Raw genomic sequence first — 288358 nt, 5'->3', positions numbered from 1 at the left:
GGGTGATGGAGAGAGCATGCCTTGGGAAATGAGTCAAGGCAACTGGTACCCTGTGAATAAGGCCCGTAGATTTATGTGTAAATAAGAGAGGATTTTGGTTCCAGAGTACCAAATGATACTCGGGGGACGGTGCTTTCATTGCATTTATTTTAAGAAAAATCTACTGTTGGAGCAGGAGCAATTTAACTCTTATTATGCTCATTTCTATGTGGCTCACTGAAATATTCCCTGCTGGAGTATTATTCTGAGGCTTATTATCCCTGTATAAAGCTCTTCATTTATTTAAAGTTTCTTAGGTTAAAACCTCACGTACTAAAGAAATTATTATAGCAAGTACTTTCTATATTTCAGAGTTCACTCAACCTTTCAAACAAACAAAAAAAATTGCCCTTTTCCCAGCCCCTTTTCTTTAGGTCCGTGTTCACTCTTCCAACGCAGTGCTCGGATAAACAGATTCTGTTTGCGGCTCTTTGCAGGAACAGTGGGGGAATAGAGAAAAAATTATTTATACAAATTGTCGTTACTTCAGCGTGGAGGAAAAAATACCACAGTGCCGCACCTGAGAATCTTTCTGGAGCCACTGCAGTCTGTGTCAGGGACTGAGTGGGGAGATGCGAACTAAGCCAGCGCATGGGGAGCACAGACATGCTTCACAGGAGTCGTTCCTCCCCTCGGCCTGTTGTTTCTGCAAGCTCAGCAGTAAAGGAAGTAAGAACAGGGAAATTTAAATGTATGCTTTTTAAAACGTCCAGTAAGTACTGCCTTCTAGCCTGCCATGGCTGTACCAGAAGGCAAAGCTTCCCCAGAATATTTGCAGGAGTTGTTCAAAACCTTTTTTTCCCCCCTCTCTCAGTTGGAATTTTAATTTTGGCCAAAAAGGGATTTTTCACTAAAAATGAAAATGTTTCATTCGAAAGTCTTTGCAGCAGAAAACCTTTTTGTTTGTTAAATTAAAACCAAACCATTTTACTTCAGAAACCCCTTCCTCGCCTTGTTTAAAGTCTCCACGGAAAATGAAATGGGGTTTTTTGGTTGGTTGGTTGTTTTTTCACCAGCTAAACTAGTAAAATTTACTAGACTCTTAGGAATATTCTATTGTTGTTAAAACAGCTTAGCAAATGAAGTCTTCCCTAATCTGTGATTTCATCTCATTACCTCTGCACACACCGTAACCTCAGCAGTACTCAAAAGCTGTTCACTGTACTGAAACCAGACTGAACTCTGCCATAACTCCTGCAACTCAGTGGGTGAATTTGCCCTCTGAAATCTCCAAGGCAATACAGCAAACCTCATTTGCAGGAGGGATCAGGGAGAAATTGTTGCACTTCTATGTAATCTCATTCAATTTTCCAGATGAGAAGGGACTGTGTTGATCCTCCTGTTCCGCAGCAGGATTTTCAGTGCGTTGTGGAGATCAGGCATGTGAAGGTCACTCACACACCACTTCAGCTGTGTGGTTTTTACCTCTAGAAACAAGAACTCAAAAAGGCATGATTGTTATTGCTACTTATACTTATGCCTTGAAAGAGCTGCCATTATGTAGTAAATTACAATGTTTATATATGGGTTTGGGACCTTGAACAAAAATAGAGAGTTTTCTTAATCCTGTTTGTCAGAGGCTAAGATTAAGTGTGGATGATCCACTAAAAGAAAAATTGAAAGAGTGTCTGGATTTGATCCTAGCCTGACAGAAGTGCTAAACTAAAGATGAAGCTATTCACTCTTAAAGCTGAGCCAGCGATTCTTCTGGAAACCATTATGGCTAATGATAAATTCTATAGAAATCCTTAATGTATGAAAATATAGTACGCACAACATCCAGAGAGATATAAATGAAGCCAAGCAGAATTCCTAGACATTTCTGGTGCTGTTGCACAGAGAAGTCTTTGTGGTGTTGTGAATAAAAAGTATTTAACCCCTGGCAAAAGCAGTTTCCAAGTACCAATCATTTCAGAGTAGACGATGGCTTTACAACGTGGCAAAGGGAGAAACTGTGACATTCCACCCGCCATAACCCCAGATATTCTCCAGGGCTCGAGTAGTGCATCTGGGACTGCTGAAGCATCTTTTGCATTGTAGCCTGATGCCATTGCTGGCAACAAGCTCCTGTTGTCTATTTACAACATGCAGCTAGAAGAACGAGTGCAGCTACATTAGTTGTGTCTATTATCAGGGCAAAGGGAGAGCGATGATTAGACTACATGAGTTCAGAGGTAACTGGGCTAAAGATCATAGGTCAGGTCGCTGTCATTAGTAGTAGAAGTCTGGAACTGCTCTTGTGTGTGTGCAAAATAATATGCACGTTTTATAAGATAAAGAAATTCCAGGAAAAATATGGCATATGCACTGATTCTTTTTGCCTAATGTGAAAAGGAGCTCTGTACTTGTACTGCTTCCCTTTAATACAGCACATCAGAAGGCAGCCATGAGCTAGCCAATTTATTCCAAGGAGAAAAATGAGAGATGGAAAGGAGGCAAGATTTTTGTAAAAGTTTTTCAGTGTAGAAATTTAAAAAACAGCACCGTTTAGATGTCTCTGAGCTATTGCAGGCTGCTCAGGCTGAAGCGAAGGAAGCTTCATAAGATTAGTTCTAGTACAGAGTGGTTTTTGCCACATCTGACTGTAGTGGAAACGGATCTCCAAAAATTTATAGTGTCTGTCTCAGGATTCAAAACTGTGCTTGACATGTAGGATGGTTAAATGAGACTTCAAAGGTGACAAGTGTGTTGAGAGCTTTAAAGCCATTTGGATCAGCTGTAGAAGTACAGAAGTAAGTCTTCTGCTCAAAGCATTTGAGAAACGTAACAGGAAAAGGTACATGAATAAGTGTTTACTAAGAGTTTACAACTGAAATTCACACATCTATGACAGAAAAGAAAATACGTTGCTTGCTTATGGCTGAAACTGTTAAAGCTTTATGGTCAGCAAATGCTGAAATGCAGTTTATTTTATTGCCTCTGGAAGTCATCACTGTGAGAAGTCACTGCGATCAGCAATATGTAGCCTTACTCCCAGCAGGAGAGGGAAATGCTTTTTCTGCTTTGAAAAATTCAAAAGTTGACTTCAAAATAAGTTGTTGTACATCTATTGCTATGCAGGAGTCAGAATTTGGCTACAACATGCTCTATAAAAAGCCCCAGATGAATTTGCTCTGATGGTCTAAAAATCTCTTCCTTTCCAAGAAAAATCTAGTAGTAAACAAAAGTGGAACAATCAGACAGGCCGTATATAACAGTGCTGCCAAAATAGTTCCCTGTTCTATCTAGCCTGGGAGAGGAGCAGGACGAAAGAGGGTTAAAATCCATGCAAACCTATCAGCCAGGCCTGGATCACTGCTGTTCCATACAGCGTAGTGCCCTCACCACAATTTCTGCTGTGCCTTTGCTGTTTCTTTCTGCCAAGCGTAGAAGCAGACCCTTACTTACTCTTAGGTATTGGGGAGTAGGTGTATTAAGCAAATTGTAGGGATAGCGTGCCTGTTTTGATATGTACAACCTTAGAAAAAGGACTTTCTTCCAGAAAATTATATGATGTTCTGCCCTGTGCCCCAGATTTCCCTACCCCAAAAGTCAAGCTAAAAGTCTCCAAACAAAATCAAATTCATAAACCTCCTCCCTTGTGAAATGCCATTCCAAGCACGGTTCCTACCCCCCAAGAAGGCCACTGCTGTCATTCTTTAGTGGGCACTGACATGATTTGAATGTCTTTGAACGGCGCTTTTCTATTTAACTCTCTTTTTTTCTGCTGCTGGGCTCTTTCATTGTCTGTGGCTCTGGTCTTGCTCATCTGCATTCAATTTATTTTGTGGTTTTGAGAACTGCAGCAGTTAATGCTGAAAGCCACGAAGGCCGACAACGAATTACAAATCCTTTCAGTAAATTCTTCTGAAATGAGCGCAGTGCTTGAGAAAGGTCCTGAGCAGACAGGATCGGGACCCAAAGTCTCTTCCTGCTATACTTGCGTAGGAAGCTCTACCAAGGCAACGTTCCCCTTATTTTAGCGAGGTGCTCTCTTGCATGTGGCTGACTCGATAGGACGTGGCCACAGAGCTTGATGCAGCTGGCTGCTGTTCTTGGCTCTGCCGGTGAGCTGCCGGCCAGCTGCTCTACCTACCCGTGCCTCGTCTTCCTCTGCAGAATGGGGATGGTGCTACTAGCCATCACGGTGTGCCTTTGGAAAGTGCTCTGAAGGGAAAAGGAGAGCAGCCGGACAGTTATTCTAGACCCACAGACAAACAGCAGTTTGGTTATGTGTGTACTGCTATCTCATTAGCGTTACTCAGCCCTCACTTGGACCATTTATAGCTCTGAGAAAGTCTGTCTCTGACCATGTTGTATAATTCATACAATTTTCCATGTCATTGGCTAATAAATGAATCTGTGTATTGTAGCATGGATACACCTGGCCAGTGCCGGGCTCCATGAACGGAGTTGTTGCCTTTTGGTTACCCTAGAAATATATGGTGAAATATCCTTTAAATGATAAGATAATGTTAAAATTAATCTTCTAGCATGCTTCAGTGTAAAGCTTGATTAGCTAGTAGCCAGAGCAGTGCAAGGCAGAACTGCTTTGGAGTATTGCTATTAATTATGTATTATCATTTATTAATAATTGATACTGCTTTTTTAGACAGGCACAAGGGCTTGGAGCTAGTTAAATGTGCCTAAGAAAACGATCTCTACAAGGAGGGGTTGAAACTGGCAGGACTTGCACTTGGGGATCAGCACGAATGCAGTCCCACAGTTTGTTGTTGTTTCTGACAGTGAAGCTATTGTGGGGCAGGGAGGGAGGGAAGGGGAACCACAACCGCAGCTGGAATTTTCCCTTCTGCGCTCTGCTGCCTTCCTCGCCGTGCCTCGCAGCAAAACTGCAAAGCTCTTTTGAGCTGGTGCAGTTACTGTAGAAGTACTGGGTGCAGTAGCATCCCCCAGGTTGCTCTGTGAGGGTGAATTTCACAATCTGCCACAGCAACAGCTGAGCCGGGATGTGCCAGCAAGAGGGACCGTGAACTGCTGAGTGCTGGGCAAAGGCAGTGAGCACCAGCTGAACAGGGCAGCTCTGGGACAGGGGAAAGGGTAACCCTGGTGCTTTAGTTAATACTGAATTATGATCCCAGCTTTTTCACTTGTGTTCATGTGAGCATTAATTTCTTTTTGCCTGACCCTTTTGGACTGGAGGAGAGCCTAAGCTCAAATCCCATTTATGAGCACTGTCCACTCTTACTCTTTTAGGGTCTGGATGGAAACGGTCTCAGCCATTGTGGAAGTGATGCCGCTAGAGCTCATTGCGTTTTGGGTCCATTTCTACATTGTTTTTAGCAGCCAGCAGATATGCTGAAGGGCTGAGCTATAGAAAAACCCAGGTTATTGTAGTAACTTGAAATGTTAACACTGAGAATGAGAGGTAATCCAGAGGTGTTCCTGTTGTCTCTTTCTAACAAACACAAAATAGTACCCAAGGAATGCCACTCAGGCACAGAATTCAACCCCCCGAGCAGTTTCTCAAGACCTTTTGTTTTGGATAGTGACTTTTACCCATGTTTTGGTTAAAGTTCCTTAACAGTTTAAGTTACCTGTTTCCTTCAAGAAACTTAATGGCTTTGTGAAACTATCTTAAATGCATGACAACTCTTAAAGCCCTGTTCCTCTTCCTCTGTAAGGTTCAATGATTTTTAACAGTACAGAATACTAGAAGAGGTCACTGCTGACTTCACTAATCACATATATCAAATATTCAACATCCTTTCTTCCTGGAAGGAACTGGCTAGAGCATCCTTCAAGTCAGACTAGATAAATAATGAGGGCATTGCTTCTGTTTTTCATGAGTCAATATAATAACGTGTCAAAAGATAAATATGCTCTATATAAAAAATTTTATTGCTTGTGCTACAGGGGATTTATTACTTCACTAATAATAATATTTAACAGAGGTATATGCTATTTTATAATTGCATTAAGTGGAATAAAATGGCAGTGCAATGAAGACAGTGTTTTGCAGGGCTACAAGACAACTGTGCCATAAGAAGTTTTGAGGTAACAGTACTATAATGAGACATCAATTAATGCATGTACCCCTACCAGAGGGGGGTTTGGAGGCAGGAAACATGTATTACAAAAAACAGTTAAAGGCTTGCTTACACAGTCTAAGTTTCAGGCAGAACCTGAAGAAGGTAGCCTAGAATACAGGTGTTGTTTCTGGTTATATCCTTTCATGGAGCTATGGAGGTCTTTTCATGAGTTATCCCAGTGCCTTGTTACTCAAGTGAAAACTCCCATTTTATAACAAAGCATTTTATAATGCCAAAAAGGTGGTCATACAGCCCTTACGGTTTGTGCTATAACAACTTCAGCATGTCTGCAACCCTTTCCCCTGGAGGACCACCCTGGCATCTCTTGAGGAAAAGCATCATGGATATATGGTGGTTCACAAACCTCAAACTGAGAATTGCTGCTATAGGTGATAGTATATTTCTTGTGTTTATCCATTGTAGGTAATGATTTTGGAGGTAGTCGGGACAGAGAACAAAAAAAACAACCAAATCAAAAAAGATAGGATGTATTTTGAAATATTTGTAGCTTTCCAAATTTGGTTTCAGCACTGAGATGAAGATTTTTCTTTTTTTTTTTTTCTTAATTAATAAGAGCCCTGCAGACATTTTGCTCTAATTGGAAGCTGCAAATAACTGAGCAGGAAAAGAACTTAAACAGAATAGAGAGCTGCAATAGGGAGCCAAAACTGTGGGTGGGCCTTCCACAGAGCTAAAGAAATGAAGAAAAAAATGGGTAAGTAGACTATCTCTGAGGGATTTTCCTCCAAAAAGCTTTTGTGAGATGAGAATTCAGGTACCAGCAGTTGAGGAAGCAATAATCCGAATGACAAGCATACAGGAAAAAATCTGTGGCTCTACTGGCACAGCATTGCTTTCTTCATGCTGGCTGCTTCAGAGCTTGAATTCTGTAGTTTTGTTTTTTGGTGGTGGTGGGTTTTGTTCAGATGTCCCAGAATTTGCAACTCATTTTGGAGCAGTAGTGTTCATGTTGATGCGGTGCCATGCAGTGGCTGCCTGCACTGCCTCAGCTCTTAGGGCTGTTGATTCACTGACATTGCTGATAAAATCAAACAAACAAAAGGGATCAGCAGAACCCATCCAAAATAGGAAGCCATTCAGAGAGGCTCTTGATTATTAGTTAGTTGGATTATGGTTACTTCAATTATTACTACATCTTTACTCAATTATTTTCCTGTCTCAATTTGCTATGCTTTTAAAAGCAGATATCAAGAGTCTTTTAGATGTCATATTACATGTCAGAGATTTTAAGACTTGTGCAGTAATAAAGACCAATAAAACTCTGCAGTTTTATTGCTTAAGCGCTGAGCTTGTGGTTTGATTAGATTAACATTATATGGGCCTTTCTTTTAAAACACTGACAAATATGACTGCAGTGGCATATATCATAACTGGGTTGTATCCCCGGGATCAGGACACATCCTCCAATATTTTTGCAGAATAGTTTGGACCAGTGTTAGGAGTGACCAAATGGTGGAATAACTTCTTTTAGTGTAATGTTTTATGTATGGGTCTCTGATAGATACATAGCTTAAGGCTAGGCTTTTCCTGCTATAGCTGAACTTTTAAGTAAGTATTTCAAAGGTGCTGAGTTGCTTAGGGGATCCCCTGCGCTTCATGTGAACTGGTGGCATTTAGCTGAACTGATAGCACTAGAGGAATTTTGAAAGCGTGTTTGTGTGAGTTTGCCTAGTACTGATCTTTTCTAACACATCCAAATTTTAAAATCTTGACTCACATTTAGTTGCTAATCTCCAAGAGTTAATTGCTTCCTTGTGGAAATCCCAGAACAAAATGTACTCCCTACACTGTCCTTGGAGAGAGGCAGAATACACATTTCTTGACATACATTTCTTTTTCTAAGGCTTTTTATTACTGATGGTGTCATTTGATTAATTTTCTTCACTTCTCACTGATACAGGTGAATGAGGAAGGGGTAATGATCCTTCCTCAAACTTGCCTTAGAAAATCTGGCCACTTCATAAACCCGTAAACTGGCAATCAGAAGGCGCATTTGTGAAGTGGCCTCTACGGCTGTGGCCACAAACAACCCAAGCGGTTGGCCGCCTATGTGGGACAGCCCACCTCTGGGCTGGGGGGGCTATCGTCACTGCCAGAATAGGCTTGTCACAGGCAAACCACCTCTTGGGAAAGTTCCCAAGACCATCCTAACTGCCAGACTGTGTCTGATGATGGTTTGAGGAGAGTGTGGCTGGAAGTGGTAAATTTGTGACAGAGAGGACGTTCAGGTAGTTAACAGGTGGAGAGGAGCACATTGGAGTGCTTGGGAATGCTCTTGCACATTGTTTGTCAATGTGGCCTAAATGGATAGTGTGTGCTGATGCTCTCTTTCACGTGGAAACCATATTGTATGTGGCAAGAGCACTGGAACAGGAGTTGGAAAAGCTCATTTCTAACTCTGCCTCAAAAGCAGATCTATTGCTTGATCCTCATCAAGGTAGCTGTCACTGTGCTTCTGGCTGAAAACATGGGGAAAATTACATTTCTTAAATGACTTCTGATCATATTACTACTGCTGCTATTACTACTACTTAGGAGCAGTTTGTGAATCTACACAATCTGGCTGTAGCCACTAGTGCTGCTCCAGACAAGGACTGTTGCAATTTCAATGTCACCTGATGGGCAGGAAGCCAGTTTGACAATGTTAATTCTCAGAAGTTTGAGTACTCTTACCATTATATCAACACACGCGAATGTTAGTAGTGGTTGTAAAATTATGCAGCCTTAAAAAATAAAAACCCAGACACATGCTAGTTCTATTATAGACCCCATCTGTGCATCTACTGGTTCAAAATGGAAAAAAATCCCTTGCCTAGCATGTTGATCAACTAATTATTATAAACTACATCTCGCAGTAACATCCTGTTTCAATGGTGTACAGCTGTTTCTGTCTCTCTGTGTTTCTCTCTCCTTTTTGTATCTTTTCCCAGGCTTCCTTCTCAGTGCTTTGTAGGCAGTGGAAGAACTGATAAAGTCTTTAAAATATTTGGTCTGAAGTCTTGATCCAAAACAGTGCACTCAGTAACAGTCTTTCAAATGAATTCAGTGGACTTTAGATCAGTATCTAATCATAAAAGCCGAGGAGCAGTGAAACATACCCTTTGCTTTTTTCCCCCGCAAAGCTACAGATTTTCTACCTTCTTTTGAAGGCCCACGGGGATTTAAATCTGCTTCTCAGGCTGCCCCGTGGTGTGGCACGATCGGACAGGTGCTGCAGCAGCAGCAGCGCTGGCTTACGGAGCTCCTGTCCCTGTCGGGTCAGGTCAGGGTTTCACAAGTCATTGTGCTTGGCAACAAGACTTGTTCCATCTCTGCCTGCCCTTATTTCCCCTTCTCCTTTCCAGGCTCCCCACTCGGTTGGGCTAACACAGTGGCTGGTGGGATCCCACCCTAAATGGGCCTGGGGAACCAATTTGGGTTATAACTCCTTATTTCCCTCCTCTCCCCCAAATTTCCATGCTCTTTTTTTTTAAGCTGGGCTCTTCCCCTTGTTGGTTTTACAGTTTGGCCATGCAGAGAGCCATGTTGGCAGAGCTGAAGACGAACAGCATGGGGTGAGGAGCAGGGAAGTCAGGGGAATAAGCCAGGAACTATTTGAAGGGTGTTTTCTCCCGACCAGTCAATGCGGAAGCCAAGGAAATGGAGTTAACCCAAAAGACTAAACTGTGAGGCTCCTGCTCAGGGTTCAGCTTTTACTCTGTGAGTATTTCCACTGAAATTGCTGCTGCTGCTCCCGGGAAGGAAGTGTGAATGCAGTCTAACTCTATCAGCCCCTGGCTCCAAGGCAGGCCCATCTGGTGATGGATCTCTTTCAAACATGAAGTAAATTTGGACTGATTTATGCTTTTACCTAAAAATCACGCAGTACTTCCACAGCTGAATATTCAGTTGACGCTGAACCAGGCAGTGTTATAGCTATGTTTATTTTAGTTGTTTGTCTTTGCAAATCAGCTCAGACTGAAAGCAGAGAAAGATTTGCATGAATGATTGCAAACAAAAAACTGCTGATTTCCCCAAACTCCAGTTAATTGACCATCCACCAACTCTAGGAAAAACAGATGGAAAGTGTGGCCAGAAAAATAATTTTTAAAACAAAATCCTTGAAACACCAACAAAGAACCTGCAGCACAAGTCTATAGCAACGGCTGTCTTTTGGGGATCTTTAGTATTCATTCAGAATAGGCAGCAGAGCAAGGCATACATGACCCTTGGACCTCACCTCTTGTTGGCTGAGAGCCACCCAATTGTTGCACATTATAAACATTGCCTCCTCTTCCTTGGCACTGACAGGTTTTCCCACGGCGGGGTCAACGCCAGCAGCACCAAAGGCTTTCTGAGGGTCTCTCAAAGAAAGAGGTCGTGTCTGAAAGCCGGAGTCCAAGTGGCAAGCCAAGGAAAGGCCTCTGCAACAAGTCACCTAGAAAAGATAGAAAACCCTTTGTCTGAGGAGGAAGCTCTTTGCCCTGAGTTTCAAAGAATATCTCTGAGGAAATGCCTGTGGAGTCTATGAATATACCCAAGGAATCCTTCTCCTGTCATATTATTACAATTTGGATTGCAATTTTATTGCAGTGTGTGAACCAAATCCAAGATCTAAGTCTCTATTCCCTGTTGGTCTCTTGGCTGTTCATGTAGGACGGATGAGGGGAGGACATACAAATGTCCTCATTTGCACTTCTCGTTTGAAGGCTGTATTGTGCAGTCTAGACAATGGGGGAGATTAGTCTGCTTAAAAGAAGTTGTATATTTAAGATAATCTTTGGGAGGTGGCTAGTCCTGAGGGAGGGATATGAAGCCTGTGTCAATGCCTGAGGAAGAGAGGGATGCTTAGTGTTTCACTGCAGGCTAACCCTTGACATCCATCTGCTGGCCCTAATCTCCAGGCTGATGATATGACACATGTTACTCTTCAACTGCTGGAAGAAAGAAGCAGTTTTGTACAATGACTGCGCTGGGGTTGGAACTATTCTGAATTCAGTGAGAAAAATTATTACAGAAAATGATGGGATAGTATTTTTGAAACGCCTGCTGTCATCATTTCAGGTAAGAGGATCCAAGGAGTTTGCCCTGCAAAGTGAGGCCTCTGAGGAAGCCTGTGCACTTCAACCTAGTGATTCTTTTTTTCCAAGACAAAAGTTATTTCAGATGCCCTGGGGGCCAGAGAACATTGTCTTCACTTGCCCTTACGTATCACAACTTACAGAAAACTTCCCTGCAAATTAAAGATGTGATAACAGACATCAAAAGCCATGACTATCATATGTGCCTCAAGAAGAGAACATGAGACATCAGGGGACATCTCTTTGATTTTTTTTTTTTTCTCTACAGTTTTAAATCACTCCACAGTTTCCAACTGCAGAGGTATTCCTGCAATGACTGCAAATACATTAGGATACTTTCTCTATGAAAATAGTGATATTTTCTCCCCACCCTTTCAAGGCAGACTCAGATCTTCTCCCCCCCCAGTTCCATGAGCACTTGTAGCTGTCTCAGGTTTCACAGGGAGCTTTTCTTCCTCTGAGAGTCTTAAGATATTTCTCTATTTGATCTTCATACATGTGAACTTCATAGCTTCACCATCCAGAAGCTGTGTGAGTCAAGTCCTTGCAATACCAGGCAGTGATTAGAAATTAGCTTAATACTCAGCCATAAGGCAACCAAATAAGGGTGTGTATGAAAAAGAGAGGCATTACATGCTCCACCAAGGAGTCAGCCACTGAGGAAGTACACCACCTTACTTCATGCTACCTTTTTTTCTACCTCAGGCTTTGCTGTTATCACTCACCCCATCTTTTTTAAACCTTCCAGGTCATTGCATGAGTCATGCCTTGGTTGAGGCCTCTCTTCTCGAAGGAGGACAAAGTTTCACCATGGCTGAAGCCAGTCCAAATCCAGCTGGCTGTCAGTCCATGCTTGCTCCCATGCCAGGTAGTTCTGTTATCAGGCAGTGGAGTGGTTCAAGGAATTGATCTAGCTAAAAATGAGTTTAGCAAAAAGTAAAAAATTAATTTTAAGGTCCTTGAAGTGGCTTATTTTCCAGTTGCTGTACTACTTATTGCTGGCACAAATGAAAAGGTAGGGAGACAATCTACGAAGACAAAATATCTCAGTGATTCAGCATCCTGCAATATGCTTAAGATCAGGTTAGACACAGCCATACTGATTTCATGCTTGCTGTTGGATAGGGATTTTTTAAGAGTTCTGGACAGAGAGTTTCTTTCTGAATGACGGTAAAGAAGCAGAACTCTATGGGGAAGCAGAATTAAATGTCTTTATCCTTGCCTCCATCAATGAGTTCTGAAGGAATGTCATGGAGGTCTTGTGAAGGATGAAATGCGAGCAATGTTCTGCTTGCAAAGATCAGAGCAGAAATAGCCAGCCTAGGGATGCAAATTCAGATATTTTGTTCTACTATGGGAGAGCTGAGACCATTCTAATGCACTTTTCTAATTTACTGAGCAAGTGTGGTGCAATGGGAAGCTTGCTGCACAGACTGCTGTAAGATAAACAGGCACGAGAGTGGCTGGGGCTTGCTGACTCAGCCATAGTGACTCCCGTGCTTCCCCACGTCCTGCTGCTTTGCATCCTCAGCGCTGGTGTCACCGCTTTCAATCACAGACGTGTCACCTCCTGCAGTCATGAAACACGGACAGGGAGGCGAGCACACACACATACCCCCCGCCGCGCACACGTACGGCCGCGGCAGCAGCGAGTGGATCCTGGCAGTTGCGCGGCAGCAGTGCCCTTACGGCTCACGCAGCTGCTCTGCATCCGAGGCAGGGGTGTCCCCTGTGCTGCGACGGCAGATGTCAGCCACGGCAATTTAGGGGACAGGGTGCCGCTGCAGCCCCAGCCAGGAGGCCATGAAAGAAAGGGCACAAAGCAAGGCCGCATCTGTTCTGCAACAAAGGACATCTGTCCCTGGCCCGAGCAGCTTTTTGGCATGATTTCACAAGGACAAAGGCTCAGGTTGACTGATACAAGGCTGGTACTCCATAAAACAAGCCATAGGGTCTTAGGCTGTCCAAATGCGTGCTGACAGTGAGACAGTGCTCTGGTAGGCATGAGGTTTTATTCTTCCATCTGAGGGGAGAGTGTAGCACAGGATGGGGACCATCCTGTGCACAGCCTTTAACCACACATCTGCCCATGTTTTAGGATCTCTTTGTGCAGTACAAAAACTAGACTGCTATCAGATTATAGACAACAGATGTTCTGTTCAAGTAGTTTTGTGTGTGACATCCTCGTAGCAGGAAAACTTGTTTTGTTTCTTTAGAAGCTGGGTTCATCTGTTGCTTTCTACAGGTTGTTAAATTTTAGTTGTGGGCAACTTATTTATTGAAAGGCTGCAAACCACAGATGCACATCTGCCTTCTGCATGAATGTGAGTCTTACAGGAGAAAATCTTTTAGAAAGGACAGGCTTCTAATGTGCCATCAGTAAAGTGTTCTGGAATGAAGCTGACCATAGCAAATTCTAATTATTAGCTTGCTTAGCATCATTGTTAAAAAATATGCTGTACCTCCTTCCCTTCTCTGCTGGTGCCAGTAGTGGCTGTAATGCTTTTTAGCTGGGGGGATCACAGCAGAAAATTTTGTAGCAGAGTGTGTGTGCACGTGTGCCCACAAGTATAATGCAGTGGAGATTTAGGAGAACAATATCATACAAAACCAGAACAGCCTGGGTTATTCATTACTAAGATTGTACTAACAGGATGAGTATATTTAGTTGTTATATACTGAAAAACAGAAGCAAGTGACCATTAACATTTTAAGACCTTGTAACTTTTTCCTATGCATTCCTTTTTATGTTCAGCCCAAGTTGCCACATGCCTGTCTCTGAGGGTGTGGGGAACAGCCAGCAAAATCCTCACTGCGGGCTGCTGCACAAGTGCACAAATGCATGAGAACTCTGTAATGCATTTAGGCATTAAAAACCCCCCAAATCTATGGAAGCTTGTTACATGGTACCTCTTAATCACATGCTGGCTCCATTGTGTTATGCTGCCCGTGCTTGATAGTGTTAAGGCAGAACAATGAAGAAAGATTTTAGCATGGTTTATAAAGCTCTGGTGGGGATGGTGTACCCACTGTCCTGCAGGTAAGAGCCTCTGACCTTGCATCTCGTAATGATAGTTGCTGAAACTATTGGCTTTGTGCAGCTGTTTAAGAAGCTGATTTTCCTACTGCATCTTTGAAGAAAAAGAAAATAAAGTGTATTACAGGGAACCAAGACTGGAGATATGTGTCCTTACTCTACTCAATGAATGGGAATATGACTGAGAAAAAAAGGAAGAAGAGTTTCAGAACTGTAACATTCTGCTAGATGATCTGAAACTTAACACCTGCTGATGCATCTGCTACGTCTGCAGTCTTAACAGAGAGGTATGAGGCACAAAATTCACACTAGAATCCAGATGAACTCTGTATACCACAAAGTACAGAGTTAAAATAAAGAAGGTGGAAATCGTTCTTGTATGTACAAGGGTGTCCAGATAGAATTTCAAATGTCCAGTGACGGTATGAGAAATGCAATAAGAGAAGGTTAAAAAAAGATCTAATTTTCAACTGCTAACTGAAGATTTTCTTCTGCAGAACAATTTGTTACATACTACTGTTTGATGGCTTTTGCAAACACATCTGTAATAGGAGTTCTGGGATTTGAGCAGTCTGCAATGTTAGAGCCCATGTTCATTTCCTTTAGCCCTCAAAGTGACAAAAGACATGGTAAGTACAGAGACATATATGGAGAGTTCACATTGTCTGGCTTTATTTTCATCTAGCTTGAGAGCCTGAAATAAAATTGCAGGCATCATATGCAGCCAATGGGACCTTCAGAGAGTGACTGAGAGTGCCTAAATGATGGAGCTTTCCTCTCTCCATTCCCTACACAAGCAGTCTAAGCTTGGGCAGCGTGAATTCTCCACTTGAACTGAGCTGATGTGCTGGATCCTGAGATACGCTCTAGAGTCCTTCCTACTGATTTATCCAGTTCCTGGCCACCTCTGGCCAGAGGGATGGTGGCCAGCTAGCACATGCTGAGCACAGGAGGAGACAGAGCCCTCCTCCAGATCATGTGTTTTCATCTGAACCCAGTGTCACTGGCAAAGGATGAACTCCTTGAATGCTCTTCCTGGTTCTTGCTTGGGAAGCTGCTCTTAGGTTTAATTCATGGCCTACACAGATGTCAATATGCTCCATCAGCAGGTGAGATAAAGCGATCAATTTTGGTATAAAGCAGCTTGGTAGAGGCTTGTGGGCACAGAAAGAGAGTTTAAGACATCTATGGATACTCTTGATGCTAGTGCCACCTTCAGCACCACCCGTCTCCTCATTTTTGTTTCATTCTTCATCAGTTATAACGACAAATCAGATCAGGGAACTTATTTGGGTTAAAAATGTCCTGATTTAAAACCTGGATCAATTCCCTGATCAGTTCACCTTGTGATGTTTATAGCTGCATTATATAACCACATCCCAAATAAATGTCCCCTAAGAGCAAAGTGACACCACCTGAGGTTTGTTCAAACACGAGTTTCTAATCAGTAAGTGTCCTGGCACCACTGAGGGGGTGGTGAAGTAGTGGAAATGAATAGCTGGGTAGGGGATGGGAGCTGGTGGAGGTTCACATGAGCACTGCTGCTAAAAGAGACATTCAGGAGCCATGGTCTGGGTGGACTGTAGATGTAATGTACTGTACAGAGGCCAGCAAAATAGATATTCCTGAATTAGCATTAATTAGGGAAATGCAGAGATAGGTCTCAAGCTTCTACTACAGACCTGTGCAAATTAATCTGCTGGAGATTTTTCATTCCCCAAATTCCTCAAACACTCCAGTAGTTATATATAGCCAAAGTTGTTGGAAGGCAGCCATTTATGAGGAAAAGGACAGCAGTAGTTGGCATGTACTGCTAATATGACTGGCACTCAGAGAAACTGTAATGATATGCAGAGTCAAAGAGGTGTTGTGTTTAAAAGTAACAAGTTCTTTAAGCAATCAGTATTATAAAGTGTTCACTCAAGAGGATGAAACTATGTTTATTTTATTAGCAAAATAAGAAAAGCTGGACTTGATTTTTTCTGGTTTTGAACTGTGATTTGGCCACCCCCTCCAGCTATCTGAAACAAAAGAAGAGGCATTGTTTATTTACTGGTTTAAAGCCAGTTTCTTGCACTGAACTTTTCTAAATCTGGTGTTGTAAGGATCAGTACTTTGCAATGTATATTTTAGCCTTTTAACATGTATTTTAGATTATGTTGTTTCCAAATTAAGTGCCTAAGGTATTGACAGTAATGACTGAAAGAAATTAAGAAGGTTCACCTCTTGCAAAACATCATTCCCACTCTTTTTAGTTAGCCTTAGCCCTCAGCCAAAATTTATATCCAAGTTACATACCACACCCCAAAGAAATACTGACATTTTCATAAGAGGAAAAGAATGCTTTGGGATCGCCAGAATAAAAGCTTCCAGAATTATCTTGGTGATTGAGTCATAAACAAAGTCACTCTGAAATGGAGGGATAAAAGTCATAGGGATTAATACCAGATCTTGCATGTTTGTAACTGTTAGTACTTCTCCAGTCCTCCTGTGAAGGTGAACGAATGCTCCAGATGCGAACCATGGGCATGCAGAGTCCAGAGGTATCCAGGTTTAGCCTTGGTTCTGGTCCCTGTTGCTCGCTTCTGTCTTTACAGTTAGCCAAATCCAAGCTCTAGAGCCAAATATCTCAGTCCCTTGAATTGACACCGAGACCTGAACTACCCTGCTGGCTCCTGTGAAATCCTGTGCCCTAAAAAAGAATCAGGACAGGGTTGCAAGGAATGGAAAGGAGATTGTTTATTAATGCTACAAGTAGCAAATAGAACCCACTGTTTCTCCACAGGATTTAGCATCTGAGTTATTTAAACACACTCTGGGTTGTCTGCTGTCACCAGAGAGCCCTCCCTAGGACTGGACAAAGAACTTTGCAGGTCTCTTGCTCATTTCTTGATGGTTTTTGACATTATAGTAAGCCATTTATTTTCCGGTGGAAAGTTTAAAAATGAACACTGGAAATTCTTAAATGAAAACACGCAATTTTAAAAATTTGAGTGCACTGTCCCTCTGTCCCAAATCCTTCATTGCTTCCAGTTGCGGATGGATGGCAGTCAAAAACACTATTGTTGTTTTTGTGTTTTGTCTTTAATAGATCTTTCTCTCTGTGTTTTATTCTGAGATTTTCCTGATGGATGTGACAGAAATCTGAAAGCTGTAGGTTTTATTTATCTATTTACCCACCTACTTTGCCATTAAGCTCCACAAATGATCATTTGCTTTCCTCTGAGGAGTCGTTAATTGTGTAACATGAATTATCCATGGTTGTAGAGACTACAAACCGTCTGCTGGCACAATGGCCCCTGTGGTAAAGGGTAGAGAAGCCTCATCATGGTACCCGTTAGCACTATTTTAGTTAAGAACCTGTCAGTCTCCATTAAACCCCGCATTGTTCAGGATTCCTGAGCGATCTATAAATATTTGCTCCGGTACAAAAGAGCTCAGCTGAAGAGCTCCTATTTTTAGCTGGAGGTTAGGTTTGGTTGTTTGTTGTTTTGTTTTTCATCTTTTAAAAAGTGCTCTCAAGGTTAATGGAACCATAATTTGACCTCCCTGTTTAATACTGTGCCTGTTTGCCCTATCCGTGCATTTCTGTATATGTGAGTATTCCCCTGACAAATGTGTCACAACATGAGTCACTGCGAAAGATGGAGACCAAACAATAAAGTTCATTGGCAGTCTGTACAAGACTGGATTCAGTAGTAGTCAGGGCACACTGTATCTTCTGTCACAAGGTTTTGAACGTTTGTTAGAAAAAAATGTCCTGTAATTAATCCTCGATGCCTCTCTTAGGGCCTAATCATGCGATGGGATGTGCCTACAGTGGCCTAAATGCTCAGTGAATGGTGTCATTATCTCCTGCCCTGACCCAACAAGGCCCTTTAGCAGGGGGGATAGCTTTTGTGACACACAGGTCTGATGGGTTTGTCTTTTATTAAATGGTATAGAAGTTCTCCTAATGAAGGTAGTAGTGGGTTTTTTCCTGACTGTTCACAGTCCTGCTGTCCTGCTGTTCATAGTACAGCAAGCCTCCTAATGGAAGCGGTCAGAATTATCATCAATCATAGTGAACTGAACTGAGCTCAGCTGTCCTTATTATGAAAGGCCCGGACGAATTACTTTAAAGGCCAAATCATATCTCATAAAGCTCCTCTGGTAAAGAATACTGCATGTTTTGATTAGTGTTTATTGGTGTTCATCTACATAGCTGGCATCATATAGATAGATACAAGCACAAGGAGGAAAATGTCTGTTTGGGCCTTGCTCATCTGTCTCTAATTTGGGAGACAGAGTAAGGGGTAGGCTTTTAGCTGTCAAGCTTTCCGTATTCAATCTTGCATTCTACAATATATTAAAAATACATACTAAATCCTGCATTGAAAAAAATATTGCTAAAGTCTCGCCCTTGGGAGCTGACAAGACTACGAATTAAGGTCACAGTGCAGTCTGAATTTGGCCCATTTGAGCATACAGAGTAGAATAAAGTCTTTGTTGACTCTTACAATTTCGGTGCACATGACTGACCAGAGATGTGTCTAAAAGGTACAGGAACCAAAATAATCTAATTTCATACTTCCTGCTTCCCTGAGCCTTTTAGCAGAGTCTGTGGGAATGCAAATCTTATTACTTTCTGTAGATATGGTAGGGAGTACTAAGCCAACCTGACATACCGAAGTCCATGTGACCACATGGGATGCACCCAAGGGTGTGAAGGGAGCTGACCGATGTCATAGTGAGGCTGCTCTCTATCCTTTTTGAAAGATTATAGCGACTGAGGTAGGTTCCTGATGACTGGGAAAAGGCATCACACCTGCATTCAAGAAGAGAAAGGAGGATCCAGGGAGCTACGGCTTGCTAAGACTCATCTCAGTCCTGGGAAGATCATGGAAACTTGTGAGACAGCATCTGGGGTACTGTGTCCGGTTTTGGGCTCCCCAGTGCAAGAAAAGCATTGACATACTGGAGTGAGTTCAGCGGAGGGTCACCAAAATGATTAGAGGCCTGGAGCACAAGATGTGTGAAAAGACGCTGAGAGAGCTGGGTCTGTCCCACCTGGAGAAGAGAAGGCTGAGGAGAGATCTTATTGCTGTCTACAACTACCTAATGGGACAATATAGAGAAGATTGGGCCAGACTTCTTGGGCACACCACGGCAGGATGAGAAGAACCAAACACATGCTGGAACATGGGAAATTCTGACTTCGTCGAAGGAAATTTTTTTACCATGAAGGTGGTCAAACACTGGCAAGTATTCTTAGAGAAGCTGTAAACTCTCCACCCTTGGGGATCTTCAAAACACAGCTGCACAAGCCCCTGAGCAACTTGCTTTAACTAGATCTGCTTTGAGCAGGAGGTTGGACTGGAGACCTCTGGAAGTCCCTTCCAACCGGAATGATGGCATGCTGGTTTTGAAGGAAATAAGGTATTATGTTTATTTCAGTAATTTAATGGGACACCCTAGGTCTTGTGATTGGAGTTAAAAATAGAGTTTGGAGTTTGCCAGACCTCCATTTGATCACATCTGTGTTTCCAACTTTGCTTTCACAATAGGAGAGCAGTTGCTTTCTTGGAATTGTTTCAGATGGTGCCTGGCTGTGGGAGGCAATTGCAATGACACAGCAGAAAATAATGATGAGATTGTCACATGTAGAAAAGGTTCAGTGATAGCAACTTAGGTCATGGCCAAACTTGACCTTAGAAAGTCTTTTTTTAGGTTCTTCCACCCTTGTCATTCTAAAGGAGCCGGTTCATCACAGCCTTTCTGGAGTTCTGCATCACAGCAACTCCACTGTTAACTGTGAAATTGTATCAGTGCATATAACTGGAGCACACTATTAGCGTAGTGAGCCCAGAAAATGCCAGACACTTGCAAAATAGTACACTATTAAAACTGTATGTATAACAGCTTTTCAGTGATGATTTGATTTGACTTTGTAATTTTGTTAAAGGACTTAGGCTGGGTTTATACCACTATATTAAATGTGCCTGGGAATGTTCGCAGCCATTGAGGCCAACTGGCATGGAACAGCCTGTATCTATGCCGGTGAACGGGGTTTGCCTGCGTTAGGTGGCTGCAAGCAGCTGCTGCTTGGGTGTGGTTCCTGGCACACTCCCACGACCAAAACAGGTCCAGAAGTTGCTTGGGAAAGCACTAGTTGGAGCAGGCTACATTCATGCCAGGGAATTCTCTCACAGTTTATTAGCATAGGTAACAGTGTTGGAGTGCATAGGCACATTCTGGGCATGCTTGAATTTAGTAGTAGAGCTTTATGCTCTAAGGCAGATGAGCTAATAAGTCCTTGTGATGAGAAAAGGAGACTTGAATGCAGTCTAAGGACCTATTCCTGAGACATTAAGTACTGTTAGATGTCCTGGATCCTGTCCTAGTACTAACCTGCTATAGACTTCTTGGGGGAAGGGCTCAGCCCTTTGAGGTGACTTTCATCCCTTCACCAGAAATTTTGTATTTACAGTTACTTTAATGTTTTTCTCTCTGGCAATTCCCAGTATGGTGGGCCTTAGGCTAAGAAAATGTTAGTAAGCAAATTTAAAACTCAGGTTTCTGCTTCTGTTACGGTTCTCTCCCATGAATAAATATGTGTACAGACAGAGTTTCCTCTAAGAAAATAGAGCAGGCATGAAAGCCAGGGCTTGCCTGCCCAGCTGACCCTCTTTGAGACTGTGACTTCTCTGTGACTTCAACCAATGCCAGCAAAAATGTGTTTCATTGATGTCCATGTGATAGGCTGAAAAATCTTTTGTGCTACAAACAATATGTATGTTTCAAATAACTCCAAATGAACAGACCTAGAAACAAACATCTCTTGTTCCCATTGGCACGTAAACCCAACTAAGCGTGCACTGCAGACCTTAGAAAGGCTGAAAGTTGGAAAAGTTAAAACCCAAGGGTGTTGTTCCTCTCTGCTATATGTGCGTAGAGCACTAGCATATGCCTGCATAAATCTAATCTACAAAAGATGTACATTTGGAATTAACCTGATCCAATAAGGACAATAACTGTTCTAGAGAACTGTGGAGCAGTAAATGCTGAAGTGGCGCAATTGCTCGAGTTAGCCATGATGTATTTTTCCATTCTGAACTTTATTTCTGTTATAAACATGGAAGAAATTCCTCTATTTTTGATGGCTTCAAAAACAGCCTACAGAGAAGGTCTGGCCAATACTCTGAGGATGTTGCTGGCACTGTGGCTCCAGTGCCTGCATATATTTCTTTCTTTTGTTCAAAACATAAATTTTCAAGGTGTGAAGGACAGAAAGCACATGGCAGTGGGAATCTCTTGGCTTTCCTCTTTTCCCACTTGCAGAATGCATCCATGCAAGACAGAGTGGTACCAGAAGGTGACAGGCTTTTTCCCTGGAAGGACTCCTAATATGGCAAATTGACAGTATCTGCTGTGGTTGCACTCTGCTGCCTTCACAACTGAAGGAATCCTTCCTGGGACTGCAGAAACAAAGTCACTGAAATGATTGTCAGGTAGAGCCATTTTGCTTTTTATTATGAGGGTATTTCTACATCTGGCCTGAGAAAATACATCTGTGGTCTTTCATAAACTATCTTTGAAAGCTTCTGTGTGTGTCCAAGGATGCTCCTAGGGAAGCATTGCACAAACTCTGCTCCAGGGAAACTCTCTGTGGTCAGAAGGCTCCAGAAAATAGTTTTGGCTGGTTGCAGGGGTTGCATCAGGGCTTATGTTGGATGCATCCCGGTAAGCGGCAAACGCTGGAGCAGCAAAGATGTACAGGGCCTTAGAGCTGTTCGGCAGGCCACACACCACACTCTGCTCCTGCCTAAAGAAGGGAAATTATGTGGACTCGCAAAGGTCCATTGGTTCAGAAGTATGAAAATCACTCCTCTGGAGCTGGTTTTCTGCCTGCTGAAAGCAGTGCATAGGCTTTCACTTGAGTTCTCCATCCTTGCCTCAAGCCCTTAATCCCACATTCAGGGACAGAAGCAATGTTACCATGACACAGTAGACATCCCACAAACCTTACAATTTATTTTCTGTGAACCTCTTTTTTGAGTCTGGGATCAAATTATAACATAACTATACAAGATATCAGTAGCAATGACCAATTGACAATCTAATCCTTAGACAGAACAGCCACATAGTGCTGTTCTTTAAGTCTTTTCCACAGATGTAAGGAGTGAAAGAGGTTATTTCTAACGTATGCTATAAATGTTGTTGGGGTTTTTTTACATGTTTTAAGCTGATCCTCAAAAGGGATCCTTTTTCTCCCCATTTTGAGGTAGTTAAAATTAACTCCAATACCTCATATAGTTCCAATCACTCTCTTTGCAGAAAGGTGAATTGGAACTGGCAGATGCAGAAAAGGGCAGTAAGAAAGATCAGCAGAACAGGGATCCTGCTTTACAGTAGGAAATTGAAGGGAATGATTTGTTTAACCTTGCAAAACAAAAGCAGAAATGGGATATGTTTGCTGTCTGGAAATGCATCAGGCGGGTAAATACCAGAGAGGAGAAAAGGAGCCACGGACGCTTTAGAATACAAATGACCAGGAATAAATTTAAGCTTGAAATTAGAAAATGGTTTCTAGGCATTTGAAGAGTAGCCCCACAAGTGGGATTCATGACTGCTTCCAAGATAGATCTTGCTGCAGTTATGAATGGGAAAGGGTGGTGTGAGCACGTGTATTAGCAGTGGGCAACACTGAATGACCTGGTAGGTGCCTGCTAGTTTTGTCTTCCTGCCATTGCTGTGCTGAAAAATTGTCTTGGAGATAATACTGTGATGACAGCAAGATACACATCCAGCAGATTTCTTCCTTCTTTAGCTGGATTTTCTCTTCCTAGTTTTATATTGTTTTTTGCTATGGGTTGCAACATTTCCTGATTTGACTGTTTGCATTAGGGAAAAAGTCCTAATACTTCTAGAGATGGGCCTGATGATACATTTTGAGGACAACACGTACCTGCTCCAGGGCAGGAAGGACAGCAGGGACAAGCTGGGAAGGCTCTTTTGGCCCTGGCCCACCTCAGACATCCTGATGAAGTCAGATCCAGGACCTGCATCCCATAAAACTTTTTGTGGGAGAGAAACCCACAAAACTTTTCAGTTCATCTTGCTTGGGATAGCTTTCCAGGGGCAGAGAATCTGCTTTGCCAAGGTGGCGGGTATAATTGTAAAGAAGAAGAATGTATTCTGCGACAAGTTTCTTCACAATGTGAACAGATATTCTTAGATATTTGAACAGATATTCCTACCTGCACTAACGCTGATATTTTCCTGCCGGGTTTTCAGCAAGCAGAATTGCTAGAGGGCCCAGGCAGCGGCATCCTCATGAGAGCAGCTCTTCTGTGTACCTGAAGGTTTCTGCACAAGGGAAATTTGGGATGACCTTTTCCCCTGCAGATTGAGCCACGCTGATGAATTTCCAGCCATGTATGAGGACAAGGCAGATTATTTTGTGTTGTGGAAAAAAAAGAGAGGTAAAAGGGTAGGTTGACAAAGGCTGAAAGAAATGAAAAGAAAGGAGATCTAGTACACTGGAGACTTAGGCTGCCCTAAAAACAAGACAAGTGGGTCCAGTAAGTGACAGTCCAATTTCATTTGATGTTCCCAGAAGCTGTGGGACGAAATTATCCTCTTAACACAGAGTCAAGGCTTATTGAAATGGATGAGAAAACTGGCTGAATCACACCCAGAGAGTGTCAGTGCCACAGTTTGGCAGAAAAACTGACTTAGAAGATGAAAAGGGGAGTGCCTTTCTGTGGAGAATGGAGCTGGTCTAACTCACGAGTAATGGCCAAGCCATGAGCAGCTGAGGCACAAGAGACCTGTATGACAGATTCCCTGAACTATGGGGGACTGGAGGGGAAAGAAATGCCTTAAACTCTCAGTGGCAAAATAACTGAAGAATAGCCCTCTCTGATAAATAAATCCAAATCGTAGAGAATTTTTACTATTTTTTTTCTTGCTCCATTATTATTTTAATATATATTTTTCTTTGTTTCTTGTGACCACTTCAAGGAGAGCTCTTTCCTAGCAGAGATTTACTAGAGATGCTCTGACATCAATTCTCTTTTTGTTCCAGAACCTGTAGCAATGGGCAACAGCCGCAATTGTGGATGAGTTAATAATCTCAGGGGTGATTTGAAGGTATTCAAAAAGAAATGGGCAACTTAGGCACAGCCATCCACAAGCACAGCCGCTTTGCACGGCATGCTCCCGCAGTGACAATTCTGCTGTAGAAATGCAGACCTGCCAGTCTTGAAACTGTTTTCATGGGTGCGCATATCGTAAACATCCCATGGGCCGTGGGTCAGATAATCCAATTTGGCAACACAGAAACTACTATGAGAACAGAGATTCAGAATAGGTTATATGACGTGAATTGTCCAGAAGAAACAGTGACCGCACAAATCGGGAGTGCCCCAAGAAAGCAGTACTGGCCCCTTGGGGGTATGCATGTAATGTCATCAATAAAACCTTCATGTTGTAAATGAGTCGGAGGTTGTTTGTGGCATGGGGCATCTCAAAGCTCCCAGCCTGTCCCGAATGTGTAGTAACCTCACATCTGCACTAATATCTGCTGTGTAGATCAGTTGTGTAGCGTGGAAAATAGGCAAGCTGAATCTCTCTCACAGCTCTAAACGAGTCTTGTTTTGGAGTGCACCATGTTAAAAGGTTGGTGGGAAAGTTGGCCCTGAATGCCATTTGTTTTCTTGCTTGTTTGCTTCCTTGCAATATCACTCCCACACTTTTTATGGTATGTCAAAACTCCATGATACCTCTCCTTGCCCCTGGTGCTTAGATAACACTGTTTTATGTGTAGTTCATACAATCCACCTAACCTTTTCAGTTGAATACGCATCATATGACAGATAAGAAAATGCAGTCCTTTCATTCTACTCATGTTTTTAGTGCAGACTTATTAGCTGTGTTGGCATAAATATCTATTCTTGCCCTTGTCTTGTTGTCTTCTGTTTAAAATAGAGATAAGACAGACAAAGATTCTACTTTACTTCACAGGAGTGTTTGAAGGTTAATGTAATTAATATTTGCTGAGTATTGGCTGGAAGATGCTAGGGGATTACAAGGTTTTATTGCTATTCCAAGTGAGGTATTTGGTGGCTAATGAATACCTACAACAGCACAAAATGGAGCCACCAGAGGAACTTTATTCTGGTTTGCATTCAGGCAAATCAGCTTGGAATCCTCTCATCCCAACTTCAATATAAGGCTTTGAGGAATATATGAAGCTATAGTGAAACATATTTATCAGCCAGCTGCTGCTGGTGACGTCAGCTTGGCCCGTTGCAGGGAACAAAGCATGCATTGCTAACTCCTGCTAAATAAAGCAGATGACTTTTCTTTTTTTCCTTTTTAAAGAGCAGATTTCCTTATGGAAAGAAAAAAAAAAAAAGCCAACGCCAAGGCAACCGATCTCATTCCAGCACTTTCAGGTTCTGTTTTTATTGCTCTCAGCTCCCTCCTACTTCCAATTATTTATGGAACAAGCTGTGAGTCACATGGTGGAGCTGGAACGATTCAGGAGTTTGTTGAGCGAAGAGAAACAGGAAAAGAAGGGCCTGCCGGTTCAGACAAATGACATCAGTGCTTCGGCATCCCGTCCCAGGCCTTGGAAAGTACAGCCCTTCCTGCAAGAAGGGTTGCAGAGTGATGCTTGGAGGCAGAAGCGGTTTGGTTTCTTGGCTGTCCTGCAAAATAGCATTAGAAGTAGTCTTGTAAGGTTTATTGGTAATGACAAGTCAAGTGGGAGATACAGATGTGTAAATTGTAGCAAGGGAAATAGCTGAAATTACTGAAGAAAAATTCCATTCAAACAGGTGCTGATGCATCTGTAAAAAGTACAGAAACTGTAAGGAGTGTCTAATCTTCTTTACGTTTCTCAGTGGATTGCCAGTGCAGGTTTGCTTGGCTGGATTTTCTTTTTTTTCCTCCTTAAGAATAGGAATTATACCTAGGTGACAATTCCTATGAACTCTGCAAGCACAAAGCTAGTGAAGAATTTATCTGTTTTCCAGGATAATGGAAAGGAAGCCGCCAGGCACTCAGCACAACCTGATATCCTTTATCCCTGGGTTCTTGAGACTGTGCTTCTGGTACCTCGTAAGAGATTAGCTGGAAAATCTAAAGATGCTAAAGCAGCATGTTTGCATTGACATATTTTCCTTTCAAAGTGGAGCTTTGGCTTAAGGACCACTCAGTGGCAGAGCTGATAAGACTGTCTGAAATCCAGCACATTGCTATAGCTCAGTAGACAGTGCCTAGGACAATGGTTGTTTCTGCACCTGCTACAATACAGGAATAAAATAAAAATCAGTGGCAATGCCTGGTTCCTCTTGCATGTCCCAATATAAAAGTGATAGAGGTACATCGGTGGAGAACAAAATTATATGTGCTGATTTCAAAACTGTTTTTTAAACCTGATTTGTATAAATTTATGAGCATCAATACTGGTATTCCTGTCCAGTGTGTCCTGTTTTTAAGGAATGTAGATACTTAATGTTTGTAATGATGTTTTACTGACATAGTATAGTGATCTGAAAAGCTGGTGAAAAAGTTTTCTAAATCAGCAGGCTCAAAACGTAGAAAATATTTTACAAAACCACATTGATTCTGTTTCCTGCATTACAGTCTTCTTGCTGAAAGGACTGAAAAAGCCCAGTTTTAGCCTCTGCAGCGTGACCCAGGTGCTCAGCTCTGCTCTAGAGAGAGTGAAGCTGAAGCATGGACATTGGACACAGTGTGCCAACGCAAGGCAGAGGGTGTGCACACTCCTGGGGCTCCTGCAACCACTTCTACTGTAATGCCTGCCACTCTTCCAGGCTCTCTATATTGCACTGGGGGAGTGTAGTGTAGGAAAAGGTATAGGAAAAGGAGGTGTAGCCAGTTAGACTGCCCCTCTGGCATGTGATTCCTCCCTAACTGTGCTCATTGGCAATAGGCACAAGCGGTGTGTAAAGCGAAGCAGCCGCTGGGGCTGCTGGAAGGGAACCAGCCGCAGCGGCGGGGCCAGGTAGGTCAGTTCGCAATGTCACCGGCAGAGCCATGGGACCAAGTCAGGAGGAAGGCAAAAGGGCGGAAGCAGGCAGTGATAATCATAGCACAGGTAAAAAAAACCAAGCTCAGCAGCAAGAAGGAACAAACATCCTGGGTGCCGTAGTCTTCAGGATGAGGCTGCGACGGCTTGCGGATGGTGTGCAGCGGCTGCAGTTTGCTAAAGTAAGCTTTCCTGGCAGCTGTGGCTGGCAGCAGGGCTCTGGTCATTGCCCGCTGTGGCAGGTGAGGATGCTCAGAGTTTATTTTGGCCAGGGGAGCTCTCTGGCCCTGCCTGCAAAAGGCGCTTTGGGAAGCTGGTTGGTGCAGATGATCTTCTGCAGGTGGTGGATGCTCTCGCAGAAGGAAACCCCAACGGGGAAGTCACTGTTATTTATCCCTTTGCCTTCCACAGTACCCTCACCGACCGGCACTGGTTTTTGGAGGAGCTCCTCACCAGGTCAGCAGCACCTGTGCCATATTCAAAGCCACGGCTGAGGGTCCCTCTCTGCCCAGTGCTGGCGAGCGGCCCCAGGCACCGTGTTTCCTTCTTTCGCCTTTAAGATGTGGTTCAGCAAGAGGAAAAAAGGTGACGCAAAGAGGGTAACTAATGTCATCTCTTTTGGCGGAGAGGTGACCGTCCCGGCGAATCCCTTCCCTGCTAGCAGCTCCAGTGCCGCTGTGGCAGGCATGGCTGGCGCAGGGGTAAGAAAATAAACTCATGATTCACTGGGAGGATATCTCAGGAATGATGAGTGTTTGAAACCAGCTTAATTAAAGCCTTATATTTTGTCGCTGTAGGCACATGTTCAGATTACAGCAGTCCCGGTAGTGCGAGCATAAGGCTGAAGAGGGAAATGCTGCAGCAGTGGACAGCCTTACGTGTGGGAGGGAAGTGATATTTTCCCTTGAGAGTTCAGGAAGTTTGCACTGGGGACTAGCGAGCGCTCCCACTGGAGCAGCAGCCAGTCAGAAACCACTAGACCTTATGTGGGTTAGTCACGTCAAGTCACAAGATGTGACATTGGCTGGTGACTCTAGCACATGCTGCAGATTACTTATTTTCATAAGTGGAAAGCACAAAGAAAAGCAATTAATCCCCCATGTCCCTTTTTCTCAGGAAAATAAACAAACAAAACAAAACTGTTTTGACTGGATAAAATATTTTGGCAGCATCCAAACTTTGTTGAGGCATTTACATTTGTTTGAATGTCCTCTAAATCCCTTTTAAAATGACATTTAGTCAATTTTCAAAATAGAAAAAATGTTATTTGTGGATGTCAAAATAATTGTTTTGGCTATCCTAATTTTTCTCTGGTACTTTTAACTTAAACTTAAACTTAAAACTTAACTCAGTTCTATGATTTTGTTCCAAATTTGTAGGTTGCTTCCTCCTTCCACAAAACTTAATTTTTCAGTGAAGTTTTATATTATATAACATATCATGTATCTTAATAGATTTTGGCTATTTTAGCCCCAAAGTGTGCCCAGATCTAGGTGTGAGCAAGCAGCATTGTCATTCCCCTGCTTTAGTCACTCTTTCCTGAACATGAATTCATGTTCCTATACATGCCTCCATGTATAATTTGTCTTCACCAAAATCATCGATTCTGAAATTCCCGGGAACAACTGTCTTGCTTCTTTGCTTTAAAAATTTGACGCTTTGCCTACAAGTGACTGGATTTCCAAAGAGTCCCAGGCCTTTTTTCTTCTCCATGAGGTATGGTAAATAAGGCTATTTCTAATGAACTCTGTGGGCTTGCACTGACGCCAAATTTGGAGCTGTCTGCAAAATCTGTTTCAAAGGAAGTCCCTAAAAAGCAGAGCGATGCCAATTATTGTTCTTATGACACTCATGTGAAACTGCCTAGTTCTTACACGGGCTGAAGGTCCAACCTGTATTTAAGACTATGGTTTGATGTGGGATCTGGACATTTTCAGTGGTGTTATGTGTTACATCTTGGGGTTTTCTCCAACAGTGCTTTGAAGGGAGAGACATAACTATGGGGAAAAAAAGAAGCAAAAAGTTATTTTGCATTTGAAGCTTGCCATCCAAAGGGAGCTGGATTTTGCCTTGAATGTGTACATTATTGGAGGAAATCTGCTCCGAGTTAAAGGAATAAAATGTCTTATGAAAACTGAAGAATATGTAGATATTTCTTGTATACCACAGTGTGAAAGAGGAGGATGGAAGTTGAATAGTTCCTGTGTTTTCAGCCAGGACCCTGACAGCTGAGAAAATAAATGGCTGATTTAGTGAAGCTGAAGTTGGTTGCAATGGGAGAATAATTGTAATTACCAGTGGAATACAGAGCTTCCACACAAGGCCAGTTACACATGTCCCATAACACCACGAGTATTTTTAATTAGCTATATATGTGGGAGAGGAAAAAAGCTTCTACTTAGGTGCATTGTTTGGCAGCAAAAATTGAAGAAGTATTAGCTACACGGCCTTTACGCCAGATGAGTGAGTTTTGCCCCTTTCTCTCAGATGGTAGTAGGTGGCTGTAATGTATTTCCTCTGGTCTGGATTTTTATTTTCTATATGTATTACTGATCTTTTTTTTTTTTTTTTTTTTTAGCTATTGGTAGCTTTAGTTTCATTCCAACAGCTCCTTTAGACACCCTCTATATTCCTAGAAAGTCCATTTTTGCTTCCTACAGATGATGTGCGGCATCTGGTTGAACCTGGAGGGTGGCCGACCAGCTCAGATACCCCGGCCCCAAGATTCTTCTCTCTAATGGAAATGCCCACGTGAGAACCCAGGGAAATCTTCTGTGGGTAATCACTCAGATGTGTTTTTCTTTGTTGTTTGTTTCATTGGTTCATGCTGCTTCTGCAATCTGTTCCCAGGAATGTTCAGGGGACAGTTTTACTGCCCTGTGTGCCCATGCTGTAATGCTGTCAGCAGACACAGTCTGGGCCATGGATTAAAATAATAGAGGAATATGGGTGGCTCAAGATCTTTGCTTGAAATAGTGGTCATTTAATGGTCTAGATGAAGATCTGTCTACAACCTTTCATCTTTCTTGACCAGCATGAATTCATATAAGCATCCATTTTGAACAGCTACGTGAATGTAAAGAAACAGTTGTTAAGTGTGTTTGAGGTCTTGTCATGGGACAACGATCCCCAGGAAGTGAGAAGATGAAAGCAATAAAATAATGCTCTGACCATTCTACTTTCAAAGTATTCCATAAATGTTAGCTTGTTCTCAAAACACTTCTGTGAGTTAGAAAAACTTCATCCACAGTTGACAAAAGAGGGAACTGAAAGGCAATGAGCTGGAAATTTTAATGAAGCTCCTGACTCCCACATACTTTCCTTGGCTCGGTACAACTTGCTTTCTCTCCGGGCACTGAAACATTTGGTGCTTCCTATAAAAACAACACTGTAGGCCTTCTTAGCCTACAAAACCAGTGTCCCCCAATGCAGCCTTGACTATTATAAGAATACTGACCTTTTATCAAGTGCTTGGCAGCTGCTTAAGTTTTAAAGTAATTTTTCTTCACAAGGTGGTGGTGGTAGACTGATGCTCTCTGCAAAGAAGGAATCTGGCATCTTTGTCTTTCTGAAGTTTGCCCCAGAACCTTTTTGCCCACTGCAGAAATAACCTCCACACAGGTAGAGGCATCCTAGGTTAGCTCCGTCCCTTCTTGCCCAGCAGTGGGCTGCTCACAACGATTCTCACTGTGGATCTGATGTTCCCTTGCATGCACTGGTCCACACAGTCACTGGTATCCTTCAGCCTATAGCCAGAAGTCTATTGTTAAGAGAAAATACATTTGATTCAAGTTACGGACATGTTTGGAGTTGGATCTAAGCTGTGAGTCAGTCTTGTCTGACCCCTAGAAATGCATGGGGTCTGCAAAAGAGCCCAACTGCATGTGGAGGGGCTATAGTTTATGGAAAAGTCTATACCCAATTAACTTTGCCAGGATTTGTTAAGGACCAGAGCAGAGTTATGTGACTGATTATTTTGGTCTGGCTCATATGGAAAATAGCTGTTGTGGGGCTGGGAAAATACATGGAACCTTCTAAGCATTCATGAAAATTTCCTTTCCCAGGGAAATAAATTATATTCTGGCGGTTTCAGTTTTTATGGGTATTGTTTGGCTTTTGCTGTCTATTTCCTGATAAAATTATTCCTTTCCAAGGTATATGGTACCTCTTCCTCATGTCCCTTCCATTACCAGGATCTGCATCATTGCCTCAAATGGCCTTTATTCAGGACTTTGGGCATGTGCTTAAAGTAACAAGATGCTTTGAAAATGACCTGGGCCTTTATATGAAACAGTAGCCATATCATGTTACCCGGTTCTCGTACTTCACTGCAGTCCTGCATTGCATGTTTCCCCGCATATGGCTCCATCCCATACCCTGTTGCACGCCCTTGGCTGAGGGTGTTCCTCTTCAGCAGCAGCCTGCATCTCGCAGGGCCTGGCCTTTTGCAAAGGATGCATTTTTACGCTCTGCTTTAGCAGGGGGTTCATACAAAAGGTCCAAGCTTCCACTGACAAACTGTGGGCAGTTCTCCATGTTTCATAGCATTATTGGGAAACTTGAGGGGGACATTTCATCTTACTTCTTGCTCCTTATGCATGATCCACGGTAGAAGAGCCGTGAAACTGCGACTCTCGTGAAAGCACTGCCTCTGAAAATCAGGACCAAATTCCTCCACACAGGTAGCAAATTTTCTGTAGTCTGAGCTTTTCAGTGAGATGCTTTCTCAAAACGGTTTTGAGATTCTTTTACTACAAATCACATGCTTTGGCTATTTTTTACGTTCATGGAGATTTTTTTTTTTTTGTACCTACAACCATTTTCTTAAAACTGTCATGCTTTCTTTATGTTGCAGAGTTCTCCTGACATTGCCAAGGACTTCATGTTCTGTTGAATAATCTGCTCGCCTGAGTGACCATCTTGTTTCTCATGCACCCCTTTTTTCCTTTGATCCAGACACGTAAAGGAATGCTCTCCAAGGGGTCTTTGGAGACAACAGGGATATTTAAAGATATCTGAAGGATATATAAAGGTAAATCACATTTCCTTTCCGAATAGTTGTAGCTCCAGAGTAAATACTTTGTATTATTACTAGTTGGCTCACTATTTGAAAAGACCACTCTGCCTCTATGTTGTGAAACAAATTGTATTTGGTAGAACATCAGATTATTAGCAACAGTGTATCTGAAGTACTGCCCGCACCCTCTAGCAGGTTTATCACTTAATCGGTGGTTTGCTCCCTCTAGTATGGAAGAGTAAAGGGGTGAATTCCTTAGAAAATAACTAAAATATAGATTGCTAAATTTAGTAGTACGGGCAATGAATGGGGGCCCAAGCTCAGATTTTACAGGTTATTGGGTTTCCTTCCACTTTTTGTGTGGCCTACGTGATGTGGAGGGCTGAAGTTCACTTCAGGTTGTGAGTCAAGGGAATTGCACGTCATAGAGACTTTGTTTCACTGACCTAAGTTACTCTTGAAAACGACATGTAGGCCTCCTAATGCCATGGAAATACCACCTGATTACTTTTAAAAATTGAAGCTGTAGTGCTTTCCTCTGCTTTTGCACCCACCCCTCCTTCCTGTAACTGGATCCACTAGAAGTTTGTTAAGTTCTCAGTGTAAATGGTGAAGCTACCTCAAAGTTTATATTAGGCTCACAAATAGCAGCAGGAGTAGGTAACACTTACTGCTGACTCCTCCTTTCTGCCAGAGGGCAAGATGTGTTTACTACAGGCTGGGAAGGCAGCTGAACCCCTCCAGGAGATAATGTCACTCAGCACTGCTCGCCAAACTTGGCTCTCCTGCCTCTCCTGAGCCATTCCTGTGGTTACCTATGCAGGCTTCCTCAGTGTGTGCTTGCTTTGATGCTAAGAGACAGTGATAATTGCAGCATTGTGAAATACTCAGAAGATTGGCTTGGCTGAAGGACATAAATCCAGGAGGGGAAATGCTGGGAGGATGAACGATTTCACAGACCAAAGGCTTCCCATGTTGACGTGATAGCAATAACACTTCTTAACTCCGAGCATTGCAATCGCAAGTGAAAGGAAACCCTGGCAGTCTTTAATGAGTGAGTGATGCATTCAGACCTCGTTGTTTTCCCTTTGCTTTGTGGTCGGTGCAGAGGATGGAGACTGGCACTAACCCTGTTCCACATGAGTCAAAACAAGAGTTTGCGTGGCGGCTAAACCCGTGAGATCATGGAAGGGTGCAGGAGCAGCTCTGGGTTATTATTTCATCAAGCTGGCAGATGCCAAGAAGATCACACGATACAATTATCTCAGCCTCCAGGTAAGAAGCAGACACTTTGACTCCCTGCTGTTGACTGCATAGCAGTAATACTCACTGGAGATGGTCTTTTCTAATTTCTTTTTTTTTTTTCCCCCTAAGAATTATGGTGTGAGTGCCGCATCCTGATGAACCTTCTAGACTAATTACTTGACACTGAGTTACCAATGTCAACTGAAAACAGCAGACAGAGAAAAATATTTAAGAACAGAAGATACTTTTCTTGACAGTTGTTTCCCAAAGAGAAGCAGCATGGTCTTGACGTTTTCTGCTCACCTGCAATCCTCAAGTGAGGTTTGGGATTCTTTGAAACGTATATGAACTCCAGATGAGAGACACAGCAAGCACCAAAAAATCACAGAGGAGATCTGAAGTGATCAGGTTAAAAAAAAATTGACTGTGCATCACATGGGTTTTCCAGAAGCTGTTAGCAGTGATTTAGTTGGCTTCTGGGCAATATGTAGAGAAATTAAAACCAAGTACATCTCAAAGTTCTTTCTGCAGTGTTTTCCAAAGCCCTTATAAGCTGAAGAAATTCAGCCTAGCTAATCCAGGGGTCTGTGCTTCCAGTTTTTATTATAGTTGTCCCTTGTGACTCTTTCAATTGCAGGATTGCTGATGCTACTCTGGCATTATATTTACCAACATTGTAAGATGCTCCGTAGACACTGCACTAAATTATATAATGGTAGCCAGCAAGCTCCTTTCCTCATAGGTCAGTGTTTTTGAACAAACAAATTAACTACAGAAGTAAAAAATCAGCACATTTAAAGGTTCAACCAAGGCAACAGTGCCAAACATAGCACTTACTCTCCCTTGCTATAGTGCAAACAAGCAATTCACAGGTCTTCTGGGAAGATGCAGTGTACAGTTAATCATGTGTTTTGTGAATGAGATAACAGTTCATATTATGGTAGGAAAATCATAATATGATTTTCCTAATGAAAGTGGCCATGGGAACTCTTTCTAGTTCTGTGCCTTTGCTAGTGTGCCTGGGTTAGGAAGCTGTGGGTGGCAGAATGAGAGGTTTCTTCTAGATTTCCTTTCTGCCTAGAAAAATTTTGGATGCTCTTTGTTGCTTAGTATCTTTGAGTATTAGTCAAAGTATTAATATAGACCATTATTTTCCTCCCCTGTGGAAATATTGATCAATCTGTGTTGGAAAAGCAATGTTCAGGCTCTTGCAAGCTATTCAGGAGCAGGAATAGTTGTTGGTTTTCCTGTGAAGAAAGCATGGGATTTGGGGCTTGAATCTGGAGCTGCAGGGAAAGTGTCCTCAGAAGTTAAAGATGTTAAAAGAGGAGAAACAATAAAAATTGGGGGCTGCAACACCTCACTTTTTCCCCCGTGCAGATCATTCACTATGGAGAAGACAGCTCAAAAACAGTGTGGCTGGACAGTGCCGTGACTACAAAAGCCGTCACTGCTAGCCCTACCCTGTGGGGTTCGCTTTGGGCTGAGTCACTACCGAAAGTATAGTGGCCCCTTGACTGCCAGAGGAAGCTCCTGCCTCTTCTGGCCCACGCTGGCTCTGCAAAACAGAAAAACCCATGAGGCTGGAGGGCAGGAGTCAAGGGTGAGAATATTTCCACGAAATAAGAAAGAGTTTTGAAACCATGCAGAACAGGAGAGAAAGCAGAGAAGAACCCAAGGGAAGAACAAATCATAAAATTGAGGTTTCTCCAGAGTTTAGTTCTCAGGTATCTGTTTCTCGATTTTGTTTCATCAAAAATCTGAATGTTGTGTAAACTTCTTTACACAAGTTCATACTACCTGAATGTTAACAGTATGGATTTGAATGTGCTTATAAATGAATCATGAGGATGTCAACAGGCTGGTATCTGGCCACAAGACAGGAACCACCTCAGCAAGCCCAAAGCAAAGGATTTGAGAAAGATATAATCTTGACTGCCTGATCAGTGGCTCATGACAGAGGGCATATGCCAAAGGCTGCTGGTTGCAGGACTGTGCAACGCATGTTTCTTTTGGCTTTCTCTGTGGAACTTGCTGGAGAGACATGTTGCAGCTCTTGACCCAAGGGGTGATAATAGTGAAATAATCTGAGTGAGCTGGCTGCAAGCCAGAGGAGGAGGGGAAGGGAAAGAACCCTGCGGCAATGTAAAACCTGCAAAGAGGAAAAGGTAGTACAACAAAGACAAATGCTGGTGCATGCACTAGTGCTGTTTCAGAGGCTCCAAACCAGGATCTCAAGTGAAACGTGGAAGTTTCTCTTTCCTTTTCTGCCTCAGCGCAGGAAAGCTCCAGGGGAGCTATGCAGGAAATGTTTTTCTGACGGAGGTTTATTAAAGAGATTACATTGCCTGGGGAGGGCTGAAAGGCTATTTTAGACCATGGGGGACCAAAGTGGAATTGAGCCCAGAGACAGAGGGAAGGCTTCTTGTGGACTTTGCAGGTTGTCTTGAAAGGCAACCCTTTTGGGTTGGAGATATGAAGACAGAAAATAGTGGCTGACTTTCTCAAAAAAGAGTAAGCACGCAGCTCAGAAGAGAAATGAGATTGCTGCTGTGGGTGAAGAGGCGTGGCACCAAAGAGGGTTTCGGAAGGGCAGTGGGACTATACCGATGGTTGCTGCTTCCTTTTCTACAAGTTTCCTTTAGTTTACAGTCACAGAAAGAGCACTGCACATTCTAGATGCATGGAGCTGAGGCTTGAAATGAGCACAGTTATTTTTGTAGCATCTATAGGGTTCTGTTTCGAGGGTTTCCACACCATGTAAATGTAAATTTGGCATGGGTTTGGGAGAGCAGCCGTCCTAGATATTAATGCCTGTGCTGTATTCTGTAACATTTAGTCGTTCTAATGAAATGTGCTGCCTTCATCTTCTGTCCTGGACTGTGGTTCAGCATAAAGAATTTGACATAAGAGATGTTTGGAAATCAATCTTTAACAGAGACCTGAGATTTCCAGATAACACATTGCAGCAGGAACAAACTCCGTGAGGTGCTGCCAACACGAGCAAGATATCCACTGAGGTTACCAAGCCAAAGTTAACCCTGGGGTGAATGCTGTTCCAGCAGATGCAGGGGAAGTTACACAAAGGCTGTGATTTACCCTGGCATATGCGAAGTCCTCATTGTGCCTTATTCAGTAAACTTGAAAATGTCTCAAGGGAGGGATAGAGAGGAAATTCCACGCTTTCCTTTGCAGCTCAAGGAAATTACCATAGCTTGCCCTAAAAAAACCTGCAGCAAAGGCTTGGCTGCACTGAAGTCAGTGGCAAAACTCATATGATTTTGTGAGCTGGTGCTTCACATCTGGTGTTTTTCTTCTTGGCAATTAACCTCTCCGACTTCTTCTGTCACACCTCGAATCTTGTTCATGACTGCACTTCTATTGCCTCTGAACTGGAAAGTGCTGTTTATGGGCTAATACATTTATTGCAACCACCTCCTCCCTATTTTACATGGAATCTCTTATTTTTCTTGCCTTCTGGTATTTTCTTTTCCCCTGGAGAGAAATTCAAGTTGCACACTGTGTTTCTCCCCTGTTGCATATATGCATGTATTTTCCAGATGTCAATCCCCAGGTGCAGATGATGGTTGTAGGTAGAACCTGAAACTCTAAGAAGATGGTCCACCTCCTCTTGGAGCTGGGATCTGACCTGAGAGGAGCCTTGACACAGCCCTGGGAGTCTTTGCATAGTGGGTGTTGGCACCTCAGAAGACTTTTCTGGAAGTTTTTGTCAAAACTGATCTAGAACCATATTCAGATTTAATCCTTGGTTTCCAGCTGTGCTGTTTTTGGCTGGGATAGAGTTAATTTTCTTCACAGTAGCTAGTATGGGGCTATGTTTTGGATTTGTGCTGGAAACAGTGTTGATAACACAGGGATGTTTTGGTTATTGCTGAGCAGTGCTTACACAGAGTCAAGGCCTCTTCTGCTTCTCACCCCACCCCACCAGCGAGTAGGCTGGGGGTGCACAAGAAGTTGGGAGGGGACACAGCTGGGACAGCTGACCCCAGCTGACCAAAGGGATATTCCATACCATATGATGTCATGCTCAGCATATAAAGTTGGGGGAAGAAGAAGGAAGGGGGGGACGTTCAGAGTTACGGTGTTTATCTTCCCAAGTAACTGTTACATGTGATGGAGCCCTGCTTTCCTGGAGATGGCTGAACACCTGCCTGGTGATGGGAAGTGGTGAATCAATTCCTTATTTTGCTTTGCTTGCACATGCAGCTTTTGTTTTCCCTGTTAAACTGTCTTTATCTCAACCCACGAGTTTTTTCACTTTCACTCTTCTGATTCTCTCCCCCATCCCACCAGGGGGGAGTGAGCAAGCGGCTGTGTGGGGCTTAGTTTCTGGCTAGAGTTAAACCACGACACCAGCTCTACAGCTCTGTGGCCTTTGTGAGATTAGATGGACTGCAATGGCTTACCCTAAAAGCCTGTTAATCTAAACTGTATCTGAAACAAATGCATTATTTCAAAAAGACTTGTCATTTTATATCCAATCACTGGTGCTGGCTCTTCCTTTGCACACAACTGTCTCATCTTGTTATGCATGCATATGTACATCTAAGAGGTCACCTACTAAGAACTGGCATAACTTGGTTTTGCATTTGAACTACAAGGTTACACGCTTTGTTGCTCCCATAGGCTGTATTTCATGGCACTTGGGAGGATTTTTGCATTGCAGTAATTCTTGCGACTACAAACTTTCTGTGTGTCTTACCATCCTCCTTTTCAGAATGCATGTCCTGCAGCTGCCTGGCAGGGGCTGTGAGTGCTGCCCTTTGCTGTACAGCAGCCTCCTCTCTGCTCTCTCTGGGGGGGAGTGCGTGTGCCTCTCTCTGCTCCTTTCCTCCTTTCCCTGCTCCATCCTGCCAGGGGGTTCTGATGTGCCCCAAACTGCCCAGTTCTCCCCTATGCCACTTGGCCTTTCAGGGTGTCTCCTTTTAAAGCATGCCAGGAGAAAAGCAGAGCTAAGGTAAGGGAGGGAGCAGTGACAGACTGGAATATTAATGCCTGCAGTTGTGTGATCTGCACAACTGCAGATGTGGCCCAGGCTGCCAACAAGGTACTAGCCATTCTTTATCTCACCATCTTGTTGGGCGGGGACCTTAAACCCATTACAACTCAGATCAACAGGTTTCTGCCCATATCTCCAGCTTTCCTTACAGTGTTAGGACTGATCACATTCAGCAGTGATGGAACTTACAGAGTGCCCAAGAACATCAGCTTGAACATGATAAGATTGTTTCTGTGGGCCTTCTGCATCAGTAGCTCTTAGTCAGTCTCTATTACTTAAGGTAGCCAGGGTCTTCACAGAGACCCTTCTGGTTTTAAAGCAGCAATAAGAACTTAATGCATATGGATAATAGGTCTCAACAGGACATGCTGAATGTATTAGAATAAGTGCTTTGCTGTTAGTAAAGTTTTCAGAGAAGGCATTTCTATAGTCTTCCTCTTGTATCCTACAACTAAACTATCCCATTTATGTTTCCAACAAAAGTGTAGGTGAATATTCAGGTACCAAAAATACTTTTTCATTGGCTTGTGTTAACCTTCCATGTCTTGTGTTCTTGGAGTCTCTTCTCTTTCCTACTTTGTAAGCTTTGATGCTGCCTTGCATTACTAAGTTCACCAAGGCCAGGTTTGCAGTCGATGGGGTTTGCAGTTCTGCAGCTTGCGGAACTCCCCAAAAGCAGTAGGCCAATATCCAGCAGTACAAAGAGATCTTTCTTATCTCTCTTCCTTGTTCCAATTCCCAAACATATACACCAGCAAGGCCAGTGCACATATTGTCCAGTATTTCCTGTTAAAAAATATCTTAGGCTTGTAACTAAATGGTCTTTACACGATGTTGTAGTGGTAGTGTCCTCTACCATTAGACTTAGACTTTCAGAAGAATTGACCTGAAAATAAGCTCTTTTTGGATCAAGCGTCGAGAGCTGAAAGCTAACTCTGCCACTATTGCAAGCCCCAGAGCACAAACAGTCATTGGTGGCAGCAAGTTCGAGCTGAAATTGTAAAAGGTTGTTGTTAAAAACTCCAAACTTTCCACATTATTTTATTTTTATGCTGTTTTAAATTGTATGGTATGTGATGGCTGGCTAGGAATTATCTGAGTTGTAAGTATGAGTTTGTCAGAAAGCATCAATTAATCTTTTGCTAGACAAGAAGGAAGTGACATAGCAGCTATCAAAAAAACTCCCAAACCTATCCTTGCGGAATGTCCTTAAAAGAACCCTTTTCAAATTATAAAAATCTGGTTTGTGTATGTGTGAAGAATTTCCTTTTCCTCTCCTCCTCACAGAGGCATTCATTATGTTTCAACGTGCCCAGGTTGGTTCTGTGCTGGACTCCTGGTGTACCCAAATACCTCTGTTGTCCCCAGTAACCAAGATTCAACTTGAGAATAGTTTTATTGATGTACATGGACCAAATCCCATCATTCAACATGGGATGTTAATGCAATTCCAGGGATACATGGCATTCCTCTGGATTTGCATCTGTGAAGTAAAGGCTGAGCCTGACTTCGAAGGTGTTGCAGGCTCCTTTCTGATGTCGGCAGCTATCACGCTCGGCGAGGGTGGCGTTACCTCCTTGCTGCTGAAGCAGAAGTCATCCGCTAGTCTTGGCTGAACACATAACCAACCCTTGAAATTTCAACCCTTCAGTTAATTTTATTGAAGAAAGAAGTAATGGGCAAAGTTGAATCTCTCTTTCTTTATGGAGCTGCTTACAGAGCAGGGTTGCACTGTGCCTGGGAATGCCGTGTCTGACTCCTATGAACAGGAGCAACTTCTGATAAGGTGTTCTCCTGAACGAGCTCTTAAAATGCTTATGGTTTTATGGAGTGCCGACTGAAAATAGACTTCATTTTCTGCAAACATGAATAAAATCATGAAGGGAAGTGAATAGGGTAGTAAAATGCTCTTAAATGTCCTAGGTTTCTAATGGAGAAGATAAAAGAGTCAGTGTGTATATGTGTGTAGAGAGACCATAATTTCCTTTTTTTTTTTTTTTTTTTTAAATTATTCCTGGTAGAGAGAAGAGAAGCTGGTATTGCTTTCTATTACTTTTTATGTTCTTTTCCTGGAAAACATTTTGGATATGAAACTGAAGAGAAAAAACTTTTGATGGGTTTCAAAACAACCAACCAAATACAGAAACTTGTTTTTCTGCTGCTTTTTGTAACATCTCAGAATGAAAACGTAGGCAAATGAAAGTGGGAAGAGTTTCAATGAGAACTCATTTTTAAACATTTTTCTTTGGATCTACAAAGGGAGGGGAGGGCTACTTCTATGTGAGGAAAACACTGCTTTTATCCTCCTTTCAGTTTTTGAAGGGGAAGGTCTTTGTAGCATTTACCACACGGGAGGGAGTTATTGCCCAGAGCTGAGCACAACTGAGAAAATAATTTTGACCTGATATATAGTAGTGTCTAGACAGAGAGCATTTGAAGTGCTTAAGGGGAAACTCAGAGTATGAACCAGTTATGACAAACTGAGCTTTTGAAGTGACAAATAGAAGCAAACATGTATAAACTTAAGATCTGATAAAGTAAATGTGAGATTTGCTGCTGACTAAAATGAAACTAGAATATAGGACCAGCTAAATTCGAGTGTGGTTTGTTTCTGCTGCCCTCCTCTTCCAAACAGGAGCCAGAGCAATTGCTTGTGGGGCCATGCTATGCAACCAGAAAGGTGAAACCACCTTTTTTTTTTTTTTTTTTTACAAACCCAAGGCTTTCTTCTTTTACCTGGTCCAGTCAGCAGTCTGGATTGGTCTCACAAGGATTTTCATCAAGGAGACCTAGAGGTTAATGAACTGCTGTGTGGGGGCAAGAAAGGACCATAACGTACCAAACTGGGCTCTGCTCTGCAGGCAGTTGAAGGGAACTGTATTCATGGGGTCCTGAATATGCCATTTTCTGGGGTGTTTTGCCTTAGCAAAGCTAAATGCATACTTCATGGTGTTGTGGGTTGTAAAGACACCAAGAGAAATGTTGCCTGCATCTGGAAGAATTGAACTGAAGAGTGATTTCTGACTATCCGTGCTTCTGAAATGTTAGAAGTGGAAATCTGTTATTGGGGTGAGAATTTTGACTACGGAAGAGAATTATCAAAGGCGAAGTCCTATAGCCAAACTGGTCATTTGCACCCCCACAAAACGTCCTGAAGTTTAGAAGATCACATTTGAATTCTTGATCTGTATCAAGGCATTCAGGCTTGGTCTCTGCTAACCCAGTGAAGAGCCTATGGCACTGACACAAACTAAGGAAACTTACTGAAATACTGGAGTTTCTTAGACTAGAGAAAGTCATTTCACAGATAATGCTGATTAGAAGAGACTCGTTAAAAGTTTCAGGAGAAACTTCTGTTGCTGGGGAGAATTAGAGGTGGATCTCCTTGATCCTAGTTCAGTGTTCTATTCTGAATTAACATTTTAGAGTGTCTGTCTGTGTTATACTTGAACTACTTAGCGAGTAGGAACACTTGTCACAGCTAAAATACATTATTACGTATGCTTTCCATGTATCTTCCATCATATTTAATCAGATGTGGTGTAATTCCTTGAATGAAGGGTTTTACAAGTACATAGCATGATTATAGCTGGTATATGTGTAATTGTTAACTATTAGTTATCTATTTCAATTTCCTTCTGTCTGAATCAATAACATAATGATGCTTTTATGAAATCACAATCAATTACTGTGGTAGTGAGTCAGATGTCATCTTCCACTCCAGCATTTATGACTGACTAAGTTAAGAAGGACAAATAAGCTGACTAGACTCAATACTTGGGATGAAGAAAAGCTCTCCTATTCCTGTGATCTAAAAATACTGTTCCTAGTTTTATTTGCAGGGGGCACACCAAGAGTGGAGGTCCAAGGTGACACCAAGAGGGCTTTGGGGCTCCAGAGCACCTTCAGCCTTGCTGCTCTACTCTCCTTTTCTCTTGTTTCCTTAACCGCAAAATGCTGATGATCCTGTTGTCGTGTTTTAGCCCTCAGTTTTGCCTTCTGAACTATTTAGGCCCCAATTAGGAAAGTGTTTTCTTCAGGCAGAATTTAAAAAGCACATAAGCCAAAATCCAGTGATGTCAGAAAGATGAGGAAAGAGCATGCGTAAGCAGGGGTTTTGTTTATCTTTAAGAAGGCACATCAAATCAGAACTTTCTTTTCTTTCTTTCTTTAGGCCCTGATGATTTTTTTTTTTCCTAGAATGTCTAAACCTACAGCAAGACAAACGATAAATCCTCTTGACCTTAATGAAGATGACAACATGGCACATGCAGTAGATACTGTTCTTCCCTAGCTTCTTTTGGACCACATTCTTCTGCTGCTACGTGGTATAAGAACTATTTAATTTTGAACTACAGTAAATTATTGAAGTTCTTGAGTTCTGACGCTTTGTCAGATATCTTGCACCCAAGCTTTTTGGTCTCTTTACTTCTGAGGGGACTGGAGCAGCAAAGGGAGAGGTCAGCATGAGTCTGGAAGCATTAGGTGATCCAGTGCAACATGCTGTAATAATATTATATTGTGTTTGTCTGAAATAATTTGATCTCTCTTTTGGGGGGGGAATAGATGTCAAGGAAAGATCTTAATTTATTAGTCCAAATGACCCCAGAAGGGTTAACATAGTCCAAAACCAGGACTTACTGCCACTTAAATGACAACTTTGTTACTCACAGTCAATGACCATAAGAGTTATGCATCATTTAAAGCATGGCAATAGTTTAACAGAACCTGTTTCCTTCTATAATGTCCCATCTTGGCTTTCAGGGGAATGACTCCACCATGTATCACAGGACAGGGAATGACCATAAACATGGCAGAAGAGAAGATGATGATATTACAGGCTTTAGCATTTCCGGTACCTTTAATTCTCTTTGGGTACAATAAGGACAATTGAGGTTTAATCCTTGAAAGTAGATTAAAATGAAGGTAAATTATGGGGCATGAGAACTACCCAAGGAGAACATCTTTAAGAATAAATCTAAAACTGAAATGTCTGTAATATTTTGCTGAGATTTACTCAAGGCACAATCGGACATAACAACAACATAATATTTCCTGTTGCAAAAGAGTACGTAAATTATATGCCAAGTGCAATGTACTGTATTAACAGGTGCTCTTGGGTTATAGCTATAGTCCTGTACCAGAAGTGATGAGAGATAAGAAGGAATGACCTGAGAGACTTCTAAAAAATCTTTTCCAAAACTATATTACTTCTGGGCAGGTCTTGGTAACAACCTGTGGCAGATGATCTGATCCAACCAGAATTATAGGGTTACGGGCATGATGCAAAACGTAATTTGCAAGCAAGGTATGAATGCTTAACAAAATATATGTGATAAGACTAGATAGCAGTAGCATTAAAATGTGCTTCCTTTTGAACCAAGTGGTAAATACTTATCATGTCTGACCTGTATCACTGATCTTTAGTGTATCACTACGCATGCCTATACAGCATGACACATGGTGCTGCACAGGCATGACAATATGTTGTAATGAGGCACTGTTCATGAAAGTTTTCACTTCAAGTATAGTGAAGGTGAAATTGCCCCTAAATGCATTTGAGAGCTGCTATTACATCATGCTTCAGGACAGTATGCAAGAGGTTGCCAGCAAATACACCATAGGTTTTCTTCTGCTTCTCACCATAACAAGAGAAACAGTCCCTTTCTCTTTTGACATCTTTTGTCTTCCTTTGTGTGCAATACTTTTTTTGCAGACAAGCAAAACTGAGCAATGGGATTTCCCTTTTTAAATGTTATTCCTTTTTTTCTTTCTGTCACTGATTGTTAGTAGGAACCCCAAAAATTCACACTGGAAACATTACAAGAAAGGGAAGAATTAAATCCTCTGAGTGCTAATAGTTCCTTCTTACATTTACTAGGATGTATATACAATGTAAAAGTACTATTTCCAATCTTTGTTTTACACAGTTGTTCATGATCATTGGCCTTCTTCCCCATTATAAACACTAGATCTGTTTCTGGAACATCTTTCCCTGTCTAGAGAGTTATGTTGGAGACACACAGCACCCTCCTGAAAAGAATGCAGTCCATAGACATAATAAAATTCTTCATTAGCCCCATTTGTAACTTTGGTTATAGTGAATGATATCATATTTGCTCTGAAGGAAAAAGTTTAATTATCCCTTGTCTTTTGCAAGGAAAGGCTTTGTAAACTTCTTGTAATTACAGGCTGCTAAATATTACCTAGAATTGAAATTTGTTTTTCTTGAACAGACAAAAATTTATTTTCTGTTTATGGAAAATTCCTGTATTATTTACTTAACTAAAGACTTGAATGCTTCTTTTTGTGTGGGTGAGGCAGAGGAAAAGAAGAATTTTGCACCCAGGTTTTTTCCCTTTGAAATGTGAGAATTGTGCGTCATTGCATGCCAACATTAAGACGAGACCTACACCAGCACAAGGCCAGGTTCAAGCCCTTGGAGTGAAGTCCTAAGTGTGAAATCTTATGGCAGAGCCCTTGTCAACTTCAGCAAAGCTGGAGTTTTATCCCGAGGCTTTACCATCTCCTTCATGGCCACGACCATTACAGCTTTAAGACTCAAGGAAGCATGTGCTTTTTATTCCCCCTTATTTTGAATGATGAAGTATAATTACAGTCGCTATGCTCCAGATTCAATTTTTCCTGTTTTGCAAAAGTGCTAAGACTTCAAAGCAGCGAAGATTCATGGGCAGGGCTTTCTACCACAGAACTCCCGAAGAAAATGCCACTTTTTGAAAGGCTGGTTTCTGAAAAGGCATTATATGATTTTAATATTTTATTCTGCATGTTGTTGTTAAAGCTCTAATCCTCCTACAAATTCCCCAAAGCATTTTTCTTGTGGGGTGGAGGGGGTTCATTCTGGAATGCTTTTTAAAATACAGATGTATATGAAGGAGTATTTAAACTTGCATTACCCAAGCAGGAATGGGAGTTAATTTGAAAACAGAGTGTAGCATTTCAAAGCATGGAATGACGTAGTTTTCAGCACAGAGCTTACTCTTCACCCTATAACTTGCCATATAGACAGTCTTTCCAGATCAAAAACCTATAATACACCCAGGATCTAGTTAAAAACTCTTCTTCGTGTGGAACCTGATCCTGCACATCTTTCTCAAGTTGGTCATCGCCGATCTAGGTCATTATGAAGAATTAAGCCAGGCCCATGGTTTTCGATGTTAAAAGAACTAATGCAGCAGTAAGAGCTGCAAGTGGTTTCTGACTCCTTTCATTTCTGTGAGAAGGCAGTACCCTGTCTGGCCCTTTGATGGGACCCGCAGTAAGCACTCTGGACATTTCATGCATAGCCCCGTACAGCTGAGAGGACTTTAGAAGTCCTTGTACAGGTGGTGGAGAGCAGCCTTCTCTGCTCAGGTCCCACGGGCCCCTTTGGCCAACTTATGTGTCACGTAAATTTGGGAGCTGAGAGTGTTATGCAGCTTCCTACCTGTGCCAACAAAGAGTGATATGCACTAACTGCTTTCTTTTGATGCCTTTTCATTCTTCTTAAGCAATACCTAGCTTGATTGTTTTTTTTCTTGTACAGTTGTTTATGCTGAGATTCAGCGGGGCATGCATTTCTCAGTCCCCGTGGTAGATCAAGAGGAATTTCTTTCTTGGGGAGTTGTTCAGACTCGGGCCAGTGTAAACAGGATAAGAATCTCCCGGGATGACACCAGTGGATTTAGTCTGGTTTTATGTTTTTAGAGCAGGGGAGCAGGGATTTTCTTGGAAGAAACAGGCAAAAGTCCTATTTCAAAAGCTTCAACAGCAGTTAAGCTTTAATAATACACTCCCTTCTTTGCTTTGCTATGAATACCTGCCAGAAGAAAGGAAACAATTTCTTTCTTCTGAATCCTAAATGCATTAATCTCTGAAGTGACCGGTCAGGACAAAGTTTAAGTGTCAGTTAATGATATCTGGAGTAGATTTTAGTATAATGGCTCAATATTACATGTTGTTGAGGAAGAGGGGGGGTGTTTGGTTTGGGTTTTGTACATTGCATCTGAAAAATCCTGCTTCCTAAAACTTTGCAGTTCTACTGTGACAAGGGGTGGAAATTTTTTTACTTGTTTGTGTGGATATCTTGCAACTTCTATTGCTTGGTAATTTTTTATAAAACCATTTAGGTTAGAAGGGACCTCAGGAGGTCTCTAGTCCAACCTCCTGCCCAAAGCAGGATTAGCGATAAGATCAGACCAGGTTGCTCAGGGCTTTATCCAGTCAGGTCCTGAAATCCTCCAAGGACCGAGGCTGCACAACCTTGCTCAGCAACCTGAGCCACTGCCTGACTGTCCCAATGGGGGTTTTTCCTCCTCCTATCCCTGTTTCAACTTGTGGCCACTGTTTCTCTGCCGTGCACCTCTCTCCTTATCTCTTCTCAAAGGTGCTGGACGTCTGCTGACAGGTCCCTGAAGCTGTCCCTTCTTGAGGCTGAACAAGCCTTGGACCCTCAGCGTCTCCCCACAGACCTGTGTGCCAGCCCCTGGCCCTCCCCTGGACTTGTCCTACGTGACTGTCCTCATTCTCTCCCTGGGGCCAGAACTGTATGCCATATTCTAGGTGCAATCTCATGAATGCCAAGTAAAAGGAAATAATCACTGCCCTTGATATGCTGCCCGTGATGATGTTGGTACAGCCCAGGATGCTGCTGGCCTTCCTGGCTGCCCGGGAGGCTGTGGCTGGTGCCCAGATCGCTGCTCACCACCACCCCCAGGTCCTTCTCAGCAGTGCTGCTCCCCGGCCAGGCAGCCCCCAGCCAGCACTGAAGCCAGGGGCTGTTCCTCAGAGTATTCCTCCCTGGCACAGAAGCAAGCCCTTGAGCTTTCTGAAGACCATTTCTTTAAGGAGTTAAGAGCTCAGTGATCCTTTCTGAGCACAAGAAACCTGTGGCCTAATAACTGTGATGAATTCCTTCCAGCGGTCTTTCCTCTCCTTGGGAACAGAAAGGTGGTGATGGCGCTTCTGTTAAACACGTGTGCCCCGGTAATGATCTCTGTGGGAGACTGAGATGCACAACAGGGGTTTCTACTGCACACTGTGTTCCTTCAATCCTTTCAGGGAAAGCAAAACGTTACTTTTTTTTCTAAAATGATCATGAGTTGTTAAAGCCACCGTTACTTTCCAGAAATACCATGGTGCTATTAATAAGGCAAAAAGTACAGAAAAAAAATGCACTTCTAATTACTTATGCATAGATGAACTCTTAATTCTGTAACTGGCATCTACACTTTACTTTGAAAGAGCGGGAGGGCTGCCATGGAAAGGAATGAAGAAGAATGAAAGTCCGAATTCTGACCTTGGTTATGCCAGCTAGTATGCAGGGCAGCTGGGATCCAAATCTGTTTTAGGAAGGACTTTAAGTTTTAGCTTGTTAAATCTGTACAAAATGAATTACTGTAACAAAGGAAGAAAGCAAGCCTTGTAGTGATAGGACAATAAGGGTTTTATTCCTGTTTTTTCACAGAATTTCCTTGGTGATCTCGACATTTTTAGGCTGTGTGACTTGGTCAAGCTTGAGCGCCTGTGGGTAGGCACCAGACATTCATATGCAGAGATGCTTTTAGTAAGCAGTCTGATTTTGAGACAGTTTGATGATCAAACCTCCCAGCTCTCAACAGGACAGAGGATGTTGTGCTCTGCTTGGCCTCTTAATTTATCTGATGCGCTGCGGTCTGACCAGATCTCCCCAAGTAAGCCGCTGATGCTTATACAACCATATCTATGCTTTATGCTTTCTTGCAGAAAGAAGGACTGATTCAGTGTGCGGTTCTGCCTTAAAGCCAGACAAACAGGATTTGGGCCTCCAGTCCTGTTCGCTGTTTTCAGAGTTGGTTTTTCAAGTTTCCGAATCAGTGGGAACAGCCGATATCTTGGATGATCCCAGTGCTGAGCGGAGACTCAACTGAGTGTCAGCAATGCAAAAGAAAAATAAGAGATGACACTTCACCTTCTTCTCAAAGAAGTCAGCCTCAAATCTACTACTTCTTTTTATGTCCCCTGCTATCAGAGGAAATCTGAGCAAGACTTGAAGAGGAAGACCTTTATAGGGGAGATCTTATCACATATATTGAAGCAACATGGAAAGCATTATGTATTTTTAGTAGTTTTATGTTGACAATAGTGGGAAGTAAGCTGGAGACAATGGCAACTTTATGGAAGGACATAGCCTGTTATGTATTCTGATATTTATTTCCCTCAGTCATGTGCTGGGGTCTCTTGTCTGGTAGTGGCAACCACATGAAGGGGTAGCTACTCAGGCTCTGTCTTCCATGCTGGACAACTTTGTCATTGCTCCAGGAGGCAAAGAAGGGTTGCTTTTTCCGGGAAAATTAGGCCAACTCATTTGAGTACCAAATATGGCTTTGGAAAACTACTACGGGATAAATAGCTTTTGGGCTTACACCAAAAGAAACTGCTTATCTGTTTTGAAGGTTGTGATATAGCATTGAGAAGGATATGAAGAATAATGACTCTAGGGCCACCCTGTTTCACCATCTCAGGTGTTATGGCACCACCGATCCTTGGAACTGAAATCAGGATGAAAAATGATGGTGTTGGGAAAAATGTTTTAAACCACACTGTGTCATGGTTTTGGGTTGTACTGTGGTAAATTTCTTTGTAGACCTTTTTATTCCATCCATCTGGTTTTCTTTTTAAAGGGAGATAATTCTTGCTAGCAATAGTCAGAGAAGCTAAAAGATAAATTAGTTGGTGATTTTCAGCACTTAGAATTACTAATACTTTTCTGCTGTAACTGTTATGTGCTGCTATTATATACTGGCACTTCTCAGTAGAAGACAGCAATGCAAACATGTATTTTAACAAGTCTCTGCTGCAGCACCATTGACTGTAGCCAGCTATTGTTCTCCCGAGTCCTGCCTCAGACAGGGAGTGAGAAGTTTCCTGGGATTTAGGTCCAGACCTTTTTGACGGGAAGCCGAGGAACAATTAGGAGGCAGTTGAATCTGTGTCCCCCCACACACACTTTTTTAACATGAAAACTGTGGAGACGAGGAAGTCAAAAGAGTTTCCCTTGTTTTACTCAGCTGCTGCGCAAGCGGCTGGCTATATATAAAATAGTTATGTTCTTAACTGCTTTGGAGACAGAGCTTTTTCTGGCGTGTGGTGGAATCAAGCCACTCTAAAGAGAGAAGTTGCTCAACTTCTTGCTCGAAAGAAGGTGGCATTTGTGAGTCGAGGCAAGGCAGGAACAAAAGCTTGCCACTGCCCCACCTGCCAGAAGGACAGACTTGTGTCTGTCCATCACCTATTGGAAACCATACAAGTGGCAGCTCCCTCCAAGCAGATGGCTGATATTTATGCTGGTTTGCCTTTGTGTTTCTTGTTTCCTTTCAGGTTAGGAGTATACAGGGCCCTAGCATTGATTTTTCTGTGCAGCTAAAAAGACAAGAAAGCTGCTGTGCTTTTGAAGCTTTAGACTGTCGATTTTCTTATTCCCTGTAGGTCTTCCCAAGGTCTCTCATCTCTTTTTCATCTATGCAGATATCTCTGTCTTCTCTAGATCCTTCCTGGTGACTCCTTTTAGGAAGGAAAAGAAAACTGAAATTCTGGTCCCATTGAAGCATTTTGCTATAAAGCTCCGATTCTGTGCTTAATTCTGCATGGGCTTAATTGGCATCTGCATTTAATTGTGCTGACACATAGTTGTACATGGGAGCGATCAGAGCTCCCTAGTGATTTGCGCTGATGAAGCTGTGTTTGTGTAGTTACGTCACTCCAAAATGTTCAGAGGCAGAAAACCTTCCAATTCTTATGGGGAATATCTTTAGGGCTGAAGGAGAAGGCATCCCCCATTGCCTTTAGTCCTCACAAAGACTGTTCCCCCTCTATTCCCATCCAGTCCCGCAAGCTGAATTATTAGAAATTTCTTGCAGCAATTAACAAATCTTGCTTTCCATTTGAGACCCTGTGAGCAAACAGTATCCTTATAATATTAACAGTGCTTTTAATTCCAGATCTTTTTGTTGAGCAGGTTCACTGCACAAGCAGCATTATGGGATTTTGATCACAAATGCTATGAGAAAGCAACTGAAACACAAAGAAAACAGATCCTCACAAAACCATTACCATATATGTATTTTTTTTGAAACAGAGCATGCACTGGGGATATACACTGTCAAAGGGGTTTCCAAATGTAAATACAGCTCAAAGAAAATTGCACATAATAGTGGAATGTACATCTCTTATTTGGATAAGAAACATCTAACTAACTGTATGTACCTCTTATTTAATCTTCGCTTTTTTAGTAGGCCTAAGTGCAGTAGTTACCATGAAATAACATAAGAACTAACACAGTTCATTATGTTCACTAAAGGCTGGAGGAGAAAAAATATGAGTACTAGTTTAGCAGCTACAAGTAACCATTCTAGGCAGTTTTTGTCGCCTCAGGTTGAGTTAGGGTAATGGGAGATAAGACAACTGAGAAACCTAAGCAGTAGGAGAGGAAAAACAAACCTTAGTGTTTTGCAGGCAACAACTGAAGAGAAGAAGCTTGATCAACAAACTAGCCAGTAGATGCATTTTTTACCATACTTAGATGAAGATAAGATTTTATTATGCTGTATCTTTGCCTTATATAATTAAATCATTTAGTGTTAGTGATGACACTGTTAGGGTCTGGCATAAAAGAAGAGCCTGGCACCAAGATGGTCTTCCTGTAGCAATGTACCCCTGTTCATGCAGATGTTCCCAGCTACAGAGGTTGTGAAAATCTCTTTGACAGTTAGTCCCTGAATTGAAGTTAAGTAAGGTTTTCAGCCCTCATTGGTAAATTCCCTAATAGGGTTCTTCAGAAACCTTTTTGTTTTATCTTTAGATATTTATGATTTCTTCTTTTGTTAATTTTTTGTTCTGCTTAGACAAGACTTCCATAAGAAGTCTGTATCGCATCATTCTTTGCTTACTTATTGTATTGCATCTTTAATTTTTTTAAGTCAAATTCTTTTTAACTATTCCCATTAAAACCTAGTCCTTCTAGGAGAGGGCTCCTTGAACTCTCTTAATTTCCAGCTGTTTTCTGGGGTCAGTAATTGTATGCACAACTGCCAACTTCTAATACAATTAATTTCTATTTGTATTAGTTTCACTGAAGCAACAGAAGAGATGGTCTTGGACTAAGGACTGCATTGGGCTCATATAGTGATGACTAGGGGTAAAACTGCTGGGGAGGCCTAAAGAAAACATGCATTGCATTTACAGTGATCTTGCAGTAGGATATTGCAGCAATTTCTGCTGCGTAGCCTCTGCTTGCAGCAGAAATTGAGGACTTGTACTTTTGACATTGACCGTAAAGACCCTCCCTCTCCCACAAGATGAGGTGGGTCAGTGCACCATGTTGCAGTGTTCATTGGCTCTGCCCCATGGGGCGTGACAACATTGTGTGCCGAAACCAGGAGGCTTCTGTGGATTTTTTAGCTGGTCTAATTTGGGCCTGACTGCACTTGAAACTTAAGCTGGTGTCCAGTGGGATTAGCACTGGAATACAATGAGCTTTATACTTGCGTTGTATGGAAACAAGAACCAGACAACTCCCACTGGCTTTGCATCCCATCTTTTCCCAAAGTAAACAAACAAACAAAATATCATTAATGCTGAAACCCGATGGATTTTTGTGCTTGGAGCATCTATGCAAGCCCAAAGGTTTTTAACATGGGTAGAGGTTGTTTTTCCAGCAATCTGTACTAAAACCACTGTATGTCTTTTGCTTCATTCTTCATGTTCCTCTGAGGCTTCACAGTGTGTTCAGTTGAGAGTCAACCCTTGGTTGAAGTAACTGACCTTATTTGTTTAAGGGAAAAACCGTCACTGTCCTATGCAAACACAAAGATTTTGTAGGTTCTTTGTTAACCTCCGTATATTGCGAGTGACAAAAGTTGTCCATCAGATCTTGTCCTTTATAAGAAGAAGGTACTATGTGACCTTTCGTGACCTTTTTCAGTGTGTGTTAAGTATACATGAACCAAACCATATGTATGTTTAAGGTACTCTGGTCTTTATAATATGACAAATAATAAAAAGGGCTTTAGGGAAAATACTTATCATATGTCTGGCTGGAAGGGAAAAAATACATAAGGTCAACACAGTAATTGACTTACAACACTATAAAGGGAAATATCTTTTCTCATAGAGAAAAGAGCCTCGATTCACACATGAGCTGCACCAAGTAGAACTAATGAATATAGCACAATAGTCCTAAGAGATTCGCTACAAGCTCTGTCCTGAATAAGAAGAAAAAGAAACAAAGAGGAAAGGGGCAGGGAAATGGTTTCCTTCTTGCTCTTGGGAAGAATTAGAAAAATAGAGTGCTGAGCAATATAGGAAAAAAAAAAGGAAAAATAGTCACATATTATTCATGCTTCACTCGTGTTTGGTACATTCACACAGGCATATTAGGCATGAAAAGAACTCTGAAATGTAAATAGAGACATTCATTGTGTGGTTTTACTTTATTTTTTAAGGAGGAAGGGAACAGAACGAATGGACTCCCCACTCCACTGTTTCTCAGAAGGAATCCCTTCTGAAGCCATTCTGATGAAAGCATAATTAACCTTGTTTTCGTTAATGGGTCTTTCCTTTGCGGCTCAGATAACGAAAAACGGGGGAGAGCATGGGCCACCCTGGTAATCAAGGAAACATCATCAAAATTGACGATGAGGTTGTTGTGCACAAACTGAACTACCAAAGGTATGATGGGCTTGAATTTAATTCCCGTAATTATACTAATGATGCAGAATATAGCCAGACTGAAATAACTCAGGTAATTACTTAGCATATTGCTCTAGTTTCTGCAATGGCAGTCATTGTTTACATCTCTAATTATGCTGTGTAGACACATCAAATCACTCACGCTTGTTTTGACTTGAAGTATTTGAAGCAGCAAGCACTGATGAGCTGTATCTTACGGATGCTGCTATGTGAATGAATGCAATTCAGTAATACTTGTTCATCAGGCTCAGGGTCCAATCCTGCATGTCTTTCATACTCAACATTCCTGTTGCTGTGACTTCCTTATGTATTTCTTTCTTTGAGAACTTCTCCTTGCCTTGAGCAGATGTTGAAGGGCTCCATATTCACATAGCTAAGCACTTAACATGTCCTTAATTTTAAGAACATGAGTAGCCTACTGCAGGTCAGCTCGACTGCTCATAGGTTTTAAGGGAGAGTTACCACTGGTTAGGATACAGCCAGAGTTTTCAGCATCTAAAACAAGGCCAATTGCTTATCCTGGGGTAGTGTATTGAGAGCAAAGGAAGAATTTGTTCCAATTACTAACAACAGTAGCAAAAAAATGCCCAACTTGAAGTTATTATCCTCCGCCTACCATTTTTAAACTGAGTGATTTTTCTTCACAATAATGAGAAAAAAAATATAGAAGAACATTAGAGCAGCTTCATCCTTTAAAAAAAAGAAGAGCTAAGATTTCTTAGCGTGTGCAAATGGCTCTGTTGTGCATTTATGGCTCCAATGGGCATATGCAATGTGATTTCCCCCCCCCGCAACAGTATGTTCTCTAAGGGTTGTGTACAAGTCCATGTGCCAAGTGCTACAAATATTTCAACCTTTAGGACAACCTCTTTCTGCAGTCCTAGGCAAGCTGCTTTCTCTGCTCTGTGGCTCTGTCTCCCCTTCTGCAGACTCAGAATGATAATGCTTATCTTTTTGAACAATTTAGGGCTTTCTATTTTGATGTCCAATACAAATTTGCAGTGCTAGGCCATACAAAGGATCATTACAAACCATACTGAAGGCCAGTCCTGTGGACCTTTTATTGCCCAACTGGCTGATTGCACTAGGCTAAGAGTCTGAAAATGCAGATAAATTTTGTCTTGCATGTTTTTATGAAAACTGTTTTTTTAGTATCCTGCAGGTATATTTAATTTATTTTGCTCTACTGGAAACATAGTGAAGATATACTTTCTATGTTGTCTCCAGGAAAAAGGCTCATAAAGGGTAAATTGTTCCACTAGAAATAGTCTCCTATTAGATGAAGCTAGTTTACCCTTTGGCAGGAATATACCTAGCTTTCAACTGCAGTTACAGTTCCTTGAGCATTTATAATACACTTTTTAATGGAAAGAATTTCAGGCTCTTCTATTAAATCAAATTCAATGTCAACTCTGAGGGAGAGGAAGGGGTCTTTCAAGCATTTTTTTACCCAGAAAACATGTTACAGATTCTAAAAATAGGTTGTGCATACATTAATGGCTATATTATGAGGTAGCCAAAGCTGGAAGGATGTTGAGCACTTTTTTAACTCCCATTTGCTCCAGGAGGGCTCAGTACTTCACAGAATCAGCCTGGGGGACAGAGGAGGAGAACAAAGTGAGAATACACAGTCCCAGCAGTGCTCTGGCTGTGCATGCAAACCTTTTGCAGTCAAACCGCCCCACAGGAGCATGAAAGGATGTTTCAGTCAGTAGCTCATTTCATCAAGGGCTCCCTCTCACCAGAGGTGTTTAGAAGGGACAAACTTGTCATATGAACTAAAGACTAAAACAGGAGGAGCTACTTTGCCTCTGGATTGCACATTAAAAAAAACCCCTTTTAACAGAAGGATGCACATGATGGGAGAACAGAAAAAGAGCACTCACTCCACATTGTTTGCAGGTATTACAGAGGTGTCGGCTGCTTTTTAAAGCTCATTATCTTCTTTTCACTGTTTCTGTTAGTGGATAAAGCTTCAATCCCTCTTGCTTTCCAAATTATTTTTGGTACTGTTGAGCAATAGGTGAGCATTTTATTTATTCCAACACCACACTGGCAACAGAGCAGAATAAGCTAACTGAGCATCTTTGCAAAGTCTCTGGTCTCCTGTATTTACAAATCTGCTAGCTGAGGCTGGAAATGTGACTCTATCCTTCACTGGAGAGTCCAGGCCGCCCATGTTTTCACAGCAGGAATGATTTTAAAAAGTCACCAGGCAATAGGTCTTTGGTGACTCCAGGCTTGGGAGCTGTGACTGTTTTTTTACTTGTTAAGTGGCTTGATGAAATCTTTGGGTCTCAAATAGTTAAAAGGAGCAATTATTAATGGAGCAAGGCACCTTGGATGCAATTTTTGCTTATTTAGAAGAATGTAGAAAGTCAGCTTCCTTGAGCAAAGGAAGACTTGAACAACCAGAGAGCCTCTTACCCAAAGGCAGGCATTGTCCCCCTCCTGCCCCTCTCAGACTCTTTCCAGAGTGATGCACCAAAGCTATTCAGACTCCTTCCTCAGATCAGCATTTTCCAGAACTTGAGTTTTGGTGGCAGTATCAGCTAAGGGAAATACCTCCCCTCTGCCCCCGGCTGGTTCTTCCTGCTCCGTACCTCAATACTGTGGTTTTAACCCAGATCGTCTGGCAGGGGTAGTCACTGCGGTGCAGAAAACATAACTCTTTGACAGTGCTGTCAAAGCCAGGCTGCCTTCAGATCACAGCCTGCCTCTGTCCTTGAGCTCTGACTTGGCTCTTGCATGAGAACCATGGCCTTTAGGTGTTCCTGCCCAGAGAGACTCTGCAACAACTCTCACCTCTGTTTCAGGTGGAAATGCATGTTGGCTGGTTAGTGGCCCCTGCTATTTCAATAATCTATTTCCTTTAAAGAGGTTAATGATGTAAACTGAGGTAGTGAAACCTGCCAGCTTCAGTGGTCACACTCACAAAAGATACCATCTATTTTTTTCTTAAGATGACAACTACTTTCTTTATCCCTTGTTTGCAGTAGTGGATACTCCTGCTTACTTACTATAAAGCCTATTGCCAAAAATGAGGACTTTAACTATGAATATAGTACAAAAGCCTCTTCCTACCCTGCGAAGTATATAGTTCATGGATGTGGACAGAAAGAGGGTGAATCATCATGCCTCTCTTCTAAGGGGGTTGAAGGCATAATGGCAAAAGGGAGCCCTAAAATGACTTTCAAACAATAACAGGGAGAGATCTTCTTAGACATTTAGATGAGGTTCCTCCCAAATCCAGATGCAGTCTAGGAAAAGATAATCGTTGGGGACTATAACTGGTGAGGGCAAAAGAAGGTGCTGCAGTGGACTGGACGATGTAGGACACATGGAGAAAATGTATATAGTATGGAAATAGCTTTCAGAAGTCTTGATAGCCTGCTTGTGTATGACAGAAGGCAAGTATCCCTATCATTTCCACTACACCAATGAAGAAACCTGAAAAAACAGGGCTGACGTCACAGCGCAGCACAAGGTTAGAACCACAGGCTCATTCAACTTCATTTGTGCTTCTAGCCATGGTTCACATCACAAGTGTAAAAGGCAAGAGTTACCTGCCCTTGGGCTTCTTAAGCCCTGTGATTTGGCCCTGGCCTCTTCTCAAATTCAGACAATTTTGCTGCATCACTTTTGTTGCGTTTGCATCACTTGAAGACTTGAGAGTGAATTTTTGGCCAGAGTAACCTTCACAGGGCCTGAGTCCTTTCAGCAAGCTGATTAACAGTATGTGGTAGGTACTCTGCATGTATTTTAAATTAATTAAATTATTTACCAGTTTGTGAAAGTAAAATGGAAGACTGGAAAATTGTTAGGTAGAAATCAAACTAGTAAGTGGCCGAGAAAGTGCATGCATTCCTGTAATATTTTATTACTCCAATGAGACAGTAAGATCACAAAAATGCAAGGGGATAAAACACATACTCAGTCGGCATCTTTATTCTCTAAGGTGCAATTGCCACTAATTACTTTTGTCACAAAACTTAAATATGGAAAATAGTAACCCTACATGTCACACAAGAAGGAATAAAATGTGTTTCAATAAAAGCCTTTCTTTAAAGAAAGGCAAATACGTTTCCCATTTTCTGCTGAAAAGCAGCTGCTGTGCAGTGCCTCTGCCCATGCTGCATACACGTGAAAAATTTGTCAAATGCAGATGCCCACCCTCTATGTACTTTTAAAAGTGCACGACAGATACAATTTGCAGAGCAATGATAAAAGGTGCTGATACTAAAAGATACTTTCATCTGGAAGATTTCTATGTCCTTCAGGACTATCCGTCCCTCCTGCACATCCATTTTACATCCCATGCTGCAGATAATCTTGCAAGTCCTGTCGTCCTCCTCGGCACACCACTAGTCTAATGCAAACATTTATTTTCTGTGCATGAGCATTTTCCAGCAAAACTTTTCTGGAGCCACACAGTAACAGATGATTATTACTAACCCAACTTCCATGAAGAACAGTTGTGCCCAGATTTAATGGCTGGCCGGCATTACACTGCTGTAATAGCGACGCTCAGGAGCATACCCGGGAGATGAGAGGACATATATACGCATGTCCTGCCTCCTGAGCTGAGAATGAGATTAAATTGCAGAGGGCTACCGACTCGCCCACAGGCAATGGGTGGCCACACCAGAAGTGCTCAGTGGCAGGATTTAAAGCTGTGCCACAGTTTTACTTTTCACTCCAAAAAGGGGATGTTGTACTTCTGTACTTACTGGATTAAGATTCCTTTTTCTGGAACAGGATCATACTCATGGGGGAATAACAAACTGACCCTGCATGTGCAGCGTTAGACATAGGAGTACTTCTACCTTTCATACTCCTAAAATTCAGGATCTGGCATCAGTATGTCAGCTTCAAGCCCTTTAGATGTAGAATTTTCGGCATAGGCTCATTTTGCATGAGCAGGCAGTGACAGGCACCTAGGGTTTTGCGTGATTTGAATATTTTAATTAAGTTGGAAGCATGGCACCAGTCAGACTGAAAGAGAAAAATAGAACCAAACATTTAATGCTCGAGCCTACAGGACGGTGCCTGCCACCCTTAGCCCAGCAGAAGCTGAGGACCCCCAACCAAGACCTTGCAGAATCCGGCTGAAGCCAGAGCTCTGACAAGGTGCCGAGAGCCTCAGAGGTCTACTGAGTGACAGGCAGTTTGTGGGCAGGCCAACAATGGCAAAAATCATTCTGTTGCAAAGGCAGAAAATACCAGTCTGAATGAGCAGAAGTCAAGTGCTTTCTTTGCTTAAATAGAAGCAATGCAAGGCTGACATCTTTAAAAAAAGGGGGGTTACTCTTACAGTTCTCTTCCTAGAAGTTTCGCTTCCTTAAGATACGTGGTTATTTTGGGTTACCACAGCAACTGTCAGAAGAGAAGGCATTTTATTTTTTTGTTTTGTTTTTACATGGAAGAACTGGGAAGACCACCGTGTACAGGAACAAGAGGAGGGATTACAAAAGCCTGCCCCCAACAAAAGGAGCTGTGCAGAGTTCTTCCTACAGTACAAAGGTTCACAAGAATTCCTTTCCTGTGAAGCCACACTGAATACTCTGAACAGCTAATATGGGGTACTCAGGAGATGTCTAGCCTGACAGTGATGTGAAAACCCTTTTTGTGGTGATCCAAGGTGAAGTGGGTGGGCCTCTGCCACACGCTTTGCTCCAGACAGGGGTACACAGCTCTCCTTGGAAAGTGTGTGCCTTCAGGTTGTTTGCTTTGTCTGGTTTTGTATCACAGCTACGGGCCCAGCGCTATTCTCAATGAAGTGAGTTTAGTAGGAATCGGTGCTGAGCGCCTCAGGATCCGCTCCGACACCTTGAGTATCGCCTGTCCTGTTTTGAAAAATGCAGATTTCTCTAAAGAAATGTCTGCAGGTGCTGCAGAGCGAGGCTGCAGTAAACAGGCACATGCCTTTCTGTTTGGAGAGATGGGCTCAGTTGGTTGCATTCTTTACGTATGACTATCCTTCAGAGTGAACTAAAACCAGTTTTGTTATGTAGAAGTTAAACTGCGAAAATATACAATTATGTATTTGAATAGGGAGATTGGGACATCATTGCATTTGTTGGTTTGGAGTTGGTTTACCATAAAGGCATGTGGCACCTGAATGATTTAGGCGGTTACTAGCAACATGTTATGTATTGAAAAGAGTATGATTTAGTTGTTTAATTATGCACTTTACAGAAAACTATTAAGTATCTTCCACCTTTGTGCCCCCCCCCCCGCCATGCTTATTTGTACTGTGCCGAGCTGATCCAGCTGCGATGTTCTCCAAGCACCGCTTTTTGGCTGATACCCATAACAATGGTCTTGTCTCTGGGCTCTGCTGACTTCTCTGAGCAGTTAAACAGCACCCGAACTGTTATCGTGTGAATTCCTGGCCTCCTGAGCCACAGATGTCACGCTGGTGAAAACCGCCTTAAATTTGATAATACGTAGTGTGAGTGCAATGACCTCCGACCTCCCCAAATCACACAAACAGGAAGGGTCTCTCCCGCCCGGGGGCCACGGCATGACCCCGGGAAGTCACCCACCACCTCCCTCTGCCCCGCCGAGCCCCTCTGCAGCAGAAAGCCCGGTGCCGGAGGCCACTGCCTTCAAGCAGAGGCCTGTCCTGAATGATGCATCTCACAGCACCGCGCTGTCATTCGCTTCACCTTAGGTATGTATATCTTAACCCTGCAGCTTCTAGGCATTTTCAGGCATCCAGGTATCTCCCACACACTTCCTTGCTTTACAGTGCATCTCCATTTTTGCCAGACGACTGCCTCTGCCTGCTGCAGCCCCTGCCAGCTCTCTCAGTGCCTCACTCCCTGTGCGTTAAGACAGTGCTTGGGGTCCCCGTGGGAAGGAGGGGCTGTATTTGCAAGCGCAGGCCTCCCCATCTCCCCATCTCCCTCCCGTATGTGATGCTGCTGGAGGCTCCCTCAGGGATGGCGTCCCACCAGACTGTTAAGAAAAGGCCAAAGAAGTCCCAGGCACCAGCCGCGTACTCCCTTTCTCCTGCTTTTCCTCTCCATAATGGACCTCCCTCTCCCCAGAGACGCCGGCACGGCTGCTGGGGTCTCCGTTTAGGCTTCCCAGGGCACAGAGGGACGCTTTTCAACCGTGTGCGCTCCTGGGGACTGACAGCCTTGCATGCCGCAGCTGGAGGTGGCGCAAGCAATTCCCCCTCTTCCTCTCTCAGCTGACCGGGCTGGAAGGTTTTTTTTTTTAAAAAAAAAAAAAAGAAAAAAACTTCTGGGGTCACTGGGAGGAGAAAAAAATTTCTTCGTCACGTCTGTGGCGTCTGCGAAATCGTCCCGAGAAGGAAGAGGAGGGTCCCGCCGCGGGCACTGCGTGTGTTTGGCGGAGGGGGTGGGCGCTGGCTGCGGGGCCGGGGCCCGGGGGGGGGGGGTCACAGCGGCCGCGGGCAGCCCCGCTCCCCTCCGCCGTGGACGGGAAGGGCTCTGCCTTCCTGCGGCGCCGGGGAAGAAGGGGCCGAGCCACCCTGCTCCCCGCCCCGGGAGGGGGTGAGAGCCGCCCTGCTCGGTGCCGGGGGCTCGACGGAGCAGAGGCTGGGGTGCCCGGGCCGGCCCGTCGCTGCGGGCTGCCGTCTATGAGGCGCCGGCGGGCCCTCCCTCCAGCGCCGGGAGGCGGCTCAGCCCCGGCGGGCAGGGCAGGGCAGGGCAGGGCCGGGCCGGGGGGGGGGGCCGTGCGGCGGGTGGCACCCCCCTTCTCTCTTCCTCCTCCTCTTCCTCCTCCTCCTCTTAACTTGGCCGCGGCGGCGCGGGGCGGTGCGCTTCGCCCTCCGCCGGCGGCGGGGGATGCGCGGGCGGCGGCGGGATGGCCTCGGCCGTGTTTGAGGGCACCTCGCTGGTGAACATGTACGTGCGGGGCTGCTGGGTGAACGGGATCCGGCGGCTCATCATCAGCCGGCGGGGCGACGAGGAGGAGTTTTACGAGATCCGCACCGAGTGGTCGGACCGCAACATCCTCTACCTGCACCGCAGCTACTCCGACCTCGGCCGCCTCTTCAAGCGGCTCCTCGACTCCTTCCCCGAGGACCGGCCCGAGCTGTCCCGCTCCCCCCTGCTCCAAGGTTTGGGCAGCCTCCGCGGGCCCGGCCCTCGCTGCTTGGCTGGCGGGCGGGCTGGCTGGCTTGCAGCTGCTGCCGCTTCCCCGGGGGTGGCGGTGGCGGTGGCGGGGCGGGCGGGCGGTCCCCCCCGGCGGAGGGAAGGGGGGCTGAGGAGCCTGAGCGGCTGCGGGACCGGACGAGGCGGGGGGGGGGGGGGGGGGGGGGCAGGAAAGCTGCGGGGGCGTTTTGCCGTCGGAAACTCCTCCCGGGCTGTTGATTTCTGTTGTATTTTTTTGGTAAATATACGGTGGAGGCGAAGGGCTGCCCCGCAGCCCGGGGGGGCGAGCCCCGCGGGCTCCGGGGTCCCGCAGGAGGGAGACCCCAGCCCCGCCGCCGTCCCCAGCTGCGCGGCGATGGGGGCTGCGGGCTGGACTGGGCTGGGGGAGCGGAGGGGTCCCTGTTCGCGCTGTCCCTCCCCGCTGCCTCCGGCCTCCCCGAGGCTTCCCGAGGGAGGGCTGGGAGGGTTATTGGCAGGAGAAGGGCTGTAGCTGAAAAATCTCCGCATGTTGGTATGTTGTTTGCCGCGGGGCGGGGGGGGGGGAAGAGGCTGTGGCGCTTGCCAGTGGACGGAGCGACTCTGGGAGCTGGCATAATTCCTCGCATAACTTCTGCAAAACAGGGGAATTGCACCAGCGGTTAGAGCCGTGTTTTTTCTTTTCGTTTCTGAAGTGGATTAACCCAACTCGGGGTATGTTGCCCACGCTCAGGCCTCTCTGTGCAGAAGCGGCATGTACCTGTCTTGGGGTTTGGTTTTAATTTGTTTAATGTTTGGGGTATTTTTTAGATAGTTATGTGTTTCGCTCTAAAATATTTCAAGTGTGTAGAGTGGTGCGGAACGTCTGCTCATCTGAAAATGGATGTGTGCGTAGCACTTCCAGTCTCCCCAGTTGTTTGAGTGACCACATAAATGATTTGATTGAACAGGAGTGGGGAGAAGGCGATATTTTGTGTATGTTTTCCTCTGTGAGAGGATGGGGAAGTTCTCCCCTGCTCTCACGTCGCCTCTCACCTTGCTAGTGTGACCCTCCCTTGCAGAGGATCTGCGTTTTGACGTCCTCGGGGCTGGTTCTCCACCCTGCATAGCGGTGTAAATCCACCGGACTTATTTCTGGGCCCTGCCCGTGTGACAGCGGGCTCTGTTCCCTGCGAGGGGGGGCAGCGCCAGCGGGTCTCTCCCGGGCTGACTGGCCAAGGATGTTTTCTGACGGTGTTTAAAGTGAGACAGGTCTTTTTCTGTTGGCCTGCCAGATCCCTAACCTCGGGGCGGGGGGGGAGGTCGTGCCTCATTTAAAAACGCTTATACCTTCCCCTCTCCTTACCTTCTTTCTGTCGCGGGAGCCGCAGCCCGCTCCCCGGCGGGTGCCCCCCGGCGCTGGGCTTTTCCCCGTCCCGCAGCCGGGAGGCGGTAGCTGGGCTCCGCCGGCGCCGGGGGAGCTCCGCCGCCACTCGCAGGCCCCGAGTGCCCTCTGCAGACGGCGGGGATGGGCGCAGGGCTGCCGGGGTGGCGGCAGCCCCGCCATCCCCTTGCTGCCCGCTCCGGGGTGCGGGGTGGGAGATGCTTGCGGGGGCTGTCTCGCCCCATTTGGGTGCGGGCTGGGAATGGGGGAGTCCTCTGGCTGTTCCCGCAGATCTCTGCCCCCCCACCCCACCTCTCAGCCCTGCTGCGTGCCCGGCACAGCGTGCTTATACAGTGTCTCACGCAATTAGGTTGCTGACCAGGGATCTAAAATATTGCGAAAATTTATTATCCGTTGCGGGTGCCCTACCTAAAGTACTCTGAGCGTGATTTTTAGTAGTGCTGAGCAGCAGTAAATTCTAAATAATATGGCCTTTAAGTGTGTATGGCACCTGGGCCCCAGTTTTTGAGGATGCCGGGTAGCTCTGGAGTGAGTCTGCCTGTGGCCTGCAGGGCATAGCACCTGCCAGGATCACTGTGACTAAAATTTCACTTCCCAGGGCGCCAGTAGTCCTTGTACTTGTTGGCTTTATGGGGCTCTGAAGAGTAGCTTGGCAGCTGGGCTGCGGCGAGTGCTGGGTCTGGCTGCAGGTGGACTCGGTCCTTGCTGGCCCTGGCCTCCTGCCCCTCCCAGCATGCTCCCTCCCCCTGTGCATCCTAAAGCCATTCTCATTCCTCAGTGCCTCTCTCAAGGGAGTGTGGTTCTTCTCCTGTCTCAAGACCTGCCACAGCTTTTGCAAAATATTAAACTGTTTTCACATCTCTCTGAGGCATCGTTTGTGCAGCTGGAGCCAGATGGGCTTATAGTCCCTTGCACTGGCTTTACCTGACAGTCCCAGGTAACGTACACCATTAGTGCATGAACAGCTGGGAAAGAGTAAGCGTCCTCAGCCTGTGACACTCAATTCTTTCCCAAGACCTGGAGCCAGCAACCTTCACTTACCCTTATCTCAGGAACAGGCATACCGACTTCAGTAGAATCAGGAATGAGCAAAGCATCAGTCCAGGATTTGAAAAATCGAAAGCCAATATAAGCAGATCATGATCTGTTCAGCTTGGTGAGGGGGTGGGGGTTAACTTTGTAACAGAGACAGAATAAAAATCAGGAGTACTTTCTAGGCAATCACAGCGTGCTTCACAATTTCAGTAATACTCTGTTTAAAATTACGCTGCTCCTGCTCTAGAGAAAATTACTTTGCAGAGTGTGCTTCTCTGCATAGAGAACACTTCATCATACCAGCATTTTAAAGTGACTGGCCACAGCCTTGTCTAACTTCACAAAGTTGAAACATAAAAATCTTGTTTAACTAAGTGACACTGATGCAAAGCTTTGGATGTAAGAGGAGATTGCATGGGGCATGTCCGGTCTTTACAAAATTCGTGGGGTAAGCATGATTTCTTAATGTTTGGTTTAAAAGCAGATGTCCTGCTGCCTACAATGAAGCTCAATATACTTAACCCAACAAAAACACCTGACAAAAGCACACTTTTGTGTGTGTGTGTTAGCATTCAGTCCTATATGTTTGTATTTTTATATACATAGAAATGTATATGCATATGTATGTGAGTTTGTAGATGTGTGTGTGTTTATCGCAGGCTTTTTGAAAGAAGGTGAGTATTAGCTGTGCCTTTTATCTGGAGGAAGTGGTAAAATGTTGCAAACCAAATTTGCATTGCATTGAAGGACTCCACAGTTCCTACAGATTTGCCTAAGAAGCATTAAAAGGACTAGCATTATCCTACAGCTCAGTCAAGCTGCAGTACCTTACGTTTAAGGGATATGGTTGAGGAGTGAAAGCTTGAGCTATTTGATGTTCTTTTAAAAGAAGATATATTTTTTTTAAATGTCAGCAATAATAGAAAGAGTTGGTTGTTACCATTATTGCTGGTTTCAGCAAAGAGCTAATACTGAGCAGGAGTTTGCTCCTCTTCTTGCTCAGCAACTGCAAACGGCCCTGTCCTTTCTCCACCACCGTCCCCTTGGACTGACTTCCACAATGCTCTCCCTCTCCGTATTTCTTAGATCTGCAGAGCGCTTTGAGATGACAGAGGAGAGGACGGGAGGTGTAGTTTTCTGCAGTGGCTGTTCATCTTACCCTTTCTTTGATATGAGTAGAGGGGAGGTCCCGGGGGGAGTATGGCATTCGCACAATCTGGTCTTGTCTTAGATAACTAATAACGACACGTGGCAGAGTGCACTCTCTGCATCTGGAGTGTACTGTGATGCTAAGGGCCAAGGACGTTCAACAACACAAGGCATCTTACCCGTAAGCTGGTAAACAAGGTTAGATACGTGCATACCTGCAGGGTGACTAAATATGATTAACTGTGATGTTACCAGTAACTTGCTAGTATTTTATTTGTGTCTGAAATGTGCCCATCCCTTGCTCTAGGCAAATGCACAAAAGAGGATCACAGAAAAACACAGGCTAGTTCACTCTTAGCAGAACTAGAACACAGCCTAATGTTACTAAACCGTCTGTTTCTATATGCAAAATAAACAACTTTTGTATTTAAATCAGTCTGCATGAGAAAGGCAGCACTATGGACTTAGAAGCTGACTTAAAATTGATGATTTAGAAATAGTTGCAACAGACCCAATAGACACTGGAAGTGAAGTATAAACCTGGAAAAGTACTCTTTTCTTTCCCTCCTATTTTCTCTAAATATTACTTCTGAGGGGTTCTCATCTAAGATTTATCCTAGAACTTGATCCAGCTTCAGTGCAGTCAGCAGTCAGACACTTGCCTCTGACTTCAGTGTGGGCAGGATCAGTCCCTTAAGTGCTGGACCAGGAAGCCAGAAGAGCGTGTTAGCAGCTTTTCAGAGTTGGGATTTGTTTTGCCCTTGGAGTGGCAGGATGGTTTCTGGCAATCCTCCTCTGCCACTGTTTTGTTGCGTTTGTCATCAGAACAGAGGCTCAGATGCTCTTCCAATGTCGCTGTTCATATTGCGCCTACGTGTAGTGCCTGGTCCTGTTCTGATACTCTGAGCCGTCAAGTCAGAAACTCTCTTCAGTCTTACAGATTTTTTTTTTTTTTTACTAGCTGGGCTCTCTCTTCCCAAAATGCTCATTTTCCTCCCCGTTCCTTCTTTCCATCCCTCCTCTGACTCATTCTGCTCTGTCATGGCCTTTTTTCCCCTTGCTCTCCTTTCTGTTATTTTCTCTCTGCTTCTCCAAGTCGCTTTCCCTGAGCTGCTTTCTGTTCCCTTTCTTTGCCTCCAGGTTTCCCTCACCAGCTTGCTGCCATCCGTGGTTATCTGTGGCTCTCCAGAACTTTTCTGTTCCCTTCTGCCTTGCCGGCGCTCAACCTCTGCCCGTTTGTAGAAGCTGGTGGAGATTTCCTGTAGAAACTTTGCGTCTGTAGCTTCCCACACAGCATAGAGGTGGTCACTCTTCACCTGCAGCAGACCCTGAGCAGTCCCTCCCAGACAACTAACGCTGAGCTCTAGCTCTGAGGCTTGTGCCTGCCCTCCAGCACGGTTGCCTCATCCGGGAAGCAGATGATCGGCTGTTTTCTGTGTCCGAGTGGCTGTGCACCAGGAAGCACATGGGAAGCTCCTCCAGGGCTGCCGTTAGAAGGACTTGCACAAAGCAGAAGGCAGTTCCTGAAGAGCTGGCCCAGGAACATTGTGTTTGCTTGCAAATGTCGCATTCATAACTTGCAGTTTTCTATATGCTGCATTATAGTGTTGTTGTTGTTTACAAGACCATCTGGGAGTGTGATTTATGAGGAGAGGGAGCTCTGCAGAAGCAGCATAGTGGTTTCCACAGACAGCAGCTGTTTCACTGCTGTGACAATATAGATAAATACACTGCATCCATTGTGCTCTTTTCATTGTTGACACTGTCAACAGTTCATTAGTGGAGCTTGCTCAGGGCTTCTGTCTGGCATACAAAGGATGCAGCTCTTGGTTATCAGGCTCTAGCAGCGCCGTATAACCAAAATTAAGTTTGGGGCTGCTGGGTTTGTTTCTTATTAGCTGAATTTCATGGTTCATCAGTAATGATGGAGATAAATGAAGCTGGCTGTGTTGTTACAAAGCTAGGCACAAGTTGCCTTTTTGTGGTGGACTGAGGCAATGTGTCTGGGAGGATTTTGGTGGAAAGGAATGGAAATTAGGTTGTTTTTTCATGACAGTTCTCACCTGATAAGAAATCAGCACTAAAAATGGTTGTAGGAGCTTGCATTTTTCATCAGGCTTTGACCGCTTTGTTTGCTTTTATCTCGTGCTGCTTTGACATCTTTTTCTTTCTTGTGGCTCATCAGGCATCAAGACAGGGAGCTCTGTGGGGAAAGCCTGTCTGCTGAGTTCTGTCACCAGGAGGTGCCGTCTCCCCTCCAGAGATCCTGGGAGATCCCGTAACTAATAATACATGGGTGGAAAACCCATCAGCTGGAGGGTCTGGACTTCTCAGCTTTTAACTTGCCTCCTTGCTTTGCATGGGTATTCGAGTGTGCCAGGGTCCTCAGGTGGTCACGGTTGCAACCTCTGCTCTGGGGGATTTCAGTCGGACAGTTGTTTGGGTAGGACTTTGCTCCGTCCGTATTTTTACATCTGCTGCATAAGAACTGCAAAAGAAGAAATGGCCTGTGTTAGAGCTAGGTGTGTGCAGTGCGGGCAGGGTTTTGAAAGCTCTCTATCTTTCTACATCCAACAGATTTCTCTCAGTATCTTCAATATGCTTGTTGCTACCTAGTGGGACTTCTAAAAGTATGGAGTGACTTACATGCGCTTTGTGTACTCATACCTCTTAAAAAAACCTGTCCCTATTTTGCTGCTCAACATCAAGTTTAAGAAGGGCAGCACAACATGTAACAAATTTCAAAAATCCACCTCCCTGCACCCCTCTTTTCAACTCCATCGTATGCTTTTAGCTGCTCCCTGAGTAATGCCACTAAGATGGATCTTGTCGGTGATATCGCATAAATAGTAAACCCTTTGTAAAGGCTTTAGAGACTGTAGTGACTCTTGTCATATGAGATGGATGAATTTCCCCACGAGGGGAAGGGGCAAGTGCATCTGCCTCAAGAGAGGGATGTTGTAGAATTAGGCAAGAGGCATCAAAAAGAAGTTGCCGGAGCTGCCGTAGCTAGCTCTGGGATCCTGTCCCTCGTGATGAGAACCAGATGCTGCAGAAGACAGCATAAATAACCGACAGAGAACAGAAAAGTGATGGTCCTGGTCTCTAGTAATTGGAGATCTGATATCCCTGATTGCCTGTCATTATCTGCCTTTCTCTGGATCTTATCAAGTCTTTGGACTTAAGGGATTCCTGTGGTGTTATTTCTGCAGAGTTAGTGAAGAAAAGTTGTGTGAAACAAGCTTTCCCATCTGCTGGTTTTTTTTATTTTCCTGCCTTTACATACCACTGAGTATTCCTTTGTCCTTCTAACAACCTTTTATCCTATTCTTCTCTGTCAGAGAGGAGGCAGCTGTAAGTGGGAACTGTTTTGGCCTCTTCAGAGTCCAGTCTGACGTAGCGAGTGCCATAGTTCCCAGGCAGCAAGGTTGAGGGAACGTGTCTGCAGGGAGGAGGGATGCTACCAGGGCAGCTGCTGGGAGGAGAGAGGCATCGTGGCCATGAAGCAGGGAAAGATGCCAGCTGAAGTGGTATTGAGAAGAGCCCAGTTCAGCAGAGGGAGGAAATGGGAAGCGGTGCAAAGGAGCAAAACAGCAGAAAACATTAGGCTGAGTTGCCACCTTTCAGCCCTGATATATGTCCCAGCTGAGTAGCTTCAGTTCCTGCATGATTCTGTGGAATATCTGTCCGTGGGGATATTCAGAAGACGACTGGACATGGTCCGCAGCAGCCTGATCTGACTTTGGACATGACCCTTCTTTGTATGAACCAGATTGAACTCTTCCATTGGACATAATTTTGTGATTTTTGTATACCTCCTCTCATGGCTGGGACCTTCCTGCTATTGCTCCTCCTACCTCCTGAATTGTGTGTGTGTGCACATGGGTTAGAACATATCTGAGGGAAAGGAGGAATGAGGGTACAGGATAAAAAAGATTGAGCACTGCAGTGTTAATGAATACTGTAACTGGGGAAAAGGGGTGTATCTCCTGTTGAAGCCATACAGTCTGGTCAGGAGAGCAGCAGAGTAGCAGTCTCCCGTGCGAGACAACTTCTGTGTCTTCCCTAAAGATGTGAAATCCCTAACTGCTGCTCTTGGGCTTGTGCAAAGAGAGAAGGATGGGCTCAAGATCTGAATCTATAGGCCTTAAATCTTTCTTGCAGTGTAGGTTAGCAGAACACAGTAAGATTTCTCCCTGGATTTATTTGCTACTGCTTTTTTCACTTTGATATCTACTCTGCAGTCTTCCCAGAGTAGATGGAGAGAGGATTAGGTGAGGAGGGCTCAATGCAATATTTTAATCTTCATGTACATACTAAAATACACAGCATTTAGGAATATTGCCATTCCATCTTGCACGCATCTTCAGAAAGTACACCTTGGCTTCTGCTCTTGCTTGGCTTCCTATACATATTGAACTGATTTTGAGAAAGTAGGAGATCTCTTGGATGTTCTTTGTTCCTCTCCTGACCACAAGCCAGAAGTGGAGTGCTTCAGACTGGAGAAATAGGGTTTGCCCACAGCTTGAGATCATATACATGGCAACTTGTACATAGCAACACATCTCCAGAAAAACAGACTTCTGTGTGTCATCATTGAGAGATGGCATATGAGACATACTTGACTTAGGCATGAACTTATTCTTCCTTGGAAGGCACTAGAGGATTGTTGAGACAACGTGCTCATCATGGACACTGACTGTCAGGACTGCATTGTGATTTCATTGTGAGCCATGGAGCACATGCTGCAATTCCTGTCCCACGTTGTTTGGTAGAAGCATGCAGCGCGTTATCTGGGGTTGTCAAAATGTCATTAGTTGCAGATTTGGTGGCTCACATGGCAGTAATAGGACAGGCCTACCAAGGCTTGCGTGTTGACATCAGGAACTGGCTCCCAGTTCGTTCTCCTCCTCTGCTGAGCTCGTTTCCTGCTAGTTTGCAGCTCTGGGCCCCTCTCCCACGCCGTGAGCCAGCGTGCCAGGTATGCAGCTGCTGGCCTGCTCCCGCAGCCTCCTGCAGCTGCTCCGGCACCAGGGTCCCAGAGCAGGAAGGATGCTGCAGGCCTCCGGTGCTGTTTGTGTCGTGTTTTTCCAGAGACGTGTTGCTATGCGTAAAGTTGCTATGTATGCTTGGTCTCAAACTGCGGGCAAATCCTTTTCACCCAGTCTTAAGGACTCTGCCTGGCGCTCTTGGTCTGGAAAGGGGCAGAGAAGATGTCAAAGGGATTGACTGAGGTTGCTGACTACAGGGGTTGTGTGCACAGCAGAACGCTGCTAAAAGCAAATATCCCAGGTACAGGTGAGTGCCACCCGGGGTTAGGTCGGTGTGCCTGTATCATCCCTCCTGTCACCCAGCGTGTGGGCTCCCTTGCATGCAGGGTGAAGAAATCTTAGAGGTTTGTGGTATTTGGCAACAGTGTTTGTGGTAAAAAAGGAGCCAGTGGGGCTCCAGTTTACCTCAAGCCCTATAAACATAGGTGTTTATAGCATTTCAATCACTTGAAATGGTAATTTCCGTACTGTCCAAGCACAGTATGGGTAACAAGACAGAGAGCAAAGTTTTCCTGGGAGGAGTTTGCGCATGTTTTTCATTAGCAGTCAGATAGGGGCCAGGGCAGAGAAAAAGGCATGAGAACAGCCTTTCACCATGACCTCACTAAGAGATTTCCCAGCTCTAAGCTCAGCTCTGTTGCGTGACTGAACAAGTGGAAGAAAGCGCAACTGGTTCCAGGCTCCTGGTTGCTTTACTGGTGTCTTATTTTTATTTTATAGCAACCTGTCTGAATAAGGGTTCTTGGGGTCTAAAAGCCCCAGGTGGAAAGATAGGCACGTATTTATGGTCCGTGGGCAGACAGACAACAGCCTCAGGACATGTTGTAGCTGCTGTACGCATGCTGCATACATGGCCAGTGAGTCCCACGCACTCCAGATGCATCCAGCTTGTGGTGCGTTTGTGTCAGGATTAATGAATGGCAGAGGTGCTGGGCTCTGCCTGCAGAGTCAGCTGGCATGTGCGTGTGTCTGTTTGTTCAGGCGTTTCCAGCGTCTGGAGGTCCTACACCAGTCTCTGGCTTTTTTTTTTCCTTTCTCTCTGCCTCATCAAAGCTTCCAAACAGGAGAAAGAAGGCGGCAGGGGAGAAACCTCACAAAGTGAAGAATAGAGATGGAAAGCTTGGATGCAGTTCTGTGACCCTTCTTTACACAAGTCCTGATTCATGCTCAAGCTCAGTATAGTGCCGGGGTGAGAAAGGAGCTTGAATGGGGCAGTCTCTTGCTTCTTCTGCAAAGGCTGGGGTTTCCTGAAGTGAAGCCCTTGACAAGAGCAGTTCGAGGTATTCCCAGCTGCTCACCTAATGGTGCTGGCAAAGCAGGAGGCAGCCCTGTGTTGTGGTGTGGGAGAGGAAATGAGTTGCAGGGGAGGGTGAGAGCACCTTAAACCAGTGTTGCCACCAGAGACTTCACCTCGTGAAACCACAGTGTTCTTCATGCACGTACGTGCTGTGGTTGATGGGAGCAGCCACTTAGGGAGTGCTGAAAGGGAGCGAAAGGAGGGAACGGGGTGTCCGCTCCTCCCGGCTGCTTGGGCAGGCAGTGCCTTGCTCCAGTTAGCATGGCTGTTGGGTTCTGAGCAATCCCTCGGGTTGTGGGATCATAGGCTACGACTAACTAAAAACCACAAGGGCATCTGTTAACTCTTAAAAACAGAGACTCGTAGAATTAGGATAAATGAGGGCCTTACAAACTTTGTGGCTATTGCAGAAGAAATTACAGGGTTCAATATATATATATAGCTAGTCAAGTGGTTTCTGTGTATTTGGACTGTAGATGTATGAAAAGCAAGGCTTTATCCTAGCCAAACTGAATTCCCTGTATGGGGAATTCATGTAAGGTCAGCAGCTTTACACCCCAAAACTGTGCATCTGTAATCATTAAGCACATATTTAGGAAGCTGTCCAGGCAGATGTATCACTTACTCTCCTTCCTACGCTGTCTGCATTTTGGTTTTGATATTACTAAAAGCTTCAGTAAGAAACAGTTTTTGTCGTGTCAGGTGTTACAAGTTGTCTGTGCCAGTTCCCAAGTTGGAGTGTGGGTTTGCGTGGCTGGTGCCTTTCCAAGAGCTGGAAGGAGGAATACACCAGGGCTGGAAATTCCTGGTGAATGCAAGAAGCTGTAAAACCTCCCACTGGGTGATCTGTGACAGTGCGACAGGCTGACGGCCTTGTCTGACTTCTCTTGCAGAAGCACAAAAAGGCTGTGTGGAGCTGCAGATGCTTTCCCTGATTACTAATGAGAGAAAATCCTAACTGCTTGGCTGATTTTCCTCACAGGATGAATGCTCAGTGTTGTTGGTGAGGTGGTTTTTTTCTTTTTTTTTTTCTTTCTTTTTGCCCCTGGTCTGAATATCTTCATTTGTTTGGAAGTATGCCTCTTCCTGGTAAAATACTAGTTTCAACAGTAAATGCTTATTTGGGAAAGGGTGTGAGGTCGAGGGCAGATTTGAGAGAGAGCAGTTGAATGCCGAATCCCAGGTGGGTCAGCGATGAGGTGTTTGCCTGCAAGGTGGGAGCTGCAGTCGGGCAGTTTGTGATCTGACTGTGTCAGTATCTATGCAGACTGGAGCAAGACCAGCAGGAGAAGCGGAGGCACCCCACAGTAGCTGGCACCCGGGTGGCTAGCTCTGTTTTCTCTGATGTGGGCTACGGCAGGGCAACAGTGTGTTTCTAACATCATAGGTGGGTGTCTGAGCCACGGGGCTGTTGGCACCTTTTTTTTAGGGAAGATGAAAACACTTTTGTTGAAAGGTTTGAACTTCGTTCAGATGTGGGATGGGAACATATTTGTGGAGGGGTGAAGCAGATCCACCCAGGCCTGCTCACACCCAGTAGTTAGGAAGGTGAAGGGTGCTGGTCTGCAATTCAGGTCTGTAACGTCGAGCACCACCCAACTAATACACAGTCTGTGGACCCACGCAGATGAGTTAACTCACTCATGTTTACAGCCTTTCAGAGAATTTCCCTGGGTAGCAAAGCTACCCGACTGTAGCGTACACCGGTCAAAGCAGGATACACGGCTGCCTTCCTTATATGCCTGCTGGTATGCTCTGCTCCGCTGTCAGAAGAGGGAGCAAGCTGTACCTGGGTGAGATGGTAGTGATGCCGAGAACAGGCAAAATGAGGGACTGTCGAGCAATAGAAAGGCTTATGCAACCAGGCTACTTCTGTGGGACAACCATCAAGTAAACCTGGTTGCTCCGGAGACAATCTCTGGTTTATGTAGAGCTGTAATTGGAGGAGAGCTGACAGCTTCAAAGTCACACTTTTGTCTGGGAAGTTTGTATGGGATCATATCTCGTCGGTAACAAACAACAAGGACTGACGCAGACTGAAACATTTTCTGGATGTTGTCCCCACTCTGTGCATGTTTGACGGATCTTTCTGTACGTTTGCCTTTTGAATAGGGAGATGGAGATGCACTTAGAGTTTAGCACTTACAATTTTAGTATATTGAAGTGGTTTCTCACAGACTGCTTTGCAGATTTTTAGTTTTGATTTTTATTTAGATGGTTTGGGTCTATTGGGTCTTTTTCTCCTCCAGCTTTTTGTATTTTTTTTTACCATTGAAGCTTGTTAAATTTAATAGTCTCTTAGGTATTTCATTTTCATGTGTGTATTCTGTTCTTGGAAAAGCTGCCCAAATGTAGAGGTAAAACAACGCTTGGGTTAGAAAAAGTAGGTTGCAAAGATCAGAAATAAAAGGGCTGCTAGAGGGTTGCAAGATTTTTGGGTTTACTTCTCCTCATGTTCCCTGTATGTGCATATAACCTGTGCTATATTTCCTGAGTCTGCTAGAGGAGAGGGAAGTTACAGGTGTCCTGCAGATTATACATACGAAATATGGTATTACAGTTGAAGATCCCCATATTGAGCAATTCAAAATTAGAAGCATTGTAATGCATCATTCTGGACACCAGACAGCAAAATTTCCATTTTAATCCCTTCTGCAGCACTGTGATAATTCAGTGATTTAAAAAAAAAAAAATCCCGAAAGGTTGTTTTGCACTTGAAGAACATGATACTGAGAAATCTTCCTTGGGCTGCTCACTGGGGCTTACAGTCAGAGAAATACAAGACTGCCCTCAAAGCCTTTTGTTTAGCTTGTGTTTAGTCTTTTCCTTGTATCTGTGGGTTGTGTTTTTTGGTTTTCTTGGTTTTCTTTTGCTTTTTATTGACAGAAAAAAGGATGAATCATGGTTCTTGGAAGCAGAAAACAGGCTGATTATCACTGCTGGGAATGCTGTGTAGTGAAACTGTGGGTGAGGGAGTAGGTGGTTCTACTTCTGCTCGTCTTGCAACTCCTAAATATGATCATAAACAGCTGAATTTGTGTCAGGCTTGCAACTCTGCTTGTAACTACACCCACCTCAGTTTGGGGTACATGCTTTATCATCAGTGTGGGTTAAAAGACATTTCTGGGAGGCATGATATCTGAGGTCGTTCCACATCTTCTTGAGCGGCTGCTTCTGGCTGCTGAAGTGTGTGTGCACATGAAAGTGTGCTTTTGTCTATGCTCATGATCTGTTTACTTTGTTTCTAGGGCTCATCACAATAAAAGAAGCCCATGATATAGAAGCCAGACTTAATGAAGTGGAAAAGCTTCTGAAGACTATTATAAACATGCCCTGGAAGGTGAGTAAGCCAAGTTCCACATTTAGCCCAGCTTGACTCCTCCTTGATGGTGACACGCACTCTCATGCAGATTAGAAAGTGATGGGCTTTGCCAAACTCTAAAAGAAGCAGCAATTTATTGAGTATCTTGGAGATGTGCTGCGTGCCAGAACCATGTAATGACGTCTCCAGGCTGTTGCTTGTAATAAGTCTTTCTGTCGTACTACAAAAGGGTGGAAAGGGAGAAGAGGGACAAAACAAACTACTGGTAAAAAAGAATGTCTGTTTCTTTTTCTCTTTTTAAGTATTCAAGATCTGAAGTCGTCCTCACGTTCTTTGAGAGATCTCCTTTGGACCAAGTTCTAAAAAATGACAATGTCCATAAGATTCAGCCAAGCTTTCAAAGTCCAGTTAAAATATCAGGTAAGAGTTGTTAGCTTCCTACATTTGACACAAGAACTACAAAATGAAAGTTACTTTATTTTCTGTTCCCCTTATTCTTTCTCCACCAGCAATTCAAAAGATAGTTCTCCATAGTCTGCTTTATAATATAGAACATATAATTAGCCTTGACATAATATGCAACATGCATTCAGGCAGTAAAGTGGCAGGTGAAATTGAAGGCTAATAAATGCAAAGAAGTGGATGTGAGGAAAATGCAGTCCTCACTATCGTCACATATGATAGTGCTGTTACCACTTAGGAAGGCGATTTTGAGGCTATTAATACAGTTCTGTGAAAATGTAAGCTCAGTGCCAAGCGGTGAGCAAAACCAGCAGTGAGAGTATTAGATACTATTAGGAAAGGAGGGGAGAACAGAAGAAAGGAGCACTGCCCCATCTTGAATACAGTGTGCGCAATTATGGTGTCTCCATCTCAGAATGGATATGATAGAATTTAAAAGCATACAAATAAAGGACAAGGATTCAAAGCGTTGAACAGCTTCTCTAAGAAAAAGGTTAAATAAAGAAGGACACTTCAACTTTGAGAAGAGATGACAGAGTGGGGATATGATGGAAGTCTACAAAGCTGTGAATAGAAGGAGGTCAATTACCCTGTACTTCTCATGAAACAAGAACTATAGGTTATCCAATAACGTTGACAGACAACAGGCTTTAAACAAACAAAAGAAAGGTTATAATATGGTTTTGTTTCCATACGGAGCACAGTTAAAGAGCGGAAGTCATTGTCATAGGATATGGTGGAACTGAAAGCATAAATGACTTCAAAAAGGAATTAAACAAGCAAGTGGAGGAAAAGTACATTGAGATCTGTCACAGGTGGAGACATAGGAAGTTTCTAAACCACAGATTGCTAGTGGGTAAAATGGAGAGCAGTATTACTCTATCCTTGCCTATTCTTTCAGCCTTTCCCCTCTGCATCTGCTACTGACTGTTGTTAAAAGGTTTGTGGACTTTTGGAGTGCCTGGTTTTGTATTTCTATACTGAAATGTTCCATGTGAGCCTAATGGCAACTGCTGTTTTTGTGTTGCCAGAAGAGTTTATTTCAGAGACTGAAATAAGAGTCAAATAAAAGTGAAATACTACATAGACCTCCAAGGTGCATAAAGTGTTTAGCATGAAACTGGTATCGGTTTTCTGAGGTACTAAGAGTATATTGGTTAATGGCCAGCCAGCGAGTCAACATGCTAAAGGTGTAAGCAATGTGTCTTAAGGATCGATCTTATACACAAGGTAGATTTTTTGTAATTGACCCTGAGCTCTGGTTCTAAGCGAACTAGTCCTCTGTTAAATAAATACTCTTTTAATTAAATGGTGAATGGTTTACGAGCCCACCAATAAATCTTTAGAAGTGTACTGTGTAATACAGAGCCTCAGTGAGAAGCATGGTCTTGCCAACCCATATGGGCTGGTGCCTTCTTGTAGGGCCCCCCAAGCCCAGGCTGCAGTGCAGCACAGGGATTATAAAGAAGAGCCCCCAGGGCCCTACTGCAAAGTGGGGTGACGCAGGTCTGGCTTCCTGGGAGCAAGAGGCGGGAGCCAACATGTGTGTCTCATGCCCCATCTATGGCAAGGGAGGTTTGGATGATGTCTTGAGTCGATGTGGAAACCTCAGGTAAAATTCCTCATGTGTATGTTCCTGACATTGTTCATCTTCCAAAGACTGAACGTGGTTACTCGCTTTGCTCCTGAACGCCAGGACGTGTTCTCAACACTGACCCTTGAGAGCATATTCACTGTTTTTTTTCTGAAATATGTTGCTACTCTGTGAGATCGGAGCTGTACAGTGGGTCCTAGCAGCTGCCCATTATGAGATGAAGGATCCCCAAACTATATGCTGTAAAAATGTTTCAAAGGGTGGCTGCTGTCAGTGATACCTTGTTCTTTCTGCAAACAGGCAAATATCAAGAATAAATGTATTTGGAATTGCATTGGTTAGGAACTGCAGCATTGCTCTGGCTTGGGGCTTTTTGCTGTTTGGAAGGGTTTCATATAATTTTTGTGAGGGTGTGTACCCCCTTAGGGCACACGTACTCTGTGTGTGCATGTCTGAATATGTCACATGGTGGATACAACAGAGAGAAGATGGTCAAGATGAACCTAAATTCAGAGCGAGGGTGCCTGGCTGATGGACAAAGGCTAGCAGCAAAGGGAACCCTCCTTCCAGCCTGTATGTAGAGGAGCTGTGGAAACCACGTTAGCTGAATAATAACATGTTTTGTTTTAATTCTAAATTAATTTTGGTAGAGATGAGTCATACCTAATTAATTGGAGGAAGATTCTCCTACTTGTGCAGCTATCCAAAAGCATCTTGTGGTAATTAGTTTTATCATTTAAGTGATTGCTGCAAAGAATTTAAGAACATAGGTGGAAATTTGATGATCATTGATATTTGCCTCGTATGAATGTTGCACACTGGAAATGGTTTCAGTGTCTGGCAGCGTTGTCAGTAGATGGCAGTAAATTTCAATGTCTAAAGCACTTCACACAGCAATGAAATGTTGTAACTCTTAGGTCATGTCAAGGACACTAGGAAAACACTGTGGCATTTATGTTAGTCATAGTGCAGCTTTCTACATGGCTTGCAGACTTAGAAAAGCAGGCAAAAATGTTTTGTATTCTCTGACAAAACAAACTGTCCCCCACATGGTCCTGTTCAGAGTGGTAGGTAATGGGGAAGAGAGAAAGGGCTGCCCTCTTAGATGAAAGTTGAATTTGAATTTATGGTGTAAATCTTATTCTGCAGTACGATGTTGGTTCAGGATGAGTCACAAGTGAAGTATGATTCTGCTGGGATTCAGTGTTTTTGCCACCCCCAAACATATTCTGCTAAAGTGAGCTGCAGTAAAATACAGACTGAAAGTCAAAGATGACTTTCTCAAGAAAAATATGGAAGTGAGTTCTGGCTTTACCTTAATGTAGGAACGTGTAAATGTACGCTTTAAAAAATTACCTCCCTTCTTTCTCCTGTCTCGTCTCCTGCTCATTACTTGAACTGTATGTATAGTTGAAATTTGTTTGTTTGAGGATTCCGTGTATGTATGTTTTGTACCTACCGCATTTTCTGCCACAGACTAATTTCCTTTTGTTTGTGCTGATAATGCAAGGCTGTAACACAGGGTCCTCATACCTTGAGGCAGATCATGAGTCACCCACTTAAGTCAGTGCTGATTTATATAGAGATGTATGTTCATTTTGTGGTGGCCTTAGCTTCATCTAAGATTGTATGACCAAAAGAAATCCTTGTAACTTGCCTAGTTTGCCTTTCCATGTAGCACAGATGTGAATTAACTTCTCATTCACATCAAATGCTATTCTTTAATTATAAACTCTCCCCATGGTAGTAAGTCAGTGGAATTAGGTGTAAATTTTAGCTATTCTGGATTGGAGGCTTCTTACACAGTGAGAAACAAATAAGCAGAGTTGAACGTGGTGTAGAAGATGGTATTCCTTTACATGACTTAAAGATGGTGGTTGAATTAACTTGGAAGGTCACTTTTTTCTTTTTCCTGTCTTTTTGATTTTTGCTTAACTGGCTTGAGCCTGGGACTGTCTAGGAAAAATACAATTATGTTTTGCTAGTAGTAGGTTGCAATATATGGATGGGCTGGCATTCTGCTAAGGATGATGGGAATTTTGCCACTGGCAATAACAGGGCTGAAACTGGGCCTTGCTTCAAATGCTCTGTGTCATGAATTGATTACGTGAATAAAATTGCTTAAGCACTGGCAGTCTGCAGATATAAGAAGCTATGAAACCAACTCTTCATTCCTGCTTTCATGTGCAGATTTTCAATGTCACGCACACATCTCAGTTCATAACCATGTCAATTACATATGATATGCAGTTGTTTTCCAGCTTTTTTTTGTATTTTCATCTTATTTTCTTTCTTCTCCCGACAGAAATCATGCGATCAAATGGATTTTGTTTAGCCAACACTGAAACGATAGTCATTGACCACAGTATACCCAATGGAAAAGAGAAGCACCTGGATGTAGATTCAGCAGAACACTTGTAAGTGGGGTTTGTGCATGACTAATGCTGTCAGCTTCGGATAAACTGTAGCTTTCCCACCCCCCCCCAGCAGCAAAATGTTATCCTCTGTCTAGGAGCAAGGCTGGTACAGCTGTCATTCTGACTGGTTAAAGATTACGGGGGCTGATTGCTAATGCTTCACAGCTCTTTCCATTAAAATGGATAAAATGGCTGCCGGTGAGAATGATTGACCTGAAGGAGCTGAGTCCTCTGTGTATGAAAAAAAGCTGTGGTTGTCATAGGGGTCCTGCCAGGTGAGAACAGAAGAGTTTTTTCTTCCTCTCATGACTGTGATGAGAGCTGGTTTGAGCCCAAATTTGGAAACGCAAACATCCTTACAAATGGAATATCCCACTGCGAAGGGTATGCTTTATTTGGGAAGTAAAACACCATCCTCGGAGGAGGAGAACACACCCCTGAACGTGATCGAAGGGAGCTCAGCCGCTGCTCAGGTGCTGTGGCATGCTGGGACTTGGTGAAGCATGTGTATTTCATTAGGGGAGAGGGAAGTTATACTAGTCTTACTTGTAAATTCTGCCTGCAAATGCATGTAGGTATTCTGGGGTCAGAGACCTGTAACCAGGAGGGCTTTCATGTAGGTCTTAAGTCAGTGACTGTATTGACAGATGGTATTGATGGAAATCTGCTCCTACAGATTTCTGTCATGGCAGGTGATTGATATTTCAATGAGCTTCAGGTAGTGAGGCATTTAAATATTTTTAATGAGAAACATTGGCCTGCTTTTTCATTAGAGCAGTCAAAATGATGGAAACAGAATACTAAAAGCCTTATGGAGGCTTTATCTTTGAATGCAGCGCTCTGTCTTGCCACATTTGAAATGTGGTCATTGCCAGTCTTGGAAAGGTTTAGAGCTTGACGAGATTTTGTCAGGGGCTGGAGTGTATCTCTGGCTCCAGTGTAATTTCTTGAAATCTTTCTATTAACTTTCAGTTAGTGTTTTGAACCTTGACCTTGCTAACAGCATTTAAGCTTATAAGCTTGTAGTAATGAGGCTGAAGTGACACACTGGAGGTAATTCTGTAAGGCTAATGTCTGGAAATTAAAGTTGTCATAGTTCATAGCGGATCACTCTTTAGTACTGAGAGTGACAAATAATAGGAGCAAATTACCAAAGCAAGACTATTTCTGCCTTATTTTGATTATTTTAAAAAATTTTGATTAAAAAAAAATTTAAGTCTAGGTTCGATTTTAAAAATGTGCTGCAGCCCAAGCAACACTTACTGGTCTGGGATCAGAAACTGCCATCATCTAACTGTCATCCCACTGAAGTCAGAGACTATCAAGGCCAGAAAATACTAATATGATAAAAACTGTACAGTAGGCATGGTTTCCCAGAAACTGTGGTGGAAGAAATAAATCTAGGCTAACAGCCTGGCTTTGTGCATTTGTATTTTAACTTCCCTGAAGGAAGTTAAATCAAGAGTCAAGAACTTAATAAATTTCAAATGTCTATTTTACATGGTGCCCTAAATTTGCCCATTCTGTAGCTGTATTTTATAGCCAAGAGGTAATAGGTAGGAGATAATGGCACTTGTGTAGCACAGCTGATTTGTAAAAATTGAACTTTTTTTAAAAGCAGAAGTTTTCTGTACTGTTGCTTTAAATGTAGGTTAGTATCCCAGAAAGGAAGCTTTAAAACCTTTCAAAATCCTCTGCAGTTCCTTTTTGGTCTCTGTAAAATTGGGTTTACGGGATTGGTGTTTTCTATTCTGAAATCAGAGTTAATTCCTTGTGGACTTGTATATCCTCAGGTGGGAACTTCCTTTCGGCAACATTAAACTCTGTATGACTTCTGGGTTTTGGCTGCTGATGTACTTGAATCAGACATTTTGCAAAGCAAACCTGTATTTTTTTGAAAGAAGCACTTGGAGCTTCAGCAGGTAGCATTCATTCTCTGAGGTCCCGCTGCACTGGTTAGATGTTGTAGCCTGCAGTGCTACCTACCCAGTGATCCATCAGCTGAAAAGTCTCATACTTGTTGCAAAAGAAACTATAGCGTTTTTGCAAGTTGGAGTTGCTTACTCTGTTGTTCTGAAGTAGTTGCTTTCTGCTTCCTTCATTTTCTCTCTAATTTTAGTTGGCAGTACACCATACTGTTGCAAAATGTGATGAACCCAGTGTGCTCAGCATCCATGTGGCATAAATAGTCCTTTTATGCGTGGTTCTTGGAGTAGTCTGCAGTCCTTTTGAAAGGAAAGGTGGTAAATAAATGCATTCGAACTTATGCTTTGGTTTTGTTACAGACGTGCCTTCCCCTGTCAGGACTGCAATTCTGCCAGTGCTGCTGCACTTCTGAGGCCAGCAGCAGAGGCTGTGGCATTGGACATGCTGCCTGTTTGGCAAATTCACTCCAGTACTAGATGTGCATTTTCAGGATGGTGCTACAATTGTCACAAGCATCTTGTAGTCCATGGGAGAGGCTTCCATGGGTGGCGATGCAAAAGCAGCACAGAAATGGTGAAATTAGATACAGAATTTTTCCAGGAAAATGAAATTCTGCTCTTGACAGGAAAAGAAAATGCTTCTCCTGTGCTTTTTAATCTTAGATGGGAGGAGATCTATTCAAGTACTGCTTGTACGTAAGGTGATGAGAGGAGCTGGGCTGTTGTCTCACACCATGTTTACAGTGGCCTTATTCCTGCAAGTTAACGAGACGCATCATAGAATCATTTAGGTTGGACAAGACCCTAAAGATCATCAAGTCCAACCTAACATCGAGTAAACCTAACACTGCCAAGTCCACCACTAAACCATGTCCCTAAGCACCATATCTACACGTCTTTTAAATACCTCCAGGGATGGTGACTCAACCACTTCCCTGGGCAGCCTGTTCCAATGCTTGGCAATCCTTTCGGTGAAGAAATTTTTCCTAATATCCAATCTAAACCTCCCCTGGTGCAACTTGAGGCCGTTTCCTCTCGTCCTATCACTTGTTACCTGGGAAAAGAGACCGACACCCCCCTCGCTACAACCTCCTTTCAGGTAGTTGTAGAGAGTGATAAGGTCTCCCCTGAGCCTCCTTTTCTCCAGGCTAAATGACCCCAGTTCCCTCAGCCGCTCCTCGTAAGACTTGTGCTCTAGACCCTTCTTTACCAGCTTCGTTGCTCTTGTTTGGACACGCTCCAGCACCTCAATGTCTTTCTTGTAGTGAGGGGCCCAAAACTGAACACAGTATTCGAGGTGCAGCCTCACCAGTGCCGAGTACAGGAGGACAATCACTTCCCTAGTCCTGCTGGCCACACTAGTTCTGATGCAAGCCAGGATGCTATTGGCCGCCTTGGCCACCTGGGCACACTGCTGGCTCATATTCAGCTGGCTGTCGACCAACACCCCCAGGTCCTTTTCCACCAGGCACCTTTCCAGCCACTCTTCCCCGAGCCTGTAGCGTTGCATGGGGTTGTTGTGCCCCAAGCGCGGGACCCAGCACTTGACCTTGTTGAATCTCATACAAATGGCCTTGGCCCATCGATCCAGCCTGTCCAGATCCCTCTGAGAGCCTTCCTACCCTCAAGCAGATCAACATTCCCACCCAACTTGGTGTCGTCTGCAAACTTACTGAGGGTGCACTCGATCTCCTCGTCCAGATCGTTGATGAAGATATTAAACAGAACTGGCCCCAATACTGAGCCCTGCGGAACACCACTTGTGACCAGCCGCCAACTGGATTTAACTCCATTCACTACCACTCTTTGGGCCTGGCCAGACAGCTTTTTACTCAGAGTACACCTGTCCAAGCCATTAGCTTCTATGTACCTTGTTTCCCTCTTCTTCCTGGCAAATGTGAGCCACAACTCTAATGCATTAACAGAGGTTAAAATGATAAAGAAGGTTGTCTTACAGCACAAGAAGTAGGCCTTTGTGAAGGACAGTGTGTCTGTCAAGGTACTTTGGGGGAAAAAATAGCAAGGGTAGCAATTTGGGCATTTAGGAATCTGCATGTCCATAGTAGTTTGCAGAGTTTGTTTTGGGACAAAGACCTGTTGGTAACAGCACAACAGCATTTTGACTATTGGGTGTCCTGTACAGCTGCTAGCTGTAGTAAACAGTCCTGGTTTATTGGGTTTGGTTTCGTATGAGCACTCTAGAGCAGTGCTTTGCAGACTTCTGTGCCCATGCTTCCTTTTTGGTGGCAAGGAAAGCTTTCTGCATAACCACAGCATGTGAATGCCACTGTTTTGTACCTCACATGCTGCTTGTAGTACCCTGCCAGTGAGGCTGAAGAACACAAAACCTCTGGGGCCTTCCAGTTATAATAATCTAGTTTTATACAGTTGACAAGAGAAGGAGAGCAGAATCTGAATAGTCTTCTTGACTCCTCTTCTGCTTTCTTTGTTCTGTCTGCCCCACTGGTATTTCATAATCTGTTGTTTCTGGATCACTAGCAGTCCATAAGACAGCACAACGTGATCTGTGAAGTGTTTGCAAGATACCAAGTCAACTCCCTTCTGCACATGTTCCCACACATGCAGGCAAGCAAACAGCCTGGAGGGAGTAGAGGAATGAGGGTAATAAACATTCAAAGTTCATGTCTCATTTCTGTTTCGTTGTAAGTAAAGAGCATAGCAACAGCACTGCAGGAGAAAATTCATGAGTTTCTGCTCAAAAAACATTGTGGTCCTCATAGTTAAAAAAGAGGTGAGAAGGACCAGGTAGGAGTGTCAAAAAGACAGAGCTGTGTCCATACATTGCAGGATGCATAGACCATGTGTTGTGGTTTAACCCCAGCTGGCAACTAAGCACCACACAACCACTCGCTCACTCTCCCCTGGTGGGATGGGGGAGAGAATCAGAAGAGTGAAAGTGAAAAAACTCGTGGGTTGAGATAAAGACAGTTTAACAGGTAAAGCAAAAGCCGCGCACACAAGCAAAGCAAACAAGGAATTCATTCACTACTTCCCATCGGCAGGCAGGTGTTCAGCCATCTCCAGGAAAGCAGGGCTCCATCACGCGTAACGGTTACTTGGGAAGACAAACACCATCACTCCTAACGTCCCCCCCTTCATTCTGCTTCCCCCAGCTTTATACGCTGAGCATGACGTCATATGGTATGGAATATCCCTTTGGTCAGCTGGGGTCAGCTGTCCCAGCTGTGTCCCCTCCCAACTTCTTGTGCACCCCCAGCCTACTCACTGGTGGGGTGGTGTGAGAAGCAGAAAAGTCCTTGACTCTGTGTAAGCACTGCTCAGCAATAACCAAAACATCCCTATATTATCAACACTGTTTTCAGCACAAATCCAAAACACAGCACTGTACCAGCTACTGGGAAGAAAATTAACTCTACCCCAGCCAAAACCAGGACACCATATCACCAGAGTATCCAATAACCCGTGATGCTTCTAAAGAAAGTTTTGGGGAAAGATAAGAGTGGGAGATTTATCTGTTTGTTTACCCTACCACTCTTCTTCAGATCCTCTGAAATACCTGACTCTTAGGGCTCTCTAGGGTGAGGTTAGAGGGATGTCTGCAGTTGCCTCACTTAACTAAAGGAGTCTAACTAGTTCATGTGTAGGTGAGATGCAGTTTTAAACCAAACTATTTTAAAGCTTCATCTGTTTATCTGCTATTCAGAGAGCTGAAGTGTGCCAGCCTAAAAAGGTGTTAGAGACATGTCCTATAGTCAGAGCTAGGTTAGGATTTCTTTTTCCATCTTATGCAATTTTTCAGTTTCTATTTCATTTTTTCCTCACTCTATCAGAATGAATGCAAGTTCTTTCAAAATATTAAAGAGAGAGTGTGAGAAAAAGAAACTTGAGAATTCTTCAAGTCCCTTCCTTGAACTGAGATGAGATTTAATCCTTGGCCTTCAGTGACTGCCTTTAACTGCTTTAATCTGGGAAGAAGTAAAATGTTTTCTTACTGCAGAAATTCGAGCCTCCTTGGAACGGGAACGTGTGTAACTGAGGAAAGCGTAGGTTTTAACAAGTTGATGCTTTCTAGTTTAGAGTAGGTGTGAGACAGTGGGTAATCCTTGCAAAAGTTCAGGTTATAACACAGGAGTTAGGAAGTGGGAAGGAAAATACCAAAACAAGTGAAACTAAATTTGGGAACCTCTTTATATTTGGATATTCTCTGCTTGTCAAAACCTAAATCTCATGCCATGGGGAGGACAGCAAGGCTCTGGAGGAAGGACACTGTAGTCATTTTTTCCTGTTTGTGTTAGACATTTGGCCTCATACAAAAGCCAAACCCAGAGAAGGTACCTGTGAAGTGAAAGGGTGAGAGTCCAAGTTCAGACAGGAAACAAAGGCAGTTTCCTTTCCACTTTTGTGTGGGAACTGAGGCATTTTGTGTTGCTGCCACATGCTATGAGAACAAGATGGAAGGATGTGGACCTCAGCTCATGATTTACTCTTGCAGAGCTCACTTGCTGCTTCCTTCCTTCCTCCCTAGTAGCTTTGAAAGTCAGGGGTAACAAGATGATTTGCTTGCATGCACCATGGTTCTCATTGGCCTATGGTTCATTCATATACACATGGGTGTGGGGAGGAAGAGGTGTGGATGGGATCAGCTCTGAGTACTTTCTGTGAAGATTTTCCTGTACCACAGTGAAAGCTCTTCTAGACTCATAAAAATCTCATTGCAGAGGTATCCAGAATTGCCTGACAAGAAAGACTATGTCCCAGGAAATCATTCATTCATTAGTAGGAGGGGAGCCCCAGGGCCTGAAAACAAATTAATATTTTTGATCCAGGTCATCTTAAATGCAATGTGGTAACAAGGTGTCATGAGATATGAAGTTCAGGTATTATAATAACAAGTGCTGTGAAGCGTCAGTGTCATACTAGAGAGGAGTCATAAAAGTTCCTTTTACTGAAGACTGCTATCTAAAGAGTTGAGAAATTGCTCTCCTAGTATGCTGCACAGCTGTGTTTTAGCACAGTTTTGAAAGGGAATAGCCATCCTGTTTTACCGAAAGCAAAATCTTCAGCCCATTCATTTCCATAGGTTATAAAGAAACAGGCTTTCTGTTTATGTAAGGACATGGAGAGCAATGGTTTCCATTTACTTCTCAACTCTCTCTAGGAAGTGTTGAATCTTGGTTTATGAAAGTGACAGTAGATGCCATTGCTGGTGTCTCCAGTAGGTTATGCTAGCATAATGATACGTAAGCAGATGTCTGAGAAACTGTAGCTTCATGATTCATAGTTGATCTGCATAGATCTTCCTTGACAACTTCTAGTATGAATTCGAATTTCAGGCTGCCAAGAGAGGGAGTGAGATACTGAAGCTTTGGGAAAAGAATGGGGACTCTAGATCTTTGTCTTGCAGACTGAGCTTCACAAAGCTGAAGCGGCAAAACAGCATTAGAAATACTTCTACTGCAACACTGCTCTGGTGTGAAGCAAGTCCACATATTACGTTTACTCAGAACTTTAACTTGCAATACCAGCAGAAGCATTCTTGCCTGCAGCCCTTTTTCCAAGTAGTCCCCTCACAAATGTCTTTTCTCAAAATTTCCAGGGGTCAGTCTTCAGATATCCTAGCCTTCTCCCTCTGCCTCAGTACTTTTCTTCCAATTCCTTTGAGTTTGATTTTCTAAATGAACATTAATGACTTAATGCCTTTTGGTGTTTTTTTTTTATTTGTTTCTCCTTAGGTTCGAAAGTGTTAGTGACTTTACCTCAGAGCTAGAAGACAGTGATGATCCAACAGCTTATGTCACCAATTTGACGTACTACCACCTGGTCCCGTTTGAGACTGATATTCTGGACTGAGGCTGCTCAGTGATGCAGTCAGCCAGCATCCAGCCGACCTCTTTGTCCATAGGCTCTGCTATCTCCGGCATTGCATCTCTGTGAATAAGGCTGTGCGGGCAAGACCAACAGCAGAGAAGTTGCAGCAAGTACGCCACAAAGCTGGTTTTGTAGTCTGGCCCTCCGCCATGTGTCGTGGAGACATCTTGTAAGGAGGTAACTGCTTCGCTGTTGACAACAAACTCGTTTTCTGTGAAAGCAAGGCAGCAGAGGCCTCATGGGGCTCAAGGAAATCTCTACTATGTCTGTGGGAATTGCCACTCTGACGCAGCCATCGGAAACTTGTGCTGTAGTACACTGTCGCCCATGCTCCTTGGCTTGCAGTGCAAGTTGAGGCTTCCTCTTTTAGGATACCACCAGAAACTTCCCCGGATGGCATGACCACACTTTTTATGCTGTGTAAGTGAGAAGGCAAGCAAACCAGCTGAATTTTGTCAGTTCCCTCTGTGGTTGCTTAATGGAGGTCTTGCGGGTCACTTTTTGCTCAGCTACCGGATGACTGGTGCCTTACACGAGATGTCAGAAATACCATTGAGTGCCTCCAGGAAACAGAACACATGAGCTGACCGCTTTATTTCTTTTAATCATCGGTTTTTATATAATCACTGAAGAGGTGACTACTCTTTCCTGGAATAGTAAAGCAGACAGCAGCTGGCATTGCAATGGACTGTGCATGATGTTTGGATACCCATATGATTTCAGAGATCTGGAAAGCTGATGGGAAAGCTGAGCTGCCCTGCTAAGAAGGGTCAAGGCTGTGGCAGGCACTTGGATATGATTTTTTTTCATGTGGACCAGCAAACGTGAATGGTGCTTACAGTTGTTTACATCAGAGAGATAATTCCCTATGCATATTTCTCTCCAGAGGATGGGGAGGAAGACAGTGAGATTTATGTTGTGTTTGGACTGAAAAAGAATGATAAGCTACAGTGTGTCTACAGTGGTAGGAAAAACACTCTCTCCGCTGCCAGCCTGGCTCAAGGAGCCTGTCTAGCTTTCCGAGATCTGCCTGCGGGGCCGGGTGCAGGCCTCGTCATGTAATGCCATGGATTTCAGTGGAGGTAGGACAGTGGGAGCAAGAGCGGGATTGGACCCTGCAGCCTCTTGACTACTGAGTAGTGCAATGTTAAAATCTCCTCGGGGTCTCTCTCTTGTGGAGCGCTCCGAAATCCCGGCTCTCACTGTGAGTGCTCAACACTTGCCAACGTGACCTTTCATTGAGCTTTTTGCGATCTGTTTGCAAACATGAATTAGAAGGGATTGAAATGGGAAGGAATGCATTTTGGATTTGTTTCTTGGTAAAGGGGCTTGCTTGGGCCTGAAGAAGTTGATACAACTCCCTTCTACAGACTTTTCCTTTCTATCTATAGAATAACAGTCAAACAGAATTTGCTAATGTAAATAATAAATTATTGAGAATCCTAATTCTTTTACACAGTATGTTTTAAAAATATATTTTAATGAAATAAAACATAACTCACCTTCAGTACACTTCTGCAGCTTAAAAAAGCAACTTCCTTTTTTTTTTTTTTTTTTTTTTTTCATTTGAGGACACTTTCCCAGCCATGCCAAATCCTCTTTCTTTTTCTAGTAGTTTTGGAAACATGCTGAGTTTTGGCAATTCTTTCTCTGCTCCATGTGTTGCCCATACTGTAGATATGGTGTATACCTATGTGAAACCTCTCCACCTAACTGTTGATCTTGTGTCTAGGTATATGTGGTTTAATGCCACTAAGTTTAGTGGAAGAATTCTGCATTTTCAAGACCATAAGTGAAATCAAATCTGGCAGTTATTCTTTTTGAAGATAAAGCAGATTCTTATATGTTAAATTTCTGAAATAGAGAAGGATATGTTCTCACTCATGCAAAGGCTTTCTCAGCAGCTTCTTGAATTAGAATAGGGAAGGGGTTTTGTTTGTTTATTTGTTTTATTCTCATTAGTTTTAACTCTTCTGTCAGTGCTTTTAGTTAACCATGATGGGGTAGAAATAGCATCTAGTAAACATGTGCATTGGACTGGGAATTGGAATATTTTATTTCGATTCCTGGCCCTGTTGTCAGCCTACCATGTTGCTTTGGGTAATTCTACTTCATCTCCCTATCCCTGATTTTAACTTGAGTAATATTTTGAAAAGCACCAGGTGTCATTGGCTTTTGATGCAATATTGTCCCCTGATTCATCTGAATTTTCCTATGAATTTTTAACCACATGATAACTAATTATTTTTTTTAAAGCACTTTAAAATATATGGATTAAAAATAAATAGAGAAGTATTGCTAATTTTTAAAATGTACAACCACATTCCTCATATGAAAACCAGCTAAGCTGCATGCACAGTAAAGTCTTCAGGGAAGAGGGAGTCTAGTGCAAAGGAACTAATCTACAAACAGAAGTTGCACCCATTTCACTTGGATTTTTCAAAAGCCATTTTGATCAAGTATTTTCCAGAGATTATGTCATGTGATTTATTTCTCTTAGCTAAAATACGTTTATTTGATAAATCAAAGGAATGCAAATGACCATGTGTATTACTTTGTCCATAGAATCAATTTAAAAACCCTTTGGTTAAATCATGCAACTTTCTCATGTGGATCAGGTCTCTACAACTGGGAGAGGTTCAGAGTATGAATTATGCATATGGTCGATTTAGATGTACAGATACCTTACTGTTGATAAAAAAAAAAATCTTAGTTTGAACACATGATTGAAAAGAAACAGAGAATTTTCTGGTTTTTTTCTTTTCAACCAGCTCTGGTTATAGACTAGTAACATCCTGCAAGATGATAGTCTAAACTCATTGTCCAGATATCATTCCGTTAAATTTTGTCTTTTGATGTAGCAGAATGCTCAACTTTTCCAACTGTGTTTCAGTATCCATTCTGTTTGGTAGCATGTTGTGGCAATGTTATAAAGAGAGCATTGCTTACAACAGCACATGGGTTAATATACTAATTCTGAACACTTTAGGTGTGGAAGGGGTGCTGGATCCAGAGGATAGGCCTGTATTGTAGTAGTTTAAACATAGGTAGTTATAAAAAATCTGCAGTCAGAAGAGAATGTTTTGCCATCAAGGCAGAATAAGGCCTTGGTGTAAAGCTTATAGTTAAAAATGTGGTTGGTTAAGCCAGTACTGAAGAGTAAAGATATTCCTCAATCAATATAATGTGATAAAGGGCTAACAGGTATGAGGTAAAAATGTATGCACAACTACAAATGCATGTGAGTTGTGAATAGTGTACTAAGATGTAACCCTATTACTCATTAAAGATAAAATAGCCCTAAGCTTACGTGTTAGTGATGAGAGAGTGGACCTCGCCCTCTTGGAGAATTTTTTTGTGAGCAGACAGCCCGTATGAGCAGTTCTTACTCTGCTGAGAAAAGGAAGGCTCCAGCTGAAATGTTCACTCTTGCCATGCCTTGGTATTGTCTCTCTTCTAGGCCAGCGGTTATCCAGCTCACGTTTAATAATGCTCTGAATTAGTCTGTGGGGCTGGACTGGCACATGGTTCACCCACAATGCCAGAGAGCACAGGACCACTGCAGAGCAGATGTGCACCTTCTGCTGTGTCCTGCCAGCCCTTCACGCAGGGCTTGGGCCACTCTTTTTGGCTTCCTGGTAGTGTCCTCAGCATTACACAGGAGTGAGAGGAGACCTGGGCCTGTGGTACCTGCCTCAGCTGAAGCATCAAGTACTCAGAAGCAAATAAATGATGGCAAAGTGGAACCCCAAGTGCTCAGTCTGTGGGTCAAATGTGTTTCTTCTCTTGGAGTGACTCTCTTCCAAAACAGCCTTGCAAATGTCTGTTGGGGGATGGGAGGGTTGCATGCATTTTTTTCCTTCCACAGAACCCTTTTGGGGAATTTTTAAGCCAGAGGATTTGTGTCACAACAGAGCCCCTCACAGAAGAAAATTTATTTTGCAACAAAGCGAATACCTAAAAACATATCTTAGCTACTTCCTCTTTTTTCACCTTGGCAACTGCAAAAAAACATTCCTGTCTTCTTGCAGCCACTTCTGTGTTGGGGAGATTAAAAAAAAAAAGGTCTGGAGAAACAGGGATTCATCCTGAAATCTCTCTGCCTCAGGGATTTGCCTTAATTTTTGTCTGCAATTGGTTGTCACTGGGCTGCTGGCACTCCTTTGTAGATCCCGTCTGTTGGAAAGAGCGTGTGTCTACAGAGATCCTTGGCTGGGGTGACGGGCACAAACCGATGCCCAGGCAGGGGCAGGGGGTTCTGGAGCACAGGCAGGCTCTCCCCTCCCTTGTTTCACGGTAGCTGGTGGGGAAGTGGCCATTTCCATCGGCCGGTCCTGCTGAAAAGGAGTAAGAGGGCGGGTTTATACAGGGCTTGTAGCCGTGGTGGTAGGCAGTTAATGCACGTCTGTCTGTATGGGCATGCTCTGCCCGTTTATGTGGTTGTATATAAACACTCCTCTTGATGTAATGAGGGCATAAACATAGGGGCAAAAGCTATCGGTGAAGGACAGTCCTGGTGTTGCTGCACAGCGACTGTCATGTTAACTGTAAAGAAATGTCTCAACAAGCAGGCTGAGCATGCAGGCCTTCCCCTCCCTTGGCCTGCTGGGGCTGTGGCGGCAGCCACAGCTGCCTTGTGCCTGGCCTTCGCCAGTGCCCCAGCGTCCTGGCTGCAGGGAAGGGGACGTGGGGCCTGAACTAACGCCGGGCTTGGTGCCTGAGGGAGGACCTCATGCCTAGCCTGGCGAGGTTTGCGTGGAAAAGGTCTCTGCGGCTGCTGCCAGCAGAACAAATTATAAATCAATCAATCAGGAATCAAACATCCCTTGCAGTCCTTTGCTTAAGTGCTTAACATACGCTATGGTAACTGGTTTTCCCTTTCATTATTTGGGCATGTTGGGTTTTCTTCCTTTTCTTTCCTGCATTTCCATTTTCTCAAGCTGAATGTCAGGGTCCTCCGAGGGCCGGTGGCAGCGGGGGCTCCCCATGGGACTGTCAGGGCAGGGCTTGGCAGCCGGGGCCTGTCCCACCGCCCCGCCAGGAGCAGGGCACTGGGGGCACTGGGGCAGCCCAGGCATCAGGCACCTCCCTGGGGATGGGGATGGGCCCAGGACAGGCCAGGACATGGGCCCGCTGTGGGGAGCTGGAGACTGGCCCTGCTGTGGTGTCGCTGGGGCAGGGGCTGATGGCCTTGGGGGGGCTGACATGGGGTCCTGGGCTGTGGGCAGGTGGGGAAAGCCCAGGGGCAGGCAGGGACAGCTAGGCCTGTGGGTGCCCTTGGGGCCCAGATGCTGGATGCTCAGGAGTTTTTTCCTGCGTGTTTTGGAAGTACATTTATTTTTGCCACAGTTAAACAGGTACCCTGATATTCTGGGGACATGAAACATGGTGCAGAATTCAGTTCTTGCTGCATTATTGCATGCAAAAAAAACGCCCAAACAGACAAACACCAGTCTTTCACCATTTAAGAAAAATGTAGCTGAAATAAAATTCCATCTCTTAGATTTCTAAACAAGACCTCTCCCCTGTGAACCCGTTGTAGCTGGTAGAAGCCCCCATGCCCAGGTCTGCAGAACCCTGCGAAAAATATCTCGAGGGATGCGAAGTGCTACCATCCATGCTTGGTGGTGCGTTTCTTCAGAAATCTAACAATGAATGTGCAATTTTCAGCATTATTCATTAGTTAACCTACTGATGATTCTAACAAAAATGAGTGGCACAAGAATTTTATCTCCAAACCCCTCTCTGCAATGCAAAGCCACTTCCTACGTAAGCTGTGTTGTTAAAAAGCTTTATTTTCTCTGCAACTTTGGCTTCTCCCTTTGGCACACTGTGTGGGGATCATGTGTACCGGTCCTTGCTATTAGCTGCATGAGCAGAATAGAGTTGAAGTATGCTGGTATCTAGCGAAGGAGCAGGAGGTATGTGTCTCTTGGGAGGAATAGCGATGACAAAATCATTTGATTTTTATTCTTCAAGTCATGAAATATGCTGGCATTATAATGTTGCCAAATCTTAAGAGACTTAGGGAAGAGAAAGGATATCACACTACACTATGTCTTGTCCACCAGTCTTTTTGTTATTTTTTTGTTATAGCAAATACTTTTAAAAGCTCAGCCTTGGATTCCAAGGCCGTTCTTTATAGCAGCAATAATCTGTAGCTCACCATCAAACTCTAAAAAAAAAATAGGAATGTTTTCTAATTACTTCCTATAATAATGTCCATTCCTGTTCCAGTCAGCTATTTCTGAACTCCCTTCCCCAAGCATACACAAATTATTCAGGCTATTTTACTGGTCAGCTTTCATCAATGTAATTGCTTTCTTACGGAAATATTCACACCCTGAAGTGCAGTTCCCAAGTTTTATAGCACACAGAGCTTTCCCATTTTCAGTGTTGTCAGGTCATTTCTTCGTGCTCTAAAACCATTCTTATTATAATTAACATTGTTAGTAATACATACATTGGGGGATTTAGGTAAGAGAAAAATACCAAGGTAATATTATACATAATATATCTAGATTTAATAAATGGAGAATTTGCATTCACCTAGAAGTCCATAGCAGCAGTGAAGATGTGGGAATTACTTGGATGCGTTTACAATTGAACTGTATGAATTCAGACTTTCTTGGGGTTTCCCAATCCCTGTTATCATGTCTGTGTTTCTTACAATTAATGTATATAACCCCACCATGCTCTGGTGAGAGAGAACAGCTTGAACTTTCATATCACAGAAGGGGAGATGGGACACCAAGAAATGGCTGAGACAGGATTTTGCAGCTCTTAGTTTTTGTCCCAGCAGGACATCTAGCAGGCAGATGCCTTGCACCGTAGGACGGGAGTTGCTACAGAGGTTTAGGTTGTTGTTCTTCACTTGAAAGGCTTCTATTAAGGGAAGCTGCTCAGGTAAGGATTTAGAGAAAAGCTCCTTATTCTCTAAAGATGCCTTGTCAAACCTTGCATAGTAGTAAAATTCATTTTCTGCTGTGTGGTGAGGCTACCTGCATGTCTGAATTGAAGAGCTGGCTGGTTACAGATCAGCTCTCAGCTGCATGAGGGCCCGGTACTGCCAGAAAGGACTGGATTAGACCCCAGCCCCCACCTGGGCTGCGGAGATGCCTTCAACACCCATCTTCTAGTCCTCAAATTCTGCTAAACAATTTTCAGAAACTTTTAGATAGAAATGACAGCTGATGTACTGGCAAGAAGAAAACCCAAATGTGAACTCCGAATCGTGATTAAAAGCATCCCAGCATCAGCTCTGTGTGTGTTTTTTCAAGTGAACTTCAAAAAATAGAGGATTCTTCTCTAAAATCTTTTACAGCCTATGTTGGAGCTCCATGTAAGACCTTGCATGTCCCTCTAGTACAGCTATTTCTGACACAACCTGGCGAAAATCAATACTTGGCCACAGTTGCAGCGTATCTGTTTATAAGCTCTGTGAGCCACTGAGCCTCCTTTGGCTCCCCTGGCATCTCACAGGAGGCTCTCAACTCCTCAAAGGCACTGGTCCTCTCTACAAAGCTCTGTGTCGTAACCTTAAAATGCCTCCAGCATTCTGGGGGGCTCCAAGCAGCTTTAGTCATTTCCATTAGTAAGCTAGCTTCATTTAGCATTGTAGTTTAGTTTGGAAACCATCTGCAAGTAATCACGACCTCTTGTTCAGCTGTATCACTTTGTACCGGGCAGGCTGGAGACAGAAATAATTACATGTACCAGAAGTCAACTTTGTTATGTGAAATGAAAAAAAAAAAAAAACCATCAGCGCCACCACCAGCAAAACAACCATTGTCCGTTATTTTCCCTTGTAGCTATTAAAATCAAGTTGAACAGAATCCATGACTTCTGCATGAACATACACTCTTTTCAAAACAGAAATTTCCCGAATTTTGCCAAGTTTCCTTTTGTCTCATGGGACCTGGCTTCAGTGATTGAGCGCAGTGATACCACATGCTGCATTCAGCCGTCTTGAAGTGACCTTCAGATAGAAAAGCAAGCAGTGGGTGTATGTGGAAGGCGGGGCAGGAGGCGCAGAGATGGCTTGGAGGGAGAGGGATGGAGAAATAAGGGAAGGATTGTAGTGCAATCAGAGGAGATCTCCAGGGATAGTTTCAGTCTTGAAGCTGCAGTAAGTCATCTTTGTCAGAGTGAGGGTGGGTTTGTGTGCTCTTGTACTGGCAGTGTCTGGGCGCTGAATCACGCTGTTCCTCAGCTGTCATCCTGCAAGGAACAACATGAGCGCTGGTTGGTTTTGTTGAAAGGAGGAGATGTCTGTATCTGATCAGGAGCCCTTGTATAAAATGAGTGTGTTGAACTTTTTTGGAAACAGACATTTTGCAGTGACAAAATTTATTGTGACTGCCCCTTTAAAGCGCCGCACAGCTAATGTAAAGGGTTTAGCAATTCAACTTCTGTTTCAATTAGTCCCCCATGCATCTTACACTACATGCTTCATTTCCGTATTTGTAGGACTAAAAATGCACAGGGCTGCAGGTGAGGGCCGTGAGGGCACTAACAGGCTTTGGTTGTCCTGACCACCCTCACCTGGGACCCCCCCCCACCCTCTCACTGGGGGCTCTACTGCAGCTCAGCCCAGGGCCTTTAGTCCTTTCCTGAGATAGGCTACAAGAGTGGCTGCCCTTAGTCCTGCTCCTGAGTTGTTGTGGGGGTTTCCTGGGCTTCCCTCTGATATGACATGTGTGTTGTCTGATGCTCACTGGATGACTGATGGGAGCTGTTGCTGTCACCACCCTGCTCCACTCACAGTGAGTTCCTCTGTTTCACTTATTGTGATAAACTCCATTTTTACAAGCATTTCCTGATATGAGTGTGAACTTTCCTGTTATAGGGGAGCACTTCCCAGAGATGTCTAAAGAGATTACATGCTTGGGAATGTATTCTTTGTACAACACATGAGTTAATAGTATAGTTAGCTTGTTCTGGAGAATGTAGCTGCTTGATGGCTCAGCTGCTAGAAAACACTGATGTGACTTTGATATTTATGATGAATTAATGATGCTCTGGGTTCTAGAATAAGATGACAAAATCCATTCACATGTAACTTCCAGAAATAATCAGTTTACAGGCTTTGATGATTGGGATCTTTGCTTGCTTTTCTCTTCTGATTCCAGCCTGTGTTGGTAGAAACTTTATCAATGGGTAGTTCACTTGAAATGGCTTACTGGCATCCTCTCTCTGTAAGGTGAGTAAATATCTAATCCAGCAAACAAGCTGGCATTATAGTAATCACAAATTTGAACCCAAATTGACCATATACTCTGTGGCTCCAGGTGGTAAATATGATCATTGCAGGAGGAACAGTGGAGGTGTCCCCTGGCAGGTGGTCCATAAAGGTCAGGGCTTTGATAGGTGGGACATCACTGTGGAGTCTGCACAATCAGTGCTGGTGCTGGTCATGTTGAATGTGCAAGCAATACACTTTTCAGAAAGAACAATTTTGAACTCCTTTCTACTTAATCACTACTGAAGTGCAGATGGGAAAATGTTGTAATACCCTGGGGTTTGGTTGTGAACAGGTTAAGGGGGCTGAGAGTCCCACTCCTCAAGTCGAGGAGACAATAGGGACATTTAACCAATCTGTACTGAAATGTGCAGAACGGCAGTTTCTAGGCTGTAAGAAGACTCGTGATTAAATTTGTCTCCTTTGTGCTTAACGACCTGAGAAATGATGAAGGAGGCAAGCCAGCTGTGGAGGATGGGTGATTAGATACATGACTGAGGGGAGAAAAAGCTCGCTGCTAATGGGTGTGAGCAGATGTTAGCGAAACAGGAGCAAGAATGCCAGTCAGGGGGTATGGTAACAGGTACTATAGCAATATATAATGAACTTACTGGGCTTTGGCTTAAGATGTCTGAAGCATTTACATGGAAAACAGACATTATTTTCCATAGAGCTACAGTGCCAGACAGGATTTTTATGAAGCAAGCAACAGGACAGAGAAATATATAGCTCGGTGAGTCAGAAGAGAGTTGCAGAGCAGTTGCATGGCCGTGATAAATAGAAAAGATGGAATTACCACTTTAGGTGGCTCTGAGATTGCAGATCCAGATTCGGGGTTTTAGCCTGATCAGGCACTGTAATACCTCCTAGAAGAACAGGTTTTTCACCAGTAGAGTGCTTCAGGTTAATGAAGGAAGCAGGATGCGATTAGAATTTAATGTGCAAATTTATTAGGCATCTAAACGGTGATTCATTAATAGCTGCGAAGGAAGGTGGATATCTTCTGTATTTTATATGCAGTTAGATGCTCTGACTCAGGAACCTCCCCTAACACATTTCATTAGCCTGAAGAGGGAAAATATGCTCCCTGTGTATGGTACTGTTATCATTCCGGTCAGTGAAGCAGCCTCCAACATAACACACATCAAATGGGAATCCAGGCTGCTGTGCTAAAAATAGCTGCCTACTGCTTACAACTGCAGCAGAGGCTACGGTTACAGCCTAGAAACATAGACACCGATAGCACTTACGAATGTTGAATTCTTGGTTAAAGGAGATGTATGTGGCATACCTTTCGAAGAAGTGTTACTCTGAGCAATTAAAACCTGTAGTGAGCTTTCTAGAGCATAGGAATAATTTCCCCAGGTGGGAAAAGCCAGCTTCCCACCTGGCTGTTGCCACACTTCAAAAAGTGGTGAAATTGAATTTCAGCTTAGATCAAGACTTGAAATGTCTCTGCCTCTGCACACTCCTGCGTGGTATTTAGATAACCAAGCTATTCTCAAATAAGCCACCTCTAAATTAGTGTCAGTACAAAGCTTGTAGCAGGATCTGCTACTCAGTCACCACCTTTCATGCATCACCTTGCAAATTTAAGGTAAGGCTTGTTTATCTCTCTCTTTAGATCCAGCACAACCAATTTAAACCTTTTGAATGGCAAGGGCCTGGGAGAAAGGATGTGATGTGCAATGAACAATACTGATTCCTTAGGGCCTTTTCCTTTGACTATGATTTGTTGCATAAGTTTATGTAGTAAATATTAAGCCCTTTGTGGGAGCCTTTTGGACCAGGATTCCAAGTCCTTATTCCATTTAATCTGCAGAGCTGAGGAGTGTCTTGTGATCCATTGCAATTATTGTTATCAATAACCTTTCCCATACTCTGGGTAGATGCTGTATAGAATTCCCTGTTCAGAAGCCAAGTCGGGACGCTCAAATGCAGGACTAATGTTAAATGTTGAAAGTGAGGAAATTACCATGCTTGTTTTCATTTTACCCTATTAATGCCAGTGCTGCTTAATCTTAGAGATGGCACTGGAATCTGATTTAAGATAAACATTTTAGGTAGCTGAGCTAAACATAAATAGATGTGAATGTAGGCATGCCAACTTTTTTTAAGAGGCAAAATTTGTAAGGAGTTATGTTTTATTAAGAGCAACCGATATGAATGGGAGGACAAAAGGTGAAGCGCTTAGGTACAGACTTCCTTCATAAGCTTTGCTATGTTCCTAAAAACTTTACCCAACCGTATCTATTGGTTTAAAACAAAACAACCCACAAATATTGTTTGAGCATCCAGGTCTGGTTTTCCATGAATTCCTATACCATTATGGCAAGGCTTTTTTTAAAGCAATTTTTACCCTGAACAGTTAATTATAATAAGACATATTCTAATTTTTCATTTTTTTCCCCCCTGATATTTGTATCCCTGTTTTTCTCCCTGATCCTCTTTGGTCACTTTACCACTAAGAAAGGTGTGACAAAAGAGAGCGGAAGGAGACAAGGGAAAAACCATGCCGATTAAAATGCAGGGCACTGTAAAACTGCCTTAGTTTTCTTGAATGGAATCAGGAAAAATGATGAGGTGTTTTAATATCACAGGTGGGGGTTATGCCAATAAAACCTGGTGTTCTGATCTCCTCCCTTTCTGAGGTGCTCTCCCTGCTTCTGCCCCCCTTGCAGAAGTTCATTTACAGCTTGCTGAAACACAACTATAGAGCTTAGATTGAGTTTTATTTCCAGCCTTCTGTGCCTCTATGTGTACCTCAACACACAGTTATCAAAACTGCATCAGCATTCTTTTTGAAAGCCTTATTGATAATTAGTACCGTTGGAGAGATTTTTCTAAAGTGTAGTGAGTGGAAGACTACAGGTCATCTCGTTTGTAGCTTGGCATAGTAAAATTGTTGCCAAATACAGATTTTAAAAAAGAAAGCCTGGTAGCTAAGGCTACAAGCTGGCTACATTGACACAAGCCATTTAATGCATTATACTCACTAGTAAATTTTTGGTGCTTCAGAATGAAAAGTTGCTTTCTGCAAGTTTCTAAGTGTATTTTTACAAGGCTTAGGAATGATATCTGATGCCTAACCTCATGTGCTACTTTGTTTATACATGTTGAACACGGAGGAGGACCAAACTCTTTTCTGTAGTTTGTCTTGTCCCTGCTCCGTAAATGAAGCCTCCTTCTTAACTTGCTAAAGTTAATGGCAAACTTCCAAGTTTTCCCAGCTTCAGTCAGGGCTGTTGCTGTTGACATTTGTTACAGGGAGGGAGGAAGGAGCGTTCTTTTGTTCTCAGGAGGAAAGTTTAATCCCTTTTTAGAGCAAGAGAAATTAACAGAGAGCAGTTAAGCAACCACATCAAGGTCATGCACAGGGAATGTGTGCGGAGTACGCAGCTGCTGAGCCTCCTCCGCTAACACCAGGATAAACTGGAGGGCCCTGTTTCTCCTCCTCTCCACGTGTCTCTCCAAAAATATTCCTCAGGTTCAGTCATCACAAGTTTGAAATGTATTATGATAATATAATATGAATCCAAATCTGAGGATCAGCTAGGTAAAGGAATTGGTCCTCCTTCCAGCCTGTCTGCCAGACAGCAACGGGACTGAGGCTGCTCCACAGGAGAAGGGGAGCTGGGAGTGAAGATGAAGCAAAGCAGGTAGGACAGTGCCCTCACGATGGGTCCCAGTCCCACACTGCCCAGGCAGAGAGAGCAGAGTGGGTCAGGTGACAGTGACCTGGGGCAGCCAGGAGTCCAGCTTGCCAGATGATTCCGTAGTAACAAGCAGGTCCAAGGCTGGGAAGTCGTCCGGTCAGGGTCTGGGTCGGTGAGGGGCAAGGGTGAGCACAGGGCCACCTGCAGCACAGCTTGGGCAGGGACCAAGGGCAAGGGCTTGAGTTTAAATGCCCTGGAAGGAGCAGAGGCCCCAGCAAGGCTTCTCCCAGCTCTGTTCCCAGCAGACAGGTCCAAGTGTGTTTTTCCCTATGTCATTCTTCTTCGCAGTGATTCAGCAAATGATCAGCCTAAAATTTGAAGTAATTATGGAACAGGTTGAGGTACAAATAAACAAAATGAAAATTAACTGATTGCCAGGGCTGGTGCTAATCACCCAAGCGTTCTGGAGGAGCTCAAGGGTAGACTGAAGAATGATCTGCTGAATTTGAGAGATGGATGGTAAGATAGCAGATGAAATTCAGTGCAGGTAAATGTAACTCCTGGGTAAAAGTTATCCTGGCCTGACACATAATATTCTGAGCTATGACTTCATTACTGTCACTTAAGAGTGAAACTGTGGGTTTATAATAGTTCCATGAAACCAACAGCTTAACACTCAGTAGCAATGGAAAAAAAAAAGATGAAATATTATTACTTTGCAGGAAGAGAATAGAGATAAAAAAGCCACTGCATGATGCCAAGGTTCACCCCCTCCATGCAGTTCTGGTCCTCTCATCTCAAGATGTATTACAGCAGGAGAAAGTCTGAAGAAAGGCAATGCATGTGAGCAAAGGTAAGAGATGATCTGTTCAAGGAGCAGTTAAGTAGGCTGAACTTTACATTGTCCTTTTCCAAGGATGGATGGATGATATGACAGAGATCTACAAAACCATGAGTGACATGAGAGGAGTGAATAGAGATTGATTGTTATTTCTTCTGACATTAGAACAGGGGACCATCAAGTGACGCTAGTAGGAGGTAGGCTCAATGCAAACAGGAGATGGTTGTTCATGTGGAGTGAATGAGGCCTGATGTACTACCTGCTAAAGGACGGTTTCGAAAGGAGCCTGGAAAAGTGTTTGGAATAGAGCTTCTTTGAGGTTTGCTATCTAGACAAACCACAACAGGCTCAGGGAGTCCCCTGAGCCTGGGGAGAGTTGGAAATGGGGAGAGTATTAGGGTGAAAGTGCCTCCCAAGTGGTACTTACTTTTCCTCATTTACAGGCACTGTTGGAGGCAGAAAACTGAACTAGGGGGACCAAGGTCTGCTCAGATATAACTCTTCCTTTGTTGTTATGATTTTACACGGGAGCATACCTTTATTTTTCACTTTTGAAGACAAAAATCTAAGTTACTTTTTTAATTCAAAGTGCATCTGTCCTAGGCACGATGCAACGTTGTCATATACTGCCATGAAAATTTAGTATTGAGTCCTTTGATCTGCCAAACGTTCAGAAAAGCTTTGACACTGCATGCGTGCAAGTCTTCACAGAGTACAACTGTGATGCTAAAGAAAAGCATTAGACTAAGTCCTCTGTTTTATTGCCCAGTGAGGAAGGTAAGCAGAATGACAGCTGACCCTCCAGCAACAAGAAACTGTTTTTCTCCTGTCCTGCATATTCCCCAAGCCATCAGGAACGTTTCTATGAAGATAAGATGCTGTGTTGCTCTTTGTGTACAGCCGCCTTAAAATGTTTGTTCCTTTCCATCCTTCTGCTTTTGTGTTTTGAGGGAATTTGCCACGAGTGGTTTCCATGGTTACGAGGATACAGCTGCTCTTGGAGTGGGAAATCTGCAGAGAGCAAATACACAAACCAGTGCATCCTGGACAGGGGAAATGTGCTTTGTGTCCGTAACGGCCATTCCACCCTAGGTAAAAGCCAATGTGAAATTGGAAAAATAGATGTTATTCTTAACCCCCTTGTCTTACTGTGAAACGTAGCACTCTCCTTTACCATTAGGTCTTTTTAGATTGCTGAAAGCACTCTGATTTCTGTGGTCTCTTGAGTATTAAAGGGCAGGAAACAGGCTACATTGCAAAATATGCTACTAAACGAAGTTGTGCAGTTTTCTTCTGTAAGAAAGAAAAGTGCTTTCTCCTTCTTAGTCAGAATTGTACACTTCCATTTTGTTCTTTCCTCCAAATAAAACGGAGAAAAAGCCCAGAGTTTTGGGAGAGATGCAGTGGTTCTCTCCTTGCCTTTACGCTCCTTGGTAGCATGGGCAAGTGCTTGCAGCTCTGACCAGCTCTGTACAGCACTTGGTTTGTTGAACCTGGGAATAGTGTTGGACACATCTACAGGAGTGCAGGGCATGTTGTTACTATGCACAAAAATCTTCTTATGAAGAAGCTGTATTGTCACACACAGGTTGATTTAAACCTGAAGCAAGCCTTGGTCCCATGACTGTCACTGAAGAACTCATTGCTTCTGTTACAAAATTTGAGGAAGCCTTCACTACAAACGCAGAGGGTGAGTTAGCAGGCCTTTCTGAAAAGGCCAGCACAGAGCCTCTGCACACGTTTGTAGCCTGGAGTGAGGAGCTAGGGGATAATTAAGCCACCCTTTACAAAAAGTTTTTAATCTGGAGTGGTAATTGCCAATCAGGTAACTTTTTGGTTAACGCTCTCCTGCAAGTCCTGACTGTAGTGAAGAGAAAGGGGCAAGAAAAAGCAATAAAGGAAGAAAAATCCTACATTAGAAATTAAACTCGGTGACTTCTCTTGTTCTCCTCTTCCGCAGTGTTTAACTGTAGTTCTTCACCACTTTAACACAGAACTGTTTGTTTGAGCAAGCGTCAACAAAATTTCCAAGGTGAGTACAGCTGCATCTCATGGTTGCTGATAAAAGCACTCAAGGGACTAACTGATGTTCCAGGCAAGACTATCAAAGGATTTATTCTAATTTGTTTTATTTTCATTAACTGTTATAAATCCTTCATTTAACTACAGTTAAAAAATGAGCCTTTTGGCTAAATACACCCAAAAAGCCACCCCATTTTTAAAATGTGTTTTTCTTATAAAGCCCAAGTTGCGGATGTCTTTCTGTTTGCAACTTCTGCAGTACAGCTCTGCAGTACTCAAGAAAAATAAAATGAGTTTTTGATGGAAGAAGCAGCTAACTGTTTAGGGGAGCTTACTGAGCAGTAGAACATTGCAAATGGCAATAAATATTCAAATCCCAAAGCAAGACCTTTCCAGGCTTCCATATTCTAATAAAATGATTAAAATGAATGCTTCGCTATTTATAGCAGGTGGCAGCTTAACACCATAGGATATTCATATTTAATAGAGTGCTCTTGTAATGCCACCAGTGCTGAAGAGTTAAGGAACTACTTGCTGTGATGAATGGGTTTCAGCCGAGCACGTGGCCGGGCACAGCTTGCAGCTGATGCTTGGCCACCACAACAGCCACCTGCCAGCCATGAGGCTCTCCTGACAAGGCAGTGGCCCCTTGATGGGGAGAATTTTTGACAGATATTTGTTGGTATTCTTAATCACCTGATAGAGATGTCTGTGGTGGTCACTTCTTACATTGCTGGCAGCTGTAGGGCACAGCTCTAGTCAAACCAAATTTGGAGAGAATTGGGACTGCTCTGAGATATGCAGTAGTAATTGTATGTGTGCCTCTGTCAACTAGCATTTGACTGGCTCTGGGGTTTTATGCCTCTTACTTCATGAAAGTAACTGCTTACAGCTTTGCCTTCATCTTTGAGAGACATGCAGCAGCCCTTGAAAAATGTGGGGCTGTGCTAGCTCCACAAAAATCAAGGTGGACCTCTAGGAATTAGTGATAGGGGAAAAAAAAAAAAGCAGGTCAACTAGCAACCCAGAATCTTCTGCAAAGGACAGTTTAGGTCCAAGCAGTATTTGTGGTTGGTTCCTTTTCACCATCCTACTCTGTTGTGAGAGGAACCTCTGCCAGCTGCATGTTAAATGAGGTGACTAACATCTGCCACATACTCATTAAACATCACACATATATGATACAGAACCCTCTGCCAAATCTAGTGCTAATTAGGATCTGTAATGAGTGTTATTCTCTTAATTAATATGAGTGGGGTAGAATTTTCAGTAACACCTAAGTGAGAGAGGAGCTCACATCTGCTTTTGCAAAAGCAGCTTAGAGAAGCATTTCGTTGGAATAAAATGGCATGCAAACAGCAGTAGCAGTGGCTACTTTTGTAAACTGGGACACAGACCTGGCTGCACTGGGGCTGTTGCCGGGCTTAAGTGTGTTATTCTGCTATAGTGAGTTTGGTTATCACTGGGGTAATGTGATGAGTTTCCTTCGGCTTGCTCCCTCCCCCGGAATACAGATGTTCTAGAGAGGATCTCTCTTCTTTCAAGAGTGTCCACCCAAATGAACCTGCAGTACTTGAGTTTCTCGCTCATAAGCTGCATTCCAAACTCCCTGTGGCACAGGATTGTGTTGTTAGAAGGTCTTCTGGTTGTCTAAAGGCAAAACTGCAGAACATAGTAAGGATAGCTTTATTTTTGTCATTCCTTCATTTGTCATTCCTTCTGACCCTCAGTCCTCTGTGCCACTACTTTTTGAATATGACGATCCTTATAATCCATTTGAAAGATGGTCACCAAAGCACTAGATCAAGATTGCAATGGATGTCTGCAGCTGTATGGTAAATATTGCATCAAATTCTTCAAGGCTGTCAAGCTGTAATCTGGTCTGCACTGAAATTATGTGGAAAGAGGAAAAAGCTCCTTGTTTTCATTTTACAGAAAACATTTTTTAAGATGCATCCAATATTGAGTAGAAGAAAATCTATGGAAAATTGGTACTAGAGCGTTTACAGTTGTGATTCAGAGCATAGCACTGCATTAGAAAACATGAATCCTGCTTTGTACAAACAAGAAGAAACTGTGTCTTTTCCAGCTGGCGCAGTATAAAAGATCTGACTTTTTCCTCTGGCACAGAAAATAAGTTAATTTTGAGAAATTCTTTAAATGTCCTTTTTACAGAAATTTTTTCAAACATTCAAATTTTTACGTATGTGTGCAAGGTGAAAATTATCCCAATCAAGTCGAAGCCCCATAAAAACATAATTTCCTTTTTTCTAATTGAAACATTTTTAAAATTGCAGTTCCAAAAGCAAATATGAAAAAAGATCTAGGTGTACAGAGAAATCTATAGAAATTAAAAATAAAGAGCTGATAGAAAGAGAATATGAATGCATGACTGCTCTTGTTCCATCAATGTGCCCACCTTTCGCCCCTGAAGCTTGGCTACAAATCTTTGCAGGGTCAATTCAGCCTTTTTCCTCTTGCAGCAGATAAGTTCTGTGCAGTTTTTGGTGCAGGGGCTCTTGGATGAAAGCCAAGGTCTTGATCCAGCTCTTAGTGAAGCAAGTGGAAAATTGCCCATTAATGTGAGAACTTTAGATGTGACTCTTGGCCCATGACAAAAGATGTTAATGGAGCCTTTTGTAGTAGCTGGGTTTGCTCTGACTTGTCTATAATAGTAATTTTGTCTTCTAATGTGTGCAGTTCACAGGCTATCAACAGTGCCTTTTGGGGGGGATGGGGAAGGGTATTTTTAAAATAACTCCAAATATTTAGGGATCAAGAGTTCTGTGTGCATAAGCCCATAAAAAGCACAGTCTTTAGGGGGAAATAGTGAAGACAGGCCTTCTGAAGGCACAAGTAAGACACAGGCTCAAGGAGCAGCTATTAAATAATGAGAAAACCTGCTCTGTTAAAGCCATTAAGGATCAGTACTGTCTGTGTTGCAACATATGGCCAAAGATGCAGCTCAACACTGACAGATACAAAGGTTTGACTTTGCCAGACAGAAACTTGCCCCTGCTCACCTGCCAGAACCCATCCTGGATCTCCCTTTCCAATGCACAGCCTGCATGTCATGGCTCAAGCTGGGGAGAACGCACATATTCTGGAAGACAGGGGATCCCCATAGGGTGTGACTTAGACCACTTAACCTTGAGCCAGTGAAATGAAGACAAGCTCTAAGTCATATCTGAGAGGCAAGATTGTGTTTCTCAGGAGAAGCTGGTTTCTGTGGGAAGAAAGATCCTAGCTCCTGCTGGACCCCTGCAAGTGGAGATCCTGTTGCCTTACCCAGCTGCAAGCTGCTTCCAAGTTCCTGCAGCTGCTGTGGATCAGGCTGCCTCCTCTGCAAATCACTGCTCCAATCAGCAGCACCTTGTCCCTGTGCAGGACGGTTTGGTACCTGCTGAGCTCCTGCAGTTCCCACGTAAGGGTTTAGCAGCTCTCCTGCAGCGAGGGGGAGCACAGTGTATGGTCCTCACCTCAAAGTGGTCTGCTGGGGTTGCCTGATGAAATGAACTCCTGGTCAACCCAGGATATGTACTGAGAGAGGAATATACATTGCATAGGCCACAGGCTGCTGCTGGGCAATGAAGGTAAATACGCCTTTGCAATACATAGAAAGACTTTGAAGTGTAACCAGGTGCTGAATCAGAGCTGAACATGTTTTGTGCTGAGCTGATTGTAGGAAGGATCACAAAGGTATTTCCTCCCACTAGGTTCAGCTTTATCATTTAAGTTTGTATATTTGGTGAGGGTCTAACAGGCTTCAGAAGCAGCAAGCAAACCCACAGAGGTAGAACAGGGGACAAATGTATCAAAAATCAGATCAGCAGAGCTATTCCCATCTGCTTCTTATTGGGTATTGTGGACAAGAGATAGCAATTGAGTTACTTGTAGAGGTATCTCAGCCTGTTTTGAGGAAAATAATGAGCTTTTGTTGCTGTAATCCAAAAATACTCTTGGTAATAAGGATAACTGATTGTCAGATTAAGCTAGGCATCCCATCAGATCCAGTGTTTCCATTAGAAATAAATGCCAGAAAAAAACCTGATGTGTTTTATTTTGAATGCAAAGGATGTATCTCTGTTCAAAGGAAGCATAGCTACAGTTTTGATTCGATCTACCAGCATTAGCTGAGTATATATTCTCTAGAAAATAGGTCATAGCAAGAAAGGCAGTTAAATTTAAAGAAAAGAAAGATGAGCAGTAGTGACTAGAGATACAAAGGTGTTCGGTAGAAGAATGGCACTAACTGACAAGCAGCCCTCTTTCAGTTGGGCATAAATATTAATGCCTTCCACATTCATGCTAGACAGAGCCTTTTATTAAAACCTACTAAATAACAAAATTACAATGTATGTTTCTTAGGTTGGAGGGCTTTGAGCCTACTGTGGCTGCCTGGTAGGAAAAATGTAAAGCTGCTCTTGTAAATGGTTGCTCTTTGGTCACTTCTGAGGGCGAGGAATTCCAAACCTGATCTATGATCTGACTTCCAAAATGTGACACATTGCTTTTCAGGACAGTAGCTCACTAAATAAATATAAAATAAATGCTACCATTGTTTCCTTGCTGCAAATATTCATTTATTCAGTGGCGGTATTCCCCATTCTATCTTGTCCGCCAGCTTTGTTTCTGTGCCCGTGCTGTGAGAATAGCCAGGGCTCTTGCTTGAGCCCTCCCCTTTCCTGCTGTAGTGCCAGCAACAATCTCACACCCTCATCTGCCCTAAAGCTCCTCATCCTGGCAGAAGTACATGCTCAAGTACACAAAAGGATCACTGCCTCTAAGTCAGATGTGGTGGGCTGCCACGTTTGTGTTAGTAAGGTGCTGTGAGACTTTAATCCTCCTGTGTTCCTTCAGTTTTTGTGTAAAACAAAACTGTCTGGCTTAGGAGCATCCCCAAAAAGACTCCGTTCACCTTCCCCGAGATAGTTAGATGTGCTTTGGGCATAGCAAACACTTCTAGCTGGGAGAGAAAGATGGCAACTACCTTTTTAAAAAGAAAAACTTCGTTTTCACCTGGGGTGAGGGTCTAGGACTTCAGCGGAAGGTCTGTGAACTGTGGCACACAGGAAGCAAGTGGAGGCAGTATTTTAAATTTAGTATCTGTGTCCTGATAGCCTGTGATTGCAGGGAGCTCGTTTTGATGATCTCAGTGGTTTCTGACAGCTCTGTTTTTTGCTTTTCTGCTTAGCTCTTAATTATTTCAAACGCACGCTTATGTGGTGCCAAAACTGAATGGAACTAAAAAGCTTTTTTGTTTTTTTGAAGGCATGGTTCCTGGGGAGTGGTGGTGGTGTTACTGAGTGGTGCAAGTAGCTCTCTCAAAAAGAGTCGGTGGAGATATCTCCACCAAGTGCGAAAGGAACGTGTTACAAGCTATGTATGTGCCTGGGGTACCTCCTGCATTGCGTACCCTCCTGCTGCCCTCAGACCCAACCTGCCCCCAGTACACCCACTTTTTAGGTGCCCTTAAATAAGGGGATAGCTGTTACATGGTGAGACTCGTACTGCTCACTGCAGCTGTATTTGCATTCTCTGTCTGCTGTACTTCCAGCTGAAGAGTTACAAACTGAGCCCAGGCAGGATGTTAACTGCTGTGCTGGCTTCTTGAGCTCTATTTTCTCATTTTTATTATAGCTGTCATATTATTTTCCTTGTCATAAGAAAGGACTCTTATGATATTGAATTACTTCCTAGCTAATACATTATTGTCTCAGCTGTTTAAGGAATATAGTTTAAAACATATTAGGTGATATACTCAATATTGTGATTACACGTTGTTCTTGTTTGCAATTATACCGTAATAATTACAATATGGCAATCTGGAAAGAGTCCACCATGTCATTCTTAACAGTGTAGTGCTGTTACTAGGGAAAATTTGCTTTTAGGACTGTCCTTTTCTAGTGGTGTTGAAGGAATGAAACTCTTCATAGAGTATATATTCATATAAACATTTGAGGTAAATATATGTACACAGGCATACATGTATATTTCTGTATATATATGTACATATATATTTGAATATTCACCAGCATTTCCATATGCTGAAGAAGCTTTACACTTTAAAGGAAGAATTTGAGAATTTGGATCTAAATACTAGGCCAGAATGAAAATCAGTTAATTTCACTAACACTGTCCCAACCATTGTGTTTCTTGGCTGCTTCTTGCTTTACATTTGTCCCTGTGGAAGGGAGCATAAGACTCAATCAATACACCTAACATGTTATTTCAGATATCAGGTATATGAAGGCATGGGCTTGATGGAATTTCTCAATGGTATTGCTTCTACCGACAGTGTTGGTGCTCTCACGTGAAGCGGCAGCAGCGTGCACTAAGGCACTTCACGGAGGAGCCAGCCTGTGTTTACCCAGACAAAGCTCTTCTAGCTGAGTTCAGAACCACGAAGGCCTGTCAATAGACTTAAGAAATCTATGGTATGGCTTGCCTCTGAGAATGATCTACAAGACCCTGAGGCTCAAACCAGTTATTATCAGTAGATTCTCTGTCCCTCCTATGGCCCTTAATGAAGGGGATAGGTGATACTTCAGTGCATGAATTTCTACATGACTGTCCCAAATCTAACTGCATGGGCTGATTCAATCTTATTTGTTTACAAGAGTTTCGGGCCTCTGTAAGTGTGTTGGCTTTCAGAGAAGCAATTTTGTTGACTGTTGCGTTGCACTACTGGCTGTTGTTGCTGCTAATGCCTCATCACATAGCTGCGCGGGTAGTCTGGGCAATGGTGGGAACGCAGCTGTAAATGAGGCAATGGTGAGTCACACTCAGTATCACAGGAAGAAAACTAGCTTCTCCTCTGTCTATGCATTGGAGTTTTTTTAGAAACTTCAGGTGAATCACTGCAGTAGTTCTAGCTGTTTTTCTGTTACTTCTTGCCTGTCATAAATCCCAATAGATTGGGATTTAACGGCCAAAGTTAGAGGAAAAATTGTAACTTTTCATCAAGCAACAAACCTGTTTCTATCATTCTCTGCCGGCTGAGGTCTCTTCATTAGTTTAGACTGATAATGTTGTTAGTATGAAAGGAATCGGTCTCTGATATCTTTAGGAGGCTGTGAATGTAGTGGGAGCTGTAAGAGGAAAAGCAATCACCTTGTTGCTTGAGGTAATCAATGAAATCATCCTTTTCATTCCAGCTGTTTCAATCTCATAAACGTGACATCATTCTGTCCACAATCTACCAGAAAGGTATTTTTCGTGAGCATTAGTCAGTCAGAGGCTTTGCAGTAGGTCATGCTTGTATATTGATTACTGCTGCACTCCAAAGCCCCACATGCCCATGCAATAGCTGATTTTAGGTGGCAGGTTATAACCATGAGGAAATGCTTGCAGAAACTGTGCTTTTACACTGATTAGGACTAGAGCTTCAGTGCTAAAGTTCATTTGAATAACAATGAAGACCAATGTCAAACTGAGTGATTAAAAGAGGTTCACAACCTCCAATAAGCAAGATGGCCACAAGATGATGTGAAGGTGAGTGAAAAGGAGATATAGTCTGGGAAACCTGCTTCCACCTCTCCAGGCAGAGAAGTCAGTGACAACATCAATCTCTGTATACTGGAATCTGTGACTAAGTTGTTTACTTGTCCCCAAAGCTGCAATTGGCCTGAAAGTGGGGAAGACCGGCATAGGAATGATGATCTTGTATTCTGGTTTGCAGCCAGTGGGCAAGCACTTCATAGGAAAGACATAGGAGTGCTACAAGAAAGAATCCCATCTTCTTTCCCCTGCAGTGCAAAGAAATTCCACTAGACTCCAGAAATAAGCCACCATCCTGTAGTTGTTGGACCAAGCCAGAACAGACCTTCTTTAGAATCAGTTTTCTTTCTTAAGCTTGCCAGAAATTTTACTTCATGCAGGCAAAAGAGTTGGCATTTGCTGCTAATGTTGACTAGATATTTCTTATTTATTACACTGATTTTTCAAAAGCAAAACCAAATAATTCCCTCTCCTGGCTTTTTTTTGTAGCCTGTCTGGTCAATAATTTAATGACTCGTTAAGCATCTTTGAGGCAGGAAACATCATATTGTACTGAAGCTAATAGAAGGCAATCCTTCCTCATGGCCAGGACATCATAATAACTGCAAAATACTGAGGTATCATTTGGAATAAAAGGTTCCAAAGAATAACTGACATTTTTCTATATCTTCAGAATGACTCTTTTGTGCTAAACAAAATATTACAAATAAACATTGAAACTGTCGTTTCCTAGTACCCACTTCTGAGTTTTCTAAATCCTTTCACAGCTGTCTCTTCCACTTTAGCTGCTCATTTGCTGTTCCCTACTGACTGACAGGTTAACAATAGAAGGAAGGATAGGTAAATCATCACAGACTTTTGTCTAGACATTGTTTTTAAACAAAGCGATGCTCAAAATGAAATTCCTTATATATCATGTCCACAGCTACAGAGACTATGTCTAGCAGCCAGCCTCCATGAGGTCTCCTGCTGTTCCTGCAGCCTCTGAAGCAGCCCAGTTGGGTCTTTTGGACATAGGTAAAGTAGAAATGCGCTTTCCAATCCATAGGTACCTTCTCTGACTATGAGGAAGCTGGATTCTTACTGGTTGTATTAAACTGCCTATTTTGGATGTCTAACAAGAAGACAGTGGAGAGGACCTCCACTGGTTAGTTAGACACCTCTAATCCCTGTCTAATCAGTGGGGAAGAGCGGGTGTTCTCAGTGGGGTGATTTTCATGGAGAAACTTAAATACTTGCAGTATCTTCTTCTTTGATGAAGCTAAGATACATTTACTCTGTGTGTATTATGTTTAACTGATTTGTTGCCTTAAAAGAGATTTCATAACCATATTTATCAATACTATCTGTAAGTCTCATTCAAAGATCAATGTGTATAGCTAGTGTTAGAGGCAGAGCTGAGCCATACACTAATGTACTTGAGCAGTCTTTTGTCTTTCCTGGCATGTTTATAGATCATGAAGAAAAAAAGTGTTGAAAATAAAAAGCTTCTATCTAACTCTTATGGCTTGTAAACAAAAGATCATATGTTTAGAGTCTGGGTACGATGAAAAAGTGACTGTTAATTTTAAAAAGTATTTTTGTAGGGGAAAAAGCTCCTAAAATGGGAGCTTGCACCTATACTTTCATTATACTGCTCCTTGACTTGCACCTGTATTTTCATTATTATGTGGTTAATGCGGAACAGCAATAAGGATGTAATACTCATGTATAACTGAACTTTCTGGTTAACAGCAGTCTGGGGAATTGTAGTTGCCTGAGACTTCAAGTAGCTTTATCTGGACTATCTATTTGTTACAGGAAACCATTCTGGAAACCCCATGCTCCTTTTGATCATTAACCTTGAGCTTTGTTGGTTTGAAATGGCTGTATTTGGAGGACCCTCAACAAGCACGGGGGTAAAGTGCCTGTCAGGATCCAGATGTGAATGGGGAGATAGATCGAGGGGTGGGGAGGGTCCCTGAGGCCCATATAGCATGTGCTTCTTCCTGCATGGAGCAGACCAGACTGTACGGTCCAAAAGGAAAGCCCTCAAAGTGGGTTCCCCTAACATAGACCAGTGCCCTGGCCAGCGGCCTGGGGGTAGAGAGGGTCTCTTGATCCCTCAGTGCTGGTTTGTGAACAAGCAATTGTACAGCAACTGCTACAGCAACTCTTTCCAACACTGCCAAGCTAAACGGGAGGTATCCCTTCATGTTGAAGAGGCTTGATAGCATGGATTTCTCGGGCCAAGTGAAACCTGTTCTCATGCAGGGAAATGAACTAGTATAAGGAGGCCCTGCTTTGCTGGGGAAGGCTGATTAACTCTGATATGGCAGTTCTCCTCTGCATCCCTTTTTAACATGCATTCACACTCAGTCAGTGCACGTGCATTCACTGTGGTAGTACCTTGCCAAGCAAGTATATATGGTTTACTTTGTGGGACAGTTGTGAAGTGCCTCCCTGGAATAACTAGGGACATCGTTCTGGCACTTCAGCTTTCAAGACCAGCAAGGGTACTTTTCTTTTTTCTTTTTATCAAAGAATGAGGAGGCCAAACATGCCAGGACAATAACAATTTTAATATGCAAAGCTTAAAATACACATGTGAGCATGTCAGTGCACTTTGGACACAGATGTGTATAAAAGTCATTCCATGGGCTCAGGCAGAAATGGCAGATGGAAGTGCAATTGGATACCCAAAAATGCACATTCCCAAGGGAGAGACAGATGGCACTACATACATACAGTCTGCTGCGATTGTCTAGTCAGAGCATGATGGTAGTTTGCCTGTCAAGGCCTGTTTAGGGAGGGAATAAGCCCATCAGCTATGTGTCTTATATGGCTCCAGATTGAAGGTTTGGCAGTAACTTAGCAGCCTGTGTGCCTGGACATGATGTCCATCATGCCATGATTGCCTGGTAGAGTACATTCTCTGGATTTAATTTGCTGTGCATCCAGAGCAACAGATTAAATAACAGTTTGTCTGGTAAATAAGGTTTCTGTTTAGATTTTTCTTTTCCCCAGTCATTCCCTGCCCGTTCCCCCCCCCGCCCCGAATCTTGGGGCTTTCATGGAATTGCTCTTCTTGGACTTGTCTGTGCCTAGATCTGGCTGCATGAGGCTGCCTGGGTTTCAAACCACAGCTCAGTCTTTTCTTCTTGCTAATCAACATCATTTGGCCCCAACCAGTGAAGTCAGTCAGCCCGTGGTTTGCACCAGTTGTGGTTTTGATGCAGCAGTGCATGAGGTTAAGTAGATAATACCAGGGAAGGCTTGTTACTGCTGTAAACACCATTCAGGGATTTATTTTTTTTATAGAAACTGTTTTAAAATCCCCTCACACAGCAATAGAAAGTGCTTTTTCTTCCACAGGTGTGATGAAAAGTTAAGTAAGTCACTTCTCATCTTTAAAATATAAAGCTTAAGAATCCTTCTCTGAAATAGTCTCCAGTTGGTAAATCTAGCAAGGGATATTTTTGTCATTGCTTGATGATGCCATCAAATAGAGATAATGATACTGCCATCTGGGATTACTCTGTGGCACTGGGTCACTCTTGGCTGTTGGTTTGAAGTAGGCTTCCAGTGATGTGAACTTTCAGTAGCAAAGTGAAAATATTGTCAAACCACAGTGGGTCTTCAGTGACCTTGACGAACAGCGGAATGTGGGTGTTCACCTCCTGCTCAGTGTCTGCTGCACCTTTCCTTTAAAAGGGATTAAAGGCACAGCAAATTGGAAAATGGGTTGAAAGGTGAGACTCCCATTTGACCAGGAATAGCCTGAGTTCCTGGCTGCTGGACAGTCTCCCTTGAATCCCTAAAATCCCCGTGGTCACTGCTTTGTGTTCTGAGCTACTTGGATCTCTATATGAAGCTTTGGAGATGTGCTTTTCAAATCCAGTTATTCAAGGAGGAAGATGTAGGCTTATATGAAAGTTCTATACTTCTTACTGATGATGAACATTTGCTGGGTGCTGTTCAGGAGCATAGCAGAAGGCACAAAGTGTTCCTCTTCTGAAAAATAACTTGTTTATATGTATATCCTGCCGTTGTAATTTAGGTCAGAGAAGGTTAGGCTTTGCCTTCATTTTCAGAATCTGGATCTCTTGTAAATGTGACATTGTTCTTCATCTTCCAGGCAACATATATATACGTGCAAGCACACGCATGCATACACGCTGACTTTAGAAGTAAATGCCTCCTCTTGCCGCCACTACCAATTTCTAGGGGCCTTCCACCCATCCCAGTGCATGGCATTTACCAATGCCTGTTCCTGCTATGACAGAGCTGCAGCTTAGAGCTATGTGCTTGCGTAGGATGGGGAAGAAATATTCCAGCTATTCTAATTTTCTTTCACTGAAAAGGCTCATAGAGGCTTAAAGCTTATGTAAATTGTGGGTGGACAGAGGAGGGATCGTTGGACATCAGGGCCCCCTTAAGACCTGATAGGAAGGTCACGTTCCCATTGCACATAAGGTGGTCATAGACTAATGCAAGGACAATTTCTGTCTGCATTTTGGTTAGGGTTGTGCCTGCCTCTGTATAGCACTTCCTCTTCACTTGTGGTACCTCTGCAACTTTCTGGCTGCCCGCTTATTGCAGGGAGCTGCACTGCCAGCTGTACAGGCAGCTCTGCGTCTTTTCCCCTCCAGATCCTACCATATGTCAAGGTCTGTCTTGCAGTAACCAGAGCATGCTCTCCTAGAGTGAAAAATAACTGGTGACAGCTTGCAAAATCCCTGCAGGCATCTCTTAAACTAGACTGTTTGCTCACTTTACATGTAAGAAAATATAGAAGACCACAAAGAGGAGGAAACTGGTCAACCAGTTGTCCAGGTTAAAAGTGACAGGCTTAATCCCACCCCTAGCTCCTGCTGTGTTTCTGTCTCTTCCCCCTGCTCTGCGTTGTCCCCCTGCTTCAAACTATGAAACCATAGGATCTTCTTTGGCTCAGCAGCCAACCATGTTTAGGTCATCCATCATGGAGAGGAATGGTCTATTCTTAACTGAGTTTCTGGCCTGCAATGTGACTGGGCAGATCAATTGGCCCTTGTGCCTCAGTTTCCCCTATGAAAAATGGAAATGGTGATACTTCTTTGAAGTGCTAAATGATCTATAGGCAGGGTATACTGCAGACAAACCAAGTCATTGTTGGTCACTAAAATCTTGTAGCCAGGAGTGCTGAGGCAGTGGTAGGAGCCACTGGTATAATGCAGCGATTTCTAATTCCACTGGGTGGCAGCTGAGACTTTCTTTACGTGAGCAATAATGTTTTCTCCTTTGGGTTAGAGGCAGCAACTTCTTTGCTAGAAGAAAACAGATCCAGAACCAAGCCTACTGCAAGCTCATGAAGCTGTAACCATCTGAGATGGCAGTCTTCCTTTTGTTTACATTCTTTGAATCCCTTAATTTAAGACAGACAGTAAACCAAGTTCTCTTGAACTGAAAAACCCCTCAAACCTGCTGGTTTTGGATTGCCAGTCGCTTACAATATTTATAAAGGCTTATAAACAAAAACCACCTCAGCAGAAGTCCATCCATTTTTCATTTGATGTATTACCTGTTGCAGTCTGCATGAAAACCAGAATGCGAGATACTGTGTCTCCTAACTATGTTGAAAGAGGCAGATACCTAAACAAACACCTCCTGTTGTACAGATGTGCAGAGCAGATCGTATTACCTACAAACACCACCTTCCCTCAGCTGTGTCAGGTCCTGGCAGAAACCAACCGTTGCATAAAGAGCCACTGGGCTTGAAATGGCATTTTAGTAATCCTGTTGTGCTGCTAACAGGGTGCTGTGGTGGGCAATACCCTGAAAGCACAATTCAAAGCACTGTGCTGCAAGGGGAGACACTACGCTGTCCTGTGCCCTGTCTGGCTCAGCGTTATCTGCACCCTCTGCCCCTGCTGCCCTCAGTGTGAAATAACTTTTCAGTGGTATTTACCTCTCTTCATCTCTGTTTTAGTGCCTTAGGAAGTAGTTTTCTGATGTCTGTTTCTTCCTTGGTGCTTTGTACCTAACAGACAGAGATACTGAGCCGCCCTGCAGGATACCGGACCGTTCAGTGGTTGGCTCTTGTTTTTCTGTTCAAGAGGTAAAGCAAAGCCTCTGTAAACTATGGCAGTCTTATGGATTAGGCTGCAAAGTAGTGGCAAGAACTGTTCAAAGCTGGTCAGATGCTCTATTGGTGCTTCAGGAGGAACTGCTGTCTGTTTCAATGGAAAACCACAGAGTCTCACTAGCCCTGCTTGGTGGCTTTCCTCTAGGGACTTGAGCATCCTGTCCTTTCAAGCAGTTCTTCCACAAATCCAAGATTTCTTCTCATTTGCATGGAGAAAAAATAGCTCTCTCTCTTTGTGCTACCTCAAAGTGAGTCACACCATGAAGTTTGCCACAGAATTTCTCACTTTTTACTGCATCCTTACCTGCAAGTGCCTCACCCAAGGATTTCTTATTCTCTCTTCCGTTCTTACCCATTCAGTTCACTCAGGGTATGTTGTTCACGTGGGTGCAGTGGGTAGAAAGGGGCTGCAGATGCTTTCTAGGAAGGTTCTGTGTCTCAGAAGAGCTAGCACAGCTATGCAAGGCTGGCAAAGGTGGTTTTCGCAGGAATTGTCTTCAGAGTGGGCAGAGGGCGTGATAGGAACAGCAAGGCTGTGGTTCATCTGCCTCTGGTGTAATAGTTTTGTGACAGGAGAGTAAATAAGAGCCATTCTCAGCCTAATCTTAACATTAGAGAGGTGCGACCAGGAATGCGACACCTGGCTTCTTCCCTGCCCAGCAGATTTTGGCTGCAGAAGAGAAGCAGGCTGCCCTCAGCATGGGTGCAGGATGTCTCTGCAATGCTGTGTAAGGCTGGCCTGCGTGTCAGCATATTTGCTTAAGAACATGGGAGGGTTTGGATGTGAGAGGGAACACCACAGATATAATTAGAGGGCGAGAGATCATGGAGGCTCATTCTTGGGGATTGTTTAAACGTTAATAAGCTTTGACAAGAGTCATGGATGAAAGAAGAAATGGTTGCAAAGCTAAAATGAGGCTGGCTTCAGCCCTGAGACATCTCACGTGTTCCTGCTGAAGATGTGCCAGATGAATGTGCAGAATGATGGGCTCCCTTGTTTGTGTCTGAATTGATTTTTTGAAAAGCATTTAATGGCCAGTATGGATGGGCATGGGACTATCCATCAGGCCTTCAGCATTACAGCAAACAAGACTGTGTGGAGACGCTGAGTGCTGTGCAGGAGCGGGTGGCCTGAGAAAGGAGCAGGTTTAGCTTCAGCCGCTCTTTCTTTACTGCCTTGTGATGCTACCATAGACCAAATGAGGAATAATTAACACAGGCTTCAGCAACACAGGCTGGCATTGCGTAGGTAGATGACAAGAATCTTTTTACACTTAAACTTTATAGACCACTTATTGCTGCTAAGTGGCACACTAAAAGCTAAAAAACAACAAAAACAAAGTAGTTAGATTCACATCAGTTGCGCTCGTGAAACTGCCATGTCAAGCAGTACTAATACACTGGAAGGCAAACAGCAGCAATGAAACTGAGTTCTCTGCCCAGACACCACAGACTGTCCAAAGGGAACCCTAGAAAAAAGTCAAGCCAGGGAAAACCGAAGCTAACTTCAACTCTGAAAAGAAATCAAGCTGAAACAAAATGAAAAATTTAACATAGCTTGGTGCATAGCTGTGACACCTGGTGCCCTCCCAAAATAGTACAGGACTTTAAAAACTTGTGCTCATGACATGGAAAAGATTTCTCCACTGGTGATGAAATAGAGAAAGAACCTACCACCCGATCATTGAGCTGAAATACAACAGAATTGCTGGACATAGGCACTGTCTGTGCTGGGGGGCAGCATACAGACTCCCTCCAAGAAGCTGTCAAACCCAGATCAACCCCCACAAGGTACAGGAAAAAGTCCTAAAATCCTTTACAGGGAGAAGCAGAGCAGGTGGCAGAGGACAGCAGGAAGAGAGCAGCTTTCACCCTGCACAGTAGTGCTGGCCTGGGGCAGGTGCAATTTAAGTGTGATGGAAAAGGTGTGACTGGAGCTATTCACCTCTTCTGAAGCTGTTTGGTTTTCTTGTGGGCATCAGCCCCTCCTGAGACTGCAGACTGTCCCCTGCATGGTGCAGCACAATGCTCTGCAGCACTCATGTGCCCTAGCTTGGCCTGCTTTAATCCCCTCGTCCTCACTTTCTCCCTGTGCTAGCGAAGAGCAGAGCTATAAGGGAAAGCAGCTCCAAAAGCTGTTTGGCTCCCTGCCCCTGTCCTGGCAAGGGGCTGTGTGGCAGCGGGGGCCTGAGGTGTGCCAGTGGTGAGCCCCGCTCTGCACCCTGGCAGTGCAAGCTTTCCTGTCCCATGTGCCCCAACTGCCTCTGCCTGACCTGGGAACACCTTGCTCCCCAAACTGGTTTGCCAGTAAGTCCCAGGCTGCTTCGTGCTGAGTCTGCAGCAGGCAATGGTCTGATTAAACAAGTCTAGCTAAGTAAGCAAAGGGGTTCAATGCTCCTTATTTTTGCACTGGCAGCACCATCAGGTGAGAGCATAGGGACTGTCTTCCCTGCTGCTCCTCTCCCATCCTAGAAATGAGAACAAATGTTGTTTCATTAATGTTAGTTAATTTTATTAACTTAATTCTATTGATTTATTTAATTAGGTTCTATAGCTAATTAATATGAAGGTGCTGGTCAGGAGTAAAACTAGTTTGCTATGATCACCATATCAGGAGCACCTGCTTTTAGCTGAACTGCTTCCTTTGTTTCAACTTGCTTTCAGCAATGCCAGCTCCAAGCTTTTGGAAACACGAGCCTATTCGCTTGTGTATCATGAGAGCAGCTAATAGTTTTGTTCCTAGGGTGTAGTTACACCACACAGACAAGGCCATAATTAGTGGCTGGGGCAAGCACAGCAAAAAAATATGTACATGAAACCCAGCACTTGGTAAATGCTCTGTACTTAAAGCTGAGGATCTCTGAGGAGCTGTGTGCTGATGGACTGAAAGGAAAATCTGTGGGTCAAATTCTTCATTGCTGCCATTTCACTATGATTCCTCAATGCATTTTCTGCATGTTGAGCTGTTGTTTTAAAAAGAAGGGTTGAGTACTGCCTGCCTTACCCTTTTGTTTACCAGAGGGATGGATGGATCATTCACTTGCACATTGCTCAACATTTGAAACCGAAGACCATGTAATTGGGGGAGGGGATTTTGGGCTGATCTGTACAAATAGTTGAACTGACTTAACTGTAATCAGTTATGGAAAACATCACTTGGAAACACAACTGGAAACACAGTATTTTGGCTGATAGCAATTATGTCTTATCTTGGTAGTTTATTAACTTGAAACTAAGTTTTAAATTGATATCACAATTAAGTTACCAACTGAAAGGTAAATTGCTCTAAGCCATAACTGTGTTATAAATGAATTCAACTGTGTCCCCAATGGAGTTTCTGAAGGATTAACTGAATCAGTTTAATAACTGATTGTAGTTAAACTAGTGGGAACTATTTTGCGTAAACCAGTCCTTGGGGCCGGGAGGCTTCACGGTGAATCAGGTGCAGGGTTGCAAGGCAGCACCTGGGGAGAAACATCAGAGACTGGAGCTTAACACATGGATCTGCTTTGCAAGGAGAGCTATGTCTGTGCATCAGCAGAGCATCATTTCTTTTACTATTAATAGAAGATACAAAGATCTTTCTAAAAACAGATTAAAAAAATGCTACAACCACATGACACAAATTGCTGGTACAGTACAATTATGTCCTGTCACTTCAAATTTCTTGAAAGTATATCAAGGTATCACCTATTTTTCAGCAGGCTCTGGTAGATCAATTATTGCTTATCTGTACCACCTGGGTGGATGCTTCTGGATCTAGCTATCCTGTAAAGTGTATAAATTCTGTATTGTGTGCACTGGCTCCTTCTGACAGAAATGGATTTGTGTGAGCGTGTCTAATCTGGATCAGACTTGCACTGGGCATGGATTCAGTATTAATGATTTTTAAATCCTAGCCTAAGAAATAGCAGCCAGGGTATGTGTTATAATACTCCACTGTCTCCTGGCTGAGATTGTGTAGGTTTTTCCATGCACATAATGGTATTGTTTTCTCTGAAAGACAATAGTATTTCAAAGAAAGCTTCAACTCAGTGGTAAGGAAGAGAAAAATATCCTTGATGATCCTGCTGTGTATGGGTAGAAAAGGTAAGCAAATGGTTTAAGATGGTGGCAGTGAGAGCACAAATCATGCAATTTGTAGTATCTTTGGAGACCATAGCTCAGATAGCATTCCCTTAGGCATCCAGATGCATAGGATTCAAAACATCATCTTGAATATTAATGGTAATGGGAACAGCTGTTCACTAACTTGTGCAATTGTAAACAAAGTGTGGTTTAATGGGCACAAAATCATCTGTTTGCAAAGAGCAACCCAACCTTCTCCACCGGATGCAAGCTCCTAGGGCAGGCTCCAGCTGAGCCTGGCCTGTGTACCAGACCCAGACTCGGTCTGCCCTCACTCAGCACAGCATGGGAGGACCCAAAATGTGGCTCCATGGGCCTGGCTTATGCACCTCAGGCTTGTGCTCCATAGCACCGCCTGTACACCCAAAGCCAAGCTCACCATCGCCTCAGCTAGCACAAAATGCTGTGACCTCTTTCAGATCATGAGACCTCTATACCATGCACTGATCAGTGCTATCTGGCACCTTTGAGAACCCTCTTAGCAGAGAGCTATGTGATGGATTGGGCATAAAGATTAATTTCTCTTGGGTCAGGGAAGGAGTAAGTGAGACCCTGGGCAGCTCACCCTCATTCTGCTTGTGCTGCAAGAGTTGGGAGGCTTTTGGCCTTTTTTTTTATTGTTCTTTTGGTGGTTGGTTGGGGTTTTTTGCAGTTAAACAATCTTCATGAGCAGTATTAACTTCACTACAGTAAGTAAAAGATACCATACCCATAATCACAGTCTGGCCTGGACCTTCTGCCTAAATTAACAGGTGACAGGGCAGGCATCAGTTTCTGAGGAGTTAGTACAGAGGGTGGGAAGCAGTATGATGTACTCCCAGTTCACCCTCAGTAAATTCACTGAGCTGTGTACACATTGCACAGACAGAGACTGTTTGTTCAAGAAAGGCATCAGGCTCCACTAACTCTCACCGCAGAACCAAGCTCATTAGGAGCTTGCAAGCCTCAAAGGATAGTCCTTTATCTTCTTCTTACTTTAATTATGAAATCCACAAGAAATACAAAGCAATCCCTGGCTACAGAACACCAGCAGCATCTCATGTTTTAAATGGAAGTGCCCTGGATTTTTTTCCTATACCACTGGCGATACTGCAAAATTAATAATCTTAAGTGGTATTTATCATTGCATGTAACAAAGAATTGTAATGACATCCTATTTATATCAAAAAAGGCTCTGTGTATGTGTCACCTCTGTTTTGATATAGCTGTCTCTCAAATATCTTCTGATAGACATCTCTGCCAATCATTGCGAGGCAGTAGGAATAAAATCTGGTAGGGCATTTAACACAATATTGAGTATTTTGGTTCGACTTGGATTCCTGGCTGTGTAGTGCTCCAAACTGTACTTTGCTAGTCAGGTTTGGGAGGGTTTTTTCCTTGCAGAGAAAGGGCTATGCTACTGCGACATTCTTATAGCTGTCTATCACGTGTCATGAGACAGCCCAGAGACCCACAACAACACGTGGAGTGCCAGCATTTGCAGTCTGCTTGGACCAGACACAATGAAGAAATACTAAAAATAAGAGGGAGAACTGGGGCAGAAGGACAAGGGTAAGAGTAATAAGGGAAAGGGGCGCGTGGCTATGCACCTCTGCAGGTATGTATGCTCATGAGTCATCTCACGCAGTCCTTTTGGCTAATCTCATTGCTCCCACCATGATTCAGGGGTTAGGAATGAGGATGTAAATGCAGGCAGCCAGCACGGGCCCCTTGAGGCTGGCAAGCCGTTGTGTTTTCAAATCATCGCAGCAGAAATCTGGGAGGAAAGACCTACCCCTGCCCTTAGTCCCAGCTTCTAACCCAAAGAGTGTACATGAGGAGAGGAGCTGGTTGTCCTCAGCAGATCCCACCAAACTGGGAAGTCAGCAGATGAAACAGCTGCACTGATATCCATGATCCAAAAGATAATTCCCATCATGGCAATTTTTAGGAAGGCCATGCTTTCTTCATTCATATTTTGAGAATTCCTTTCAGTGACATCTCTCACGGTATGAAGTGTATTCTGGTGGATAAAGATGATAGTTTAGTTTGCAGGTGCTGTAAATCATTTCATTTTAAGAACAATGATATATTATGTTTATGCTGAAACTTCCATCTCAGGGTGCAAGTGATCTTGCTGTGATACAGACATTGTACTTATAATAACCATCACACAAATGGGGAAATGACTAACCCCATGTCACACAAAATTTCTCCATCACAGCTGGGAGTAAAATAGGAATCTCTTGGTCCTTGGTTCCCAAACAAGATCCTCCTCAACAAGAAATCTTTTTATAACTGTGATATTGGCTAACAACCTTTGTACACATTAGTAGATGTGGTCTACGTATTATTTTTTTTATAGATGAGTTTGCCTCAACTGATGGAGAAGTTATGACTATCAGATGCACTTTACTCTGACATCATTTTCATTATTAGTCTGCCGTGTCCCAACCTTCATTGCTATCACGCTTTGTGTTTTTGAGGTTTTACAAGAAGAAATGCGATCTGCCCTGAGAGGAAAAGAAATAAATGAAAGCAAATCTCCCCAGTGTATATCATCTGAATTGTCCTACTCAGTACCCAAGAATAATGGTCACTTTAAAGAAAGGCATCTCTGTCTTTTCCTGAGACTTTTTTTTAATTTTCAATGGCAGTTGAAGGTAAAGCATTTTATTTTACATCCCTGTGCAGCCACTTAAAGCTGTGCAAAGTGAGTGTATTAAAAAAAAAAAAAAAAAATTCCTCCTATTTCACCCTGATAAAAATGACCACACAAGGTGCAGAGTGATACAGAAAATTTTTTTTCTTCTCATAGCTGACTGTGTCTATCAGTGTGGAAGACTGACCACGCTGGCATTCAGCTCTGTCAAAAGCAAAACTCCATGATGTGCTCTGTTTCAGCAAATACTGATCTCCTTTGTTGCAAGGCTTTCTGTATGCATCATCAGTCACTTGACATTCTGCATACCCTAGAAACCCAGAAACAGCAGCATCAATGCTAATTTGTTTATATATTTAAGGAACTTCATTTACGGTTTGACTTCGGTCACATTACTTCACAAATTAACTTTCAAGTGCCTGACTGAACAGAGAATAACTGGAGACCGGCCAGCCTGCCCGTGGCCTTGCCATTTTTTTCTCCTTATTCCCCATTCCTATGACTCAACTCACCCACAACACTAGGACCTCCATAGTACTCATGACCTCCCCGAGGCTTGCTAAAATTATTCATAGTTATGATTCACCGACAGACTGACACCGATGACTGTGTTCACAATGCGTGGGTAGAGCTAAGCTGCTTTAGCTGCAGGCTTAATCCAGTAGATGGAGCAGCTGCCTGACACCGTGGAAATACCCTGTATCTTTGCCCTGGGTAGTGTGATCTGGTGGCCTGGGGCACCTGGTAGTGATTAACTGAAATGTGGTCATTATTATTTGCTAGCGTCCACAGGCAGGAAAGAAAGCTCTGCTCCGCTGGATGCTTTGAAAAAGTTTTACTACTTCCCACTCTTGTGTGCTCCCGTTAAAATAGCTCCCAACGTCAGAGTTTGTCATTAGGCTCTTAGAGCTGGCTAGGCAGACAGGGATCTCTGCTACAGATGGTGTAAATCTAGTGTGTCATCTGACACTAGCTTGACTGTTGGAAACTGATCTGAGATCCAGCCCGCTGTGGGGCTTAAGAGAAACAGGAGGTACCTGCTCATGTTCTATAATTATCGGTGACTATCTTTATAGTCAAAGATAGCCTGACGCACCTTGTGGAGTTAAGGACCTCAAGTAAATAGTTGTGATATATGGAGATGCCTCTCGCGTTGCATATAAGCTGTTCCACGTTGTCCTGTGGGAATGGGAACACAAGGCAAACTTATCATTCCCAAAGCTTTGTGCGTTACTATTATGACATTTCCCCTACTCCATCCTGGATCAGTTTTTTGTCTCATCTATTTTTTTGTTAACTTTGTTAGATGGTGCCCTGTTCTGTTGACTGGGTAAAGTGCTACTAAATTTATTTCCACCTTGTCATTGCAACACGTGCTTTAGAGGTAATGACAATTTCAGACAAACCACGGCATGATAGGCCCTCATCCTAATACTGTTTAAACATGTACTTCTTCAGGAAACCAAAGAAAAGCAGATAATGATGCCATCTGTATCTTGACTATGAATTTGGGTCTATGAAAACAGTAGCTGCCCTGAACGTGGGAGCTATTGTTTGTCATGTCAGTGCTACCCCAGGCAGGTGGACCGCATCCTCGCACAGAGCGCAAGAGCGATGCCTTTGCATCCTCTCAAGCCCCGCTCGTGGAGCCCAAGCAGAGCTCGTGGGGCAGTTCAGGTGGTACAAAGGCAACATGCTGCCTTTCTCCACAGGGGTGAACTTGGATTACCCACTAAGGTCTTGCCCACTCGTGCTATTTAAAGCTGTTCCACAGACACGTAGAGTTGCTGCCAGGGCAATAAAACTGTGCAGAGGGGCAAATTTTTTTTTTTTCTTTTTTATGACGTTTTAGTATTGGCAGAAGCCCTTGGAGTGGTCTCTTTCTGTCAGTTTGGCTTATTTCACCAGCAGAACCAAGGCAGGTTCTAGCAGCAAAATCATTCTGTTGCTGCATCCATTCTAGGAGCACTTGCCAATACAGTTATATCTATATCCAACATAAAGGACAGTTCTCTCCTCATGGAGACCATGGGCTAGTTTCCAGTTACAAGTGACTGGTGGTAAACCTCCTGCTAGCCTGGAAACTTCTGGCAAACTCCTGGAAGACTCACTTCTGTCTTCTTGCTGTAAGTCAGGGAACGGTGTGGGCATGATTGGTCTTCTGCCCACAGTGGCCTTGCGGGAATTTAGGCCAATGGCATAAGTCAGAGTGCTCCCTGGACTGCTTCTGCTCTTTCCAGGCTTGAACTGAGCTTTCCCATGCATCTGGAGGTGAAGTCCATTTGCTCCTGCACTGAGCAGAGCTCTGCTTCCAGAGGGAATCTGGCCCATTGTGATTAATTCTTTGGTTAAAGCCTAGGTGCCTTTGCTTTAATTTTTTTGCTTCTAAGATGTTTTCTCATGTTGCAATATTAAATATCTAAACCCCTCAGGGATTCATTAGCAATAAGTGATACAGGATGTAGTCTGAGAGCTGGGAAAGAGATCTTTATTGACAATACACAGAGACCATGTCTGAGGCAAGAGGCTGGTGTTTGGTGGAGCCCCAGCTTCTACTTTGCATTCCTGAACATCAGGCTAACTTCTTCTTAAAATACATCTTCCTTTCTCATTTTCTGTGCTGTAGCTGTGCCTTGTATTGCCTGGCCATAATAGAGAGCAAGTGGTCTACTTTAAATCCTTATTTTCAAATCTCTTTTTAGCCTTCATATAATATTAATAACATCTTAGAAAAATAAAACTGAAGGCTACATTCAAATCAGGTATCTTGCCTTGGTTATGTAGCTTCCTGTTGTTTTAGTAATATTAAAAAAAATAGTAATATTTTCTTAGTAGATCTATTTTCTTGGCTTTCTAATTAGCTGCCTTCCTTACACTTCACAAAGGAAATTTATCCCTTGCGGATAAATCAGTGGTGTTTCTCTCTGATGCTCTAAAAGTTAAGCTTTGATAAGATCTCAGTACAAGTAGTACTAGAAACCAGTTTCTGCATTTTTTTTATCAAGTGTTGTCTAAAATGCAGGGTCCAATTAAATCCAGTGGACCACCTCCTTCACAGGGGTGAAACAGGACTGGCTTCCCCCAGCTGGAGCCTGCCCTGCCTCTTCACATCTCTACTCACTTCTCTTTTCTGACCAGCTAAGGTGCCAGTTAGTGCCAGCTGCGGTTTGATGTTATGGAAACTTATCCAGGTAGAACCAAAGGGAGACCAAACTGCCATCAGGCGATGCTGATTGCTTTACTGAGCCAGTCAGCTCCTCCAAAGATGGTGTTTGTGACATTGCACCCTTAACCAGAAATGCATGTGTCTCCTAATCTTTCTGCGTGCGTTCCCTCTTAATACAGCTTTTCTCTTTGACTTCTGTCAAGGTAAGAAACCTGATGTTTTCCCCACAGCCAAGCTGTAAAAGCATCAGCTGTTTGGAGAATTTTCCTGAGGCAATAACAATGGCAAACGTCTTGTCTTCCCCTCTCCCTGCTGATGCTTACACCATTAAAACTAGCCTCTGCGAGGTGCAGAGCATTTATGCCCAAGAGAAATAGTAAAACCCTTCCCAAGTCATCGAGCCCTGACAAGCTCTATCTGACCTTTTATATTGCTGTTTTTCTGACCCTGTGGCAGGGTAAGCAGATACCTAGTGGATGTTCCAGGGAAATGAGCCTGTCAAGCTTGCAGAGGAGCTGCTCCAGAAAAGTTTAAGCGGGTAGAGCAGATCCGTGCCATTTCCTACCCAGGTTGTGCCCTGGCAGGGTGAACTGACTCATGCAAGAGCAGGATGGCTAATTTCTTTGGAATGAGAAACAGGCCTACAGCTTTTCCCCCAGGATGAATGAAAGCTTTGCGGTGTATACACAGATGTTTAGGATGAATTAATTTCCAGCCTGTTTTTATTATCTCTTTGCAGATCTTGACATGCATCTGCCTGTGCAGTGAATTGTTTTAGTTCACTGGTGAGCAGGCATTTCTGAGGCACTGGTCCTTGCCAGCGGAGATGACCTTGTTTACCCTGCCATGTCTTGTCTTTTCATCTGGGGAGTACATATCATTTTAATTATGACTTATTTCTTTTTGATTTAACAGAAAGAAAGATGAACCACTTCAACTTAATACAAAGGGTTTCCAGACAAGAAATTGCAGCCAGTTTGTTTTGTTTTGTTTTGTTTTTTGTACAATCCAAGCAGTGACCTCTAGCTCTAGAAACACCAGAGCAAGAGTTTGGTTATGGTAACCAGAAAGGCACATGGAAATGTGCAGTGGGTTAAATTCTGCAATGATTTAATTCTGGTATGGTTCTACTGGCTTTTCTGGAGCTTTCCCACTAGGGCAGAATTTCTGATCACCCAGGACTTCTTCCATTCTCAGCAGAGAGTGGAAATGTTATGCAAAGTGCAGTGAAAGCTAAGAGCTGGGAAGGAGATCTGTCCTGGTGAGGTTCCTGTTCATGTGTCTGGAACCCTCCTAGCATCTTGGCCAATCCAGCGTAGAACTGAAACAGGTTCCTGGGGAAGTTTGGGACTCAAGAGCACAGCTAATCTATTCCTCTGCCCAAGGCAGGATTGGCTGCAACTGTGTTGCTCCTGACAGACGTTTGAAGGAGAGTAGGGTTTAGCAAATACTACCTGTTGCTAAAATACTGCCTGTCTTCTGAAATGCTTGAAGATAGATGCACTCTAACAGCCAGACTGCCCAGCATAGCCAGTGTTTTTATGGTGACACGTACCTCTATGAGCTTTACTGCTATATTTATAAACAACTGGCTACATCAAGAGCTATTTTGTCTTTTAGCTGTGACTTGGACCCAAAATTTCCAAGAGGAAGAGCAAATTCCAGGCTGGCACCCTCTGGTGTGTGCAGAAGGCTTGGATCAGACTGTGCAGGTTTGCCATGTGAATAGGCTGAAGAAAGACAGATAAGGTAGAAAAGAGGGTGGTTATTAAAAAGCTTGGTAGAGGTCTATGAGTCTTGCACAGGTCAGGAAGGAAGCTGTTGAGAGAAGAGCCAGGAGACTCCAGCATGGGGCTTTTTTCCTGAAAGAAGGTGTAAGGCAGGAAGGAGGCAGAACCATTCGCTCCTGGAAGAGCTCTAAAGAGGAGGGGAAGATGCTGACTGCAAGAGTTCAAGAGAGGCTGAAGGAGCAGTCAGGTGACACCATGTTATGGGTGACCCTGAGGGAAAATCTGGTGCCTGGTCAGGCCTCTCCAGATGAGCCGTTGCTAGACAGCTGATCGTGGTTGTTCTTTATCGGGTACTTACCTCAACCTGGGAGAAAAGCCCCTGCTGCAGGATCTCATGCTGATGGATGTCATGCTTCTGGTGCCTTCCCTTAGACTTTGTGTTTGGGAGGAGTTTTGACTTGGTCAGTGGGCTGAACTTTCTGCTGTGTTAGATCCTGATGGATGGAGAGAAGCTGAGGTAGGCACTGGGCAGAAGTAAGCTGTGCCCTTTCCAGGGCTCTACTGAACTGCAGGTAATCTTTTCTTAGACATGATTAAGAGATCTCCCTGTCTTGTATGATGAGCAGCAAACTTCTGTTTCCAAAGTCCTCTGCTAAATCAGTGTGTTCAAAATATTCACGGATAAGCAGAAGTCTCGGAAATAATGTCATCCTCTATAAAATTTGGCTGAAGTTAAGGCAGGTGTTATTTTGAAGATATGATAGTAAATACACCCACAATCAAACAAATTGAAAGGAATCTCTTGGTTTAGGAGGAAAATGCTAATGGAAAGCGGCTAAGGTGAACATCCAGAAACATGCTCAGTTTCCAAAAGGAAGAAACATTTAAGTCTGCTGCTGATTTTGAAGAATGTGTTATCCAGATTGTTAGCATTACAGGGAAGTAGCGATCCTCAGATATACTTGCGCATATTGCCAAGTTTGAAATTACTTTTTCCCAATACAAACGTCTCTGTGTATAACCTAGCTATAACCTGCTTCTTAAAAATCTCTATTGCTGTACAGTAAACTGAAAATTAGGTAAGTGAGTCTGGCTTTATAGTTTGAGCAAAACATCTTCTTGACATCCCTATGCTATAATGAACTCTTAAGTACCTGGATCAGTTTCTGAAGTTCTGAAATATCTGCATTTTATTTTGCTGCCTTAGAAACATCTTGCTCTGGTGGGAAACTCAAAGATGCTTTAATTTCCTGGAGTACCTTAAAGAGAGAGAGGCAGTTCAGATGGTAAAAATGTTTGTATGCTTAACGGTGTCATCAGCACTCTAAGGACGGTTGAATATCTGTTACTGCGAAAAATGAATCTCCAAGTAAATCGTAAATATGCTACTTTCTGCATAAATAAATCAAAATACATCATAAAGTTTTGAGATGTCCAAAATCCAACCAATAGTATTTATCATTTACTTTTTGTCCTAGAATTATTTTCCAAAAGCCTTTGGTATATAAACTACTTCGCAGTAACTTACATAACGTGCTGATAGAGAACGCCAGCTGGTTTAAGAGTACTCCTGACCACTTCTTCTTTTTCTTTTCTTTGTAATACTGTGTGGCCAAGTGACAATTTTGACTCCTGGTGGAAAGAAAAGCATGTCTTTTTTTTTTTTTCCCTTAAGGTTTAGTTTCCAGTTTGGTCGATTATGGTGCCGGTTGAATGTGGTTCTATATAATTAAACTTGTGTGTGTGTTTTTGTTTTGATTGGGTTTGGTTTTGTTTTTAATGTAAGAGCTATGGCTATCTTGGGTATGGCTATGGCTTGACTACACGGGTTCAGCAGCTTTGTAGCATGACCCTGAGAGCTACTGATTCTGAGAAGAGGAAGAAAGAAACCATGAACTTTGCAATGTACCAATGTGTTAGCATTATGCAGTATCTTTCTCCAGAGTAAAGTAGCATCCAGAAGCCTTTCCCAGGATTAGCTGGCAATGTGAGAATGCAGAGTGGTTTTATCTGCCTGGCACAATGCAGTGATACTGGAAGCAGGTCAGGAACGGGGATCATGAAGTCTAGCTGTGATTATTGCCTTGGTTAACGAGGCAGGCTCTTGAGCAGGATCTACTACTTCAGGATTTAGGCTAGCTTGAAGTCAAGGCTGCATAGAAAGCCTACAAGTGTAGAAATCTCCGCTGGATGTGTAGCAACACTGAAAAGATTTTATCCTTGTTTGTTAGGTTGGTCCTGAGACAAGAAGTAACCCTACAGCTGAGTTATGAGGATTCTTGCAAGCAGTAGTGGGAGGTTGGAACATGCCATACTCCATACAAACACTTTTAATGAAAATTATCATAGGCCTATTTTAGTATTCTAAAAATATTTATTGGAATAAGCTGGGGGGGGGGGGTGACATTTGTCCAGGTAAAAAGGAGAAGATAATTGTCACTGAAAAAGAAGGTGAAAAGGCTTCTCTGGTGTGTAACTGAGTAAAAAAGGTCCAAGATCTGGATCTCAGCATAATGGGTGCTGGTGAAATTGTCAGTGTCAGACTGTAGTACAAGCAAATGCATGAAGCCTGCTTGCTTGCTAGTTTTTAATGCTCTCCTCTGTCATAGGTTTGTACGTATGGTGTTTTACTTATTTATGCCCAGGTGATATATGTGAATGAGAGCTGGCAGCAGCTGCTGAATAATGGATGAAACACCAGAATTCTGCTGGTGACAATCTCTGCAGTGTGGGGAGCCGTGCTAAGGGCTTGCTGCTCCCCTGGTCTAGCTGTTTGCTCAAAAGCTCTTCCCTGGCAATAGCCAGAAAATTCCAGCAAGTCCTGAGGTGTCTCAGTGAAGAATGTCTTTCTGCAGAGTATACCTTGGCATCTTACATCACAGTCTGTTTCATTTTCTAGCTGGTTGATCCCATTTCTAATGAAGAGCCTGACTAGCGCTGGTCTACAAGAATAGCAATCCTATCTTTTCACTACCTTTTGCAGCACTTCCAAAGTGTATCCTGTAAGGCTTTTATGCACAATTTCAAATGAATAAGCTTTGCTAAAAAAGAAAGCAGAAATGTTTTAATTAGAGTAACCTAACAGGGTGGCTGAGCTCTGAATACAACAGTGGCAGAAGATCACTGAAAAGCTTCTGCACTTATCTGGCCTTAATTGTATATCTTGGTTTCCAGGGCACTTGGAGGCTTTATTTTGAATGTTTCACAGATTACACTGACTAATATGAGAACAAGGTCACTAGTATAATAAATCTCAGGTAAGTATAGAGGTGGCCTTAGGAAACCTTTCTATATTTGGCCTCTGGTATCCATTGCTGTAGGAGTCTATAAAAAATAAGCATTGACATCTAGTGCAGGGTACCGGTACACACATGTGAAATGCTAATGCTGCCATTTTTCCAGCAAAACGGGGCCAAGAACTCTCAGCTTTGGCAACATAGCTCTGTAATATGCCTTGCTCGCCCTGGAGGAAGCTGAACTCTTCCTTGCTGAGCACCTGTCTATTAGAGACAGCTAATGCTAAAGGTCTGATTACAGTTCAGTGACTTGTTCACACAGTGATTAATTTTTCTCTCCACTAACCAAGGAACTTGCTTCTGTAGCACAGCTGATGAAAAAGGTATTTATAACCTCATTTGTAGGAGGGATGGGAGTTGGCTGAGCTACAACAGCCTGGTTAAAAACATCTGACCACCATCACACAAGCTGTGGTTAAGGACTCACTCTGCTTCGCATTTTGGCCGAGCAGGGCTTGACCTCAGTGGCACCTCATTTTCTTCACCAATCTGATGACCCCTGGTCTTGCAGTGTGTGTGGGAGGAGTGCTGGCTGGCTCGCCTGCCTGTGTTTTGCTCTTCTGCTCTGAGGGCTAATCACTATTTATTCATATTTCAAAGCCCATACTAGGTAGAAAGGGCTAGAGAGCGTGTGGAGAGGAATCAGAGGAACCAGTCCATGGTGAGGCTATCAAGGGTACAATCTAGCGCTGTGTGCAGTAAATCAGCTGCCCTCTCTCTGCGGCTGCTGCGCCTCCTTTCCAGTGGCGTGAGGCAAATTAGCAGGGAAGGGCTCTTAATGCTTACCTGCCTGATCCCAAACTGTTGGGGATATCCCATAGTCTAGCAGTGATGGAGAAACAGCTACCCTGCCTCAGCTGAAGTGATCAAATAACGCTCGAGGGCAGCAGGTGTTTGAAAGCACACCAGCAAGATTATTTAGCAGGTCTGCCTTTGGGCAGTGTGATTAAATTGCATCCCGATGAGTTTGTTGCTAATTCCATCCTAGCTTGCTCTGCTGCTGTAAGCTGCTGGAGATATCTCTGCTGGCTCCCTTGCTCTGGCACACAAAGGCTTCTCTGTGTGTATGTCTGTAACAGTGTCACTATTTTCTTTCTTTTTTTTTTTCAATCCTTCGCTCCCAAATGATTCTGAACAGATTGCTTTTCCCTCTGTATAGCTTTGTACAGATAATACAGTAGCGAAAGCAGTGGGGAGCTGTGGGGGAGAGAATTAACACTCTGTTCCTCGCTTTGGGATTAGTGACCAGAAGTGAGCAGGGGACCTGGCTCGGGGAGGACTCTGCCCTGCCGACTCCCCACGAGGCTCCTGCTCTCGGGCTGGGACGCAGCTCTGCTTTGCTTAAAAACCGGAATGGCTAAGGAAAGCTGCAAGGGGGAAGGGGGGGCAGTGCTAAAGTGTGCATGTGTGTGTGTCATTGGGTCATCTCAGCACGACAAATTCACAAAAGCCGATGCAACGCTCCTATGACACAACTGTTACCTGTTTATGGCTCTGTATATGTCAGCTTTCCCATCACTTGTCACAGGCCTGGAGAAGCCTTGGTTCATCTCTGGCCAGCAGGTCCGTCAGCAGCTGCTCCCTTTTTTTTGGCTCTTTTGCGTGTGGATGGCAGCTGAGGGGGATGAAGAGCAGCAGCCAGTTGGGGTAGATCCCATATGGCGCAGCAGCACTGTGGGGGTGGCAGGGGGGTTCAGCCAGCCACCAGCCCTATGGCATAAGGGGTGGGGGGGGATCAGAAAGCCTTTCTGTAGGACAAGGTGTAAAGGATGACACCAAGGGGGCTGGGGAAAATAGCCATCCCCTGCAGACCTGTGGTGGCACCTTCCTGACCTGGGCAGCACTACCGGGCAGGAGCATTCGGTGCTGCAAAGTCAGCTGCTGCGAAGGTGGAATGGGGTACAGGGGTTGGGGAAGGTTTGTCTGAGAAAATTGGCTTCCCTCTCCACAGAAGTTGTTGCATGAATGAGCAAGATAAATGATGTTTGACCTCGAGGGAAACCTTTAGCACTGGGAATATCAGCTTCCTCAGGCCGTCCAGAGGCTTTGCTTTGGTGGGAAAGAAGTATCTTTCCTACTTATTCTCTGTCTGAACTTTCTTACCTGAATTTTCAACATGTTTCAGAGCGTTCACAGATCCTCTCTGTTCCCCCTCACTCTGGAAAATTAGACTTCAAAGTCTTCTATTCAAGACAAAACTAATTAAAAGGTACAGGGAATAAAGCCTGCTTTCTTGTTGCTCTCACGCATACTGGATTTGCATTTCAGAATATCTGCCTCTAATTACTGCTTGTCCTTCCTGTGGAGAAGGTGGTCGACCACCGGCCCCAGTGGGACGGGCCGTGGCGCTTTGGGGAAGGAAGCCGGCTTCTCACCAGTACCTGGCTCCTGCTGATAGGGCTTCCAGCAAATATCTTTAAGTAAATGTTTAGCAAATACCCAGAGCTACTGGCAAGAACAAGGAAGTCTCCAAAGCTGTTTAAATAATGTCTGATCCTTTGTGAGGTGGTGGTTGTAAGGACTGGAGATGTAAGTGCATCCCAGCTCCTCCAGTACAAAGTATTGCTTTCAGCATCATGTGTTGTTTTGGTCATATCCCACCACATGCAGCTTCCATCCACCTTAAAAACAGCCAGACTCACCTTTAATTCACAATGAAAATGCTGATTCAGCATGTAACACATGCTGCGATGTACCTTGCCCTCTTGAACAGGTATGGGACTTGTCTTCGCAGTCTGCATGGACTGACTCAGAGAGAATGAAGAGCACTTTGGCTTGCCTTACCTTTTTAATCTTTTCAAAAAATACTTTTTTCTTTAATCTGGTTTTCTCAGTTACCCAAAATATTGGCTTTTAACAGTAACTGGGGAATCCCACTTCTGAGTAAAAAGCTAGTTTTATTTATACTTAAACATGTTCGGGGGTTTTATATTTTTGTACTTATTTTTTGGCTTTTGTATTTATTTATGCTTACATCCTTACTTTGTACTCACCTACTTGAGCCTTCTGGAAGGAACTAGACCACTTGTCCAGCAAGCAGTTGTCTCCAAAACCCAACTGCAGGTTTGGCGCGAGGCATTTCGTGTGGACTTTCCTCTATGGACTCCTTCCAAGCCTGCCCTCGCTGTTCCTTCCCGGTCTCATCTGTTTCACTGCTGAGTTTGCTTTTTATCTTTGGTATAAACAGTCATTGTTCAGCAGTAGAAAATAATCTGACTGGAAAACCTGGCTTTGTTCCATTGAGTCAGGTGCCTTTTTTATCCTGCTTGGGAGTGAGAGGGGAAAGAGTTTGCAATGTCTGTGGTGATCCTTTTGCCTTACGGATGCTGATAGTTGCTGCTGGAGGAGCAAAACATCTTATCAGTGCCTCTCAGGGCTGCTCTGAGGGGGAGATGAGGCCAGCCACGCTGGCAGCTGCCTGTACACAAAGGCACAAAAACGTGTCACATCACTATACATGTACCACACCACGGAAGATGGTTACTTTTTGCCTTTGAGTAAAACACAGAGCACTGGAAATGTTATTTCTGAAGTGAAGGGGAGGAGCTACGGCTTATGGGAAGGGCGATGTTTTCAAACAAACAAAAACAGATGCACTTTTTTTTCTTCCTCCACCCTATTGGTTAATAATATGACTTTTCCAAAGCTGTAAACAAAATTTCAAAGTTTTTCAACCACTTAGCTTGAAAACATCAAGGAAGAAAATGGGACAGTTTGGCAGGATTGCTATGGAGCTCTTCCTTTACTTTTTGGAAGAAGTTCAGGCAGCCCCAGGGGGGCTCATGTTATTGTTATTAGTCACCCCGTGTGCTCACAGTCTTTTTAGAGGCTCTGTTTACTCTTGGTAAGAAAGGGGAAAGTCCAGCAACAGTAAATCTGGAAACATGAACACACGTCTTCGTATTTACTTGGGGTTTTATTCCTGGGTTTGACTTTACTGATGACATAAAAATTAGGATAGAGAGCTTTACATAGTTAATCTATCTGGTATTGTTCACTGATAAAGTAGGGAGATCGCTGCAAGGTAAGATCTTATTTTAAAAAGGTCTTATTCTCTGCTTCCTTGCCCCTACATGTATATACCCTTCCCCTAGTTTTTAAGAGACTAAGGTTGCTTTTTAACAGGTCTGACTATTCACATCTAAAACAGACTCAGGCCCTAAAATAAGCATAGGAGTTTACAGTTGTTCTCATTGAAATCAACTGCTGCTTTTTCAAGGGTTTTGTTGTCTTTCTTTAACTAAAATTTAAATATGTGTTTATAATGTCCCTTTTTAATTACCTGAACTACACAGATGTCTGAAGGTGTGATACTCCTTCCAGTGTGAGAAAAACAAATGCAAGCTGCACAGGCGCTGATGCCTCCCAGGGCTAGTCCTCTGCTGAGGGTTACTAGATTACAGAAAAAGCCCTCTGAATAGGAGCCAAGAGGTTGATGCTGTATCTTGAGGATCAGATCCAAGAGGAAGGTGCCAAGAGGATTAAGGTGTTTTTAAAATAGAGCTTTTTGAGTATCAGGCTTTTAGTTACATCTGTTTTGATCAAAAGCTGACTCTAGACTGATATTGCAGAAGCTTGGCTATTAATTTTCCTGCAAAGCAACTCTGAACCTCTCCAAGTTGTAAGGTTTTAAAAGCATTGCTGCATTTGAACATATAGTTCATGCCTGATGGGTCCAAGCTGAAGTCTTGTTGCAGGTTGGACAAGTCTGAGTATCCTGAAGGTTCAGAAGATGGGGTAAACAGGTGCCAGATTTACATCGCCCAGCTCCAGGATTTTCAATAGTGATAAGGAGTTAATGATAAAATGTGAATGTTCAGACCTTCCAAGTACTCCAGTTTTAGCAATTTGTTGATACTGTGTGGGGAAATGCACACTGAACACTGCAGCTGCTGAGTTTTGTTTTATTCTGTGGAACCGTGCTTAGCTGGTTGGCAGGGAGAATGGTTTTTAGTGCAGTCCTCCTTCACTTGTGGCCTGTAAGATATTAGCAGATGAATATGCAAATGAAGAGGAGAGGAAAATAAAGACTAGACTGTCATATGTGTCATTAGTCATGTGAGCAAACAAATTTAATTGAGGGATTAGAGGGGAACAAAAGCAATAAATGAACATTAAGGTTAACCTAACTTTTATATGGTTGTTACTGAAAACTATGTGATCTCACTATGTAAGATTTTTTCCAAAGTCTTAAATAATTCTTCCATTTAAAAAAAAAAAAAAAAAAAAGAAAAGTTAGGAAATGCTGACCTAGCTTCTATATATGAATAAAGCCTTGTCGGTAAGCTTTCCAACTTGTGCGCAAAGGCTTTGAAATCTTCCCCTGCTTATAATGGAGCTGAATGAGTTCAGCGGTAAATATGCAACAAGTGTAATGCCTGTTTCCGCTCCTTGTTCCTCTGAGAGTCATTTAAACAAAACAAATTCAGTGCACACTAATAAAGTGGGTAGGTAGCTATTGCAGCTTAATAGCTTGTGCTCAACCATTTTCCTTGGCAGGGAGTTTAAGGAATGTTTCCAGCTAGGTTATGATATCTTCATCATGGACTGTTATCAGGAGTTGCATTTCCCAGTGTCAAGTCCCGGTGCTGAAGATATGCTGCTCTTCGGGAGCCTGGGACCACTCAGGAGAGACAGAGTTAAACGCAGCGTATGTGCTGCTCCCCACGGCCCATTGTTATTGCTGCAGCCTTCTCCACTTGCATTCAAAATGTTTTCCAAACAGAGGATGTATTGGGAGTTTGTCTGTTTGCTTTTCTTTCTTTCTTTTTTTCTTTTTTTTTAAACTATCATTGGCAATTGCTTGTGTCTAGCTAGGCCATTTTTCGGCAACTCTACCTCCTTTCTTCAGCTTCATTGTAGTGAGGACCAGCGTATAAATGTTCTGCTCATGGTGTCTCCTGAATCTGGTGATCGGTGTCCAATGTAGCTATCTGAATAACACACACAAGTGTTGAGCAACTTTGCTCAGCTAGAAAGAATGAAGAGAACATGTGCTCCCTCAGGTCATCTCTAGCCCTCTGGAACTTGCCCAGTTCTGCTGTGGGAAACCAGATGAGTGATGGGGCATGGGGGATGGAGTAATGCAGGAAGGTCTAAAAACTGTTTCCCGCTGCCTGTAGGTAAAAAGAGTGGGGACAGATTTGGAGAAAAGACTTAGTCACGATATGCTAGCTACTTGCATTGTATTCGTGCACCTTGAGCCGTGAGCCTGTTGAACACACCTCTGCAGAAGAGGACCCAGGCCATACTTTGGCCTGACCTCATGCCAGTTTTGCTGCAGCTGATCTGGGCAGTCCCCCCAGCCTAGCACTGCCACCTCCTCTGCACAGCTCGGTGACCCCTCAGTTGTGGCTCCCTGTGCGGGCAGGAGGTAGTGACAGCGACTGCCTGAGCCAGAAATGCTGCTGGGATTTACTTGGTGAGCTATGCTTTAAGCTCCCCTACCCCTGTGCAGATCTTGTGCTGAGTATATGTAACCATGGTGTGAACCTCCAAAAAAAGGGACAAAGTCAGCCTTCATCTGCAAAAGGATGACTGTGTGTTACTTTTTTGGTTTTCTAGTGATCTTTGGAAAGTGGTGAAAGAAACTAGGAAAAAATGCTATGTACTGAGGAGCTAATGGTACCTAGTTTCCAAAGGGTTTGTATTCATAGCTTGGCATCCCCAAAACAAAGAGGTTTGTCTTTCCTTTTGGGGGTTCTCCATCATCTACCAAGATGGGAGCCTGCACTGCAGCCTTCTCCTTGGTCAGGACATCTATGCGGGTTTACTTATGGCATCTCCACCTGTTTGGACCCTTCCTCAAATATTATAAGTATAATAAGCATATTGAAATTAGCTGAAGGGGTCCCTAATTACTAGAGGTTGAAAAAGAGCTAGATAATGTGACAACACATCCCCTTTTCTTAGTGAAACTATAACGCTGCTAATTTGCTCAGTGTCCTCTAACTGATGATCTCCCAGTTTAGTTCTGCAGTTTTTTCTTTCTAGCTTGGTGTGAATGCATCCTCCTCTTCCAGAAGACTGATTATCTAGAAATCATGCCTGAAAGATAATTTTAATTTACCTTTCCTAAAGGAAACTGAAGTTCAGACGGGCAATATGATTAAGTGCAGTCTAGTTTCAATCAGAACCTGTTATTCTTGCCAGCTGAACTCCTAATTGGAAAGGAGCAAGGCATTTCTGGTGAGCAGCAGATTAACTGAAAAATTTAGAACACAATTATTCAGTATCCTGGGTCAAATTCAGTCAATGGCTGAGCTGAACTAAAAAGATCTTGAAACACTAACATTTAGAATATATTTTGATGCTTAATTCCTTATTTCAAAAGGCTTTTAAAAACTATTTAGGCTTGAGGAAATTGAGCCAATATAAAAACAGAATTTCTCTGTTATTTTGCCCTTGTTAAGAAATAAACACAATCTGCAAGTTTGATTCTGTCTAACAAAAAAAAAAAATTGGGATTTGCTCCCAAACAAACAAACCTTATTACATGCCCAATGCTGCTACTAGTACCTTGTTCAACTTTGCACACATCGGTGGCTATTGTTTATAATAATTTCTATAGCTGAACTCTCAAGAGTTATTTTTTCACCTCTCGGAACAACAGTATCTAAAATGCTATGTGTCAAACTATGTGCTTTGGAGGCTGGTTTTATGTGCCCTACTTTCTCAAATGGCACAGATCACTGATTTAAGGAGTTCTGCGCAGTCCTCACTGCTCCTGAAAACCCAGCCATTGCCCTCAGTGCTCACCTGTGGATGCAGAGCCTGATTTTTTCAGCCTGGTAGCTTAAAGGTCTGCATCACATCTTACAGCATATTTCACATCAGCTATATATTTGGCTTTTTCTGGTACTCTCCAGGCAACTGCACAGCGACTCCAAGCCCCTCTCCAGAACAGTCATGTTCATAGTTATGGTCTTCAGCCACCTGAAAGCTATGACAAGAGTTTAACATAAAGCTTTTTTTGCACTTGCCCTTTTGGTAGCCAGGTGTGACCTCTGGTATCGCTATCTGCAAATCAAAACAGGACGCTCTTTCCCTTTCAGTGAATGTACTGTTATCCCTTTGTGTGGCACCTGGTTGCACCAAACTGTACAGGAGCCCCCGAGGAGTCTGAGCAGGGAGCGGTGGTGGGGTGCAGATATGGGTACTGCACCCTTGAGTGTTCTGAGACTAAGACCGTGCATCATGGGGGCTGAGCAAGGAGCAAACAGGGATGGGTGCCCATGGTCTCAGCAGGGAAAATGCTACAGAGGTCTGTAGCATCTCCCACAAATTGCTGTAGTTGTCAGGACTTGCTGCCGTTGTGGAGCCTGCTGTGTGGTGGTCTCCTGTCTTGTTAACGTGGGCATCAATGGACTGCCTATTCCATCCTCATAAAGGAAGCCTGTTTTGCAGAGGACATGATGCAAAGAGCCTGCAAGCTTGAAATATCTGGATGCCTTCCAATTTCTATTCCCAGAAGTCTTGTTCTAACAAATACTGTTGAATATACACACAGTACAAGGGGGTGCAGGGAGAGACTCAGCAGGAGACAGGATCATACAAAACATCACCAGTCTTGGAGCAGCACGATTAAATAGCCTGCACTAGATCTTTTAAGTCAAGCTGGAGTGATTCCTTGTTTGTGGAATCCCATTACCTGGCAAAGGCTCTAACCTGACTCATGTGTATGATCAGCTACACTTTTGAATTCAGGGGCTTATTTTCCAGTCCTCCTATAGTTGTGCATGTGGATTTCAGGATGCGCCTAGGCAGGAATATTCAACTTATGTGAGAGCCAGCTGGTGGAAAGCAAGATGTTGGGAGTTTACCCACCCACTCCAGCAGATGGATAGTCTTCATTTGTCAGTCTAGCACGAGGCAAAATGAACAAAACTTTCCCCCATTTTCAAGTCCCCAAACTTTCCCCTTCTTCTGTCTGAGTTCACAGTAGCTGATAGTCCCCAAATTGTCCAAGACTGTCATTGCTTCCTGTTTATTTAGGTTTAGACATTCACAGACCCAGTTTAGAAAATGACTATACCAAGTAGCGAAGTTTGCTAAAGGAAGTTCTGCGGTCCAAGAAGAAACTGGAAAAAATTCTCCCTGTGTTTTCACCAGCCTGGATGAGCTATTGACAAGTACAATGGAGCCGTTGGCCTCCAGGCTCTCTGCTCCTTCATTTAATATCTTTAAACCTCAGCACACAGAGCCAGGCTCCTTACCCATGTGCTCCTGGGAATATGGTAACAAAAGCAAATGCACTCCCCAGGAGGGATTAAAGAACCACCTTGAAAAATAGGCAAATTGGAAAAATAAACCATAGCAATATAAACGAGCAAAGGAAGAAGAGCACAAATGTATTAGTCATCTCTTAATTGCTCTCGGAGCCCAATATGCTTAACATCCTGAAATAGAAAGCCCATCATTTCAGTTCTGCACATTAGCAATTTAAAAAGAAATAAAGCAAAGCGAGATCTCCTGAGAATGAAATCATATATATATTCATATTGTCAAACAAGTATTTTTCCTGTTTGTAACCTCTCAGCTTAATCCCTCATACTGTATTATATTCAGGACTTCTAGATAAAGTCTTTTTTGGACAAGAGGAAAGTTTTGCCTGGGTTTCAAGGAAGCTTATTTCATGTTGCATGACCTGAGTCTGCCAACAGGTTATTAATTTAGGAAAACTTTTGAGTGAATAAGCTTGAGAGCCGAGCAAGAGCTCTCAGGCTTGAATATTTTCTTGCTTTGCAGAAGCCCGCACATCAGAGGTGAGGGCACCTGCAGACCCATTCGATCCAGCATAGCCACCAGGTGCCCATCAGCAGCTGGGCTCTCATTTTTTAAGCATTTTCATTTTTTAGCTGCCAACAAAATCTGTAATTTTTCTTGTAGTCTCTTCAACCACTTATCAGCTCAACTCCCCCTCTCCCTGTTGCACAGTAAACATAAAGGAAATCGTCAAAGCGGGACTGTTTGTTTTGCGCTTAATAGACGCCGTGATCTGCCCTACAGACCTCCAGGGACTGTCCATTGTTCTCATTCCTTTGGCGTATCGGCTGTGCCAAAAATCGTCATCCTCCGTCTTCTGTCAAAGGACGTTTCCCCCTCCCTTTCCTTCCGCCCTCTGACTTTCTTTTTCTCTCATTCCTGCTTTATGCACTGGTAGTATTTCAGCTCCCAGGATTATTTGGTATAGTTTCTGGGCATCCACTTTGATGTGCTCGTTCCTTGCGTACAGGACTGGTTTGGAGGCATCAGATCCTTTCTGCATGATGTGTCGGGGCTATGAAAACGGCAGCCTTTTGAAATCAACATATGCACGTATTAATTGCAGGCGCAGGGTTAATGTTGTGGGATCATGAGTGACCTATAATTTCGCTCAGCGTTGCTTACCTAACAGCCTGCAACTGTAATCAAGCAGGTTTATGGTCTTTGCTATGTTTCCCATGAGATGTTGCTTGCAGTGATATTTTTGATGACGAAGAAAATTACATATTGGAAAAAACTTTAATAATTACATGGCTGAAATTAAACAGTACCCTGTTGAAGAGTGCTTGTTATATGAAAAAGACCAATAATGTTTTAAACTGAAATGACATTTCTAACTATTTTCTTTGAAATTAATGCCTAGTGCTTTATTTAGTTATTTTGCTAAGAATGTGTGGAAGTATGTATTGCCATGAATTTTAAAAGTACTTTTTAGCAGTAGATTAAAATGTTATTTCAAAAGGGGCCAGACTGATTACCAAGCCTTTTCATTTCCATATCATAAGTCTAGTCTTTCTGACAGTTGCTCAAGAGTCTATAAATGGAAAAAAAAGAGCCTGGGGCAAAATCTAAAGTCAGAACTCTGGGACTGGACGTCCAAAATCAGATTTGGAAGTTCAGGCTGGTTTTTAATTTTGGTCAGAATCCAAGCTGTCCACCATCAGCACCACGTTGCCATCACAGATATCAGTGTTGCTTATGATTTCTAGTGCAGGAACCAGCAGGACCGGAAGAAGCTGTTCAACCTCAGAAGATATGGTCTATGACCCAAAAACCTTTCAAGTGAAGTGAAAAAAACCAATACGATAACAGTCTAACAGAAGCACAAGGGTGACAAGCCTGGTCAGCCCTGGAAGCAGAGACCTTGAGGCACACAAGGTGCTCAACAGTCGTCAAAGCGCTGCATAGTCCATGTGGCAGAGGAGACAGAGGAAGGGAATGAGGTGGATACATGCTGACTGTGTAGAACTGTGCCTAGTCATGGGAGGGCAACCTGAGGAGAAAGATGAAGGTGCTTGTTCTACTCTCTAGTAAGAGGGCAATGAAGCAGCCTTTGCCCATGGGAAGCAGAAATTCAGACTTCAATATATCCTTGCAGAGAGGCCGATGACTGCCAAAGACTAGAGTGGGTTTTGTCTCTGTATATTAATCACAGCTTGGAGAAAGCTTGGGTGAACAGTACATCTTGCTATACTAATTCCAGAACGAAGCATAATTTCCTTCTGCAGTGCTCCCAGTCTCGGTGCACTTCGTCAAAGCCAAATGCACATGCACCGGTCTCTCAGATTAGCTCAGTGGGAGCAGTGGCATTTGCAGCATCTGTTGAGCTGACTTCCAGCTGCTGGTGGATTCTGTGGGTAACAGTGGAGACAGCAAAAACATCAACATCAAAGGGAAGGAATTCAAAGAAAGAGTATTTGAAACAAGGTCTTTAAATACAGTTAGTTTTCATGTGTGTTCACTAATCTTATATTGCTGAGAGCTAATACTTAAACCAAGGGTCACTGAAGAAGAATGAATGAGGAAAAGCAGTGTTTGAGGAACACCTGGGGAATAGGATCCCCACTATCAACTTTGTACAGTGGGACCAAAGGAAATTCTTTTTCTCATTTGTACCTGGTGTTATGTCCTATGGCCCTGGAGCCTTCCCTTATTATGTCAGGGTAACTACTCTCGAGTTTACCTGTGAGCAAGGGAAACCACCGAAAAAAAAGCTTCTGTTAGAAACACAGGATATCTATGGTGCACTGGGCTTGACTTTTAGCATGGAGAGACGTGGCATTGGCAGCGCTATCAAGCTACGACTATGGAGGGAGTTTTCACCTTGCCTTAACAAAGAGAGAACTGGGCATAACATACCACACAGGAGCAGAAAAACGACCATTGGGCTTGAAAGGCTGAGCTCCTACGATCACTCTGAGCAATGCTCCAGACCCACATAACATTAGCTGTGTTTTATAGTCAGCGACTGAGGAAAGCTTATCGCTGTTGGGCCGTTTTGGTGATTACCTGTGCCTGCCGGATGGCCCTGGCAGCCGAGTAACAAGATCACAGGACAAACTAGCAGGGGAGAAAACTGACATTATTCCTGGCAGAGCATCACGCTGAGACCCTGGCTTCCTGCTGCAAAAACAGGAAATGTTTTTTTCTGGAACAATGATGGACTAAATTCAGTGCTGGGGTACATTCACAAAAGTCCCCGCACCTTTACAACTAGGCAGTTTTATGTGCCTAGTGTCCCAGGAATAATAACTAAAGAGAGAAATGGCTTTTTAGGTAGGTTCATTTTGTCTTGCCTGTAAAAGATGACCGTGGGGGTTTGCATGCTCTGGTGTTTTGGCCAATCCACTCCTAAATGGTCCAGCTGGCTGGACACCTACTAGCTGTTCAGGGACACTATTCTATAGTGTGTTTCACTGTGAATTGTTTCAGTATTGAGCTTAAATTTTCCTTTGTGATTCACACCCCCGCCCCTTCCTGGAGCACCTGCAAAACACCCAATGGGTACCAATAGCAAGGCTAGGAGCAGGGATGGACAGGAGGTACCTTTTTTCTTTTTATTTTTTTTAAGGTGAGCTTCTTGGCATTGAACTGTCAAAACTACTTGTCTAGTTTTCTGTTGCAAACACCCCTCAGTGTGAATTGTTAGAGAGTTTTCTAGAAGCAGCAATGAAATGGATTATTTCAGATTATTTGAAAAGTTTCCAATATACCTTTTCTTTCCTCCCTTCTTTCCCTTTACGGCTTGTACCCTCAGGCTCTTTAGTATTAACAAAATTAATCTGTACTGATAAAATTTGAGTATTCATCAACCCTTCTAACTGAGGGAATCCAGAATATCAGCTATTTTGCATGTGTGGGATGATGATACAGAAGTAGAAAGGTTCTTGTTGAGGTATGTGCTGATGGGTTAAGTGTTTGGTATGACTCTGGGGCAATCAAATTACTAGTGCAAGCTTTTGAAACTGTCACAGAACATCAATACCTAGAAAGACTGAATACAGACTGTACATACAAGCTCTAGGGGTTTTGTTTGTTTTATTTTCTAAGCCAAACTCAACTTCATTGGAGCATAGTGAACTACATAAATTATTTTTCTTTCTATACAATTAAACATTTTAAAATAATTATTCCCTCCCATCCTTAACACATGCACATTCCTGCCTGATAGGTGCTTTCAACAAGCTGAAAGTACACCCTCTCACAAATAAGCATGGCTCTCCAGGCAAAAGTCCAGCCCTTGCAGCGAGCCTCATCCCAGGCAGGATGAAGCAATCAACATCGAGATATCCACTGAGCAGAGCCTCACAGAGGGGAACTTGTTGCTATTTCATTCTGCAGCTGAAGAAACATACAGTAGTGGCAGGGAGCCTTGGGGCAGCTGATTTAAAGATTGATTTTGCAAGCTGTTCCTTACTATCTGGCATTCATAAAATTCACCTTGAATAACTGATTTTCCTACTGAACTCCTAAATTCTTGCCAGAAGAGCATCCTGCTGGCTGAATGTATTCAGACCATCTCTTAAGCTACACCAGATGGTACCAGCCACACCGAAATCCAATGAGTAGTGATTTTTTTTCCCCTGCCAGTTATAAGGATCTTCGCTACTCCTTTCCTGGGAACTTTGCTAATGCGAGCAGTAAAGGCTCTTCCCAGAGAGAGCCTCCCACCGGCTTCATCTGTGTTCTGAGAAAATAAGGTAGGATTAAAAGAGCACAATTGCTTCTGGGCAGTCAGTTTGTGGCCAGCCACATGGTGGAATAGTTTGGACATAAATTTTAATTTAACGCAGAGTTGCTAATCAACGTCAAAAATGTGAATGTCAGTGGCTGACAAATTTAATTGGGTGTTTGTTTAAGAGCATTGCAGGAAGTATGTGCTTGAAGCATCGAAGCGTGAGTTTTGGAACTTCAAACAATACTCTGGTTACGTTTTTGGGAAGGGCTGTCACCAGATCCGTGCTGTTTGGCTGCTGCAGTGATACCTGTTGCATCAGTTTCTGAACTTGCGTGGTGCTTACTAAAATATGCATGTACGTAAATAGACTTACAAAGAACAATATGTGTGTACGTAAACAGACTTATTAAGAATGATGTTAAAAGAACATCATCATGGTGGGCAGCAAAGACCTGGGCAGGCAACGCAAGTGTCAAGAATGCCTGCCAAATCTTAATTTGCTCCTCCTTTCATCCCACCTCTATATATTGTGGACACAATTCTCGTGTGATCACACACTACATTTCTAGCAGGATCGTGAATGCACAGAGTGGCTCTGGTGAGAAGCTGAAGCTGTGGAGAGAGGCCAGTTCTCCTGAAGGAGGACTTATCTGCTCTCTCTGTCCACAGTGGGGAGGACAAAAGGTTCGAGCCATATCAAGGAGATGTAGGTTAGACTTCATGAAGAAATTGCAAACAGTTCTGCAAGCAGCAAAATGCTGGCATAGAGTCACCTGGAAAGATGGAGGAATTGCCAGTCCTCAGAGCGTGAGACTGGCATCAGGAATAAGGCAGGGCTAACTCTTTCTGCATCAAAGGAAGGGAGTGGACTAGATGGCTTCCAAGTTCCTTCCACGCATTCCCATTCACTCTGAATCCTTGTTTTCTACTTCCTTTTCACTAACAGCAGAAGTTAGAAGGCACATGACGAATGAGGCAGGCATTGGTAGAAGGGGAAAGGAGCCTTTGGCAGCTGAATGTGGTCCTAGAGAAAGGCATCCCTTCCCAGCCCGTGCCATGGAGCTCCTGCGAGGTGCTGCAGACGTTTTGCAGCTATCAGTTGTTCCCAGCTGGCGTTCTGGGCCTGTCCATCTGCAGCCTCATTTGAAGCATTAAACCCTAAAAATTTAAACTGAAATTAGCAGAATATGCGCTCTGAATATGTGATTTTGACCTTTCCAGAAAGCTACATCTTTCTGTGTGTCAGCTGCCTTTCTGTAAAATGAGGCTAATATAGCATTTTCAGGGGGATTGCAAGTTTGTTAATACTTTCAAAGCGCTTGAATGCTGTAGCGATGGGCGGTGAGGATGAGCCCATAAGGAAATGATGAATTTTGTCCCCACAGCGGGGTCTGAACAGCGCGCCATAAAGAAAGCCAAGGGCCACATGCTGAGTGACAAAAAGAAAACAAAATATTGAATGACTGCTGATTAAGTGAGCACTTTTCATTCTTTGTGTTGCATGAGGCAGGAATGCCAGGGAAAAAGTAGTATGTGGTATCTTATTGAAGACTGTATAATAATTCAGTCTCCTTTTGCATAATGATTAAGGTGGGTGATTTGCCTCATCCTTCTGTGCGGAATTTAAAGCATGCCTATGCTACACACAAGCATCTACCTTAAACTAAGAAATAGAAACAATCCAAACAACAGCAAAGTCAGCTCTGTAAATTTGATGTCTGTGTGATTTGCCAGCTGGTGGACCACTCAGCCCAGTACACAGACGAGCTGACAGCAGTGGCAAGCTGACTTCCTCCAGGCTGATCAGTGGTAGGGATTTGGGGCTCCTTTGCCAGGAGTTGGACAAATGTTGATGCATAGCAGGGGAATGATGAGGTTTGGATATCCTGGCTTCATCCCAGATTTGGGAGTGAGTATACTGAAGCAGGCATAGACTTTTTTGTCCCAGTCCTTGTCCTACACTTGTTTTCCCTGACAAGTCCTAGATACCTTCTGTGGCCATGGTGTTGGGCTGCCTAACTGCATTGGATCATCTTAGATATAAAATTTAAAAATGAACAACTTCTGATACGCCCACCCTGCAGAAATGGCCCAACCATTGTGCTTTTTTGTGAGAGGTGTTGGGCAGCTTACGTGTTGCAGCTCTGTCTGCGATATCCCGTAGCTGTGTTGTTGCTGGCAGCAGCAGCCTGAGGCTGCGAGGCAGAAACTGTAGGAAGATTTAAAATCTCGTATTGTAACAACTGATAGAGCTGGAGAAAAAAACCTGGCAAGCATCGAGACCTGAAGATGGACTTATGTGCCTGAGAGCTCATTTATTTGGATATCAGCTATGCCACTGAGGGCTACTACATCACCGTACAAACCCCTCTGGTCTTCAGCATGTCAAGCAGGGAGTATGTTGGACAACATGGTGCTGTGGTCCCATGGACTAGGAGTGAGCTTGGAAGAGTGTAAAGGGAGTATGACTTGGGAAGTACGAGGCTTGGAGGTGGGGGTCTACTCTGATACGATGATGATACCTGAAGGTGCCTCGTCTTTCTGTACAGAAGATGAGGTTGGGCCATGCCATGTTTCAGCTGCCCAGGGCCAACCAGGAGCTCTAGGTAGCCTGCACTGAATGAAAGCCTCCCACTTTTTGAGGTTTAGGCATTCCTCCAGGCCCCAAGCACTGAGGGACAAGAAATGAGTTGTATCAACCCCTCTCCCTCCCTCCCTGCTGCCTTGTGCACCCCCTCAGCTCTCTCCCTGCCCAGAGGCATGTCACACCAGCTAGCCCCCGCTGCAAAGCTCCCCTCGCAGTCCCTGTTGCACTGTTTCAGGTGATTAGCCAAAAAACACTGGGAGAAAAAGACAGTGTTTTCTTCTCCCTGCTGACATTCTCACCACAGAGGACCGGGAATGTCAAAATACAGAGTAGGTGACCATGCCCTATCAAAACTCAGGCAAGGGGAAAACTTGTATATTGAAATGACGACAAAGAGCTGCATAATAAATAGTGGGGAATTAACAGGGTTTGGGGATTTCCCTCCTCCCCACCCTACCGCCAAGCATACAACACCAGGGATCTTTCTCCACGGGATGCTGGCTTTTGCATCTGTCACTTGCTACCCTTTTCTTTAGATGTGGCAATCAGCAGGGGAAAAGAAACCCATGCTTTTCCCCAGCCCTCCCTGTAAGCAATCCTAGGTCATGCTCTGGCTCCCAGATTTCCTCTGTGCTTCAGGAACAAACTTAGGGCTTCTGTCCATCATCTAAGAATTGCTATGCATGTGGTAGCCTTTTTTACAGGATAACCCTGCTCTGGTGATTAAAATTCAGGAATAAAGTTGAGTCTCTTAACAATGCTCCTGTGAACTGTACATCCTTCTGGGGAGAGCCTGGAGTGCTCTGTTCTTCATTCCAGCAACTTGTCTCCAAAAAGTCCTACATCCTTATTTTGCAGGACATAATCTGGGATGGTGTAAAATGCCAGGCATTGCCACAGCATGTGAGAAATGCTGTGGTTCTACAAACGAAATGGACTGTGCAATGGACAGAGACCGAGGTATACGTTTCTACATGGATACAGCTGACATGGTGTACGTATATGACACGAAGGTATATAGAGGGGCTTCTGTCTGATCATAGCCAGCCTTTGTTCTACCCCTTAAAGAAAGACCTGAAAGAATGATGCAACCTGCAGTAAAACGCAGTAAAATTCATTCCTTCCTGCTGTCCCTCTTAGGCCAATGATGCAACCCCTGAGGCTGTTGACACATTGAACTGATCTCACAGCTGACTAATGAGGAGGCAGACAAGCAAAGGTGAGACTGAACCAAGTTATGGGCGTAATGGGCTTGATGCCTTTGTGTAATTTCTTATGATCAAATATTATTACATCAGCAGAAAAGAAGACCAAAAGAGATTATATTCCTCTGGGACTCCCTAATTTTAGATTACAGAGTGAGTTAGTCAGATGAGAGATGCTTAAAATGAATTGGATCGTCTCTCCATGCACGCTTGGGAATTCCTTGCTTCAATCACAAAAACCACTAATAGAGCTGTGGCAAAGCAAGAGCTGAAATTCTCATTTCAGTCGATTTCTGCCCTCACTTACCCCAGTGCAGACACGTTCCTACCTGGTGGCCTGGCTCAGCTGCAGCCAAGGACACTAGGTCACTCCTGCAGGATCTTTACCGATGCTGCTGATGCTTGCACTGCAGAGCACCCTGCCCAACTACAGGTGGAAAAATCCATATTTTAAATATTTTTAAACTGAACACATTGCATCCAGTGGTTGAGGCACCGTAATTACAACAATTTGTCACTGTCCGTAGTGTTGCTGCTTTGTAAAATAAACAATGATCTTACAATCTTTCAAAACGTGGTGGCCTTAATCAGCTTTTTCCTGGTTATAACTATCATCCTCAGTAGGTATTCAGTTAATGGTTCCTCTTCCATTGTGAAGCTTGAAATAATAATATTTGGAATATAATGCAATTAATTTCAAGGTGTCTCGTTAAATCTATTGGAACTCTTATTTTAGCTCAACCAATGTTATTAACAATACTTTTGCGGGAACATGGATTTCTTTGACATTGTACTCTGAGACTTACTGATTAACAATAATAAAATCTGGCCTGATTTGTCTTTCTGGAATTCCAAGTAAAAAGCTGCTGGTGCAGCATCAACAGCTAATCGACTGAATAATTTTCCCCCATCGGAGATCATAAAGATAAAAAAAGAGATCAGGGCCTAATTGTTTTCTAACGGAGACAGTTGATACACAAACTACTGCATTAACTGAGCAGCACAGAGTGCCGTTTTCGGAGGTGAGGCAGGAGGCAAGCTGAGCATGCCCATGTGAGAAGAGGCCCACGCAGAGCAGCTCTGCAGTGCGTTACCAGGCCCCTCACAGAACGCCTTCAGGAGCGGATTATTGCTCCTCTGGGAAGAAAACCCCAACGCTGTTAGCAAGGCAGGGCAAAGCCAACACCTGCTCGTTGTCCTGCCAAGGCAGCTTGAAGCACAACCATCTGTCTGTGGCTGCTGTATCCTGGTACTATTGAACCAGTGAACAAGAAGTGAATCCTAAAGCGCTAACTTATGTTCAAAAGCAAAATCCCATACATCAAATAAGTGTCTACAAAAGAATTTGGGAGGAAATGGCAAAGGTATCGAATTGCTTCCAGGATATTGTCCCCCAAATATTAATAGAAACCAAGAATTTCTAGGCCGGGTACCTTAATGAATGGCCTGATCTCCAAAGAAAGCCCGTAGAGTCCCACTGGTGTGCATGTGAACTGCAAGGGCTCTGTCATTACAAAAACTCTCACCTGAAACGGACAGTGCACCCACACGCTCCAGCATCCTCTCCCCAAGGGTGACCATGTGGAAGGATGTGCGAGAGCCCTGTTCAATAACCCTTCCTATCTCAGTCCCATCCTAATCTCTAGTAACTGCAGACTGTCTTAAGGCCTGAAGCATATCATTTAATCTCTCTTCTTAAATTTGCATAATTATTTGTAACTTTATTCTTAGCAGCCACATGAATCATCCAGTCTCTCTCTGAATTCTGCTGTGCTCACCAGCGCCCTGGGGCACAGAGCTCCTTGCTCTTCGTGAAGTGCTCACCCTCTCTCATAGTTTTGTAGCCATCACCTTTTAGAGCCACCAGTTGTCCCCTTGCTGTCATGTTGCTAGTTAGGGAGAACAGAATTTCTACACCTTGAATCTTTTATAATTTATTATACTTTTTCATCTCCCATTTCTAGCTCCTCCTTAGAGCAAGAAACTCCGGGGGTTCAATCACGTTAACCTGAGCCTCTCTAGCTCTTTGACTGCCCCTGTTATTCCCTTCTGAAAAACTTTTCGTTATTCAACAGCTGGTTTTTTAGGATAAGCAACACTGAGCATGCAGTTCCAAAAGGCCAGCCCATTCATTCATTCATCTTACAACATTATGACATTTTTTGGCATTTATCTTCATCTATTTCCTTATAAATCCTTCTTGTTTCCTTTTGACTGAAGTTGGAGATTGAGCATAAATCTTCGCTGAGCTGTCTAGGTTTGAAAAATGTGTCTATTTTCCCTAATTCATCTGTAAGCTAAGGACTAAAAAAAAAAAATCTGGTGAGGGGAAAAAGACAGAATTTACTTCTCCCCTGCCCACCTGGCAGTCTTTACTGCTCCACGCAAAGTTTTAGGGACTTAAAATATGCAGTCTTGATCTAACTGTGGTGTATGCTTGGGGTAATTAGGAGCAGAAGTAGATCATTGGAAGACCTACAGGTTTTTATTTGAAATAAAATCTGTTCTAAAATAAAAGGCTAAGATAATGTCAGAGATACCAAGCTTGTTTTCTCTTCTCATACCATTTTTTCACAGACTTTTATTTCTGTAACTTGGCAATACTACAGTAAATAAGGAAGTCATAGAGTTTGAGTCAAGCTATGGCCAAACATATGACATAAGGTGCAAAACTGTGGAAACATTTAACATCAGAGCATTATTAACCTTTTGTCTCATTAAGATCTAGTGGATAATTACAGTTCCAGGCTTTTGCATATAGACTGATACATTTGGATAGCGGGACTTATAACTTTGTGCTGATATAAATACTTACAGCTTATCAGCCATCCCCTGGATGCTGTTTTATAGCATCAGCAAGTTTAACATTTATTAACCGCAGGATGAAGCGGGAAAGTGAAAGCAATACTGCTTCTTGGTAGCTTCTCAGTTTACCGTGCAGCACTCACAGGCTAAAATCCACCTGAAAACGGAGGAAGGCTCATGCAGTATTCAGGATCCAGCGCAGGTGAGAAATTAGATGCATGACAGGCTTGGTAGCCTGCCCAAGTTTTGCACAGCGGGGCTTGGTTTGCAAGAGCCTGATGTGGGATTTAATAAGGCAAGCGAAAGGAAGGGGTGATGGAGAACCTCACCTAAAACAGATTAGGATGCCGAGCTCATACTGGTCTGCAGACTGGCACAAAGCAGAGCATTGACCAGAGTGAGCAGAAACTCTTGTTTCGTTGGTGGTTGCCAGGTAGCGTAAGCCTTGTGAAGGGTTTATTATCCAAATAACAAAAGAGGAGGGTAAGTTCTCACTGACATAGAAAGATTACATTACTGAGGTTCATCTCTGCACAACAATTTTCTTCCTGTTGTTGCTTTTTTCTGTCGTCTTCCACCTACAAATAGAGCGTGTCAGAAGTGGGAGAGGAAAAACAAAGCTCAGCCTGTAAAAAGAGTGGAAACTTGATTTCAGAGTGGTTTTAAGAGATTTCAGAACTTTTCTAGCACAGGGAGTTTGTAAATCTGAGCTGCTGCCTCGCCCCAGGACTGCATTTATGAGATTGCTGAAGGCAGTGAAGCTGTGGAGCAGCCTCTTAGCTGTGGGGGAATACGCACCCCAGAGTAATCGCTGTAGTGAAGTAATGGGCTGGTATGTGGTCTCCCACCCCAAAGTCCCTGTCTCCCAAGGGTAAGGGATGTGGTCAACATCCGCATGTGTTTGGCAGCAGCAGGACATGCGTTTCTGCTGCTGGTGCCACCAGTGCTCACAAGGATGTGAGCAGGTTCCCCAGTGAGGGGTACAGATGAAAAGAGGTTCCCCTGTTTTTTACCAAACTCCTTGCGTGACCTGTTGGCCCGTCTCTGTCTGTTAAGGATCACAGTTATGGCTGCGGCGGTTTAATTGAGCTGCGTGCTCTCAAAATGCAGCCTCCAGCTCTCAGCTATTTTTACCTTCACATAGCTGAAAGTAAATGTCGGAGGTGGTAGGGATGGGTAGGGTGTTTAAACCTTACGAAAGGCTGGAAAAGTCCAATTCTCTTTCGGCCTTGTCCCCCAGAACACCAATGTCCCAAATTGCCGGCTTTTTACACAAACCATGTGCTTTATTATGACTACCTCTGCTGGAGTTACGGACCACAGCTGGACCCCTGTACTTCAGAAACGCTCACTTCAGAGCATGGCAGTGTGCTGGGCGAGATGGGATCTGGCTGTTGTAGGAAGCAGCAGGGCAGAGCAAGGCAGACGCAAATGCTGGGACAGTACCAAGGGCTGGAATGGAGAAATCAGCGCCATGTCTGCCCTAGGAATGCAAACAAGGAGGTTATAGCAGGCGAAACAACCAGCAAGCTAAGTAACTATGATGCAAATCAGTAATAAAAAAAATACATTACTGCATTCCTCCACTAGTTGCCTTTACTTTCAGTCTCCTATCCCTCTTCTGTGGTACACAAGAGTTTTCTGTAAAGAATTATTTTTACTACTGTTACCAAGTTTGCTAAGAAGGGAGAGCTTAACTTAAAAAATAATTGTCACTTGCTGCAGCGTCTTCTTCATCCCATTATTTGTAGCATCCCAGCCTGGCCATAGACTCCCGTATAAGCTTCCCGCTTCAGACAGGATTTTATGCTGGCTGTTGGCTACTTCTGTCCCTCATGAGCAAGTCACAGGCACTGAATGGCCAAAAGTGCTCCATGTTGAAATTCATGCTCCTGAATGGATTATACTTATCCTTACATGGTCAAAGGGCTTTTGTCTTCAAAGCCCTCAAACTAGCAAACCCATTTTGACCATAAGGCTTTGAGTTCAAGGCTGCCTCTTGGTTTTGTCTGATGGCATCCAGCGCTGTATGAGCACACCTTGCTGAGGGCTTTCATTCAGTACTGTGGGTTATTCCTGGGAGGAAAAAGGGGGTTTGAGGGATGAGAGAATGAACTTGGAATGGCTATGCTTTTTTTAAGCCAGCTAGGAATGCTTCCTATGCAGGCTGCTTTTCACATTGTGTTTTCTTCCTCTCCTTTGGGACAAACACTGCTTTTCTTTATCAAAAGGAAGGATGTAGTTGCTCACAGACCTGGGGGAGAGGGAGATTGCCTCTGCTGTCTTTGTTGTATTCATTTGTGGGTTTTGTAGCCTGGTTTCTTAAGATAAGCAAAGCTTGTACAGTCACGTCATCTGTCTGTCTTCCTACACAGTTATTCTTGAATATATTGGCAAATTTCATTCTAACTTGATAGAGGTGCTTGAGATATCAATGATACTAAATTTCTGTAAGTTTTAATGAAATAGGTGATAGATAAGCAGGAAAGATTGTGTTAATATCCTTACTGGGGGACAAGCTAATGAACTGATCCTTTACATCACAGAATCCACGTGGAAAAAATAGGTGTCTGTAATTCTGCCATCTGTGGAGCTACTGTAGAAAACTGGCTTACATGCCAAAGGGCGTACAAAAAAGTAAATATTGTATTGTCAAGATGTGACTAGTGCTAAATTATATATGCAAGTGGAGCCTACAGGGTATGCTTTGGAGACAGGATGATGGCGCAGCCACTTCAACGGGCAAGAGAAAATACAGCACATTCTGCAGCCCCACTTGTACATGCAATAGCCAACAATGCATCCTGGGTGCAGGAAGCCTACTGAGGAATCTGGGGAATGATTACCATCTAATCTTAGCGAAGAGCCTTGGGGAGGACTCCCTAGCTTTCTGACTTAATTTTCGTATTTGAAAGCGAGCTGCTCTGAGCTCTGGTGAGGGTGGTGCCAGTGCGGTATCTATGCTATTCCCAGACTCCTCCTGTCACAAATGTTAATCAAGAGCAACGGCATGAAGGGCAAAGGTACTAGTTGCAGAAAAGGACAGTGGGTCAAAATCACTTTTGTCATCTCCTATATATCTCACAGTTCTGCCTCCAGGACTAAAACCTAAAACTGCCCAGTGTGCAACTTCTGTGTACAACAGCACGAACCTTAAATTGCTGGCACTGCATTACCCTCCGCTTGAAAACCCACTGGCTGTATTTTTAACTACACTTAGGTTGCATGCTGTCAAGGGAAGTTAGAAAGTCCATCTCTTTGAATTCAATTATATTGATGATCCTTTAAATATCAGCAAGGTACTTGCTCTGTGGTGTAGCGGCTCCTGGATTTTTGTGACTTTCCAGGGTGTACAGGCAAGGAAGCTCCTGTGCGTTTGTCTATCATGGACTTGTAATCAGATGTTACAGAATTGTTTATGTAGAAGAGCAAGCCATCGTGTGCTCGAATTTGCAGTAGTTTAGCTTAGATAGCTGGAATTTTCAGAAAAAGAATTTTTCTTTCAAATAAAGAAAGTGTTCTTAGTCTACCAGCTGCCTGTAAATAACAGTTATGATGAAGCTCCTTGCCAGCTGAAAGCAAGTCCCCCACTGAGAAATGAGAGAGGCAGGGCAACATCTGCCACTGTGCGTGCAAATGGCAGGTCCCAAGTGTGTGTGACGGGGGGGAAAAGGGAATGGCGACCTCAAAGGATGTACCTGGCTGAGGTGAAATATCATACTGTTGCAATTAATAAAAGAGCAGGCACACTGGCCATGGAGTGTATGCCATGTGGTCTAAGAGATCTTCTTTGGCAGAGTAACATATCTGCCCTACACTGTTGCTCTGCGAATAAGGCCATTAAAACCACTGCTGTAGCTTAAATCTAAAATTCAAGGCTGCTCAATGGCTTAATGGGTTGGGCCCTTTGCTACCTTATAGAAGGACTGATTCAGATTTCCATTCCCACCCTAAGTCCCTGATCTTACCCTCTTAGGGATTTCAGTTCATTACCCCATAGCTCACTTCAAATGAGCTACTTGACATGAGTGAGGGGAGAGGGGCTTGGCCCGATGGAAAATACTGCAGAGGCAGCGCAATGTCTGTCAGAGGAGGAAGCAAATCATGTTGTTCCTAAATGATCACTATAGTCAATACAAAAAGGAGTGCTTATATCCTGAAAAGTAATTGCTGTCCAGTGTTTTTTTGCCCAGCCGTGACCAAGCACTTTCTTTCTAGGAGTGGCAGTGCAGGAGGAAGGGATTGCTTGTCAGACCTCCAGTGGGGAACTGGAAGACTTGCAGAATAAATAGCATCAAAAACCTAATCAAATTTGATTTTTTCGTAGTAACGCTTCAGGATCCTAGTTCATTTTTGGCTGTCTTTCCAGCAGCACACAACTAGCGAACAAACCAGTCAACCTTTGAGAGTTGGGAGGTTTGGATGGAATAATTGGGCTTTATTGTCTGTCTCTTAGGGACTCATTACTGGGCTTACAAAAATGGACAATACAACACAGTCTGTATTCTCAGTATATTTTACTGGAGTTTCACATGTCTACAGCCACCGCACCAATTACAGAGTCTCCATGAGTGGTTTGTGAGTGCTGAAGGGGCCTGGGAGAAGGCTTTGCTCAAATACAATTGTTGGCTTTGGCAGTTCTTAACTTTCAGAGGGAAAATGGAGTTAAGAAAGATGATTGGGTGAGGAGAGACTTGTCTGGTGCACCTTACACCCCTGGTACTGACAGTCAGGATCCCTGGATCCTCATGCCAGGCTTGGCACCGTCATGGTGTGGGACCTTCGCAAGTCATCGCTCACTGTGCCTCCCCCATCACTCCCTCTGTGAAATGACCCTGGGGGATATATGACACAGCATGCTGTAAAGATTAGTCTTTGCATGTAGATTTATGATCTTTGAATGAAACTTGTGGTCCATGTAACATGTAATAGTAAGCAGAGCGGTGCAGTGAGGTTTCTTTGGTAGTTGCATGTATGGCCTAATAGAGAAAGCTCCCATTAGTACATGTTTTACCTTGTGGTAATTTATCTATGCTTTTAACCTTGCTGTTGAAATTTCACACCTTTATCTGCTATCTGTGTCAGAAAATGGATGTCATCTAACTATTCCCCAGCTCACTGCCACACACTAATTAGCTCAGAAGACAGCTCGGGTGAAACTAAAGCCCAGTCATATGTGGGGATGGTAAAAAGTGAGTCGAGCCAGAAGTCAAGGGGTCTGCCACAATGAGCTCTGCATCATGGGACAAAACAGCCAATATTTGTTTAAAAAGGACTAGCATTCAGTTACTGAAGATTTAAATTCCTACACGCTATGCAACGTATTGGTGCCAACTGCTAACCTGAAAGAGCAGACAACAGTACCCAGGGGCACAGATACACATGTAGTTTTTCTGCTTTACCTTAGAGAAAACAATTTAATGTGCCATTCAGAAAAATGATAAAAATACTTGTCTTGTACAAGAGAGACTCAAGGCCAGCCCACCACTGGATCTACCATTTTATCTTAATATTGACTTGATTGCAAATCCAAAGTGTTACATGGGGCTTTTTCCCCTCTTGTTTCAAGAGCTTTTCTCCATCTCCCCCGTAAGCAAAAGGAAGATGACAGCAATATTCAAAGCCTAATCTATTGAGCCTAAGTTATCAGTTAACTTGTGCTGAACTGATAAGCTGTGGTTATTGTTTAAGTTAACTTCTTAAGTTTCAAGCAAACAATACAAGCTCACTCATACAATTGCATGAAATACCACTTGGCCTGTGGGGACACTCCTGCTGTGTCTACTCATATTGTTTTCATCTCATCCATTTCAATGGTATCTCCACCATATTGCAGTTGCCTGATGATACTAGCTACTTAAAAGTCCATTTCTGCTCTTGCTGACAGCTTAGTGTAAGTTGTCTTAAAGGATCAAAAGGGATGTGCTGCTGGTTTTCTTTGTGAGTTGCAAAGGCACCTAATAAATCAGGAAGTTTAACACAGCCATACAATTATAACACACAGCTGCATACAGCTACACAGTACATTAAAATCTTGATAACACGTTCAAACTAAAACTCTAAAATACATTTATACCCATTCCTTAATTATTCAACAAAATGCCAACAGCTTGAGTGAGCTGTGACAGTGTAAGCTTGGGACCCGCGGGAAGCCTTGCTGGCTTTCTTTTAGTTTCAGCAAACAAATAGAATTTGGAGTGCAATTCGCTCCCGTGGAGAGGATCAGTACAAAACATATGCATCTTGAAGACCTATTTTGAGGACTCAACCAGGACTTAATTGGTACATTTTGTGGTAGATCATTACCAGGCATGAATTTTGCTTCAAGTGAGTACAACTCCAAACTAAGGATTTTGTTTGTTGGAGTTATTTGTTTTAAGATCTTTACTTTTGCATTCAAGGAGAACAAGCTGAGTTCTTGTCCCTGGTACACCAGCAGAATTGTTCTGCAATTCCCAGTGAATTACACTGTTCAAATCCTTTAAAAATCCCAAGGTTTCCATGGTGTCACTAAAAGGCATCATCTGAAGGGAATGTCATTGCTCTTGCACAAATGAGGTTAGAAATTACTCAGAGAATTTTCATTTTTACCGTCTTTTATGAGAAGTAAGAAAAAACAATAAAGGCCTCACTTGAATGCAGTGACCCCAGACTGCATCTGCAGCAGAAGCAGTTAGAGAAATGATCTTTTTAGTTTGCATACTGAGCACGTTGGCTGCTGGATTACACCATGCTGCTGCTATTTCTGCTGCAGTGCAGAACAATGTTTTCAGATGTGAGCCCCAAAGAACTGAGGCGGTCCAGGTCTGGGGCACATGGGACTTATATCCAGGTAGCACAAAACCCAAGTGCCATGCTACCTCCCCCTCGGGACAGCTGAGTGCAGCTCTATTTCCAGGCTATGAACGTGCTGGTCCTCTACGGGTTGGCACTGAACCTCACAGATAAGATAACACAGGGAAAATGCTGCTCCATCCCGTGTAGCTCAATTGGGGATTACCCAGTGCAGCTCCTTGGAAAGCCTGTAAATTCACACATTTTCTTTTTCAGGGATGCCTGGAAGGCATCACTGGTAAAGGCAGTGGCTGTCGTGAGTAGTTTAATTAGTACTTATGCACACTAATTCCACTAAATTTAACACCTGTGTCTGCTAATCTACAACCGAGCTGGAGGGCATTGGATATCAAAGGGAAAGAATTGCTCTGGCCTCGGGGATTAATCGTTAAAATTATGGTGGAAAATTTGGTTCATAGATACTTTTTTCCTCTCTCAGGAAAAAAAAAAATTGGTTACAATTGCCTGGAAAACAACCAATGTGTTGAATATCTGCGTGACGTGTACACCCGGGAGAATACATGGTATTATTGAATCATTTTCAGATCAAGTCCCAAGCAGGATTTTATAGACTGATCCCATTAATTACCACCTATTAGTTATCTGGAAGTAACAGCAAAGGTTTTTTTGTATGTGGACTGTGGTGGAGAGTCAAACTCTTTCAGCTGAATTCAATTTCTGAAAATTCACTGCCATAATGTCCCTGTGAGCAGGAGGGTAGACCTATCCTCTTCTGCTACTATCAGGAAGGACATACTGTTAAACAGTTGAATGTTATTTTTTATACTCTCTCCAGAGACTCTTAAAAACTTGTTCTCTTCAGGCCCAAAGGAGTACAGGCTCCTGATAGCCTCAGAGGGATTTCAGGCAGATCACCTCTCCCCAGGGTATCAGCCGAGTCTTAGTAGCCCAAACCAAGCTGAAGCTTCCCAGGGCGTGCTCTGGTTCCTCTCACCCCTCCCTAAAAAGTGAAGAAGTGAAGAAAAAGAAAAGTGGAAAAAAGTGAAAAGCTGGAAGAGGTTGCCGCGTCTGCGCTCGAACAAGGCTCTTCTCACTGCTTCCTCTCCTCCTGCACCGCGTCCCTGAGTGAGAAGACGTGGCCCCTTTTCTCCCCGCAGGTCTGAGGTGAGGCAAAACGACCCCGAATCTGCTCAGCTCTCCTGCTGCCTGGTGGGAGCCCTCGTCTCACCAAGGAGAGCAGGGGAGGAGGGTGCGGTGGGAGCACTGCTTCGCCGGGGCTCAGTTTTGCAGATCCTTACCCAAGCCTCACTGTGCCAAGACACAAGGAATGGAGGGTGTCACCTCACTCTGCCATCCAGGTCTTTTTGGGGTTCACTTTGGAAGGAACCAGAGAAGTCACTTTTCCAGTACAATCAATAGTTAAGGGACAGGATTTTTCTACCTCGCCGCATCCTAGACCTTGACAAAAAACACAGTGTGTGTGCAAAGCCAGCAAAGTAGTTCATACTAGCTGAATATTGTAGATTTTTTAAAAATGCTTTTTCCTTAAAATCCTGCAATCCTACACTATTCTTTCTGTTTAAAGACTACAAAAGAAAAGCATATATTTCAAGGTTAACCATGCTAACATGGCTGATTGAAAAGGATTAGTGTGGACAGACATGCAACAACTGATGTAAGGCACATAGCTTTATGCGCTGTGCGTTGCCCTCTGGAGATGTCCAGCTCTTACCCTTGGCTGCAGAGGTACGCTGGGCTCCTACCTTCAGGCATCTACATTGCATTTAAACTGGATGCTGGAAAGGCAAGGGAGATTGGAAGTTGCTCAAAATGTCCCCCGCCACCAGCGATTAGAATCAAATGCCAATTGCCTGTTTGGGTTTTTGAGGTAATTCATCAGCAATAATTTATGCTCTGCTACATCTATAGCTCTGGAAAACATGGCTTTTCTCTCTGTTTGCCCTGGTTTGACTTTTTTTCAGCAGTGATTCTACTATTCAGAAACCAGTGACAGCAGATTTTGTTTCTTTAACTACAGATTTCAGGTGCAAATTACTTGTAACTAAGTGCCCAGAAAAAGCTTTTACCTTGCTTCTGTTCCTTCTTTTGGGTGAAAAAAAAAAAAATGCTTGAGACAAATTCTGGAGGTGCTGGGCTTTTGTATATCCCCACAAAACAGATGAGATTCTTCAAAGTGAGCAAAGAAAGTCAGTGATACATTAAGTTTTCTGAATTCCAGGAAGAAAAAGGAAAATGGTAAAGTCCTGATGGAAATATTAAGCACTATACTTTATCTAGGAGGGGAAAAAAAAAAAATCTTGCACTGCCATTATGCTGAACAAGACGAAAATATATCCTTAAGTGGAGATGTAGACTTGAAACTCCACTCAGCCGCTTTGTGTGCAAGCAGACCGTGACCCTGGGGTTTCAAAGAGTCGCAAGAAATACTCAACCTCATTTGTTTAAAATGAGATAATGGAAATCATGGCTCTTAAAACCACAAGGGAAGTTTCAAAAAAAAAAAAAAAGGACTAAACTGTGGTGGGCAAAATTACAGTACTTTCTAATAAAGTACAAGTGGTTCTGTGCCTGCTGTATGTGGGTAACAGCATGAATGTTCCTGGAGCATTCACTGGATTATAGAAGGTGGTTACAGGATCTGTATTATTCCTGCTAAAGCTAAGACTTACTAATTATTTAGAATAATATTATGATGCAGCTTCTGAAATGGCAACTGGCGGCCGACTTTGCAGTCAGGCTGTCAGAAAAGGCTGTAAGCTGGGATCTTGGCACATGAGGAAACTGTTGCAGAAAGTATTTACCCAGAGGATACCCTTGAAAACAGAACTGAATTAAATGTTTAAAGGAGAGGCTACACTTTGGGACATGAAATGTAAAGTGTTACACAGCTTGTTCCCTTCTACCCAGTAAAACAGCCTGCCAGCAACAAAGCAGTTCACTTTCCGAAAACTTTGTTGCACTGTACTTGATGGGGGAGGTTGAAGGAGGTTCAGAAGTTCAGTAAAGACCCTAAAATATACAGTCAAATCGGCGATACAGTCCTTACACCTCCATCCCAGAAGTGCTTAAATTTCCCTGTGATATTGGACTGGATTTAAAAAGGAAGTTGCAAGCACTGTGGAATTCATCAAAACTGTGTCAGAAACCCTGCAAGGAATAGACATGTTAATAAAAGAAAGTGAATCACTTGTTCGCCTCAGCAATCTGGTGGATCGAATCCACCAGAAGAGCATGAATCTGGAGGAACTCAGAATTTCCTTCCCTCTGAAGAACTGGAAATTTCCTAGGAAAACACACACATATATATAGAACAGGAGAACCCAAATACCCAAACTTTATAGAGTGGATGTCTAAATTCACCTCCTCCCAGAGATTATGTGTAATGTACAGTATCCAATCAAAATCCGATCAGAGGCTCTTCAAAGCTATTTTAAAACTTGAGAACGTCACAACACCAATTACACTGGCAATGCAAGATATGCTACAGATGTATGGGTTGGATTTCAACCCTGCGCAACTGGTGACTCAGCTTTGCCTGTTGCAAGACGGCTATCAATTTGCAGAAGGTCACTGAGGTCCATTCCAAAATATTTTTTGTTCAGCCAAACCAAATGCTGACTGTTTTCCAAAAAGGTAAAGCTGACACTAATGTTTTCCATTATAGTAGCAGCCAACCCTAAAAATGGGAGGAATATAGATGCTTAGTATCATTCACAGCTCAGGAGTCTGCACCTCATAAAAAGAAAAAGAAAAGTCTGATTTAAAGCTCACAGGAGTTTTAGGTAAATTCATTTAAAGAAAAGAGCAGCCTCTGAACTTCGTCTGACTTGGACTCTATTCCTCTATTTGTGTTTTTGAAAGAATTAATTATTAGCTTTGTACCATTCCTATTTTGTCCACTTCTAATGAAGTGAGGAAAAGAAACTTTGTCCTAAACTTTAAAGCTTACTATCTGTAATCTTCCTTTTTCAATATAGGCTAATGCTCATTAAGCACTACACTGATTTCCTCTGAGGTCTTGGAGTGGTGGGTAGGACGCTTCATTCCCAGCAGAGTGAACAACATACTTTGCATCTACATTCACTAACTGGATAAAGGTTTGTCCTCAACTCTGAAAACACTGGAAGGATGGGTTTAAGTATCTAAGAAGAAAATTTTAAAATAACTGACTCCAGGAGCATTTTGCCATAGCAACATGCTTTTAAAAATGATTAAGAGAGGTTAACAGAGAACTGCTGTGTAATTATACAAATACGTCTTCATCTCTTGCGACTGGGTTCTTAATCACAGAAGTGTGTTGCAGAGGAGAAGCTGAACCGGGCACCAGTTAGTCATCTGCTCCAGGTAAGCTTATGAAAATAAGCAGGAGCCAGTGAGGTGCCTAGTCAGAATAACTGTTTGACACTGAATAAGGAGATCACTAATAGGTCAACACCACTGTGAAACTAGCCTTACAATCTCCCTCCTGCCTAAAGCCCAGGAACAGTATTAAAGCTAATAACCATGCAGAGCCTTGTCAAAATCCAAATGGCCAGGAACACTTGATCCCTATGAAAAGGAACTGGAGATAAGAAATGTCCTGCCTAAGATAGTTGGCAGGACAGCTAAGCTGCACGACACAGGAAGCTTTCGCCAAGGTAGGTTTTGGCTCACTGCCTATCTCATTCCAAACAACCACGAAACTGCTGGAAGCCTTTGATGGTCTCCCATGACACGGTCAGAGTTGTGAACAATTTACAACATCTACAGTCACCAGCACAGACTTCTTTATTTTTTAAATGCTAGCTGCTTCAAACTTGTTGCCCAGTTGATGTCTTTCTGTGGAAGATGGCTGAACCCCTGGCACATCTGAAAAGAATGTTTGCTTGAAAAGAAACACAGGTTTGCCAGCAAAAACCAGCCTCCTCCTTGCTGACTGAGACCATCGGTGTTGCCTGTTCTGCTGGCTGACCGTCCATGGACCAGCTGAGTGAGTAGGGGGAAGCAGGGAAAGGCCACAGCAAAAGCTGTTCATCAATGATCCTCTGTTCTTTTATCTCTTATTTACAAACGGAAGCCTTGTGTGGATGAAAGTCTAATTTCCCTTTCCCCCATCATCCTATACCAGGTTTGTTTCTTCACAATATTGTTTACAATTTGCTATTTTCTTTTTTTTAAAAGCCTATTTTCTTTTTTTTTAAAGCCAAACCTCCCCAAGCCAGGTGTTTGTTCCTAGCTGACTCCTCCCTTGTAGCATTTCTTCTCGATCCAGGTGTAACCTCTCATTCTCTGGCTGCTGCCGGCAGCTTTTCCCTCCTAGCAAAATGTTTCTAACTAGATGTCTCCAGCTGCAGAGGAACTTGAGTTTTCTGACTGTCTTCTGTGTTTTCAGATTCCTCAGATGCAGCATCCTCACTGGGCAGCAGAGGGAAAAAAGACTGGGGCAAGTCTGCAGTGGGTCATTTGGTGCAGCGTACTTGGTACGGCTGACGCCTCTCACCTTTCCTCGGATATGCTGGGTGTGTACTGAGCAAACATCCTGGTGAGCTGCATGTGCTGGCCAGACCCTACTGGTCCAGTGCAAAACTAGCTGGAATTTCACCCTTTACTTCAGATGCAGCAGATCCTGGGGCTCTAGTGGTGTAAAATACAGAGCCCTTTGGATGAACGAAGGGACCCACCTCTCTCCCTTTTTCTCCCTTTTTTTTTAATTTCACAAGTCCATGGACTCCTTGATTTTAGGCTGCATAAGTTCAGGCCAAAAAATCATTATGAAAGAAGCGCTTGGTATGTCCAGGGTAGAGGCTAACAGCTCAAGACAACATTACTAGCATGCTGGAAAGGGAGTTTTGACCTTTGTGGGGTAAGGTATAAATCAGTGGTTATGCCTGGAAAGACAAAGTCTGCTGGGCTGACTGCACTGCAGAGCTGTATTTGCACAAGCTGGCCTGGGTTCCAGGTAACTACAAACTATTTAACTCTAGCAGTGCAAGCCTCTTATCTCTCAAGTCTTCAAACATTGATAGAAAATACAACAAAAATATTAAATATCTTGTTATGATTTTTTCCCAACCTCTCTCTTTCCCTTTTGTTCTTAAGGCCATTATTTTGTTTCATAACAATTTTCTAGAGCAAAATCAACATGCTTTTTCTCCAACTTGAACTAATTAATGCTCTTATTTCCCTCCTAAACCATATGTGCACAGTCATGCTTGGCTTGTATGCAGAGAATAGAGAATATGCTCTTCTCCTTGCAATTTTTGAAAGGATTTATTCAGGAGAACCATGAGCTGAGCTGTGAGTCACTGGTGCAGGTGCCCCCTGTGGATGGGCAGTGGGAGAGTATCCAGGGCTGCACTTGTGCCGATCAAATTTAGCAAGGTCTGTGCAGGGTATCCCAGTAATTCCAGAATAGAATAGAATAGAATAGTTGGAAGGGACCTACAATGATCACCTAGTCCAACTGCAAGCAGGACTTGCAGGGTGCAAGCAGCAGTGAGTGCCAGGTAACGTGTAAATAGATGAAGGTATATATGTCAACATCACGTGGCTACACGACACGGTTTAGTTAAGACTTTGCCCCTTCTCAGCCTCTCCACAGGTAACATCCAGTCTGGGCCTGTGTTGAAGGATAGAAGAGGCTCAAGTCTTGCTGCTGTACCTTGGAGCTTGCTCCCAGCCCATGTAAGCACGGACTCACGACAAAACCATTTGGACACTAGGTGAGTCTGAGCTTGCATATACAATATAGGAGCAGGCATGGAAAGAAACACTCCCCATCGAGCATGTCTCTTATCCAGGTGTAAAGAAAAAAATGAAATCAAAGGGAAATATTCCATGTGCAAATAAGGTTCTTGATTATAGGTTCCATTTTCATTAAATATTCCAGTTAGGTCCTGCAAGATTGGAAGTTGGTGATTGATACATTTGAGGCAATTAGGCTTTGAGTTGCCATCTTTACATTTGTTTGGTTACTTTCTGTAGCATATACATGTGCTTGCACAGTTAGTCTGTGTGCAAGGTGTAACTTATTTGTCTGAGGACTGCACTCTGAGTCACTGAGTTCATTCAGGGTGTCCTGATTCCTTTCCTCTGATAATCCTTAAGGAATATCCTAGGTGTTGTTTGGTTTTTGCTTTCCCTTTAGAAACTGAGTTACACAGTAAAAGTGACAGCAAGCATCTGCATGTAGCAGGTTGTGATTCCCATTATAGGTGAAAATGCACCCATCTTGCTCCTGAACTAAGTATTACTATTCCAGTCTCAGTATTTCTGTTAGGAACCTGTCAGCAGCCTTAGAGGAAGATGCAGAAAATATATACATATATTTGCACTAAGTGATTTTTCAACATCAGATGTTCGGCTACCATCTTATGACCAAAGGAAAGTAAAATGAATGCTGTTAGAGACTTTGGTCTTTTGAAGCAGGAATCCGGCTCAAAGCCTGTTGTATTTAATTTAATTGTTAATTTAATTTAATTTATTTAATTCTAGTATTTGAAGATCTGTTTAAAATAAAAAAGCCACTGAACTGACTTAATTCCTACTTGATTTCAGTACGTTCCATTACGGCATTCAAACAATCTGTGTCTAAAAATTATGCACACTGGAGAACTTGTCTTGTGTAAGCACTCATTAGTTTTTTGCATTGTTTTAATGTATACACACAGAGAAAAAGCCCTACATTAAAACACCACGAAGAATGCAAAATTAAGCACTTGGACGTCAGAAATTACACAAGGTAAAATAGCTTGTGTAAATCTAATTTGGCCTCTCTGTGTGTTCACATAATGTCTATGTGTTATACATATATATATGAAGTGTATAATATTTGTGTATGTACAGTGAGAAAAGCCTTTAATTACATGACTACCTACTGTTTTTTTCCACAGAGTGCTTACTTTATTCAGTGAACAGGATAGACCTGCTTCACATGTGGGTCACCTTACTATGAAGAAGGCTGGTCCCTATACGACGCTGCCTTGTTAATTGTAGAGGTAGGTGAATCACAAATGAGGTGGGAGACTGGAAGAAGAGTTAAGGGGTGTCACCGCTTCTCCAGAGAATTAAATTCATAACTTAGAAAGTCAGCTGGCTGGCTGCTGACAGGTAGAGAGGCATCTGAGCGAGCTCCTGAACTCCCCTCAAGGAAAATTATCAGGACAAGGTTATGCAATTTAAGTTGCCGGTCTGAGTGAACATCACTGATTTACCCTACTGTAAAGTAAGGGGTGCACACAGGAACTGCTCTGCAGGCAGATTGGAAGGGGAACTAATTTCTAGCTAGGAAATGGTCACAAGCAGCTGGTGGAGGTAAATTCTTCTGGTGGCACAGCTGTGTCCAGAAGACAACATCTGTTCACAACCTGGACCAAGCTAGAGTAGAACTAGCTTGGGTTTAACTTTCTTGCTGTACAGTCACTAACAGTCTACATCAGTACGATTGTCTTCATTAACTAAATTCATAACCTCATTTTTTAAAAAAAAGGTAGCGTGACAAAGTTTATTTTCCTTAAATCCAGGTTAACTGGCTCTAATTATCTTACCTAGTTTTAATTCTTTATTAATCCGGTGCTGCATCAGCTGCTCCATCATTTTGCCTAGGAGTGATGTCAGGCTTCTGTCTCTTCCTCAAAGCACCGTGTGATGTTATTCCAGTTGCATTTGTCTCATTTTGTGAGTGTATGCCTTGAGACTCTGGAATCTGATTTACAAAAGCACTGCACATGCATAGTTGCCAACAGGAGCTGTGCTTTGAAAATACAAAATGCAGCACCATGCTCAAGAATGCTAAACTGCTGGGAGCTGCAAGTACCCAAAACTTCATGGTTTTCACCTTAACCTATCTGCCTCTGAGTTTCCCAATATGAAAAGAAGGTAATAAGCCTTCCCCTTATGGAGACACTGTGAAAATAAATGCATTAATATTTGGGAAACACTTGGATACTTCATAGGGGAGAATTACAAAAAATCCCATGAGGACATTAATCATTAGTTCTGAGAGCAGGGTCTGAAGATAGTGCATTAAATAAGTCATGGGGCTCCATGCTGAACAAGGAGAGAACAAAATATTGAATTGCTCCTCATTAAGACCCAGATTCTCAAAGGTATTTTAAGTGCCTAAATCCTGCTGAGAGTCTGGGCTTCTTAAGTGGTCATCTTTTTTTTTTTCCTTTTTTTTTTTTTTTTTTAACTGAATAAGGAGATCTGCAAGAAAAATTGTACATAATCATGTAATTGCAGGCTGCATCATAATGCACTGTTAATTAAAGGTTGCATCAGAATGCATGTGCACAAGATTTGGGGCACAAATTAACATTGCCCAGCATTTACCAACGTCAGATTGTTTGACTTTGCAACTTCTATAATCTTTTCCAATAATTAGCGTACAAATAATCTTCTCTGTTTTTAGGATAATAAACAAAGCCACCCACGTTCCCCATCATGCTCACATCCCTAGCAGATGGGGGATGGGAACCCTTCCCCTGCTGCATCCCTCCCCGTTTGGGGTACAGACCTCTGCCAGCAGAGTAAATGACACAAGTAATAGGTTGTCATCTTCTATTTGAATCAGCATCAGGGAGGGACAGAACATTTTGCCAGTGAGTTTCCCTAATGTTTGCTGACATCGGAAGAATGGTGAAAGTCAGGTGTCTTTGGTTCAATCAGGATCAGAGGGGAGAACATTGAAGTAAGTACGGGCTTTTCTGCCTGTTCCCCAAGTGGCTTAGCCCCTTTCAGCATTTTCAACTCATTCCTCTTTCTTTCTCTTTATCTTGCCTCACACCCAGCTCTCACAGTACTCACCTCACCCTCCTGAGCTGAAGAATCCTCTACAGCATCTGGATAAAGCCCTGCACATCCTGATCTGACCCCATAGCTGATCCTGCTTTGAGAGGAGGTGGGACTAGAGACCTCCTGATCCCTTCCAACTGGAGTTATCGTGATCCTATGAAGACATCGTGTTTTTCTCCATTATATAAATAGTCTGCATTCCAATAGGTGATTTTATTAATCAACCTTTCTACCAAGTAGCTTTGGTTTATTGCACTGTCATAATTTCACTTCTACAGTACAAGATTCCTTTAGACAAAAAAGGCAAACAAGCATACATCCCATAAAACAATAAAATATAGCTAGAGTTGTTGTTATGTGGAATGAGGTTATTGCAAATTCCACATAAACCAGGAATTTATGCCAGGAGCTCTTCAAAGTACTGTGGCTGGCCTTCCAAGAATCTGGAAATGTTAATGCTAAGGCTAAGGAAGCTGATTTTTTTTTTTCCCTCCTCTCTGTAAACATGATGATATTTCTCTGGGTCCTGGCTTCAGCTCCTCTGAGCCGTGGCGGGGTGCCCGACAGACAGGATGCTCTTTCTGTGACGGGAGGCTTGCTCTGCAACAGGGTGAAGTTCATTGGTTTCCACCAGTCGTGTTGTCCCAGCTCTGAGGCCGCTTGCTCTGCGCTACGGTGGGGATCAAACTGCTCCTGGCAGATGAGACCGAAACCATCTTTTCTGCTCCTCCTCCCCAAACTGTTGAGGACCCAGGTTATGATGGGACGCAATTTCCTTAATATAATTCAGTGAATGTGGAAAAAATAAGCCAAAAGACATTGATTCCTTCTCTTCTTGAATGCAACTTATCTTTTGAATGGTATCTTTTTGTCTTCTAGCAAAGAGGCACCCCAACAATCCTATGTATTGTCTCTGAGGTCAAAGAGGCACTGTTGGAGAAACCATGCTTGATCACGAAACGTGGCGTCTCATGAAGCCTTGCACAGGAGAGAGAGGCTTGCCTCTGTAATCTTAACTTCAGCATTTACTCAGTAGGCTCCACTACACAGCTGGAATATTCCTTTCTCATTCCTTTCTCATTTCCTCATTCAAACCAAAACCAATTTTCACAAGAATCTGCAAAGGCATTTCTGTTGTTTGAAAGATATTTTTCCATGAAGTTTTGCTTCAGTAGTACTTATTGCATCAAAAAAATTATTTCTTAACTCCTAGAAATGTATTTTCTTTGCTTTTTTGTCCTCAACTTTCTTGTACTCAGAAACAGTCTCTCGAGGATCACTGTTTCAAGGGCAGGAGAACTTCTACTATGTAAAAATATGTAACTCAGGAATATACTACCTTTGAAATTTTTCAGTTCCAAACAAAATCTCAGGATGTAGGAACAGCCCAGAAGAGGCGTTTGGGATAAAAATGTTTGATCAGCTTGAGTAAGGGTTGTCACCTCTCATCATGGGCTTTTCATTGTACTGTATGACTTTATTCTGGTTCCACAGATCTACTCATTCACAGTATGCCTACTTCCTTCTCTAAGGGCTCTTCTTTCCCCTCCCATCTCTTCCAAGTTTTCAATTCTTTGCTTTCTTCAGTCAAATTTCCCTTTCCTCAAAACTTCAGCTTGAGACCTCCATTCCCAAAGTCCTCTTCCCCTCTCCATTCCTCCCTGCCAACCCCAGGCCATGCCGAGGCCTTTTCCCCTACCCGAATGGTAGCTGGGAGTTTCTAGAAGACCTGTCCCAAATTATCGCACAGCAGAAGAAACCCAGGAAGGGTAGGAAGCAACTGACTGGGCTAAATCGTGAGCTCACGAAAAGGAAGCGCGGAGAAAGTAGATCAGGTTTCCACAGGGTAAGTGCAGAAGTACCACCTAGCAAGAGCAGATGGGGACAAACACAAAGAAGCCAATACAACAAATAAAACTTAACTAGCAAGAGCATCGCAAGTAACAAGAAATCATTCGGTAAGTACGTCAGTGGTAAGAGGAAGCCAAAAGCAAGTGGATTACTCATCAGAGAGAGAAAGCTGTTGACTGATGCTGAGAAGGCTCAGAGTGCCTCAGGCCTTTTTTGCACCAGTCTTGGCTAAAAGAGGTCACTTGTGATCAGGTGATTGACATAGTACATATTAATCACAAGGGAATAAGGTTTCAGCCCAGACTGGGACAGAACCGGTTACAAGAGTACTTCGATAACTTAGAGGTGTTCAAACCAACAGGCTGGCTGGACTTCACACCAGGGTACTGAAGGAAGTGGCTCAAACAGCGCTGGAAACACTAGTGTTTATCTCTGAGAGCTCAGGGAAGATGGCCAAGGACCCTGCTGATAGAAAAAGGCAAAACCGGTGCCTATCTTCAAAAGGGCATTTAAAAATAAATAAATAAACAGACCAGCCAGACCTTTCTTCCCCACTAAGCACCTAGTACAAATAGACACATTTTTTTGTGAACAGATAGAAGGAAACAATGAGATAAGCAATTATTAACATGGACTTGTCAACAAGAAATTGGGACAAGCTGGCTAAATTTCCTTTGGCGACAGAGGAACAGACCTTGTTATGGAAGAAAGGAGCAAGGGCCGCAATCATCTGTGCCTTGGTTAGGCTCTGCACATTTGTTCATAAATCAGGGAGTTCGGTTTATGTGAAAAAGTGGGGCAGTGGGTACAAAACTGTGGAAACAGCAGTTATCAGTGGTTTGCTGGCAAACGGGTGGATTATAGATGCAATTCCAAAGGGCTCTGTCCTGGGACATTTCATTAGTGGCCTTCAGAGATGGCATTAATGGGGGAGCGACTGCAAGTACATTGGAGGATGAAATAAGAATTCAAAATAATCCTAAGAAATTGCTTGAAAAGAACAGAACATGACTGAAAAGCAATAAGAGGAGTTGTTTTTGCAGGCAGGGTTAACCCCCTGCACACACGGAGGCTGGGGCACTGCTCAGCGCATGCTGCAGGCAGCAGCTGAGGGGAAAGCAGAGGAGAGCTGGGGCAATCGGTGGCCAAGGAGGCAGCAGGACGGGTGGACAAACTGCAGCTGGTTGTCATAAAGAAAACATCGCACGGGGACATGATAACAGCCATCAGATGTAAAAGGGCACTGCGACACAGGAAGAGGAGACTTCCCTGGGCAGGGAGCACCAAGTTCACGTTTCACCAAGGAATATTCAGATCAGACGGGAGGGTGAAGTGTCGGCTGGGGAGGCTGCAGGGCAGCTGGGATACTGGGGATCCCTCAGAGCAGGACTGAGGGAAACCCTGCAAAAGGGATCCAGAGCCACGAGGAGATGGGAAACCTTGTTGGTGTCCTATGTAAGAAAAGGAGCAAAAGGGAGGAAGATCTAAGGAGTTAATGGTGTACAATAACTCGCTTGCAGAGACCGGATCAAGTAAATGAAAATCCACCAACAACTTGCTCTTCCATTTATATTCGGTAATGATGCCAGCCCTCTTCTAATGCACACAAGTATTTTCTGCTCACTAGCCATGTTCATGTGTACAAGTATATATTGATCTGTTGTCTCTCTTTCTCTTCTTCCAAAGGAAAAAATAACCGCACAGTTCAGTAATGCATGGGCTATGCTCCACGATGAAAATAGTCTGAGGCACTTACATGCTGAAGTAAATTTAGCTTAACATAAAAATAACCTTCACAAATTTGCACTATTTTACAATTAATGCCAGGTGTTAATACGATTATTATTTTTTTTAAGGGTGTACTAATTTGACGGCCTGACTGAAGCCGCGCAGGTACGTCTTCTCGCACCGCTCTAGGTCTCACAGATGCCCCCTTCGACTCCGGGTTCTGCCCTCCAGGTCTGTCGCCGCTCCAGCCGCCCAGGGCGCTCCTCCGACTTGGCTCCCCGGTGCGGTGCTGCTCCAGCCCAGCCCGCTGCAGCGGCGCTGCATTATTAAAGGCATACCGTGTAAATAATTGATAGGGAAATAACAGCGCGCCGGAGAGCGAGAGCACCTCCTTCCCGGTGCCGCTCCGCTCCGCACCGCCGCGCTACCTGCCCCGGCCCGCCCGCAGCGCGGCCGCGGGGCGGCGCGGAGCCCGCGCGGGGCCGCCCCGCGCCCTCCCCGCCCCGCGGCGCCGTCCCGCCCCCGGCGGCGGCGGGTCCTTGCAGGGGGGCCGGGCCGGGCCGGGCCGGCGGCGCGGCGGGAGCAGGTGCGGCCGGGCGGGCCGGGCCGGCGGCGCGGCGGGAGCAGGTGCGGCCGCCCGGCACCGCGGGGGCGGAGCGGGGGGTGGCGGCCGGGCCGGGCCGGGCCGGCAGGTGGGGGCTACCGGGAGGCGGAGGGCGAGGAGCCGGGCGGGCTGCCCGCCTCTGGAGGTGCGGCCGGCGGCGCGGCGCGGCTCGGCACGGCTGGGCTCGGCGAGCGGGTTGCCGCGGGAGGCGCGCGGCGGTGGTGGCGGCGGTCCCCGCAGCCCGGGCCGCGGAGGGGCCCCTTGCTGCGGAGCCAGATGTGCGGGACGGGGGGCTGCGAGGGGTCGGCGGGGGGGTGCTGGGGGCTGCCGCCGCCGCTGCTGCCGCGGCCGGGGGGGACCCTTAGCTGTGTGGGAAGCAGGGAAGCCGCGTCGGGAGCTGTTATTTTCTTCTCCTCCTTCCTTTGCCTTCCCTCTCCTCCCTCCTCCTCCTCCTCCTCACCAAAACCGGGAGAGGAGGCGTGTTCGTAGAGCCTTGCTGCACCGGTTTTGCTTGGTTTGTTGTTGCAGGGTTTGGTTCGCAGGGTGGGTTGGTTTTTTTTTCCCCCCCCCTCCTTACTCCCCTTTCTGCCTCCCTCTCCTTTGGCCCATTGCATGCTCGGATTCGGCTGGATCCTTCCTTTTATTTTCGGCGGTGCCTCTCGGAGGGGGGAAGGGAGAGCTGGGATGAGTGCAGCTTGACGCACAGGCGAGGGGAGGGGGGGCACCGCCGGCAGCTGCAGCGGTTCGTGGCCGCAGGGTGCGGGTGAGGAAGGGAGCGAGCGAGGGGCTCGCTCGGTGCCTCCCCCTTTCTTCGCCCCTCTCCTTCCTTCCCTCCTTCCCTCTCTCCGTCCCTCCCTCCCTTCCTCTCTCCCTCTCCTTCCCTCCCCCCTCCGCCATCCGTCTCCTGCCGGGTCCGGCTGGGAGCGTGTGTGCAATATATTACGTTGCAAGGTGTGTGTGTGTGTGCGTGGAGAAGAGGGAGGGAAGGAAGGAAGGACTCGCGAGGGAGCCGGGGCTGCCCCAGCCCCCCCCTATGTGAGCCCCCCCGGGCGGCTGGATGGCGATAGACCGGCGCCGCGAGGCGGGCAGCGGGGGCCGGCCGCTGCCGGAGGAGAACGGCTCCGTGCCGGGGGCCGTGGGGGGGGTTGCTGCCGCCCCCCCCCGGGGCCGCCCCCCGCCAACGCCGCCGGGGCCGAGATCCAGGCGGTGCCGGTGCCGCCGCCCGCCGCCGCCTGCAGCCCGCTGCTCCTCGACTACGACGGCTCGGTGCTGCCCTTCCTCGGGGGCTGGGCGGCGGGTACCAGCGGACCCTGGTGCTGCTCACCTGGGTCCCGGCGCTCTTCATCGGCTTCAGCAAGTTCTCGGACTCCTTCCTCCTGGACCAGCCCGACTTCTGGTGCCGGGAGGCGGACGGGCAGGGAACTGGAGCGGGTCCCTGGCGCCGGGCCACGCCAACCGCAGCGGCAACGGCAGCATCTTCCCCCCGCCCGGGCTGCCCACCCCCGCGGGGGGCAATGCCAGCGAGTGCGACTGTCACGAGTGGCACTACCGCATCAGAGCCGGCCTCGTCCAAAACGTCGTGAGCAAGGTGAGAAAGGCGTCTTCCCTCAGCCCCCCCCCCCGTCCAGCCCTCACGGAACCCCTCGGCCCTATGCCGGCCCCATTGGGCACCTGCTCTTCCCAAGACAAGGGGAGCAGCTGGACACGTAGATCTGTCCGTGCGTGCAGCTGCCGGGTCAGTCAGGCACCCCGTGGGTCGGTCAGGCACCCCATGGGTTACCCTTCCACCAGGAGTAAATCCCGCATCCCCTTTCCCTCCCTGGGTGTCACGCTGGGTGTCCGTCCTGTGGGTTCGTACCTGGGCGCTGGTTGCTGCACTGAGCTGCAAAGTTGTCCCCTGAAACGGGATCCTCGGCAGCCCTTTGGGATCCCAGCAATGGCAGCTGCCCTGCCGTCTCGGGACGCAGGTGTCTGCGGGAAAGATGCTGCAGGCGAGTGTCACCAACTAGTGAGGGGAAAGGGTTGTAGAGAAGGCTCCAGTTGTGATATCGCTCATCTTTGTGCAAGTATACTAAAACAGCCATACAAACCAAAAACCAGGTTGATTTTTGGGGAAGCTGATGAGGTGGTCACTGTTGGGAGGAAAACGAGATAAAGTTCTGCTGAATTCTTCTTGTTTTGTACTTATTCCCTTGATAACTGTTTCGGTAGAGCAATAAAAGAAGAAACGTCTCACACAAGTTGTTGTACTCCAGAGGCAGAAAGTGCACGCTGCTCTGTTTTGTGTTTCCTAATGTAATGGCTAAGGTGGAAAATTTCTAGTGAGGAGGGCTGTGCCACTTTCTGCTCCTACTTCATATTTGCTGAGTAGCGCGTGCAAAAAAACACCTCACCTTTTCACATGAAAGCTTTTGCTTGTTTATAGTACCAGCCCTGCAAAAGCCCTGCCGGCTGTGGATGGGCCTCGTTGGTATTAACAGGCAACTGGAGCTCTTGGAAATGTAAAATTAAACAGTTACACCAGGAAAGTAGTTCCCTTAATCTCAAGACGCTCCCCACCCCCCACCCCCAAGATCAGCAAAAATTACTTCCTGCCTGGGAGCAGTGTTTTGGATTAACTGTGCTTATCTCGTTGGGAGAAAGAAACACAGCAATCATCAGATGACCAGCATGATTGTGCTTTGGTCAGCCGGCACGTGTCTATATTTAATCATTGAAAATCATTTCAGTTTCTCTTTGTGTCCCTTGAAAGCGTGTGCAACGGGAAAAGCAGGTAAAGCAAATCCCTCAAAACCTTGAACCCAGAATGGATTTAAAAAAAAAAAGTAACCCAGCTATGCTCCTTTCATGAGGAAAACACAGGCACATGGTGGACTTGAGTGGTTTGTGATGTAGAAGTGCATAAAGAAATTTGACATTTAAGAGGCAGATTTTCTTCTGTTTATAACCAGAGACTGAGCTACTCATATGTTTTAGGGTTTAATGCTGATGCTTAAGTGTGAAAAAATTGATCTTGAAATATTTCTTTTTAGTGTAAACTGTAAAAAAAATTTTTTTTTAAATGCTTGAATCTTTTGAAGGTCATCATCAAGTTGGCCACAAAAGGTCAAGGGAGAGTTAGTTTACTATCTTGCATGCTTCTTTAAAAATAATAAAAAAAAGTGTTCTTTGGAAGAACTTGCGGTAAAGGGCAGATCAATTTTAAGGGATAAATAAACATCTGTGGTCCCTGCTGTCTTGTTTTCTATTAGAAAGAATAATAATCATCTTTTGAGTCCATGGGTTTTTCCAGTGTGCAGTTTTTATTTTTGTTGTATGCTCGCTTCCAAAAACTTGGCAGCTTTTTTGCTTTGATTTGTAATCCCATGTAATTATAATTAGGTTGTTTTCTCAGGGTCAGGATTCCTCCTTACTTTGTGCTTTTGTTTTGTTTTGGGGATTTTCTGGGTGGGTGTGCTGTCTGTTTTTATCCTAATGAAGAAAGAGAGGAAAAACCCAGGCAGAACATCAGTGTAGCTTAATTCGGACTTCCTTTCTTATAAACCTCCAGGAGCTCTGATACTGTGGGAGCAATTTTCATAACTGCTGACTCCTCTTACGTGCATCCCACCATTCCTTGTGAGAAAGAGCTGCCCTGGATAAATTCAGAAGACTGGATGTTCAGATCTCCCTTAACTCCCCTCAAAAATACGTTTGTTTCTGTAATGTATTATGCAATGTTCTCATCTTTCTAAATAGAGTTTTATTAAATCTTAGTCTAATATATGCTCATCTGTGTAGTAGCCAGGGGTTATATTGAAATATCATAAAGAGAGCCAAAAGTATATTAATAAAAAATGCACATTTGTTTGGCCAGTAAATCCCCTTGTTCTCATCTTCAGCGGTCCAAGTTAATAGCTGCTGGATGCTCCATCATTGCTTTGTCTTCAGAAACAACGAAACAATTGTGGTTATTTAGCACGAAGCATATTTCCTGCTCTGCATTTGGTTGATGTACGTGCACGTGAGGTGTCACTGTCCCTCATTCCTTGGGAGCAGATAGCTGTCCTTAAACTGTGTTAAGTTTCGCTGCCTCCGTGGCCTCTTTCCTAATGGTACCCTTCATCAGATGTCCCTCTGTCCAGGCTTTGTCAGCTCTCCCTTCCCCGGTGCCCATTTTCTCCCAGCCTGTGTCATGCTTGGGATTGATGGAGCAGAGATCTTGGTGTTTCCAGCCCCGATCTGTGCTTTGCTTAGCCCTGCTTCTCTTTGAGTCTTTGCTGGAGCCAGGGATGGCCTTGCACCTTCCTTGAAGAGTGGCATTGCCACGCCAGGCGCTGCCATTATCCTGACCTCCTTGACTGAGTCACTGGGAACAGTGCTTTTTATAGTGCTGCCAGTCATTAGAACTGGAAATGGTAATAAAGGATGTACTGCTTATTATTTACCGCTGTTGAAATACATATAGCAAAGAGGTCAGATGCATAATTTAACCACAGGGATTCCAGTGGCCATATTAAATCACCCATCTGAGCTAATGTCCTGACTTGTTACATAAATCTTGGACTTTAGCTTGGCTTGTACATAAATATCTTCCTTTAGGATAATTCACTTATAAGGCTTTTTCACTGCTAAATGCTTTGAGGATTTTCATCTATTCTTTATCACAACATCACCATTATCACACTGTTATAAACAGAGTGCATGTGTATTGTTTGTGAGAGATGTATCCTGAACTAGCCTTTAGGCAAAAGGCTAGTTTTAAAAAAAAAAAAAAAAAAAAAATAAAAAAAAAAAATCTGTCTTTTAAAATGGTCCATGTATCTTGCTACTGTCCAAAGGAAGGATGCTGAGAAATACTCTCCTTTTTTGCCATGGGGAAACCTGAGGTCTCATTTTACCCATTTGCAAAGTGATGCTTCAGGTAAATTATTAGCATTAACGCAATAAGCAACGTAATGATAACTAAACATACGTAGCCGTGAAGCATAGCAGGAAGTTGGAGTGTGTACTCGGCAGGAACTTTTCTAACTCTCTCATTAACTTCTTTAGTGCCTGGGTGTTCTGACTATCTGCAAAGCCAGCTGTAATCTTGGGGCAAAGTTTTCATGGAAGCTCTTAGTTGCAGGATTGATGGTGGTTGTTTTTTTCCCTCCGTTACTAGGATGACCTGTCTACTGTGTTCGATTGCATTACATGGTGGGGTTGTTTGTTGTTCTAAATGCTAATTTGTGTAATGGACACCAAAAGCTGACGATGGGCAACAACTGAGGCTTGATTAAATTGCAGCGGTTGATGGCACAGCATCCCTCTGTGTGCACCCGCAGTGTTCCAGATCGTTCCACCTCTTGGGGGTGGCGTAGAGGGAAGTGGTTAGTTGAAGGCTGCGTTTAATCACCCAGAGCAATTATGTAATAATATTTCATGTCTAGTCACAAGGGAATTCCTGTTGTGGCTGCTTTTCTGCTCCAGATGCCTTGTTTTGCTGCAGTGCTGTTCTCTTGGCTCTCAACTTCCCACTTGATTTAGGTTGAGTCATCTCCTTTCCCAAGTAACATGCCATCATTTTACCTATTTGCCACCGGTTCAATCATTCTCATGCCAATTTGGCTAAGCCTCTAGCAAATTGTCCCCTCCAAAAAAGCTGAGCTTAATTCAGGAGAGCCAAACGGTCCAAGGGCAGTGCTGCCATGGTGTGAACTTGGATCGGTTTGGGCTGTGATGTGATGCCCTTTGCTCCTGCAAGGGGAGATGTCTGTGCCCTACCAGCCTTTCTTTCATGGCAGTTCTGGCACTTTTCTGGACACGCCTTCAGCTGATTCAGCTTGCTAACCGGGTAGAAAACTTCCTCTTTAAATACATTTTTTTAATTATTATTATCTTTTTTTCTGGGTTTTCTGCTGAGTTAATGAAGTGAAATGGCTCTGTGCAGTGACATGTGCCCTAGACTGTAGTGTTGTCTCATGGGGTCGTTGCAAGTATCTGCAAGTAGCCAGGAAAAAAAAACAAAACCCAAACAAATCTGTGTGACAATAGTGATAATTAATTTGGCACTGCTTGTGGGGTGATATTTCTTGGGGTAGGGGATGGGTGTACGTTTCAAGTGGACTTTCAGAGTATAGTTGTTAATTAATTTGAAGGGATCACTCTGACAAGGTCCTTCCCAAAATAAGAGCTGTGCCACCATTACCTCCTCCCATTTGTGCCTGGAATCTCACTCGTTTCTGTGTATCCTCCAGTTGGCTGGTCTCTGCGAAGAGACTTCAGAAATGCTGATGCTTCCCTTTTTTTCCTCACAACTGCCAGGATTTGTCTTGTCAGTGTTGGTTCCTGGCTGACTGGCTTCTACCTAGTCCCAAATCGATGAAAACCTCGAGTTATTGTACCCAGTGTGGTAGTTGGGTCAGAAGCGGCAAGATCGAAGCTAGTATATCACCCATACCCTTGCTTCCCTTGTACAGATTGAAGGGGGCATAGGAACCTGCAAGGCAGATACTTGCAGTGGGCAGAAAGACTACTCTAAACTTCTTTCAGATGAGGCTTTGAAATGACTCACTCTGCTCCTAACGGGTGCTGAAGGCGTCAACAAGTCCCTGTGGTCAGAGGTATCCAGAAATACTGGCAGACCAGAGCAAGCTTCTACTACTATTTTTTTTTTTAAGGCTTCCTCAGCTATGGGGGAGATCCCAAACTTTTTTTTTCCCTTCCCTCTGCAAGTTAGCTGATAAAGAGTTAGTGGTTGCCAGTCTGAGTGCTCGCAGGCTTCAGAAATCTGCTTGTTAAAGAGGGAATAAGGAGAGCTGATGGCCTGTCCTGCTGCAGCTGCTCTGGGGCCTGCCCGTACACACTGAACGTGGTGATGGAGTCGCCTGGTTATCAGGGCACTGGTCAACAACACCCTAAAACAACGGGGCGAGTTTCTGGCTGAGTGGTGTGAAGGAAGGGGATGGCTGTTTCGGGAACACTACCTGCAATTTCCTGGTGGTGAAGAACTGTCCTCTGCCTGCCTGCAAACAGCAAATTACCTGATGTTCGAGATAACCAAGTATGATATCACCAGACTACAAATACTTGTTTAGTAAGCCTAGATACTGTTTTTATTTATTTGGGGGTGTATGTGTTATGTACAGGCCAAAAAATTTTGAAGCAATTGGTCTAGAAAACAGAGACTGTGTGAAGACCAATGCTGACATCAGAACTCAGGTAGTCTTAGGTTTTCTATCTAGGGTGGATTTTTTTCACTAGAGGGAACGTACATAGAGTTAATGTTTATTATCACCCTTAAGATAAAGCATCTTGGATACCGGAATGTGATTTCAGCCTACCATAGATAGTTTGTAGTATTGGTAGAACTAACAACGATCCTCCAGGAAGGTAATTCCATACTGAAGTATCTTAAAGTAATTCTCAGCTTTCCAAGACTTGCTATTGAGCCTTTCCTATTCCTCATTTTCTGTGTGTATGTCAAACAACTGGTTTTTTTGTTGTTTTTTTTTTTTCCTGGATGGACGTGATGTTTGAAATGGTTGGAGTTTTGTTTGTTTTTGTTTCCGCTCCCTAATACATCCTGTATCTCAGTCATTTAGTTTAAATATACCGACCCTGCCCATGCTGTGACAGAAGTTGCTGGCTACAGTGTATATTTACCAGCTGTTCAGGCAGTCTAAAATCAAATGTCTAAAGTGCACTAACAGTTTTACCTCTTCTTACTCTGGCTTACAAGAGTGCGATTGTAAAAGATGACCTCATGTTTTTCTTAAAGCGCTTGTCAAAGAGGAGGAACTGGCACATAGGAAGACATCTAACTTGGAGCCAGTTCTGATGGTAACGTTGAGATGAGGATTACAGGCCAGCCAAACATGAAGGTGTTAATTTTTTAATGAAATAACATCTGGAATAGCACGAGACTTACGGTTTTCCTTAACTTAAAAACTTTTGGCCTTCCTAATGGCGTAAAGTCTTAAATTAAAGCTTCCAAATGAATTCTGGAGAGCTACTAAATTTAGAAAATGCTGAAAGGGATCCAATGCTTTTGTGTACCTTGTCTTTTGTTTTCCCTGTCAGCCTATTTGTTTCTGCCTAGTTTTCCCTCCATGCTACCTGGCATCCCTGCTTGGGACAGTTGCTCTCACTCCCTTTCATGCTCCTTCCTCCTCCCGCTCTTCTGCAGCACAGCCTGGCCTGCACTGGGTTACCCATGAGTAACTGTGGAAAATTAATTAGGCTGAGATCTTGCTGTGGAAGAAAGGTGTGGGGTTTGCTGTAGACGATGTGTAGAAGATCAGAGAACCCTGTCATAGGAAGATGCTGCAGCTTTGCAGCAGTGCTGGGTGTTCAGTTCTTGCACTGAAGTCCCTTGGAGCAGCTTCTCTTGGGCTCTGGTCGCCTCAACTCTGAAATGTGTGCTTAGCTCTCATAATGTAATTTATTTTTATATTTTTTTTCCCAGTTGACTTTTGACAGCAGGTGACCTTGTGTGCACTCTGAATTGCCTTTTAAAGTTAAGGGGGAAGGAAGGGACCTGAAGGAGGGAGAAAGGAGATTCAGGCCCCTTCCAGAACATGTCATCGGGGTGTGTTGCAGAGGTATCCAGGCAAAATCAGTGTCAGCATCTGATAACTGCTCAGCGCCATACCGGAGCCACGCTGGCCCACGCCCAGTGCGGGCACTGCGGAGCCTGCCGTGCCACCGGCCCGTAAAACCCGGCAGACAGCGATGATTAACGTGCGCGTTGAGTAGCTCCCGCTGATCCGGGCCACATCACACCTGCTGGGAACACGCAGTAGGTCTGCGCCTATTCCCCCACGGTGGGAAGTGGATCAGCGGCTGGCTGCGGTGCGCGCCTGTGTTTGGTGCAACCGGCATGTTCGGCGTGGAAACTCCTGCCTGCCCTGCGAGGTGATGAGGCGAGGGCAAACGTGCTCGGGGCGATGGGCTGGGTGGGACTCCCTCCTGTGGAGAAGACTCTTTTTTGTTCTTTTTTTTTTTTTTTTTAACTCGTCTCCTCCCCAGGAGGAATATTAAATGTGTAGTACAAGGCTTTGTTAAGATTTTTGTCTTTTAATTTGGGAGAGCCCCAAACGCTGGTTGTTCTATTGAAACACAAGAACAAAAGACCAAATAAGTGAAGATATCCTGATACTCATTTCCAGGACGCCTATCTAGATCCACAAGTAGCAAAGCTGGGAGAATCAGGAATGCTACTTGTGAGATGCAGGGAAGTGGTATGTTCACATTGTCCAGCAGTATATGATTTATAGTTACCCTTGCGTGCTGTTTTCAGAGCAGGGTGGTCTGGTTCCCTGGAAAAGGTTTTTCGGCTCCAGACAGTTGTGGAGGAATTCATTTTGGCTCAAGTACTGTCTTCCTGTTACTCTGCAGCACTCTGGAGCTGCCCTGTCTCCTCCTGGTCTCCAGACCAAAGTCCAGGGACGTGTAGACAATGTCGCAATGTCCACCCTACAAATATTATTAAGGATAGGGAATGTAAATTAAACCGTAAGACCTTTTCCCCTGCTGTCTCCCAGGGCTGTGTAAAACATTGTCTGCTTGAACAATACAAGCTTGACAGACCAGTTTCATATTTTGATTTGTAAAACAAGTGGAATATTTTTCTCCTTTCTTCCTTCCCCTTAATATTTATTTAAGTCTGAATTAATACCAGACCCTCTTTTTTTCCCCTCTCCCTCTCCTTTTCGTCTTGCCTGAGTTATAATAGCTGTAGTCCTCAAATGATGAGAGGGCAGGGTCATGGCAGTGATAATTGCATGTCAAAATTAAGGTGTCTGATCTTTTTATCTACGGTGACTTTGAGCAAGTATTTCTCGTGAGGAATGGCTTCCTCCTCTTGTCTTCTCCTTCCCCCTTCTCCCTTTCAGAATTTTATGCCATGCTTGACATTTTCAAATTTTTTCCTTCGATTTTTAAGAAGGCCCAATAAGATAGTAACTTAGGTTTTGCCATGTCAGCCCTCTCAAGGCTGCGCATGTGCAGTATGTTTTACACGTACATGGTTTTGGCAGCCTGAAAAATACCAGTCCTCAAAGTGTGAACTTTTTTCGATAATCAGATGATAGCAAATGTTAATATTTAACTAAAATGTTGGGGTTTTCTTACATATGGCTTCTATTTACAGTGCTTAGACGTGTTCTAAATACAAATTTGAAAACTAGTTTAACTTTTTGTTTAGTTTGGTTGCGAAGTCAGTGCCAGCAGCACATACCTTGTTAAGAATAAACGTTGTTGTCAGCTGAAAACTGAGGGATGGCACTCGAAAACCATTTTTCTGTGTGTGTCTCAGCCCTAATGATGGGTGTTGTTGCTCCTGGTCTTTTCATGCAGCCGGAGAGAGGCAAACAGCCACAGGTCTTATAGTAAAGAATAGGTTTAAAATTAAAGTCAGTTTTGTGACAGTGGCTCCTAATGATGTGGAAATATGTGTAGAAAAGATACTTAATTGCAGCACAGAAACGTGGGGGAGAGGTGGAAATATGCTGGTCCTGCTCTCTGGAAAATTATGAATATAGCGTTCATGAAAGCTGCAAGCAGGACTTTGTATCTCCTAACTCTTTGATGTTAGATGACATTCTGGAGTTGGAAAAAGCAAAGCAGATCGCATCAGCTGAGAAACAAGTTAGTTGACTAGTCTGGGGAGGGCAAAGTCTGGAGAAGATCAAAATGTCTCAGAATAAAGGGAACTCCTGCTACTGAAAATAAAAGTAGTAGTGATGGAGAAGTGGGTGGTATATGGATGCTACTAAAATTGATTTAATCGTGTTGAGTATTCAGAAGACTGTCATATAATTAACAAATCGTATTTTAATTGTTAGCATATTAGTGATGATTATTTACTTAGCAAACTTCCTTCTTCCCTCTCCCAGTGGGGAAAAGAAACAGATCTGTAATGAGAGCAAGGTTGGGAACAGAAGAGCTAATTGCTCCTGATTAAATTGTGAAGTTGAAGGGTAGATGAAACTTTTCCAGTTTTGTGGTGTTTCAGGTGGCATCTCATTATCTTGGGACCCTGCTGATGTGTTTGGTGGATAGCTCAGAGGGTCTTTTTTGCTTATGGCATAAACTAAGGAATAATTTAGTGCAGAGTGTTCAATTTCAAGTCTTTTCCGGGTTAGTTTACTGGCTCTGAAACGAAGTCAATTTGTGTCCTTTTGCATATTTGAAGTTTTGGGCTTGTTTTGTGATTGCAATGTTGCTTAAGCCATCTCATCACACTGGGAAGATGGCTCTTACAGGTGAGCCATGACCGAAAGGCGTTAGATATGACACAGGGCATGCAGATGTGTGCGGTGCAGCTGGGCTGGCAGCCTGGTGCTGCTTCGGTGGGTGCAGGCAGGACATGCTACAGTAATGCATCTGCTGTCAGCATCGCCTTCCTGCTGCTCGGGGGGGGGGAACGGGGCTGTGCACATACTGGGTGTGAGCAGAACAGCATCGCCCTGTGGGGCGTAGTGGGGACAGCCTAGTTACCCTGAGGTAATTAATACAGGAGGCAATGTATCTCAGCTTCTCGGATTGCAAGTGGCTTGACACAACCTGTGCCTTAGGTGTCCCATCTTCATGACCGAGTTGAAGTTTGCAAACCAGGAGGAAGTGCTGCTTTATGTGTCGGTGTTCGTGCAGTGATGTGTGGCAGCGTGGCACTGAGCCTGTGTGCTTTATTTTTAAGGCTGAAATACCAGACTTTAAAAATATACACTTCAAAAATTAATGTAGAAATTTCACAGCTAAGTCATGCATATTGGAAAATGCGGTTTTGAAGGATGTATTTCAGCAACTAACTATGTTAAACTTCAGAAACCATTAGGGAAATTTGTGAAGTCCACGGTTGTGCGGTCTTGTACTGTTTTGCGGGGATGGAAACTGTTTTCAAAGGTACATGAAACTGCTTTCATACAACACTGCACGATCTAATTATATCTTTCTTGGAAGACTGCTAAGCACGTGTCCTCTGGCTCACGCGCCCTCTACTCTTTCTCTATTCCCACTCCCCTCCCTCCCCATGTCCCCAAAACCTTTGGCTTTGTGGCAGTAGTCAAAAGTAATTTCTTTGCTTTATTTTTCAAATGGTATGTTGCTCAGGCTATCGGTCATGTTTGTAGTTAAAGCAACCTGACAATTTCTGTGTATGTGACCTGGTGTTCACTGTTCACAAGTGATTTTCCTGGGCTGCAGCTTTCCTTGCCAGGTGTCTGCCAAGGTCAGAAATGGTTTACTGGTTTCTGAGAATGAAAAGTGCAGAAAATGTTGTTCCCCTGTAAGAAAAATGAGTTGGATAAGAAGCTGAACAAAACAAACCCTCGCATCTATTGAGTTAGCAAGCTCCAGTGTACAGGAATAGGGACCCCAGATGCGCTGGAAACAGGAAGGAGGCAGATGTTGAGCAAAAGGTGATACTCTGGTACCAACATTATCTCTTTTGCTACCTGGTAAAAGTTCTTGCAAACTTGGATGGTTATAAACCTCTGAAAATACCAGTGTGTACTTGCTCAGTAGAAAATTGTTTTAGAAGGATTTATCTTTAAGAGGTCCTAAGCACTCAAGGACTGGTCGAAGATTTTCAGCAAAAGCATCCACTTATGATAAAGCTGAAGAAAGTTAGATGTGCTCAGCACTTGGAGGTCTAGCATCATACAGAGAGGAAGTAGCTTAAAAGTCAGGTGTTGACTGTGTCATGGGTTGAGGCATTCCAGCATAGGTGGTGTAGGCTTCTTTGGCTGTTTAAAGAAAATAAACAACAAAACCTCTCAGTAGCTGGTTTGTTGTTTTTCTTGTCGTTTTTTTTTTAATGACTCTTCTGTTTTCCAGGTAAGTCCAGTTGTGTCCGATAAAAACATACGGAAAGACATACTTTGGAGAAGTTTGGTTCTGAATGTGGCTGGTCAAAGAAAGAGGAAATAATTCATTTTTATACCTTCTTCTCAAGTCTTCCAGGGTTATTTGATTTATTTTTTTTACTCTTCTTAAAGTCCCCATTTTGAAATGTGACCTTCTTGATACTTCCACCCAGCTGGTTGTACTAGTGGTCAAAAAATGCTAGGTGTTCTCAAGCACACTTAATTGACACTTAAAATACAGTTTAGGGAGTGCTTTGCACAGCTGTGATCTCAAAGGAGAGGCATCCTTACTCTGAACCTTGAAGGTTAAATCATTTAAATGCTCTGTTGTTGCCATGGCTGAGAGGGAGATACAGAGACACCCGTGGCAGTAAAAGCACCCCAACTTTAAGTGTTGTAGTTGGGCTGGCACATCCTCTGGGAGGCTTCTCCTGCAACCTCTTTAGTGTGGTTTAACTGCACCGCTATTTTCTATAGAGTTGAGCATCACACTATTTTCTGGAACTTGTACGCTTTCTTTAACATTAAAAATGCAGCCAGAGTGTCATCTTTGGCCGGGGTTGAGAAGGGGAGGACAGAAGCGTTGCCCTGTAGCAGCCTGGAGGGAAATTTTGGTACGGTGGTCTCCTGTGGCTGTGACTATGAGTACTACTCGGATAGTTTAGTACTGGGAAAAGGCATTAGTGGTAGGTATAGTATGGTAGAAGTGCTGACTTTTTTTGCTTTTCTATTTGGTTTTTTTTTTTCTGTAGTGTTTGTTCTGCTGACTTGGAGCTTTTCCTCCAGGAATAAGTACCTGGAGACTGTTTTGCTTTCTGTTACATATATTGTATGAAAAGCATAACTTTATTTTTTTTCATTATTTTATTCTTTTTAAGAACAACTTAGTGGCTTTTTAAAAAAAAAAACAAAACACTCTAAGAGAATCTGAAGGCATCATAAATTTAAACTCTCACTAGATGAGGTATTTATACAGAAGATGGATTCTAGTGCTGTGCGGGGAAAACTGACAGGGTTTGGTTATAAAAAGATGAAGCAGGAAGGAGAGGAACAAAGAAAGAAGAGGCTCAACACACACGGGCCTCAGTGACAAATGATAGATTCTTATTTTCATTTACTGGTCTTAAAATTGCCATCTAATGTGCAGGTGAGCTTGTGGCTTTTCCCAGGAGAGGTTTGGGGCTGCTGCGGTAAGCTGTGGCATGTGTGATATGTAGAGGCTGGGGCTCCCAAAGTGGGACCTTTTCTCTAGGGGTCGAGAGGCCACGTATGGTGTGTGGGGCACATTATGTGCCTCAGGACAGAGTTCGTGAGGGCCAGCCAGCAGCTGGGTGCTGCCTGGCTAGGGAAGAACTGAGGGTGCAGCTTTGTGCCTGGCTTAGGGTCTTCCAAGGCCGCAGTGCTGGTGACCCCCTGGTCTCCTCGTGCTGAAACCAAGGCAGAGAGTAGTTGCAGCAGAGCTACGATCCACTGCAGACTGTTTGGGGAAGGGTTTGCTTTCTTTCAGCAGCTATCTGGGCATCTGTCATTGGAAATGGACTACGAACCCACAGTGTGGGGAGAGGGTGTGCGTGTCCAGCTCCCCTCTCATAGGCTTTTTGGGCCAGGCTCCGGACCAGAGCATCTCTCCTCCTGTCTCTCTGCTCTTTTTAGGACAGAAGGGTCTGCCTTGCGCTTTTGCATGCAGTCAGGGTGAAGGCAGAACAAACCAAATCCTTGGTAGGCATCTTATTATGACCTTTTTGCAGTGGGTATTCAGTGTGCTTAGATGCCACAGACAGCATTATGGCCTCTGGAGGACAAGCGTTTTCGAGGCAGGAGCCCTTAATTGAGGCAGTTTGTGTTTGTAGTAACAAACATGCAGCAGACTTTACATTTGCAACTTTTATAACTTCAGTGCAAATACTGAGTCACTGCATGAGCCCTGTCCAGGTCTTCACCCCTTGTAAAGAAGTTACAGGATGGTTACTTTTTGGGTGCATTACCTTTTGCCAGATGTCTTCCTAAGCATCTCATGTTTCAAATAGTCCTCCATCTTGATGTGAAGCATAGTGACTCACAGCATGGGTGGTGACTCACTGATATCAATTAAACATTAGGATCCTAAAGGTGTGACTCCTTAAGCTTTGACAAAAAAATGCTGTCGCAACATGAAAAAAACACTTGCAATACATTGCACATCTGCATAGGTAGCGAATTCTCTACATTGCTGTACTGCTATGAAAAAAAGCTTTTGTTTTTTAAATGTTCCCTTTCCACCAGCGTATTTTATATACAGTTATTTTTGTTTCAGCATAACAGTACAGTCCTATTGGTTTAGTAAGTCACTTTATCAGATCTCTTGCATTAGGAGGATGGATGGAGGACAGAAAGACAGACAAAACCCAGGGACACAAAGAGAAATCCCAGGGAGCACTGTAAGTTTAGCAGCATCCTTCTTTCAGGCTGGGTGCTCTTAACTCCCAGGTGGGACACAGGGGAATTCAGCCAGAGCAGTTACAGGATTTAATGATCTCCCTGCTTGTAACAGATTAATCTACTTTTTGTAAGAGGTGGTGGAGGATTACTGTCTAGTTTCCAGCCAAAACAATCTCCCAGTGTAGATTTACTTGGAGTGCCACTTGAATTATCATCAGCGCTGCCCAGCCCAGCATTTTGTTCTGCAGGGACATGGAAACCTGTCACTCCTTTCTCTGTGGAGCAAACCTGAGTGTCGTGTTTGCAAGATGAAACTACTGGCACTTACAGCAGGACCTACCACGGCTCCAGGCACAGCCATGCCGTGTGGGCACATGTCGAATACGCTTTGCTCTGCCGAGCCCAGGTCTGTGTAAGGGGAGAGGCAGCACTGATGCTATATCATGGTTCCTGCTTTATTTCTAGCTATTCAAGGCTGAGGCTGCAGTCCTCTGCCTTTGGCTTTTCCATGGGGAAGGGAAGGGGGAGTGCAGGTCTCTGGCAAACCTGCACTTTCAGCATGATGAAGCCTTGCTGGCTTGCTCTGCTGCTGTGTTAAGATGGGTGGGGACGATACGCTAGCTATTAAATATGTATTTTGTCCTATTAATGTCATCTTTACCTGAGGCTGCTTTTGACTGCAGCATCCGTTTTTCTTTTGAGTCCTCTCCTTATTCTTCTGTCTCTTTGTGAGTCGAATGCCCTGGTGGCACCCACCACCGTCCTGCCGAATTTATTTTGGATAACTATTCACGGCGACCTCTCTCTGGTTTGTGACAGCTGCCAGAGGAGAAACCGGGGTATGCTTGAGCTCTTAGTACTGAGCAAGTAACTTAGGGTCGTGGCAGATTCTCTGGAAGTTTGTGCTAAAGCAGCTGTTGAAATATTTCACCATTTCCCTATTTACGAGTTCTGAGGGTTTTGGAGAGTGAGAGATTTGGGGAAGGTCAGGGGCTGCCTGCATCTGTCACCACCCATATTAGGCTGCCCTTGTGGGCTCGGGGGATCAGCTCCGACTTATGCTGGCCTGCAGAGCGAGTGCTTAACTGAGGGCAGGAAAGGGCCAGATGCAGGGTTTGCAAGGAAATACATGTTTTTATTTTCAGAGCAGCTGAGGAGTTGGGCAATACCCTTAAAAACAAACAATCAATGACTCACAGATAAGTTATCAAAAGGGGTGGGTGCATTTTAGGCACCACTGAAGGACACGCCGATAGATTGACTTTTCTTCTGTTTTTGAACTCTTACTCTGTGTGCCACTGTGCCAGAGTGGTTTGACATCTGTTGTCCTGGCCTGAAATTTCACAACAGCCCTTCATGGGATTTTGGCTCTTCCAACCATGAACCTTTACCTACGTGTAATCTGGTACTGCACATTCTCTGCCTGGGGCTCATGCAAGGGCCAGCTATCTTTGACTAGCAATAGTAAGCTGTGAAAATGAAAAGGCACCAGGAAATCTGTCTTTTCTTTTTGCACTTGGATGACATTACCGTTCCTCTGACAGCCATAAAATTAAAAATCAACAACTTGTAGAGATTGCCTTTAAAAAAGTGTTCTTGTATAAATATGACTATTTTTAATAAACTTAATTTATTCTCTACCAACAAAAACTATTTGTCAGTTTTAAGAAGCATGTACACCTTCTGGATTGTGAAAATAAACCCGGGGCATTTGAAAGCCTGCCTGGAGCTCAGATGTATCTCCCGATTTTTGTTTTGTTTGCGGCTTGTCTGGGCCGATATTTTACTTTGCTAACTGGAGATTGGTTCTATAATTGCAAATACGAGGAATTGCATTTCCCCCACTTGCTAAATAGTTCTAAAAAGTCAACATCTTTGGAGAGCAATTCTCACTGCCTTGCTGAGCTGTTTGCTGCAAATAATTCGTAGCTCTTTGGTGGAAAAAATACTTGCTCATACTACTTGCTTTTTGGTTCCTTAGTGCCTTCAGTCTGTAGGTTGGAGGATCAGACATGTATGTCCCAACTTCTACAAGTCAGTGCAGTGAGGAACTCAAAAATACATTTAACTAAAACAAAAAGCCTGAGCCTGAAAGCTGGCATGTTTCTTTTGGCCACAAAAGTGCTATACTTCTTGGTGAGATGGTATATTGTAGGGAGGATGTCTCCTGTGATGTTGAACCAGAGGGCTGCATCGGAGCTAGCCTTATTTGTGGAAGGGCTGTATGTCATGGAAATGCTCAAAAATGCAGCGCAGCAAATTGAACTCTTTTGAGGGAAGCTTTCTTTTGAAGTTGCATCCATGAAACTTCAGTTACTGGTGTCAGGAGGGCTGCTACTATTACATTAAATACAAACAGGCATTCTGCAAAATTTCAATTCTGGAGTATTTGACTCTCCAAAGTTAGCTGTACTTATTTTTCATGAAACGTGTATGGCTCCCATTACCATCAATATTTGAACACTTCACAAACCACGAACAAATATATCTTCCTACATTTATTCAAGGGTATAATAGTACTGTCCACACTTTACACATAAGAGATTAAGTTACATGTCTGAGGGCAATGAGGATGTTGGGCTAAAGCCAGAATGCAACCTTGTTCTCCTGAGGCTCAGTCTAATGCCTCAGAGAAAAATGTCTTGGAGTTTAGGGAAGCCTCACTAGAAACCTTGTTGTTCCCATCTTTCTCCTGGGAATGAGGCAGTGCCCTAACGTTGGGGTGCTTGAAATGGTCCATTTTCTCTTCTGTTGGACAGAAAGGGTAATTTCAGTATCAGGGATAGCTTTAGTGTGGAGGTTCAGCCCCTGTCTGATCTCTGAGCTGTCAAACGTTGCTGTGGGGGCTGCTGTCCCAAGGAGTCGCGCAGCTGCGCTGGGATCTCCAGGTGCCCTGTCCAGCTCCATGCCAGGACTTGTCCTGATGAGTCGTGCCATTAGTTAGTCTTCATCCCCTTCCAGCACCTGGGGAATCGGGATGCTTTTCTGAAAGCAAAGTCTTGACACTGTCTGTGGGAGGCTGGAGCTAATGGCCATCAGGGGTCTGTGGCAAAGCAGCTGCTTTTCACTGTGTTTCAAAGTGGCCCTGAGGAGGTCAATCAGAGAACTTGCTCTTAAATTGTCGGGCTTGCTGCTGGTGGGCTTCACGGGGCTCTGGTAGTAGGTGTCTGGGGCTGCTATGGTGAGATGCTTCAGCTACACCAGTACTGCCAATGTCTGATGGAGTTACACCCCTTAGTCTAAACTCATGTGGCCTGGAGAGGGGGAGACTTAAGTGTTGGATATTGTAATTTTATAATTAGGGTCTGATAAATCTCACTGAACTAAATGAGTCTTTATTTTGCTTCTTGGGGTCTTGGGTTTGACTTAAGGGGGAAAGCTTTCCTCTGTCACTTCCATGCACTCGTGCTAGGATTGAAATTTGGAAGAAGCTCTACGCTGATGTTAGTATGTTTAAACACATCTGAGAAACTAATTTATTTCAGTTTATCTGTCCTTTTTTTCTTCCAGTGGGATCTTGTTTGTGATTCTGCCTGGAAAGTCCACATTGCTAAATTCTCCCTACTGGTAGGATTAATCTTTGGCCACTTAATAACAGGATGTATAGCTGACTGGTAAGTGAAAAATCTTTTAATGCAATGTAATTATAAATAAATAACGATATTAAATATTGTCTTGATTTTCTTCTACTTTATATTCATGAAGAACCTTTGCATAATGATTTTTCGGGTTCTGAAAGAAGCATGATGAATAAGCAGTTTAAAACTGTGTGTTAATTTCTTGAACTGAGTAATTTATATCAAGGTAAATAACATAAATAAACTATTTGATAGTTGGTTTAGTTATTTCCCACTGACACAATTTATTACAGCTGTAACACTAGTACAGAATTAAGTATTTTCTAATTATATAAGTAAAGCCTTTAGTTTAGGATTTTCTTTTTTTAAGCAAGAGATAGGGCCAGAAGAAATTGGAAGCGGCATTGATTTAACTGAATACAAGACTAATGTAATGTCAACCTTGTGCTTACACAGTATCTCTTGGTGGGTAGAAGGCTGTTTTTTTGCAAACCTTTCCATTGTTCTATTTTTAAAGTTCTTCTTAAGCAAACATCTTGATGTAGTGTTAAAGAATTGCTGACTTATGTGCTGTTAATATTGGGGTATTAAATTTAAAAGCATAGAGTGCAATTCTTTAAATTGCAATAGTGAAAACATTATTGGATACCCCAGTTATGCTGTGAATTCAGCTTTTATTTAAAGAAAGAGTCTTGTAGTGTAAAAGAGGGGAAAAAAAAATTAAAGGCATGACTCACGTGATTTCAATGGAAACTTGCAGCATCTGAAACAATAGCTCTATGATGCTGTCCCAGTCATTTCAGTGACTTCCAGCACAGTTGCCAATGTTGGTGCTTTAAATGGCCACAAGTTAACCCTTTTGCCATTCATTAAATGAGAAAGGAAGAAGAAGAGTTGCCTATTAGGGAAATCTTACAAAGCCTCAGCAACTCACCAGTCAGTTGGGAGAGAAAAGGCCCCCTGCAGCTGTGCAGTCATTTGGCTCAAGCGTTCGTAGCAAAATTGCGTCTTAATTCTTGAATAGTCACTGAAAGTTTTTATGCAAGTGAGGAATCATGATTTTTCAGTGAAGTAGGGAACATGCATGATGAAATACAGTTGACTTTGATTAAAATACCAAAGTAAAACGGGCTCTAACAACGCGTAGAAAGTATACTAGGGAAATGAATGAGGGATCTTGCTCTGCTTTCCTAAAAAGGAATCAGTGTGAAGAAAGCAGACTTATTCCCAAGTTAGGAAAATGCTGCTATAATTGACAAATAAGTCACAAATAAGTGAACAACTCATTGCCTAAGGCACTGGCTTCGAGAGAGAATTGCAGTAAGCAGGTTTAATAGCTCTCTGCCACCAAAAGGAGCATCCTGCTCTTCCATCCATTTCTGTCCCCAGTGTGTACTTTGTGCTGCCACGTGTGCTTGTTGGACCCCTCTGCAAGCTGCTTAGCTGAGCTAATGCAGCATAAAATTAGCCTGATATAAAAATGAGGTATTTTTCTCTTTTTTTTTTTTCCTAGTGAGTTTAGGCGAGCTTAATGAGTATCTGGTTTCCAGCTGTGGTGCAAAGGAGAAAAAGGGTAACTTGGTGGCTGGAGGGAACAGTGACCCCCATGCCCTTTCATGGGTGTCCAGAAAGGACATGGTTTTCTGCCACCAAAGCCGGTCCTCCTGCTCCTCTTCAGTCCCCATCCTTGCTATCTGATGTAACTGACCCATCAGGGGTCCTGCGCTGGACAGTCTTTTTGTCATTTAGCAGTAGCATTTGGGGCTGGTAAAAGAAGACCTAAATGGGATTTACTTTGCTATTTAATCATAAATTGAGTTTCCATTAAGGCAGGGGTGTGTGTGGAGAGATGGATACAAAGGGGTTTGTACCTGTAAAAAGAGAAAAAGAAGAAAAAAAGAATGTCGGTCCCAAGCAAGAGCAGGGGAGATTAAACAGAGTAATGCATAAAAGTGTTACAAACTTTCAAAATCTGTTTTCATTTCATTTATATACCACTCTCCAGTTTAGACAAGTAGAAGATGCTTTGGATTTTTTGTACTGTTAGGGTTTGGGGCTTTGCTTTTCCTTTTTGAAAGATGGCTTTTAAAGCTGTACATGGCAAAGGCATAAAGTGTATTAAGGTCATTTGCTAGGTAAACAGAGTAGTCCATATTGAAAATACAGTAGGTGTGCACACTGGGATAGCTCTGTGTGGAAAATCTATAGGAAGAAGGTCTGTAAACATGTTCGACACTGAAGACCGACTGTGTCCAATGCCTGAATAAGTTACTTGTTCAACAGACAGAGTACTGCTGGCAATTTTGCCTGCTCTGGACAGAGACTGTTGAGGTGTCTGTGGAAGGCTTTCTTCTGGAGCAGGTGGGCTTGGTGTTCATGTAGCATCAAGACACAAGGTCTCTGCCTCTCATTGCCCAATACTGCCCCTGCTTTGCACCTGCTCTGGTGCTTTTTGGAACCTTTGTGCCGATTCAAGTCCCAAAACCAAGACAAAACCTGCAAAGAACAGCATGGGAAGAGCAATTTGATTGGCTGCAAGAGCAAAGCTTAGTCTTTTCAGGGTGGCAAGGTACATGCATAGGAGCATGGGAGGAGCAGGTCTTGTCCTCAAACCATTCACTCTACCCCTGTGGTGCAACTCTGAGGATGTTAGGAATATCTTTTTGATGCATCTGTGTATCGCACTGTGTGGATTGCAGGTTCTTCAAAAGCCTGGGGTTGCTTGTATCCCTAGTTATTTACCTGTGCAGACAGCATTTAGCATTTGATCTAGATAATAGTATGCAGTGTAGGCTGAGACTTTTGTGGCACAGAAATCTCTCTCTGGAATAGTTTGGATGGCAGCAGATAGCATCCCAGGGCTGTTTTACCAGGGAGATTGTGTATGGTTTAATTTCTCACAAGCATTTCCATGTACCGTTAGATAATTCTGTCTACATATAAAAAGCTTTTTTTTTTTTATGCTCTAAGACAACCATCCTGTCAAAACACTGCTGGATCACCAAATATATGGCTGATAGTTGCACTGGAGCTTTGATTTTTGAGGAATGTGCTGCGTGCGTTGGTGAGGAAGGAGACTAGTTTTGTGTCATGGGAGGAGATGCTGGTGATGCCTCCTACTGGGGGGCTTATCTGGCCTCAGTTGGCTTTCATAGGCCCAGGAGGGTCTTGGATTTCCTGATTCTTCATTAGCAGCAACTATTCATTTGCATAACTTGTATAACGGTAGAAGAAATTCTACATCCTAATGATGGATAACCTTCAGTACAGAGGATGGGAGGAGGGGAAGAAGGGAACTGAAGTATGCTAAGCATGAGGTCTTTTTCAATCAACATCAGGGAATGGCAGGTCAGGCTTGTGATGAGAATTAAGTTCCTAATTCTGAGTGTTTGCATAATGCTTTTCATCTACAAAACCCTTCCACAAATAGTAATTAGTATGAATTACAGCTTGGCAATTACAAAAATAGGGCTGCAAAAGTCTGCGCAGATCGCTGATAATACAAACTTCATAGTTTCTTTTCTGTATTCAAGGTTTCATATGAGGTACTTCCCCTCCCTGCCTAAGTGCTTTGTGTTCCATAAATATAAAATCTGAAGCACACACAGCAGTAGCTGCCCCGTGTCCAGCATGTTCCCAGTGCATTGCATGTCACTGAGGCAGTGATGTTGTGTTCCCACCCTCAGCTCAACAGCAGCTCATCTTCTGGTGGGCTGGGTTTGCACGCTGATTGAGAACAGTCTGCTTTGACCTTGCTGTCTTCAGTTTGCACGTTGGTACATTCTGTTTTAAAAACATTGAATGGTTAATGCCAACAAGTTAAATTTTTGAGGTGCCCCACAGGTGCCTACAGGTGAAAAAAAATAGTAAACCTGTCCTCATGCAAGGAGCCTTCTTAGGTGTGACTTTAAAAAAGTGTGAATGATGACACACATACCGGTGCACTCTTCCAGTTCCCAGAAAAGAAAAAAAAATTATAACGATGTCTCCTTTTCAGCCCTTCACCCTGTGTATTATTGATCTTGTTCCATTTTAAGTAAAGCAAAATCCAAAGTTCTAATTGTGAATGCATATGTATAAAATATACTTTACAGCTGCTGGTAACAATCTGCTGAAATAATTGAATAGAAACAATTCAGCATGTGAAACTGGACTAAGTTGTGAGATTTAAATGCTCTTTATTGTGCTGACATTCAACCTGATGACTGGCTTGCAGCTGACAGACTGCTTTGAATGGGTCTGTGAAAACTGCCTACGAAAAGCACGTTCATATATTCTTTGTGGAAACGGCATATGGAGCTGACTAAAGGGATCCTCAGTTCCACTGGAAAACTTGTGGGAGGTGACAAGTTGAAAAATTTTGGAAATCTCCACATAATTATCCAATTCTTGCTTAAAAATAGCCATGTGCTCTGGTGCTTCGTATCATTCTCCTTGCACAGGAAGAGGGGGGGAAAGGGGAATTATAAACACTAAGCATATGAGTAAGAGATGTAAAAATCTCATGTTCCTTTGACATAAGAGCCAAACTCTGCAGCACATGCCCCCACATTCAGTGGCAGCGTAACTCTTCCTCCTTGTCAGCACTGCACCAACACGTGCAACTACAGGTTGCAGCTGCGAAGCCTGCCTGCAAAGGAGGACTGCAAATCCTCATGCCCCTGCTGCCAGTAATCATTTTTGGAGCGGTTTCTTCCTTACCCTCCAGTCGGGCTGGTTTCGTGCGTCTCTGCAGCTGCTGTGGAGATACAAGGTGGAGGGACGTGGAGCTCACAGTTTTTCTGTGAGCGTTACTATCGGCTTTCTAAAGCTCAGTGAAGTGACATGAGCCCTGTTTTGCGCTCGGGCCATGTTTGTAAGGCTTGCCCTCAACAACGAGGCCAAGAAAAGTAGTTTTTTGAGACAGCTCTTCTTGCAGGTGAGGCTGAAAAGCACGTGTCTCTTGCGAAGAGGAGACCTCTGCAGTAAGCTCTGTGGCTGTAGACTATAAAGAAACAGCAATATACCATGCCATATAACATATAATACCATCCACTCTCTCGTGCTACCACAGAAAGCTCTGAGAAGCTGCTTTTAGTCTCCAAGGGACTTGTTTATGGCCTTACAGTAGTTCCTAGATGTTTCCTTGTTCATCTTTGGTGTTTTGAAAATGATGGTTAAATCAAGCAGTAACACAATGTGCTGCCCGTGCTTAATCCCATCTGAAATGAACTTGTCAATGCAAAACTGGCTGAGGAATCTGGGTTTTAGAAAGCAGAAAAAAAATGAGAAGAATGGAACAAGCATTAAAATGGGTGGCAATATTTGGAAGGGATTGCATGATTTGTTCCCCTCTTTGCCGGTTGTAATGATCTAGCGTTATGTCCATCCTGGCTTTTAACACTGTTTCTCCATACTTCCTTATTTTTAGGGTTGGTCGACGGCCTATACTGCTCTTCTCTGTCATATTCATTTTGATATTTGGACTGACTGTGGCACTCTCAGTGAACGTGACCATGTTCAGCACACTCAGGTTTTTTGAGGGGTTTTGCCTGGCTGGAATAGTCCTCTCCCTGTACGCACTGCGTGAGTATGCCTTCATCACCCATCCTAATGTGTCTTTATCAAGTACGTGGTTTGCTGTTCTCTGGCTTCCTGCTTTCGTCCAAACAGATCAAACCAGAATCGTACGAACTGAAAAAGCCTTAGCCTGAGTTTTGGTAAGGAGGTAGGGATTTTGTAGCTGTCTCTTTGCGTTGCTACAGAGCAGTCTATGAAGCTGTTTGAGAGCTCATTTTAAAGAGTTATAAGCTGTTTTGGGTTTGCTTGTTGTTATTTAAACCTAGAAGTCATCTGTGTGATAGCCATAATGTGTAATGGGAGTGGATTTCACCTTGCGGTATTGAGCTCAGTAGGAGACTCCCCACTTTTGCTGTCTCTAGCAGCACGTATTCTGGCACATTTTCAGAAATTCCTCTGTTACTTGCAGCAAGAGATCCCGTGTTCCTGCCTCAGGATTGTAAAGTACAGCAAAAATACGTGCGAAGAGCCTGAAGTCCTTTATCAAGGTTTTTTGTTGGTGGTGGTTCTGTTGTTGTTGTCTTTTTTTTTTTCCTGTTTCACAGGGGAAAAAAAATAACTGAGAGAAACTTGAGGGAAAGCTTGTAAGAAATGTCTACATGCTCATACCTGGGGTGACTGGTAGACTTGTAGCCAAAACATTTGAAAACCCCTTTTGGAGGCCTTGCCTTCGGAGAGTACATGCATGATGCCACCAGCCTAATGTGTGTCCCTTGGATATGCTCCAGAGAGCTGTCTGCTTCTGCTTCCTTGGCTGTTTGTAATTAACAGGTAGTACCACACCAACCGAGGAAAACACAAAATTTCCCCCTCTTTATTATAGCTCTGGAAAAGTATTATCTAACTATATCCTGGAAGTTGCTGTACAGATCTTCATAAATTTTTATTTACTTCCTATCATAGATGGTATCTAACCCATCAAGATTTAGCACAGTATCCTTACTCCGCATGGAGTGTTTCATAGTATTAAGTTCCACAGTTTTGGGTTGGTTTTTTTTTTTGTCTGCAACAAGGGGAAAGAATCCTGACTAGAGCATACAAGAGTTTGTTCTGTATTGCACTTCTTTGTTATAGCTGATATGGTACCCAAGATAAGTATTTTTTTCTTTTCTTGCCTTTGGTCATGTAATCTCTAGTGAGAATTTTTCACCAAAAACCAAAACTACCACTGAAGACACTACACTTTTATTGGGAAGTGTTTTAACCCGTGTGGTTCCTGTGGGAGGGGGCTTCAGCCATTACCAATATGACATTCAGCTGGAAATTAGGCTTGTTGGGATTTTTCACAGCCCAATGCAGCAGTTTTTCTTGGTTGGTGGGGTTTTTTTTTTAACTTTTTAAGAGAGTCATTGCAACTGAAGATTTTCATGGGGAAATGCCATCTAAGTAAAAGTTTCTTTATGGACCTTTTGAGATCAGAGCAAGAGAGTGCGTGTGTCACCTTAGATCAGACAACAGCTTGCCAACCAAGGCTTTCATTCAGCAAATGGGAGATCCTGGTTAGTTCGTGCTCCTGCTTGATGCAGAGTGAGGATTTGAGTCCGATATCCTCCCCCCCCCCCCCCCCCAATAATTGAAGTGTTTGCTATAACCACTGCTGTCTGGATAGACAGTGCATGAATAGAGCTAGTAGGTGTTGGGAAAGACCTGTGTGAAATTAGCTGCAGCCTGAACATCAGTGTACTTCTATGGAAGTGAGAAAATGTGAAAGATGCAGCACCTGCACCTCTGGTAAATCTTCTGACCTTCTGGCTGGGGAGGTGAGGGGAGTGGGTTTTTCTTTATTAAGTATTTTCATTTAAACAAACCAAAAAAAGTTATCATCTTGGTGTAGAGTAGTGGGAGAGGATTAATCCCTAAAGTCTTAAGAGAATAGGAGTAACAGGGTTTTTTGTTTGTGGTGGTGGTAGTTTTGATTTTAGTACTCATAATCTGTTAGGCTTCCTATCAATTTCGATCTACTATCTTTCCCTTTCTGCTGGAGTCCGCTGTCGCACTCTTTTGTGGAGTCACCTTCTGTTTCATAGCCCCTCTTCCCTTTCTCTTAATGGCCTTGATTTCTTCCCCTGGAGCTTTGTTGCCCCTGAATTCCCAGCTGGCTGCCCTGAGCAGAACAATAGAAAGTGGAAAGTTTGATCTACTAGACACAGTTATTAGCTGAAGTTTTCAAAGCTATGGTGCAGAAGCGAACTGTATAGGCTTGCATAGCCTGCAAAGGTAATTAGCCTACCACAGGGATCCTTTTACACCGTGTTGAGCTTGCTAGTTGTGCTTGGATTTATGGCCTGCCTAAGGGAAATTGTAAGTAACAGTCCTGGATGCTTTGGGAGTGGGAAGAGCACCGAAGTGCTGTCTTTAAAACGCAGAGCTGCCAAGGTTGAGTTGCCCTCACCATTCAAACCGCACTATTCTTAATAGCCTAATGCTGTTTTCCTACCTGTCTGCCCTAAGGTGCAGAGTGAGCCTGGGGACGAGCCTTGCCTTCTGTGGAGGGACAACACGGAGCCTGAGCCGCCTGTGCTCCTCTGCAGGCTTTGCTCAGTGTTGTAGTGAGCTACCTTCTTGTGGCCTCCAAGTACAGCCTCTTGCCTGGAGCTGCTTGGGACTTGTCTAAAGAAACCACTTTTGGATGTTGATTTGTTAAACTGAAGAGTTTTCCTGCAGCTGCTCTAGTTTTGTTGGAAAAGGTGTTTCAGGTGGAATTTCTAGTGAACTCGCAGGAAGAGACAGGCTTTGTGTGAGTGATGATGCTTGCTGCGAAGGAGGGAAGCAGAGGAGAAATGAACCTGGGGCTTTCTCCTCCCGGGTGCTGCAGGTCATTGCATCATCTAGGAGAATGAAAGGCAGTTAATCCTTTTCCACTGAACAAACACATGCAGCTTTGAAAGGCTTTTGTTACATGCTGATGTGGAGGCAGGGAGCTTCTGCTGCCTTCCAGATGTGGTTTCCTGCCTGGTACCAACCTTCAGTGGGTTCCTGTGCTCCTGGGCAGCTGGCACATGTCCTGTGTGGTGATGCACCAGCAAGGTCCTCAGGAAGGTCTCCCCAGGAGTGCAAAGTGGCTCCCAATATGCCATGCTCGGCAGTCACCTGATGCACAGAGCTGGAGCTGCCTGCTGTGATATGCTGATTAGGTCCCCTGCTATGTTTGCTGAGCAGATTTCTGTGGAAATGGGCTGCCCCTTGTTGGAGGAGGGTGCTGGGGCCGGAGGCAATATCTCCTGGAGAGAGAAATGGTGGAGGGATGCTAAGGAGCACTCTGGCTGCAGTGGTTGGAGGGGATGTATGGCCTGCCCAGCAGTTAAATGTAGGAAAGAGTGTAGATTGTGGGGCTGCAGGAGGACAGGTTGTTTAAGAAAAAGCAGGGGAAAAGCTATTTTTTCTGAGGGTGTCTTTTCTTCCAGTATTTGTTGCTGTGTGCACGTCCAGAGAGGAAGGACAGGCGTCCTGCACCTGCTGGCTCAGCACAGTTGGATGCACGGTGCCGTAGCCTGCTGCTCAGCTGAAGAAGAGGAGGTTTGAAGTTTACCCATTTGGGGTGGAAAGCCCTAAGCCAGTCCTGCGAGTTTACCTCGGACAGGCCGAGAGGGAGAGGAAGAGGTGTGGGAGCCCTTACCAGGGACATGTGTGCCTGAGTAATGCCTCAGCTGGTGTCTGTGGACTCATACAGCAGGCGAGGTGTGCCACTCTTACTGCAAATAGCTCTGCTTGCTGGTTGCAACTCATGTGGGACAAAGTACACTCAGCAAATGTGGAAGTCATGGGAGAAAGCAAATTTGATTATCTCAAGGGTGGGGAGGGTGTTGCTTCTGGGTCACTTTAGTCTCACTGGGGCATTGCCTTTGCCGTGACCACGGGGCAGCCTTTTCCTGTGTGCTTGTGCAGAAGGCCAGATGCTGCGGCTGACTCAGCATGGGTCCCTTCCTTAAGGCTCGCTTTCACGAGCTGGCGTGAGCTGATGCAAGAGCTCTCATGGCTGAGGGCAGGAGTTCCCCCTCCTCATTCTCCCCCTCTCCTCTCACGTGCTGCTGCCCAAGCCACACTGGTGCCAGCGCCTGCCTGAGCCCTCTGCAAGGGAAGCCATCCACCTTCCCTCTGGAGAAGACCAAGTGTGCTGTTGTCAGTGGGATGTGCGCTCTGATCTTGTCTCCTCCTCCTTTGGGAGATCTTCTGCTGGGCATCGCGTCCCCTGTGCTGCCTGAGCCTGGAGGATAGAGTGGGAGCGTGGCCCCACACCGGGCAGGGCCAGTTGAATGAAGGGAAGCAAGGATTCCCTTCCAGCTGATCACTTCCTATCTGTCTCCTCCCTGATGTCCCTACTTTTGTCACATTCTGGAGTGAAAGCTAGGATGATGGTATTAATTAAACTATTTAAGGGGGAGGAGAGGAGGGGAAGAGTTGTATTTTTCTGGCAAATGCTCCTGGCAGGTTTAACGAACCTCCCGTTAAAGTGCTGTGTGCCATCGCTAATGACTATACCTGAGCTCGGACAGCACAAGCCACACAGCACAAGCCACGGCGCGGATTTGCACACAATTGCAGGCTGTTCAGCAGTTTCATGGGTGACTGAACTACAGATTATGCTGCAAAATTAGGAAGTCTAGACTTGAACGAACCAGTAAATAGGCTCTGGAAATAGCTTTGCTGAAAGGGAGACATCTTCTCGGGTTGGAGCGAGGAAGCAGGGGTGCCCCTCTGATTCATAGTAGCAGGATGAGTAGGCACGTTGTTTCTCTTTCATTGTTAGGAGAAAAAAGGTAGAAATGCTGTTGAAAACCATAGGTTGTGTTTCAAAAGCCTGGAGAAGCTTGGCAAAGGCTTCCAGACTGGTTAAGATGTGCAGCTGTGATGTATCTTTCTCATTTATAGCTAGGTCAATCTAACCTGTTACTCCTGTAAATTACACAGGCACTGATCTGAGAGAGGCTACATGTGGCTTCTTAAGATTTTTTTTTTTTTAACATGTATCCTGGAAAGCTAGAGCAGCATGCTAGAAAGCTTGCTCCAGGCTGAAGAATGAGCAAGTGCCAAAGCAGAGCATGGAAGCCTCTGAGTGTTGGGCTGTAGTGATGTCAGATTTGTAAAATAATTTTGCTTCCAGTCAGGTGTCAATATAAAGGGTGAGATTTATCTCTCTCTCTCTTCCCCACCCCTCCCCCCCTTCTCCTCCCAGAATTGTATAGGCTTTGAGATCCTGGAGCATCCCAAGTTTATAATTCCCACCTCTCTTGGAGTTTGAATGGTCTGAACAATATAATTGCTTGATTTTATTCTGTCTTCCTCTCCTGACTGTTCAGTAGCAAGCGTGGCCTTGGCTAGGCAAGGCAGGTGAAACACTGAAAACCGCAGGCTCTGCAGTTATTCTGTGTAATCTGAACCGGCTCAATAAATAACTCTGCAAAGCATTCCCAAATCGGAGGATGTGGAAAACATCTGACTCCTTTCCAGTGCATTGACATGTGCCTTAGCTCTGCAGTAACGTGCAGTTCTCTCCACTGACAGGTCTGTGATAAGATCAAGGTTGTTAAGCCACCTACCTTCTGTTTATGTAACCAGCCTTTCCTTGCTCTGAGTCACTTGATGCAGATCTAGTAGGAGTGATCATAGAGGGATCCACTGAACGAAAATCTTACTGGATCACCCTAAAATGACCATTAATTGTTAAATGATACAGAAGTGCTTTGTTTAAAGAGCAGCCCCAGGCTGTTCTAACATTGAGATGGGATGGGAGTTTCTGGAAACAGCACCTCTGCATTTTTAATAGCTTTGTGCAAGAACTGTTAAAAAAAAAAACCAGTATGCAGTAAGAGCACTCCAGCTGCTCAAAAAAAGGAACGTGCATGCCTTTTATCAAATGCCTGGGGGCTCAATTTATGCAAGAGTGGAAAAGGTTATTGGAATTACAGTACTCTCCTTATAAGTATAAATCTTCCTTGCTCTACGTTGCTTCCTTCAGTACAATCAAATTACGACTCCTCATATAATCTGTTGGCCTCTTTCTCCTCAGTACTTCCTCTGAATTTCCTTCCCTTTTCTGATGGTCAGAGTGTGTATGGGCTCTTCTAGGGACACAGTGTCTGCCATTAGGGCATGGGCTGTCATCCTTATTTTAACCCCTACAAACTGTATTTTGGAGCAGAGGTGCCCTTGAAGCATTGCTAACATATTGTCCCGAACCCTGGAAAAACTGTACCATTTGAGGCAGCCTGTTTGAAATGAATTTATACAAAGTCTTAAAGTATGCCGAAGGGGAATAAAAGGAGGATCTTTCTAAAGCTCCTTGGGAGGTTAGGAGATGTTTGGTTAATGCAGAAATTGCAGCAGGATCTAGTTTTAATCAGTTTTTCCATTTCAGTTGCTGAAAATCTTGTGTGTTTTCAATATGACAAAAAGCCCAAGGAATTAATTTTATTTGAGGTACTTTTTGTATGACTGGTCAATTGGGAATGCAATTAAGACGCAACACTGCAGTTGTTATAGTTGTGATGATGACAATCAGATGAGATTAGAGTACACTTGCAATTTCCCCAGCTCAAAACACAGCTTGCATTTACCATTTAAAGTGTCTTTTAATTGTTCCAAACCAGCTCCAGCAGTTTGGGTATGCTCAGTATGCAAAATCTTACCTTCTGTCATGCAAATACTTGTAACTGTAACTGTTCAGGATTGTAATGACACTTTTAGGGATTTTTTTTTTTAATTTTTTTTTGTCTGAGCAATGTCAGACAGACTCATAGGTCTGCTCATCCCTGTTGTGCAGCTAAGAGCTCGCTACCGCTAAAAGGAAATGAGAGGGGCTCCTCTCTTCCCCTTCCAAATTCCTTGGCATTGTCTCAGCTGCTCATACAAGCATGGCTTCAAACTATAAGGGAGTGTTTAAGATGGGTGTATAGTTAAATCCAGAAAGCTGCCTTCCACTTGCAACTCTTTGACTCAGCTAAAGTGGTGTTAGAGCCTTACTGTAAGAGTAAATTGTGAAGTGTCTGTTCCCCCTGCTGCTTTCCCCCCCCCCCCCCCGGTTGTAAGACAGCTAAATGGCTTTTCCTTGCTATATAGATCCAAGCTAGTGTTCAGCGTTCTGGAGGGTTGCTGGTAGCAAAAGCTTCACATAATGCGTGTGCATGCATCCGTGCAAACCCTGTCCAAAGTGACTGATGCCGCCGTCAGGACATGGGTGGTCTGTATCTCGCAGAGTCCTTCGGCTGCTGTGCGCCAAGGCAGGGCCCCTGCCAGCCTCCCTCCTGAGAGCAGGTCCCAGTAGTACTGCCAAGAAGTCCTCCCGGCTGGAGGATAGCGCTCCACCACAGTTGTCAGGTCTGCTCCTTCTCACCAGCAAATTAAAGCCTTCCCACTATGCCATGCCCAGTGCCTGAGCTCCAACTACTCTGCTTATTTTGGCTGGGAAATGGTTATGTACTTTGCAGTTACAAGGGTTTGATAGTGCAGAAATATTGTAGCACTGGTGTATGTCTGATATTGTTGCGGGTTTATGGTTAATCTCATACTTCCATGATCTGAGAGGTATGTTGTGGTTTTTTTTTTTCTCTGAGAAATGCAAGTGGTTCAGAGACAGGGATGTGAAAGCTCTGTCAGTTGTGGGTTTTTTTAATTTTTTATTTTTTCCTAGCAGGAAACTGAATTTGTTGCAGAAAGCATCAGAGAGAAGTCGTACATACAAAGCCTATTCTGCTAAGTCTGTTGGCTTACTGAGTTTTAGCTATCCTGTTCCTCGGCTGTGTCCTTACACTTGGCAGAACTTGAAAACTGGGTGGGCTAGTGTTGGAAATGAGATGGGCAGCAACGAGCTCAGGAGCTGCCTTTAAGGTAGTCAGCATACAGGGCTGGATTTTTTTCCCCAGCTGCTTCTTCCAGTGAGGCACAGGCGTAGTTGTACGCGCGTTTCTCTTGTGTGCGTGTTAACTTTGTGCTGCAAAAGGAAGCACACATAGGTTCATAAATCACCTATGAATGAATAGTGCTTTACTTCCCTTTCCTGCCTGTCCCTACAGGTTAGCTCATCACGAAAATGCAAGCCAAATTATTGTTGCACCAGGATGTGCATAGAGGAAAAACCACGTGTATGAGGAAGGTGAATTTAGAAGTAATCTGTAGTGACGTAAATATTCAAGTCCAGCAACACATGTCAGCACACAAATTCACATAAATATTTATGTGCCTTTCAAGAGGAACCGTAATTTAACAAGGCTAGCCAAATTTCCATCCCCAGTCATGCGGACGTGACTCCTATTTTCTCGCTTACAAATAACATAACCCTGTGGGATTTTTACTAGTTCAAGTTAATTAAATTTCACTCAAAGCATGAAATTTGCAGGCAGCGCTCGTTGCAGTATTTCTACAAATGCATATTATTTAGTCAGATACAATAAAAAGTTCACTTTTGTTTTAATTCTTCATTTTATTTGTTGCCAGTCTGCATAATTTAATCATACATGCTGTACCAGTGCTCATATCACTCATTTTTCTTTTTTGAAGAAAACTGCTCAATGTTGCATTGCAGATTAATTTGTTTATAAGTCATATGCTGCAATTACTGACGGACCTAAAAGTATGAGCTATGTTTTTGTCGTTTGAGAACATCTGGTCCATTCTTAAATGAATTGTACATACACTTACGTAGTTTTTAGAGATAAGTTGAGATATAAGGGCTTGTTAGTATCTTGAAAACTTGTTTGCTCACATTCTTTGAATTCTGGTTATGGTATGAATTGTTAGAGAAGAAATCAGTTTACTGAAGTCTAATGAATGATGTGCAAATCTTTGCAAGCACTACTCCAGTTTTGCATGTATGAGCTGTATGTCTGCTTATATTCAGTAAGGTATCTTTCAACTGTAGATAATCTTGAATTTAGGCTTGGTAATAAAACAGGTGGTATCTTAGAGAAAAAGGGTGTTTGAAGAAGGCTCCGTGGCTTGGAAATGTAGCTGTCCCTTGATGAACAGTGTCTGTGCTGAACTGTGGGAGGGAGCATGGTCCAGTATTTGCATCAGAAGTTCTGGATCCATGTTCCTGCACCTCTCTGGGTGATTTCCCCAGCTCCTGGATGCCCCAGCATCTCTCTCTAACTGGATTGTGTTTGGAGGAATTCAGGGCAGACTAACCATTCTTGTGGCTTCTCGTTTCAGCTTTCTGTCCTATTCCTGTGGCAGAGATCACCCTCTTGTAGAGCAAACTGTTAGCTCGTACGCTGATGCCTCAGTCCTCTCCCATACAGTCAGGCATTTAAGTGCAAATACATCTCCATCACTGGCTTACCTCACACATTCAATATATTAGGTTAAGGACACGCATTTCATTCTGCTGCTATTTATTCTCCGAGGAGAATAATCTCTGGCAGAAGCAGCTGCGGAGCGCAATGTTTGCATGTGCCTCGGCCAGCCGAGGACATGAGAAGTGCCTCGGTGCAGTGGAAGAGGGCAAGCTCTGCTGGAGCGCAGTGCGCTGTAATTAATGATTCTGTTAAAAATGCAGACTGGAAGACATATGTGCACCGGTACTAAAGCATAGGTAGGTTACCTTGTGCCACCTGTTATCCAAACACTTGAGACTAATTCCCTGGAGAAATGAGGAGGGTATTTTCTCCATGAAGCGTTCAGTTCAATAGATATTTAAGCACATGGACCAGGGATCGTTGTCTAAAATAAATAAATGAATGAATCCCTAGAGTTTTCTGCTTGATGTGAAACTGCTGTCCAGAAGGAACAAAGTCCTGCTCTGTCAGCTCTTCAAGGGCCTCTTCCAGTTCCAGTGCTGCTTCCACCCTGATTTCAGTCCTGTACTGGTAGGCACTGTAGCTGTCTCCTGGATATAGAGCGCGCAGTTTACAGCTTTGTAAGAGAAGTCAGAAGAAAGAAAATAACAAAAACCACACAAAAAGCAGAATCAATAATGTGGTGAGGCAAAAAGCAATATAAGGGAAGAAATGTTTTTTTATTATAGCAAACAAAAATGGATTGAAGGCAGGGAGAAAAAACAAGAGCAACTTAAAAAGATTGTATGATGGTAGAAGTAGTTTATGTGGTGAAATTGCAGCCAGCGTTGCTAATAAAATCCTATTTGTTTCATTTATAGCTTTGACTTTGAAATGGGGGGTTTTGCCTAGAACTTGACCGACTTGTTTTTCAAGGCACAAAACGAAATCTGTGTTTCTAGGAAGCCTGAGGAAAATTAATTAAAGAGCTTTTGAATTATAGATCCATTAAAAATGACTCTGCTTTGAAAGTTAAATAAATAAAGCTGTCGGTGTTAGTCATCTATTGGAAAAAATGGCTTCTCTTGTATCTGTACAGTAGAGAAACCCAATTACTGCCCTACAATGCTTTGGAATTTGGGCAAGAGAAGCTTTGATGATATCAACCTTGACTCTACCCATATGAGTCTTTTCAGATGTCATGTGTGAGTTTAGAGTTGTGAATCAGCCTGAAGTGTTGTCCCATCCTGCTTATTTTTTTTTCTTTAATGTCTATGCTAAGTCTGGAAGAAAATACGCAAAGGTCAATCTGCATCTTGTAAACTTTTAACCTGATGGATTTGACTTTTTCAGGAGACAAACTTCACCCTTTTAGACTGAGTGTTGTATTTCAATAAAATAAGTATTCATGCAGGTGCCTTTCCTCCTTCCTGACCTTTTCTTTAATGGTGGTCTCTGGCTGAGTGTAGGTGCTTTGTGTGGGTCTAGGGTCAGTAACATGTGGCAAAGCAGAGAAAAAGAATAGCCGATGCATGACCCAAAGAGGGAAAACAAAGAAAAGAATATGCAATATGTACCACAGATGCCTCTTCTCTCTTGCTGCTGATAAGAAAGAATGTGACAGATATTTTTCTAAAATAAGAAATCTGTTCCTATCCAATGAAGAATAATAGCAGCGATTAAAGATTTCATATCCTAGTTATTCTGGAAACAAAACCACAGCCAGACAAAGCTGGCGGTGTGTTGTGCTAGCTTGTGTGAATCCAAGTAGCACTGCCGTCTCGGTGCTGTACTTTGCTGGGATCCTGGCTGGGAGTTTTCAGTGCCTAGTGGGACTTGCACTGGAGATACTAGTGCTTTTTCCTGCCAGGACAGTTTTGTGTATGACTTCTGTTCTGATTAGGAAACATTTATTTACCCATAGTCTCTGTCCCTCCTTCAGGCCACCGATGCATGTCCTGCTTGCCCAGTGCCACTCAGCTGCAAGCCAATAGTTGCAGCGTGGCTCTGCTCACAGCAGCGCAGTGCAGATGAAATACCTCACAGAAGCGGACTTCTTGGAGAAATAACCCACCTGCCTATCCAAGCGGGAGAGGGCCTTTTATTTATGTGTATATACAAAAAAGATCCTTTCTGCCCTGATTGCTGGGAGTAGTTAAAATCTCAGAATGACAGTGCAGGAACTGGCTGAAGCTTTTGCCCTGCAGGAGAATCTGATAGCAGTTCGGGGACAGCCTAAGCTGACCTGGCTCTGCCTGCTTTGGGTTTGCCCATCCTTCCCTGGCTGGTGCTCTCACCTACTGCTGGCCCTACAGTGAACTGATTCAAGGGTGTAAACCAGCAGAAAACTATTGATTTTGTTGTTTGGTTTGGGTTTAAGTCAGTTTTCCCCTGGTCTTCCTCCCTGCAAAAGCTCACTGCAGGGTCAGATGAGTGTGGGCAGACAAAGGAGGAGAGTAGGAGCAGGTGACTGGGGAGTCAAGGAGAGAAGAGGGACTGCCAGAGCCACGATATGAATTCGACTTGCCATAGTGCCCTGCTGTAGACGCAGTTTAAAAGCCCTTGTGTCTTGCCTGTAGTGCAGATGAATCAATTCTTGCAAGCTTATTGCAGCAACCTTAGGTCAGGAAATTCTCTTTGTGAAAACAGATTAGGCTGTTACAAGTCACTGTGAAGCTTGCCTTTATTCAGTGTGGGTCATTCTTGAACGTGGGATTTAAAACTTCTTTCTTGCAGGCTTTTTAAAGGTTAGAGAGTGTTTAATTGCATCTTGGCAGAGATAGCAGGTCTAATATGTTTAGAAACGTATGTCTTGGACAGGTTGACGTTTCCTCCCAGGATAGCTGTCTTTGAAGTAGTAGCAGATGGAAGTCCTTCCACCACTTCTAGGCACTGACTAACTTGTCTTGGGGAAGAGTGGATAAACTGGCAGTAGAGAAAAGGATTCTTAAAAATAATTTATAGAGATCTGTATGGCTTTAGCTTTATTTACTTCAGCTTTCAGAGTGAGGATACTGGCTTTGGATTTATTTAAAATTTCTGAAGCTCAGTTGGAGAACCAAATATGATAAGGTCTTGGTTATGAGATTTCCACTTTTCTGGCTGGCTTTTCTTAGCAACATCCAAATTAGTGAATAAATAGAAGCCTCCAGTCTGCTGATGACAACAAATAATCTGTGATTCAGAGTAAAACATCTTGATCATGGACTTCGCAGTCCTAAACCTTCAGGAGCAGAAATGCAGACCATCAATCTGATATTACAGTACTGGAAAGACCCAGTTTCTTTGAAAAGGTCGTTTTGTTGCTGTCCTGTCAGTTTTGCTTCAGTAAATTTTACCCTTTAAGATGACTAGACTTTATTTTTAGCTTTAGGATAAAAAAAAGGTTAGGGCTTGAACTGAGGGGCAGAGATAATGATTTCTGTGTCTACGAAAAAGATGCTGAAAGATGCTCTCTGCGCTGAATTGTCTGACCAGCTCATATGACCTTGATCTTCTACACAGAGCATTTGCAAAGTCTTTGGGATTCTCATAGTGTTCTTTTTTTTTTTTTTTAATTTCTGCTTGCTTAATTAATTTTTGATTGCTACTTAGGTGGCTGCCTGAGAATGTCTGACTACAGCATGTCTACCTCTATTTTAAAATATACTTTGTAAAATAGGAAAATACAAAGGGAAGTTTCTGGATTTATGTGTTTAGGCTTCAGCTGTGTCTCCCATTTTTTTTGTTATAAATGGTAGTACTGAAAAGAGTGAGTTTCACTTTCTTAGCATTGGAAGGGAATAGTGCTTATTCTTTGGATAAGACATCTATGAGAAGGGTACGCTACAACACTTGCTATAACATATTAAGAGAATTCACTAAGATTTGTAAGATTTGTATGAAAATGAATTTGTCCTGATGATTCTGGATCGGGAATGTTGATCTGTAAAATATTATGCACAATTCTAATTTCAAATAATAGAATTTTAGTGACTTAAATTTACGATACTACTGTAACAAGATTAAATGCCAAACCAAACAATCTCTAAGTTTGGGGGTTTTATACTGCATTGCAGTTATAGTTGTACAATGTGTAATTGCTGTGAAATGGTACTGTTGGGCTGTAAACTTTGAGACAATATCAAGACAGGTGTTCAGTGTAAAATGCATTAATTTCACTTAAAAGCTAAGTGTAAAATTATTATACATTTGAGAAACCTAAACATACAAACTGTCAAAACTGTCATTTTCCGTTTGCTCTGCAAACTGGTGGATCAGGACAGGAATAGGATGTGGCTGGCGAAGCCGTCCCATGTTGTCTGTACCTGGAGAGGCTGGCGGCGGCACGGTCTCCTCCGAAACCCTCTAATCCTGCCCCGGTGCAGGTGTATGTTGAGAGAGGCGCTGTCAGTGCGGTGCAGGTCTGGGGGCCAGCAGAGCCGCTGCCGATGTGTCCAATACCCGGTCCTCAGGGTACCGGTGTTTTCCTGATGGTCCTTAAGGAAAAGTTTTACTGCATGGGAACTGTGCCGCAACTGCGATCCCAGTAAGTTACTGATGTTCAGTAATTATTAGACATAGTGTTTCCATTACTGCGGTCACCGCGTAGGAGAACTGTGTTCGCACTCTTGTAACTGCACATTAACTCCCAAGGTGAACCCTGGGGGAATCGCCCAGCAGCTCCTGCTGCCGGGAGGAGCAGCCCTGCTCACCCGCATCCCTCTCGGCAGCCGCTTCCTTTCTGCTGGCTTTGACGTTTGTCTCACCCTTTTCAGCTGCTTAACCCAGCCAACAAACAAGCAAAAATTCACTTTTCTTCGTGGAGCTGATTTTCTGCTCTTCTGTTGAAATAGCCAATTAGGGAGCGAACAGATGCAAATGTCAGAGGTAAATGTCAGGAGCGGTGAGAATGCAGGAAGGTGGACTTTGCTGATGGGGTGGCAAACTGCATCCCGACCAGTGCTCTCATGAAACTAACTCTGAAAACAGAGCAAAGGTGCGGCTCCACATTACAGCCCTCGAACAGTACAGCTAGTTTCAGAACTTTCTGCCACATGTTGCCACCTCCTGAATTTTGCCGATTTAGCTGGTTTTGTAATTGCACTCAAAACCAACTGTGTGAGGTGATGTGGCTTAAACAAAAAAAATCCAAACGTGTCTCTTGAAAGTGGCCCCACCATGGCCAGTTGCTCTGCTCTGTTTTTTAACAGGTCCACTTTAGGATTATTGTGTGATTGCATCAGCAGTGGAATTGGTGCAGACGAAGGAACCATAACCTGTAGCGTGCTCTCCTCACACCACATTGTGTGCATTCAGGATGAACTCTATGTAGATGAGTTTCTCAAGTACTGCAGAGTACACTTCAAATGGAGTAAAATCAAAGGGGAAGAAATCAGAGCATCATCCTGTGAGGAAAATTGAATTCTTGAAGTATAAAGTTTTCTAATGGCAGCACGCAACCTTGTCTGACATGGCTACAGTCTTTGGACCCTGGTAAAAGAAGTTAAAGAAACGATGAGTGAGGAATGCGGGAAGGGGGGGGGGGTTGCAGCTGAGCTGGCCACCCTCCCTTGGAAAGGTCAGGGACGGGGAGAAACTCTCTTTCGCTCAATTGTTTTTAAGGGAAAGTCACGGGTTTTTTTCATTTGGAGTTCTGAAATATTAGCAGCGGACCTAGCAAAGATGGATGTATGAGTGAATGGCAGCAAACGGGTAAAAGGCACATGATGAAGCACTAAATGGAAAGCACGGCATATGGGGGCATGTGACTTAGAGGAGGGGAAGATTGCCTAAAAATATATTTATATACACACATTTCTTCTTTGGAGACTATACTGTGTTGAGATAGAAACTATCTACAGAAAATGCTAGACTTTTCTGGCATCTCCCTGTGCTGGGGAAACTGTAAATATTTTGTTCCGGGTCAAATTTATTTTCTGCCTTCTCTGGAGATAATGTAGTGCTTTCGGATGCTGTATGTGTTTTATTCCTCATGCCTGGATTCCGGGATTGTGTATTTTCACTGCAGTTTCTTTCGTTGCTAAACTAGTCTGTTGGATCATGGGAATCCTTAAGCAACAAGGACAGACTTAGCTGAAAGCAGGTGTCAAAATATTAAAATTTGTCGTGGGATAGAAACTCCCCATCCCACACACACAACATATATAACCTACTGTTGGCATAGTCTTAATTTCTCTTCCTCTGTATCAAGTTCTTAATGACCTGAGACTGGCTTACAGAAAATGCTGACCGAACATAATCCAGAATGGCCCGAAATATTCGGTGATATTTGTGTGCTGCATGGGTATGTGGTGGGAGAGGCAGCTGCTCCCAAAATCTGCAGAAATTAGTATCACAGTGTTTATTTGCACCTGCTAACCCCATCAGTATTCTTTTCCCCCATTGATTTCAACTGGGATAACTAAGGGTGGCAGTCCAAAGCCTTCAGATAGAAAGTAAGAGCCTTTCTTTGGAAGCTCCTGGAAAGCCTGTGAGCTGCGGAGTCAAAGGCAAGAGCTGCGAGGCCACCCTGCTTCTGCTGTCGTGGATGCTGTTGGAATCCCCAATTCCAGAGGGAAACAAATTCCCAAGTGCTGGGTTGTGTTTTTTTCTTAATTTCTTTTGTACCCTTTTTGTGGGGCTTGGATACATTTCATCTTTCTGTGTACCTTATTCCAAAGATAGTGTGTTGAAGAAGCACAATGAAAGATTGGCGGATACAATTTGCAAACTTAGTTATCTGTGTGATGATAAAAATGGTATGAGATCGGGTGCTAGATTTACAAGGAGATAACACAGGCTTTTTAATTCTGGTATGATTGAGTGCTTGACTTTTTGCAATGTTAATACATTGCATGTGACATAGGAGGAGACTTCATTTTTGTGTATGTGCGTGATCCCTTAGGCTGTCTTAAGGGGCAGAAATTCCTTACTGTGGCATCAAGTAGCTTCTCTGGACTTGGAGCCTTTTATTGAAATGACAGAGGACTGTAGGATGAGCATTATGCGTTGGTAGGCTGTCCACTGTCACTTTCATCGCCTGGCTTCTGGCAGGACTACGGACCCTAACACTGCTCGTGGTGCTGGGGCGAGGGGCAGGGAGGGAGCAAGCCATGCCTTTGGGAAGACTGGCTTTCAAAATAATTGCGGAAAGTGGGCTAGCACCCCGAAATTGTGTGAAAAGCCATTGTAAGAGAATGTACCGCTGCCTCAGTAAGAGGCGATGTGCTGTGCAGCGCCTGGCTGGCGGGGACACAGACCTGCTCACGTGCACCTGTGTGACATGGGAATGTTTCTCTGTATAATAGCCACAAACTAATGAAATGTGACTGGAAAGCAATGGGAGGGTGTGGGTGGGTTGTGGAGGTGGTGTTTTGACCACTGGTCCAGGCTGTGGTCTGTCTTATGCTTTCCTAAAGTAGCATAAATTTTTGTTTTCTGGTTTGTTATGTTAGCAAAGGATCACATAAATTGTTTCTGTGTGCAGACTTTCTGTCATGAAATCGTAATAAAAAACACCACAGCAAAATAAAAAATCCTAAATTCTTTGTTAATGCAGTTCTTTAATTCCCAAGCTGGAATGTAAAACTGAATTATTTCTTAACTTAGGAAGCTTCTTTTGTTTTAAAAGAGAAGAGGAAAAAAGGGTTAAGTCCAAAATGGTGCTATTGCCTTTAGGTGTCTCAGTGTGGAAAAAGATTATGGGATGCAGTGCAGTCAGCAAATCACTTTTGATCCGATGCGAATGCTCCTCACCTGAGCAAAGGCATATAATGCTCTGTGTGTGTGTCTGCCTTACTATTGACCCTGATTTCCCGGCACTGCCACTTAATGGCTTTTGCTTATTTGGAGACAGGCCTGGGCTGAAGTCCCCAGCTACGCCAGTGAGATCTGTCCCTGAAACATCCTTCACCCCAGCAGTCACCACTTGTCCCTAGAGCACCGAGGGTGCCTGTGGCAGCAGCTGGCGTTAGCATTGCTCACTGTGTTTGGTTTCTTCATTGACACGGCTTCTTAATGAAACACCTGATGAGTCAGTGTTAACTAATCTCACTTGAAGGTATGGCTGTCGCCTCCCTGGAGACCACGGAGAAGCTCTGTCTGTGTCTTGAGGATGCTGTGAACCAGAGGGATGTCATTTCCATACAGCTATGGCTTCTTTCTTCATGTGATTTTATAATTTGGTACCTGTAGGAATAGCAGACTGGAAGTGAAACTGGCACGACCAGAAGGAAATGTATGTGTCCCTTGCTCCCTCAGGCAGCAGTTTTACCTAAAAGGGACGCTTTAGAGATGCATATTGAAATTGATTTTGTCTTTCTGCCCCATTAAACAAGCAATTGGTTTTCAACAGCAGTTCACAGATGAATCTGAGTCAAAGCAGACTGATTAACTGGAGGACAGCCAGCTTGGCAATTGTTTGTCATCTCTTGTTTAATACTCGCAGTGTATAGTGATACACACATCAGAGACTTAAAACTTCTCCCCTCGAGAGACAATACTGTAAATTAATCTGTTGAGAAATTGCTGAGATTCCAGCCTCCCTACCAACTTTTTCATTTAACCAAGTTAAATACTGCTAGCTGGAGTTGCTCAACTCAATGATGCACAGCCAACGCTGGAAAACTTGATTTTTGCTTTTTTGCATTTCATATCTACGAATGGGTGGTTTGGAGTTCAGTTGGGTTAAATGCGCTGAGGTGAAACTTAATTCCTGTCAGTTAATAACAACTATTCTTCATTCAAACACAGAATATGCTCTGCTTTTACTCACAAAACTGGGTGATCCTTGCGTCTACATATCATCAACAAACTTTTTTCCCCAAAGTTACGATGTCCTGAGGGCACATATGCCCATCCCTATTCTGAATATCTGAGTTTGGGGTATTCTAGTGACTAACCTGACTTTTGAAAAGCGAGGATGTTAAGGAGGGTCTGTTCAAACTCTGACAGGTCTTATCTTTAATCTCCTAGTATTCGTCATCCTGATTATTTTAAAGGAAAAATAAATGTAAAAAGCTCTTAACCATCGTCATGAACCCTCTTCTGGTTTGTTGGTCAGTGAAGCAAACATGCTCTAGTCTTGTGAGGGCTGAGAAGAGAGAAGGTGGAAAGAGGGAGGAAACTGCTGCTATTGTGTACAGGGTGCCTCTTAGTTATATTTCCTAATTCACTCTTACAAAGGGAAATTAATGAAAATGGTGGAGTTTAAATGGCTATGTCGCTACCTGCAGGGAGCAGGGAGTGAATCTACAAATTTAAGTACAAGGTTATTGGAGCACTTATCTGCCTATAATATAGGTATATGTCTCTGAACTACTGAATATTTTTATTGCAGCTGCTTTAATAATTAATCTACCCTTTGGAAGCTGCAGGCTTTTTGTCTAGGATTAATGTACTCTTAACATCTCCATGTCTGCCACCTCATCCTGAAAGCAAAGCGGTATCACAAGAACCTGCTACAGGGCACTTGTCCCATCTTTGACTGGATGTTTGTATGTCGTCTTAGAAAGTGTTTTTAATCCCTCTCTGCTGCCAGGTTCAGACATAAAATCTCCAGTTCTGTTCTGCAGACCTCTTTCACGTGAGCTAGGAGGGCTGGTCCATTAACAACTAGCAATAGTAAATGGCAGCTTTCTCTGAACTAGGCTATGAAAGAATGCATGTGCCTGACCGAAAAGGCTGTTGCATGCCTGTCTCTGGCTAGGAGTGGGGAAATGCTCACCCTTAAAACGCAGATCTTGCTGCCTAGAGGACGAGCTCTTTCCCCTGTGTGAAAGGCTGAGTCAGGCTCTGTTCAGGGCCTTCCAGCGCTTTCTTGAGAGAGACCTTGCGTGGTAAGATGTTATTCGGATCTGTCAGCAGGCACTGCAGGTTGTTGGTGCGTGTGTGTTTTGTGTTTTTCCTGTTCTGTCTTGTTGGTGCAGAAAGGTGATGAATCAGCATGTAATGTCTGCCACAGTGAAAGTGGTGTGAAGCGGGATGCTCGGCTGCTCCCATTTGTTTCGCGTGATCCCGTCAGGTTTCCTGGTGGTTTTCTCTGAAATGAAGAGCTCTTGCTTTTTTCAGGTGGGAGAATCAATTTTGTGTGCTGTGCTTTTCCCTGTTCACCCTTCTGCTTTCCGTTAAATACAGCTGATGCCCGCCATGGATTGCATGTCATACAATCTGGCTCCAAGGTGCGGTTGATGAAGAAGAATCTCCATCCGTATGTTGCGCGTCATGCTAGGGAAGATGGGGCGAGGGCAAACGTCTTTTACGCTTTAAGGCACGTTTGGTTGGTGGATTTCTGATCTCTGTGTTGAAGGGGAGAAGGGAAGCGAGACTGGGAGGTTGGCTAACAGAAGCATGGAGGGTGGCAGAGGCAACACACTCGACTCTCAAGGTAGCTTTTGTGCCTCCAAGAAGGAAGTTTGGGGCAGCCAATTAACACAAGCCCTCCTAAGGATGGAGGGATACCCCTAGGACAGGCTTTGTGGGAGGGTGGAAGAAGCAGAAGGAATGAAAATAGGAGCTGGCGAAGCTGCATCTGTACATTGGGGAGAGGGAAAGAAAAGGAAACTTAGGGTAGAAAGGAGTAATAACAGGATTCTGACTCAATAACTTTTCTGAAACCCAAGGAGTGGAAAGAGAGAGACAAAAAGGTGGAGAGCCCTGCTTTCTAACAAGATTTGTTTCCAACTAGTACCTTGAGTGACTTAGTGGCAAATATAAGTCCTTTGAATCGATCCTCTCCCTGCTGTGTTTGTATTTAATTTTTTCATATATGCAGAGCTGAAATTCTGCAGGTCTCTTCAGCGCTGCCAGTTGCATCTAAATGGAGTCTTCCTCAGTGGGTGGTGGGGTTTTTTCTGTTTGTAGCAGCCCATGAAGTTAAGACCACATGATGTTTGCCTTCATGGCTGAAACCATGTTTTAACCCAGGTTTCCAGAGGCAAAAGGTGATATTTTTCTGCCTCATTGAACTGTTTTTAATTCAGTTGGGGCATTTTCAGAGTCTCCAAACAAGGTCATACAGGTTGTCCAGAAGTAATAGAACAGCTCAGTTGTATGGCTACTGCCCAGCCTCGCTGGTGGGAGGGTGTTTCTTTCTGAATCAGCAAAGAAAATTGGTTAAAACCAGGTCTGTGCTCCTCTGTTCCCTGTGGTGCTGTTGGTAACTGAATTAGTGATGAGTACTGGCTAGAGTTGATGGCTAGTAGAAAAAACAGTATTATTTTTCAGTCTGGTGCTTTTTTTGGTCATTTCCCTCAGTTTGCAGCAGAACGTGCACCAATAAGGCAAGGATGCACCATCAGAACAAAGTATGCCATTCCCATGGCGATCACAGAAATACAAGGCTTTTCATTTTATTTTAACTGTGTTTGAACACACAAATTTCTAAGATTGCTGAGGTATACAGTTTAGCTTGGACTGCTGCTGTAGTGGTGACACTTGAGGTCATCAGAAATACTGCTTTTTTGTTGTAAAGCCATATGGATTTTACTTTAGAAACAAAATAATTACTAATTTTATCCTCTAAAATTTAGCTTCCCGTAAGGATAGTTGTATAAAATCAAACCAAAACTCTAGTAGCTCACAGTTTAGTTGTGTTGGTGATGTGGAAAGCTGAGTTGGATAGTGCAAACTCAAGTACTCTTCCTTCCAGGAGCTGAAGAGGATGACTTAGTGCCAGGATTAGACATAGCTTCTCTTAGGGAGCCAGTTCTGTGTACAGGGGTCTACCATGCACAGACTTACAAGAGGTTTGTTTTGCAACAATGCTATTTTCCCTTATACCACCCTGGCTGTAGCCCATCTGCATTGTAGGGCTAATAAGCTGCCCCTCTTGCTTCCCTTTGCATTGGAGACAGTCAGTTTATCCGTTCTCTTTGGCTACTCCACATGCACCACCCAACTGACTATTGTCTGTAATTACTGTTTGAGCTGTTCTCAGCTTATAGCTATTTATTTGTCTTGGAAACTGGCCAGCGTTTTCCATGGGATTATTTCTCTTTGTTAAAGTTGTTACAGTCATGATGGTTCAGGCAAAGCAATGCAACTGTTGGTTTTGGGACACCGAAGGCTAATTCAAGACTCAGAAACCTTGATTTACAGCCCAGAAGTGTGCACTGCTCAATGTATGGGAGATAGTAAGTGCTGTCTCTTGCTATATGCACTTAATGTTTTGCCTTCCTTGAAAATGTGAGGATTTTTGCTTGTGGAGATCAGCGCTATATCGTGATAACAGAGCATGCTCTAGCAGATGATCTTACTACTTTTTGGTTAACTGCCAGCAGAACGGAGCAAGTTTTTGCCAGGTGGAAGGGCAAAACTAGCGTAGGAGGAGGACTCTCAGCAGTCTGGAAATGGCAAACTTATGGACATGGGACAACATTCTGTCGGTAACAGCACGGGCAGATCTAATTAAGCATGTTTGTTAATTAAACAAGGTTTGTTTCTCAGCTCAATACAGTGGCTGCTTCGATTAGCTTTCTCACTTGTGTTAAAACTGTCCTAGAGTGCCATGGGTGCAGGTGGCAAACTTTGTTTCTCCTGAGGTAATGGTTTTGCTTTTTTGAGGCCAAAGGAGGCCAGGAAGCCAAGTTAAATTAGTGTGGGTTTCATCTATGAGGTTTCTGGTGGTTTTTTTCCATAGCAAAAGCTGGCAGAGTATGGAAAGGAGTCTTGGTGACCTCATAATTGCATAAAATGAGACTGCTAATTATGTTTAGGAGGGTTGCTTAGATTGTCATAAATATTTCTGCTCACATTTAAGCCCACAGACTTTCTTTTTTAAGAGAAGAATTCAGGGTGGATGTCACTGCAGTCTATGGGCTTTACACCCTGCTTCTGCTCCTGTGACTTCTGTGTGGTTTGGTAAATTGCTGCCTTGCCTGCCTTGACAATCGACAGTTCTGGGCAAATGGAGGGTTATAATTGCATTATCCCACAAATGAGACTTGAAGAGTTCACCTGATCTTGTCTTCCCTTGCCCTCCGGACAGGGGCGGGAAGGGACGCTGCTCTTCGGGTGGTGCCTGCCTGTTCCCTGCCCATGGAGGAGTGGGGGGCTCCATGGGAGGAGCACCTCAGAGCAGGTGGGACCCCAGAGGCTCCCCTTGCTCTGTTCCAGCTCTTCAGCTCTCCTGTTCAGAAACACAGACAAGGCGAGGAAAATGCTGTGCATCATGGGTGCCCGCATATTTTACTCTAACCAAGCTGGGGGGAAGAGGAGGCAGCTGGATCCAGGTTTTCTGTTGCTTTCCCTCTTCTGGCTCTGTTTCTCTGCTTTCCTACCTCCTCATGCCTCTCCCTAGTTCCCTGGCAGCCATATCCCATGGCATACTCTTTTCACCCCCTTTCAGGCTGTGCAGTAGCACAAGAGAGCCTTTGTTGTAGCTGGAGTGCTATATCTGTATGCTGTGAAAAGCATTACGGCAGCCACCTATATTTGAGACCCTGCACTTGGGGATGCTTCAGACGGGAGCTGTGTGGCTGGCACCCTGTCATCTGAGCAGCAGAGCTGTAGGGAGACTTTGGGGATACAGGAGGGATGCTGTAATGTGAACTGCGTGGAAACACGCTGGCGGTCACTGCCATGGAAGTGTTTCTGCAGAGCAACTGCTGTGTGTTCACATAGCAGCGGAGCAAGTCTTAGGATATCTGTGAAAGGGAAGAAACTTTTTTGATGTCAGGCCAGTGGTACAGAGGCCAGAGAGAGCAGCAGTGGCGGCTGCATTGTCCACTTAGAGAAGAAATACCTCTTCTTGGGGGACTTCTCAGCTCCACCTGCAAGGTGCTTTCCTTCACTGCACAGCTCCTAGTCTGCGCTGTGCCCCACAGCCAGCCTGTGTCTGTATTACTCTATGGCCCAGCACTCCATTACACCAAAAGTCATTGAGAAGAGCTGTCCTGGGGAGGCCGCTGGTGCTACAAGAAGCCCTATTTTGAGTCAGCATGTTGATGCTGTGCTGCAAGTGCATCTTGTTCGAAGGCTGTACTAATTATAAATTGGTCTTGGGAGAAGAAGATAAAAATATCTTTAGTCAGCTTGTCTCTGTAAACAACCTGTGATGCTATTTGGAAGCATGGCACAGTTTTCATGTTGCAGGGAATGCGCATGCTGTGTGTGAAGGACTTCAGCAGTCGTGGTGCAGAGCTTCCTCATGGTCAGGCTGACAAATAAAGCGGAGAAGGAAGTTTTCTGACTACCAGAGATGGCAAAGTGGATATTCCTGAGATTCTCTTCCATGCAGTTCTGGGAGAAATCTGAGTTTCCCTCAGTATTGGGGGAGGAAGAGTGTTTATTATACCAAGCATATGCTGCAATAGTGCCTTCTTTTTTAAATAAGAAAACACCCTTGAAGCACCTTCTCTGTCCTGGCCATATGAATTTGGGTGGAATCTCTCCTGTGCATTGCAGGAGAGGATTTGCTTCTGTGTGTGCAAGAAATCAGCTGGTTTGCTGCTACATCAAATGACAGCATGTACTGTTATCTGCAAGGTAACATACCCTACTGGGAAGGCATGCCAAGAGGAAGAGCTGGGTGCCAGCGACAGATGCGCGGGGAGCACCCGTAAGTGGATCCAGCGGAAACAATGCTGGGTAAGGCTGCCAGGAAGGCGGCCGTCCCCACAACAGGACCTGTCTGCGCAGCTGGAAGCTGCCGCAACTCGGCGGCAAGAGGAAACCAGCAGCGAGGCCCTGCAGCCTCTTTCGGCTGGCGGCTTTGGCAGCTCGTGCCGGTGCAGGGCCAATCCCAGCAGATCTGCCGCTCTGCTCCCAGTGGAGCTGAGCCTCTCGTGAACCTCCTCAGCCTTCTTGCCTGTGCCTTATGCGAACTTTCTGATGCGTGTGGGGCGTTTGGGAAGCTGAATAACCCGAGTGTGCTTTTTAGCGAGGCAACAGTACTTAGCCTTTCTCTTGTTCTTCAGCTCGACCGTGACTTAAACCAATGTGGTACAATGCGTCTTTGCAGTTTCCTTTGGGTAATGCATCTTGCTGTAGGTAGTGGGATGACCTATGTTCTGAACTCTACTTTTTACGCAACAGGCAAAATACGAGGAGAGGAGGGAGGAGCAGTCAACAGCCCTGCTGAAGTGCCTTCCAGTTCAATACTTTGGGACCACATCAACAGTCTTGAGGAGAAAATGCCTGAAGTACGCAAAAGGGTTTATCATCTGAACTAAATTATTCATTGAAATATTAAAAGAAGAGTACGCAAAGACGTAAACTAAGCACACCCTGCTCTGGGCTGTAACAAGCTAAAACACACGCAGGGTCTTGGGAAAAGACCAGAGTCTCAATTAGCTCAGTGCTGTCGGCTGCCTGAGTGCATATCAACACCTTCTGCGCAAGGATGATGCCAGGCTTTTGTCAGCTTTATACTCATTTTTCAGTAGCTTAAATAAAACAGAATTTAGTCTGTATTAGCAATAGACAACAGCAGCGCCAGTTAATAGTGTGCTGTAAATCTGGTGAATAAGTAACGGCAATTGGAACCTCTTTGCTCCTGTTGTCTTGTAACTCCCCTAGGTTTTCTGATTTTTCTCCTCACTATTTGTCCTGTAAATGCTTATAGCTAGTTTTATTGAGATGTCAGCCTCCTCTGCGTCCCCTTCTTGCATCAGCTCTGTTTTCAGCTGTTGAGTACATGTATGGTTGAATCTGTCCCCATCAGCATTTTAAAAATTGATGGCTTCCTCCTTTTTTTTTTTTTTTAACCATCTCGGGTTTAACAGTCTATTTTCTGACTCTGTTTTAAAAGAGGTGGGAGTCTTGCTTCTCTTGCTAGAGCATGATCACTTGCATACATCCTCTCTGCATTTCAAAGCAAAGGTGAATGACGTGTTGAGAGCTTTAGAATAGGTGAGTGATGAAGGAATAGGTGAGTGATAGAGGTTTCTTTCCTTTTTCTTTCTTAATGCTGTTGTGGAAAGGCTGGGTTGGAGAACCAGGTCTTGCAAGTTTTTTTTAATGCTGTAAGTCTGTTTTCTCTGTTTGTCACTAGTAGTGCTTCAGGCTATGTCTCTATCTTAGTGAACTTGAAGGTCTTGCCTTAACCTTGATGGCAAGCTCTGATGTTACAGCAGTGTGATTTAACTCTGCAAAGTGCTAGAGCTTGAATAGAAGTCCGTCTGCATTCAGGATAGAAGTTAATATGCTTGAAGTTGGTCAACTTGTAAGAAGACTTAAGCATTTCTTGGAATGAAGATGCTTTTCTGTGCCTCTCTCTCCCCCCTGCCCTTTCTTTCTCCCTCATATATTAATTAATAATAATCATTGTGTGGATGGGGATTTGTAGAGCCAGAAATGGAATGAACTAGAAATGACCCAGGAAACTTCTGCCATTCTGCATGTGTATATATAGCTCCTAGACAGCCACAACAAAGATACTGCTAATTATTTTCCAAATAACTTTGATGGAGGCATGAATAGAAAAAAGTACGTGAATATTTTTGGAAGATCATCTGAGCAAAAACTCTAAATTTAGAATTTGCTTGATCTGTTTTTAAATAATGTTCAAGAAGTCTTTAACAGCAACTTTAAAAAAAAAAAAAGGAGAGAGAACTTTTCATTGAAGGGTCAAAATCAATTTCAGTCTTAAATGAAAACCCAAAAATTTGGACAGGCATTTCTATTAGATATACTCGGGAAGGTTGGGGGAGGTGCAGGACAAGTCTCTTCCTGAAAAGTTGTTCTGTGTGCTCTTGGTGCTGATATCTCATATGGTGCAGAGCTCATCTGAAGCAATAACAGGAAAAGCAAGCTACACAGAAAGCTGCAAAATGTGCTGATTAAGGGATAAGAAACTTTTATTCAGGTTGTGACAGTATTTTAGGCTTCCTTCATTTTTCATGAATTCATTTATATTCAGTCGTGCTTCTTGGCAGTATCTTCATTTCCACACTGCAAGAGAGTCTGATTCTCAACCTAAGAAATACTAGCGGAGGAGGGAGAACAGGGGCATGTAGATAGGTATGCAAATAAAATGTGAACGGCTTTCTGCAAAGAGGAAGACTATCATGCAGGGTCTACAGTGGAAGCCACAGGTGTTTCTCATTATTATAGCCTGGGAGACACTGCAGAGACCTCATGTGAAATTGGGAAAGTAAGCACATATTTCTTTCCCCAAAATGATTAGGGATGGAGTTGTCCCTACCTGCTTCACCTGGGAAAAAACTTAGTCCTATGTGCCTGGCTCTGTAAAGAACTAAATAGTCATCATTGTCGTTTCCTGTTGCTGCAGCTCTGGGATGCTCTGTTTTTGGTTGGATGACGTTCTCTTTGTGTCGTTTAGACATCTCTCTTGTCCCTCTGTGTTTTAAAATAGCCTTGTGTCCTGGGACAATGCTGTAGTTGGTTGATCTAGCGTGGTCCATTGCTTGTAGTCTTTCAAATTGTAGGAGCCTACGTTTAGCTCTCTTCACCATCTGCTGAGTTCAGGCACTTCCTTGTCTGATGTATTTTAGGCTTCTTGCTCTTAGCTAGTGTCGCAGCTAATTTGGCAAGGCTCTGGTTTTATGTCACTTTTAGCTCTGCACAGGAGTTCATTACTGTTCATGTGGCCCAAAGGAATGGATGAAAGAGAAGTGTCTGAATCCTCAGCACTAGTAGCTGCATCCAGCAGGGCGAGAGCCCTCTGTGCATGTAGGGCTGTGGCACAATGATTCTGAAGAGGTGTGCTTTCTATAAGGATTGAAATTGTTTATGTTCTCTTCTTGTTGTAAGAGGACCATGTTCTTGATTGCAGCATCGTTCAGATTTTTTAAAAGGTGAGAATCGGTGGAGTGTTGACCAACCTGTCGTAGTTTTGCTTAATTTTTACCTGCTCTTTGGGGTTGTTCCACTCCCCCTTCATTAAAACTGGGAAGGGTGTCTGAGGGAAGTGTGTTGTCTCAAACGTGAAGCCTTTCTTTAAACTATGTTCTTTTCTTATGGACTGCCATTCAGAAAATAAAGCTTTTCCCCCCCCGCCCCTTCCCTCAGTCCAAGGTGTAGCCCAAGTTGATGCTGGCAGGTTGACTGTGGGAACAATTAAGAGTTTCTATTCTTGTCATTTTAAAATTTACAGTGTTGTTACGCTACAGTTCACATGCTGGCCTGTGAGCAGTGATCTAAACTGATACAGGTAATGAATTCCCGCGCTCCCAGCAGCTTGTGCACTGTTTGGCAAGTGTGTGAGCCATCTGAAATAACTGGGTGCAAATTGGCAGATTGCTTCATATAGAGCTGAGGTGCACAAAAGCTGCAATTGCATCGTGCTCTGGGTGAGATTACCTGCCTGCTGGAAATTTTTTATGTATGGGGAGAACAAGCAGTTCTGGATCATGACTAAAAGGCATCGGCAAACTGTGATCCTCATGTCTATTCGACTGCAAATGAGAAGGAAAAAAACCTTTAAAAAATAATTTAAAAAAAACAACAAAAAAACAAACAAAAAAACCAACAACCCCCCCCACCAAAACCCTCCCAGACAAATCACTGCATGTGGGTTTCTGGGGTTTTTGCTTGTAGCTGGGATATATTTACTTCTGTGTTTATTGCCATACAGTTGGCATTGTGAAAAACTGGCATCCTGCATCCCGAGTTACACAAGCCACTTTATCCTGAGCCTCTTTTCTTTAACTTAATTTCCCATGCCTCTTTTATTAGTAATCATCATGTACCTGTGAGCAGAGGGGTAACATACTGTAATATGTGAAGTAAAAGCAACTGCAATGAAATCAGATGATTGACAGTAGGGGGGAGTGCAGGGAAGAGAGCTTGCTTGGCTGCCAACTTGATAAAGCATGTTAGTTCACTGTGGTTTGTTTTTTTTTTTTTTTCTTCTGTTTTACTTGTTTTTAATTTTGATCCCCTGGCTGGGCTCTGTCTCCAACTGAAGTGTTCATTATTTATATAAGGCAGCACTCTTATTTCTTCAAGGTAAATGTTATAGCCACTTGTATAAAGAGAAGAGCTGACAAGATTGATGCAGAAATACAGGTATCGGACTGGATTTGCCATGTGCCATATGTTCTCCATACTCTTCTGGGCATCATCGCACAGAACTGTTGTTGCAAAGAGCACTGCTTCTTCAGGGTGTTATTTTAAGGTGTTTACTTTAAGCTTCTTCTCAGGTGCTGAAATGAAATTTAGTTTGCTAGTTTATCTGTACCACTAAGCCTTCGGAAAGAATGGGGAGAATATTTTGATTAGGTTTCATTTTACCCTGTGCCAGACTGAACTGATGGTCTGTGACCAGTATTGAATGAACCCTGCAGAAGTGGAGGGGAAAAAATTCCTCCTAGTGTTGTGTTTGCAGTGCTAAGAGTGTTGAGCAAATACGCTTGCAGGGATTCAGCAGAGTTTATAAGTAGTAAGTACAAAGTTTTTTTTTCCAGGCACTAAGTACTGCATAATTGAAACTTTGTTAAATTGTTGAACCAATTTATATATCCTTTTCAAAAGCAGGGGTCAAGCTTTCTTGGCACAGGCAAACATTTAACACTTCTCTTTTTTCAATCCAAACAATCTTTCCTGCTGGCAGCCAAATTGCCCATGTCATTTCATGCTCTGTGCTGCCAACACATTCTCCCTTCTCCGTAGTACTTGTTATCTCATATCGTACATACTAACTGCAGATTTCTTTCTGGAACATCAAACCAACTTGATCTGAAGGAAAAATAATTTTCTTTTTGAGTTATTGCAGCTTTCTATACATTTCCTATATTAACTGATTCTATACTCCTAAGACCAAATCTGACACTAGAAAACAAGTAGCTATCTTGGGAATGTGAGGGAAGAGTCATGAACAGCTTATGGTAATTGTTAGGACTTGGTGGACATCAGAGGAGAAGGTCCACCCTTGCTGCACCAAGGCTAAATTATGGCTATTTTTAATGGATTGGTAGCTAATTTTGGGAGTGCAGATCTAAACTGAACTTTTTGGGTGTGGTTCTTTCAGGCAAGTTTCATGGCGTACTCAAATCAGTGACAGTGTAAATTAGTGTTAATCAGAACTAAGGCATTTTAAACACACTGGCAGGTCTCCTTGGTATGCCAAGAAGGCCAGAGCACTTAGTCTTGAAGGTGTGACAGCTCCCACAAGAGCAACAAGCGTTTCCGTTAGGAGTATCCTTTCTCTGGCTTTGTAGTTTAAAAGCAGCTCTGTAGCTTGTCTCCTGCAGCTGCGTCAGGTGGAGACTTGTCTTGTGGAGCAAATATCTCGAATAAAGTCTTGCCACGTGGTTCTAGCATAGGCCACAGTCAGAAACAGCACTCCGAATTTCCCAACTTTGTCTTAAATTTTCTGTGTCTCCAGGCCAAGATGCTTGTCATTCTATGTAACTGATTTTTTTTTTAAGCTTGTTTTCCTAAGAATATCAACTAATGTAGCTCATTCAGTCACTGTATCCTCCTCCTTGCCCCAGTGCTTTCTCCTTTCCCTCTGCCCCCATCACTTTTGAGCCTGTTGACCAGTTTCAGTCACACAAAAGCAAGCCGAAGTCCTCAAGGTGCTCCTGAAGGTAGAGGAAGGACCTGGCATAGTTCAGGCTTCATCAGTGGCTCTGCTTACGGGCAGCTTGTTTGCTCTGGCAGGAGCCATCCAGAGAGAAGAGTAGGGCTTGAGGACCAGCACAGTTGGGATGGAGAAGATGCCTGCCTTCCTCTAACTCCTAACTTGCAGTGGAGGCTGAGCGTACGGACAAGGCAACGTGGGGTGTCCCAAGTACCATTTGCACTGCGGTGAATCGTGGACCTCTTCTGGGGATTTGGTTCTGTCTCCTTTGTTTGCAAGGCTCTCTGCCAGCAACAGACCACAAACTTGGCATGCAGCTCCTTGTCATTACCTTGACCTTCTCTCTGAAGCCAGTTCTTACCAGGCTTGAAATTTGGGAAGTCAGGAGGAGGAATCAAAGAGGAGGTGCGTCTGGAATCGCAGAGGTCAGCAGGCCTGCAGGGCAGGGCATGTTGGAGTGGCAGCATGTGTTGTTTCAGAGCAGTATCATCCCAGCAGTTCCAACGTGTTTGGCATTCGGCACCTTCAGAGGGTGCTCAGCTTCAGCTGAAAGGCAGGAGGAGGGGTTTGCACGGGTTTTAAGAGTAGTTAGCAAAATAGGTAAAAGCTGATATGGCATTTAAGCTTTGCTAGCCATTGCCAAGTTTCCACACATTCGTAACATCGAGTGCTCCTGTAAACAAGATCTCAGCTCACACCCTCATCCTGTGTAGGTGGCCAAGGAGGTTTCAATTCTTGTAGATGGAGGTGACAGCATTCTTCCAGTCTTTCGGGATGTCCCTCGATCTCCATGACTTCTTAAAAGTTATGGAGAGCGGCCTCGCAACGATGTCAGCCAGCTCTCTTAAGGCTGCCCTCAGGTGGATAATGTCAGGGCCCATCGATTTGTAGGGGTCAAGCTCCTGTAATAGTTCGCATACCAACTCTTCCTTCACTGACGGTGGGTCTGTGTTTGCACCAACCTGGATTTTTTGTTCCCAGGGCCTGGGGCCCAACAGTGCTGGTAAAGACAGAGGTGAAGAAAGTGTTGAGAACGTCTGCCTTTTCAGCATTGTTGGTGACTGATTCACCTCTCCTGTTTAACAGTGGGCCAATATTTTCCTTCTGTTTCTGCTTGTTGTTTATGTACCTGAAGAACCCTTTCTTGTAGTTTTTGACATCTCTGGCCAATTTCAAATCGAGCTGAGCTTTTGCTTTTCTAACTGCATCTCTGCACACCCTGGCAATGCCCTTGTAGTTCTCAATGGGTATTCGTCTGCTTTTCCATCTTTGGTACGCTTCTCTCTTGGTTTTGAGCAGACTCAGAAGCTCACAGTTAAGTTAAGGGCACCTCTTGCTCCGCCTACTTCCCTTACCTTAAAGGGGATGAACTGTTTTTGTGCTTCCAGAGAGTGTTTTTGAAAAACTCCCAGCACTCACTAGCTCCTTTATCCTCCATGAAAGCTTCCCACGGAATCCCTCCAACTGAGCTCTGAGCGAGCTGAAGTTTGCTCTTCTAAAATCTATGTACGTGTTTGTAATAGATGGTACTGAGGAGGACGCTCTTCCAGCTGTCTGAGGCGTAAAGAGAGGCAGGCAGAGAGGAGGGATGGGGAGCCAGAGAAATTCATCTTCCATCCAGTCGCTAACAGGGAACGCTTGATCACAGAAAGACCTTGTGTAGGAGGACCAGCATTTCTTGAACTTGTTTCAGTTCTCTGAATTTACCAGGAACAGAAACAATTGGAGAAGAGTAATGGACTTCATGTGTGCACAAAAACATTATGTTAGATTGTACTGGAGAAGTCCAGACCAGTGGTCCCCAGGGAAATTTTGGGCTATTGTTTTTCTGGTTTGTTGATTCAGACCAAGATGCATTTGCAGTTAGAGGAAGAGTTTTTAGTTAAGTGTAATGCACAGACTAGCAGAACAAGAAAATCCTTGCACCTTAAGATTTCTGATGACTCTACTGGGATATTTCTCCTTCTGGAAAGGAAACTGGATAGTTTGTAGAAATCTCTGAATTTCAGATTTTTGCCAATATGCATTTGGCTTATTCATTTGTCTGAAACTATCACTTGTCAGAAGGTCAAAACCAAACCCACCTGAATGTAAACATATTAGTTTCCTTTTATTCGTTCTTTGAAATAGGCTGGAAAGAGGCTGTTTGTGAGGATATGCAATTTCTTGCTTACCTCTGGACTTCCCCTTAAACATGAGGATAAGAAGAATGTGTTGTGATCATCAAACCAAGCAGATTTACATGTCTGGCAATAAGACTCTGTGTTGGGAAATGGAATGAATCTGCTTAGGCATATATTTAAAGAGAGGAACTGTAGTGAACCCACACGCCAGTGAATTTAAATTTAATTAAGTGAATTTAAATGAACTTGTCTAATCTCTCTGACAAAAGTATCATTTGCTCTATAAATGCATTTTATCTGTTGGCTTGGTTTTGTGTGGTTTTAGTTGTGTGCTGTCAATTTTTGCTTCTGACATGTAAGAGCCTTTTTCTTTTTTTTCTTTAATCCAGGTTAAGAGCTTCATACAGAGTTGTTGTTTCTGAACATTGTCTTTCTTATATCTCCAAACATTTAGTGTCAAAGCAGTAAAATAAACAGCCCCCTCTCCCCCAAATTAATTGAGGAAGAGCTTTCTAGTGTTAGAAAATTTGGGAAGTTATAACAGTGGTCTGGCCTCCTCCTACTGCCCCATAGCTGCACAGCTCTTTGTCTCAACAAAAATGACATTAGCAAAATATGGTTACAATGTGCCAGAATATTAAGGTTGTGGTTTTATGATTCAGTAAATCTGGATTTAAGATGGCTTTTGTGGGATCAGAGGCACTCTGCAACCATGTGGGTTGACAGGTTTATTCAGTACAGTTTCACTCTGACTATTCTCCTTTGCATGCACAAGAACATATGAAGGCTATTTCCCTCCCCACCACCTCGGCAGACCTTGATCAATTCTTGTCTGCCTGCCACTGTAACTGTGCAGGTCAGGTATTGCTGTCCTGCCTTGGACAGTATTGTCCAAGTCCTGTCTAGCATCGGACTTGGCTGGCTACTGTAAGAGAACTGTGACTGTTTCTGCATACCTGACTGCATTTTTGATGCTTGCTTGTTTTTTTTTTTTAACTTAGCACCAAGTCTAAGGCTTTGGCTGAATAAAGCAAGGTCTAAAGCCTCTCTTGTTGTCACCAGCCATGTTAAAAAACATCCATCAACATCTTTGAGCCAGAAAACCTTCCTGTATCTGTAATGGAAGGACAGGCAGAGCAGTTTTAAAATGCAAAAGCCTTGAACATTTTGTCTGTCAGCCAGGAGGACAAGAAGTAGTTGGTGGGAAAGGGGGGAACTGAAGGAGGCAGAGTGCTTCACGTAATACACAAAATTGTGGTGGATCTGCTAGTCAGTGCACGCAGTGGTTCCTGCTGCTGACTCCAAATCCCAATTTTGGATCACATCTTAAAGTAGACAAGATATTTGGTATGGAGAACATCAAGGATTTGGCTATAGATTTTATATTCTTGTCTTCAGACAGCAAGGCTGAAACCCTACCTTAAAGTCGGAACTTAAATAATTAAGATGGTTTTCAAAAGGGAAGTAGGTGATCACTGGCTGGTACTAATTCAAATGTGTTGACTTGTAATTAAATATAGTTTTCACATTCATTTGGCACTATTCCTAGAGAACTGGATGGGTGCATGCTGTATGTGTATATGTGCTCACTGAAGCAGTTGTAGGGCTCAGCGTATGCTTGCTCAGATCCCTGATTAATAGTTGTTTTTCCCTTGTGGTTTGTGCCAAGCTGCACTTGGATGGAAAAATGGAATTAAAAACCACCAACATTGTTTAAAGACTAATTATTAGTGAAATAAAAGCTTGTTCAAATGCCCTTCTGTTTGAGCAAAAAAGAAGTTTACCAAAATATGGTTTTGTTCTTTAAAGCTACCCAATGTCATTAAACAAAGGAAGCATTGTGGCTTTTTGTTTCTGGTCACCATGTCCTTCAAGATTTTAGATACTACAGTAGATAACATAGTGGATACCGGAGGGAAGAGAAGAATAAGGTTTCCACATCCTGAAACTTCCCCACTCCCACAGCTTGCTTTCAGTGGCAAGTTCAAAGCGCATAGTAATAGGTTAATGTAAGCAAACTTAAATTTACAAAATATTTTTTGCCCATTTGGGGAAAAGTGGTGTTGTCAAAAGCTGAGTTAGACCTTCTGCAAATTCTTGTTTCAGAGCGTTGGTCAATGGTTTCTGCACGCTCAGTGTCTGACTTTCTTTAAAGATTTGACAGCAAATCATTGTTTGCTTGAACACTGTTTTGAATTAATTTAGTTTTAATTTTTTAGAATTAATTTCATTTATGGTAAACATACTGTAATTTTAAATGTAGAATTAAAAAGATTTGATTAAGAGATTCAAATAGGTCTGATTTAATTCTAGCTGTAGAAGTGCAGAAAAAGTGTGATTTGGATTTGAACGGTTCCTCCTCACTCCCTAAACCACCACCCACCCCAGCATCTCTTGCTTTTGCTGTTAACCTTTTCTTAAAATAAAAATTGGGTAACTGTCATACCTGAGCTATCCCCAGATGAGAAGCAACACACCTGAATAGGTTTTCTAGAAAGGAAGGCTAGTCCTATGTATTGCAGCGCCTTGGAGATAAAAACTAAGTAGCAGGGGGTACATCCGAAAATAAGATGAGGTTTTCTTGGGCTATCTGGTATCTTTGCAAAGCACTTAACCTGTCCGCAGGTTAAACTGAAGCCTTTCAGAAACTGCTGGTTGTGTAAGAAGGAGCATCTCTCACCCCCTCTTGGGAATGTCTGGATCACTCTGGGCTGAGGGCAAGCAACAACAAAAACATCTTTTAAAGCATTTGGCTTTCTAAATTTATCTTTGTTCCCTATCTGACTCCTGTGGTGTGTGGTAGTTCTCATATCAGGGAAGAGTGTATTTGAGTGCTGTTTGCAGGGAGACTGGCACAATTCCTCTGTCAGGAGTTTGGGAACAAGAAAGGTCAGCGTATATCTGGGTGGGTGGGTGCCCAGTGGGGGAAGGAGAAACAGTGGTTTAGGAAGAAACGATATGATTTTTTAATGAGTTTAATTTCTCTGGGTGGAAAAAAACCCAAGTGGTCTCAGTCTTAAGTGTTGTTCCCATTTCGTTAACAGTTCCTTGACTTTTTTTTTTTTTTTGTGATGTCTGAATGAAATTGCAAAGTCAAAGGTCACCATAGCACCGTCAGCTTACTTAAGTGCACTTTAAGATTTCAGCAGGCTTTAGCCATCATTTAAAAGCAGCTCTATCATCAGAGCGTATGTCTACCTTGCAGACGCAGTGGAGACGCAAATGTTCTCAGGTTCTGGAAACAGCTTAGCCATAGCTGTAAAAATGGCACAAAGGATAGTAGGTAAGTCTGTGTGGAGCTCCACTCCATGCAAATGTAACAGAAGCAAGAAATGTCTGGGGTGGATGGGGCTTGGCTGTGGGAAGGAGCTGGGTGCCAGGCTGCTTGGGCTGTGGCACCTCTGGAAGGGAAGGCTGTGATCTCTGAACAAGGATGGCTCAGCTTTGCTCACTCAGTGGCTCAGCTCAGTGCAGAGACCCTGGTATGCCACCTGTTTTTGGAAATAAGCAGGACTGCACCAATGAATTAGGCAAATAGTTTCTTTTGGGTAGTGTCTCCAAGGATGCCCCTTAGGAAGGGAAATGTCTTAATTCCTTCATAGAATCACAGAATCATTTAGGTTGGAAAAGACCTTTAAGATCATCGAGTCTAACCATTAAACTAGCACTTGTGTTCCTTGATTTCCCATGCAGAAGTCATTCTCCATCTGGTTCCTGAGGAAGAAATTAATCTTCTCCAAACTCTCACTTCTTTAGTCACTTGCCTGTGTGTGCTTATGAGACTTAAGAGCAGAAGATCTTACTGTTTGAAAGAGCTATCCCAATGCAAAGGAGACTCTGTGGCCTTTCTCAGAGGCCTCTGATGGTAGCCACTGAAGTATTTCAACATAGTGTTCACATAACAGCTAACATTGAAGAAAATGCGAAGAGGAAAGGAGGGGAAGTCCGGCTGCTCATTTTGGGGGATTATTTATTAAGCCTCAGATCTATGCCTCTGGATTAGGAGCGTATTTGGCCCACAGTACTAAGTATGTAATACCACAGATTGGTATGCATTTTTTTCTAATATAAGATATGGAAATCTCCTTTGTTGCCAGCATTGTGAATGTACTAAGGAATTATTTCTCTATTGCCTCTCCTTGTTTCTTTCCAAAGATGTTAAGCCCCTTGGTGTCCAAGATTGTTACGTTTGCTCCAACACAGATACACGCATTTGGAGCTTGTACAGCACTTTATAGCAAGGTTCTTGTGGGGAATGCACTGCAGTTACAGAGAACTTAATTTTTTAGCCACAACTTTGTTTATTCTAATCCTATATAAAGTGCATTAGGTCTTTGGGTCTTCATACGCTTCAGTGTATGCCTTATTATGGGAATCAATTTTAATTCAAGCAATAATTTGTGTGGAAAATGCTGGTACTGTAATATAAAACTCTCCCATGATCCTGTATATGGTTTTATATTTATTAAGTGCTTCATCTAAAAATGTCTTATAACACTTGGAGACATCATTAGTTATCTTAAAGCGTTACAAAAACGACCTACCTGTCCCATCTCATCTACATTTGCACATGTACTTGGAAATCCAGTGTTTGATTGCTGACCTGCCAAAGAGTGGGTTGAGGATCATTTGGTATTTCATGCACAGGAGTGTCTCCCCTGCTATGCTGGCGGTGCTCTGGTGACAAATGCCATTCGCCAGGGATGCACAGCCAACCGACACCAAATCCACGGTTCCTTCATGGTGGGGAATATGCTGGTCAGGACACAGACACATGCTGCATGTTACAGAAAGTCTGGTGCTTTGAATCTTTCTGGCATAACTTGACAGCTTGCTGTTGAAACTGGTAGTGATATGTGGTGTGGCAGGTTTAGCCCCAATCTCTGGCATTTATTTTGCACTTTTTGATTAGAGAAAGTGCCTCTGGTTGCTGCCAACATCTTCCCATCCCTGCTCTCCCTGTTTCACCTTCTGCTCCCAATCCAACTGCGTGCTCTGTTCTCTGCATAACCTCTATCGCCTGCCCGGTGCTGAAGCAGCCCCAAGACCTGGGGAAGGGATGAGGGCCCTAAGTGGGCTGGTGTCAGTGCAAATACCCTACAAACTGCTGCGCTAGAGGGATGTTGTTCGTTGCACCACGGGTGTGCAAGGCTTCTTCCAAGTGACCCATGGTCAGATCCAGTGTGCACAAGGTGCTCTCAAACGTGTGCTTGCTGGAAGGACCACAACCCCCTTGCTGGAGACTGCCAACTTCTGCTCTTACTTTTCATTGCCTAAAGCATGCAGTAGTTTTGTATGTGTTTTTATTAAAAAAAAAAAAAAAAAAAAAGGCAAAAAAACCCAAACCACCAACCAAACAAAAACCCCTCTTTAGTGCCAAAATAATTTTCTGTTCTCCCTGCAAAAAAGTTTGGATGTGAGGAAGAGTTCACTTACGTGGAAGAAATGTACTCCACTTTCCAGAAAAGGGGATCAAATAGTGTGGGCGTCCCGGCAGCGAATAGCACTGGTGAGTGCAAGGTGTTAATCACACCCCAGAGAATTTTGCAGTTAGCAATTTTCAGCCATGTTTTTAATCAATACGATATTTTAGCTCTGTTAAATTCAGAATGAAATTGTCTCTCAAATATTCCTTGTTGCTATCAACTTTTAACCATCCAAACTTTAGAAAACTTGCTTCAGCTGTTGCGGGGCCCAACTTGTGAATCTTCTGGAGACTGGATATTTTTAATTAACCTGTTTTTTGGAGAGTGACTGCGATGGATGTCAGCTGTGTTACAATACTTACTGGGGACTGAAGCATGTGTAGTTTCCCCTTCTTCTGAAGCATTATAAATCCTTTCCAAAATCCACGGGCCAGTTGCAGTTGCCCTGCTTGAGACAGTAAAGTCAGGAGATGAAGATGAAGTACTCTTCCTCCCAGCCCACCACCTTTCTGGCAAGATGTGAAGGAGAAATCTAGATCACTTCATTGTGAAGGAGTATTACAAACCACGTTCCTAACTAGGTAAATTCCCCATCTCATTTCAGAGCAAGGATATTTTTTTATTATTATTATTTGCTGCTTTCTTGAGCTGGAGTAAAGCATTGCTGTGGATTTTTACAAAGCTGCTCTACACTGTCCCAGGAGCTGACAGCCCCTACGCAAACGGGAAGTGACTGCCGCGTATTTTGAGAGACAGTACTTGTTGTGTCAGGATCCTTTGGTGATACAAACTAGGTGGTGTAAATATGGATAAGTATTAACCGACCACATATGCTGCAGCACACAGTCATTTAGTGGTTTGTATGTGAAACCGTGGAAGGAAGAGGCTGGAACAGAGAGACCTACTGTTTGGTGTGAAATACCTGTTGGTGTGAGGTATAATCAAGAGAAACACATTCTTAGGGTGGTTGGCTATATGTTATACTCTTGTTTTAATTAAGCCTTGTCTGTTACACATGACAATGCTTGCAGTGGTACAAATGTCTGTTTGGCTCCTTTAACATTCAGTGTGTTTTGTTGAAGTGGAAATAGCGTGGTCAATCGCTAAGTGGAAGCATAACTGAAGCGTCGGATCTAAGATAACTTGTTTCACGGGCTGCAGGAGTGTTTTTAATGTAAGGCTCTTTTTCTGCTGGAAATACGTTCGTTAGCTGAAAATGTTGATTTGTAGATGCTGTGATCATATGGCTCTTTCAATATGAAAAAAAATGTCCAAAGTGATTCTTCTGAAGCTTATTCTGATGTTGGCCACTTAAGTGTCCTATTACCCACTGTTCTGTTTCTGTCATAAAGAAATATTAAATTCAGATGTCTTTATAATGACAATTTCCTATTCTTTCCTGAAATAAATTGTGCCTTCTACGAATGTTTCTAGGAGGTTAATGAATAATTGACTACTGAGAAAAAGGGAAGATCCTTTTAATAGGCGATTGAATCTGGTGTGGTGTATGAATATTAATAGTTAGGCCTAGAGCTTTGAATATGATATAAATAGCTTGGTGTGGATATACAGTATTTAGACACGAAGATGTCCTTATTAGCATCAATTCCAAACGTTCTTATTTATTTTACATGCATCTCCAAAGAACTTTAATTTGGTTTCCCAAACAAGGAAGTTTAGAGTTTATGTATTTAGGACCTGTACTTGAATGCAGGGATGCCTGTTACATTATTCGTGTTTAGGTGAGGGAGAGGATACCAAAAAGCAGGTATTTTTTCTTTTTTTTTTCCTCCTTAACATTTTTTTTCCTTTTTGTTTTGCTTGTGCAGGCATTTGTTCAATTTGAAAAATCAGCTTTCAATCTTCGTGTCTTCTAGGAAGGAAGAGTTTGCAATGATTGTTAAAATGGAAAATATTTTACAGCTGTTGCTTTTATAGTTGGTTTTATATGTTAGCTACTGATAAGCCAGTAATAAATCAGTGCAAGCCTCACACGCCTACGCTTTTCCTTCTTTGCACAGAACTTGGATATTTTTTGCTCCCTGCTCTCCTCCGTGCAGTTCACTGCACGGAGAGTTTTCCTGTTTTGAAGAAGGATTTGGAAATGAAGTCACTACTACACTTCAGATCTTAATCTTCTTTGCTGTTTGCAGATGATTCTTCTCCAGTCACCCAGGTCAATATTAAAACCAAGCTGTGCTGCCTAAAACCTAGAGAATCTGTCTATATCAGCATTTCCAGTTTCTCATATCTGGAGTTCAGAAATTGGCTATAAATTGAGTTCCCTGAAAGGGCAGAAGGCCACGAGTTACAAGGCTTAGCCATCTCCTCACCAGCCTGCTAGTGAACCGTGCTGCCTGCCTGGGGCTGAGCAAGGCAGGGGCTGATGGTTTGCCTTGTTCCATTTCTGTGCTACCTGTGATAGTCTTGTCCTTTTAGGAGCTTGCATATCGCTTTCTGTCAGTGATAAGTGAATATATTAATGTGGTTAGGCTTGTCCCTGGGTGTTTGTTTGATTTTTTTTTTTTTTTTTTAATTTCTGTGCTGTTCTCAATCCCTCTGTCAATTCCACATCTCCCCTAAAAAAAAGTTATAGTTTTCTTTTGCTTTAATTTTTGTTTATATGATTATGCAGAAACATTGCTGGTGATACCAGCACAGCAATGGAGATGGCAGCCTGACAGTAACTAGCTCAGCAATTCTCAGGCTTTTAAGTCCTCAGCCTTCCTGTATCCATTTGTTTCTGTTTCAAAGGTGGCCTGCCTTTTAGATGAGTTTATTTTAATCAAATGCATGTGAGTATGTGGCTGTGTTGTGGATGTGTTATTTATAGCCTTACAGTGTCAGATGCAAAGTCATCTGAGCGACAGCTTCTGGCCAGGTTAAAAGAAAAACCACCTCAGGGTGAAGGTTATACCTATGGTTTAACTCTATGTAGGCAAAGGTACAGGTGTGTGTTGTCTGGATTTTGGGGTGAGGGAAACCCATTACTGGTAATGAAACTATTGGAGGTCGGTTGTCTGTTGTTGGAGTACCCATCCTCTGTATTTACTGGCAATTCACCCTCAGGCAGCGAATGCTGGAAAATGCAACTAAGGGGGCGAGGGCAGAGGAGTGAGTTTTAGCGTACGACGGAGCATATCTCAGTGCACTGGGAGCTGCTAGTCTCTTGCTGGAGAGTGAAACAGTGGGCAAAAGCTAGCTAGCTGCTTTGCAATTTTTTTCTTCATGAAAAGGTCATTTTCTGTTTCACCACCAGTGCACTTGTTCTGTGCAAAGGATGCAGGAGGCAGAGCAGGCAAAATAACAGGACCCTTCACCTCTTACTGCTCTGAGACTTGGTGGTGTCTGCACTCTCCCACACCGCTGTGCTGCAACTGGGTACGAAGTTGTGCGATTGCTGTGTGGCTTGGGCTGCTCCTGCAGCTGGGACTTCCCAGGAGAGAGCAAGGAGCTGGACCACTGGGGCTCCGCACGCTCCAGGCTCAGCAGGCCCTGGCCTTCAGCACCGGTGGTGGACCCCGCAGGACGTGGCGGCTGGGTGGTGGGAGCAACGCTGCAAGAGCCGCACCAAGGCAGCTGCGGAGCAGAACAGGTACCACGGAGATGCAGTCAGCCCCGCTCGCTGCAGGAAAAGCTCCCGGCTTCTTAGAGCTGTTTCCAAGGACCTGCAAACAGACCTTCAACCACTGCAAGGGAAGACCACTTTTCTTCAGTCATTCCCTTGCATTTCTAACTCAGCTGAATATATAGTCTAGGAGATCCATTTCCTAAGATTATTTATGCAAATAAAAACAAAAAAAATCTGTTGCTTGTAGCAGGGCACTTAACATCAACTCAAATTAAACCAGGAGAAATTTCAAGACGAGAAGCCTGTGGTGCTGGTTCTTCACTCACAGATGCTACCTATATACCCCTACTGATGGGCATCTTTTTCTGCGTTAAAATGAGGGCTGCAGAGTCCCACATTTCTTTCACAGGCAAATTCTGACCTATTCAGGCATGCCTGTAAATAGGCATAGATATCCCAAGCAACATAAAAACTCATAATGACAAATAAAAGAAAAAAATAACGCTGTGAGTTTTTACGTGCTAAAAAAATTAATGGTGTATTATGCTGGTACACGGACACAGAGAGGAGTTGTGGTGACAGTGATTTTGCGTGCGACAGAGGAGCGCAGCATATAACTAGTCTGGCCGTGGCTCACCATGAACAGAGGTTTTTCCACTGAAACATTTATTTTAGGGGCTGGGGTGTTTTGATATTTAGAGTTACTGCAGTGTTGTAGGACAACGCAGCACCAAGTAACTCTTTGCAAGCATGTTCCCTCTGAGGCTCTGGCAGGCTGGGTGCTGAGCAGCAGATAGCTGCCACCTCGCTCACCTGCAAGTGGGTCAGGGTGTTGTGTCACCCAGCGTTTGTGAACACCGGGCGTTTCCTCTCCTTTGGGTGAGAGCTGGAAAGGAAGCCGGTTTATTTAGAAAAGGGGGTTTTTGTTTACTTCTGTCTGTTCTTACTCTTGGTAGAAATGGCATTCCTGCTTCCATGTGAAACATCTGGCTAAATTATAAATGTAAGGAAGTGGCTGAAGAAATGGCTTAACTGAATTGCTGTTTATTCGGTGATTTTGTAGAATTTCTATATTTTATCATGGCTTAGGCATAGAGCCACATATTCCTGTTAAAATAAGGAAACAGTGACAATAACAGAAGCTCCTGTTCTTAGAAACCTGAGCTTAAACTTGCACCAGGGCAAGGCTGGTGTTCTGCAGTGAGTCAGGCAGTGCTGCAGGAGGGCACTTGTTGGTGCAAGCCCCTTTCTCGCCCACGGCGAGCATGTCTGCCCATCGCTCGGGAGCCACCCGGAGCAGCCCCAGCACCCAGTGGCTCCAGCCTGAATTCCGAGTTTTCCAGGATTTCCAGCTCTGGCCCTTTTTTAGATGAGAAAACGGTGATTAAACCTTCCCTGTGTCTGGAAGCATTGTGCAAATGGACAGGGATGTGTAAAGAGACCTGCTTGCTGTCCGGTTCCCGACAGCCTCATGCAGGGGCTTTCTCCGGGGGTCCGGCCGCTCCCTCGTGGGGAGCGTGGGCAGAGCTCAGCGGAGCAGTGGTCGCTCCTGGGGCAGGCTCTCCAGGTGGGACCTGCGGGCATCATTTCTTTTGCTCAAATCTGCGATCCTCAAATCCCATCGTTCAGAAGTGCCTCCAATCTCTCAGTCAAACCTGAAGCAGACAAAAATATTTTCCCTTTAAGACTTGAATAGTGAAAACTAAAAAGAAAAATAATAAGGCTGTTTTTCTTACTCTAGTTCCTAAATGGCATAATATGCCTATTCCTCTTAGATACATGATGGAAGCTTTTTGGTTTGTAACTTATAATTTATTTTATTTTATTCTTTAGGACCTGTAGTTCTGAACGCTTTTGCTCTTTATTTATTTTTATCACACTCTTATGTTACTCCTCCTCATTTACTTATTTATTTTTGCCCTTGGCTTGGAATTCCATATGCATCCCAATTATATAGCCCTCTGAGCTTTATCCTTCACTGAGCAAACATCAGAGTTCAGTATGATAAATACGACTGTTCTTTGGCAGCACTCTCTGCATGTCTTTCATAGTTGAAGGGTTTACAGCACTTCCAAATGTCTTTAATTTTTTTTTTCTTCAAATTTTGATTAGAAACATCACTCAGCAAGACAGAGGAGCAGTTTGCTTTTTCTCTGCTTCTGTAAACATACATAAATGTAAGTGGACATTAATTTTATTTTTTCAAATTATGTCTCCACTTTTTTTTCAGTAAGAACAGCTCTTACAGATTTAGTTATGCTTAGTTCCCATGTAAAGTAGAATGCCTTTTGGATATAGCTCTTTAGTTGGTAACTTGGTAAAATCTGGATGTCAGGTACAAGGTGGTTTTTCTAATTGGACTGTGCAACTTAAAAGATACATTTGAAGCCAGGAATCAGTTCCTCCTTGTTCCCACATGTTTGTGAGACAACAGCTTGTAGGTTTGTGGTGTGAATGGTCAGGGGAAGGGCTCTGCCCTCCTTCCCTGGGGATGCTCTCCCCCTGAGCCACGTGCCCGCGGTACGTGCCTGGTGCTGCTCTGGAGTCAGGGAGCACGTGTCGTCTTCTGTTGGATGCGTGGTTACCTGGGTTAGGAGATAGTCAAGTCCCTAAGACGTTTCTGTGGCGCTTGTGCCGAAGGGGATGTGTACCCACGGTGCCCTCAGGTTTGCTGCATACCAGCAGGTACAGGGACCTGCCCTGGGGAGGTGCTGGTGTCCGAGCCCTGGGTGGGGGTGCCGAGGACCCCTTGTCACACCAGGAAAGGCAGGATCAGCCACAGAGCCTTTTGAATCCTGTCACCCAACATTTTTCTCACGGATGGAAATCGTTGTCTAGTTTACCACGTTCCTTTAAGTGATTGAATACCGTTATGAAGCAAATCGGTGTTTGAGCTGAAAACTGAGCTCAGCTCTTGTACCTTCCCAGTTCAGCCCCTTCTTTCTTGTCTCCTTACTGGCTCTGCAAGAAGACCCAAAGGAAAATTTGGAAACTGTAACTGAATTATTTCTGTTGTGTCAAGCAATGGAATGATCTGTTCATAGCTCAGTGTGGGAAGGAAATCTGATATGATAAGCTGAGGACAGTCGATCTACAGTTTATTTCCCTCCTCCCTGGCCACTGTCTCCTTTCTGCCACTCTTCCTCCCTCTCCCACCCCCTACACATTTCTCTCTTGCTACAAAAGGGTGGTAAATATAGGAGGTTTTTCTGATGTACCTGAAACTGCTCCCTGAGCAGGGGAAGTCTAACACCATGCGCCATGCATCTCTGGCATTGCATGCATAGGAAGCAACAAGTAAAAGTCATGTTGTCATTTATGTGCTCTAAGCAGTCTAAGTATTGCTGCATAAACAAAAATATGATTATCTTAATGGAGAAACTGCTTGCTGTGTGCATTTGTCTTCAAAGTAGCAGAACTTACTGGAGAGAAAACCTCCCAAAAATCCTCTGACCTTAAGAGCACGGCTTGGCCGTGCCTAGGCAAGATGAGGTCTACACCAGGCTCTGCCAGCTGGTCTTCTAGGCAGCCTTACCTCTACCCACAGGTCTTGTCTTTGACTTTGCACCATCACAGGTACACTGAAGCACCACTCAACAGGACCTGCCATTTGAAACATAGAGAATCACATAGAGAAATACTTAGGAATTGGTGAGAAAAGGATAACAGTCATTCATCTCCCATGGGGTGGGTGCAAGCGTTTATCTTCACAGTTTTAGCTGTAGCTGTGATGTGTACAAAGTTTACTCATGTTGTAATCGGAACAAGTGAAATCCACTTCCATGAACTGCAGCTGGATTCTTTCCAAGGAGCTCGGTTTCCTTTTAACACTGTGTTATTAATTAGCTCAGCAATTCGTTCTAGTTTTATTTGGAACAAATCAGCGAGTGTTGCCATCTTTGAACTCTTCTGTAAGTGGCAGGAGTTTTCTTGAAAGAGGTCTTTCACTGGAGAAAAGCAAGCGTCCTGTGTGGGACGATGGCTTCTGCTCGGGGAGATCGATGTAGTCCCAGCCTACTTGCCAGCCTCCATGGAAGGAGGGTATTAAGAAATGCGAGCTTTCTCTTTTTCAAAGTTATTGCAAAACAGTAGGAGGGTTTCCATCCATTCAGCAGAAATATTTAGCTCTTACCACAGTTTTATCAGGATATATTAGTATTTTACCCTTGTAAAGCTACATATTCTTCTTGGCTATGAGATACTCTTGAACAAACTCACCCATTTTTCAGGGACGATCCTGGTAAAACTTTGAATACCAGTGGATGTTTTTGAGTAGTCTGGTTTGGTATTGCATGGACATCCTTAGCACAGTAATTTACATGGAAATATGAGATGCTGGAGGCATTATAATGCCCAGTTGCCCTTTTATTGTTCTTCACCCTCAAGTCAGGTTTTACCAATTCAAGAAATTCTGGTACTTCAGGGGGAAAAACTTTTCACAGATGGTATTTGTAAAGATAGCAAGGAAGAAATATAAGGAATGTTTAAGCTTTGGCAATTATGAGATCATCTTAATTATGTATGTGACAGCAGCACGTGAGGGACGTTCCACTGCGCTCACCTCTGCGTGCAACTACAGCTGCTGCCCTCCTGAGTTAAGCTTGGCTTGAAATAGAGATGTGCTTGAAGAGGACTGGAAAGGGAATGCTCTTTCTCCAACAAGTTTTCTGCACTCTCATTGAACTCATTGGATTATGCTGTTTGTTGCAGGAATGCCCACAAACCAGCCACAAGCAGAGCCCACCATACAGAGCACTCCTCGTGTGCAGAGTGGTGGAAGGCGTCCTATACAGCATACAGTTCATGTACTTAATATAAAGAATAAAAGCCTGTAATTAAGACTTAATTTTGAATGAAAATTACGATAACTGTAGTAGCTTTGGGAAGCAGGTTTTTTCCCAAGGTTGGATGTCATACCTTTTTCACTTTAAAATCAGTTGACCGAAAGGAAATCTTCACTGGTCTTTCCTTTTTCCCCTAGAATACATTTTTTTTTTCCTTCGCTTACGGGAATGTTACTTGGAAAATAAAAGCTTATTGGGAAATGGAAGAGGAAAAACAATACTTGTACTTTTTCTAACTGTACATTGACTGCTTTGGTATCAGAAGGAGTTTTCTCACCACCTATATACTACCGTAGCCTCATTTTTCTTTTTGTATCGTGATAGGTTTAAAATTAGAGGAGAAGTGACCAGGGGCCATCCTGCTTATGCCAGTTCTGGTGCAATGGTTGCGTGCACTATTTGGCATGGTCCTCTCTCATCACGTGGCCGTTCCCATTCTGTCTGCCTGCCTTTGCCTTCCCCAGACCTGTGTCAGGCTTGACGCTGAATCCTGGAGACAGAGGACTATTAATGCAAAAGTCACCCCTTAGTTTGAGTGGCATTTCGTTCTCCAGTGAATACATGTGTTGCTAAAAGCACCCAAAATATAGTGGCTTATTGGCTCTGAGTGTCCCCAGTTCCCCTTTCACAGCATTCGTGAAACATCTATCTGGAGTGCCTGGCATAAATCTTTAAAAACAAGGATGCCCTGGGGGCCAAATGTGTGACAGCCTTTCACAAAGATGCTTACTAATTGCTTTTGATTAAATCGCCCGCATTTCTGCCGGCCCTTGGTGCATGCTTTCAGCCAGCGCTGTGGTATTGCAGGCTCTCCCCGATGCTGGTGATGCTACCTGAGCAATTCAGGTCCTCTGAAATGGCACAGGGTTCTTCTGAGCATCACCCAAATTTCCACTGATTGCTTTTGACATCAGAGGTGGGGTCAAAGAAGGAAAAGGAACTAGGGACCTTTAATGTAATGCCTTTACAATTATATATACATATATATACACACATATCCATATATATATATGTGTGTGTGTTGATACATACATGTGTATGGGTTTACAACTGTGTTTATGAGAGTTTAATAACCAACCACCTAAATGTTTGCTTAGACTCTCTGTGTAAGCATTTGGAGGGCTTGTTATTAAGTTGACACAAGCTAAAGGAGCAAGGTGCTTTCCTGGGGTTGTGCCTCTGGTGTGCGGTTCTTCAGACAAGCCATCCTCCTTCGGTCCAAGGGAGGGCGGGCAGGGCAGGCAGTGCTTTATTAAGACCTAGGGAGCACCAAGTACATTTCTTGGCCCTCTGTTTAAAGGTTTCCTCCGTGCTTGTCTTTTCTGCTTGGCAAGCTAGGCTGCAAACAGCTTGAGGCTCCCGTGTCAAGTTCTTGTTAGCACTATGCAGTTCTGCTGGGAATATGCTCAAATCCAGGGCTCGGTGCGTTTATTCACTCGTCCAACAGCATGATGGTAATGGTGAAAAGCTCCTGCTTGGAGGAGCATCTCGTGTGGGATCAGTGCTTGGGGAGGGAGGGACTGCCCCTTGCTGCCCTGCCGCCTCAGCGAGCTGGGAAACATTTAATAAACCTGAAACAAGGTGTTAGGCTGTTGTTTCTTTGTTCTCGCCTTTTTGAGGACTGTCATCCATCTGGAGGTTGCAAACTGAGATTTAGAAGCAGCTGCTGTTGGAATATTATTTGCCACTCGGTTAATTAAGAGACTGCCGTGCAGATTTGCGGCTATTGAATTTCTTCTCTGTTCTTATTTTAAGTGGCTACTATATTGTTAAAAATTTGCTAACAAATACAGATGCAGAACCCTTTCATCTGAAGCATCAAAGAAAATGAGCTCCTCTGATGCCTCTCACACCGGTTTTTGTTTCAGCTGCTCTCATTCATTCCTGTCAAAAAGATGCCAGTTGTGATTCAGATCCTGCCAAGAGAAAAGGGGCCAGCTGTTGTGAACAGCAGAGGTGTTCGATTTGCAAAATATTCCTGTGGTCAGCTGTGCATTTCCTTTAGAGCAAGCCGCCTTTTTGGAACAAGGAAGAATCTGATATATTTCTATGCAATCTTAGTTTTGTGCAAAAATAAACAAATACTGATATGGGTTTGGATAGTCTCTTAATGAGCGGTAGGAAGCTATAGACTGGAGGTGGAAGAGAAGTTTTTTTATAGATAGCAATTAACGTGTATGAAGACATATGTCATGGCAAATCTTTTTAATCACTTTTTAATTGCATTTAAATTAAGTCATCTTTATTCTGAAATTGGTGTGTTCTGTATCTACCAGTTTCTTACGCTCTTTGTCACTGCTGTTTAGGTTTCCGGGGGCATCCTCCTGGTTTTGTTTCATAATGCCGTTATTCACATACAGGAACTGTCTTCAAAAATCACTGTTGGCTGGGAGCTGCTGCATGGCAGCAGTGGAGATGCTGCTGCTTTCCTCTGGAAGTAGGGTAGATGGCAACTGCGGTACCACAAATGTGATTTAACATTTCTTGGTTTTTATTACTTCGTGAATGGCAGGCAGCGTGGTATGTTAAAGGTTTCTTAACGCAGTCAGCCGTCTGTTTTGTAAGATGTTGTTTGTCTTGTGCCATGTAAAACTCAGCAAGTACAGATACTACGGGATGAACAGAGGAACGACGCGTGCTCCCTTCTCTGCTGCTGATGCTCCCTGGGAGGCAGCTTGGATCCAGAGCATGATCACAGGCGTCACTGCATCCCACGCAGTGGCTGGGCAGCCTCTGCTCAGGGTCTCCTGTGCCTGGAGGAGCCAAGCTCGCCCTCACCCTGCCCAGCTCCCTGCTGTGAGCAAGCCTGGTCCCAGGAAGGGGCTCAGCTGCACGTGCATTGTGCCCGGGCAGTCCCCAGCTCCTGCAACCACGTTCATGGGGGGGCGAATAAACGCCCTGCATCGAACCTAAGCTGGCTCCGTGTCTGTCGTCCAGACCCTCCACCTGTGGGTAGCTACAGACTGACTGCAGCTGGGAGGAGAGCTCCTGAAATATCGTGACATAGTTGAGCAATACCAGGCCTGAAATCGGGTTGGCATGTTACTCATTTGTGCCTTACAGGAGAGAGTCAGGCGTGTAGAAAGTAAAGAGAAGGAAGGTTGCACCTTGTGTTTTGGACAAGAGGTGTAGCCGTGTTTACTTTTTTCGTGCTATGCCTCTGTATGCATGTTGTAGTGTTCACAGCAGCAGAAGCTAAGTAGTCTATCTAAAGGGTATTTTGCCTAGCATCAGTTTTAGCACTGTCCTGGTACTTGTATACAAGATGAATGTCTGATCTAGTTTTGGTAGGAAAGATATCTATTCTGATTAGATATCTACCTAACTGATCGCACCATCCAGTAGATACGGGATATCTATCCAGGTCAGAAATGAAGAGTGCCACTGCACATCTGGTGAGGTGTCATGCTGGCTGCCTGCCCTGGAGCCAGCCTGATGGCTCCGTCAGCTCGGATTATGTCAGTGCATGGAAGACTGATTTGACACGCATTAAAAGTGTTAATTAGATATAAATGGTGGGCTAGTCTATGTTTAAAAGAACCCCTCACCAAACCTATGATGTGTAGAAAAGTACCTTTGAAGAAGCACCTATGTCACTTCATAGATGTATTTTAGAGTAACTTTTGTCCTGCTGTGCTGTTGGGGGAAAACAATCCCATTTTTCTTACTCAACCATTGGAAGTTCAGTCTATTACTGCTCTCTTTGCTTGGCAGTGGATTGGATTTCTCCAGAGAGGAAATTAGATTTTTTTTCTTCCCTTCCACTCTGTCTCTGGCCTGTGTTTACATCAATTGGCAGTTGTCTGTGCAGTGCGGTGCGCATGATAACCTTTCCTTCCACACACTGCTTCATTTGCAGTTCTCTAATAAACTGTATTTACATCTGGTGCTTCCTCCCTTAATTCTGGTGACAGCAAAGACAATCAAGAAAACGTGGTCCGTGTTAAACTCAGCCAGGAGCAAGTGTGGGCTTAACCTGGGCCATTTCAGTCGATGCTGAATCAGAAGTGCGCTAATTGGGATGAGAAGTGTATGTAGCCTGTAGGTAGGGCTTGCAGCTCTTGGAAGTTTGTGTCTAGTAACCACCTGGAAATTTGGGTATATAAGCAAATATGCTGGATTTTATTTGTTTACTTCTCCCCCTAGCAGCCAGCTGCAAACTTAAAGGCTTGTCTGGGAATTATTAATAGGTTTTGTTGCAATTTTATCTGGTCGGCTAGCCACAAGCGAGCTTGGGGGCCGTGTTATTCTAGGAATATCCAGCGAGATGATCTGTTTACAGCAGAGGGCAAATCCCACAGAGAGTGTTGGAGGAAGAAGAGGTCCCTGAGGTTTGAGAGAGCTTGATGGGAATTAGGAAATACAGCAGCAGCGGGGACGGGGTCACCTCCCAGCAGTCTTCAAGATTGCTGTGACAGAGGTGGCGGAGCTCGTCATGCCAAAAGGGTCAGCTCAGGGAGCATGGCAGTGGTGGGACGTGCTGGAAGTGCTGAACAGCTTGGAAAACTAACTGCTCTGAGATGTTTTTTCTTTCCTTTTGTGCACTGTTGAAAAGCAGAGTCCAAATGGAAAATCCTGTCTTAGGGCCACAGCCTGCACATTACTCTTGACTGAGCTGAGCAGCTGCTGGGGCTGAGACACAAATACAGCCTGGGTGCTTTAGGATGCTACCACCACTGGGAATTTCTGGTGTCCCGCATTTTACACCTAATACTGTGTTGCCTGAGCTTTCTTCTGCTGAACTGATAGTATAGGTCTTGTTCATCTGAGTCTGATTGTTTTCCTCCCTTTTGGGATAGGGGAATATCTTGAGGGGTCCTTAGAGGGAAGGAATTAAGAGTGTTGGGTGTGTAGTAATATGGGGGAAACTGTCAAAAGTCGTGATTTCTTTTTTTTTTTTTTTTTTTTAAATATAATGTGAAACTGTGAATGTGAATCTAGAATCAGACTGTCTCCTCAGGGTTTTTTTTCAGTGGGAATGCTGTTGCCGAGAATTCAGGTGCTTTGTCCTGGCCATTTTCTCCAAGGGATACTCCTATATAATTACAGTCTTGGTGGCTCATAGACTGAAACTGGGTGGGGAGAGAAAACTGCAAAGGCACAAAAAGCAGTTAGCTTGTGGTTTCTGATGGAGCTAGCACTTGGGCTGTGGTGCAAGAATTGCTTTGTGTTTTGGGACTGGGCATGGGTGAGTGAATGCTGGAGAGTTGTTCGGGCAGTGTGATTTAACCTCTTTTTCCTCTTGATATATTATTTGCAAATGACTTACAACTTTTTTTTTTTTCTTTAAATAAAAATATTTGCTATTCATCCTTGTGCAAATATCCTATGAGAATAAATGTCAGCCTTTGAAGAGAAACGAGAGGGTTTCTGAAATCTGAAGCAAGTTATTTCTTACTAGTGCACAAGTGTAAGACCAGGTGAGAAAGGATGGGATGTGGCCCTCAATCCCTTCACGGCGATGACAGCTCACCCGGTGGGGTTTGGGGGAGGTGGGCTATGCAGGGCCATGCTCTGTGGCAACATGAGCTGATGTTAACCCGATGTTACTGTAGTCCTCCCTGGTCACCTGTCTGTGTGTCCATCTCCTCCAGATGCACTGCTTCTTCCACAACTGCAGGCAGAGAGGGTAGGAGAGAGGAGCTGGCTGGAAAGGGGAGAGGGCAGCATTGCAGATGTCAGGCTACAGCATACTTGGATAATTTTAACTCAATTTCCTATCTTCTTTTCAGAAGAGGTTGCCTGAAAAATTGTTGTCAAGGATATCAGCCCAGGGTTTTTTCCATCCCAGTGCTAGGGAGAGGAGAAGCTCTTAGCAAAGGCTACTTGCCCTTTCCGATCTAAAATCGATGTGCCCCTTTTCACCAGTGCTGGCTGCGTTTGCTGTGGGTAACCTGTTGTCTGACCTGTGGTTTTATCATACCTTTCTCTGCCGATGCCCAGGGGTGGTGGTGACCTCCTGCGCGAGGGAGCAGCTCTGCACGCGGTGGGGCTGAGCCCCTGTGGCTTTGCAGAGGCTCTTCCTTAGCTGCCTCCTTGCCCACGTCCCGACGAGTCTGAGTGCTCGCAGTCGCGCAGCAGGCAGGGCTGAGCCGTGAGCCCTCCTGGCCCGTCCTTGTGTCCCGTGCAGCTCACGCGGTGCGCTGGTGGGAAGAGTGCCCCGGTCCTGCTTGGAGTGGGCCCTCTAACTCCCCCCACTGTCCTGTCTGAGCTGTCAGCGGTGTTGGGAACTTCTTAAATTTTGCCAACCATGCAGAGATATGTGATGGAGTCCTGTCCTTTTCTGTAAATCCCAGCCTTTTTGGTCAGCTGTCAGGGACAATTGATTTTGGCGTGGAATAATCTAAAGCCCTGTCATCTTTTGTAAGCTATTTCTAGGTTTCCGAAAACCATAAAAAAGTAAAACCTTTCAGGACTAATGGCTCTCTGCAGACACTCCAAAGATGTGTGCGGGTCCAAGATGTGCCATACCTCATCCACCTACGGCCTGACTCCAGAAACGTCTTCCTTTCTGCCCCGCTCCCTGGGTTCTTCCAGGCACACCTATTTCCAGATGAGGCGACACAAATGACATGCACTGGTTCAAGTACCATATAATTGTAGTGAATTAATTCACTAATGTTTACACACAGCTTCTTTTTGGCAAAACCGCAGATGCGCTTGCCAAAGGGCCTCCCAGTGCTTCATGCGCTCTGTGGAATGGACCACTTTTCCCTGTGAAGGCTTGTTCAGGCTTTCCCTTCTTTCTAATGAGAGTCCCAAAAGACTACATGGGGGGAGTGAGGGAGAGAAAATGAATCCCGTTTAAAGAAAAGTAATTTCAGTATTGCAAAACCTGCTTGGGAGATCTTACCCAATCTGACTCTGGTGGCGTGCTGTGGGCTGGTTCCTATGAAATAATGATGAACTTCACATTTTCAGTTGCTTCTTTGTTTTGGTCTGTCAAGAAAATCTTTACTCTAACCTTGCCGCTGTTGTCACATAGCATGCGATGTGGATCAAATGAGGACTTGCATGTGACAATGTTGCTTTCAGCCCATAGTTTTCCTGGTCCTAAAAACTACCTGTTGTGCTTTTTAGACATGTTTGGGAAATGCTGCAGGTTTGAAACCTCTGTTGGACTCTGTATTCACCTAAGGTGCAAGAGTGTACCCCGACAACCTGCTTGTTAAAGCTAGATGGTCAGAAAGTCTGACCAAGCTCAAAGCCCTGTAGGTCCATCAGCATCTGAGGCAGCTTTTCTCAGGCCAGCATCCATTGTGAAACTCAATTCCTCTGAAACCCAAGGGCTGCCCCTGCTCCAAGGGGAGCACACCAGCAAGGGAAGCCAGCCCAGGACATCTCCAAGGCTGCCTCCAGAGGGAAGTGTGGGGAGTGTCAGGGACAGAGCCCTCCTCAGCGGGGGCTCTTCCCTCAGCATGTGTCTAGAAAGTTTAACTAACACATCCTAGGGGTGCATGTGGCTCTCTTAGGGGTCAAGTAGGGCCATTGCTGCAATGCTAGGGGTAAGCAAAAAGGACAATGTATGAAGTAGTGGGGGAGCTGCTCTGAAAACTGTCCTCTCAGTATACCAAAAATGTTGGTTTGAAAGTCCTTTTCTTGAGCTTGGCCTTTGTCAAGAGGATCAACCAATATAGCTGCTGCGGTTCTTATTCCCTTGGTTAATATTTGAAAATATTTCCCATGGCATTTCTAAATAACTCAGTGAGAGACTATATAGAAGGACAAAGTTGTTATTTTTATTTTTTTTTTTCCCCCGAATTCTCTAAGTAGGCAGATTTTGCACAACCACACTCATTCTCTCATGGATTTCATTCATGCATGCTCTCACACCCATGCACTTGCAAGTACCAAGGCGTATGTCCACGTGGTCTGGCTGGGGTCACTTTTGTGACACAGAGGACAAAAGGCAGTGGCTGATGTGTCCTCATCACACCCCTGAGGTTGTTCTTGGTAGGCAACAACAAAGCAGTTTGGGGTTGCTTTTCACACCCTTTAGGAGTTGATGACGTTTACAATTTTTTGCTTCATTGTTTTTTCTCATCCCTCATAATTCTCAGGCAAACTTAATGAATTTCTGTTCTCTTAGTTTTTCTCGTAGTCTTGATATTTTATGACTCCAGTCCTGTTCTTCATCTTCTTGATACCTTATCTGTAGGTCAGGTTGTTCCTCCTCCTTTTGTTACTTGAATGAAATCACGGGTAGGGTGCGATAGGCACAATGAGCATTTGCCATTCCTTTAACCCGTGCTCTGCCCATCCTTCTGGTGCCTGCTCGCTTGCTCTCACACACGCATACACTCATATACACACACACACATACACAGACTTTTACTCTGCCTTTGTTCATCACCAGTTTTAATACTTCTGGTACAAATCGCTGCATGCAGACTCAGGGAGTAACGTAGCTGGCCCCAGTGCTGTTCCTTCTGTGCCAGAACGTGTCTCTGCGCATCCTGCACATTAGTAGTGGGGTTACTTTGAGTGCATCAAGCAGCCCCCAAAAATGCTTGAATCCCTTGTAAGAAGGGGCATAGTTCACACCGGCTCTCCCTGTGGCAGGTTTGCAGGCTGTGAGGCTGCTGAACATTGGTTTGGTCATTTCTGTAGAGGAAGGACATACAGGATAGGGTCCGAAAGGAGGATTTCTACACTTTAATTCTGCATTTCCCAGCCAGAGGCATGTGCCGTGCAATGAGCCTCGTGTGTTCAGTGTCTCGTGTCAGTGATGCCTACAGGGACTGGGTCTGCGCTCCGCGTCTGGTGAGGCGATTGCCTTCAGGCTGGGTCGTACTTGCAGCGTGTGTGGAGCAGTTCTGCCACGGGGCTTGGCTGGGTCCCACTTCTGCGCTTGTGGTGTCCCCTGTTACTGGGCATCTACTGATGGTGAGAAAGTCTGTCCCACGTGTCCTGGGCATGTCTGATTTCACTGCTCAAGTACTGCAGGACTGCTTTGCGTACAAGTTTCAACTTGCCCATACGATCGTTTGCCTGGGACCTACGGAAATTAGGCGTCTCAGTTGGATCTGCTCTTCTGACTGTGCTGCCTAGAGTAGAAATGCTGGGCAAGGAAGCAAAATCCTTTCCATGCCTGTCTCCTTGCCCACACAAAATTTTCCCAAGTAGAGCAAATGGATGTATCTGGGAGTTTTTGGTACTGATGGTAATTTCCATGATTTGCGTGTATTATAAGGGTTTACTTGACTCCGTGCTCCACAAAGAACTTCAGGTGGAAACCTTTTCACTGAGTGGGGGAGCTTTCTTGCTGGATTTGCCATGGGTGGATAAAGCTGTTCTCTGCCTTGTAGTGATTTTGTGTGAGTTGGTAATTTATCGTGCAAACTGGGTGGAAATTGTTGCAGCCGTAGAGGCCTCATGCCTGGGTGCATCGCGGCACCAGTGTGAGCATCAGCAGGGTGCCTTTCCTGGTGCTGGGGCAGAGGTGCTGTGGTGGGTGGCTTTGCTGACAGAGGTGGGAAAAGGTTGACTGCTGAATGCTTGCTGAAAACTGCGGTGCTGAATCTTTTATCATATAAAATTGATGCCAGAGATGCTGGAAAGTCAGTTGGCTGTCCTAATACGTTGAACATTTCAACAGAGATGTGATATTTCATATACCTGGAGTGCCTGCTGATGTCACTTGAAAGTCATGCTCGCCCAGCTAGAGCAGGGATTTTTTTTTTGTCTTCTCCAGCTTTTTTAGAGGAAAGGGCAAAAATTGATCGTGTGCATATGATAATCCAGAGAAGAAAATAGATGCTAAACAATTTCCTTTCTATACAATGAATAACTGCTGCATATGGAGTTATGTACTATGCACCAGTGGCTAAATAAAATATAATTTTATTATTTTGGACACCTTTTTCCGACTTCATGTAAAAGTTGTTCTCTTAGTTATTTTTTTTTTATCTGATACTAACCTAAGCAATGCAATTGAAATGCCAAAGCCTTACGTATCTAATGCAGACTTCCCATTTCTATAGCAACAAAACTCGTCCTTGTACTTAATGAAGGAATATTGGAATGTGAATAACTGTGACTTTAAGGTTTAGAAAAACAAACAGAACCGCTTTATATTTGAAGATTAGAGAAATAAAATGGAATTGACCTCTTTGCATAGAATAAGAAAAATCGCCTAGGCTTGGGATACTTCATTAGTAAGAATGAAACCATACTAATGTCATAAGGAGCTCTGTGTTTTAATCTTGTTTTCCTAGTTAAAATGTAAAAGCCTTTTATAGCAAGTGAGAGTCTTTGAGGGGTTTTTTTCCCCCTTTCTTTTCCAAAGCTGCTGTGTTTGTGGTTAAGCTAATGAAAATTTGGGCTGCCTCACAACAGATACATTTTCCTTCTGTATTGGCAAAAATCCATGTATAGTTTTTGTTATTGGCTGAAAAGAAAGGGGAAAAAAAAATGTGTGGTGTCTAATCCTACGTTTGATCTACAAGCTAGTTCCTGGTCAGCTAGTTTAAATCTGTGTTACAGTGATAAATGCTGAACAAGCTACGGATGAGAGAGTGAATGAACAAGCAGCTGTCATCTCTTCCTATTATTTTACAGCTTTTCAATTACAATTTTAACAACCGTTAAATTCTAATTTAAAACCACCATAGGAAACATCCCAAGGAAAAGCAACAATGCTGACAGCAACATATCATGAATGTTTACGAGCCTATGTTTCTGTATCAGCATGCCGATAAGTACTACACAACATTTGTGGCAGGTTTACTGTGCTTAATTATTAATCCGTAGAAGTGAAAGTGAGCAAATGGGAAATATGAAATAGGGGCTTCTATTGCAATCTTACTGACGAAAAAATTGTTTGAATATATTTCCACAAGGCAGTCCAATTTTTCTGTTATTTCTTCTGTGATTTTTTTAATGTTTGGTTTTTTTTTTTTAAAGCTGTGATTCTGATAAATTCATCTTCATTTCTGAGGACCGAATAAAGGTAGCCAGAATTCAGGGTTTAGGGAAACTTTTTGTCTACTTCTCCTGGTTTTGGCTGGGATAGGGTTAATTTTCTTCTTAGTAGCTGGTACAGTGCTGTGTTTTGGATTTAGTGTGAGAATAATGTTGATAACACACTGATGTTTTAGTTGTTGCTAAGTAGCGCTTATCCTAAGTCAAGGATTTTTCAGTTTCCCATGCTCTGCCAGCAAGCAGGTGTGCAAGAAGCTGGGAGGGAGCACAGCCGGGGCAGCTGACCCGAACTAGCCAAAGGGGTATTCCATACCATAGAAAGTCATGCCCAGTATATAAACCGGGGGGAGTTGGCCGGGAGGGGTGGATTGCTGCTTGGGCATCAGTCAGCGGGTGGTGAGCAATTGCATTGTGCATCACTGGGTTTTTTCCTTGGGTTTTGTTTCTTTTTTTTCTTCTTATTATATTCCTTTTCATTACTGTTATTATTATTCTATTTTATTATTATTGTTGTTGTTAGTATTATATTTTATTTTACTTTAGTTATTAAACTGCTCTTATCTCAACCCTCAAGTTTTACTTCCCCCCCCCCCAGTCCTCCTCCCCACCCCACTGGGAAGGGGGAGCGGTGAGCGGCTGCGTGGTGCTTAGTTGCTGGCTGGGGTTAAACCACGACACTACTGAACTCACTTGTCAGAAGGCAGCTGAGACAACCAATGATGCCAGTGATGGTAGTAAATTGCCCCACAGCAAAAGGAACGATGGAGGACAGGATAAGACAGGTGGAAGGCTGGCTTGTTTGAAAGTTGATCAAGATTAGCTATTGCGAAAACAAAAAGCAAACCCAGAAACAACCCACTCAGCAAAATCCTGCTTGAAACTGGCTGAGTCGTAGCATATTAAACTGTGGGCAGGTGGCATCCCGTATGAACTGGGAGCCTGTATCCTGCTGAGAGTTGTGCTCTTCTGCCTCCCAGCAAACTGACTGGAAAGGCATGTGGCATCTCTGAGAAGTGTAAAAAGGCTCGACCTTGGATTGTGTTTTACCCTACAGTCCCTTTAAAAAACAAATATCTTACAATTTGGTAAAATGCTTCTCTAGGCAGAGACTGAAGGAAAGCTGACAACGAGGATACAGCAGGTCTGCAGGAAATGCAATAGGTTTTTGGAAGTTTCAATGTTTGCGCCACAGCCAGCTGTTAATGGGCTTCTCTATAGCTGCTAGGGTATTTGAAGCCTAAATACAGGAGGAAATAAGATTTATGTGATTGTGCATAACTTTGGCCAAAGGTCTTGAAGGACATTAAGTCCCTGAAAGTTTCATAAAGAGATACTCTGTGGGTACCTTTGCTGGTGGGGGGCTAATGTGTTTGCGTGTGCTCTGTGTTTCAGGGATAGAGCTCTGTCCTCCTGGGCACCGGTTCATGATCACCATGGTGGCGAGCTTCATCGAAATGGCGGGGCAATTCCTCATGCCAGGGCTGGCTGCCCTCTGCAGGGACTGGCAGGTCCTCCAGGCAGTCATCATCTGTCCTTTCCTGCTGATGCTGCTTTACTGGGTGTAAGTATTTCTTCCTCCTGCCGGGTCAAAGACAACATGAGCTCCTAATGCTGGACTTGGGAGGTGCTTCACTGTCGGAAAGTGTGTGCTTCACAATACATATGAGCCTTTTCCTTTGTTCTTCCATTCACCTTTTTCAAAGATTTGACTTTGAAATAAGAAATAACTTTATAATTTGCTGTCGCACACACATAGGTTAAGTGCTGCGACGTGGTGGGAACTCAGGAGATGGTCCTCTTTCGTTGAGCAGCAAGTTGTACTTTGCTGCTATTCTGGCTGTCACTTCCCTTTTAAAGACGAAAACAATTCTTGAGAGGATGCATCTCAACCTAGCTGTTTTCAGATTGTGCCTGCACAGCTAAACTTTCCCTTAAAACCTGTATTGTGGTTCTGGGCTGTCATTGTTGGTTTCTTTGGCCTGGGTTAGCCAAGCTGGGTTAAAAATAACGTGTGTCAGCTCTTGAACAAGCGCCCTTGGATGTCTTGTGTGCGTGAAGTAGCCAGCCCTCAACTAGACTGCCTGCTTGATTTTGCCCGAATTAGCACATGCTGCGCCAAAGCCTGGGTGGCTGGTCTGTGCCGGCCAGTGGCTTGGGATCATTCCCACAAGGAATCCTCCACTCCTGGCTGCTCCCACCCTTCTCTGCCCACTGCACCGGCAGCACTGCAGCATTGGTACGGCTATTGTGAGAGAAGTAGGGTGGCTCTCACCTTGGGGATGGTGCCAGGTCCGTCCCCACCAGGACTTTATAAACCTCCCAAAAAAATCTTTCTTTGTTGTTCTGTCTTAATAGTGACACGCAGTGGCGGCATAACACAACGGAGGCTTATGAGAGCAGTGTTGTACAAAACCGTAACAGTAAGAACATGCTAGATCGTTTGTTTTAAAGATAACACTAACAAGACTAAAATATTTAGTTGCTGTACGCTGAGAAAAATGAGGAAAAAAGACCACCGCACTGTGCAGGACCAAGTTGTTTATGTACTGTGGGGGGCCAAACTGCTAGTTGTAATGCCTGACAAGTTGCAACATGTAAAAACTTGTTACAGTATGTAAGAATTTTTAAGTTATATATTTTTCTATTAATGCATGAAAGCCTTACAGAGTTCTCCTGTGTTCGTGGCAGTAACCCTCAGTGGGGATTTCTTCGCTTATCCCCAAGGTAGACATGCCGCAGGTTGGGCTGAGGGCAAAACACAACACACAGGAGAAAGTTACAAGTCCTTTGCAAGATAATGGCTTCCCCCCCCATCCCGTTTTCCAACATATAACATCTAAATAGTCTCATCTTGTCAGTGTTAATCTTGATGATGAATAACCAAGAGTGTTCTTGTTAATGTGCAATACTGTTCTCCCAAACCTGCCGTATGTTATACATGTGCAAACACATGCAGATCTAGTCCAAAATCTCCTGTTGGGATGCCCGCCAGCTGAAATGTCTTATATCCACCACTGGATAGAACTCAATATCAAACATAAAGTTTGCAGATATTTGTGTCCAAAAGGACACTACAATAGTATGAAGATGCCTAACGAACGCGGTAGGCGACATGGACAGCAGTAACCCCTCAGCAGTCTTCTGGAGGCAGCACGTTTTCCAGGTGGCTGAGTCAGGGTCTCATACATTCCTGTTGAGAGGTCGTCGCTGGGTGACACTGAAAGCAGTAGGAAATGCTAACATTTATTTCCTAACCTGCAAGAGCTTTGTGGCTTTTTGGCTGGACGGGACAGGCAGACCACGCAAATAGATCCCCCTTATATAATGTGTGACATGACAGCTTGATAAATAGTGGGAATAGCCAAAGTAACAGGATTTGCGTTGCCCAGGGGTTTTGCACTTGCAGAAATGGACTCTGGTTAGGATGCCTGTTCAATTATACTGTCGGTACAGTATGCGCTTTTCTCTTAGGCTTTTCTCTTCCATCTGTTGCATATTCTCTGGAAAGTGCTACCATTTTATTACCTCTTTCCTTTCCTCCCCTCTTCCACCGGAAATGTGTTGGAGAACAGAGCGTGGACCCTCAACATATGTTACAGATGAAGGAAGAAAACTAACTGATTTGTAATAAAAGAACTGGAAAACTGCACTGCTTGTTAATTCCCCATCGTGTACCCAAAGCAGTGAGTTCAGTAACAGACGCTGCGATAGCCCCTGTGCTGCCTTCTCCTTCCTCCTTACTTTCTTTACTTCCATCTCCTGCTGTGAGAGAGCTGTTTGCCCCTCTGGGCTGGGGCTTAGCCTTCTCCCACCTATAGATTTGCTCTGCTCCCGGCCATGTGCACATGGCAGGCTATACTGTCCCCAGGAGGTGGGAGGCTGAGTGGATCGGGACGCTGGGCATGGATGGAGGGAAATGGGGAAGCAGCAGATTTGTCTAGGAGAGATGGGCTGGTGGGCTGGGACACCTGCAAATTGAGCAGATGCCTTTGCTGAGCTCTCAGGTTATTCTGGAAGGGCAGAGAGGCACCCACGTAAGCCAGACGTGCACACAGGGGTTGGCGACAAGCATATAAAAATAAGTTAATAGAAGTTAGGCTTCTTTCAAAGAGAGTATGTGTGTGTGTTAGAGCCATGAGGGAAGGGGAGCTCCAGTTATACAGAGGCATTATTTCCTCTCCCTTGGACACAGGAAGCTCCTGACAGGACCATGCTATGAAGGTCAGCAACGGTATCAATAATCTGAAATAAACTGCTTCACTCTAACCGAACCTGAAGAACTGGGAAGGGGTGGCCAGTTCTTTTCTGGTGCTGTTAGATAGGATTTACCCTCACCAAGACACAAAGTTGTCATAATTGGGCTTGTTGCCCTGGGGCAGACCCCTAATTGACACACTACACCCTTTCCATGGGCATGGGTTTGCTCTGCATCTGGACAGGATCACGATTCTCCTTCCAGCTACGCGTGGTACCTGCCTGGCCTTTTTCTGCTGGTCAAGGATACTTCTCTGCTCTTAGGACTTCTTGGGCTTAGGATCTTTTTTCCCAGTGTTCCTCCCACTATTCCCCCTCTCCTCTCCCAAGCAGCAGCTGTGTAACAGGAGATGAACGTTTCCCCCTACCCACCCCCACCCCGCCCCATTCTTTTCTTCAGCTGTAGAAGGCTGGTCCTTTCCTTGCTGATGGAGGAGGTAGAATACTATCAACCAGGTGTCCGCGGTCAGCTCAGCCTGGTGGTCTGGGTGACTGCTTACCCTTGGCAGAAAGCTGCCTCAGCTTCATTCAATTAGTATTTAATGCCAGGTGATGAAGCATGAGGTTGTGACCAAATTTCTGTGCAGAAGTCCACAGGGGCCAGGGGGTTGGCTTTTTTCTTTTTTTTTTTTTTTTTTTTTTTGGCTTTTGAATTTGTGATGGTGCTTGGTTTGGCAACAGAAGGTGCAACAGTAGGTGCGTACAAATGACCCTTGGCAGCAGGGTCCGTGCTCCACAAGTGAGCTCAGGCGCTTGCACAGAGACGAGGAGGCCAGCACTTCCCCTTGCTGTACCTGATAACCTGGGCTTAAAGCAGTCCAGGAGTTTTTAAAGATCCTTAAATGAACCTCCCACTGCTCGCACTGAGTGATGGAGCAGCTGAAAGACATGAGACTTCAGCACTTCCAGTTTGAGAAACCTGCAGGAGCTGGAAGGTAGAGACAGCGTTTGTCCCCGTGATGCCCATCCCTGCGGCTCTCTTTCTTCCCTAGGAGTGGGTGCTCGCCATAGGGCTTGTTGTTTGGGACCTGTAAGCGGACTGTTCAAAAACAGCTGTGGCTGAGGCTGTCCCCTCTCTGGAGCCAAGCACAGGGAGATTTTGCATTCAAAGAATTCTTAATATTTCAAAAAATGCTTTTGCAGTACAGGACTTTCTGTAGGAGGATATGCCAAAACATCCGTGCAGCACCAGTGGTAGTAAATAAGCTGTCAAGCTGAATGGCTGTCATCATGGCTGTTATATATTTTTATTGCCTGATATCATTTAGATTGCAGTCTGCCTGACTTCTCTCCTTTTTTTTTTTTTTCTTCTTCAAAAAAATAATGCTTTCTCTGTCTAGGATGGAGGTTTCACTAAGCTGTCTTCCAGATCGCATCAGCCTTAAAAGATAGTACCATAATGGTGTAATTGCCTAGTCCACTGCTTAGAAGTATAAGAACTGAGGCAGCATCCACAGCAAAGATCAGTGCTTTGTGAAGGAAATTTGAGGTTTATTATATATATGAAGTTAAAAGTAGTTGTTAAATTTGTTCTTAGAAAGGTCTTTTGGAAGGTTAGTGAAAATGAGGCGTAAACAAGAAAGAAAAATATGCTTGAAGTCAGATCTGAAAGTTTTCCTATCTATAGAAGTATGGGAGTTTTTTGTTTGTTTTAAGATCTACATAGTTCTTTTGGTTTTGTATTAAAATAAACTTATCTGAAAAAAAAAAAAGGAAGAATGATCAGTTAAGCTAATGAATCAGGTGAATATCAGCACTTGAAGGGAACAACCGGATGGAAAATAAACTTTTTTATTTTGTAACTCTATGTGCATGTGTATATTTTTAAGGCAACTCAACTAACATAATATTGTCTTTACTAGGGGAAACTTTTAGAGAAACAACTGAATGTTGTCTGGAGCATACACAATACTGACCTGTATAAAAGAATGGCTTAAAGTCTGCATATGTGGGAGAAGATTTTTGACACGTTTAAAAATTAAATTTGTTCCATTTTAATTCTAGAAAGTAATTCTTCTCTTTCCTCTCTCTGTCTTTACAAGAGAATCCAAATCACTTCTGTCAGCTATTTTCCTTCTTTGGACTGAATTACCATGTGTTAACTGCACATCTCATTCATTCCCTTCTTGGCAGCAACTGTCTATTGCAGACAGTGCTGCTCCTGCTCCCAGTTCTTTCAAAATTGTATTAACAGGCAGGACACCTCTAATGTTATAAAATTCTAATGTCCTATTGCTATGTGATAGGATAGATCCTGTATAATTTGTGAATCAGTGTAAAAGACAATGTCATTAATTTGCATATTCTGAATCTGTTTTCCCTCTTATTTGTTTCATAAGTGATTCTTCTGCTTTTTGAAAATAATTACGTAGCTCATGAACGGTTAAATGAGCAGCTAAACACTATCAGTTCTTCCTCTGACAGAAACTTGGAAGCGACCCTAACCTGTTTTCCATCTTTAAAGTATTTTCCCAGAGTCCCTTCGGTGGCTGATGGCTACACAACAGTTTGAGGCATCCAAGGAACTGATCCTTCAGTTCACGCATAAGAACAGGATGAACACGGAAAGCGACATCAAAGGAGTGGTGCCCGGTGAGTAGGACAGACAACCGCAAATCCCTCCGCTCTTCTCTAAAGGCTGCACGTGGCATTGCTGCCCAGAAATAAATAATCTATTTACTGCCGGTAAAATCATCCCATTCATTCATTCATTCATTTTGCTTTTCTTGAAAAACCGTTCCAAACTCCAGCACTGTGTTTAAAATTACTCAGCCTGTTGAACAGTCCTAGTAATTATAGTCTCATCTTGCAGTGCTATATATCTTTAGAGACATCTCTTGAAGAATTTTACCATGGCTACAGAGTGCACCCTCAGCCCTGTGTGCCTCTGGAAACTGTGTTTTAAGGAAGCTGCTCCCTGGGATCCTGCCCATTACGCAACACTTATTTTGTTGGTTTGGAGAAGCAGCAGCACTCGAACCCCAAATGCTAAAGCACCAGCCCTGTGGCAGACCTCAATCACGTTACAGTTTTTCTTTAAAGCCTTGCTCCAAGAGCCATTTTGCTTTCCTTTCCTGCATAATCTGAAAGATGCTGCTCTGGGGGCGGAGAGGTTGCAAGCGGCAGCGGTAGGGTGCAGTTTTTGGTTAAGAGTCTAAATTATGCGTTCCTTGGTTTACTGATGCTTTTAGAAAGAGCTGACAGCTCTTATCACCAGGATTGTCACTGAAATAGCTGTGCTCCTGTCTCACCGGGTGCTTTGCAGAAGAAACTCTGTGTGTGTGTGTGGCTCTAATTACAACAAAGGCGAAGAGTTTCTGGATCTTCATCTCACCAGTGCACCTGTCAGATTTGGTTCAGGCTCCCCTCTTCCTTCTCACAGGCCTGATGGCGCCCATAAACACCCATTTTGCACTGTCACTTGCAATCTGTATGGGACTACCCACTAGTCAGAAAACAGTGGAAATGTTTCTTTTCTCCCCACTTTTTCAAACCCTACCTGCTCTGACCCCAGGGGCTGCAGGGAGACCTCACCCAGTAGCTCTGCCCACGAGCAGGGGTGATGCTTCCTGCGCTTGGCTGATACTCGCTGTCAGAGGTCTCTGGGGTCACTGTAGCTTTAGTCAGTGCTAAAGGCGTCAGTCAGCACTGGAACAGACTTCATCCAGAATAGAAAAACGTCACCGTTGACATCAGTGCTTAACGAATGAAGCAGTCTTCATCAGTGAGGGGTGAAAAAGTCCGATTTGGGTCTGGGGTATTCATACCCAGGTCACTGCTGTGATGTCTGGTGCAGCTGGCAGACTGGCGTTAGTTAGCTTGTTTGCACGTGAATTGGGTGGCTGGGGTTACAGTTCCTAGATCTGCGTCACACACAACATGGCTTTGCAATGTAAATGCCATTTTTCTAGCAAAGTTCTGAAAAGCATCGGGGTATGGGAGCAGCCATTAACATGGTGATCTCCATCCCCCCCCCCATCCTTTTTGCAGATCTTCACCAGAGTAAATGATGGGGCTTGGAGAAAACCTATCTCTGAGGCAACGAAATGTCTCACAATTGGACTTGGAGTTTCCCAACCAACTCTAAATTTGGCTTTTCTCAGCTAGTCAGCTTCTTGAATTTGCAGATGAAATAAAATGTGTTTTAGGGGAAAGAAAAAAACAAATTATCTGAGTTTCCTTGAAGAAAAATTATAAAGATGCAACTGTTTGCTAGAGGGATTTATTTAAGCCATGTATAATGATATTGTCCATGAAGGAATGCTAAGAATCAAAATGGTTTTATGACTATTATTTGTGACTGATTACTTTTTCCAGCAGTTTCATGGTAGGGGTACACTCCTGTTTAAGGAGGGACTCCCTTTCATGTGGAAAACGGAGCGTTATTACACATCTTGATGCTATGGATTCTCCGCCTGCAAACACATTTAGATACAGCAGTTGTCAGTACATCACCCTTTGCAAACTTTAAAGTGATACAGAACATGGTAATTTCTGCCTCCTTGTTGATGCTGGATTTGTTGAGGATACTGTTGGGGTTTTTTATTATTTCTTCCCTCACTTTTTCTCTTTAAACTCTCTGCAGCCCCACACGTTAAGGCTTTCCTGACCCAGGTCTGGAGGGATGCTGCATTTCTGTAGGGAGAGTAAGAGAAGAGCAGTATCAAAAGGATGAAATGAGCTTAACTAAATATTTTGGAAGGAACGACCTTCTCTCTCATTCTGGGTGCATGACAGTCTGAGTGAAGACAGGAGAAAAGTAGAAATCCCGAATGAAGAATGTGATCAAACCGCAGGCCGTGTGTCTCCCAGTGGGTCAGTAAGCAGAAGAAAGCATTTCTCTGCTTTTGTGTGTTATAATCACATACCTGTAGTTGCTGTAGCAGGGAATGGGTAAAAAGCTGGTACTTGTCTGGGAGAAAGGATGCCATTGAGCCTGATGCAGATATCCCCTATTTCCCCTTGACTCCATTGTTGAGCTTTCCTATCTGTGTGGAGGGGTTTTTGTTTGTGATTTGTTTTATTCTTTGTTTTCCATCTGAAAGGGCTGGAAACTGTTTTGCTCTAGTTAAGGGCCATTGTGTTGCTGTTTATTATTCCTCACCGCATTGTGGTAACAGCCTCCTGTGATTGAATTACTCCCCATACATTTAAATGATAAACTGCTCACTTGCAGTCCCTTCCAGCTGGAAACCCCACTGTAATTTTACTCATACGTACCAGTCAAATTAGTGTATCCTACATAACAGATCATTACAGGAGTTACAGTAGTTTCATATGTATGCATTTTGGCAGCTGATACGAGTTCCATAATAAAAAGAAGTAGTGTTCAAGTAGGTGAAGTATTTCTGGGATGGAAGAAAATGCAATTTTGAATTGCTGTCTAAGCAATGAACAAGCTTATTTTCCTTTCTGAAGAATCACGCTGTTTCCGTTGCCTGCTGAAATCTTTTACTGGTCCATTTGGCTACGCTGCCCGTAGTGGAAAGTGCCACTAACCTTCTGTAAGGCCTGTTTGCTCCGCAGGGAGGTGGCACACGTGTTGGGTGGAAAAAAAAGCAAAATTTGTCTGCTGTTTTTGAATCAATCCATAGGGTGGGAGCGGTTTGCCAGTGCTTTTCTGGGAGATGTTTCTGAAGAGAACAACTAAATGTCTGGACAGTGGTCCAGCTGCAGTTGAAAGGTCTGGCAGCTGTGGTAACAACCCAAGTCTGGAGAAAATCAGCATGGGCAGTTGATGGGCAATGCTCAGCCAGCAAGAGAGTATGCATGGTGAACAAAGTAAAGTGAGACAAGGGATGTTGATAGGAGTCCAGAGTCTTGTAAACTAACATTGCCCTTATCTTGTCAGTAACCTGCCCTGGGGTGTAAGTAGTGTCTGTTGTTGGTTGCAAAACCAAAGGAGAGCTGCCCCCTTGACAGCTTGAAGTGGCTTTATCTTTGAGTGATTGGTGCACCTTGTGATTTTTGGCAGGAATAATTAGCCTTCATAAAGAGATTTTGGGCTTTTTGTGGTCATATTTTCTTCTTTAATGCTTAAGAAATCTAGGCGTGCTAATTAGACCTGGTTAAATCATCCCTAATGTTTTGAGTCTCGAAATTTCACCAGTTGGCTCACCACTTTGCCCTCTTTTAGAAATAAAAGTTTAAATTCATTTTTGCATCAAGGGAATGATTTTTATCCAACTGCATATTGAAATGTCATTTGTAAAACAGGCTTGGTGAGTTTTGTTGACAAATATTTCAAAACGTTATCCAAAAAAGTCAGCTTCAATCACCAGCAAATTAAATATTTTGATAATATTAATTCAGTATGGGTTTTTCACTGCCAGTTTCTCAAAAAACTTCCCCATCTCTTCCCTGTTCCCCTGTGGAACAAGAAACAAACATATATTTCAGTGCAGCTGCAGGACAGTCATTTTGACCCGAGTGAAATAAATGCTAAGGAAGCATGGAGATCTGTTTAAAGAACAGGAGAAAAGAGTGTTTAGGGGAATTGGAAATCCCAAAGCGCCAACTGTTCTTACACCATTTAAAGGTGTGTTGTACATTAGATGGCTTTCGTTATTTCGGTAGGATGTATGTTTTTTCTTCATGTGGGGCAAAGGGTCTGTTTGTTGGCTGGAACAGATCGACTGCTGCAAGCTGATCTCCGCTGCACCAGCACCTAGCCTGCCGGCGTGTTTGGGTGTGCTGGGAAGTGCCCCACTTGAGAAGCCGCATCAGCAGTTACCTGAGTGTCAGACTTGATGCTTCCATGGAAGCCCACCCTTGTGTGGTTCTCCTTCTCTTCTCCTGTGGTGGGAAACATTTCAGATGTTCCTTAACAGAAAAATAACTGCTTGACCAGGCTGAATGACAAAACCTCCTTTTTGCCCATCTCTAGATGAAAATTGGAGTGCTGCTGTGGACAGACAGGTTATAGCTATTCCTTTCTAAGCTTAGAGAAATAATATTGATGTAGCTACAAAAGTGGCTGGCAAAGATCAAGCATCCAAATAGATGCAAAGACTTTAGCATGCAGGACACATTGTGGAGAGGCAGAAGGGCTACAGTGGTGACAAGTACTGTGCGTGTGTATGCGTGTGGATTGCAGTTAGGAAAGCTGTGGTTTTCAGGGGCTTTCCTTATAATGAAGAAAAAAAAAATTATTCACCTTTCTTGCTACTGAGCAACACGCTGCCGTGACTTTTCTGTTATACATAAGCTAGTTTCCTGTTTTGTTTTGCTATATATTTTTTTTTCCTAAGCCTGAGGCTTGGATCTATGTACTTGCGTGCTTTTTTTTTTTCATTGGGCAAATAGCAGAGGGAAGGGTGAAAAAGCCTTATGTCTGAAAGTCAGTCTCTTTCCCTAATAGAAGAGATTAGCTCTCCCTACAAAGCTTTACTCATATCCTTAGACAATCGCACCTATAACTACGCTACTGTTTTAAAGCTTGTGGTGGATGAAGAGCCAGGTGTATTAGAGAAAGAAAGCAAGTTCCCTGGCCCCATAATACAGGTAACTCCATGTGATGCTACTATGTTCAAACCTGCCAGATGTGTTCCTTTACTAGATCCTGTTTCGTGGTTGTTTAATTGTGCCAAACTTAAATATCCCATGCAAGTCCCAAGGGGCAGTCAGGCAAATGTGGGAAAGTTAAAACAGTTCAAGGTGCTACTTGAAGGCAGCCTTTCAGTCTTACAAAGGACTGTGTCAGCCACAAAGATTTCCATCTCACACAAAACCAGCCAGTGATTTCTGTTGCCCTCTTGTATGTTAAATCAGCTTTCAGGAGGGGCTGGGTTTTTCCTGGTGGTCCCCTGTTGTCCAGGAGCAGGAACTGATGGAGTTTGTGCAACTCTTTCAGGACATGCAGTACATGATGAGTAGCAAGTAATAAGAATAAAACTGATCAGTGCAAGTCCTCTTCTTCTGGCTAGGTCTACAGGAATGGACGAGGAGAGCCCATGCATGCCCTGACTATCCCTGGTGAGGGTGGTAGTGACCTCTGACAGCAGTAGGGTTTGGAGGGGACAGGGGAAAAAGGGAACACTCTACTGAGGACGTGCCTTTTGATGCCACTGGAAAAAGCCAAATATGCTAGAAAATTAAAAAAAAAAAAAGGAGGGGGGGTGTCAGCCTCTATTTAAGCTTGAATGACTCTTTCTCGCTAGTTGAGTCCTCCGCAGACTCTCGCTGGCCACGCTCCAGCCTGTCGCAGCTGCTTTGTGCCTGGCTGGCACGCTGGCTCTTTGTCCGCAGTGCTACCTTTCCTCCCGGAGGAGCCAGCTTTACGGGGCAGGAACCGTGTGCGGAGGGCTGGCAGCAAGCCCTGGTGCTGCCGGCGCTCCCCCCAGCCCATGTGCACCAAGAGGGGAGAGGATGGGTGAGTCTGGATGTGGACGTGAGGGGTAGGAGAGGAGACCTCGGGAACCAAGTGGAGGCAGAGAGCAGTCAGAGGGGACCGGTGGACAGAGAAGAGAGGAAATAAGAGAGTGAAAAGAGTTGCGGGAGTAAAGAATAAATATATTTGGAGGGGACCTAGACGGGCAAAGGCAACAAGGGACTGGGGGGAATTAACGGCTGTAGAGGAAGAGGAGACAGCTAGAGCATGAAGACCAAAGAGGCTGCGATCATTTGCTTCCCCCTCCCTCCAGAACAAGCTGTCAAGTCCAAGGATTCAGTCTCAGCTCTCTTCTCTTGTGAAATCCACTCCTAAAATGTGTGCTTCACCCCTCCGTACTGCCCAACTCACCTGCTCGGCCTGCTGAGGTTTCCTCCATAGCTCCGGCAGTAGATAGCAGCAATGCACATGTAGGTATCTGAAACCTCCTGATGGCCCAGATACGGCTCCACGCAATGATGTTTGAGGTGTTCTTTGTGTTGTGGGGTTTTTTTAATGTTGGCAATGTTAGAGGAATGTAAACATTGACAAGTCACGCTCTGGGAAATGCAAGAAGTCATGTTGCCTGGGTAACCCTTGCTTGGCCTCCTGGCATGAAGGCATGATGATACAGCCTTTAATAACATGATTACGACCTATTTTTTCCACAGGGCATAGGATGGACGAATCAGTGCATAGGATGGACGATGCTGTGGGAATGAAGCTGTTGTCTGTTCCTCATTTGTTGCAGAATTTGGAAGGTGTGTAGTGAATGAGGCAGAGGGTTGCAGAAGGAAAGAGGACAGTCTTGGGGAAATGAAGCTGAATGCCTCTTGAAGAGCTGTACTCGTTCCCTGTGTCTGCCAGGGATGTTCTTGTACAATGATGGAAATTTCCCTGGAATCAGGCTCTTTCAGTGCTGTCACTAATCACAGTTTCTTCAGTGTCTGTCTCTAGCATGTAATTCTGGGGTTTGATTTGCAGAAAGCTGGGAGCATTTATATCAGCACCTACGAGGGGTATTGCTGTGATTTTTCTCATTCTGGACACAATTCCTCTGTATTTTATCTCCCTGCCTGCAAAACAGGAATAATCTTTGTCCTTACTCTTACAAGAAGGTGGTGGAGATGATTTCATTGGTATTTATGAAGTACATGAATATTCTGACAGCACTGTGGGAATGTCTCTGAGGAAACCTATGATTTTGTACTTACTGGGAGGTTTGGATAATAAGGCTGAGGGGCACATGTTGAATGGGAAAGGTAGAGACATCATTAATAGCTGCCCATTTGCTGACTGCAGTGAGCATTCTGGGGGAAAAACTAATGTGTGATCATCTAATTAAGTGCTGTATCATAATGCAAATGAGCAATTGAAGATTGCAATGGCAACATTATGTCTGGCTTTTCCTATCTTTTTTTGAAAGTAATTAGAAATACAGGATTGAAACAAATTATTGCAATCAGTCCTTTGCTATTATAGTCATCAAGTTGTACAGTTACTCTCAGGAAATGAGCTTCATTTTAAACACTGTTAGTATTTATGTCCCGTGGTTTTGTTGGAAGACCATTCCAGACTCCAAATTACTCTTGTACTGGGGTACATTTTAGCATTCAATTCAAATACACTGTTGCTGTCAAGGTTCTTTGTCTCTTTTCCCTTCCTATTTGCTCCTGTCTGTGACTATCTTTACCTTAAATCTCTTTTTCTCTTTTCCCATGCTATGGGAGCAGACAGCAGCCCCGTTCCTTTGCTGAGCTGAAGTTCTCCTCTATCTCCTCTCCTTTTATAAACAGGCTTGCCAAAGCTTTAATTTCTCAAATATTGATGACCAGAATTGTAAAAGAGCACCAGTATTTTATTGTCTGAATTGCAAATACCTCATGGACACAATAAACTGGTGCCTTATAGTCACTTGTGTTCAAGTAGTATATAACTAAGTCCAACACAGTATTTGCTAAAAGCTTATCTTCCAGCAGAAGCATTTCCTGTTAGTCCCTGAGTATCTTACCTTGTATTTTGCATTTTTACTTGCTTTTGCGGCACAGGGTCTCAAGCTCACCCAGTTCCCTCTAATGTCCCATTTCTGTGCTGTACTGCTGGCAGTGCCTCACTTTGTCACCAGCAGACTTCATTGGCGCATTCCTAAGGTTTGTGCCAAGCTCCCTAGTGAGGTTATTAAACAATATTTCTTTTTTTTTTTTTTTGAGAATAAGATGAGTCACCTCTCCACTAACCTCCTGCCATCCGCTTATGATTTCCATTTTTCTATCCCTTATTGCTGTCTGCCCATCAGTCAGCTCCTTACCCACCTCATGATTTCCATATGTGACTTGATAGCCTTCAATATTCCTTTACTATTAGGCTTTTCAAAAATGCAATGTATCAGGCTGCTAGTCCTCCATGATAAAAACAAAAAAGTAAATAAATAAACACAAAGGGAGTTCATGGAGACAGAAATCCTGGAAGGTATAAATAACCCTGTGTACCAGTAACTCAGTATGGCTGAGAGTAGTTGCTTCAGCTCTGCATTTCAGACTGACCTACCTCCTGCTGCAGAGCTGTCGTGCTCCGGGGATTGATTGAGGCTCTGTGCTGGGCTTCCATAGCTCTTTTCATGTTCAAAGAGCTACTGACAGTATCATTTAGCAGCCAGAAAAATCCAGCAGAAGTCCATCACCACAGGACACTTGTCATTTTGGACATCCTTTTTCGGCGGCTTGATTTGAGCTTTGTCTATTTTGTCTTTGCCAAGTGATGCAGAGATGGGTGGCTTCATTTGAAGGCTTTAAAGATACTTTCTGATTTTGAAAGCCGTGCTCCTGAAATGCAGAGGATCCCACGAGAATTCAGCAGCATTGGGAGCTGGAAGCTGGTAGGGTTCCCCTCCCCATGAGACTTTTAAAGTCTCCCAATGAATAGTTTTAATTTCCACTGAGATATAAAGAGTTAGCTTGTTGACAGTTTTCCTACCGAGTCCCTGAATAGGAAGCCTAGAGTGTGTGTGGGCTCCGGAGTATGGGAAAGCTCATAATGGGCCTCTGAGTAAATGGATAAAAATATTTTTTTATTTTCCACACTTGCCCTTCTGGTAAATCAGTCAGAACTGAAACATTTAATGCAAATTCCTTCTGAACTGGTGATTTTAGTGCAAAATCAAAGAATAGGTTGGGGGTAGGGAGATTTTTCCTGGTATTATTCCAGTCACTGAGAGAGCAATAGTTTGCTTCCATGGGGTTTTAATAGGCATTGGCTTGACTTCTCTTTTAAGATCTTAACGTTGACCTATGAAGTCCAGACAGCCTAAGAGCTGCCACTCTCTGGATGCCCGTCACAGTCACAGCAGGTCCTTTCATGCAAGCAGGCTACCACCAAAGACAGCAGGCCACTTAAATGAGAGTCAGTTCTGTAGTTGATGGCTTTTTTGCAAGTCACATAGCTTATTTGTTGCTATCTGAATGCTATTTTGATTATTGTAAATGATTGATTTTGCAGTAGGGGGTTTTTTTGTGAGCATCTGACTGGTGTATATAGAAATAAAGGATGGAGAAAGTCGTCAGAAAGATAGATGGTGTTGGAGACTTGGGAAGAGTCATTCATCTGAAGCAGGTGACTTAGATTTGGAGTTTTAACTCATCGTAGAGGGATGGAGGAGTAAATAGCTGGTAGAGCCAGAACGCTTTCAGTAAAAAGTCAGGTACTGTTTGCATTCTTTGGTGTAAGGTTTGAGGCCAGATTCTTTTTTTTTTTTTCTTTTTTCTTTCATTTTTTCTTTCCTCTTTTTTCTTTTTTCTTTCCTCTTTTTTTTTTTCTTTAATCCTTGTAATGCAGCTACATCTGGAATCTCTTTTGGGACATTTTCATATAGTGATGCTATGTATCCGTGCAGTGTAACTCTCGTCAGAGCAGAAGCAAGGGTCTGCTGAAGGGAGACTGCTGCATGAGGCAGGGTAGAGAAGGGGTGAAATTCCCCTCATGTGTGATCCTCGCTGCAGCTGAAGCAGAGGACATGTTTGTCAGCTCACACAACCAACGGGCTATCCGTTATTTGAGGGCAGAACAGCAGTTCAGTGAAAAACACTAACGAGAATTAGTTCAGAAGGACTGATTTGTAAGAAAGATTAAAAGGGGGCCTGAGTGCACATAAGAAGGATGCATCACCATAAATAAAGAACATGTGGATTGTAGCAGCCGCTAATGTATGAACAAAGCAGGAGTGGAGGGCAAAATAATGTTTGGCACCGAAGAGAAGTGTAACCAAGTTAAGTGTTGCTTCTCTTAATTTTATTAAGTTGTGGCTCAATAAAGCACATATTGACAATAAAATCTACTTTGTCTTCCCAAAGGAAAAAGTAAAAATGACTTTGAGAAACAAAAAAACCCAAATTACAGAAAATCCGAAGAATATGGCATCAGGGACTGTCTTCTGCTGACAGAGGAGGAGATGTTTGGCAGGCGAGATCTGGTCATTCTTAGACAGTCTGAGAGTGAACCCTTATGTCCACATGAAATCTGTGCAATGTGTGTTGTTTGGGTGGTGATTTTCATTGTTGCCCTTTAGCTGAAATAGTGAACAGTCATCAACAGCTTTTGGAAACCTTGTGCTGTTTCTAGTGCTTGCTTTGACTTTTTCACTGTAGAAGGTTTGGCTTGCACTCAATTATAGGCTTTCTAACTATGTTTTATCTAACTACTTCAGTCATTCTGTATTATTTTATTCCCACTTACTCCTTTCCCGAATCTTGCTACAAAAATCATTTTGACCTTGCTCTTTGAGATTAGGTACCATCTTTTTTTTATTGCTTACTTTTTTAATATAGCCCTGATCCATTGCTGAGCCTGCTGAGTGTCCTGTAGTAGAAATATTAATTTGACCAATTTCCTCTTTTGCTCCACCTCTGGTTTTATGCTTTTGTGAGCTTCATGCTGTGAAGATTCTGGGCAGAAATGGATATTATCAGGTAGTAAGGAAAGTAGCACAGCAATATTCTGCTTAAGTACAATCATTAATGTAAAATACCCTTTGCTGCTTTTCTCAGAAGCGTTCCCTGTAGTTACTCTAGATAGAAGACCAAGAGTGACCTGTGAGCAGTGAATAGCTCAACCATTTGCATATAGATAGTGTTTCTTTGATTTATTATTTTTATGATACAATTTTCAAATAACAGCAGACAAATGTGTCTTTCGTTTTGTTTGTAAATTCGGGTGATTTATTTCATTTTTCCCCCCTGTGGCTTGCTTTTATTTTTCCCTGTCTTCTTCTCTTAAAGAGATTGCTATTCAGTGGAGTAAGGCAGAGGTCAGGGCAGGCCACTGTGGACGACTGAGGACACCCGGGCTAATTGCGTATGCACGAAGGGAACGCATGCACGGTTCAGAACAGGGCCACGCTGCCGCCTTTAAACGCAGTCAGTCTAGAAAGCAGCAGTACAAGTCTTTGCCCTAAAAACCAGTCCTAGTCTGTACTCTTGGAGTACATCGTTTTTGTGATTCTTCTTTATGGCTACAGCTTCTTCCGTTCTTACTGGACGTTATGCCCTTGCAGCTGTCTCACTGATCCAGTAGCTTGGAAACAGTGGTTTTGTTGGCGTGCTTAGGTAGGTGTTCAAGCTCCAACCTAATGATATTTGGGAAGTAAGCAGTGCCCTTCATTTTTCTCCCGTGGGAACAAGAATATCGGGTACACAAAATTTGCAAGACTTGTGTGTTACTGTAGCATTGCAAAGAAACGTTAGCTTGCAGCTGCCCAGCACTTGGTGAGGCTTTAGTTCTGAAACACAAAGGCATCACAGCTGATGATGCCCAAGGATTTTTCTTTAAGGAAATGTCTTCTGTTTAGGACATCCATCAGAACAATTTTAAATATTTGAAATGGGGGGGGGGGGGTGGAGAGGATGAGCTGACATAGTGTCCTAGCCACATCTTTCTGAAACCTGGATTTGAACAAACCTCTCAAGATTCCAATGCAAAATGGGTTTGAGCTCCAGTCCTTTCCATGGCTTTTCAGGTGTGCATTGTAGAAATGCAGCAGGTCTTGTAACAGAGCTAAGGAACCCTCTTTGAGAGCAATCCTGCAAGAGCACAGTCCTGCCTGTGGGGGTTTAAAAATTAGCAGAACCCTGAAGTTCTTCAGGAAATTTTGTATCACGCTTGCTGGGATCAAGCTCCATACTGCCCTCATTCTACAAACACGTTTTAAACTGGGAGAAGGTTTGGGGTGTGAAGGAGTTCTTGGGCAGTTCTTCGGCCTCAAGGAGGTTAAGGAAAGCCTGGAAGAAAAGGAGGAATCTGAGGTGGACTTTAGGCAGGTTGTTTAGCGTTTTTATAGCTGCTGTTAGTGAAATCAATAGTGTCCTGCTCTTGAGAACATCCCTCCCAATATCTGTAGTTCACAAGCGAAGCTTATCCTCCTTGTTCTCCCCAGTGAAAGAATAATTTTGGTTTGGTTTGTTTCAGAGCTGGAAAAGGAGATCGCCAGGAGACCGAAGAAAGTCTGCATTGTTAAAGTGGTGGGGACCAGGAACCTGTGGAAAAACATCGTAGTGTTGTGTGTGAACTCGTAAGTCCAATCTCCTTCTGTTTGAATAGTTGCGTGGTTGGTGAACTAGAAGCAGTAATGGGAAATGATGGGCGAGTTCCTCTGTTTCCTAGTGTGGCACCCTTCACTAGTGTCTCTGATAAATGATCCTGGAAAATCACCAGCTGTTGCAGGGAATTATTTTTTGTGGCAAACGTGGAGGAACTCATTGGCTGTTTCAGGGAGCAGCACCATGTCTCTTCTCAGGTGTCGTGCTGCAAGTGCATTGCTATCACCGGTGGTCTCGCATGGACATGTGCTGGTGTATGCTCACGCATGCAGACATCTGCTGCTGGCACCCTGGGTGGGATTTTTGAAATCATTAATGCCACAGGAGTGCAAGTTCAAGTTGTTTACATCTGATATAGCTGTGTTGCAGAGGAAGATGCTGCTTGCCAGTAAATACAAGCCTGCTCCCTTGTGTAACAGCTGTCCTTGCTAGGTCTTCAAAAGCAGATTACAAAGTGCTTCAGCGCTCCCAGATCATGTACGGGGCACACAGGGAGAATGTGCGGTCTCGCACAGAGCAGTGTGATGCCTGCGTCCTAAGGCTTCGGCTTGGACATGCTTACATGGGCAAAACCAGGCATCTCCTGAGGGTTTTGTAGGCTCTGAGACCTCCTGCCCAGAACTGAGCACCTTGTAAAGAGGAAATAGATGGGCTGCAAATTTAGCCTCTAACCAAACCCAACTTCTGGGAGGACAGAGGCAGTGGATCTTCTAATTTTTCGGTCTTATAAAATGCCCATTTGAATTCATGATTTTTTTTCAAATGGGAGGTGGGGAGAAGACTGGAAATCCCCCATCCCCTGCTTTGTTTAGAAGTACATAGCGCTCTTGTGGCTTTTTCGTCATCACTTCAGGGCCCTGCAGCCTTCACTCCTGTTAACAGGCTCATGGATCAGTCATAACCCAGAGAGGACAGCCCCTGTGCTGGGCAGATAGTCACCCAGAGGCACACCGACTTCAGGAGTCGGTCTCCAGTGTTATCGGTTGCAGAACCAACTCTGGTTTTATGATTTTTGTGTCTCTCTCCCACCTACCAGTGGGTGACTCCCTCTGTTCTGAAACAGCGTTTTCCTCTTAGGCTGAGCCGGTAGATTTAATAGCCAGTGTTAACTGTATTTGTGAAAAATGTTTATGTGGGGAATTCTCCTCTTCTCCCTCACCCTTTTTAATTACGCACATGTGGAAATTCCCTAAACCAGAACTAGGCAGCCCAAAGAGTGACTTCTGGCAATAGCACACAGAGGCTGTTTGCCATCCAAGTAGCGCATGAAGCAGATGTGTGTTTGAGAAAATAGCTTTCGTGTTTGTTTTTAGAGGGTGGAAAAAAACGATTGAATTTTAATTCTGTTGTTGCTGTTAGATGGGGCTGGAACATGGCGAAGGAACCTTTTGCAGGGAATTATGAGACATTAAGGGAGATAAATGTATTTAGTTTTAAAAGCAACTGTTCTGAGCTGCTCAGCAAGTTAAGATAATAGAGTGATTCCTGGGGAAGCAGGCTGGAAAGCAAAGTGCAAATGATACATTAATTTAGTTTATAGATCATGGCCTAAATAACAACTTCAGCAAGTGTGTTTTCATGCACAGAAGAGAAATAGAGAAGACACACACTGTTTAACTCTGCCCTCTTATTAAATACTGGTTTGCTGATTAATATTTCACTTATGGGAGGAGTCCGTTATAATCTAGATATCCAAAGCAAATGACATTCTTGTATAACAGCAAGTACTTGTGCGGGGTTTTTTTAGAGGGGAAGGTGTTTGGTATTGGGGGTGTGTTTTTGAACTATAGCATTGATTCACAAGATTGCAAGAGAAATTCCCCAGGCCCCGGGCTGTCATGCACTCAGCGATAGTGTATTCCCCCAACTGTTTCTGTGCTTGTATTAATATCCAGTTTACGCTGACAGCGCTTCAAATTCCTGATGTTCAGGAGGATAGAGATGTATCAGTGTAATGTACCTGTCGTTCATTTTTTGGAGACCTGGATCCATGCCTGCTGCTCTGTCAGACACAATTAATTTGTGACATGAGGTTTGTCTGATCTAAATGCCAGGGGCAGGAGGCCCTTGCTGGCAGGGGTATTTCTGCTGCGATGGGTGTGGTTGGTGACGTCCCGTAGCAGCTCTGCCACAGGTTTGCACCATGTCAGGGGTGGTGCTGGTGCTTTTCATCCGACTTCTGTACCTCCAGACCCCTGCTCTCCCTTCTTCTTTTTTTCCTTTTTCCTTTTTCTTCTTTTTTTCCTTTTTCCTTTTTCTTCTTTTTTTCCTTTTTCCTTTTTCTTCTTTTTTTCCTTTTTCCTTTTTCTTCTTTTTTTTCCTTTTTCTTTTTCTTTTTTTTTTTTTTTTTTTTTTTTTTTTTTTTTTTTTTTTTTTTTTTTTTTTTTTTTTTTTTTTTTTTTTTTTTTTTTTTTTTTTTTTTTTTTTTTTTTTTTTTTTTTTTTTTTTTTTTTTTTTTTTTTTTTTTTTTTTTTTTTTTTTTTTTTTTTTTTTTTTTTTTTTTTTTTTTTTTTTTTCCTTTTTCTTTTTTTTTTTTTTTTTTTTTTTCTTTTTTTCCTTTTTCCTTTTTCTTCTTTTTTTCCTTTTTCCTTTTTCTTCTTTTTTTCCTTTTTCCTTTTTTTTTTTTCTTTTTTTTCCTTTTTTCTTTTTTTTTTTTTTTTTTTTTTTTTTTTTTTTTTTTTTTTTTTTTTTTTTTTCTTTTTTTTTTTTTTCCTTTCTCTTCTTTTTTTTTTTTCCTTTCTCTTCTTTTTTTCCTTTTTCCTTTCTCTTCTTTTTTTCCTTTTTCTTCTCTCTTTCTTCTCTCTTTGAGGGCAGGGGAAACAGGAGAAAGAGGAATGAAATGGAGTGGCAAGATGTTGATCACTGGCATCACAAAGAAACTTTTAAAAGAAGGGGACACACATTGCTGTGAAGGGTGGTATAAATGTGTAGATTGAATTAGGGCTTATTGTTTCATCATTGTAATAACCATTGCAGCACGTGTGACTTCAAATACTCATTTCTAAGGGGTTTTCAGCTGTAACAGGCTAGCTGGGGAAGTGAGATGCAATCTTTAGTATGACCAAATGCCACAGGCAGGCAGGTCTTCCTGGAAGACAAATCGTATTGCGCAGTGTTTTGCTGTCCAAGCACACAGGCTGCTTCTTCACAGCAGCGCTGGCTCTGTGGCTGTCAGCAGATGCACTGGGAACAGAGGGATGTTCTTCTCGAGATAGGGGAGTTCTGAAATATGTTGGGAAAACCAGTCACACACTAGGAGTCCTTATAAAGTTGCTTATACCCTGATCTTGAGCGACAAATGAAGCCAGTAGATTGCAAATGTCTGGTTGAATAGGGGTTTTTCTTTTGTTTCGTTTGATCATTGCTTATTTTTACAGTAGCACCTAGAAGTCTGAGTTGAGTCTTTTTGCACCAGGTGCTGTATTCCTGCAGCAGAAGAAATTCTTCCTGCATTAACATGCTCCTACATTGAATTACATTGCAGTGCGTGGCTGCCTTCTCAGCAATGATCTCCTCTTGCCCCCTCCTGTTTCCCCTAGGCTGACTGGTTACGGCATACATCACTGTTTTGCAAAAAGCATGATGGGGCACGAAGCAAAGATGGCGATTACGCACAACTTCTATGCAGACTACTACACCATGGCTGGGATTGCGCTGGCATCCTGCCTGGCCATGTGCCCAGTGGTCGGGTTTCTGGGGAGGAGAGGAGGACTCCTGCTTTTCATGATCCTCACAGCTCTGGCATCACTTCTGCAGCTGGGCCTTCTCAACTGTAAGTTGGAGACAAGAGCTTTTCAGGACCACACGAGTTTGACGTGCAAATAAGGGACCAGGAAATATTAGCATTTCCTTTGCCTTTCTCAGATTTGACATGCCGTACACCTGCTTAGTTTAAGACGCTGAATTCATTTGAAGGATTCCCCAAACACTTATTGTCTTAGGTTCATTAACAAAAGCCATTGAGTTCTGAATGAGTCCCTGTGGTAAAGCACGTTAAGCATTGGGGCTGCTTCTAGGGCTGTCACTTAAAAACAAACAAACAAAAAACACTTTTAATTTTATTTCAGTGAAATACCCTCTGGGGAAAGAGCTGGGTAGGGGTTGGGAAGGGAAAACTTTCCCACTTGAGTCTGCTTCTCAAATGGCCTCTAAAGCAAACAGAACTTAAAGCAGTAGGTGTATGTCCTCTGCCTGCTTTTGAGCATCTTGCTACGTGCAAGTAATATACGGGTAGCATGGAAATATGCAGCTGAAAAACCCTACTTTTAACACGGTGAGTACGTATAGTCCGTGTGAACATATGCACATGATTTTGTGAGGTGACACAGCTTTTCAAATGGGTTGTTCCTGCCAAAAGCAAGAGTGTCCCACCTCCTCCTTTGCAGGCAGTGACCTTTCTCTGGCCCTTTTGAGCTGCTTCAGCTATTAAAACTGCTACAGAAATATTCCCTTTCCTTTTTGTATTTTATTTCCTTGTCTTAATTTTCTGTTGGTTGAGAAAGTTGAACTTGATGGATCAGAGAGGTGTTGAAGCAGAGGGAAGGTGAGATGTGCTTTGCCACTCTCACAGTTGCCAACCGTTAGACCCCTGTCCCATGAAACCTCACCCCAAGGAAGGGGGAAGAGGGTTGAGACAGGCTTTGGACAAACGGGCTATGAGACAAACACCGGTTGTTGCTGTTTTTCATTTCTAAGTTTAGAAATAATTAAGGGCTTTAATGAGAGAGAGTTTTTTGCATTGAGGATGGAAAGATTTCACATTCCTGCATGCTGAAGGCAGCCCCGAGCCAGCAAGAGTTGTTCATATTTACAGACTGTGTTTCCTGAAAGCCTTTACTAAGTTAACCTTTAGTGAACATGCGATTTGTAGGAGTGTAGGAGGGAAACAGGGAACCTCTTTCATGAGATGGAGGAAACTCCAGAATCGTGTGTGTTTGCTCCCAGCTTGGCACAGATGTTTACGTTCCCTTTGAGCACACATTTACCATGTCCAGCTGTCCCAGCTGAGAGTGGGAGAAGCCCCCAGCCCCATCTCATCCTCAGCCTGTTGATGAATGTGACCATTCCCATGCAGATGCACACTGCATGTGTGTGCATGACCTCCCGAAACTCCATTTTCTTGTGGTGGTGTCCATCAGGGTCTGTCTACACTAGATTAGTCTAATTTTTTTTTTAAGGACATTAGATATTTGTTGAGGCTGTTGAGGTAATAAACATGCAATTGCTTAGTGGAAAGAAAATATGCCAGAACCATGAAAGTCTGCTCCAGAGCCATGACAATCTGGTTGCAGTTTTTCAACAAAAAGGGTGAGGGAGGTGGGGAGGAACACCCTGTAGGAATCATTACAACCTTTTCCATAATGGGTTTAGGTGGTTTTGTGAGCGAAGTTGCTAAAACAAAGAGCAGCCGTGGGCTCTAGGTGCTTGCTGCTGCGTTGGCACCTAGACTTCTCTCAGTGCTGTGTGCCCGTCAGCCTTCCCCCCTCTGCCATCACCCCTTTCTTTGTGAGAAGAGGAGGTGTCCTGGATTTGGCTGGGACAGAGTGCTTAGTTGCTGGCTGGGGTTAAACCACGACAGGAGGGAAGTGGTTTCTCCCCTTGCTATACACCATGCCCCCCTTCTTCCTCAGAAGAGCTAGACAGTGTTTGGAGAGAAGTAGTGACCCTGCTGATTATGAAGTCTGTTACAGCCTCCTGCGTGTTTTAGCTTAGCATAATTTGGATGTAATTAGCAAATGAAATCAGAATTTGAGAAGGATGGTGAGAGAGGGAGAGGGGTATTCTCCATCAGCAGCAAACCCACAGCGGACCTTGAGGCTTGCCATGTTCGGCCCTTCCTCCGGACCTCCGGGTGTCACCTGGGATGTCGCAGGAGCTTGGTGGGAGATCATCAGCAGAGCTGTGCCCAGCTCGTGCTGCTGCTCTTCCCCTTGCTGCCCAGTACTGCCGTGTGCTCTTTTGCAGTTAGGACACATGGCAGCTGGTGGCTAGCATGACACATGGACCACCAGCTCAGGGTTTTGGCGAGGAATAGGTCTCCCACCAGTGTGATGGCGCTGATGCCCAGAGTTTTGTTCTCTAACTAAAGCCTCTGTTGGCTATTCCCTCGGGGCTGCAGCACGAGGCAGTTTCTCTTCTCCCCCTTCGTTAACAACAAAGAAGCCTTTGTGTTAATCCCAGTGGTAATTCTGGGGCTCTTAAAAATGCTTTACTGCTGCATTTGTTATCACTGTCTCATTAGCATGCTGTCCTCCAGCTGAAAGGGGCCTGGAAACGGCATGTCCGTTCTGGTGGCCACAGGAAGATGTGCAGTCGTGGCATGGGAAAGGAGAAGTGTATGGGGGGGGCGAGGCTGCCATGTGGGTTTTACCTTTTTTTTTTTTTACTTTTCCTTTGGACAAATAAATATGTAACAACAGCATGTTCTTGTTTTCTCTCCTTTTCTCTCTTATTTTTATCTTACTCGAACCTCTGTGGTCTTGGATCCAGTGATCGGAAAATACAGTCAACTTCCAGACTCAGGTATGGTTTACAGACAAGTCTGCATCATGCAGGAAGCACTCCCCTGGGAGCGGGTAGATCCAAAAGGCCAGGACCAAAGCACCCAGAGTGGAGATGCCGCTGCAGAGGGGTGCAGGAGGAAAGCCCACTTCTACAAAGTGCCTTGGGACCCTGCTCGTAGGCAGGCCTGTTTGTTTATATGCAGTCTCTTGGTGTAGCATCCCCTCCACATAGTCTGACTTGCCTCTGCATGTCAAGAGAGGGTGCCGAGGTGCCCCAAGGTTTATTTTTAGATATGGGGCAAGACTTTCTCAGAAAGTCTCCTTCTCAGAAGCAACATTCCCAGTTTGGTCTTTTCTGGAAATATCTGAGATGCCAAAGTCCCTTCTGATAAGGGGACTTAGGCACCTTAGAAAATACTTCCCTGTGCACCTTATCCCAGCCTGAAGTACTGTAATAGCAATGTAGTGACAGGCTGCACGGGAACAAAACCTACACTTCTGTACTTGATTTAACAGACCTGTCCTTGCCCGGCTTTTCCAAGGTCTCTTCTGCTGAGCAGTCATGATTCTCTGCGGGGTCAGTGGTGCAGCCTCACCCACTATGCAAGAGTTGCCAGGGAGCCTCAGAGACCTGTAGTTTGCAAGGTGCCACGCTCATGTCCTTATCTGCTGGCAGTATTTGCTCTCTCCCCCAGACTTGAGGCGCATTGCGGAAAGGGCTTAGCCCTGAGCAGGCTGTAGTGCGTTTTGGAAATTGTAACCTAAGAGCTCCCAAAAACCTTTTGCTCTCTTGAGAGCTGATATATTCAGCAAGAACAAAAGCAGGTGTTACTTTTCGTTGGATCCAACCCAGAGAGTGCACCTGCTTGGGACTGCACGCTAGTGAGCAGCCCTTTCTCCGGGCAAATCTTGGGACTCGGCTGGAGGAAGATGGGGGGCGTTGGCTGCAAAGCTCCAGTCCTTTCCCCAGTGCTCCTGACAGGCACAATGTGTTCCCCTCGTATGGCACAATAGTCTGTGAACACCATGGCCTCCTTGCTGGCCAGGACAGACCACGTGAGCTTGTACAACCCTGGATCAGATATCCCGCCCCTGCCTGCAGAAGGTGGCGAGCGGGGATCAAGCAAGGAATGCATTGTCATCGTGGCCAGGAGACAGTTTTCTTCAGCTTTGTTTAGATTTACTGAGGTTTCTCCCTGTGCTTGATAGACACTGTTCGCTCCCAGAAACCTTGCTGCCATCCAGCCATGAAATGATTGAGCAAACAGCCTTGCTGGACATGGTGACTTAGGGGAGTGCTTCATCGTCCTTGGCATCAGCTTTTCTCGCCCAGAGTTGTCAGGCGAAGGCTGTCAAGCTGGGGGTTACAACAGAGTTTGCAGACTGATCACGTGCAGGGGCTTAGCACAGAGATGGGAGCACTTCTATTTCTTTCGCCTCTTGTCCTGCAAGCCTCTCCAGTGCCTAAGCCACCGAGCTGTACCAGATGTTTGGCAGCTTGATGAACGCTGCCTGCCTCCGCTTGTCTGTCAAATGTGGGAGGGAAGTAGCTGGTGCCTAAAACACTACCCAAAGATGTGGTTTTTTTCTTGGGTTTTACCTTTTTGTGGTAGCTGGGCATAAATAATTCAGAGATCACTGCCATTTTTTGCATGACGTAATTATTTTTTTCACATATGTTTGTGTCTCGGGTGCTTGGGGTATAAATACCGGTTTTAAATTAGTATTACAAAAATGACTCCAATTCTTGTCTAGGGAGAATGAGTAACATAAACCTGTTTTCTTGTTTTCTACCTTGGAAGTTTGGCCTCATTCTCATTTTTTATGAACACACTTGTCTTGGCAGGTATGAGTGACAGCGTCAAAGACAAATTCTCTACCGCGTTTTCCATCGTGGGTATGTTTTCTTCGCATGCCGTTGGAAGCCTCAGCGTGTTCTTTTGTGCTGAAATCACACCCACAGTAATCAGGTGAGACATTGGAGCCCCCCTCTTCAAAGGATGGGGACAAAATTATCCTCATTTCATTGATAACTGGCTGTGTAACTTAACACATTGTATGGGGGGGGAAATCCCCCATAATTGGAGACCTTGCAGCAATTTTTGGGCCGTTCTTTAATTTAATGTTGCTGCAGTCAGTCTGCCTAAGTAAATGCCTGTCTGTAGACAGAGAGGCTTTGTTTCCGATGGCTCCACCTTGTGTCCCATCGTGGTGATTATCAGCAGGCCAGGCATCATGGCATCATACGCATTGCATTTGTTTGCAGTGCAGTACGGTCTTAAATACTTAGCTGAACCAGATCGTGTGGTTGAACCATGTTATTGCTTCACTTATTCTGCTGGATTTGTACAAGCAGTCACCATGTGAGTCTACGGCTTGATATTAAAAGAGAAATTTCACAAGTGTACAGAGGAGGACATAGGTGCAGACTATCCCTGCCTCCATAGGGCAGGTTAATCAGGCCAGCTATAGGGGTGCTTCAGTGGAAAAGAGGTGTTGCAACATGCGGTGTTAAATGCTTTTAGTGCATATAGGTGCTCTGCAAGTCTGCCTCTCCTACAGCAGCACCAATGTGAGTGGTCTGCCTTTATTGCAGATAAAGTAATCTTTCTCTTTGTACCCAGATCTATCTTAGCAGAGGCTCGAAGTTTTTTCTAAAGAGGAGCACTTTCATCCAGGGCGATAGTAGAAATCAGGCAGATGATCTTTGCTGGAGAGCTTCCCATAAAATGTCTTTGTATAGTCAGATTTTTGTACCATTTTATGTATTCACTGTTGTCCTTTACAGCACAAAGGTTATGCTTTTGTGTTGTGGATTATGCTTTCAGCAATGCCACAGCAATTCAGGAGTCCATCCTGACTCCACTGAATTTCCCAGGAATGTAGGTCATATGGGTGGGAGGGAGAGATGGTGGAGGGAAGAGGATACTCTTTTTTTTCTTTTTTTCTCCAAATTATATGCCTTTTCAATAACTTTGCAAAAGTATTATAGCAAAACTGTCAGCTGAGTAGCCAGAGTCTCCTTGATCCATGGCCTTTTCTTCCAAGCTATCTGACTTTGTGAATGTATTTTACAGATAACATTATTTCCACAGGGAAAGGCGGTGTGAGTGGTGAGGAGATTATACAGCCACCTGAAACACTAACAGCTATTTACTTATGTGCCTATCAGTCAGTTTGGTGGTTTTATGCCTCTTTAATTTTGTGCTTGTCTCTGTTTGAAAGACGTATAGATAAGGAATTGGCCATGTCAACCAGAAGAGAATCTGCCAAGTAGGGTCAGATGCGCAGTGTGAACTTAGCAAGCTTTTTTCCTTAAATCACTTACGTTGCTACAGGGAAGGGGACAAAATCCTGGCTGGGAGCCGAAATTCTGCTTCCCCTGATTCTGCTGGGTGACACCAGGCGAGTGACAATAGCTGGATATGCCTCAGGGTCCCTTTTTATTAATGGGGATGATGACACTCTGCAGTGCTTTGCGGTCCTACCACCGTGAAGCTCTTGATAAGATCCACTCAGGGCTGTAATTAGGAGGTGGAGCTCAGGACGGTGCATAAACCTGTCTCAGGCAGAGGTCTGGTTAAGCTGCCTCATGTCTTGTGTTTCGGTGGGATCTGGCTGCTCCCTCATAACCTGTTCTCCAAAATACTGCCTCAGGTGGCCTTCAGTGTTTCAGACCATCTTAATATGCTTTTGGTTGACTCTCAAGGAACCTTAAGGAAAAAGGAGGCAGAGAGCGCGCTGGGGCTGTCTCTGGGGTTTCCCTAATCAAATCCTTTACCTGTAATCCCCCATCCCTGAGGGAGGAAAACAGCACTGCCATTAGCGAGGTAGCGGTGGCATGATAGCGAAGCCGTAGCGCCCATCCATCTCTACTGCTGTGGTGTTGAGATGAACAGTTACAGCAGTGTAGGAGGAAAACAGCCATCTTTGATGCCAAGAGGTGCCACCTGCTCCAGAAACACAAAGGTCCCACACTGTCACATGGCACAGAGGAGTCCTTCGTACCCTTGCACTGCACGCCGGTCTCCTGGCGCTAGGTAGGAGGGCTTCACCAGGCCCTCCCATTCCTTGTCCCGGGGGCTTCAGTACGGAGTGCCTTCCAAATGCTGAAATTAAGCACTAAGTGGCGCCGATAATCCATCTCTAATAATCATGATGGGAACACCACTGCAGTCTGCACGGCTACTAAATAGGAATAGGCTGAGGAAAGCATGGCATGTCCTCTCCCTGTCCTCTGCATGCTCAGGTACTGCCAAGTGGAAGAGAGACCTGTTTTTTCCTCTCTGTATCCTGCTTTTGCACCCACCCGGCCAAAGAAATGAAGAGTGGGCAGCGATGGCCGAATTAGGAGCTTTAGCCATCAATAGCTGTCTCAAGCCAAATTTCCAGTGGTGTACAGTGCTGTTTACTGGGACCTGAACCAGGCCTGGCTTTTCAAAGCTGGTGCCTTGCCCCATGAGGCCAAGGGCTTCCTGGTGTGTTACTGAAGCTCTGGCCTAGGACTGAGCACACAACAGGGTTGCTTATGTACAGGAAAGGCAGGGAAAAACCGTGGAGGTTTTCAGGGACTGACCTCAAGAAGTGGCTGAGCTGACTGGACAAAGACCTAAAAACCTGGTCTGAATTCAGTGTTGACCTTTCTTTGTGCAGGAGGCTGGTGTAGGTGCTCTCCCAGTGTCTCCTCCAGCCTGAGTAGCTTTCTGGCTCTTTCGTACTCCGAGCCATGCCGTGTGTCGACCCATTTCCTCAAGACAGACAAATGGCCATCTGAAGACAGGATTAACATTTCTCTGCTCCCCTGAGTGAGAAATGGCAAGTCCCCTTTCTTAGGTTTAGCCTGGTTCGAGCAAAGAATATCAGCGAGGATGTTTTGCTGCTCTCTGAAAAAACACTGCGGTGGGGAGCGAGGAAATTCTCCCCTATGAACAGGGAGGCCCTTTCTGAGGACAAAATTTTGGACCAAGGTCCCCTTGTGATTTGCCCATGTCAGGACTGTAAGCCTCACGCAAACCATGCTGCCTCACTGCTGCTGGGCAAGCAGGGGTCGGGAAAGCAGCTCTGATCACCCGTGGGGCCATGCCATGGGAAAGCCCCCCATAGCAGCCGCTGCCAGGCGGAGGTGCGAGGGGAGAAGCTGGAGCTCGCCGTGGGTGCCAGCAGCCCTCGCATTCCCTCCCTTGGCTCTGCTCTGGACCTTGGAGCATGTTTTAAGTACAGACACTGGCCCCATGCCGTGGGAGACCTCGTACTGAGGAGGAGCGGTGCCCCAAAACGCCCTGAATGTTTTTGGTTTCCACCTGCTGCTACACGGTGCCTGCAAAAACAGTGTGAATTATGAGGGTGCTGCCTCTCTTGCCCTATACCCGTTTTCCTGATGTGCACGTGGACAACAAAAAATTCCTGACAGTGTTTTCAATTTCCTTGGGGTTTTTTTTTCCATTTTCATATTTGCAGTATAGCCAAACATTACAAAAAATCTTCTAGGACGCATACCAAAATGTATTTTCAGGCCTTCTTCTGCCAGGTTTTGATGGCGCTGGATAAAGTAATGCCTGCTCTAATTACTGACGTCATATGGAAAACTTTTTTTTCCCCTCCAAATCTGAAGCCCCTTGACCCTTAATGACAGAGCTGTCTTTGTTGTTGCCTTTTCCTGTTTCCTTTCAGCTTGCTTGATGTCCTTCTACAGCGGCTTTTAAAACTCACCTCAGGTCCTTCTCAGGGGTTGAGATACAATTTAGCTGTAGCAAACACTGATGTAAATGAGCTGGGCTTTTGTTGCTCCAGAGCCAGCTTGGAGAGTGATTTGCCATGCATTCAGGGCTGGTTGTGTCAATTACTCGTGAGTGTATTAATGAAGTTGCAGGGAGGCCAGTTGCACAATGGCCGCATTCAGCTGGGTTTCTAAACTGTCATCGGAAAGCTGGCAAGTTTTTAATAAGGGCTTTTGCAGTATTTGGGGAAATCACTGTTGTCTGTGAAAGATGCTCTGCCGAGTCTGGAGAATTAGAAGGTACATACATGAATTTTTGATCCAGTCAGTGTCCCAAGAGCATCTTTTGAAACCTGTGCTTGCTGCCCTTTAGCTGTCAAGTAAGCAGCAGTGGATTTTGGAAAGGATTGGGTGAAGATTAGCTTTAACACAGTGGTTGGCTGAATGAATTTGGCATTTGTAGGTTTATAGTGCTGTGATTTCTAGTACGCTCATTAGTCGATGGAACTTTTTTCCAAGTAGTTGATGTAAAGCAGTTCATTTGCCTTCTGCAGTTGTCTTCTGTAAGGTCCGGATATTGTTAATAATTACATCTCTGCCATTGGGCCAGGAACTGAAGCACCTGAGCCTGTCTGATCACCAGAGGGTTTGGGAATAGATGGCATCTCCCGGAGGAGTCGCAGGAAGCGTGCTGCCCGGGCAAGCTTGGTGCAGGAGTGGGGAGCAGGGTGCCAGCGATTAAGCTCATGGGGAGTCCTCCCTCTGCGGGCAGCAGGGACTTTGGAAAAAGAAGGACAAGCTGCTGCTCTCAGAGACTTTGCTAAAACGAGTCACTTGAGGGTGACGCTCCGCTGGCCGGAGACCTCGGTCGTGCCGTGGCAGGAGGAGGGAATGGTCTGCCCCAGAGAAGCGCCTGCGGTGCCGCTTCTGTGCGGGGTCACCCAGCAGAGACAGGCCCTGGGAGTGCGAGCTGTGCCTCAAAATGAGGTGGGCGTGCGCATGTGGCCGGAGGTGTGCCAGGCCTGCCTGCTCCAGGACCTGGAGAGACATCAATGAGCAAGACAAGGAATTGCAAGAGAGGTTGCTTGCATAGCCGAGCATCAGGAGAGAGCACTGAATTTGGCTTGCACAAGTGACTTCCGTGCTTGTGACTGGAGGAAGATGAACTTATTTTCACACTTTTTTTTTTTTTAAGCTTTAATGTGTCTTCACTCTTTTTTGGTGTGCATGCATGTATGATCTCAATACACAAGCACATTGCATTTAATAAATAAGCATTTCTGCCATAAAGAATACTTTACAAAGTTACCTATTTATAATTTAAGCATTTCACCAATGCTAACGTTTTCGTAACCTTTCTGTGATACAAGAATACACAAGAAGAGCAAGAAAGAGTGAAGTGAGGGACCTACCTCAACTTGTACAGTGAGCTAAGAGGAGGTCTCAGAAATGAATCCCAAACTCTTGTTCTCCTATTCTGACCACTAGCTATGTTATCTTTTTTTTTCTGAAATTATGCATTTTATTACAACAGTGCATTGAAAGATTCCAGCCATAACATGTTTTTATGCAGAAAATATTTCAGCACTCAGTGTTTGGTATAATGGATCGAGGCAGTGGCCTGTAAAGTCTAATCTCCTGCCTCCACTGCTGATTGATGCCAGATACTTCAGAGGCAGCCAAAATTGACTTCTGCACCTTCTGCTTCTTGGTGTGTCTTGTCTATGCTGGAGAAAGCTGGCATGCTAAGCAAAATCTGATTTTTCCTCACTGAATATGGGAATACTTGGAAATGGGAATACTTTAGAGGGCTGTCTGCACACTCATATGATAAAGCTCCTCTTCTCCTTATGTGGGGGCAGTTATAAGGGTGTGAAAAGAGACTTAAGTGAGTATAGTTATTTCCCCACGCTGAGGCAAATACGCAGCAATGACCTACAACAGCAGTTGTTGGAGTTACTGGAGTAACTGTGCAGTATGAAAGCTGTGAGCAAACCAGGTTTGCCTTAGAAATTTCGGATGCCCAGGTGCATGCCAGACAGGGGGGTAATCTGGGGGACCCATCAGGGCTGCGGGCTCCTCACCCCAGTGCCGATGGGTCTGCGCTGGCAGGAGCGGGCTGCGGGGCCGGGCTCTCACCTCTGCTGTGTTTGCAGGGGAGGCGGGCTGGGGCTGGTCCTGGCCAGCGCGGGCTTTGGCCGCCTGACCGCCCCCATCATGGAGCTCCACAACCAGAAAGGCTACTTCCTCCACCACGTCATCTTCGCCTGCTGTACGCTCATCTGCATCATCTGCATCCTGCTGCTGCCGGAGAGCAAGAACCAGAACCTGCCCGAGAACATCCCGGACGGGGAACATTACACCCGGCAGCCCCTCCTGCCGCACAAGAAGGGGGAGCAGCCCCTGCTCCTGACAAACTCTGAACTCAAGGATTACTCCGGCCTCCATGACTCGGCAGCTGTGAGCGACGGGATCTCGGAGAACACCACTGCCAACGGGATGAAGTCAATGTAACCGGGTGGATTTTTTTTTCCTTCTTTTTTTGGTTGGGTTTATTTTTTTTTTCCTTCTCCTCTTTCTTTTGTATTTTATTTGATGCTGTTGTGCAGGAGGAGCAGCACTTTGGGCAAAGGTGTTTTGCACAGATTTTACAAACCAGTGATGGAGCAGACACAGACTTGGGGGAATTCAACTCTGCTGCTAAAGCAACTTTTGGCATCTTCAACTATTGTGCAGATTGCTCTTGAATAATTTATGGGGGAAAAGACTCATCTGAGAAAAGACCTGAATGGAGGTAGCCCTTCAGAACTCTTTTTTTCCTGCCATTAAATATGTATATTTATTTTGATTTATTCTCAAGAAGCACTTTATTTCCTTTTCCTTTCATAGATCACAAAAATGAAGCCATCTTATTATAAGAGGTGCAGCCATTCCAAGAAAGAAACCATGGGGGGGGTTGTTTTCTGTTTTGTTTTTGTGTTTCTTTAAAGGAAAGAGGGATCCAATGCAAAGTTGAATTGACTGAAATTTAGACTTGTGCAACATTCTTCTGCCTGTCTAGAAAGTCCAAGCGCCCAGGTTCCCTGCTGTGTTTGTATACACTAAAAAAAGAAAAAAGGGAGAAAAAAAAAAAAAGCAAAACCTGTTGTGACTCAAACTCTGACTGCATTTTAGGCAGCTTATGTTTGTTTTTATAGCCCATGTGCACTTAAAAGTTACTTTCTAAATTAGTACTTTTTTTTTTTTCACCAAATGCAGTGAAGAAAATCCTACCCAAACAAGCTGATTTTTCAATGAGAATCAGCCTTCTGCATTTTAAGAGTCCATTAATCTATTTTAGACAGTTCCCGCTGGTCTTTAATAGTAATGTAGATGATGTAAACGATTTGACCAATGATGCAAAAGTTAGTTTTGCTGAGAATGGCTTTAATTACCAGGAGGCCCAGAATCTCTGATTCACTGCTCCAGAAGAAGAGCATAGACCAGCAGGGACAAAAAGTAAGGAGCATGGGCTACGA

At 43.9% G+C, this 288358-nt stretch overlaps 2 protein-coding genes across 2 annotated transcripts; both read left to right on the top strand.

The window, feature by feature from the left end:
- The first annotated feature begins 61052 nt into the window (after positions 1-61052).
- PXDC1 (PX domain containing 1) lies at positions 61053-88330 on the top strand. The gene is made up of 5 exons (XM_050891441.1): positions 61053-61332; positions 74507-74598; positions 74883-75000; positions 78942-79053; positions 86693-88330. The coding sequence occupies exons 1-5, from the start codon at positions 61077-61079 to the stop codon at positions 86808-86810; spliced, it is 696 nt and encodes a 231-aa protein (XP_050747398.1). The 5' UTR covers positions 61053-61076; the 3' UTR covers positions 86811-88330.
- Positions 88331-173241: 84911 nt separating this feature from the next.
- On the top strand, positions 173242-287688 carry SLC22A23 (solute carrier family 22 member 23). The gene is given in 14 exon segments (XM_050891679.1): positions 173242-173644; positions 173647-173749; positions 173752-173865; positions 173868-174052; positions 191223-191326; positions 196701-196855; positions 254805-254973; positions 260131-260258; positions 266706-266795; positions 272491-272593; positions 276161-276393; positions 279111-279143; positions 280971-281094; positions 286997-287688. Coding segments are annotated over 14 exon segments (2022 nt in total). The 5' UTR covers positions 173242-173521; the 3' UTR covers positions 287355-287688.
- Positions 287689-288358: the final 670 nt, after the last annotated feature.

This window comes from Gymnogyps californianus, chromosome 2 (assembly GCF_018139145.2).
Source record: "Gymnogyps californianus isolate 813 chromosome 2, ASM1813914v2, whole genome shotgun sequence".
Lineage (NCBI taxonomy): Eukaryota > Metazoa > Chordata > Aves > Accipitriformes > Cathartidae > Gymnogyps > Gymnogyps californianus.
This window is presented reverse-complemented; position numbering and strand designations above follow the sequence as displayed.

Coding starts and splice junctions, on each gene's coding strand:
- PXDC1 (XM_050891441.1), top strand. CDS start 61,077: ATGGCCTCGGCCGTGTTTGAGGGCACCTCGCTGGTGAACATGTACGTG. Junction 61,333..74,506: donor CCGCTCCCCCCTGCTCCAAG/GTTTGGGCAGCC, acceptor CTTTGTTTCTAG/GGCTCATCACAATAAAAGAA. Junction 79,054..86,692: donor GTAGATTCAGCAGAACACTT/GTAAGTGGGGTT, acceptor GTTTCTCCTTAG/GTTCGAAAGTGTTAGTGACT.